General features: G+C 49.6%; 8 protein-coding genes and 1 long non-coding RNA gene across 25 annotated transcripts; 6 read left to right on the top strand and 3 right to left on the bottom strand.

Annotated features, from left to right (window-relative positions):
- The first annotated feature begins 49,562 nt into the window (after window positions 1-49,562).
- Window positions 49,563-58,512, top strand: ACTR1B (actin related protein 1B). 4 transcript variants are annotated; one of them, XM_057742521.1, is made up of 12 exons: window positions 49,564-49,846; window positions 50,495-50,608; window positions 51,912-51,975; window positions 53,189-53,264; window positions 54,334-54,459; window positions 54,771-54,913; window positions 55,132-55,348; window positions 55,465-55,557; window positions 55,656-55,830; window positions 56,880-56,941; window positions 57,189-57,229; window positions 57,424-58,512. In XM_057742521.1, the coding sequence occupies exons 4-12, from the start codon at window positions 53,208-53,210 to the stop codon at window positions 57,524-57,526; spliced, it is 1,017 nt and encodes a 338-aa protein (XP_057598504.1). In that variant the 5' UTR covers window positions 49,564-49,846; window positions 50,495-50,608; window positions 51,912-51,975; window positions 53,189-53,207; the 3' UTR covers window positions 57,527-58,512. The 4 variants fall into 4 exon arrangements, with proteins under 4 accessions (XP_057598503.1, XP_057598504.1, XP_057598501.1 ...); XM_057742518.1 differs by lacking the exon at window positions 50,495-50,608 and having other exon boundaries at window positions 51,911-51,975; XM_057742519.1 differs by lacking the exon at window positions 50,495-50,608 and having other exon boundaries at window positions 49,565-49,846; window positions 51,911-51,975; window positions 54,789-54,913.
- An 8,388-nt stretch (window positions 58,513-66,900) lies between these two features.
- On the bottom strand, window positions 66,901-68,965 carry LOC130857556 (cytochrome c oxidase subunit 5B, mitochondrial). Its single transcript, XM_057743312.1, has 4 exons — window positions 68,779-68,965; window positions 68,146-68,219; window positions 67,673-67,772; window positions 66,901-67,100 (listed from the first exon to the last, which is right to left on the bottom strand). The coding sequence occupies exons 1-4, from the start codon at window positions 68,879-68,881 to the stop codon at window positions 66,988-66,990; spliced, it is 390 nt and encodes a 129-aa protein (XP_057599295.1). The 5' UTR covers window positions 68,882-68,965; the 3' UTR covers window positions 66,901-66,987.
- Window positions 68,966-69,039: 74 nt separating this feature from the next.
- LOC130857557 (uncharacterized) lies at window positions 69,040-71,233 on the top strand. The gene is made up of 3 exons (XR_009054847.1): window positions 69,040-69,505; window positions 70,076-70,203; window positions 70,870-71,233. It is a non-coding gene; the product is annotated as an uncharacterized LOC130857557 (long non-coding RNA).
- A 9,013-nt stretch (window positions 71,234-80,246) lies between these two features.
- Window positions 80,247-178,855, top strand: FAM178B (family with sequence similarity 178 member B). Its single transcript, XM_057743370.1, is given in 20 exon segments — window positions 80,247-80,344; window positions 81,489-81,708; window positions 94,476-94,545; window positions 94,745-95,145; window positions 96,231-96,292; window positions 99,193-99,300; window positions 104,065-104,217; window positions 110,684-110,789; window positions 113,317-113,396; window positions 114,411-114,428; window positions 132,860-132,965; window positions 137,655-137,662; window positions 139,128-139,209; window positions 139,468-139,644; window positions 139,879-139,976; window positions 154,253-154,340; window positions 162,514-162,639; window positions 176,531-176,608; window positions 176,964-177,116; window positions 178,474-178,855. Coding segments are annotated over 20 exon segments (2,265 nt in total). The 3' UTR covers window positions 178,507-178,855.
- SEMA4C (semaphorin 4C) lies at window positions 162,517-192,882 on the top strand. Of its 6 annotated transcripts, XM_057741875.1 has the most exons (16): window positions 162,597-162,639; window positions 176,531-176,608; window positions 185,611-185,756; window positions 187,296-187,444; window positions 187,767-187,829; window positions 187,972-188,070; window positions 188,145-188,241; window positions 188,364-188,480; window positions 188,578-188,729; window positions 188,813-188,988; window positions 189,284-189,428; window positions 189,519-189,741; window positions 189,878-189,990; window positions 190,906-191,063; window positions 191,153-191,223; window positions 191,360-192,882. In XM_057741875.1, exons 3-16 carry the CDS (start codon window positions 185,648-185,650, stop codon window positions 192,187-192,189), a joined length of 2,502 nt encoding a protein of 833 aa, XP_057597858.1. In that variant the 5' UTR covers window positions 162,597-162,639; window positions 176,531-176,608; window positions 185,611-185,647; the 3' UTR covers window positions 192,190-192,882. The 6 variants fall into 6 exon arrangements, with proteins under 6 accessions (XP_057597859.1, XP_057597858.1, XP_057597860.1 ...); XM_057741876.1 differs by lacking the exon at window positions 176,531-176,608 and having other exon boundaries at window positions 162,517-162,639; XM_057741877.1 differs by lacking the exons at window positions 162,597-162,639; window positions 176,531-176,608 and adding an exon at window positions 179,273-183,145.
- Window positions 192,883-194,394: 1,512 nt separating this feature from the next.
- ANKRD39 (ankyrin repeat domain 39) lies at window positions 194,395-198,898 on the top strand. 2 transcript variants are annotated; one of them, XM_057743089.1, is made up of 4 exons: window positions 194,395-194,592; window positions 195,887-196,032; window positions 196,318-196,521; window positions 198,491-198,742. In XM_057743089.1, exons 1-4 carry the CDS (start codon window positions 194,493-194,495, stop codon window positions 198,515-198,517), a joined length of 477 nt encoding a protein of 158 aa, XP_057599072.1. In that variant the 5' UTR covers window positions 194,395-194,492; the 3' UTR covers window positions 198,518-198,742. The 2 variants fall into 2 exon arrangements, with proteins under 2 accessions (XP_057599072.1, XP_057599071.1); XM_057743088.1 differs by lacking the exon at window positions 198,491-198,742 and adding an exon at window positions 198,750-198,898 and having other exon boundaries at window positions 194,429-194,592; window positions 195,887-195,990.
- A 3,096-nt stretch (window positions 198,899-201,994) lies between these two features.
- Window positions 201,995-206,353, top strand: ANKRD23 (ankyrin repeat domain 23). 4 transcript variants are annotated; one of them, XR_009054823.1, is made up of 9 exons: window positions 201,995-202,120; window positions 203,448-203,594; window positions 203,805-203,933; window positions 204,701-204,826; window positions 205,072-205,170; window positions 205,259-205,357; window positions 205,455-205,553; window positions 205,662-205,790; window positions 206,002-206,045. XR_009054823.1 is itself a non-coding variant. In XM_057743084.1 (9 exons), the coding sequence occupies exons 1-9, from the start codon at window positions 202,094-202,096 to the stop codon at window positions 206,095-206,097; spliced, it is 921 nt and encodes a 306-aa protein (XP_057599067.1). In that variant the 5' UTR covers window positions 201,995-202,093; the 3' UTR covers window positions 206,098-206,353. The 4 variants fall into 4 exon arrangements, 3 of the variants coding, with proteins under 3 accessions (XP_057599067.1, XP_057599069.1, XP_057599068.1); XM_057743084.1 differs by having other exon boundaries at window positions 205,692-205,790; window positions 206,002-206,353; XM_057743086.1 differs by lacking the exon at window positions 204,701-204,826 and having other exon boundaries at window positions 205,692-205,790; window positions 206,002-206,353.
- Window positions 202,103-228,652, bottom strand: CNNM3 (cyclin and CBS domain divalent metal cation transport mediator 3). 5 transcript variants are annotated; one of them, XR_009054822.1, is made up of 9 exons: window positions 227,043-228,646; window positions 217,555-217,698; window positions 216,507-216,656; window positions 216,062-216,231; window positions 215,761-215,857; window positions 215,267-215,400; window positions 214,536-214,674; window positions 203,163-203,441; window positions 202,103-202,538 (listed from the first exon to the last, which is right to left on the bottom strand). XR_009054822.1 is itself a non-coding variant. In XM_057743080.1 (8 exons), exons 1-8 carry the CDS (start codon window positions 228,394-228,396, stop codon window positions 203,362-203,364), a joined length of 2,268 nt encoding a protein of 755 aa, XP_057599063.1. In that variant the 5' UTR covers window positions 228,397-228,646; the 3' UTR covers window positions 202,592-203,361. The 5 variants fall into 5 exon arrangements, 4 of the variants coding, with proteins under 4 accessions (XP_057599063.1, XP_057599065.1, XP_057599064.1 ...); XM_057743080.1 differs by lacking the exon at window positions 202,103-202,538 and having other exon boundaries at window positions 202,592-203,441; XM_057743082.1 differs by lacking the exons at window positions 202,103-202,538; window positions 203,163-203,441 and adding an exon at window positions 206,355-207,781 and having other exon boundaries at window positions 227,043-228,592.
- A 3,836-nt stretch (window positions 228,653-232,488) lies between these two features.
- CNNM4 (cyclin and CBS domain divalent metal cation transport mediator 4) lies at window positions 232,489-267,900 on the bottom strand. The gene is made up of 7 exons (XM_057743079.1): window positions 266,435-267,900; window positions 242,592-242,735; window positions 242,177-242,311; window positions 241,024-241,193; window positions 240,662-240,758; window positions 235,671-235,855; window positions 232,489-235,074 (listed from the first exon to the last, which is right to left on the bottom strand). Exons 1-7 carry the CDS (start codon window positions 267,825-267,827, stop codon window positions 234,877-234,879), a joined length of 2,322 nt encoding a protein of 773 aa, XP_057599062.1. The 5' UTR covers window positions 267,828-267,900; the 3' UTR covers window positions 232,489-234,876.
- Between the last annotated feature and the right edge of the window lie 13,956 nt (window positions 267,901-281,856).

Genomic DNA, 281,856 nt, shown 5'->3' with positions numbered 1-281,856 from the left:
ACTCCAATAAAAATTTAAAGAAAAAGAAAAAAAAATAGAGAGAGAATCCTAAAAGCAGCAAGGGAAAAGCAACTTGTTATGTACAAGGAAATTCCCATAAAACTATCAACTGACATTTCAGCAGAAACTTTACAGACCAGAAGGGAGTGGCATGATACGTTCAAAGTGGTGAAAGGAAAAAACCTACAACCATGAATACTTTACCCTGCAAAGCCATCATTCAGATTTGAGGGAGAGATAAAGAGTTTTACACACATGCAAAAGCTAAAAGAGTTCAGCACCACTGAACCAGCTTTACAAGAAAATTTAAAGTGACATCTCTAAGCAGGAAAAAAAAGACCACAACTGGAAATATGAAAATTACAAAAGGAAAAAATCTCATTGGTAAAAGCACACATACAGGGACTTCTCTGATGGCACAGTGGTTAAGAATCCGCCTGCCAATGCAAGGGACATGGGTTCGATCCCTGGGCCAGGAAGATCCCACATGCCACGGAGCAACTAAGCACATGTGCCACAACTACTGAGCCTGCGCTCTAGAGCCTGTGGGCCACAACTACTGAGCCCGAGTGCTGCAACTACTAAAGCCCATGTGCCTAGAGCCCATGCTTCACAACAAGAGAAGGCACCGCAGTGAGAACCCCCTCTAGTGAGAAGCCCGTGCACCACAACAAAGAGTAGCCCCCGCTCGCCACAACTAGAGAAAGCCTGTGCACAGCAACAAAGACCCAACGCAGCCGAAAATAAATAAGTAAATAAATAATAAAATAAATCTTCAAAAAAAAAAAAGCAAACATACAGTAAGGTAGTGGACACCAAAAGACAAAAGTAGTAAAATCATCTATATCCACAGTAAGTAGTTGAGGGACAACCAAAACAAAAGATATAAAATATGATGTCAAAAATATTAAAAATGATGGGGGTACAGGAATGGAAATGCAGGATTATTAGAATGCATTCGAACTTAAGAGATCATCAACTTAAAATAATCATACATAGGGAATTCCCTGGCAATGCAGTGGTTAGGACTCAGCACTTCCACTGCAGGGGGCACAGGTTCAATCCCTGGTCAGGGAACTAAGATCCCACAAGCCACATGACACAGCCAAAAAAAAAATCATATATATATTACATATTATATGTTACAATAAACTTAAGAAAATTGAAATCATAGCAAAAAAAAAAAAAGAAATCATATCAAACATCTTTTCTGACCACAATGATATGAAAAACCAACTACAAAAAAAAACTGCCAAAAACATAAACATAAAAATTGCCACGGAGCAACTAAACCCATGCATCACAACTACTGAGCCTGTACTCTAGAGCCCATGAGCTACAACTACTGAGCCTGCGTGCCTACAACTACTGAAGGCCATGCACCTAGAGCCCATGCTCTACTACAAGAGAAGCCATCGCAATGAGGAGCCTGTGCACCACCATGAAGAGTAGCCCCTGCTCGCCACAACTAGAGAAAGCTCGTGCACATCAACGAAGACCCAACAAGGCCAAAAAAATAATAATACTTAATAAATAAATAAATATTTTTTAATTGCCAAAAATATACCCAACATGCAAGTAAACAACCAATGGGTCACTGAAGAAATTAAAGAGGAAATCAAAAAATACCTGGAGACAAATGAAAATAGAAACACAATCCCAAAATCAGTGGGATGCAGCAAAAGCAGTTCTAAGAGGGAAGTTTATAGCAACCCAAGCCTACCTTAGGAAACAAGAAAAATCTCAAATAAACAATCTAATATTACACCTAAAGAAATTATAAAAAGAACAAAAAATACCCAAAGTTAGTAGAATGAAAGAAATAATAAAGATCAGAACAGAAATAAATGAAATAGAGACTTGGCAATAAAAAAGATTAATGAAACTGAGCTTGTTCTTTGAAAACATAAATAAAATCAATAAACCTTTAGCCAGACTCAAGAGAAAAAGAGAGGGCCCAAATACATAAAATCAGAAACGAATTAGAAGTTACACTTGACAGCACAGAAACACAAAGAATTATAAGAGATTACTACAAACAATTATATGCCAATAAAATGGACAATCTAGAAGAAATTGATAAATTCCTAGAAACATATAATCTCCCAAGACTGAATCAGGAAGAAAAAGAAAAGCTGAACAGACCAGTTACCTGTAGTAAAACTGAATCAGTAATTTTAAAAAAAAACAAAAACAAAAAAAACAGCCTCCCAACAAGCAAAAGTACAGGAACAGATGGCTTCACAGGTGAATTTGACCAAACATTTCAAGAAGAGCTAATCCTATCCCTCTCAAATTTTTCCAAAAAATTGGAGAGGAAGGAATACTTCTGAATCCACCTATGATGCAAGCATCACCCTGATACCAAAACCAGACAGAGATACCACAAAAAAGGAAATTTGTAGGCCAATATCAGTGATGAATATAGATGCAAAAATCCTCAACAAAATTAACAAACTGAATATAACAATATATCAAATGGGTCATAAACCATGATCAAGTGGGATTTATTCCAGAGATGCAACAATGGTTTAATATATGCATAAATCAATCAGTGTGATTATATATAGAAAATCCTAAAGACAAAACTCCCCAAAACTATTAAAACTAATAAATGAATTCAATACAGTCGCAGAATACAAAATTAATATACAGAAATCTGTTGCATTTTGTACAGTAACAAAGAGCTACCAGAAAGTGAATTAAGAAAACAATCCCATTTACAAATGCTTCAAAAAGAATAAAATACTGGACTTCCCTGGTGGCACAGTGGTTAAGAATCTGCCTACCAATGCAGGGAATATGGGTTCAATCTCTGGTCCTGGGTTCAATCTCTGGCCCCGGGTTCAATCCTTGGTCCGGGAAGATTCCACATGCCACAGAGCAACTAATTCCAAGAGTCACAACTACTGAGCCCATGTGCTGCAACTACTGAAGCCTGCACACCTAGAGCCCATGCTCTGCAACAAGAGAAGCCACTGCAATGAGAAGCCCAAGCACCGCAACAAAGAGTAGCCCCTGCTTACTGCAACTAGAGAAAGCCTGTGAGCAGCAATGAAGATCCAACGCAGCCAATAATTAACTAAATAAATAAATTAATTTTTTTTAAAAAGAATAAAATACCTAGAAACAAATTTAACCAAGGAGGTAAAAGACCTGTACTTGAACAACTATAAGACTTTGATTAAAGAGATTGAAGACAACATAAACAAATGGAAAGATATGCCATGAAGTCTACAGATTCAATGCAATCCCTATCAAAATACCAATGGCATTTTTCACAGAACTAGAACAAATAATTCTAAAATTTGTATGAAAAAAAGAATGGAATATTGCCATTTGCATCAAATGGATGGACCTAGAGACTATCGTACAGAGTGAAGTAAGCCAGACAGAGAAAGACAAATATTATATGATATCACTTACATGTGGAATTGAAAAAACAATACAAATGAGCTTATTTACAAAACAGAAACAGACTCACAGATATAGAAAACAAACTTATGGTTACCAAAGGCGGAAAAGGTAAGAGAGGGATAAATTAGGAGTATGGGATTAACAGATACACACCACTATATATAAAATAGATAAACAACAAGGACCTACTGTATAGCACAAGGAACTATATTCAATACCTTGTAATAACCTATAATGGAAAAGAACCAGGAAAATTATATATATATATATATATATATATATATATATATATATATATATATATAAGCTGAATCACTTTGCTGTATACCTGAAACAAATACAATATTGTAAATCAACTATACTTCAGTCAATCAGTCAATCAATAAAATGAGGAAAAAAATAAAATAAAATTTGTATGGAAACACAAAAGACCTTGAATAACCAAAACACTCTTGAGAAAGAAGAACAAAGCTGGAGGTATCATGCTCTCTCATTCCAAACTATACTACAAAGCTGCAGTACCAGCATAAAAACAGACACAGAGATTAATGGAACAGAACAGAGAATCTGTAAAGAAACCCACATACTTATGGTCAATTAATCTATGACAAAGGAGGCAAAAATATACAATGGAGAAAAGACAGGCTCTTTAATAAATGGTGTTGGGAAAACTGCACAGCAACACATGCAGAAGTATCAAACTGGACTACTTTCTCACACCATGAACAAAAATAAGCTCCATACAGATTAAAGACTTAAATATAAGACCTAAAACCATAAAACTCCTAGAAGAAAAAATAGGCAGTTAACTCTTTGACATCAGTTTTAGCTATATGCCTGCTCAGGCAAGGGGAAAAAAGGCAAAAATAAACAAATGAGACCTAATCAAACTAAAAAGCTTTTGCACAGCAAAGGAAACTATCCATAAAATGAAAAAGCCACCTATTGAATGGGAGAAGATACTTGCAAATAACAAATCTGATAAGGGGTTAATATCCAAAATATACAAAGAACATATATAACTCAGTGTCAAACAACCTGATTTTAAAATGAGCGGAAGACCTGGATAAACATTTTTTCCAAAGAGGACATGCAAATGGCCAACAGACACAAGAAAAGATCCTCAACATCACTAAACCTCAGGGAAATGCAAATCAAAACCACAATGAGATATCACCTCACATCTGTCAGATTATTAGCAAAAAGACAAGAAATAACAACTGTTGGCAAGGATATGGAGAAAGGGGAACCCTTGTGCACTGTTGGTAGAAATGTAAATTGGTATAGCCACTATGGAAACAATATGCACGTTCCTCAAAAAAATTTAAAATGGAACTATCATATGATACAGAATTTCACTTCTGGATACTTTTCCAAAGAAAACAGCAATGCTAATTTATAAAGATATAGGCACCCCGCTGTGTTCATTGTAGCATTATTTATTTCGCCAAGATATGGAAGCAACAGAAGTGTCCATCAATAGAGAAATGGGGACTTCCATTCCACTAAGTGGCACAGTGGTTAAGAATCCACCTGCCAATGCAGGGGACACAGGTTCGAGCCCTGGTCTGGAAAGATCCCACATGCTGTGGAGCAACTAAGCCCGTGCACCACAACTATTGAGCCTGTGTGCCACAACTACTGAAGCCCGTGCGCCTACAGCCCATGCTCTGCAACAAGAGAAGCCACCATAATGAGGAACCCGCACACTACAATGAAGAGTAGCCCCCATTCGCTACATTTAGAGAAAGCCTGTGTGCAGCAATGAAGACACATTGCAGCCAATTAATTAATTAAAAAATAGAGGAATGGGACTTCCCTGGCAGTTCAGGGATTAAGACTCCACTCTTCCACTACAGGGGGGTGTGGGTTTGATCCCTGGTCAGGGAACTAAGATCCCACATGCTGTAGGGTGTGGCCAAAAACAAAAACAAAATAGAGGATTAGATAAAGAAGATGTGTCTCTCTCTCTCTCTCTCACACACACACACACACACACACACACACACACACACACATATACACAATGGAGTATTACTCAGCCATGAAAAAGAATGAAATCTTGCCATTTGTGACAACACAGATGGACCTAGAGAGTATTATGCTAAGTGAAATAAGTCAGACAGAGAAAGACAAATACTGTATAATTTTACTTACATGTGGAATCTTAAAAGCGAAGCAAATGAAGAAACAACAAAACAGAAACAGACTTCTAAATACAGAGACCAAATTGGTGGTTGCCTGAGGGGAAGAGGTGTGGGAGGATGAGTGAAATAGATGGGGGAGATGAGGAGGAACAAAGTTCCAGTTATAAAATAAATATATCACCGGGATGTAATGTACTACATAGGGAATATAGTCAATAATATTGTAATAACTTTGTATGGTGACAGATAATAACTAAACTTATTACAGTGATCATTTTGTAATGTGTAAAAACACTGAACCACTATGTTGTACACCTGAAATTAATATAATATCTTAAGTCAATTATACTTCAATTTTAAAAAGAATGTTTCTTGAATTGCAAGGGCAATACAGAAGATTAAATACACTGAAATATTCATTTATTGGTAGAGGGACCACAGAACGGTTTAGTAGAAACATACAGGATTGAAAATCTGCAGCTAATTCTGCAGCTTTGGGGTGAGTTTGGTGCCTCTGTCTAGGAAGTATGTGATAACGGCCTCATGAGGTTTAATTATTTCTGGAGAAAGAAATAAATTTGTTTTTTATTCAATTTGGTTAGAAAAAGAGAGAAAACATGCAGCTTAATATGACGCATAATTACTTGATTTTGGAAATGCCAGCTTGTCAAATCAGAGCCGATAAATTAACAACCACAGACAGAAAACTCTGGATAACATAGTGGTAATCTACTAAGGGGCTGTGTTTGCCTTGCTCTTTCATAGAGTTGTTTAAAAAAAAAGACAGACTTGCCACTTGAACACAAATTTTTACATTCCTTGTCTCTGTAACACAAAAACAACAACCAGAATCAGGAGCCACTATCTATACTTATCATCAATACGGTCATAAGCTTTCATTTACCTAATGATCTTTGGAGACTTTGGAAGATGTTTTTCACATGTGGTGGGCTGTGGTTTTGATCATTTGTTGGATTATTTTCTGTGGGAAAAAAAAATAAGTACAGTTACCAAGTTTTGCCAAATACAGTCAATTTCCAAACTATTTCAACTTTGGAAAGCCACTAACATGAGAAAGCAGCAGTCCATTACAAGAGCAAGCACAAGGGGCACATCCCCCACACAGTTCCATGATGCGGACTCAATCCAAGCTGAGAATCAGTAACACCCCGGGCCCAGTAAGATTATCTTAAATGAGCCCAGAACCAAGAAATTTTGGCTTCGTGCTCAAGGAAAAGTTGAAGTTTTACATCTTTATAATTTCTTTGGGTTTTGTTTGTTTTGCTCTCAGGAGACTCTAGCATTGAAATGCACTTTGGTTATATGTTAACAGCACTTTATTGCTACACTGTTAACTGAGGACTAGACTCTCTTCAGTGGAGATACCATCATTCAGATCTTGAACTCTCCACAGATCTGGGCACACTTTTTCCAAGATACTTCACTTCTGAAAAGAATAATTTTCTCACCTCTCTTCCTAGCTGGCCTTCTTCCTTCTTACCATTAATTCTGGTTTTTCGAAAGGTCACTGCTGCTAAGGAAGAGGTACAGACAGTGTGGTCTGGGATTTCCCGGTCCCCACAGAGCAGCCTCAGAGCAGCTCCTGGCCTCTGAAGAGGGGCCTGGTCAGTCTCCTTCACTTGTGCGGTGCCACCTTCACCACTGTCTACAGGGGCTCCTCCGGCCTCTTCTTTCTTCAAAACACGTTATGAAGCAGAACTGCCCCTCTTTTGATCTCCCAAAGCTCCACGCAAATATAACCTAAAGCACTTTTAACATGCCTTCAATTTTAGCATATTTATGTCCAATGATTATTAATGAGACTGACTGTCTTACTAGCTGTGAGCTCTTGGAAGACAAGAATGTCCCATGGAGCTCTCCAGTTCCTGGCACAGTGCCTACCACTGGGAAGGAGAGCAACAGCTAGGTCTTGAGTAAGAGAAGGAATCTTAAAGAATCTTGACTGCAATGTCATGAAAGACTCTGAGCCAGAACCACCAGCTACGCCTGTCTTGTTGGCCAAGATGGCAGTCATTTGAAGGCTGAAAGGCACTGGAGGGTCTGCTTCCAAGATGGCGCACACAGCTGTTGGCAGAAGGCTATAGGCAGGAGGGCTCAGTTCCCCAGCACAGGGGCCTCCCTTGAAGATGGGTGGAGTGTCCTCACAACATGGCAACTGACTTTCCACAGCGCGAACAGTCAATCGAAGAGACAGCCAGGTGTAAACCACAATGTCTTTTTTGACCTAATTTATGAAGTGGTACACTATCACTTCTGCCATGTTCTATGCATTAGAAGCAAATCACAAAGTCCAGCCCACAATCAAGAGGAGAGAGATGAAGTGCCATCTTTTGAAGGGAGGGGTATCAAAGAATTTGTGGAGGTATTTTAAAAACTCAATAGGAATGAAATTCCAAGGAAGACAGTTGAACAAAAAAGGAAATATTCACTTGTGTCCATATGCACGTGAGGATTTTAATTAGCTACCTCTGGTTTGGTGCAAGAATTGTGGATGAAAGACGTGACACCCTTACAGAGACATCTACACTCTGCAGGAAACCTGGACCTGTTAAGTAGAGACCCCTGAAGGAGTTCTAAGATATTAGGTTGAACTGAATGAAATTGGAGATCCTTGACCATTTTTGACCTACTAAAACAGTAAGCTCAGATGACTCAACCTAACATTATAGTCCCAAGGGAGATCTTCTAGTCTCTGTATTTCTTCTAATTTTGAGACTCCTAGAAACGCAACATCATGGATTATCAAAGATGAGTGTGATGATCAATTTGTAATGTGATCCTTTGTTTACAAAGAAAATATGGAATTGGCTTCAAGCCAAGTTTAGATCGATCACTGCACACCTTGGGGATCTGGGAAGATAGAGGAAAACAAGTCCATTTTGTACTTAGGAAGTGGTCAAGCATCAAGTCAAGCTCCTAGAAGGGAGAAAAAGCAATATAGCTGATGACCGAATGACAGTTTTAGAGAAGGTGATGTCATTTTCGGTAACATGCAAAAGTTCTAGAGAAATCTATCAACGTGGCCAGTTGGGACATGCCACAAAGGTCTGAGAGGGGATGGCAGACTTTCTCTAGGGGACCAAGCTCAGTAGGGCACCAGGGACTCCAGGCCCCTTCCAGTGTCAAAATGGGACGGGGGGTGGGGACAGGAAGTGCTCACTGCCAGCGTTTGTACTTGACACTTCTTTCATACGGCAACTGCTTGCCAGAAAAATGCTACCCTCGCTGTTCTCCAGCGGCAATGTTTCAAGCAGCACAGCTAGAACCCACTCGGCAGAAGACAGAAGGAGGTCTTGCCCTGGGTACAGTGGGCATCTGGTTTAGTGAGAAAATCTAAGGACTAGTCATAAGCAGCTGCAAATTATTCCTCAATGTGGTGTTTGTGAAACTCTCTCTGCCTATAAGTTCTTCCAGGTGTCCTTAAAAAGGACATAAACTAAGCAAACGTAGCTGCTATGTCTTACAGGCATCCTGCGTTCAAACAGCAGCACTGTCTCCTACTAGCTGCTTGACCTGCAGCTTAACTTCACTTAACCTCAGCATCTACATACGTAAAACGGGACATAGTAATAGTGATGCTACATACATAGGACTGCTGTGGGCATTACATAGATAATGTAGTTGAAAGACTCCTGTCTGGTACATAGCAAGTGCTCAGTGTACGTTAATTTTATCATTATAACAGTGATTGTTATATTTTTCAGAGAAATGTACCATTCAGTCATTCACTCATGCGTTTATTCATTTAGCAAATATTATTAAGCACCTACCTTATATCGGACACTAACTTCTCGGCCCTGGGGAAAGACAGTCTCATGAACGCAATACAGGGACATGCAGGCCACTGCTTCCTTGGTGGCTAAAGGAACCCCAGTTCCCAGAATACACTGAAGAAGGACAGAAGTTGGAACCAGGCTGAAGATTCCTAAGCAGTGACTGGACACACCAAACCCTCTTATGATCAAGTGAGATTTATTCCAGGAATGCAAGGTTTGTTCAATATTAGGAAATTCATTAATATCACTTACAGTATTAGTAGACTTAAGGGAAAAATTAAATCATATGAATAGTTCCATAGATTCTGACAAAATTCAACACCCATACCTGTTTTTAAAAACACGGAAGCAAATAGAAATGGACAGATACATTATCAATGAGTATGTATGTACACATATGTATATATGTATATATGTATGCATTTATTTGTGTATATGTGTATATGTACGTATCTCAGTCATCTTAGTGCTATAACCAGTATCTAAATCAGGAAACACTAAAGGCATTTCCTCTAAGAGCAGGAACAAGGCAGGGTGCCCACTGTATCTCCACTACTACTCAAGATTGTCCTAGAGGTATTAGCATACACAATTAGACATGATAAAGAAATCAGTTAGCATAGGGACTTCCCTAGTGGCACAGTGGTTGGGAGTCCGCCTGCCAGTGCAGGGGATGCAGTTTGATCCTTGGCCCGGGAAGATCCCACATGCGGGGGAACAAGTAAGCCTGTGTGCCACAACTACTGAGCCTGCACTCCAGAGTCCACGAGCCACAACTGCTGAGCCCACACACCGCAACTACTGAAGCCTTCACACCTAGAGCCCGTGCTCTGCAACAAGAGAAGCCACCACACTGAGATGCCCATGTGCCACAATGAAGAGCAGCCCCCGCTCACCACAACCAGAGAAAGCCCGTGCAGCAATGAAGACTCAATGCAACCAAAATTAATTAATTAATTAAAAAAGAAACTAGTACAATAATTGGTAAAGTAAGACTATTTCTATTTTCAGATGATATAATGGCATACCTAGAATTGATAAGGTGATTGGAGATAAAATTAAGATACAGAAATCAATTGCCTTCCTATAACAAAACACTAATTAGGTAGAGAATATAATGGTAGAGAAACCCCCATTTACAACAACACAGAGGATTAAGTTACTTAGGAATAAACTTAAGATATGTGCAAAATCTATATGAGGAAAACTTTAACACACACTGAAAGAGCTCAAAGTAAAGAAATGGAAAGACATCCCCTTTTCTAGCATAGGTTTGACTTACTATCCACTTCCCCAAAGTGAAATTGCATTATAAATTGAATGCAGTGCCAATAAAAACACCAACAGGCTTCTAATCAAGTTAGACAAGTTAATACTAAAGTTCATGTGGGAAACAAACATGCAAAAATAACAAGGAAAACACTGAAAAAACAGAAATGACCAAGAGGGCACTAGTCCCACAAGATATTAAAGCATACTATCTCATCCTCTGTAATTAAAATGGTGTGGTACTGTCCTGTACAGAGACCAAGAGGCTAGACTAGAAAGCCCATGAATAGTCCCAGTACATATGGGAATTTAGTATATGATAAAAGGGGCATCTCGGGTCCTTGAAGCAAAGATGAACTTTTTAATAAATGGTGTTGGGACAACTGGGTAGCCATTTCACAGAAAAATGGGATGATGTAGACCATGTTAATAAAGCCATTCTAGCACATGTGTGGTCCTCAACACAAAAGCATCCTTCTCCCAGTGAAGACTCAGGTACCAAAGAGATGCTCAACTATATTTAATTTATGGTTATCATGCAATTTACAGAAGGAAATGTGTAGGGCAAATTCATGGATATTAGAAGTACTCATTTTAAAGAGACTTCTGTGGTAAATCGATCTCCGAAAACCATCTAAGCCAATGGTTCCAAACACCAATGGTTGAGGGGCTGGTATCCCGCCGACTGTGTCCAAGTCACTCAGAATATGCAAAGATGTGCAGAACCTGGACTCCGCTTCTAGAGATACTTGGAGGGTTCCGGGAATAAGGATTTTTAATACGCTCTTTGCATTCCACATCCTTTTCCCCGTAGTTGATGCACAGTTGGGCTTGGGAACCACTGACCTAGTTCCTACTCCTGCGCCCAGGAAAGACCACACATTTGCCAGCTCAGACAGTGACATATTTAACCTTTTTTAGTTTTGTTCATTTGTTTTTTGGCCTCACCACGCGGCTTTCGGAATCTTAGTTCCCCAGCCAGGGATGGAACCGTGCCCCCTGCAGTGAAAGCGCTGAGTCCTAATCACTGGACTGCCAGGGAGTTCCCTGTTTTTCCTTTTAAATCTTTAAATCTGTCTAGGGAAGAAATGTTGCATGGGACTCTAGCTCTTCATCCTGTCTTCAGAGCCCAGTTGCCTCCACCTTAATCGGATCTGAGAGGAGCCTTTGCTCAACGGCTGAAGGGATGGAGAGCGCGTTTCTGGGGTACCACTTCCGGAAAGTGCTCAGCCGCTCACTAGCTCCGCCCCCCCGGGATGGGGGAGGGACGTCACTGGAAAGTTTGGGAGGATTCAGATGCTTGTGACAGGCTCCTTTCTCCTTCCCTCTGTCTCTCTCTGATCTGCTCCTCTATGCTGTGAATCTTAGAAAAGTAAACTCTCTCAAGGAGGCGGTTTGGGGAAGGCATGGGTATCCTAAACCTTACCAGTGATTACAGCACTCTTCCTAGATCCAGGCAAAGCGCCCACATTATCCAGCCAAGTATTCCTGGAGAAGATGGTCTGAGCTCCATCTGCTAGACCCATAGCTTAGTCTCACATTTGGTTCTGAACACAGGCAAGAGGAAGAAGAGGTATTACGTATTGACCCCTAACTCCAACTTTATCCATTTGCATTTACCATTATTGAAAATTCCATCCACGCTGCCAAGGAAAAATTCTGATTCAGGAGAATTCCCATCAACATTGGCTCCTGTGATGATGAAAGACATGAAAAAATAAAATTGAAAAAATCTTATCAGTGCACCCTTACATGAACCCTGGGCCCATATTTTCAGTGATATTAAAAATTATTTTTCATATCCTTTTCCATTATGGTTTATCACAGGGTATTGAATATAGTTCCCTGTGCTATACAGTAGGACCTTGTTATTTATCTATTCTGTATATAATAGTTTGCATCTGCTAATCCCAAACTCCCAATCCAGTGTTGAAATGCTAATACAGAATTCACCGTGTTCTTGGAAATGTGTGTTTGAAAGTTTATATGTCACTGTTGAGAGAGGCACCAGCTGATTTTTGATTGCAGAGGCCAGAGCCCAGGCAGATGCTGTGGGAAAGGAACCTCAGGAACTGGAATTCACATCTGTATGTAGTATTCCAGCACAGTGCTCACTCCTCTGCTGCCCAGGCACTAAATGCACTGCTGGCAATTTCTGATACACAATTCTATTCTCATGACTTGTGATCAAATACCTGCCTTAATTCTCAAAGTGTTACTTAAAAAATAATAAAGATATGAAGCTGCTTTAAAGGGAAGGGTGTGTTCATCACTTTTGTTATTTCTATGCGGTGCCTAGGACAAGTGATTTTTGTGCTTGGTCTTATCTGTGGAATGAGGTACTAAAGAGTGCACAGCTCTCACCCAGGGCTGAGATTAGCCTCAAGCCAGGTCATGCACGTAGAAGTATAAAGCGTGTTCAGCAGAAAGTTATTATGCTACTCAGGGCCCTGGATGTCAGGAACAGTAAACACCATTTGCAATTCCAGTCCCTGTCCTCTGAACAGCCTCCAGAGAGTAAGAACCTGGCTGACACATGAACTTGAGGGATTTCCCCCAAATAGAGGGATAGTCACACTTTCATCTTGGAGGTTATAAAGAGGATTTCAGACAATTCTTTCCTTCATATCTCAATTTGTCTTTGCTACACAAGTAGCTGTTTTAAAGAATGGTAAAATGATAGCTTAGCACCTATAATACAGTACCTAGGTCTATAGAAAAATGTGCACTTAGAGTTTTAAAGAATATACTTGCTTTCTTTTGTGTCTCTCTTTGTAATTGATTTGCCTGCTGTTCTTCCTGTTTCTTCTAGAATTTCATCTCAAGTGAAGTAAATAAAGGCATATTAATACCAGCAGTGGAGATCTGATATTTTTCTCTGTAAAGCAGTCTATAAACGCAGTGAATAAATAATACAAACTCAGCGAATATGTGAAATCACACTCTAAAATTCCTTCTCTTGGGAAGGGAAATTCTAATTACATAAATCATTTCTGAAAAATTTTGATTCCACTAGATGTCCTGGGCAGTAAACATTGCCCTTTAAAGATATGTAACTAGAATCTTTGTCCCAAATTTCATGATATGTAGTGTCACAGTTTTCCAACTTATTCTTGTTATTTTAACCCATCTCTGAGACTTTCCCCAGGATGGCCCATTAAAATGGTTGAAGGCCAGAGGGTAAAAATAAAGCAGAACAAATTTTTAGTCAGAAAGCTTTGTTTATAAATTGTTCCTAAATTTTTCATGGTCACATTTTTTGAACTATATTAATTTCTCCTTCCCTTTTAAAGTTTTCAGTCTTCTACTTTTCCCTGGGGACAGCAGATTTGTTTGTCCTTCTAGGTTTACTTTGCAAAGCCACAGAAAATAATCATCACAAATTCCATTCATTTTGTATATATTCTGAGTCTTTTTTCAAGGGTTGTTTGTACATTGGCGGGCGGTCTACTCACCTGATGGAATAAATGCAGACCATAAAGACACAAAAAGTTTAACCATCACATTCACTCATTCAAGATGATGAGTTCTCATAGCCCATTCGTTGATGAATACAGTGACCTACAAGTTCCTGAACTGTTGCTCTAAGACAACCTGGCAAGTTTATCTGTGGCCTACCAACACCAAGGCCAACACTGGCCTGGCACTGGGCGAGACAGTAGGTCTATGGGGGTGATGGGATCCTTCTAAACCCTGCACCAGCCATCTATCTTCAGAAGAACCCACTCCCCTTCCACACATGTGGGGCTGGATTCAGAGACACAGGGCACCTGCTAAGAGGAGAAAAGTCTTCTCATTCCTAGATGGGAATTCCTGAAAGTGCAGCTAGTGGGACTGCAAGAGCTGTCTGCATCCATTCATTCATTCAGTCATGATCACCCACCATCAATCACCAATCAAACAGTTCATGCAGACTTACTGAAGCCTCTCTAATAGCACACATGGAAGAAGGCAACCCCAGAATTCCTGAAATGCTTTTTCTGCATCAATTGAGATGATCATGTGGTTTTGTATCTCATTCTGTTAATGTAGTATATTACACTGATTGATTTACCTATGTTGAACCATGCTTGCATTCCAGGAATAAATCACACTTGGTCTGGTGTATAATCCTTTTAATATGATGTTGGATTTGGTTTTCTAGCATTTTGTTGAGGAATTTTGCTTTTATATATACAAATGCTATTGCTCTGTAGTTTCATTATAGTGTCTTTGTCTGGCTTTGGTATCAGGCTAATACTGGCCTCTTAGAATGAGTTAGGAAGTGTTTCCTACTCTTCAATTTTTTGAAAGAGTTAGAGAAGCATTAGCATTAGCTCTTATTTATATGTTTGGTAGAATTCACCAGTGAAGCAACCTGAATCTGGGCTCCTCCTTGTTAGGAGGCTTTGATTACTGATTCAGTCTCCTTATTCATTACAAGTCTGTTCCAATTTTCTATTTCTTCTGAATCAGTTTTGGTAGTTTGCATGTTTCTAGGAATGTGTTCATTTCTTCTAAGTTATCCAATTTTTTTACATACAATTGTTCATAGTATTTTCTCATAATCCTTTTCATTTCTGTAGTTGTAGTAATGTCCCCACATTCCTTAACTAATAATTGTCTTCTTTTTTCTCTTTCAATCTAGCTAAAGATTTGTTAATTTTGTTATCTTTTTAAGGAACCAATCTTTGGTTTCATTGACTTTTTCCATTGTTTTTCTATTCTCTGTTTCATTTATTTCCATTCTATTCTTTATTACCCTCTTCATTCTGTTAGCTTTTAATTAATTAATTAATTAATTTATTTATTTATATATATATATTTTTTGGGGTACACCAGGTTCAATCATCTGTTTTTATACACATATCCCCATATTCCCTCCCTTCCTTGACTCCCCCCCCCTCGAGTCCCCCCCACCCTCCCTGCCCCAGTCCTCTAAGGCATCTTCCATCCTCGAGTTGGACTCCCTTTGTTATACAACAACTTCCCACTGACCATTTTACAGTTGGTAGTATATATATGTCTGTGCTACTCTCTCGCTTCGTCTCAGTTTCCCCTTCACCCCCCGCCCCCTCCCATACCTCGAGTTCTCCAGTCCATTCTCTGTATCTGCATCATTGTTCTTGTCACTGAGTTCATCAGTACCATTTTTAGATTCCGTATATGTGAGTTAGCATACAATATTTGTCCTTCTCTTTCTGACTTACTTCACTCTGGATGACAGATTGTAGCTCTATCCATTACATATAGCTCCATCTCATCCCTTTTTATAGCTGAGTAGTATTCCATTGTATATATATGCCACATCTTCTGTATCCATTCATTTGTTGATGGGCATTTCGGTTGCTTCCATGTCCTGGCTATTGTAAATAGTGCTGCAATAAACATTACGGTACAAGTTTCTTTGGGGATTATGGTTTTCTTTGGGTATATGCCCAGGAGTGGGATTACTGGATCATATGGTAGTTCTATTTGTAGTTTTTGAAGGAACCTCCAAATTGTTTTCCATAGTGGCTGTACCAAATGACATTCCCACCAACAGTGCAGGAGAGTTCCCTTTTCTCCACACCCTCTCCAACATTTGTGGTTTCCAGACTTTGTGATGATGGCCATTCTGATTGGTGTGAGGTGATACCTCATTGTGGCTTTGACTTGCATTTCTCTGATGATTAGTGATGTTGAGCATCTTTTCATGTGTTTGTTGGTCATCTGTATGTCTTCTTTGGAGAAATGTCTATTTAGGTCTTCTGCCCATTTGTGGATTGGGTTATTTGCTTTTTTGGTATTAAGCTGCATGAGCTGCTTGTATATTTTGGAGGTTAATCCTTTGTCCGTTGTTTCATAGGCAATTATTTTTTCCCATTCTGAGGGTTGCCTTTTAGTCTTGTTTATGGTTTCTTTTGCTGTGCAAAAGCTTTTAAGTTTCATGAGGTCCCATTTGTTTATTCTTGATTTTATTTCCCTGATTCTAGGAGGTGGGTCAAAAAGGATCTTGCTTTGATGGATGTCATAGAGTGTTCTGCCTATGTTTTCCTCTAGGAGTTTTATAGTGTCTGGCCTTACATGTAGGTCTTTAATCCATTTGGAGTTTATTTTTGTGTATGGTGTTAGGAAGTGTTCTAATTGCATTCTTTTCCATGTTGCTGTCCAGTTTTCCCAGCACCACTTATTGAAGAGGCTGTCTTTTTTCCATTGTATACTCGTGCCTCCTTTGTCAAAGATAAGGTGCCCATATGTGTTTGGGCTTACTTCTGAGTTCTCTATTCTATTCCATTGATCATCCTTTCTGTTTTTATGCCAGTACCATACTGTCTTGATCACTATGGCCTTGTAGTATAGTTTGAAGTCAGGAAGCCTGATTCCACCAACTCCATTTTTCCTTCTCAAGACTGCTTTGGCTATTCGGGGTCTTTTGCGTTTCCATACAAATCGTAAGATTTCTTGCTCTAGTTCTGTGAAAAATGCCATTGGTAATTTGATCGGGATTGCATTGAATCTGTAAATTGCTTTGGGTAGTACAGACATTTTCACGATGTTGATTCTTCCAATCCAGGAACATTGTATGTCCCTCCATCTGTTTGTGTCATCTTTGATTTCTTTCATCAATGTCTTAAAGTTTTCTGCATACAGATCTTTGGCTTCCTTAGGCAGGTTTATTCCTAGGTATTTTATTCTTTTGGTTGCAATGGTGAATGGGAGAGTTTCCTTAATTTCTCTTTCTGCTCTTCCGTTGTTAGTATAGGAATGCAAGAGATTTCTGTGCATTAATTTTGTATCCTGCTACTTTACTAAACTCATCAATTAGTGCTAGCAGTTTTCTGGTAGAGTCTTTAGGGTTTTCTATATATAAAATCATGTCATCTGCAAAGAGTGACAATTTCACTTCTTCTTTTCCAATTTGGATTCCTTTGATTTCTTTTTCTTCTCTGATTGCTGTGGCTAAAACTTCCAAAACTATGTTGAATAATAGTGGTAAGAGTGGACACCCTTGTCTTGTTCCTGTTCTTAGAGGGAATTCTTCCAGTTTTTCCCCATTGAGAACGATGTTGGCTTTTGGTTTGTCATATATGGCTTTTATTATGTTGAGGTAATTTCCTTCTATGCCCATTTTCTGGAGAGCTTTGATCATAAATGGATGTTGAACTTTGTCAAAAGCTTTTTCCGCATCTATTGAAATGATCACATGGTTTTTATCCTTCAATTTGTTGATATGATGTATCACGTTGACTGATTTGCGTATATTGAAGAATCCTTGCATCCCAGGGATAAACCCCACTTGATCATGGTGTATGATTTTTTTAATGTGCTGTTGCAGTCTGTTAGCTAGTATTTTGTTGAGGATTTTTGCCTCTATATTCATCAGTGATATTGGTCTGTAGTTTTCTTTTTTTGTGACATCTTTGCCTGGTTTTGGTATCAGGGTGATGGTAGCCTCGTAGAATGAGTTTGGGAGTGCTCCGCCTTCTGCAATATTTTGGAAGAGTTTGAGAAGGATAGGTGTTAGCTCTTCTCGAAATGTTTGATAGAATTCGCCCGTGAACCCATCTGGTCCTGGGCTTTTGTGTGTTGGGAGATTTTTAATCACTGCCTCAATTTCTGTACTTGTGATTGGCCTGTTCATGGTTTCTATTTCTTCCTGGTTCAGTCTTGGAATATTGTATTTTTCTAAGAATTTATCCATTTCTTCCAGGTTATCCAATTGATTGGCATATAGTTGCTTGTAGTAGTCTCTCATGATGTTTTGTATTTCTGAGGTGTCCGTTGTGACTTCTCCTTTTTCATTTCTAATTCTGTTGATTTGCATCTTCTCCCTTTTTTTCTTGATGAGTCTGGCTAATGGTTTATCAATTTTGTTAATCTTCTCAAAGAACCAGCTTTTAGTTTTATTTATTTTTCTTATGGTTTCTTTCCTTTCTTTTTCATTTATTTCTGCTCTGATCTTTATGATTTCTTTCCTTCTGCTCACTTTGGGGTTTCTTTGTTCTTCTTTCTCTAGTTGTTTGAGGTGTAAGGTTAGGTTGTTTATTCGATCATTTTCTTGTTTCTTAAGGTAGGACTGTATTGCTATAAACTTCCCTCTTAGAACTGCTTTTGCTGCATCCCATAGGTTTTGGGTTGTTGTGTTTTCGTTGTCATTTGTTTCTAAATATTTTTTGATTTCCTCTTTGATTTCTTTAGTGATTCCTTGGTTGTTTAAGAGTGAATTGTTTAGCCTCCATGTGTTTGTATTTTTTGCAGTTTTTTTCCTGTAATTGATATCTAGTCTCATGGCGTTGTGGTCTGAGAAGATGCTTGATATGATTTCAATTTTCTTGAATTTGCCGAGGTTTGATTTGTGACCCAAGATGTGATCTATCCTGGAAAATGTTCCGTGTGCACTTGAGAAGAAAGTGTAGTCTGTCGTTTTTGGATGGAATGTTCTATAAATATCAATGAAGTCAAGATGGTCTAATGTGTCATTTAAAGCTTGTGTGTCTTTATTTATTTTCTGTTTGGATGATCTGTCCATTGATGTCAGTGGGGTGTTCAAGTCTCCCACTATTATTGTGTTACTGTCGATGTCCCCTTTTATAGCTGTGAGCATTTGCCTTATGTATTGAGGTGCTCCTATATTGGGGGCATAGATATTTACCATTGTGATATGTTCTTCTTGGATGGATCCCTTGATCATTATGTAGTGTCCTTCCTTGTCTCTTTTAATAGTCTTTACTTTCAAGTCTAATTTGTCTGATATGAGTATTGCTACTCCAGCTTTCTTTTGACTTCCATTTGCATGGAATATTTTTTCCATCCCTTTACTTTCAGTCTATATGTATCCCTTGGTCTGAAGTGGGTTTCTTGTAGGCAGCATATAGAAGGGTCTTGTTTTTGTATCCGTTCAGCCAGTCTGTGTCTTTTGGTTGGAGCATTTAATCCATTTACATTTAAAGTGATTATTGACATGTGTGTTCCAGTGACCATTTTCTTAATTGTTTTGGGTTTGTATTTGTAGGTGTTTTCCTTTTCTTGTGTTTCCTACTTAGAGAAGTTCCTTTAGCACTTGTTGTAAGGCTGGTTTGGTGGTGCTGAATTCTCTTAACTTTTGCTTGTCTGGAAAGCTTTTGATTTCTCCCTCAAATCTGAATGAGATTCTTGCTGGGTAGAGTATTCTTGGCTGTAGGTGTCTCTCTTTCAGGACTTTCAGTATATCCTGCCATTCCCTTCTGGCCTGCAGAGTTTCTGTAGAAAGGTCAGCTGTTATCCTGATGGGTTTTCCCTTATATGTTATTTGTTGCTTTTCTCTTGCTGCTTTTAATATTTTTTCTTTGTGCTGAATTGTCGTTAGTTTGATTAATATGTGTCTTGGTGTATTTCTCCTTGGGTTTATTCTGTATGGGACTCTCTGTGCTTCTTGGACTTGGTTCATTATTTCCTTTCCCATGTTGGGGAATTTTTCCACTAGAACCTCTTCAAATATTTTCTCAGACCCTTTCTTGTTTTCTTCTTCTGGGATGCCTATAATTCGAATGTTGGTACGTTTAAGGTTATCACTGAGGTCTCTGAGACTGTCTTCTAATCTTTTTATTTTTTTTTCTTTTTTCTGCTCTGTGGCAGTTATTTCCCCCATTCTATCTTCCAACTCACTTATTCGTTCTTCTGCCTCAGTCATTCTGCTGGTTATAGCATCTAGAGTATTTTTAATTTCGGTTATTTTGTTATCCATTGCTGTTTGTTTTTCTGAGTTCTTATGAACTGTTTCTTGTACTTTCTCTATTTTGTTATCAAGATTTTGTAACATTTTTACTATCATTACTCTAAATTCTTTTTCAGGCATTTTTCCTATTTCCTCCTCATTTATTTGGTCTTGTGGGTTTTTTTCCTGCTCCTTTGCCTGCATGGTGTTTCTTTGTTTCCTCATGGTTGTCCAACCTTTTGGGGTTGCTTGTCCGGCTATGTCGGGCTCCCCACAGTCCTTTCTGGTGTCCGAGGCCGTCTGCTGGTGTTCAGCTGGTTCTCTGTGGGAATTACTGCGTCCTTCCGTGCATTCCCAATGCATCTGTGGAGAGGGATGCACTCCACGTCCTGTTAGCTTTTAATTTAGTTTGCTATTGTTTTTCTAATTTCTCAGAGTACACAGATAGGTTATTTATTTGAGATCTTTCTTATTTTTTACTGTATAAATTTCCCTCAGCATTGTTTTTGCTGCATAAGTTTTGGTGTGTTGTATTTGATTTTCATTCATCTCAAGGTAATTTCTAATTTTTTATTGGTTATTTAAGAGTCTGTTGCTTTATTTCCACATATTTGTGTATTTTTCAGTTCTCCCTCTGTTGTCAGTTTCTAGTTTCATTCCACTGTGATCAGGAAAGATACTTTAAATGATTATAATCTTTTTCAATTTATTCAGAGTTGTTTTGTGGACAACATATAGAGAACATTCTATGTGCACTTGATAAGAATGTATTTTCTGCTGTTGTTGGATGGCATGTTCTGTATGTTTGTTAGGTCTAATTGGTTTATAGTGTTGGTCAAGTCTTCTATTTCCTTATTGTCTTGCTAGTCCTATCTATTATTGAGAGTGAGTTACTGAAGTCTCCAGCTATTATTGTAGAACTATTTCTCCATTCAATTCTGTCCATTATTGATTCATATATTTGGAGGCTCTGTTGCTATGTGCATATGTGTTTATAATTGTTATGTCTTTTTTCTGTATTGAACCTCTTATTAATATATAATATCCTTCTTTGTCTCTTGTAAACTTTTTAAATTTGAAATCTATTTTGCTGGAAAACAATAGAGCTACTCTTTATTTTTTTCTTATGGCTTTGTGTTACTGTCTAGTATTCTTTCATTTCAGTCTGAAGTATTCCCTTTAGTATTTCTAACAGGGCAGATCTCTTAGCTTACGTTTATCTGGAAATGTCTTAATTTCTCCTCCATGATTAAAGAATAGTTTTGTCAGATATAGAAATCTTGGTTGACAGTACTTTTCTTTCAGGACTGCAAATATGTCATATCGCTGCTTCTGGCTTCCATGATTTTTGTGTTAAAATCAGCCATTAATTTCATTGAGGATCACTTGTACATAATGAGTCACTTCTTTCTTTGATGCTAACAAGATTCTCTTTGTCTTTTGGTTTCAACAATTTGACTATAATGTGCTTTAGCGTGGATCTCTTCCATTTATCCTGCCTGGAGTTTGTAGAGCTTCCTGAATGTGTGTAAGTGTCAGATTTGGGAAGTTTTGGAGCATTATTTCCTCAGATATGTTCTCTGTCCCTTGCTCGCTTCTCCTTCTGGGACTTCTAAAATGTATGTGTTGATACTCTTGATGGGGTCTCACAGTTCTTCGTGCTCTGTTTATTCATTTCATTTTTTTCTTCCTGCTTTTCGGACTGAATAATTTCAAGTGTCTCAGGTCAAAGTTAGGGATCCTTAATTCTGCCTGCTCAAATCTGCTGTCAAATTCCTCTAGTGAGTTTTTCACTTCACTTACTGTACTTTTCAACTTCAGAATTTCTCTTTGGCTCCTTTTTATAATTTCTATTTCTTTATTGATATTACTACTTTTTTCAAACACTGTTTTCCTTATTTCCTAAGTTCTTTATCCATCATTTCCTTTACTGATTAAACAATTCCAATTTCTAGGCTTCCTCAGGAATGCGTTCTATTTCTTTCCTTTTTTCTGTCCTATTTCTTTGTATATTTTGCAATTTTTTTGTTGTTGAGAGCTAAACATTCTATTTTGATAACTTTGGAAATCTAATTCTCCCACTCCTAAGGGATGACCAATTTCTGCTTGTGGAGGGTTGGAGCCACGCATTTGTGCACTTCTCCAAACTATTTTGGCAAAGTGTGTATTCCTTATTGTGTATGGGTGCTGAATTTCCAGTTTGTTATTTCTGTGGTCACTCGGTGGCCCGACAAAGGTTTCTTTAATTGTCTATATTTGAAGAGGAGAAAAACAAAAAATACTGTCTCTTTAATCTCCTTGACAGAGTTTCTTGGAGGACTCTTTAGGCCATGAGGGTGAAACAATGGCCAGCCTCAGTGCCAGCCCTCAGTGTTCAAAGGCAGTGATAAGCACACACCCAAATTTTTGAAGGACAAGGTCCCTATTGCCCATTCTGGCACCAGCAAGCCTCAGTGAGAATGTGGGCTGCCAACCACTTGGCTACCTGCCATGGGGCTGGGGGATGGAGAATGATAGGCTTGACATTGGACACTGAAATTCACTAAAATTTACCAGTCTCTCCATCAGGCTCTTTCCTGGACAATGTAAGTGTCTAACTGAAATCCAGTGTTCCAAAACAGTTACTTAAGATAGTTCTTGCCAGCTCAGTTATAGCTTTGGTGAAGAGATGTATTCCTGGAGCTTCCTACCCTACCATCTTTCATATAGGCCTTGGTTTTTCTCAAATGTTACACGGGAGGCTTGGAACAGATCAATGATAACCAGCCTAAAATCACCTGGAGAGCTTTAAAAACTACTGATGCAAAGGTCTCATCCCACACCAGGAAATCTGATCACATGTCTCTTTTTAACAATCTCCCAGGGGCTTCTCATGCTCAGTTAGGGCTAAGGACCTGGAAGAAGGTCCCAGGGTCAGCCTCAGGGCCTCATCATCTCTACCACATGCAAAAATCGCCTGGGGACTTCCTCCAGGCAGATGTAATACAGCTGGGATCTGACACTGCGCTTCCAATAGCTCCCAGATGGTGGCCCTACTGCTGCTACATGGAGAATCCTTTCCATCTTCTATGTTTTGCTTCATTTCTTGAGACTCTGATATCTAGAGAACCTGTTCTAGACTCAAGGCAAAGCACTTTCCTTCTCATCAGAACAGCAGGAACAGGTTATCTGGGAGACCACCATGGACAAGCACAAGACTTCAAATTCAGCCTGACCATTTCACATGAGATTACTTACCAAACAGTTTAGCCAAATATTCTTCTCGCTTATTTGAACTCAATGCAAAGTCGGTATCTCTCAAGCTTTTTTGTTGAGGATAACCTATAGGAAAATAAACCCTAGCAGTGAGTCAATCTTTCATTGGATCTGCGTGTACTTCTTTTTAAATCGACACTCTCTTGGATCGTATTTTGAGAAGAGCATCCTGCAGTTGGCCTGCTCTAAGGGAAGCAGCACTGGACTTGGGTTCCGGTACAACATTTGAACACTGTGTGACCTTGGGCAGTGAAGTTCTGTGGGATTTGGTTTTCTCATATGAGACTGGAGGGAAAGATGCCAACCACAGGAGGGCTGTGAGGAGGGGGGGATGAAATTCGCTGATGTGACCTGGAGACTGAAAGTGCTCTCCCCTCATCCCGTCTCAGTGCTATTATCTGTGATGAACGGCAGTAAACGTCACTGGTTCCAAGCAAGGTCATGCTCAGTGCTTAGCAGTGGGAGGAACAGAGACAGAGGGACACACATCTCAGGGGCTTTTCAACCAAAACTGTCCCTTCCACAGGCAATGAGGCCAACAAACAGTGACTGACCATTTTGGAAAAGTGATGCTTTCTTGCTTAGGAGGGGAGGGAACAATACTCCTGTATTCTCTGCACTAATCCCCACTGTGGGTCTATGTTTGGGAGGGGCTCGGGCACCTGAGGTCATCCCAACTTAACCCATTTGATAAGCACAAGGAATTCCTGATGTTGTCATTGAGGAATGAAAAAAACGAAGGTGCAAACAGAGATGGACTGGCTTAGCAATCTCCCCTAGGATGGCATGGATGGATGTTAAGACTTCTGTTGACCCACGTGTGGCTACATCAAGGATATGAAGTAACTGTGCTAAAAGATTGTAGCACAACTAATTCATAATTGTGCAAAATCTGTGGAGATTTTGAGCTATATTATCAGGCTTTTCTTTTTAGAGGTTGTGATGTCTCCGGGTCTGAACACATTTTCTTGATTCAAAGTCAAGGTCGGCCCTTTTCTCTGGCCCCTGAGGAGTGGGCAAACCTATCAGAGAGGAGAAACTTGTCCCCTAATGAAGGCATTTCGGGCAACAGCAGTCACCTAATCTGAGTGCCACAGAGCATTCATGAAGTGTCTGCAAGAATCTGAACTTCTAACTCAGAACCAGTGGCAACACCAATTTTCCTTACAGATAATTTGCATAGCCATTGAGTTATTTGTGCAAATGGCAGCTTTCAATTCTAAAAATAATAATAATAATAACTGGTAGGAAGGCCTACCTGCTGCATGCCAAATGATTTCAAGTATGACTACTCTGATCCGATAAATGACAAATTCACGTTTCTCTGTTAATGGGACATTGGTGAATCATTAGGAATAGACACACAATCATGCAAGCACTTTGCTACAACTGTGTTCATCCCATTGTGTCAGCCAATGGAGCGTAATAAAACATTGTGCGGGACACACCACCATGATTACACAGTACAATATTCACTATTAATCATGTGGTTTATAAAATGCACTGGGAGGGCTGTTAGTTATAAAACTGGTTTGCTAATAGTTTTGTAATTTCAACATGGCACGCATGTCTGGCTTATCCCAATACATTACCCAATTTTAATATTTTCCTAATATTTTCCTAATTCCATATAGTGTCCCCCTTAAAGGATTTCTCTGTCACTTGTGTGATTTGAGCTAATGTACATGTTTTGGGCATATGTGAGGAACTTCTTCCCTTTAGCTTTTGCATCTGAGCATCACTGCAAAGGGAGAAATCAGCTCTGCAAATGTTTTCCAGATGCTGTGGTGGGGGGAGGTGGTGGGGAGGGGTGTGGGAGGGCTTGCCTCTCCCAAGCCAGTGACTAGGGCACGTGCACACTGAACAATGAAGGGCTGCTGAATAAAGAGTTATTACACTAGCCACAGCAACTGTTACCAGGAACAACAAACACCACTTGCAAATCTGGTTCCTCCCCTGAACAGCCTCCAGAGTAAGAGAACCTGCCTAACCCTTGAACTTCAGAGATCACCCCCCACTATAGGGAAATTCATACTTTAGATCATAGACTTTCATAATTGGTAGAAGGTTATAGAGAGTATTGGGGGCAATTCTTTCTTCCACATTGCAATTTGTTTTTGCCGCATACCTACCTGGTTTAAAGAATGCTAAAATGATAGGGCAGAACAAATAATACAGGCACACCTCAAGACATTGCAGATTGAATTCCAGACCACCACAATAAAGCTAATATCACAATAAAGTAAGACAGATTTTTTGGTTTCCCAGTGTATATAAAAGTTCTGTCTCCAGTATACTGTAATCTATTAAGTGTGAAATAGCATTATGTCTTAAAAACCACATACATACCTTAATTAAAAAATACTTTATTGCTAAAAAATGCTCACCATCATCTAAGCCTTCAGAGTCGTAGCAATAACATCAAAGATCACTGATCACAGATCACCATAACAGATATAATCACAATGAAAAGGTTTGAAATATTGTGGCAATTACCAAAAGGTGACACAGAGACATGAAGTGAGCCAATCCTGATGGAAAAATGGCACCAAGAGATGTGCTCAATACAGGGTTGCCACAAACCTTTCAGTTTGTAAAAAACAAAAAATCCACCAAAAGCAATAAAGTGAAGCACAATAATATGAGGTCTACCTGTACACAGGCCTTTAGAAATATGTGCACTTAGAGTTTTAAAGACATATACTTGCTTTCTTGCATGTCTCTCTTTGTAATTGATTTGTCTGCTGTTCTTCTTGTTTCTTCTAATGGAACTTTGGAAAACACTTGCAGTAGAATTTCATCTCAAGTGAAGCAAAGAAAGTCATGTCAATACTAGCAATCCAGGATTAATACATTCTGCTCTGTAAGTATCTAAAGCAGTCTACAAATACAGCAAATAAATGATACAAATGCAATAGAGAGATAACATTATGCTCTAAAAATACCTTTTCTTAAAAAGGGGAACTTGGATGACCTAAAGCATTTCCGAACAATTGTGACTTCACTAGATGGCCCAGATAGGAAACATTACCCTCTGCTGATATGCAGCTAGAAATTTTGCCCCAAATCTCAGGATAGTTAATGTCATAATTTTTCTTCTTGCCCCTGCTGCCATTCTCCCCACCTCTGAGACTGTCCCAAGCTGTCCCTCTATAAGAAGAAACCTCTTTCCTGTTTCTATAAGATGCACGTCATTTTCTGCCATTGAGACCTATTGCCCCTCCTAGGAAGCTTCTCGTAGTGAGATCCTGCTTTTGTAGCAGCCAGACCTAAATGCAAATCCTAATTTTATTGTTTACCAAGATGTGATCTTGGGCAAATAACTCCACCTCTTGGAGCTTCAGTTCCCTCACTGGTAAGATAGGAATACGATCATTCATTTAATGCATGGAACTTTTATGAAAATTGAATAAAACAATGTATGTAAAAGCACTTAACACAGTGCCAATGTGAGGATCGTGCAAAGGCTGAGTATTTGGAAACTGCTAATCACCACCTTACTTATAATAACCCCCAGATCAGCTAGTAAATATTGCTTGTTTTCTGCTAGTTGGAACCCTGTGCAAGTGGAATGATATGCGGATAATGAAGAAAAACACACACACACACACAAAGGAAACAAAGATGTCATTAATATGTGACAGAAAAAAGAGATATCTGCCACAGATTCTATGGCATTCCATCACCAGCCATTTTTACCTCCTTTTTTGCCTAACTGTGATTGCAGCCAAAGAGACCAGCCTTCAGAGAGACACTTCCTTTCCACCCTGCCTAGCAGGAGGGAGGGTGGTGGGACTTTCAAATCTTCTCCAAAGACTCCTAGGACCCCAGAAGATTCTTACTCCTCCAGATGGAAGAGAAAGTAGTGCTGGGGCTGCACTTCCACACCACTTTTACCTCCCACAGATGAGAGCAAATGTGATGTCTGGAGCTGCAGAAGCTATCTTATGACCAAGAGACAGAAGCACCAGCGAATCTGATGATCTCAGAGGAACAGGCCCTGACCTGAAGTCACAGAGCATGGTACCAAAGCTATAGTTGTCTCTCTCAGACTGTTTGAAAGAGAAGGAAAATAAACTATTCTGTGCTTATGCCACTAACTCACGTCTTCTGGTAACTGCAGGCAAATGCTCTATTAACTGGCATAATGACTAAGACAACAACTGGACGTCCATCACTGGGATGATGTTGGCCTTTATTAAATGAAGGATGAACCATTATTAGACGGAGGAACCAAGAATAAGTTCCTAAAAATCATAATGCCCATTATGGGCATTATGGAGGAGAGTAGAAAACTGTGCATCATTTGAACAACAAGCTTCTACAAAGCCCTAGCTTTTTTTTTTTTCCCTGCTCAGAAAGTGCACAAGGTGTGTTAGAGGTTCAAAGAGGGCAGAGAGAGTGATATCATCAAAATGGTGACATAGGAGATCACTGCCTCCTTCCCCCAACAAAGATCAACAATTAGACAGTTATCCACCAACAAAAAGAGCCCTGGAAGAGCACTTGAGTCCACTTAAGAAACTTCAGCAACACAGTGGAACCAAAAAATCCTGAAAATAACCACACAAAAAGAGAAGGAAGACTGCTTCATCCCATCCTCCAATCTGGCTTTGCTCAGCACCAAGAGGAAACTTCCCAGCTAGAAAGAGTTTCCTTTGTGGAAAAGGAAAAGCAGCTTTCTGCAATCAATTTCAACAATGGATAGATCAACTAGACAGAAAAAACAACAAGAAAACATTGGACTTGAACCATACTTTATACCAGGTGGCCCTAATAGACATATATAGAACATTCCATTCACCAGCAGCAGAATGCACATTCTTCTCAAGTGCACATGGAACATTCTTCAGGATACAGCATATGACAGGTCACAAAACAAGTCTTAACAAATTTAAGAAGACTGAAAATATACCAAGAATCTTTTCTGACCACAATGGTAAGAAACTAGAATCAGTAACAGGAAGAAAATTGGAAAATTCACAAGTATGTGTAAATTAAACAATACCAATAATAACCAATGGGTCAAAGAAGAAATCAAAGGAAAAATTTTAAATATCTTGACACAAATGAAAATGGAAACACAACACACCAAAACTTATAGGATGCTGCAAAAGCAATTCTAAGAGGGACGTTTACAGCAATAAATGCCACGTTAAGAAAAAAGAAAGATCTGAAATTTAAAAAAGCCTACAAACAGATGGAAAGATAAACTGTCTTCATGGGTTCGAAGAATTAATATTGTTAAAATGAACATATTACCCTAGGTAATCTACAGATTCAATGTAATGCTTATCAGAATAGCAGTGGCATTTTCACAGAACTAGAACAAATAATTCTAAAATTTGCATGGAAATACAAAATACCCTGAATAGCCAAAACAATCTTGAGAAAGAACAAAGCTGGAGGTATCAGACACCCTGATTTCAAACTATACTACAAAGCTACAGTAATCAAAACAGTATGGTATTGGCACAAAAACAGACACACAGATCAAGGGAAGAGAATAGAGTACAGAAATGAACCCTCACTTATACAGGCAATTAATCTATGACAAAGGAGGTAAGAATATACAATGGGGAAAAGACATTCAATAAATGGTGCTGGGAAACTGGATAGCTACACATGCAACAGAATCAAACTAGACTACTCTCCCACAACATAAACAAAAATATACTCAAAATGAATTAAAGACTTGAATGAAAGACCTGAAACCATAAAACTCCTGGGAGAAAACTCAGGCAGTATGTTCTTTGACATCACTCTTAGTGATATGTCTCCTCAGGGAAAGGAAACAAAAGCAAAAATAAGCAAATAGGATCTAATAAAACTAAAAAGCTTTTGCACAGTGAAGGAAACTATCAACAAAATGAAAATGTCACCTACTCAATGAGAGAAGATATTTGCAAATGACATATATGACAGGGGGTTAAAATATACAAAGAACTCATAACACTCAACATCAAAAAAACAAACACTGGATTAAACAATGGGCAGAGAATCTGAATAGACATTTTTCCAAGGAAGACACTCAGATGGCCAACAGACATGTGAAAAGATGCTCAGCATCACTAAGCATCAGTGAAATGCAAATCAAAACCACAGTGAGATATCACTTCAATCTCTGAGAATGGCTATTATCAAAAAGACAACAAATAACAAGTGTTGATGAGGATGTGGAGAAAAGGACCATCATGCACTATTGCTGGGAATATACAGAAGAAAAGTATGGAAAAAATTAAAAACAAAACTACCATATGATTCAGCAACTCCACTCTTGGGTATTTATTCAAGGAAAATAAAAGCACTAGTTAGAAAAGATATATGCATGCCTGCGTTCATTGCAGCATTATTTACAATAGCTAAGACATAGAAACAACCTAAGTGCCATCAATAGATGAATAGATAAAGAAGACGTGGTGTATATACACAATGGACTATGACTCAGCCATAAAAAGTAATGAAATCTTGCCATTTGCAACAACATGGATGGACCTAGAGGGTATTATGCTAAGGAAAATAAGTCAGACAGAGAAAGACAAGTACTGTATGTTTTCACTTATATGTGGAATGAATCTTAAAAAAAAAAAAAAAGAACAAATGTAACAAAACAGAAACAGAGTTACAGATACAGAGAACAAATAGAGAAATAAAAATAGGTGAGGGAAATTAAGAGATACAAACTTACAGCTGCAAAATAAGTCAGGGGTATGAAATGTACAGTGCAGGGAATATAGTCAATAACTATGTAATATCTTTGTATGGTGACATATTGTAACTAGATTTATCATGGTGATCAGTTTGCAATGTATAGAAATTTTGAATCACTATGTTGTGTAATAGAAACTAACATAGTGTTGTGGGTCAATTATACTTCCAAATAAACAAACCCATAGAAAAGGAGATGAGATTCTTGGTTACCAGGGGTGGGGATCAGAGGAGGGGAATTGGGTGAAGGCAGTCAAAAGGCACAAACTTCCAGTTATAAGATAAATAAGGATGACATGAACAACATGATAAATATAATTAACACTGCTGTATGTTATATATGAAAGTTAAGAGAATAAATCCTAAGAGTTCTCATCATGAGAAAAAAGTTTCTATTTCTTTAATTTTGTATCTATATGAGATGATGAATGTTCACTAAACTTGTGATAATCACTTCATGATGTATGTAAATCAAATAATTATGCTCTATACCTTAAACCTATACAGTGCCATATGTCTTCATAAAATTGGAAATAGAATAGAATAGAATAATAAAAAATAAAATAAAATAAAACAGCCTAACTTTACACATCAAGGAACTAGAAAAAAGAAAAACAAGCTAAGCCCAAAGTTAGTAGAAGGAAGGAAATAACAAAGATTAGAGCAGAAGTAAGTGAAATAGACACTAGAAAAATAATAGAAAAGATCAACAAAAGTAAGAATTGGTTGGTGAAAAGATAAACAAAATTGACAAACCTTTGGCTAATCCAACTAAGAAAAACATAGAGAAGACTCAAGATCATAAATAAAAGAGGAGAGGGTATTTCCTGGTGGTCCAGTAGTTAGAATTCCATGCTTCCACTGCAAGCGGCACAGGTTTGATCCCTCTTTGGGGAACTAAGATCCCTCAAGCCATGAGGCACAGCCAAAAATAAACAAACAAATAAAAGAGGAGGCATTACCACTAACACTACAGAAATACAAAGAACCATAAGAAACAGCCATGAACAATATACACCAACAAATTGGAACACAGAAGAAATGGATAAATTCCTAGGAACAAACAACTTACCAAGGTTGAGTCATGAAAAAAATAGAAAATTTGAACAGACCAAATAATGAATAAGGAGACTGAAGCAGTAATCAAAAACTTTCCAACAAAGAAAAGTCCAGGACCAGGTGGCTTCACTGTTGAATTTTACCAAAGAAGAATTAATGCCAATCCTCCTCAAAATATTCCAAAATATTTAAGAGGCAGAAATCTGCCCAAACTCATTTTATGAGGCTAGCATTATACTGATACCAAAGCCAAATAAGAATACTACAAGAAAACAAAACCACAGATCAATATCCCTGATGAATACAAATGTAAAATTCTCAACAAAATATTAGCAAACTGAATTCAACAGCACATTAAAAGGATCAAACAACAGGATTAAGTGGGATTTATCTATGAGATGCAAGAATAGTTCAACATATGCAAATCAAAAAGTGTGATATACCACATTAATAGAATGAAAGATAAAAATCACATGATCATCTCAATAGATGCAGAAAAAGCATTAAACAGGGGCGTCCTAGGTGGCACAGTGGTTGAGAATCCACCTGCCCATGCAGGGGACATGGGTTTGATCCCTGCTCCAGGAAGATCCCACATGCCACGGAGCAACTAAGCCCGTGCGCCACAACAATTGAGCCTGCGCTTTAAAGCCCATGAGCCACAACTATTGAGCCCATGTGCTGCAACTACTGAAGCTCACACGCCTAGAGCCTGTGCTCCGCAACAAGAAGCCACGGCAATGAGGAGCCTGAGCACCACAGCGAAGAGTAGCCCCCACTCACCGCAACTAAAAAGAAAGCCCACGCCCAGCAAAAAAGACCCAACACAGCCAATAAATAAATAAATTTATTTAAAAAAAAGGCATTAAACAAAATATAATGTCCTTTCACCACAAAAACACTCAACAAATTGGGTACAGAAGGAATGTACCTCAACATTATAAAAGCCATATATGGCAAACCCATAGCTAATATCATACTTAATCATGAAAGGTTGAAAGCTTTTCCTCTAAGATCAAGAACAACACAAGGGTGCCCACTCTCATCACTCCTATTCAAAATAGTACTGGAAGTCTAACCAGAGCAATAAGGCAAGAAAAAGATTAACAGGCATCCAAATCAGAAAGGAAAGTAAAATCATATTTTTATGCAGTTCATATGATCATATATAGAGAAAATTCTAAAGATTCCACACACAGACACACAAAAACTGTTAGAACAAATCAACTAATTCAGTAAAGTTGCATGATACAAAATCAACATTTTGTTGCAATTCTATATACTAATAATGAAACATCTGAAAAAGAAATAAAGAAAACAATCTCATTCACAATAGCATCAAAAACAATAAAGCATTTAGTGATAAGTTAACCAAGAAGGTAAAAGATCTACACAGTGAAAACTACAAGACTTCGGTGAAATAAATTGAAATATATCCCATGTTCATGATTAAGAAGAATTAACATTGTTAAAATGTACATACAATCCTAAACCATTTATAGATTTCAATCCCTGCCAAAATTCCAATGGTATTTTTTCACAATTCTAAAATTTGTTTGGAACCACAGGAGATCTCAAATAGCCAAAACAACCCTGAGAAGTAGGAACAAAGCTAAAGGCAACACACGTCCTGATTTCAAACTATACTACAAAGTTATAGCAATCAAAACAGTATGGTACTAGGGACTTCCCTGGTGGTCCAGTGGTAAAGAATCTGTCCTGCAGTGCAGGGGATGCAGGTTCAATCCCTGGTCAGGGAACTAAGATCCCACATGCCGTAGGGCAACTAAGCCCACACACCACAACTACAGAGCCCACACATCCTGGAGTCTGCACATCACAACTAGAGAAGAGAAAACCTGCACACCACTGCTAGAGAGAAGCCCATGTGCCATGTCGAAGAGCCTGTGCATCGCAACAAAAGATTCTGCATGCCACAACAAAGAGCTTGCGTGCCACAACCAAGATCTGATGCAGCCAACAACAACAGCAACAACAACAACAACAACAACAGTATGGTACCAGCATAAAACTGACACATAGACCAGTAGAACAGAATTGAGAGCCAAAAATAAACCCTAGCATGTACAGTCAATTCACATTTGACAAGGGAGCCAAGAATACTCAATGAGAAAAAGATAGTCATTTCATAAATGGTGTTGAGAAAACTGGATAACAACAAGAAGAAGAATAAAACCTGATCACTATCTTACACCACTCACAAAATTTGACTTGAAATGAAGTAAAGACTTAACCATAGGACTTCCTAGGTGGTGCAGTGGTAAAGAATCCACCTGCCAATGCAGGGGATACGGGTTCGAGCCCTGCCCTGGGAAGATTCCACATGCCACGGAGTAACTAAGCCCGTGCGCCACAACTATTGAGCCTGTGCTCTAGAGCCCGTGAGCCACAACTACTGAGCCCATGTGCCACAACTACTGAAGCTCATGCACCTAGGGCCCGCGCTCCACAACAAGAGAAGCCACTACAATGAGAAGCCCATGCACCACAATGAAGAGTAACCCCCACTCGCAGCAACTAGAGAAAGCCCGTGTGCAGCAACGAAGACCCAATGCAGCCAATAAACAAATTAAATAAATAAATAAATAAATTTATAAAAAAAAAAAAAAGACTTAACCATAAAAACTGAAACTGTAAAACTCCTAGAAGAAATCACAGGGGGAAAGCTCTTCAACATCGGTCTTGGCAATGTTTTTTTTAGATATATCAAAAGCACAGGCAACAAAAGCAAAAATTAGCAAGCGGGACTTCATCAAAATAAAGAGCTTCTGCACAGCAAAAGAAACAATTAACAAGATGAAAAGGCAACCTACAGAATGGGAGAAAATATCTACAAATCATACATCTGATAAGGGGCTAATATCCAAAATATATAAAGAATTTATGCAATGCAACAGCAAAAACAAAACAAAACCATCAATTAGATTTTAAAATGGGCAGAGGAATTGCATAGACATTTTTTCCAAAGAAGGTATACAGATGACCAACAGGCACATGAAACAGTTGCTTGACATCACTAACCATCAGGAAATGTAAACCAAAACCACAGTGAGATATCACCTCACACCTGCTAGAATGGCTATCATCAAAAAGACAAGAAATAACAAGTGCTAGCAAGGATGTGTAGAAAGGGGAACTCTTGTGCACTATTGGTGGGAATGTAAATTGGTACAGCCACTGTGGGAAACAGTATGGAGGTTTCTCAAAAATTAAAAATAGAACTACCATTTAACCAAGCAATCCCACTTCTGCGTACACATCCAAAGAAAATGAAAACAAGACCTCAAGGAGATAGCTGCACTCCTATGTTCACTGCAGCATTATTCACAATAGCCAAGAAACAGAAACAATCTAAGTGTGCATCAATGGGTGAATGGATAAAGAAGAGGAAATATATTTTCATACAAACACACACACATACACACAAACACACACATATACACGCAAACACAATGGAATATTATTCAACTATGAGAAAGAAGGAAATCCTGCTTTTGCAACAGCATGGATGGACTTTGAGGGCATTACACTAAGTGAAATAAATTGGGCAGAAAAACACAAATGCTGTATGATCTCACTTATATGTGGAATCTAAAAGCTGAACTCATAGAAACAGAAAGTAGAGTGGTGGTGGCCAGAGGTCAGAAGTGAAGGAAATGGGGAGATATTGATCAAAGGGTACAAACTTTCAGTTCTAAGATAAATATGTTTTGGGGACCTAATATACAGCACAGTGATTATAGTAATAATACTGTATTATATACTAAGAAGTTGCTAAGATAATAGATCTGAAATGTTCTTACCACAAAAAAGAAATAGTCATTATGTGATATGATGAAGAAGCTAGCTAGCACTATGGTATTAATCACTTTGCAATATATAAGTACATCAGATCATCACATTTATACCTTAAACTTACATAATATTATATATCAATTATATCTCAACAAAGCTGGGAGTACATAAGGTGATTGTCTTTTTGTGAACCCACTTATGAAACTGTTTACCATTCATAGCACTGTTTGGGGGTAAAATGTGGTCCAACTTCAAGAGTTATCTATAAGAAGACCAAAATAAACATTCGGAGTCTAAATTGCACAAATAAACTCCATATAGTGGTTGACTTGTACACAGTAGGCACTGAGTGAATGGTTAAAATATTTTAAAGAAAACAAAGAGGACAGATCTGCCACCTGGTCCGTGTCCCTGAGCCACTCAGACACAAGGGAGAGGCAGAAGTACACACAGACGTGATCAGACACACTGACACAGCCACCCAGAGCAACAGGGCAAGGGACAGGAGCAGGCAGGAGAGGAAAGTCACTTCAGCCAAGGCAGCAGAACACAGGTGCCTGGCTGAGTGGCCGTCAGGAGGAAGCAGGGGGCCCTGCGGCTGACACTGAGTTCTGGATTCAGTTGACCATGATATTTAGTAAGACCCCCTGCCCCGATCCACCCAAGGTCTCTCCTATCCACAGATATAGGATGTCAGTCAGTTCCCTTCACCAACACTCTGGAGCTCATAGTTGTCTCATAGCAGCCCCGGTGGGTCAGGATGTGACTTGCAGGAGACCTGAGGATAGACTCTTGGGGACACTAACCTAATGAGCTGCAAGCATCATGAAAAGTCCTTGAAGCAGCCATGGAGGGGCTGCTGAAGACTGACTTATTACTGTCAGTAACTTTCCATTGTTACATTTTTGAAATATATTAATTTAGCCTTCCTTTTTAAAAAAATTTTCAATTGAAGTACAGTTGATTTACATATTGTGTTAGTTTCAGGTGCATAGCAAAGTGATTCAGTTATATACAAGCATGAGAGAAAAATTATCCACACTCTGGCTGCAGAATTTATAAAAGTTTTAATATAACCAGAGTGCAGATATTTTTTGACTCAGCCTCATATATTTTTTCAGACTCTTCCATTATACGTTATTACAAGATATTGAATAGAGTTCTCTGAGCTATAAATTCTTGTTGTTTATTTTATATATAGTAGTGTATATCTATTAATCCCCTACTCCTAACTTATGGTGTATGTATATACAACGGAATATTACTCAGCCATAAAAAAAAATGCAATATGGCCATTTGCAGCAACATGGATGAACCTAGAGAATATTATACTAAGTGAAATAAGTCAGAGAAAGACAAATATTATATGATATCACTTACATGTGGAGTCTAAAAAATAAAACAAATGAATTTATGTACAAAACAGAAACAGACTCACAGACATAGAAAACAGGCTTAAGAGGAAGGAGGGGTGAAGGATAAATTAGGAGTATGGGATCTCCTTTCCTTTTAAAGCATTCTGTTTTCTATCTATCCATGTGGAAGAACAGTTTTATTTTCCTCTCACAGGTTTAGTCTGCTAAACCACAGAAAATAATCATCACAAATTCTATTGATCTGGTATTTACTCTGGTTTCTTTTTCAAAGGCTGTGGTACTTTGTTGGGTGGTCTACTCACAATGGAATAGGCGCTCATGAGTGACACCAAAGAAGTAACTGCCAGAATTGCTAGTAAAATGATGAGTTACCAGCCCCTTCCTGGATGAATGCATTAACCTACAAGTTCCTGAACTGTTGCTCAAAGAGAACTTGGCAAGTTTACTGGTGGCCCACCAATGCCAAGGCCAACACTGGCCTAGCACTGGGTGGGACAGTAGACCTAAAGGGGTGATGGGATCCTTCCAAACCCTGCACTGTACTCCCATCTCCAGATGCACCCACTCCCCTTCCACACATGTGGGGCTGGATTCAGAGACACAGGGCACCTGCTAAGAGGAGAAAAGTCTTCTCATTCCTAGATGGGAATTCCTGAAAGAGTGGCTAGTGGGACTGCAAGAGCTGTCTGCATCCATTCACTCATTCGGTCATGGTCACCCACCATCAATCAGCCAGGAAGTAGTGCAGATTTACTTCTGTGCAGAAGCTTCTTTAATAGCACACATGGAAGAAGGGCAAACTCAGAATTCATGACATGAGACAGCCCCCCGGCAAAGCAATCCACATCCCATGTAGACAGATGTCCCCCTTCCAAGCAGGACTGGCAGGCATTGCTCTGTGATCAGAACATCTACCACCTCCTAACCCAGAAGGAAGCAGCGACATGTACACACCTGGAAGCTCTTTCTCAGACCAAAGATGACCCCCAGTGTCCACTCCTAACCACACAGGCACCAGAGAGGAAAGATTTCTCCAGAATCTAGATGGTTTCCTTCAGCAGAGAGCTGTGGTTTTAAATGTTTTTCATCAGTCTCAGCTCTCTGCTGAAGAGGACTTCCCTGGGCCTTAGTGTTTTTCAAATATTGATATTAAGTGAGAGGCTTGGAGTAGATTTGTGAGTCCCAGCATAGAATTCCCTGGAGGGCTTAGAAAACTACTCATGCAAGGGTCTCACCCCACACCAAGGAATCTGACCACTGGGAGTGGGCCTGGATGTCTCTTTTTAACAATCTCCCCAAGGGATTCTCATGCTCAGTTAGGACTGAGGACTCGGGATACGGTTTATCTTAGCCTCGCCCATCCCTGCCACTTCCCTGGGCAGATGTGATGCAGCTGGTCCGAGCTGGGGTCTGACACTGCACCTCCAATAGCTCCCAGATGGTGGCCCTGTTGCTGCTACATGGATCCCTCTCTGAGAAGCAGAATCCTTTCCAACCGTTTTGCTTCATTTTTTGAGACTCTGACATCTAGAGAACCTGTTCTAGCCTCAAGGCAAAATGCTTTCCTTCCCACCAGAGCAGCGGGAACAGGTTACCTGGGAGACAACCACGGACAAGCACGAGACTCTTCAAATACAGCCTGACCGTTTCACATGAGAGGGGTACTTACCAAATAGTTTAGCCAAACCTTTGTCCAAGTTTTTTGAACTTGATGAAAATTCAGTGTTTGAACCTGTGGGGAAAATAAACCTTAGCTATGGGTCAGTCTTTCACTGGATCTGCATGTACTTCTTTTTAAATCGACACTCTCTTGGATGGTATTTTGAGAAGAGCATCCTGCAGTTGGGCTGCTCTAGGGGAAGCAGCACTGGACTTGGGTTCTGGTACAACATTTGAACACTGTGTGACCTTGGGCAGTGAAGTTCTGTGGGATTTGGTTTTCTCAAATGAGACTGGAGGGAAAGATGCCGACCACAAGAGGGCTGTGAGGAGGGGGGGATGAAATTCGCTGATGTGACCTGGAGACTGAAAGTGCTCTCCCCTCATCCCGTCTCAGTGCTATTATCTGTGATGAACGGCAGTAAACAGTGCCGGTTCCAAGCAAGGTCATGCTCAGTGCTCAGCTGGGGAAGGAACAGAGACAGAGGGACACACATCTCAGGGGCTTTTCAACCAAAACTGTCCCTTCCACAGGCAATGAGGCCAACAAACAGTGACTGACCATTTTGGAAAAGTGATGCTTTCTTGTTTGGGAGGGGAGGGAACAATACTCCTGCATTCTCTGCACTAATCCCCACTGTGGGTCTATATTTGGGAGGAGCTCAGGCACCTGAGGTCATCCCAACTTGACCCATTTGACAAGCACAAGGAATTCCTGATGTTGTCATTGAGGAATGAAAAAAACGAAGGTGCAAACAGAGATGGACAGCCACCTCCTCTAGGACACCATGGACTGAATTCTAGACTTCTGCCAACCCACGTGTGCCTACATCAAGGATAAGAATTAATTGTGCTAAAAGACTCTAGTGACCTGTGGAGATTTTGAGCTATATTATCAGGCTTTTCTTTTTGGAAGTCATGATGTCTGTGACACATTTTCCTAATTCAAGGTCAAGGCCAGGCCTTGTCTCTTGCCCCTGGCAAGTGGGCAAACCCAACAGGGAGGAGAAACTTGTCCCTTAATGAAGGCATTTCAGGCCACAGCAGCCACCTATTCTGAGTTCCACAGAGTATTCATGAAGTGTCTCCAAGAATCTGACCTTTTAACTCAAAACCGGGACAACACTGGTTTCCTCACAGTCTGCATAGACATTGAGGAATCTGTGTACGTGGCAGGTTTCAATTCTACAGGAAAATTGCTACTTAGGTGGTTAATGGTGCATGGATATGATGGCTTTTTGGTAAATGAAAGAAAAAGTTCTCTCTTGCTGACACGTTAGTGAATCATTAAGAATCAATACAGTGGAAGTGGAAGTAAGCCCATGCAGTAAAATATTTGTTCACAAAAACCCTCTGGTTTTTAAAAGTGGCCTGACAAGAGGAGTTACTGTCTGCGCTTTCCTTGATGTCACCCCTGACTGCATAATGTACCTACTGTCCTTCACAGCAGATGACACTGTTTTGTGATATTTGTCTGCTTAATTTTTGGAAAACAACACTGTAGCTTCCTCCATCACAAGGATTGTGTGTGTCTACTGCTTTTGCTTTTCTCCAGACCCAATTTCTTTACATTAAGAGATTGTCCCAGAATGTGGTCAGCCAATTAGTTTAGTAAATAGCAAAAGTGCTTCCAAATGCAGTAAGATCATACAAGTAGAGCATGGAAATCTAATGTTCACTTTGAAAAAGCTATGTTCATAAGATGTTCATAACAGCATTATTCAAATAGCCAAAAGGTGGAGACATCTCAAACGTCCAACAACTGATAAATGGATAACAGAATGTGGTAAATCCCAACAATGGAATCCCATTCAGCCACAGAAAGAAATGAATTCCTGAGACACGTAACGCAACAACGTGGATGAACGCTGAAAACGTGTTAAATGAAAGAAACCCATTACAAAAGACCATATAGTGTGTGATTCCATATATGAAATAGAATAGACAAATCCATAGAACAGACAGAAGGTTAGTGGTTGCCAGAGGCTGTGGGCAAGTGGGGATGGGAAATGACAGCAAGTGAGTATGACATTACTTTTGGGAGTGATGAAAATGTTTTAAAATTAGATCCTGGTGGTTCACAATGCTGTGAATATACATTTTCATGGGTGAATTTTATGTTGTGTGAATAATATACCAAGCTGTTATTTAAAATATAGTGTGTGTGTATATGAGGGAGTAGATTAAGCAAGATTGGCGTGATTAGCACATAGAGGTTCATTGTACTAATCGCTCTCCTTTTGTATATGTTTGAAATTTTTTATAATGAAAAGTTAAAATGTGCATGTATGCTACCCTCTCGTGGAGCTCTGGATTTTCAGAAAGGTGCAGGGTTGGGGAAAATGTCAAAGTTCCTCCCTTCTCCTGAGCAAGGAACCCCTAGAGTAGATCCGGGGACGTAACGCCGGTCGGACGGGGAGAAACCCTGCGTCCACTCCAGCACCCCTAGGAGCAAAGCATCGTCTCCTGCCTGATTTAGGCTCGTGGTGAGTCTTCACACATCTCCATCTGCCACAATATACCTGTGACGGTCCCTCTAATCAGGTGGAAAGGGTGAGGCTCTGCACCTCGGCAATAATCCAGGAAGAGAACAAAGAAGAGGGTCTCCGCTCCTCTCTTCTTTGCCATAGTCTGTGCACCATTAGAGAGAAGTAAATCTCCTGAACTCCTTCAGACAGAACTGCCTTGCCAGGCTACTTCAGAACCTGATGGTCTGTGACATCACACCCGGAAGCGGAAGCGAGGTGGGGGCAGGTCTACAGCAGGAAGGGGGAGCGCCCGGTGTCTGTGGACCTGGATACAAGCGGGAGGCTGGCCACCTCGAGATAATAGCCTCTGCGCTCACTTCCTTGGACTTTTCAGTGCCTTCCACCGTCCTCCATGCATTGCAGCCTGGAGGCAACCAGATCATCAGACTTTCTCTACCCTGATTCTCTTATTTCCTGGCAAATTTATTGAGGTATGACAGGAAAACTTTGTAAGAAATTAATAAACAGAAATCTCAATTAAATAGAGTTGAGAGACCAGAAGGGGGAGCTCTTACTCCCAGAGACCAATAGGAAGAAGAAAAACTTCATTCCTGGCAAGGGCTCAACCAATGAAAAGCCATGGATTCTTTGTTTACTATAGCCTCCCCCAACTTCCTTTTCCCCTCTATAAAAGAGTTCTCCCTGTCTTGCTATGGACATAACACACAATGGTTGCAGATTCCAAACAAACCTTTTTTTTTTTTCCTGGGGAAATCACTGGCAGTCTTCTTGTTTTAGGTCAACAATATCTATATTTACATAGTTATCCAAGTATGGAGGAGGAATCCAACTTTTTCTGTAAAGAGCCAGATAGAAAATATTTTAGGCTTTGCAGGCTATGTATATCTCTGTCACATATTTTTCTTTGTTCATTGTTGTTTTTACAACCTTTAAAAAATGTAAAAACCACTGAAAAAAAATCAGTGAAACCAAAAGTTAGTTCTTTGAGAAAGTCAATAAAATATATAAACCTCTAGCCAGACTAGTAAGGAAAAAAAGACAGAGGACACATATTAACAATCTCATAAGGAATGAGAACACAGACATTACTAAAGATACTATAGATTAAAAGGAAAATAAGTGTATATTATTAACAACTTTTCCCCAATAGGTTAAACAAATTAGATAAAATGGACAGATTCCTTGACAGAAGCTAACAGAGTTTACTCAAGAAGAAATAAATAACATGAATAACTCTATAAAAAAATAAATTGCTTTTCTTTTAAAAAGAAAAAAGCTCCATATTAAAGGAATTGAATTTTTGGATAAAAACCTTCCCACAAAGAAAGTTCAATACATTAATATGTATAAAATAGATGACTAATAAGAAAAAAAAAGAAAGAAAACTCAAAGCCCAGATGGCTTCACTTGTTAATTCTATCAATATTTAAGGAAGAAACAGCACCAGTTCTATACAAACTCTTCTTAAAAATTAAAATTGAGAGAGCACTTCCCAGTTCATTTTATGAGACCAGCATTATCCTAATAACAAGCCAGACAAAGATATTACAGGAAGAGAAAATTATAGGCCAGTATCTTTCATAAACATAGATATAAGAATTCTTTACAAATTTTTAGTGAGTTGACTCCAACAATATTTTTTAAAGGGTAAAATATATCATAACTAAATGAAGTTTATTTCAGAAATGTAAAACTGATTGAACATTTAAAAATAAATCAGTCTAGGGGGCTTCCCTGCTGGCGCAGTGGTTAAGAATCCGCCTGCCAAAGCAGGGTACATGAGTTTGAGCCCTGGTTCAGGAATATCCCACATGCTGCAGAGCAACTAAGCCCATGTGCCACAACTACTGAGCCTGTGCGCCTAGAGCCTATGCTTCACAACGAGAGAAGCCATGCAATGAGAAGCCCATGCACCACAACGAAGAGTACCCCCTGCTCTCCACAACTAGAGAAAGCCTGTGCGCATCAACGAAGACCCAACACAGCCAATAAATTAATTAATTAATTAAGAAATTAACGAAAGAACAAAGTCTAAATATGATTAGAAGTGAAAATATCATTTTTTAAAAATCAGTTAATCATGTTAATATAAAAATCATATGTTCATCACAACAGATGATCAGAAAAAGCACTTGACAAAATCTAACATGCATTCAGAATAAAACTCCCATTAACTAGAAAACAAAGGGATTTTTCTCAATTTGAAAAAGAGTATTTACAAAAGACCTAAAGAAACATCATAAAAATGGTAAAAGATTGAATGCTTTCTCCCTAATCTCAGGATCAAAGTAAGGATGTCCACTCTCACCACTTTTATTCAACATTGTCCTAAAGGGTCTACACATGCAATTAGGCAATAAAAAGAAATAACAGGCATGCAGATTAGAAAGGAAGAAGTAAAACTGTCTTTATTTTTAGTTGACTTGATTACCTATGTAAAAAATTCTAAGAAATCCTAAGAACAAATAAACAAGTTTAGCAAGGCTGCAGGACATGAGGTCAATATTTTAAAAAGCAATTGTACTAACATAATGAAAAGACAAGCTTCAAACTAGGAGAAAATATTTACAAAACACATATGTAATAAAGGACTTGCGTCTAAAATATACAAAGAATTCTTAAAACACAACAAGAAAACAAACAACCCAATTAAAAAATGGACAAAACCTGAACAGACACCTCACCAAAGAAAATATATAGGTAGCAAATATGCATATGAAAAGATGTTCAACATCATATGTCATTAGGGAATTACAAATTAAAACAATAATGAGAAGCTACTACACATCTATTAGAATGGCTACAGTCCAAAACACTGACAACACCAAATGCTGGTGAGGATGTGGAGCAACGGAAACTCTCTTTCATTATTGGTGGAACTGTAACATAGTACAACCACTTTGGAGCAAAGTTTAGCAGTTTCTTACAAAGCTAAATATAGGCTTACCATCCAGCAATCATACTCTGAGGTACTTACCCAAATGAGCTAAAATCGTATGCCCACACAAAAAGTTGCACATGGATGTTGACAGCAACTTTATTCATAATTGCCAGAAATTGGAAGCAACTTAGATGTCCTTACAAAGGTGAATGGATAAAACAAACTGCGGTACATCCACACAATGGACTATTATTCAGCAACAGAAAGAAATGAGCCTATCAAGTCACAAAAAGATATGGAGGGGGACTTCCCTGCTGGCACAGTGGTTTAGACTCCACACTCCCAATAAAGGGGGCCCAGGTTTGATCCCTTGTCAGGGAACTAAATCCCACAGGCATGCTGCAACTAAGAGTTCACGTGCCACAACTAAGAGTTCACATGCTGCAACTAAGAGGTCATATGCCACAACTAAGAGTTCACGTGCCACAACTAAGAGTTCACATGCCGCAACTAAGAGTTCATATGCCACAACTAATGAGCCCTCCTGTCACAACTAAGGAGCCAGTGAGCTGCAACTAAGGAGCACACCTTCTGCAACTAAGACCCAGCACGACCAAATAAATATTTTTTTTTAAAGATATGGAGGAACCTTAAATGCATAATACTAAGTAAGAGAAGCCAATCTGAAAAGGCTACATACTGTGTGATTCCAACTGCAGGACATTCTGTAAAAGGCAAAACCATAGAAACAGTAAAAAGATCAGTAGTTGCCAAGGATTCAGGGAGAGGGAGGCAGGAAGGAATGAATAGGTGGAAACAGGGAATTTTTTAAGGCCATAAACTATTATGTATGATAATATAATGGTGGAAATATAACATTATGCATTTGTCAAAACCCATAGAAAGCACAACAGAAAGAGTAAACCCTAATGTAACCTATAGACATTAGTTAATAATAATGTATCAATATTGGTTCATGAATTGTAACAAATGTATACAGTAATGCAAAATGTTAAGAATAGAGGACAAAAAAAAAAGAATGAAGGTGAAGTGAAGGGGAAGCTGAGACAAGCGAGAGAGTAGCACAGACATATATATACTACCAACTGTAAAATAGATAGTCAGTGGGAAGTTGTTGTATAACAAAGGGAGTCCAACTCGAGGATGGAAGATGCCTTAGAGGACTGAGGCGGGGAGGGTGGGGGGGACTCGAGGGGAGGGGAGTCAAGGAAGGGAGGGAATACGGGGATATGTGTATAAAAACAGATGATTGAACTTGGTGTACCCCCAAAAAAATTAAAAAATAAAAAAAAAAGAATAGAGGACATTGCAGCAAGGGAGGGTGGGTGGTATGGAGGTATAGGGAAACAGTACTTTCTGTGCAATTTTTCTGTAAACCTAAAGCTGCTCTGAAAATAAAATCTATTAATTTTTTAAAAATCAATTGTATTTCTACCTACCGACATTGAACAATTAGAAACAGAAATTATAAAAACAATACTATTGATAATAGAATCAAAAATATGAAATACTTTGGTATAAACTTGATGGGAGACTCTAAGACCCATACACCAAAAATTTTCAAAAATAATAAAATTTATCCCACTTCTAGGCATATATCCAGAGAAAACTCTAATTTGAAAAGATGTATGCACCCCAATGTTCACAGCAACACTATTTACAATAGCCAAGACATGGAAGCAACCTAAATGTCCATCAAGATTTTGTATATATTGACATATACAATGGAATACTACTCAGCCATAAAAAAGAATGAAATAATGACTTTGCAGCAACATGGATGGACCTAGAGATTATCATACTAAGTGAAGTAAGTCAGACAGAGAAAGACAAATAGCATAAGATACCGCTTATATGTGAAATCTAAAATACTTATGATACAAATGAACTTATTTACAAAGCAAACAGACTCATGGACATAGAAAACAAACTTATGGTTACCAAAGAGGAAAGGGAGGAAATAAATTAGGAGTCTGGGACTGGCAGATACAAACTACAATTATAAAATAGATAAATAAGTGAAGCAAGTCATAAAGAGAAAAACAAATATTGTATATGAATGCAAATATGCAGAATCTAGAAAAATGGTACTGATCAACCAGCTTGCAACGCAGAAATAGAGACACAGATATAGAGAACAAACACATGGACACCAAGGGGGGGAAGCAGCGGCGGGCTGGGGGGGGGGGGGCGGGGATGGATTGGGATTGCCATATATACATTACTAATAAGAAAAAAATATCAAATTGTACACTTTAAATATATGCAGTTTATTGTATGTCAGTTATATCTCAATAAAAGTCCTTTAGAAAATAAAATAAAATACATAAATAACAAGGTCCTGCTGTATAGCACAGGCAACTATATTCAATATCTTGTAATAAACTGTAATGAAAAAGAATCTGAAAAAGAATACATATTTGTTTTATATATATACATATATATATATAACAGAATCACTTTGCTATACACCAGAAACTAACACAACATTGTAAATCAACTATGCTTCAATAAAAATAATAATAATAAAATTTAAAAGACCTAACATGGCGAGAGACAAGCTTATGGATCAGAAGACACTATGTTGTTAAGATGTTAATTCTCCTCAAATTGACCTATAGATTCAGTGCAAAACCAACCAAAATCCCAGGAGGCTTCCCTGTAGAAATGGAGGAGCTTATCCCCAAATTGTATGGAAGTCAAAGGACCCAGATTTTCCAAAACAATCTGAAAAAGAAGAACAAAAGAGGACTCACATCACCTGATTTCAAGACTTGTAAAACTACAGTGAACAAGACCATGTGGTATCGGCATATAGATCAATGGAACAGAATAGAGGGTCCAGAAAAAAATTCACACACATGAAATCAATTGATAACTAATAAAGGTGTCAAAAGGCCTTTAACAAAATGTACTTTGGGGGCCCTTTCTCAGCCACTCCTCTCCCCAGCACTGTTGTCCTGCTGCCCAGTGTCCCTGGACTTTCTTCACAAGCACAACACTGGCACTTCTTTTATAAATGCTCAGGTGCTTGTTATGCAGACACCTTTTCATTTCAGTTTTATATTTCATTTAAAAAGTAATATATCATAGGGTCTTCCCTGGTGGTCCAGTGGTTAAGACTCTGTGCTTCTACTGCAGGGGGTATGGGTTCAATCCCTGATCAGGGAATTAAGATCCCACATGCCATGTGGTGCAGACAAAAAAAAAGAAAGAAAGAAAGAAAGAAAAAAGGTAATATATCATAAAGACAGACATATAGACCAATGGAATAGAATAGGGAGTCCAGAAGTAAGCCCGCACATATATGATCAAATGATTTTTGACACGGTTGTCAAAACCATTCAACAGGGAAAGGTCAGTCTTTTCAACAAATGGTGCTGGGAAAACTGCACATCCACGTTCAAAAGAATGAAATTGGACTCTTACCTAACTTCAATTAACTCAAATGGGTCAAAGACCTAAATATAAAAGCTAAAACTACAAAACTCTTAGAATAAAACATAGGGCAAAGCTTCAGGACATTGAATTTGGTGATGATACCTCAGATATGACACCAATGGCACAGGTATCAAAAGAAAAACCAGGCAAATGAGACTTCATGAAAATTTTTAAATTTTGTGTGTCAAAGACACTACTAACAGAGTAAATAGGCAACCCATAGAAAATATTTGTAAATCACATATCTGATAAGGGATCAATATCTAGAATATAAAGAATTCCTAAAACTCAACAACAAAAAACCCAATTCAAAAATGGGTAAAGGACTTGAATAGACATTTACCCAAAGAAGATGTACAAATGGCCAATAAGCAAATGAAGATACTCAACATCACAAATCATTATAGAAATGCAAATCAAACCTACGATGAGCTAACACCTCATATCAATTAGGATGGCTACAATCCAAAACAAAAACAAAAACAGAAAATAACCAGTGTGGTTAGGCTGTGGAGAAACTGAAACCCCTGTGCACTGTTGTTGGAAATGAAAAATGAGCTATCCACTACGGAAGATAGTATGGCTGTTCTTCAAACAATCAAAAACAGAATTATAATATGATCCAGCAATCCCATATCTGGTTATACATCCCAGAGAATTGAAAGCAGAGTCCCAAAGAGGTATTTATACAGCCATGTTCACAGCAGTATTATTTACAATAGCTAAAATGTGGAAGCAACCAGGAATTCATCAACAGATGAATGGATAGGCAAAATGTGGTATACACATACAATGGGATATAATTCAGCTGTAGAAAGGAAGGAAATTCTATCAAATGGGGAATCAGGAGTTACTGTTTAATGAGCATAGAGTTTCACTTTTATAAGGTGAAAACAGTTCTGGATGGTGGTAATGGTTGCACAACATTATGAATGTATTTAATACCACTGAACTGTACACTTAAAAAATTGGTTAAGAAAAAGAATCTAAAAAAGAGTGGATATACACAAGTCCCACTACTGGGCGTATACCCAGATAAAACCCTAATTCAAAAAGACACCTGCACCCCAATGTTCACTGCAGCACTATTTACAATAGCCAGGACAAGGAAGCAACCTACATGTCCATCAACAGATGAATGGATAAAGAAGATGTGGTACATATACACAATGGAATATTACTCAGCCATAAAAAGGAACAGATTGGGTCATTTGTAGAGACGTGGATGGGCCTAGAGTCTGTCATACAGAATGAAGTAAGTTAGAAAGAGAAAAACAAATATCATATATTAACACATATATGTGGAATCCAGAAAAATGGTACAGATGATCTTATTTGCAAGGCAGAGACAGAGACAGAACAAGTTAAAAACAACAAAATTTAAAAGCCTGCATTGTAGAAAGAATCTGCCCTTCATTGCCCCACATTTATGGTGGTCCCTTTCCTATATTAAAGAGTCTTGAAGGTGCCTCACACACTCTTCAAAGCCATTCACACATAGAACATTCTGGACACTGTGACTGGCTTTCTTTGCTTCGATTTGGCCAGATGTCCTGATGTATTTCATAACATATCATATAGAACTCCTCCATTATTTTAAAGTTTCACGTTGACCCATTTTATGAATGCATAGACACCAGATACAAATGAACACATACCTATGATTCTATTTGCATAAAATTCCAAAATAGGCAAAACTAACCTGTGGTGACCTGTAGAATGCAGGGTAGTGGTCACCTCAGGAGGAACAGGGCAGTGAGCGAGAGGGGTGGGAGGTTCCTAGGGCGCTGGTCGTGCTCTGTTTCTTAAACTCAGCGATGGTTATACGGGCGTGTCCACGTGTTAACAATTCATTGAAATGTATCCTTATGATTCCTGCACTCTTCTGTATGATGCCGTGCTTCAATTCTTAATCTCACTAGTAGGATTTGCCGCTCTCTGTAACTTTTTCTAGTGGGAAAGTTATACAGAGCGGCAAATAACTATGGCTCAAGTTTGGTCACTGAATTCAGGACTCTCCTTGCCCTGTTGCAGCAGTTGACCCCAGGGCGGCTGGAGACTGACCGCAAGCTAATCCCAGCTGCAGCCAGCTGGATAAACTTGTGCGAGTTACATACGCCTGACGCTCCTCGGTTCCCATATCTATAAAATGGGAGTAATAATACCTGATACAGTAATTGCAAGGGTGTAATATCGTAATCTATGTAAAGTGGGTAGAAGTGCTCCGCAAGCACATAGCAGGTGTTCCATTCACTCCAGCTACCGTTACCACGAAACTGTAATTTTTACAAGGAAAAGGATCCTCCTCAGCGCTCAATAAAGAAATGCCGTGGGTGAAATATCCACCGCCGGCCTCCTCGGGGACTGCGAGTTCATGAAGAAGCGTGGTCGGAGGTGCGGTGGCTCGGGAAAGCAGCCCCCCGGGACAGGCGGATGCGCAGCCCGCGGGACTCCGACCGCGTCCTCTTTAAGCGCGGAGCAATGACGTCATCCCCGCACGGTGCAGCCTACCTTGGAAGCGCCCCGGCGGTTCCTCCGGGCGGTCTCCATTGGCTGGCCAGCACCCGGTGGCCCCGCCCCTTTGCCCGCCGCGGGCCCCCGGCCCCCGCAGTCAATCCGCCCGGGTGGGGACGGTGATTGGCCGCGGGGCCCAGAAGGCCCCGCCGGCCTCGCGTAGGCTGCGCGCTCGGGGTGGGAGGGGCACGGCACCGAGTCAGGAGGCGCCGCCGTCCGGGTCCGCCCGCCCGCACGCCCGCCGTTGGTCCCTCCTGTAGCCCGCCTGCTGGGCAGGGCCGGCCCGGCCCGGCCATGGAGTCCTACGACATCATCGCCAACCAGCCCGTGGTCGTCGACAACGTGAGGCTCGGAGCCGTGGGGAGGGCGGGCGCCCTGCCCCCGGGGGCGCACGCGGCAGCGCCCGCAGGGACCGCCGGCCGTCTCGGCTGGTTCTCCGCTCACTGCCCGCCCGCCAGCCCTGCCGGCCGTCCCCACCTGGCCCTGTAGTCGGGGCCGCGGGGTCAGCCCTCCGCCGGCGCGGCGGAACCCCAGCCCCTGCCCTCCCTGAGTCGGGCGGGGAGATCAAGAGAGGAAGGGGTCCCATCGTTCTGGCGGCCCTTGGTCAGCATCCGGAGAGGTGGGGTGACAGCCGGGCGGCCCTGCCGATGCACCCCGGACCATTCTCAGTTGAGAGTGGGGTCACTGGGCAGGTTTCGACCCCAGCCCCTTTCCCTCTTCTCAGGCTGTGGCTCTGTCTGCTCCTCCTAGTGCAGGAGGGACAGTGTTTGCGCTCTTGCACACTGCTGGCCCCAACTTTTGGAGAGGGTTGACCTGGGGACCTCTACAACAGCTCTTCCCAAGTGCTGCACCCCCAGGCAGCACCTCCAGAGTGGGCAGACCCTACTGCGCCCTTTTCCTGGGACTGGGGAAAATGCAAGTTGAGCTCTGCCAGCCGCACAGCCATCACTACCTGGCTGGCCACCTGGCTACTTTGACTCTCTCCTTTAGTGCTCCCTGAGCCAAGCAGAAGTTCCACAGCTGGCAGGGCAGTGGAGAGAATTCAGGACTACTCAGCCCAGGACCCATAAGCAGTTTGGGATCATCATTTGGAAACCTCAGAGGAAAGTTGCCTCGCTCCATTGTCCTTCAGCACTGGGGCTCAGCATGCTTTCTGGTCCACAGGAAGAAAATGAAGGGCAGGGATCTGTGGATCTGCCCCTAGCTGGGTATCTGCCTCTGGAGTGTGAGCCTTGGAGTTTTTGATAATGACTCACTTCTCTTTCTGGGATCTGTCTCCCTTCCACATGACCCCCATGTAATCCCAGAACGGCTGTCTTTTTCGGAGTACCCATGTGAGTGCCCTGAGTCACAGCAGGGAGTGTTTAATAAGAAGGCTAGAGGGGCTTCCTGGGTGGCGCAGTGGTTAAGAATCTGCCGGCCAGTGCAGAGGACATGGGTTCGATCCCTGCTCCAGGAAGATCCCACATGCTGTGGAGCAACTAAGCCCGTGCGCAAAAAAAGTAAAGAAATAAAAGCTAGAACTGGGTTTGGAGGATGCTCTCCATCATGATACAGGAAGGACCAGGGCACTTTCTTTCTTGGGGAGTTCATAATCAACAAGTTTGTGAGTTTAGAGGGCAACCTGCTTGGTCTCCCTGGGCTTCCAGCCCCTTCTCTGTAACTTTGGGATGTTTATTTCTGCTCTACAGACCCCAAGGGTTGTGATGGAGATCTGCGGGAAGAGGGGTTGAGATGCTCATTCCTGCAGTGGGTGGGGGGTTTCTAGATGCCAGGTTACCTTTAAGATCTAAGTCAAGCCTCCATGCTGGAGCAATGGCAGGGTCAAGCTCTCCTGTAGTCCCTGCGGAAGCCACTTGAGGAGAGGTGCCAGTTGTCCCCGTGCACCCAGTGATCTTCTCCGGCAGGTCCTGTGTGTGGTCCATGGCTGCTGAGGGAAGGGGGCGGGGGAGTGTTGAAGAAAGCCTCGGGGTTGCTTCTAGCTGGATTTGGGGAGTAGCTTGTGTTGCTATGGAGTCCTCTTGGCAGGCGCTGACCTTGGAGTGTGCAGACGAGGATGGTTCCTCCACCTCCACACTAGTGACATTCTGGCCTGGATAATTCTTGGTTACGTGGGGCTGTCCTGTGCATTGTAAGATGTTTAACAGCATCCGTAGCCTCTACCCACTAGATGCCAGTGGCAGCCCCCACTTGCCAGGCTCCAGACATTGTCAAATTTGGGGGAGGGAATGTAGAATTGCCCCCAGTTTTGAACCACTGGTGTACTTGTAAATGACCTTGCCCTCTTGGCAGGATCTCAGGCTTCTTCCCCGGGCTGCCATAGTGGGGCAGCAGCCCTCTCCACGGCAGGGCACTGCCTTCATCTGGAGGTCAATATTGGAAGCTAAACATTGTTTTTCTTTGCAGGGTTCAGGGGTGATCAAGGCTGGCTTTGCAGGAGACCAGATTCCCAAATACTGTTTCCCAAACTAGTAAGTGTTGCTCAGGCAGCATCCTTAACCCTTTGGTTTGCTTCCAGGGAGAACATGGATCCTGTGTCACAGCTCTCTTTGAGGCCAACCCTTGCCCCTGCCTGTAGGGGAAGACACCAGATTTGTGAAGCTGGTGCTGCTAAGGGCTCTAGAAGGAGAAGACAGGTGCTCTGGGCTTCCCCCTTCTCTTTGGAGTCTGATTTTGGTCCCTCCTGTAGCCAGGAAGGATAAATCACCAGCATTCCCCTGGGGACAGGGTGTGGTAGCAGCAGCAAGAATAAAAGAGAGACTTAGACTCAGAGGAGAAAGAGTAGGGAGTTAATGCCACCCCTTCCTCCTGGGAAATGTTTTTTTCAGAGCTCATTTATTTTCAGACTCTAGAAAATATTTTGTTCAGTCAAGGGGGGTCTTTGCCTGATTAGTGCCAGTGGTGGCAGAGCTAAGAGAGAGGTAATACCCAGAGAAAGCCTGGAGTGTTCCCCCGGCCACTCTAGCCCATCAGGAAGTTTTTCCTCAGCCGTGTCTCTTCTCAAATCCTGGAGGCTTTAGAATTTAGTGGCCTAAACCAGGGCGGGGAATTCCTAAGGCCCCCAAAGTGGCTGGCTATATCAAGACAGAGCCAGCATGGAGCACCCAGTGGGGCCTCAGCTTTCCTTTCTGCACTCACATTGAATGTAATTAACGACTCCTCTTGATGTGCAAGGAACTTGGGTCAGAGTTTGGAATGGTAGCTCGCCCATTCTGCCAAGAACTGCATCTCTGTTCCGGAATCCCTGGCAGTGGGAAGGGGCAGGACTGACTGAGAGAGGGGGGTATATGTGAGGGCCATGACCCAGCTTCCTGGGCCCACCCTGCCTTGGTGTGCCCTCCTGAAATCAAGACCGTGGGCTGAATCATCGTGGCTGCAGAAGCTGACCCTCTGCCAGGGATAGGCCTCGTGAAGTGCTGACATTCCAGAGCTCTCAGCTGTCTCTGGGAGGGCTGGTGGGAAATGGAGGGGACACCTTTTCTTCCAACCCTGGCTTCTGTCCTGCCAAGGCCTACTCTGTAGTCCCATGGCCTGTAGGCCTAGGTTCTGATCTTTGCCCAGTGGCTGCCTCCTGATGCTTTGAGTATAGTTACCCTGTTGACCATTGGAGTTGGACTTTGGTCTTCTTGGACTGGGCTCATATGTGCCCCCTGCCCACCTCCCTGGCTTCTCCTGTTCTCGCAGTGTCGGGCGCCCCAAGCACATGCGGGTGATGGCTGGAGCCCTAGAAGGGGACCTCTTCATTGGACCAAAAGCAGAGGTAATATCTGTGGAGCCTGCCTTTGCCTGTGTTTGGGGTCCTCTGTCCCAGGAGCCTTGACTGGTGGTCAGAGCTGTACCTCCAGAGAGGACCCTGGGAGTCTGTTCCCTGGGGCCATCTGCTGGGTGCCCTCCTGGCTCCAGCTCTGCAGTGCTGCACCGTGGTCCCTTTGCTCTGTGAGATGGGGCCACAGTTCCCATATAGGGCAACACAGTTAGACCACTTTGTGCCCTGTCTTTTAGAAGCTACAGAGGAAAGAACTGGTTTAAAAAGTGACTTAAAAGTCTGAATCACTTGGACTTGATGAGCGATCCGAGTGAGAGGGCCAGCTCTTGTGCTCCAGCCAGGGGTATGCCTATAGACTGTAGGGCCAGATAAGGGCCTTGGGAGGAGGAGCAAATGAGGGGTGGGGGGTGGCAGGGAATAACAAGCAAGTGCAGTTTAGGCACCTGGGGAATACAGTACGGGGTGCTGAGGATTCGAGGTGCAGATAATGGGGCTCTCAGGAAATGAGGTCAGTAGGAGCCGCAGCTGTGGGTGAGAGAGGCCGAGTGGTGCTGGGCAGGAAGGGGCACATTGTGGGGGGAGGTTGAAGGGCAGATCCCTGCGGGAGACCCGAGCACAGGCTAAAGAGCTGGGAGGAGAGGTGGCTTACGGCGTCCAGCTGTGCCCTGGAGGAGCGGTGGCAGCACGTAACGAGTAGGATTCACAGAGGCTCCTGGCGCTGAAGTGGTGGGGATGGACGTCAGGCCATGTGTGAAGAGGGAAGGAGGGCATGTGCTGGCAGTGAGTGTAGAGAACGAAAGGCCGTGGAGGGAGGGGGGTGGGTGGCGAGGGGACTGCAGGGTGGGAGGGAACACGCTGCCACCCTCTCTGGTCCTGTCCTTTGAAACTGGCTGGGCTCTGAGAGCCTGAGAAGCAGTTGGACAGATGAACCCACGCTGGGTTCAGGACCTGCCACAGGGCACAGGGACAGCCAGTGAGCAGATGAAGGGACAGCTCCCAGGAGGGCAGAGAGCAGTTGCTGGGTGAGTGTCTGGTGCCACCGCTGGCCTCCCCCCCTCCGCAGGAGCACCGGGGGCTGCTGGCCATCCGCTACCCCATGGAGCACGGTGTGGTGCGGGACTGGAACGACATGGAGCGCGTCTGGCAGTACGTCTACTCCAAGGACCAGCTGCAGACCTTCTCTGAGGAGGTGGGGCAGCAGCCCCTCCCGCGGGCGCCCTCTCCCTGCCCCGCGGCATCCGGGTCGGGCTTCCGCGTTTCCCTTGGCTTATGTCAGGGCCTGCCGCCTCTGCGTGGTGTGGGCGTGGGTCCGCACAGTGGGTGGCTGCTGAGCAGAACTTTCCAGGGAGCCCTGGGTCTTTGGAAGAGTAACTGCTGGCAGCTGATGGGCTCGTGCCCTCAGGAGGGATGGCAGGCCGCAGCTTCATGTGCTCGCGGCGAGGGGAGTGCTCCCTGGAAAGATCCTGCGGGGCCTGCACGTTGTCTTTGCCCCTGCGGCAGCTCTGCCGTGTCTTGCAGCACCCTGTTCTTCTCACGGAAGCTCCGCTCAACCCGAGTAAGAACCGGGAGAAGGCGGCCGAGGTGTTCTTCGAGACCTTCAACGTGCCGGCCCTGTTCATCTCCATGCAGGCCGTGCTCAGCCTGTGAGTGCTCCCTAAGCCCTGCATCCCCTCCATCTCCATCCTCCCTGGGGCCAGCCTCCTGCTCGGGATGACCAGCCCCCGGATGCCTGTCCCTTTAGGGAGCCCCACACGGTCCCTCTTTCAGACCAGATAATGCACATGTCCCGGGGTCCCTTCCAGGGGTGAGGAGGTCCCCGTGCCTCAGTGGCTGAGGTGAAGGGATGCTGACCTGGTGACAGGTACGCAACAGGACGCACGACAGGAGTGGTTCTGGACTCGGGGGATGGGGTCACCCACGCTGTCCCCATTTACGAGGGCTTTGCCATGCCACACTCCATCATGCGGGTAGACATTGCCGGCCGTGACGTCTCCCGCTACCTCCGGCTGCTGCTGCGCAAGGAAGGGGTCGACTTTCATACCTCAGCTGAGTTTGAGGTTGTCCGGACCATCAAAGAGGTGACACAGGGCAGGAGGTGGGGAACGGGGGGTGATCAGACCTGGCGTGAGGTTGAGCCCTGGGTGCGAGTGTCTCGGTGGCCGCCTCCTGAGGGCTGTGTCCCTACCCACTGCAGCGGGCCTGCTACCTGTCCATCAACCCGCAGAAGGATGAGGCTCTGGAAACAGAGAAGGTGCAGTACACCTTGCCAGACGGCAGCACGCTCGATGTGAGTTGCCAGGGCAGTGCCGGGCGGGGGCAGGAGAGGGGCGATGCCAGGACCTGGAGGAGGAGGAGGCCTGTCTGCCTCAATCTTGCGTGTCACAGGTGGGGCCAGCGCGGTTCCGGGCCCCCGAGCTGCTGTTCCAGCCAGACCTGGTAGGGGATGAGAGTGAGGGGCTCCACGAGGTGCTGGCCTTCGCCATCCACAAGTCCGACGTGGACCTTCGCCGGACGCTGTTCGCCAACATCGTGCTCTCCGGTGGCTCCACGCTGTTCAGAGGTACCACCCTTGGGACACGGTAGTATGACTCGGACCCTCAGACTTCACCCCACTTCCTAGAGCCTGTGACGGGGCCCGTTTTCTGTTGTCTTGGGGGTGCTCAGTGAGCGTTTTTATTTCACAGAAAGATTTAAAATTAAATTTTGTTTACTTTGTAAATAGGTGATAAGCTTAACGAGGTCTAAAATATATTAGATGAAGTCTGCCTTCTCCATCACCCTGGTCACCCAGTTCCCTCCCCACGGGAGTTGTTAGTTTCTCAGGTGGCACCTGTGTGTAGATAAGCACTCCCTTTTCACACAGACCTTAGCATACTCTCCGGCTCCACGCCACGTGTGTCTGACTTTGCACCACATCCGGAGGATCTTTCCTGTAGTGTGAGTTCTCTTACTTGGCGCGTGGGAGGGATGTGCCATTTAACCGTTAACCCCTGGGTGGCTGGGAGGTGGTGAAATCCTTTCTGATCACAGAGATGCTCCAGTGGGTGACCTCGTGCACTGTCATTTCACGTGACAAGAGTATACCTAAAAGATAAATCCTAGGAGTAGAATTGCTGAGTCAAGGGGCGTGTGTGTGCATTTGTTAGATATCACCAGAGTTTCCCTCCTGAGAGGCTGTGTCACTTACGCCCCCATCAGTTATGGACAAGAGTCCCCCGGCGCCATCCTGACACTGTGTGTGATGTTTGTCCATCTGCTGCGTAGAAGTGGCAGACGTGTTCTCCTGACTCGTCATTTGCCTTTGACTTTGCTTCTGGTGGTCTTGGCTCTGGAGCGTCGAGGGAGGGAGAACGTAGGGGTCAGGCAGAGCTGAGTGACTTGGGGTTCCATCGCATGCTGCCTTCCTGAGGAAGGAAGCTGGGCCCACCTGCAGGCATGCTGCGGGATCTTTTCCCCCTTTAGGGTGGCTCCTACCCTTACTCCTGGCAAGAATGACCAAAACAAGGGCGGCAGCAGCTGGGGGTGGGGGACAACGGAGGTTGGATGTGGGGGAGCCAGTGGTAAAGGGTCAGATTTGGACCCCAGGTTCAGCCAGCCTTGCGTTCACAGGCTTCGGCGACCGATTACTAAGTGAAGTGAAGAAGCTCGCCCCAAAGGACGTCAAAATCAAGGTGAGGTTATGGGGAGTCTCCATAGGACATGGGGGTGCTGGGCAACCTTGACCTGGGGAGGAAAGGACAAGAACCACCTTCAGATGCCCTCTGCCTTCCACACCCAGCCCTGCCCTGCTGCACCCCCTGTTCCCAGTTGCGGCAGTTGCTGCCTGGCCTCGGGCACTGGGGGAAAGGCCCCCCCGAGGCTGGGCGGGGGGCTGCTGTGGGGGGACGGGGCAGTTACGTTGCCGCTTGCTCCATGTAGATCTCAGCCCCTCAGGAACGGCTGTACTCCACGTGGATCGGGTGAGGCGGGGCTCACGGGGAGGGCTCTGGGAGGAGGCCCTTGTGCCCTGGACACTGCTCCCCGGGTTGGCCCAGGCCAGGTGGAGGTGGGTGGATTTCCCTCCCAGGTAAGGGAAGTGAAGCCCTGGGCGCCCAGGGAGGGCGGTTTTCTCAGCCCTCAGATCAGCAAAGATGCTCTCCCTCCCTCCTCACAGTGGCTCCATCCTGGCCTCACTGGACACGTTTAAGAAGATGTGGGTATCCAAAAAGGAATATGAAGAGGATGGCTCCCGGGCTATTCATCGTAAAACCTTCTAGCGCCCAAGGAGGAGAGTGAAGCATTGGGAAGATGGAAGGAAAGGGGAGCCAGAGTCCGTAACCCTTTCTGGTCCAGGTTCACATACTAGGCCTCAGGCTTCCTGCATGCCCTGAACCCTGGGCAAGTGGTGCAACAGTGCTTCCCTGCAGCCCTCCCCTACACACGCGCACACGCACACGTGTGCACACGGTAATGTTTAGCTGCATGGATGGGAGGCTTGAGCTGGAAGATAGGAATTGAGGGGCCCAGCTTTGGGTGGTTCTGGGTGTCCCCCGTGGCAGAGCCAGTTAGGCCCATGGCTCTCTGCTTCCCCGGCTCCAAGGCCAGACACCCAAACACCCCCGTAGCCTCTGACAGGATCCCTCCCAGGGCCAGAGTGCCTGGATGCCTGTGTAACTAGCCTTGGGGAGTGGGGTGGAGGAGGGGGCAGGCAGCAGCTCCCCACTGGCATGTCACGACTTCTCATGCCCCGTCCTCTTTCTGACCTGACAGGGTAGCCCAGAGGGCCACACCCAGGCATCCCTGACCCTTTCACACTCTGTCTTCCCATCTTTCTGGATGGGTGCCTTGGTGTAGACTGAGTTCTTGTCAGTCTTCTGTCCCTGGTGAGGGGGTCCAGGCCAGGGTCCGACCCTTTGGAGCCAGGACAGAGGATGCATGGGGTTTGGGCGGCCACAATGGTTGTGTTCTCCCCTTCAAAGCACTTCATTGACTTGCTGCTCCCTCTCCTTTACCCCAGTACCCGGGACAGGGAGGGTTAATGGTCTTCTTTTGTTGGGGGGAAGCCACTTAATCAGGAGTCAGACCTCGTGGGGGTGAGGGGGGCACATTTCCTCCTCCCACCTCTTCCACAACAGAGGTCTTCATTTACCTTGTGGCCAGGACCCCCATCTCCCTCTCCCACATATGTACAATAATTGAACACAGTTGCCTGAAAAAAATGTTTTTGTAAATCATTATAGTAATAATTACGGACAAGGCCCAGTGTGTGACTCTGTTTTCTTGTGGTTCTTTGTGCTGTTGTTTGCTCAACCATCCCTGGGGACCAAAGCAACATGGCACTGGCTCTAACTCAGAAGCCTGAGATTTCAGTGGTTGGCTGGGCAACGTGGCACAGGAGGCCCCAGGGGGCTGGGCTCTCAACCTGGTAGCAGAATTCCCCAGCCTCTTCACATGCTAACTGCAGTCCACCAGGAGAAACAGAGAATAGGCTGTCTTCCTCCCCCTTATTGGATGGGGCCTTGTGGCAGGCCTGGCTGGAGCTTGGTGTACCCATGTCCTCACCTGTTCTGTTTGAGCACCTCTGCTGACCGGCTCAGATGTAGCTGAGGCCAACAGACCAACACTGACGCAGGTTCCAAGTTCAGACAAATCAGGAAGGGGGGTGATGGGAGAGATGTAGAAGGCCCTATCGATGAGCTGGGTTCTGAGGGAAGAAGCTGAGCAGCAAGGAGAGGAAGGGCAGTGGAGGCAAAGGGAGCAGTGAGAAATGAGTTTGGAGTGTCTGCCCTCTCCTATCAAGTACTCAGACACCTACAATATATCCAGGAGGTGCCATGTGTTTGGGGCCAAGAGTAAACGACATATCCTTGCCGCAAAAACATACAGGTGAGGGGAGAAAGATAAATAGGCTGTTTCAGTACAGAATTGCTGCATCTAAGCCATAAGATGGGGCAGGTTGACTTGCATGGGTCCAGGAGTGGTTAGCCAGGTAAAGAGTGGTGTTCCTAGGAGAAGTAAGAGTTCAAGGAGATGCCTGGGACCGATGGGGCTAGAAAAAAGGACATGGACTCAAGTGATGCCAAGGCACAGGGCAGGGTGAGTGGTCTCTGGCTATAATGTGAAGTAAACCAAAGGAATAAGTCGGGGCCAGCATGTAGGGGGCCTTGAAAGGTTTTTAGCTATGTCCTGGGTGATGGGCAGTCACCCAGGGGCATATGGTTATCATAGCTGTGTGTTGAAGGCAATGGAGTTAATGGGGCTGAGGGAGGGCCCAGAACTCAGATCAGACAGGAGGGGAGAGGTCACTGAGTCAGGCCTGTCTTTGTGGTCACAGCGTACCTGCCCCCAAGGGGGAAACAATTTATAGAGAACCCTTTGTTTGGGATTTTGTTCATGGTACCACCTTCTCCCAACCACACAGGATTGGAGCCCTGTTACTTTTTCTCCGTCCTCTTACCTCCTCCACATTCTGCCAGTTGCAAGGTTCTGCTGGTTCTGTTAGCACCTTTCCCACCTGTCATTTCTTTTCCATGGTAGCCGCCACCACCCTAGCTCTTGACCACAGCTCCATTCTCCCCCACCCGCACCCCCAAATCCATTTGCTCTTGGATCTAAAGCCCGGATAGCCTTGGTTCTGCCACTTCCTAATCCAAAATGTCAGGCGGTTCTCCACTGCCTGGTGAAATAAAACCTAATGGATGCAAAATTGCTGGTGAAATCACCCTCATGAGCTACACAATGTTGCATTTAATTCTGGCCCTTTGGAGTCTCTTCCTGCCCTGCTTTGCCTGCCAGCCTCTACTCATGTTCTCTCGGCTGGGAATGACTTTCCCTTATGTCTTCAAGATCCCATCCTTAAAGGCCAAGCATGTTGCAGCACTCTCCCTGTGCCCTCTCCTGGCAGGGATGGTGTGGTTACAGAGCTCTGGCCCTGCTGGGTTTCTCACTGTAGGAGAATAGCTGCAGATAAGAAGGTGATAAGGCTGAAATGAACCTTGTGGTGTTGGATTGGGATTGGAGGTAGTATGAACTCATGGTTTTTATTATATATATATATACAGATAGATACTGAAGTAAATATGCATCTGTGTGTGAGTGCCAGGGTTAGAATATATGTGTGTATATTTCTTAGCCCTATCTGTTCAGAGGGCCTGGAGACAGTGACACCCCAGTAGCAGTAAGCACATATAGTATCCAGATCTTGGTTTCTAAATACCATTCTTTAATAAAAAGAACCAGAGGTCCTTGGAGAAATTGCAGATCTGGGGCAGAGAAAGTATAAAATGAACCTGGAATATCTTGTGGTACTATAAGGGAAGAAAGTGGATCAAAAAATAAGGGGGTTCGTCCAAAGGACTCAGGAACCAACTTGAAAGAGCACCCAATGGTCAAATCTGTAATGGATTATAAGTTGTAGAATAAAATATTCATGACGCCAGTCTGAGATAAGTAAATAATTGAATAAATATATACATGGGGGAGAAAGGACAGTTCTTATAGAATACCAATTAATGAATGTAGAAGGGATAATGGAAAAAGAAAATCACCGTTAGGCAAACATCACAGTAATTGTTGCAGGCAAAAATGGTTGCAAAAACTAGTAAGCAAAAATAAGGACATTTGCATTGTCTCAAAGTATATCTTCATGAGGTACTTACTAATTTAAAAAGGAAAAATAGTAACCTTACAGTGGAGGAACCTAGTAGTTACCACCTTAACCAAAGGATCAAAATTTACATCCCCAGTAATAAGTCACTATTTTGATGTGATGCATGAAGAGGCCCCAGTGTCACCTGTGTATTCGTGGATACCTTCAATCTAACCAGGAACAAATAGCAGGCAAACCCAAAATGAGGGCATTCCACAAATCAATCGACCAGCTGTCTTGTTCAAAAGTGACAGGTTCTAAAGACAAAGACTGAGGAACTGTCACAGGTTGGAGGAGACCAAGGAGGTATGACAATGAAATGCAGCATGAGATCCTTGATCAGAAAAGGACCTTACTGAGAAAGCCAGCAAAGTCAGTTAATAGTGCTGTATCAATGTGAGTTTCCTGGTTTCAGCCACTGTATTATGTGTTAACGTCTTAGGTTAATATTAGCAGAAACTGGGTGAAAGGTAAACAAGAACTCTGTACTATTTTTGCAACTTTTCTGAAAGTCTAAAATTATTTCAAAATAAAAAGTTAGGGGGGAAAAGCTCAGGCCCAAGCTAAATGGTCTGGATTCACAACCCTGCCACCACAACTAACTAGCTGTGTAATCCTGAGCTGTTCCTAGGTTTCTGCATCTCTAATATGGAGGTGATAATAATAGCACCTACCTCATGGTTTATTAATGGCCTGGAACATTTTGTGCCAGAGAATAAAAGAAGTGCTACAAGAATGATACAGACATGTCAAAAGTCCACAAGAGCCAGCTTTGGAGAAGCTTCCACTGGTCAAATTTGGAACAAATTAAACATCAAAAAATGATGACAGTTATGAATTATAATCCACTGAATACAATATGAAAGCATGAGTCTATACTGATATAAATTAATAAATTGAAAGTTTGATGAGAACATCTCAAAGTATTGCCCCATTAGATATTTATTAATAATTAAAGGATGGAGAAAAGCATCATTTGAAATGATATATGCACCCCAATGTTCATTGCAGCACTATTTAAATAGGACATGGAAGCAATCTAAATATCCATCAACAGGGGAATGGATAAAGAAGATGTGGTACATATGTACAATGGAATATTACTCAACCATAAAAAAGAACAAAGTAATGCCATTTGCAGCAACATGGATGGACCTAGAGACTGTCATCCTGAATGAAGTCAGACAGAAAGACAAATATCGTGATATTGCTATGTGGAATCTAAAAGAAAGGTACAAATGAACTTATTTACAAAACTGAAATAGAGTCACAGATGTAGAAAACAAAGTTATGGTTACCAGGGAATTAGCAGGGGGAGGGATAAATTGGGAATTGGGATTGACATATACACACTACTTTAGATAAAACAGATAACCAATACGAACCTACTGTATAGCACAGGGAACTCTACTCAATACTCTGTAATGGCCTATACGGGAAAACAATCTAAAAAAAAAAAAGTGGATATACATATATGTAAATAAATATATAAAATTCAAAAAAGAAAAAGTTCTGACCAAAAAAATCATAATAATAATTAAAGGGCAACTTCAGTGGAGAAACCTGGCAGACATTACTTTAATCAAATGACTAAAGTGAACGCCTCATCGGCAGTTGGACAAATTGACATCATGTGCCCACCGAGACACCTCCAGCATCACCTCTGTGTCACTCCTGCCCAAGATGCATAACCTGAATCCAATCATGAGGAGACATCAGACAAACCCAAGTTGATAGTGTAATTGTCAAAAGTGTCAAGGTCACAAGAATCAAGGAAAGACTGAAGAACTGTTCCAGAACGGAGAAGGCTAAAGGGACATGACAACTAAAGGCAACAGGAACTGGATTCTTTGTTATAAAAGACATTATTGGAACATTTAGCAGAACTTGGAATAGGGTCTGAGGATTAAATGTTAGTAATGTACAAGTTGTAATTTTCTGATTTGGGTGGTCATATTGCAGGTATACGAGAGAATGTCTGTAGGAAATACACACTCACCTGTGATGGGGCATCGGATCAGCAATTTACCCAAATGTTTCCAGGAAAAAAAGATCTTTGTTCTCTACTTGCAGATTGTTTAATAGATACCATTAGAGAGATACCCGTATTCCTGCTTAGTGAGGAGAGACAGGATCCCATTTCTAAGCTGCTAAATGTCCAGATGGAGCCCACTTCTCCCCTGAAGCAAAGGTTTGGTGCTCCTATTGAGGGGTGTTACACTTCCTCTCTGCCCCTAGGGTTCCCAGTTACCAAGAGGCAAGAAAAAGAGCTTGTGCTTTTTTTTTTTTTTTTTTTGGCTACATTGGGTCTTCATTGCTGCATGCGGGTTTTCTCTAGTTGTGGTGACCGGGGGCTACTCTTCATTGCGGTGTGAGGGCTTCTCCAGTGTGGTGACTTGTCTTGTTGGCAGAGCATGGGCTCTAGGTGCACGGGCTTAAGTAGTTGCAGTGCATGGGCTCAGTCATTGCAGCACATGAGCTTAGTTGCTCCAAGGGCATGTGGGATCTTCCTGGACAAGGGCTCAAACCTGTGTCCCCTGTATTGGCAGATGGATTCTTAACCACTGCACCACCCAGGGAAGTCTACTCTTCATGCTTCTGTGATTAGCCTGAGGTAGAGGTTCTCTGCCTTGGCTGCATGTTGAAAGCACCTGGGGAACTTTTAAGTAATAATGCCTGGGTCTCACCCCCAGATACTCTGCTTCAGTGCTCTGGGTATAATCCGGACATGGGGAACAAAAAGATCCCCAGGTGATTCTAACGTGCAGCTAAATTTTAGACCCACTAACCCAGGAGACAGGAGTTGAGTTTACTGATCTACTGACACCATTAAAGCATTACAGTTCTATAGAAGTCTGACATGGGTCTCACTGCACTGAAATCAATGTGGCAGCAGGGCTGTGTTTCTTTCTGGAGACTGGGGGAGAATCATCTCCTTGTCTTTTTCTGCTTCTGGAGGTTAATTGCATCCCTTGATCCCCTTTTTTCATCTTTAAACCAGCTGCATTGCATCTCTCTGACTATTCCACAGTCACACCTCCCTGACTCTCTTCTTCTGCCTCCCTTGTGATTCCTGGGCCCACCTGGATGATCCAGTATAGTCTCCCTAGTTTAAGGTCAGCTGATTAGCAACCTTAATTCCATCTGCAATCTGAATAAACCTTTTATTGTTCAGCCTAACATATTCACATGTTCTAGGATTAGGACATGGACATCTTTGGGGGACCATTATTCTGCTACCACAGTCTGGAAATATATGGAGATTTTTCTTTCTTAGGGGAATACTGGTTTAAATTTTTAAACGACAGAGAAAAGAAGCAAGGGTGTACCTAAGGCAATCTACAGATTTAATGCAATCTGTATCAAAATACCAGTGGCATTTTCCACAGAACTAGAATAATTCCAGAATTTGTATGGAAACACAAAAGACTCTGATAGCCAAAGCAATCTTGAGAGAGAACAAAGATGGAGGTATCATGCTCCAACTTTAATCTATGATTCAAAGCTACAGTAATAAATACAGTGTGGTACTGGCACAAAAACAGACACGTAGATCAATGGAACAGATTTGTGTTAACAAAAGGCAGCCTACTGAATGGGAGAAGATATTTTCAAATGATATATCCAATAAGGGGTTAACATCCAAAATATATGAGGAACTCATACAACTCAACATCAAAAAACTAACAACCCAATTGAAAAATGGGCAAAGGACCTGAGTAGACATTCTTCCAAAGACATACAGATGGCCAACAGGCACATGAAAGGATGCTCAACATCACCAGGGAAATGCAAGTCAAAACCACAATGAGATATCACGTCACACCTATCACAATGGCTATCATCAAAAAGGCAACAAATAACTAGTTTGGCAAGGATGTGGAGAAAAGGAAGCCCCGTGCACTATTGGTGGGAATGTATATTGGTTCAGCCACTATGGAAAACAGTATGCCACTATGGAATTTTCTCATAAAACTAAAAATAGACCTGCCATATGATCCAGCAATTTCACTTCTGGATATTTACCCAAAGAAAAACCCCAGTAATTTGAAAAGATATGTGCATACCATTTCAGCATTATTTACAATAGCTAAGATACAGAAGTAACCTGTGTCCAGCAATAGATAAATATATATATGCAATGGAATATTACTCCACCATAAAAAAGAATGAAATATTGCCATCTGTAACAACATGAATGCATCTAGAGGGTATTATGCTTAGTGAAATAAGTCAAACATAGAAAGACAAAAACTGTACGATCTCACTTATATGTGCAACCTAAAAAACAAAAATAGACTCATAAAGAGAACAGGGGAGAGGGGTAGGAGCAAAATAGGTGAAGCAGATTAAGAGGTACAAACCTCCAGTTATAAAATAAGTAAGCCACGGGGATGTAATACACAGCATAAAGAGTACAGTCAATAATATAACTTTGTATGGGGACAGATGGTTACTAGACTTACAGTGATCATTTCATAATGTATGCAAATGTCAAATCACTGTTTAGTACAACTAAAACATAATACTGTAATATATTTCAGTTTAAATAATTTTTTTAAAAATAATAAAGATGCAAGTTTGGCTTGGAGATGAGGGAAGAAGCAGAAACACCAAATAATGATGTGGGGAGTCAAAAGCCCACTCTAAGCAGTTTTGATTAGAAAAGTAGACAGTGAAAAAGGAAAGGGGATGCAGGAGCTAGGCCAGACAGGAGGGCTTGAGGGCAGCATCTTCCTGACAGACTGACTAGGAAACTCTTGTTTATAAATTTAATGCGGGAGTGGTAGGGACAGATTTAATAGGTGGCTCTTTAGGTGTCCCCTTCCCAGAGAATGGCCTTGAATGGCAGATAAATGACTGGGCATTTCCCAGTATGAGATGAGTGACAGCCAGGAAAGGAAGCAGTAGTTTTGTATCTTAAAGAGGAGGTAAGGCAAGATGAAGGAGAGGGCTTTTCTCTCCCATCATCAATTCAAGTTAAAGATCTGGTTTGGATCAATTTTGTGGCAATAATAACCAAAGCTACCTCAATGGCAAATTCCAAAACAAAATAGGTACTATTTCCATTCTACAGATAAAATAGCTTTTGAGAAATTGTCTGAGGTGTCACAGGTATAAAGTGACTGAACTGGGCCTTTGTCTCTCTCAACTTTTTTTTTTTTTTTGGTTTATTATCATGATAAAGTTCAAACATACACAAAAGGAGAAAAACGACAACTCCTCTTCTACCCAGCTACAATGGATCAGTCATATCCCAAACTACTCTCTTCCTTCTTCTGTTTTAAAGCTAATGTCAGACATATTTTACCCCTAAGTATCAGTGCATATTGCTACAACATAATGTGTCTAAAATTTAATAAGTCTCTCAATACTGAGTATCCATATTTGATTTTTTTCTTTACAGTTGATTTTTTTCAAACCAAGATCCAAACAAGGTCCATGCACTGCTCTTGGTTAGTATCTTCCTCATGTTTCACTTGATAAGTACTCCTACCTGTTGTTTTCTCCTTGCAGTTTATTTGAAGAAACTGGTTGCTGGTTTCTGGAATTGTCCCATATTCTAGATTTTGCTGATGGCTTCCCAATGTATTATGCTTTGAACCTAGGTCCCTTAAGACTTCAAAGCCAAAACTCTCCCCACAAGGCCACTCTGTTACTTTACAATAATGTGAGGACCTACCACCTTCCAGGCTCTTTTTATATATATTACTCCTAACACCTCACAAGGTATTTAACTTTTTTTTTTAAAGATGCAACCCACCCTCAGAGAACAGGCCCCCACTGAGAAAGCTGGATGATGGAGCCAATATTATAAGTCCAGTCAGCCTGACTCCACAGCCCATTTTTCCCATGCCAGCTGGTCACTATCACTGCATTAGGGGACTGGCAATCTCAGTGTACAAAAGCAAGTGGATGGCAAGCTAATATTAACAGACAGCCATTCTGGACATAATTATCCATACCTTCCCCAAAACACAGGAAAGAAATAAGATCAGCCAATTATAGGAGGAGGAGCCAATGTAATGGCTACTCTTTATTGGAAAGAAGAAACTTTACACCACATTCTGAGTGAGTTAGTGCAGGGCCTCAGTGGGCCAGCTGGTGGGGCACCAGCTTGTAATGGGTTCCACAGCTAGGGCATCGCTGGGCCTCGCCTTTGTGCAGCCAGAACCAGATGACAGTACTATTGTCTTCTTCACCTAAAAGAAAAAAGGTGGTTGAAGGCCATCCAGCCTAAAAGGGGTACTTTCAACATTAACCTCTTTTCAACACCTCTGAGACACAAATAAAGCTATCGTTGACACCTTAAGAGATCAGTTCAAGCTCTCTCCCATTTTTCAGATGAAGAAACTGAGGCCAAGTTTACCTATGAGTAAACTGACCTCATATCAGAGTCACCATAGGTTCTCACAATTCCCTGCCTATGTTGAATCCCAAAGCTGGGTCCATTCTGGTATGTATACCTAATGTTTAACATGGTGCCTGGCAAAGAGAAAGTACAATAAATATTTTCTAGACAAATACTCCTTCGTGCCACCTCTCCAATGAGCCAGTATTATTGATGTTCCAGGCCTTTTTACGCTAAGGATGACCTACTTGGGCAGAGAGGCCTGAGGGCTAAGACCCTTAGAACAACTTATTTACACACACATCTTCTTTACACACACACACTCACAACAGATGTGAAGCAGCTGACAGACATCCTGCATATTAAACAAAAATTAAACAAATATTAAACAAACGGGTAAGAAAACAGCAGTGAGATACTTACAGATGCAGCCCACTATCCGCTTGTTGGTGATGGAGGGGACTAAATTAGGGTCTTCCTTGGTACCTGAGGCTGCCTTTGGGGCAAGTATATTGTACGGGTCCTAAAAAAACAAAATAAAGGGTCCATTATGCCAAATGATCCCTACCCTCTAGGGCAGGGATCCCCAACCCCCGGAATCTAATGCCTGATGACCTGAGGTGGAGCCGATGTAATAATAATAGAAATAAAGCACACGATAAATGTAATGCGCTTGAATCATCCTGAAACCATCCCCGCCTTCACCTGTTCTGTGGAAAACTGTCTTCCACAAAACCGGTCCCTGGTGCCAAAAAGATTGGGGTCTGCTGCTCTAAGGCTAGCGGTACTGTTCCCACAAGCTACGTTTCCCGGATGGAAGGCTCCCAGGGAGGAGGCTGCTCTAATCCCACCCAAGACCACGAGCTCCCGAGAAGACACAGAAAGCTTCTCCTCACCAGTCCCTTGCGTGCAGCCAGCATGACCTCCCTCTCCAGCCCAGTCGCCTGCTCATCATCAGTAGGAACACCACCTAAAGAAATACACATAAATTATGACGTCCTCTGAAACGATCAAGAAGGAAAATACACATACGGAAATTTTTACATACGGTTTTAGTGGGCCCCCAGGCTCTTAGGGGCTACCCATACCCACTGTCCCCTAAGGACCAGAGTCACGATACCCAAAGGTGGAACGCGGGGTGATCTTTTCTTCCTTCAACCATGGAAGCCTACTGGGCCTATTTTTCGACACCTTTTTTCTAAAACCTGGTCAACCAGAGTCCTAGGGGAATGCATCGAACTTGAGGCGGGCGGAGGCCTGAAGGACGGCTTGGCCCCTCCACGTCCCGGTTGCAACCCCTGCCCACCAAGGTCACCCGGCGTCTCCGTTTAGGATTTTTGCGCAGAGAGGTCAGTTTGGTGGTCAGTAGCAGCGGCGGCGAACGGGGAGGCGCCCGCAGATTCTGAGGTCCTCGGGTCCGTGGGGCGGTCACCGGGGCTCTGAGGAGCTGAACGGCCTGCACCTACCCCCACCTGTGCTGCCTTAACACCACCCCGGGAGGGCAACGGCGCGCCCGGCAGGCCAAGTACCTCCAGACGCCATAGAGCGCACCACGGAGACTCCATTGGGACCGCGGGCCCTCAGGGCCTGCGCGGCTAAAGCTCCAGCTCCGCGGAGTAACCTTGAAGCCATCACGCCCGCAACAAACACCAGCACTTCCGGGAGCAGGCTCCTGAGGCAGAAAGGACTTCCGGGGGAGGGCTTCTTTCCCCTCCGTGTCCTCCTTCCGCTTCCTTCCGTTCCCACAGCCGGCCTATTCACGTGACTCTCCGGAGGCGGGGCCGCGGGAAGGCTGCGCATGCGCAGCTCTTCTTCACTGCCTTGGCTGTGTACCCGATAAGGTTTGGAGGTGGTCGCAGTGTCAATCGTAGGCTTCTGGCGGGCCTGCCGTTTACTGACGCTGTGATTGGATACAGCTCGGTTTGCGTCTGTGGGACTCGGTGTCCTCGTCCGTGGAATGGGTCAACCACACTGGATTTCCTGTGCTTCTTGCATGAATAGCTGTGCTAAGGCAACGTGAAGGCTGCTGATGGAAAACATGAAGCCAGTGCCTGTCAGGATACCTGCTGCACACCAAACGGTCCAGATTTACGAGTGGGCTGGTTCTCCTGGCAGTGCGTGAGCCACTGCGAACCTGTGACCCAGCCTTGAGAACTTAGGCAGAACCTGCCCGCATTCCCAGCATCAGTTTCCTGTTACAGTGGTTTTGAGGTGATGACGTCCAGGCCTGAGGCCAGGCTGGGGAGAAGGAGAAAGGTAGGGCCAGATTGTGGGCCCCTCCCAGGACCAGGGACCTTGGTGATGTGGGATAAAGCGGTGACGATACTGGGAGGCCGTTAACTAATAAGAGATGAAGGGAGGGGAAGCGGAAAGCTGAGTTGATAATGGAAAATGGAGTCCCAGAATGTACTGGAACCGGAGTTCTCTGTTTAAAACTGAAAACATCTTCCACAGCTCTCCCATTGCCCACGAGCTAAGGTGTGCAAGTTTCTTAGGCTGGGCTTTGTGAACACTGCCCTCCATGGGCTCCTAGGCCCTAGTTCCCATTGTCAGTATGGCCCTTTCACAGTCTGGCTGCAGGCAGTATCTGTTTCCCTACCCGATAGAAAACCCCTTCAGAGCAGGAATTATGCTCTCTTCACCTTTGAATTCTCAGTGCCTTGCAGAGGCCCGGCGTATAATAGGATCATGTAAATTTCCGTACATTTATTTCTTGCAGAGAATATACAGAATCAGTTTTGTAGGGCTTCTCCTGGCCCAGTGAGGTCAATTTGAGGTAAATCGGGGAGGGTTGAAGTCCCAGGTGTTCCCACCTGTCCTGTGCAGGTTGTATTTTCAAAAGGACATGGTGGAGCACTCTTTCACATGAGCACAGCTGGTCTTCGTGGGTGTCCCCCCCATCAAGAAAGAAAAAATCATCTCTAAGGCCAAAGATGTCTTGATCCTCTTTAAAGGTGGGTTTTGCTTTGAATGGCTTCCACTGTTACTCCCTTCTCCCTTACCTCCAACTGCACCTCTTCCAAATTAAATTGGAAAACAATTCCCGTAAATCCTAGGAATGTTCCCCAAGAATCTATAGTTGATTTGTACCTCTGGTTAGATCGTTAATGCTGAGGATGGGGGGAGAAGCATTGACCTGGAAAACACATGTTCTGGAATGGAACCCCACCAGCCAACTCAGCCAGTCACTTTTTGTTTGGGTCATCATTTCCTCATCAGTAGAACTATGATTAGACTTGATTAGTATTTCCCAAAGTGTATTCCATGGACTCCTGGTCCCAGGAGATGCTCTCAGTAAAGAGGACTTGGTCAAGATAGGGAAGTTCTGCATTTGATAACCACCCTTTTGGAGATGAACACACTAGCATTTTAAAGACTCTGATTAGGTCTGCAGCAGAGAATGCTGTTTAATTTTCCCGTCTTAATTGACCACTCTTTGCCAAGAACCACCTGCTAACCCAGCTCTCAGCAGACCAGGGAGAAATTCCGTTCTGATGTGGTATGGTTCCCTCCTGCCTGGCCATAAGATGGTTTATTCCAGGCTATAAAATGGAAATAGGGTTGAGGCTTGTTTCTCACTCTCACAGTAGGCTTGCCTAATCATAGGATGTTTTTTGCAGGTCCTTGTTCAGCTCACAAAAACCCTGGGATTTTTCAGTCTAAGCCGGTGAGCTCCAGGGTCAGGGTCAGGCCCCAGGGCATCCCCATTCATCCTCTGCTGCCTCCAGCTCTCACCACCCTCTACTTACCCCCTACCTCCAAGTGTCTCCTTGAGAAACAGTATGGCTTGGAAAACGGACTCCCACTCCTTCCTACTCCACCATCTTTGTCAAAACAATAAACTTTTATTGAGTATTACTTTTTACTTTTATAGCATAATTCTTAGTGGTCAGAATAAACGGTCATTGTAATGAGTCAAACAACGTACATGTTTAAGGAAAAAGTTGATTAACAGTTTCATGTTTATCCTTTTTTCCTTTCTCTATGCCAGGCTTTCTCAGCTTTAATGCTGTTGACATTTTGGACTGGAAAATTCTTTGCAGGGTGTTGGTGGGGGAGGTGCTTTCCTGTGTGCATCACAGGATGTTCAGCATCTATGCCATTAGCACTCCCCAGTGGCGACAGCCAAAAATATCTTCAGCCATTACCATATGTCCTCTGGAGGGCAAAGTTGCCTCTGATTGAGAATCACTACTCCATGCTTCTGTAGCCATATTCAACAAATGCACATATTGTGATATTTCTTTAAAATATACAGAAATGTAAATGAATGTAAAATAGAAAAATATATCACTACTGTACAAATTATGAGTAAGTTGCTTTTTTAACTTAAAGAATATTTTGTGGACAACACAAATCAATACATAGAGATGTAACTCATTTTATGTGATTGCTGCATAATATTCCCGCTGTGAAAGTACTGCCTGTGAATTTACCTAATCATTTTCCCCTCAATGAATATTCAGTTGGTTTCTAGTTTTTTGCCTCTCAAACAATGCTGCCCTGCACATCTGTAGTACATATAACCTTATATTCTGGAGCCTTCATTTCTGAGGAATAGGGTCAAAGGATGTGTACATCAAACAAAACAATACTGCCAAAAAACAAAAAAAAAATTTATTGCAAAATGTATTATAAAAAATAGTGCAAAAATTTCTGTACAGGGTAACAAATCTATGTACCTTCCAACAGAGTCAAGAGAGCTTTTTTTTTTTTTTTTTTTTTTGTAGCTACACCGCACGGTATGCAGTGTGCCCCCTGCAATGGAAGTGTGGAGTGTTAACCACTGGACTGCCAGGGAAGTCCCCAAGGGCCAAGAGAGCTTTGATAGTGTCTGTAAAGCTTTTTTCTTTTTTAAAGAAAGCTCTGAAGAAAATATGGCAAAATATTAATAACTTAAAAATCTCCATGGTAATTTAAAAAAAAAATTCTGCCAGACTTTTCCCAAAAGTTTGGAGCAGTTCATGCTCCCACCGACAGGACATGTGAGTGCCAGTTCCCACCTCCACATGTGAGGGTTACCAGCCTTTTGCCAAGTCTGCCCACTGATGGATGGAAAATGAGATGCTGTTGGAGTATGCATTTCAGTTCCCTGAACTCTAAGGCAGCTGGGCTTCTTTTCATAAGTTTATTGACTCTTTGCATTTCCTTGGCTATAAACTGCTGGGTTGGGTTTTATTTTCTTTAAAATGGACATAGCACCTACCTCTGGAGCTGTTTGGTTATTTTTTAAATTATTATTTATTTATTTGGTTGTATGGGGTCTTAGTTGTAGCATGCATGTGGGATCTAGTTCCCTGACCAGGGATTGTACCTGGACCCCCTGCACTGGGAGTGCAGTCTTACGCGCTGTGCCACCAGGGAAGTCCCTCTGGAGCCGTTTTGAGGATTAAATGAGTTAACACAAAGTGCTCAGAACCATGCCTAACACATTGTAAGCGCTCAGTTCATGCTGGCTTAAAAACTGTCTATTTCAGAACTACCATATGCCCCAGCAATTCCACTCCTAGAATTTTATATTAGAAAAAAACAAAAACACTAATTCAAAAAGAGATAACGCACCCCAATGTTCATAGCAGCATTATTTACAATTGCCAAAATATGTAAGCAGCCTAAGTGTCCATCAACAAATGAATGCTGAAGATGTGGTCCAGTGTGTGTGTGTGTGTACACAATAGAATATGACTCAGCCATAAAAAAGAATGAAATTTTGCCACTTGCAGCAACAGGGGTGGATGGACTTGGAGGGCATAATGCTAAGTGAAATAAGTCAGACAGAGAAAGACAAATACTGTATGATATCACTTATATGTGGAATCCAAAAAATACAACAAACTAATGGATATAACAAAAAAGAAGCAGACTCACAGATATACAGAACACACTAGTGATTACCAGTGAGGAGGGGGAAGGAGGGAGGGGCAAGATGGGGGGAAGGGATTAAGAGGTACAAGCTATTATATTTATACATAATAACATGTAAGGATATATTATACAACACGGGGAATATAGCCAATATTTTATAATAACTCTAAATTATTTAAAAATTGTGAATTACTGTATTGTACACCAGTAACTTACATTGTACAGCAACTATACTTCAATAAAAAAATTTTAATCATTAATCAGTATTTGTTAGAAAACTATCTATTCAGTATAGTCATAGTTGCTTGTATGTACCTAAAGGAATTCTGGAAGGATACCCAGGAACTGGATACAAGTCCCTGTTGGGGGAAGGGGGATTGGTGGGGGAGGGAACTGGGCCCCTGAAGACAGGGGTGGGGTGAAACTGTTCACTGCAGACCTCTTACACCATTTGGGGGTCTTGTTTTTTTAACTGTGAATGTATTACCTATTCAGAAGTGAAATAAACATTTTTACAATTGGCTATTCATATTATTTTGGGAGATTGTATAATTGATTTGCAGAGACTCAATGTTAGGGAGGTTATATTGAGTCCTTTCCATGGGCCAAGGCTGGTCACTATTCAAGAATGAATAAAATGTGATTTCTGCCTTGAATCTGTCACAAGAAAGTGGAAGGGGGGAGATTGTTCTTCACTTGGGCCGAGTTCACACAAGCTTGAAAGAATGGGGTTGAAAAAAGGACTTAATCTGCATTTCTGTCACCAGGAAGAGCAGCTCTGACTGGACCACAGAGGCCCTGACCGCTTATAAAAGCAGATGTAGGGCCAATTTTTTTAATTATAACGGGTGGGCGAGACAGTTGCCATGTGAGGGCTCACCCCATCCTGCAGCAGCCAGGGCCAGTGCAGAGCCCTGGAGCCCCTAGGGAGGCCTGAGGACGATGTGACAAAGCGGCTGGACCGCTGGCAGGCTGCTGGGCATCAGAACACTTCTGGCGGAAAAGCCAGGTCAGAACAAACCGAATGTTTTTGTGCAGATGCTGCAGATCCAAAATGGGTCACCTGGAACCGCTGTCAGCATGGCTCCTGGCCAGGGCTGGCGCCCAGAGGGGTCCAAGGAAGCTTCTTATTAAAGTGTGGGGGAGGGGGCGGAAATTCCCTGTTTGTTCAGTGGTTAGGACTCTGCTTTCACTACCAAGGGCCCAGTTTCCATCCCAGGTCAGGGAACTAAAATCCCATAAGCCACATGGTTCATCCCCCCCACCCCCACCAAAAATAAAAGTGTGTGTGTGTGTAAGAAGTGAAAGCAGTCTGGTGAACTAGGGGGGCAGCACAGGACAGCTCACACAGGAGAAAGGTGAATTGCCACCCTTCCTCCTCCCAGGACCCTTCTCTCACCCATGGATCCCCCTGCCCAGCCCCATAGAGCTCTGCTTACTCTTTCAGGGAGGAAACAGAGCCCCACCTGGGAAGTCCTAGTATTCCTCTCTTCCTCCACATCCACCTGTTCCTTCCCCCTCCATCCCCTTCCTTCCCCCTCCACCCTCCTCCCGCTGGGCCTGCCCATGGGATCTGTTCTTCCCAAGTCACTTGGGGCCCAGCTGCACCACATGGAAGAGATTAGAAGAAGACTGTTAGCAGAGGGTACACAGGGTTTAGGGAGATCCAGGGGATGGTGAGGACCAGGGGTGGCTGCAGTGGGATGAGCTGATCACCTAGGCCAGGCAGTGTTGGCCTGGTGTCAGCTGTAGCAGCAGGAGGTGCCGTGCCCTGGCCAGAGACTGGTGGTGGGCGTGGGGGGGGCAGTGCTTGCCCTACCTCTCTCTCCTCCCACCCTCCCCCCTGCCTAGCTGGAAACCAGAGGGCAAGGGAGTCCCTTGATGAGGCCATGGAGGTCAGCCCCACCGCAAGCATAGAGAGCAGGAAGAGGGGTGGAGAGTGGACCTGGGGGGCCAGGCAGGGAGTAACCAGCATGATTGTCCGGCTGGGACAATCCCTGCTCAGATGGCTCAACCACACTGTCACCGACATCCTCAGTTCCTTGCTCCCTTGCCCACTGATCCCAACACTAAATTTGCCCAACCATTTGCTTTCTGCTTCCAAGGTGGCTAGCACTGCTGGAGAACGTCACACACTATGACAGGCTTGTGACTGTTGCCCTTGGCTGAGCCATTGGTGTTGGGAGCTTGGCAGTTCTTTCACTCACTGTTCTTAAGCCCCAGCCCTGCCCGCTGTACTAATATTTCACTCAGCCTCCCTTCCTTCCTCTTCCTCTTTGACCCACCTCTTCCCCTCCCTTCCTCCCTTCCCTCTGGTCTTGGAAGAACTGGGTCTCTCCTCCCCAGGACTGCTCCTTCACCTGCCAGGCTCTTTCTCCTCTCCCTGCATCAGGTACCTGCCCTTGGCCTTCAAGGATGCTGAGGCATGAGTCTTTCCTCCGCACAGTGCCTCTCTGCCCTCAATCTGTCTTCTCGTTTCAGACTTCTTGCAAGAGCTGCTCCCTCCCTGTGTCAACGTCTTCAGCAACTATTTACACGTGGTCTCACCAACCGGCCTTCTGACCACATTGTGCCCTGAAATTCTGTCCTCCTATTGGCCTCCTATTTGCCAACCCCCAGACTCTTTTTACAGCCTCATTTTCTTAGATACCTTCCCATCGTTAACCACCCCCTTCTTGCCTCCCTCAAACTGACCTTGCCTTTCAGCCTCTCTTCTTGGCTCTTCTCCCTCTGCTGGAGGTTGGATCTCAGCTCCATTTCCTTTACTCACGCCCCACCAGAGCCCTCTTTCCGCCCCCAGCCTGCCCTCCCAGCTAAGCTGCCCACCCCTGCCTGCACCTCGTGGTTCTTTAGGGACTGCGAAGTCAAGCTATCCAAACTCTTCTTTCCTCTCCAAGTGTCCTCCACCTCTTCCTCTCCTGCCCACATCTTCCCTGTTTACAAACCTTCAGTGACTCCCCCTCTCCCAAAGAATGAAGGCCAAATACCCTGACAAGTCTTTAAATCCTGCCTCTGCTGCCCCTGCACTTAGCATTCCAACCACAGCTTATTTTTTGCTGTTTTTCCAAAGGCCTCTCTGCTTTTTCCCTTTGGGGAATTTAGGGCCAGTCCTGACATCTGCCTCCCGGGGTGGAGAGTTAATTGTTCCCCCATCGTGTTTTCTTCTAGCACTTTAGACAGATCTAAGGAGCTAGGTTTGGATCCAGTGTCTTCTTTATTAGCTCTGTGAGCTTGGCCAAGTAGCTTAACGTCTCTGAACCTCTGTAAAATGGTAACCTATAACCTCAGTCCAGAAATACATACACATTAATGGTCAATTGATTTTCAAGAAGGGCACAAAGACAGTGGGGAAAAGAACAGTTTTTTTCAACAAATAGGAAATGTCCAGAATAGGCAAATTCATAGAGACAGAAAGGAGATTAGCGGTTGCCAGGAACTGGGAGAATAAGGGAAATGATTGCTAATGGGTACTGGTTTTTCTTTGGAGAATGTTCTGGAATTAGTGGCAATGATTGCAAAACCTTGCGCGTATACTAGAAGCCACTGAATTGTACACTTTAAAAGAATGAGTTTTATGGTATATGAATTACATCTCAATTTTTAGAAATCAAGCACAAAAAAGAAAGGTCCACTTCGCGGGGTAGTTGTGAGGGTCAAATGAGGCAGCGTATGGGGAATGGCTGTGCTGCCTTTGATGCTGAGAGAGTGGCTGGGTATCCGCCTTTCTCTCCCATTAGAGTGTGAGCTTCTCCGGGGCAGGACCTCCTGGACCACATTCATCTCGTTCCTCTCCTTACCCAAGTGCCTAGCATGGAGTCCAGCATGTAGTAAGTATTCAACAAATCCCAGTTGTCTCCATAAAAGACAATTATGCTGCTTTTGTAAGCCAGTGGGAACACATTATACATAAGCACACATGCATGTAAATACATTCAAAAAATAAGTTCATGAATCCATAGGGTTATTGGGACAATTCCTCTGAACTGGACACTTGTTCAGCTCAGAGTAAGCAGAAGATTCAATGAAGGAGCTTCCAAAAGTTTCTCCTCCCAGAATGACATCAGAGAGCCTGAGCTCAAATCATCATCTATATACAAGTCTAAAGGGACTTCTCTGGCTGTCCAGGGGTTAGGACTTGCAATACAGGGAGTGCGGGTTCGATCCCTGGTCAGGGAACTAGGAACCCACGTGGCCATAAATAAATAAATAAATACAGGTCTAAAGAATACAATACAATACAATACAATACAATACAATACAATAAAATACAAAACCATGGAAAAGTGACATACCAAGGATAGCCTATAGCATATACCCTTTATCCAGTCCTCATCCTCTCATCTCAGTTCTGTCCCAGGGTGGAGTGTTTTAGCCCCAAAAGGGCTCTGGGCCCATCGGTGGAGTCTTGCATTGCATCACCCTCACTGGTTTTTGTTTTGATAATTATACGCTTCATCTACAGGAATAACTTTGTGTTAGACCTCACCCCCTGAATTCTCCGTGGACTCTTAAAATCGACCTAGTTTCCAACTGAACTCACTTTGTGTCCACTCATCCAGTTAATGGGATCTGTCCTCTGGGCTGACACACTGGGGTTCCCCTCCCATCTTTTGCTCCTGTCAGTCTGGGGTTCTTCCCCAGCAATAGTCCCCAGGGTGGCCCCTCTTGGGGCCTAGCCATCGATTCCCATGTGCATTCTTGTAACTACCTTTTTGGGGACTCCCTGTTCCCGGCTCCTCCCAACTCTGGTGTCTCTTCCTTCAGTACTGAATTGGATCCTGCTGAGGAAACCCCTAAGCCTGGCCCTCCTCAAGCTGGCTGTCACCTATGAGTCCTGTACTCCCCAGCTGATAAGCGACATTCCAGCCCTCAAGTGCACCATTTGCATTCATGTCTTTGCACATTCCTTGAATGCTTTTTCCTCCTTGTGGAAATAATTTGCCATTCCAACTCAAACTTCAAGACTTTGGGCAAATGCTACCTTGCCTGTGAGGTCATCAGACACCCCCACCCAGCAGGGTGTCATCCTGAGGTAGGATATAGATGGGCCCCTGGGCTGGACAGCTGGTGTTTGTCAAGTGGAGTAAAACTGAAGCTTTGTTCTCACCCGGACACTCCAAGGACAAAGCTAGTGGCAGAAGATGAGGTCTGCTAAAGTAAAGAGATAAGATGACCACTCCTGAGGTCAAGGAAACCTTCTCTGTCTACACATGTGTAGGAAGGCTCCTGGCGGGTTAAAAAGGGAGGGGGTGCCACCCCATAATATGTATGGACATGCACCCACAGGCCTCTGCGGTGGGATCCATCTTAGCAAAAAGTTGCGCATGCATCTTGGGGAGGGTTCTAAGACCAGTCAGGTGTGAAAACCGAAACAAGATAATTGGCCAAAGGTAAACAAAGACCTGGAAGGACTCTCCTATATAAGGGATTTAAATCACCTTCTTACTGCTCTCCTCATTCAGGATACCCACACTCCTCTCAGGTGTGTATCTCTGTCTAGCTTCTGACTTATTGCTCTCCTCCTCATTAGAGAGGATGCCCTTACCCTTTCTCTCTGGGAGTGTATCTCTGCCTTGCTTCTATCTTAAATATACAAATTGCTTCACTGTGTGCCTTCCCATACATTGTGCTGTGTCTCTAATAACAAACTTTGTACCTGTTTTTACAGTTTTTGCCTCCTTGAAACATTCTTGCTTTCAAACAGGGGAATGAGCCAGGGCCACTTTGCTTCTAGCCTCTAGCCCCTCGTGGTCTAGTGGCTAGGATTCCTGGTTTTTTATCCAGGCTACCCAGGTTCAATTCCTGGGCAGGGAACTAAGACCTCTCTTCAGGACCGCTCACTGCTGTCTCTCTAAGATCAATCCCACTCTAGAAGCATCAGGCACACCTCCATTACGGGGCTGACCACACTGCAGGGTAATTATCTTTCTGCATGTGTTTTGCATCTCGGTGGCTAAGGCACGCTAGGTGCTCAGGGTTTGTTGAATAATTACTGAACGGAGGAATGCATCACACAGACCAATTGTTGATCTGTCTTTTGCTGTACCTGGTTGTTGAAAACTTTGTTTTGTTATATAGTATCCTTGTATAAAATCCCACATGAGAAAATACTTCTGGAATAGAAAATAAGGGGAAATTTTTATTTCCTCCTACCTCAGAGACTCTATATTATATAGAGAAACATGTAGACCTTCATGTCCCACCCCCTTTTTTTCTTGCTTCCAAGAAGCTCAGAGACAGATTTAATGTTCATTTACATAATCATATTAGTCCTGTTGGCCAAAATTTGGGCTTTGTGATTTTGATTTTTTATCTTTTCTCTAATAGCTCTTGAAATCAGTTAGTGTAATGTGGAGGAAGTAGTATAGACTATAGAATCAGAGAAATGTGGGTTTAGATGGTCTCAGTAACTAGCAGCTGTGCAACTTGGGCAACTTTCTTAACCTCTCTGAACCTCCAATTTCCCTTTTGTAGGGTCGTTAAAAAGGATTAAATTACAATGCATATTGTGGATGCAGCAACTATTACATGATTGATAAATGAAAATTACATGAAGTAGAAGCCATGGATGAATAAAAATAATTAAAAGTGTCACTCCAGGCTGGCCTTTGGAAGAATAAGCAGCTACTCACATGGCATGACTTGGGAAGGAGCAAAGCCAGCTCCCCTGAATCAGTTCCATCACTAGGGCTGTTCAAAGGACACTTAGGAACACAGTTTTTTAACTGGGCTAAGAGATCAAGTCACTAGGAGTGGGCATGCATAGCAAGTGGTCCCATGGGGCAGGGCCTGAGGCAACAGAGATCCCAGGAAGAGGAGATGGAGGAAAAGGAGGAAGGAGGGGCAGAGGGAGAGGACAATGGGGCAGGTCCTCAGCTGCATATGGCCAGGCCCTGGAGGGGTCCTCTCCTGTAGTCCATGAGCCACCCAAAGCAGCCCTGTTGGCCAAACTTCCTTTTCTCTCTCCAGGGTCCTCTGGGAAGAACGAATGCAGAGGGCCTCAAGAACACAGAGCCTGAACACAAAGTAGGACAACGGGTCCCTAAAGTGAAGGCAAAACCTGTGACATGTGGGGAAAAACAGGCCAGCAGCAAGGAGAGCCCTGGGCTTAAATGCTGGCTCTCATAACCCCATGTATGGCCCCTGGGCCAGGCAGGTGGCCTCCAAGCCTCAGTTTCTTCCCCCGAAGAATGAGGGTAGCAGTAATGCCCTCCAGCTTGCTGTGAAGAGGTAAAATTGGGGGAAACATTTATACTCTGAAAAGGATTATGCTTGTGTAGGTTTTCAATTTTGCCTGTCTCTTTATCTTAGACTTTGAAAGGATATTCATTAAAATGGATCTAACCTATATATGCTTAAAACATTTAAAACAGCAGGAGTTCTCAAAAGAACAGTAAGGAGTTCAGATGGGATCCTTTCAGTCTCTCCACTATCCCTTTTGACAGCTGGAAGTCAGATGAATTAATGGGCCCGGACTCCTAGAGCTGTAGATCAAAGGAAGTCAATGTTGCTGGGAAGGCCTCCCGCCACAGCAGGGCTGCTGCCTTCCCACCCATCACATCCTGGCCCCAGAAGAGCTCACAGTATGGGCTTCACCAGAATTCCAGTGGCAGCTCTACCATCAGCTTGCCTGAAAAACCACGCAAGAGAATGATTTAGTTGTTCCGTGATGCCTAATTAAAAATCAGCTCTCCAGAAGAGCAGGATGTGAGTTTTAACTAATGACAGGACTGGCTGAGGATAAAAAGGAATAAGGTGTAAATGGCCCAGCTCAGTGCCAGCCACAGGGATGGGGCTCCACCAGTATTTGTTGACTGTGAGTCTGAGGGCCAAGACCCTCCAAAGCAGGTGCACACAGACACACGGACATTCACACACACACTCAGGAACAGATCTGTTCTCAAAGCAAAACGTGGCGAGTCATAACCATGGATGGTGGTTATGAGCTGAGAGCTCTCAACACACGAGGCCTGTAGTGTCTCAACTTCAAAAAGAACGTAAGTGGTAGAAAGGCCAGGTCTGTTCTGGAATCAAAACTTGACACCACCCACCTCTGTCCCTGTGCCTTTGGCAAGTGGCCCTTTCCACCTGGGCCTCGGTGTCCTCACCTGTACAATGCACGCCAGGTGAGCACTAAGGTGTTCGATCCGCGGTTGGCGGGGGAGGGGCGGGTGGGGTAGGCAAGCCGTCCCCGGAAGCGCGCCTGCTGGCGCCGGCACCCTAGGGGGCGCACACGTGGTTCGCACGTGGCGGGGCTGCGCATGCGCCCTTGAGGCTGGGCGGACTGGGAGCGGTGGTCGGAAAGTCTGTTACTAGAAGCCTGTGGCCTGCCGAGGTCGGCGGTTTAGGTGCGCCGTGGTGGCCCTGGAGGTAGGACCACGCCTGGCCGCGGCCGGCCCACCGGTCCCCCGTCCTCCACCCCCACACCCACGGTGCTGGAGACCTGTGCCTGCTCCCTTTCCCCACTAGCCGCCGGCTCCCCGGCCCGGCTCCCCGGCCTCCTGAGCCCCGCCTGCCCGCCCATGTTGGTGAGGGCTCCCTGTGCCGGCCTCGTGCTGCAGCTCAGGGGTGGGCCGGCCAGCTCCGTTTTACAGGTGAGGAGACGGAGGCTGAAGATCCTGGAGAGGCGCGTGGTGGCGACACAGTTACGGCTCGCAGGGACTGCCGTCGGTCCTAAGCTCGCCGGTGTGGGTCAGCTCTGCCCCTGTCTTATACTTTCACGGAGTCCTGTGTGCGTTTGCGTTTGACTCTGATCTGGGCGCAGGGATGGCCCCAACCAAGACGGGCCAGGCCCCCCTCTCCCCGGGTGGCACAGTCACCGGGGCATGGTTTGCTTTATTGGTGTGGAGGTTTCTTCAAACTAATTTGGAATTTGTTTATGTTTTGGTTGATTTGGTGGTTTGTTGTTTTTTGTCGTTTGTTTTTCATGTTCCCCAGGGCACGAAGGGTCGCTGCTGCTTTTCTTTCCAGAAGGGCTTTCTGTTCCCAGCGCCTGCCCAGTTTGATGGATGTGTGGTTTATGATGCTGGAGACTGCTTGGCTTTTCTTTGTGGATACAACTCATCTCATTTCGTGAGCGGAGTCCTTGCTGACCAGAGCCTCTGCCCTCACTTACATTCCTGAGCTATTAAATACTTGTTTAAAAGGACAGACATAAAGCATTGTGTTAGGAATAAGGCATCTTGAAGAAGCTGTCTTCATAAAAGCACAGTAGTTGTAATATTCTGAGTTAATCTTGAATCTTTTCGTATCAAGGCCCAAAGCACTTTGGAGTCCATAATTATTTGGCCTGGTGGTCATACTTTAAGGCAGATTACTTTTTCATTTTTATTTTTGACTGCTTTGGGTCTTTTTCTGTGAGGGGCTTTCTGTAGTTGCAGTGTGCAGGCTTCTCAGTGCAGTGGTTTCTCTTGTTGCAGAGCATGGGCTCTAGGTGGGTGGGCTTCAGTAGTTGCAGCACGTGTGCTCAGTAGTTGTGGCTTGTGGGCTCTAGAGCACAGGCTCAATAGTTGTGGTGCACGGGCTTAGTTGCTCCACAGTGTAGGATCTTCCCGGATCAGGGATCCAACCAGTGTCCCCTGCATTGGCAGGCAGATTCTTAACCACTGTGCCACCAGGGAAGTCCTATTTTATTTTTCTTGTAGCCTGGAAAGTAAAAGAACGAAAAAGTGAGGTGAGGTGGGTGTTGAAAGCACATGTGAGACCAGGATGGAGAGTAGGAGAGGCTGGAGATGGAGGCAGAAACTTAAAGGCTTTGGGCTTGGGTTTGCAGGACTTGGGGAGGCACTAACCCTGCAGTGGGATGCATTTGGCAGATGGAGCCCCAGTCCCGGGGCTGGACTGGGGAGGAGGGAGCATGGCCAGACCGGGGAGCCGTGCTCTAAGATGGTTTCCTTACTGTGGAAAGAATATGAGTGAGATTGAGGAGGAGCAGTCCCTGGATGGTTGGGTGGTGGGGGCTTGGGAGGGAGATGGCAGACTGAGAAGTAAAGTTTAGACAATAAGGGTGTATTCCCATTTGATTGGGGCGGGGCCTTGACATCATCGCTTTTGTCCACTTCTGTGTTCCTGTCTGGACACCTAGCACACAGCGCCTGGAGCCTGTCAGACTAACCAGAATTATTGTTTTTAATTGATTCTAGAATACATCTTTGTTCACATTGTAACAGCTCAGTGTTGAGCTGGGTCCCACGGTGGATGGTGTCTTCCTTTGTGCCATTGTTCACCTGGCAGCTTTTTTGTCTTTCTTAGTTGCACAGAAAGTCGCATTGCTCTTAAAATCTTAGCTCTGATGAATTGCAGGTTTCAGAGTTGGAGACTCAGGCAGAAAAGATGACCTGTTATCAGACCATACCCTTCTACTGCGGTTCATTTCTTCTTGGAAAATGCTAATGTTTTCAAGGAATTCGAGGGAGGGGATTGGTAAAAGCCAGGAACCACAGGTACAGGTATGAAAAATGTATTACTTTGTGGGTTGGAGAGAAAAGAAACAGCTGGCGGATATGTCTCCTTTGCAGGGAAAATTGGACTGCCATGTAACCACTGGTAGAGTGACACATGCTTTGCGGCAGCGGGGCTTAGCTGTCCGCTGAGCAGGTAACCCTAGCCCGTGAGCCTGCTCATGACCAGCCAGTCGGAATACACCTGTGGGGCCCAAGCTCCATCATCCACTGGAGTCATGGTGACCCTGTGTCTATCTCTTGGCAGACATCTCCCACTGCCAGTTTCAAGGGCAGAGACCCTATCTTCCCCTTCCTTGCTATCCCAGGGCTCAGCACAAGGCCTGACACATCAGAGATGCTAACTTGGGTTTTGCTGAGTGGAACTGTACTGGACGAGTTGGGGCAAGTTGTCTTCCTGGCGCCTAGGTAAGTCATCATCTCGTAGGAATCATGTTCTGAGACAAGGTTCTGTTCACGGCCCTCAGTCCTCCATGCAGCTTCTTTGAGAGTTACTGGTTTTGTGAGCTAACCTGGAGACCGTCTCTTTCCAGCCCCATCTTTCTTATTTCTAACCCTCGGCTTTCAGAATGAGCTTTTGGGACTTAGTCCACTTATAAATTAGAAGCTGTTTCTATGTCAGCTCATTTGGTGACTTTGCTTGCAGGGAGCCTGACTAGTTAAGCCGCAGGATAGCAGGATCCCAGCTGGTGCAGCAGGTTGTCTGTGCTGGGTTTGGTATTTAAACAGGTGAGCAGGTCCCAGCCTGGGGAGAGCTGTAGAGGTGAGAATATCCTAGAAACACAGGCCGAAGTTCACCTTCTCCTTTGTCTCCAGAGAAGACATGAGCTGGACCCCAACACCTGCTCCCCATCCCCACCCTGGCTGACCTTATGTGCTCCTTCTAGAATGAGATGCTTTGAGCATGCAGAACATCTTTTCTCAGCCTGCACCAAGATTGTCTGTGGGTAGTTTGTACACGAGTGGAGACTTTTAGGAGAGTTGTTCTCTTGCTTCTTTGGCTGCCTCTCAGGCCTCCAGGTGAGGGTTACACTTTGCCTGAGAATGCGGCCACTGCCGGTGCCACCACCAGTTTGCCAGTTTTATTTTTTTAATCTTTGAAAGTGACTCTGGGGATGTTTTTGTGGTAAAAGTCTGATGATCTTCCAGGCTTCCATTTGATTTGCGAGAAGTACTGGTTATTACTGTAAGATTTTTAAAAATTTGAAGTTATTAAAAACAAACAAAAACTAGTTTTCAACCATTCCCGTAAAAATTGTTTCAGAGAAGAATCATCAATGGATGCTAAAACTAGGAAATGACAGTATGATGAGAAACAGGATGTTTACATAGTCTCAAAGCATCTCCCCATAAGATGTTGATTAATTACAAAGGGAAAATAGTAATATTATGATGGAGAAACCTGGCAGATACCACCTTTGCCAAGTGATGAAAGTTAGCAACGTCAGTAATGGAACAGATTGACATCTGTGCCTTCAGATGTGAACCTCTGAGAAGGACGCAGCATCACATCTGTGTTATTCCTGCCCCAAACACATAACCTGAACCCAACTGTGAGGAAACATCACACAAACCCAAATGTATACAATCTACAAAGTAACCAGCCAATACTCTTCAACAGTGTCAAGATCACATATTTACACACACACGCGTTAGAGAGAGGTAATAATAAAGCAAATATAGTGAAATATTAACATTTGAGAAATTTGGACGAAGGGCATGTGAAATTCTTTGTGTTTTGTAATGTTTGGTAAGTCTGAAATTATTTCAAAATCAAAAATAGAAAGTGGTTTTCACAATTTTTTTTCCAGAAAGAATTATACTTGTGGGAACTATAGATATATTGTAGATCAAATATGTTATATGTATTTGACAGGGAGAGCTTGACTAATCTACATGTTTTTTGTAGTATGGTAGCATCAAAATTTTGTGTATCCTGGTAGATGTCCAACATAAAAGTGTTGATGTCCAACATAAAAGTGTTTATGTCCTTCAAAAGACATGTACAAGGATATTCATAGCAACTTTATTTATAATACCTTGAAATAAGAAACAACATAATTGTCTATCAAAAGGAGAATGGGTAGAGAAGTTGTGATGGGGACTTCCCTGGTGGTGCCAGGTGGGTAAAAAACTCTGCACTCCCAATGCAGGGGGCGCAGGTTGCATCCCGGCTTGGGGAACTAGATCCCACATGCATGTGGCAACTAAGAGTTTGGATGTCACGGACTTTCTTGGTGGCGCAGTGGTTAAGAATCCACCTGCCAGTGCAGGGGACACGGGTTCAATTCCTGGTCTGGGAAGATCCCACATGCCGCAGAGCAGCTAAGCCTGGGAGCCACAACTGCTGAGTCTGTAGCCTGTGCTCCACAAGAGAAGCCATCGCACTAAGGAGCCTGCACACTTAATGAAGAGTAGCCCCTGCTTGCCACAAGTAGAGAGAAAAGCCCGTGCCCAGCAATGAAGATCCAACACAGTAAAAAGTAAATAAATAAGTAAATATTTAAAAAAAGAATCTGCATGCCACAACTAAGAAGACTGCATGGGGCTTCCTAGGTGGCGCAGTGGTTAAGAATCCACCTGCCAATGCAGGGGACACAGGTTCGATCGCTGCTCCAGGAAGATTCCACATGCTGTGGAGGAACTAAGCCCGTGAGCCACAACTATTGAGCCCATGTGCTGCAACTACTGAAGCCCACGTGCCTAGAGCCTGTGCTCTGCAACAAGAGAAGCCACAGCAATGAGAAACCTGCACACAACAAAGAGTAGCCCCCACTCACCGCAACTAAAGAAAGCCCGAGCACAGCAAAAAAGACCCAACACAGCCGATAAAATAAACAGTCAACTGTAGTTTAAAAAAAGTCTGCATGCAGCAACTAAAAATCCCTCGTGCCACAGCTAAGACCCAGTGCAGCCAAAATAAATAAATAAACAAGAAGTTGTGATGTATTTATGTGATGGAATACTATACAATAATGAAAATGAATGAACAGCTGCAACATGCAACAACATGGATGAATCTCAATGTTAATCAGCATTATTGTTGAGCAAAATATAATCAGACACAGAAGCACACAAAATGTATGATTTTGGGTATATAAAGTTCCAAAACAGGCAAAATAATTGATGGTGATAGAGGCAGCATATTGTTATCTTTGGAGGTTATTGACTGAAGGAGGTATGAGAGATCCTTCAAGGGTGTGAGAAATGTTCAATAATTTGATCTGGGTGGTGGGTACATATGTGTATATAAATTCATCAAGTTTAAGATTTGTGCACCTTATCTAAGTTATACACCAATAAAAATTTAAGTGTATTATGTGGAGTATAGATCCAAATATGAATTACAGGTAACAGAAATTCTAAACGTTGACACATGAGAACACGTTCATGACTTTGAGATAGGGGAAGATTTCTTAAACAGGATGCAGAAATGTGCAAATTATAGAAGACAATGTTGGTAAAGTAGGCTACATTAAACTTATGAACTTCTCTTAAACACACCATTAATAGAGTGAGAAAACAAGCCATCTAGTGGGAGAAAATATCTGCAGCACGAATAGCTGATGCAGGGCTCACCTTGAGAATATATGAAGAATGCCTCCAGATGAAGGAATTTTGAAAAGGACAACTCGATAGAAAAATGGACAACAGCCACTTTATAAAAGATGATATCCAGGAGACAACGAGATAGGAAAAGTTGCTCAATCTCATTATAATTGGGGAGATACAAACTGAAAAATGCAATGAGGGACAAGTACACACCTCCTAGAATGGTAAACATTGAAAAGACTGACATTCTCAAGGGTTGGCAAGGGTGGAACAAGTGGAACTGATAGATGGCTGATAGGGGGGTAAATTCATTCTACCACTCTGAAATCGTTTGACCTTTTCTGCCACAAATGGACATAAGTATTTCATGACCCACCAACTTGACATCTAGCTGAGTTCCCAGCAGAAGTGCATGTGACTGAGTGTGTGAGTATGTGGCTGTGTGTGTACCAAAGGCAAGTATTACAATGTTCATGGAAGCATCATTCATAGCAGTCAAAAACTGGAAGCAACGCAGACGTCCATCAATAGTAGAAGAGTTGAGCCTGTGTTCATACAACAGAACACTACAGAGCAATGAAAACGACGCACAAACATAACACTGAACAAGAGAAGCCAGACACAAAAGAATCCACGCTGTGTGATTCATTTACACATTATTCAAAAAACAGACAAAACGAATCTATGGTGTTAAATCCTACCTTTTTAGCAGAGGGTGGGGTCCTGACTGGGAGGGAATGTGAGGAGGACTCTGGTGTGCTGGGATATGCTATTTTTTGGACTTAGGTCATGGTTACCTGGGTGTGTTCATTTGGTGAAAATTCATCAAGCTGTATTCTTACCTTGGTTCCCTTTTCTGCATGTACAGTGTCCTTTAAAGTTAATTAATTCTCTTTGTACCTAGTGTAGTGGTTTGGTATATTGCATGTCACAATGGGCTGAGCTGTGTCTCCTCCAACACAAATTCTTGTGTTGAAGCCCTCACCCCCAATGTGTTTGTTGGTATTTGGAGGTAATTAGGATTAGATTGGATCATGAGGGTGGGGCCCATGCATGGATTATTTATTTATTTATTTATTTAATTTATTGGCTGTGTTGGGTCTTCGTTGCTGCACACGGGCTTTCTCTAGTTGCTGCGAGCTGGGGCTACTCTTCATTGTGGTGCGCAGACTGCTCATTGTAGTGGCTTCTCTTGTTGTGGAGCATGGGCCCTAGGTGCGTGGGCTTCAATAGTTGTGGCACATGGGCTCAGTAGTTGTGGCTCACGGGCTCTAGAGCACAGGCTCAATAGTTGTGGCACAAATGCTTAGCTGCTCCGTGGCATGTGGAATCTTCCTGGAGCAGGGATTGAATCCATGTCCCCTGCATTGGCAGGCGGATTCTTAGCTACTGCGCAACCTAGGAAGTCCCCATGTGTGGATTAGCGTCCTTGGAAGAGGAAGAGACCAGAGCACACACACAGGCTGGTTTTCTCTCCCTCTCCCCAGCTCCCTCTCTCTGTCCTGTGAGTGCACAAGAGAAAGCTCGAGAGAGATGGCAGCCTCCCGTAAGGCACAAGAAGAGGCCTCAAAATATAACCTACCAGCCGGCAGCTGGATCTGGGACTTCCAGCCTCTAGAGCTGTGAGAAATATATCTGTGGTTTAAGCGCCCCCAGCCTATGGTATTTTGTTAAGGCAGCCCAGGCCGACATATAAGCATACAATGGTGTTGACCACCTAGTTTTCCTAACTTCCTTCTGGTCTGGGCCCTGGGCTAGGGGATGGGATAGGGAAATAAGACGTCATCTGTGCATTCAAGTGACACAGGAAGAGCAGGGACTCCCCAGTGTGGTGATGAGGATGCAGAGGAGGGCTGAGAGACCATGCAGCTTCCCCACTCAGCAAGGTGGCCCACCCGTCTAGCCCCCCTCACCATACTCCCGCCCTGCACTCCATCCAAGCCCTGAACTGCTGAGCTGTCAGGGACCACAGCGTGCTGCTTGTCATGATCTTGAAATTGGAACAGCAAAAGCCATCGGCTCTGGACTGGAACAAAGGCTGCGCTGTTTCCTGAACATAGTGGGCTCTGCATTGTTAGGAAGACACAGAAAGCGCTTGTGCTCAGAAAAGAAACCAATTTAAAAACGAGAACATAGCCTCCTCTCCCACCCCCTCACCCCTCACACCCTTGTTGCACGAAGCTTTTTCTGCATGGATTTGGTCTCGTTATATCAGCAGTTTGTGATTATTTTTATATCTTATTTTATCATCTCCATGGACTTCTGCTCACCAAAGCATTTGCTTGGTTTAGGGTAGTTTTCTTGTCTTTGGCAAGTGTTTTAGACTCAACTTTGTACTAAGAACCTCAAGTAAAAGTGTTTTTGAAAAGAGTAGCTGTAATCCCCTATAAATTCCCAGAAGGCGTTATCACTCACATAGAATATTTCTGGAAGATCTTAATAATTTTTTTTAAATTAATTTATTTTTGGCTGCCTTGGGTCTTTGTTGTTGCATGTGGGCTTTCTCTACTTGCAGTGAGCAGGGGCTGCTCTTTGTTGTGGTGCGCAGGCTTCTCAGTGTGGTGGCTTCTCTTGTTGGGGAGCATGGGCTCTAGGCACTCGGGCTACAGTAGTTGTGGTGCGTGGGCTCAGTAGTTGTGGACATAGGCTTAGTTGCTCCTTGGCACGTGGGATCTTCCCGGACCAGGGCTCGAATCCATGTCCCCTGCACTGGCAGGCAGATTCTTAACCACTGCGCCACCAGGGAAGTCCCTTTAGTGATACTTTTTATTCTTTGATTTTCTTTTCCTTCTTGCTTCTTGATCAGCATCTACAATGTGAACAGCTTTGACCATGTTTCCCAGCTTCCTGTTACTGAAGTCCTTTTGTCCTCTTGGAAGCTTCAACTTCATCAACAGCAGTGACCTTTAGTTTTACTCTCCTTGTACTTTCTTTTAAAAAAAAAAAGTTTTCTTGAGATATAATTCACATATCACACAGCTCACCCATTTAAAGAGCACAGTTCATAGAGTTGTGCAACCATCGCCAAAGTCAATTTTAGAAGTTTTCATCAACCCCAAAAGAAACCCAGCATTCCTGAGCTCTCACTCCAGCTTCCCTCCTCTCTCTCAGCCCTAAGCAACTACAAATCTGCTTTCTGTCTCTTTGACTAGCCTGTTCTGGACACTTCATATAAATGGAACCACACAATATGTGGTCTTTTGAGTCTGGCTTCTTTACTTGGTGTAATTAATGTCTTTGAGGTTCATCCATGTCATAGGCGATCTCAGTACTTCATCCCTTTTTATGGCTGAGCAATATCCATGATATTGTGTATTTTGTGTATGTGCTCAATGACTGATGGGCATTTTGGTTGTTTCCACTTTTTGGCTCTTGTGAATAATGCTGCTGTGGACATTTGTGTGCAAGATGTTGTGTGGACAGATGTTTTCATTTCTCTCATGTATATACCTGGGGATGCTTTTTCTGGGTCATATGGTACCTCTGTTTAACCATTTTGGAACTTCTAGGCTGCTTTTCAAAGCCCCTTTCCATGTGTTATCAGTAAGCAAAGGAAATATTTTATTGCTCTTTAACTTTTGGAGAACTTTGAAATTTTACTCCTGACCAGTTTTACAGTTTGTCTGTTAAAATGCTTCCATGAGAAAGCTGGAGGTGTCATCAGCATGCTTAGACCTCTGTCTCTCCACATGTCTCATCCTCTGCAAGGACTGCTCGGGGCATCCGGGGCTTAGTCCCCAGTGCTCTCAATAATGGAGACATTTCCCACCAGATGTGTTGTTATTTATGGACCAAACAGCTTTTCAGATATTCTGGTTATAAGAGCAATTTTTTTTTTTTTTTGCTGACTTTTACCTGTCATCTCACTTACATATTAAACCATTGAGAGTTCAGGTAGAAGGTTGCTCACAATTTTTGTTTGCTTGAGCTGACATCTGGGTTGTCCTCTGTGATCGTGCTGCTGTCATGGCCATATCGGCAGTGAAGTGATGCCCAAATCAGGAACATGGGAAAGACCTGGGACTTTCAGTATAATCCTTTCTGATACCCACCAAGAATTTTCAGCATTCTCAGAGGCCTCTATTACCAGCCTCCACCTTCCAAAGAACCAGCACAGGATGATTTTTAGTGCTATGCTTATCTCACTGGTCCCCTAGAAGCTTCTGATGCTGCCCTCCGGTGCTTAGATAGGCACAAATTTAGAATATTTTATTATTTAAACACTTTTGCAAAAATTATAACCATAATTCCTTCACTTAATATGGTTATTTCATATTTCTGTAATTTTTTTCTTTTTAATTCATGATTTCTACCAAGCTGTGTTGACCTCTACTTACTTGACATTATTTTGCATGAACTTTTCCCCCATGTATAATTTATATATTTATTTATCTTTTATTGTGGTAAAATATACATAACATAAAACTTTCCATTTTAACCATTTTGAAGTGTATAATACAGTGGCATTTGGTACATTCACAGTGCTGTGCAAGCATTCGCACTGTCTAGTTCTAGAATATTTTCATTATCCAAAGAGGAAGGCTTACCCAGTAAGAAGTCACTCCTCATTCCTTCTCCCCTCCCCCACCTCCCACAGCACCTGGCAACCACGAGTCTACTTTCTGTCTCTGTGGGTTTGCCTACTCTGGGCATTTCATATATATATATAGAATCGTATATATGATTCTTTTGTGTCTGGCTTCTTTCACTTAGCATAAGGTTTTTGAGGTTTATCCATTGTTATAGCATGTTATCAGTGCTTCCTTCCTTGTTGTGGCTCAGTAATATTCCATTGTGTGGATATACCACATTTTGTTTATCCATTCGGTAGATGATAGGCATTTGCATTATTTCCACCTTTTGGCTATGTGAAGAGTTCTACAGGGAAAATTCACGTGCAAGGATTTGTCTGAGAATCTATTTTCACTTCCTTTGGATGTATATTTAGGAGTGGAATTCCTGCCTCATATGGTAATTCTATCTTTAATTAACTGAGGAACTGCCAACCTGTTTTCCATAGTGGCTGTACCATTTTACATTCACACCAGCAGTGTATGAGGGTTCCAGTTTCTCCATCCTCACCAACACTAGTTATTTTTTGTTTTTGTTCTTAATGATAGACATTCTGGTGGGTGTGAAGTAGCATTTTATTGTGGTTTTGATTCACACTTTCCGAATAAAGTTACTGTTAACATTAAGCATCTTCTCACGTTCTGGTTCACCCTTTGTGTATCTTCTTTCAAAAATACCTACTCAAGCCTTTGCTTATTTTTTAATTGGATTTTTTACCTTTTTGTTACTAAGTTGTAAGAGTTCTTCATATATTCTGGATCCTAGACCCTAATCAAGTAAATGATTTGCAAATATTTTGTCACAGTCTGTAGGTTGTCCTTTTATTTTCTTGACAGTATCCTTTGAAGTGCAAAATTTTCAATTTTGATGAAATCCTGTTTATTTCTTTTTTCTTTTGTTGCCTGTGCTATTGGTGTCATATCTTAAGAAACCATTGCCAAATCTGAAGCTATGAAGATTTACCCCTTTGTTTTCCTCTGAGTCATATGGTTTTAGTGCTTCTATTCAGGTTCTCATTAATTCTATTTTGAATTAATTACTGTGTATAGTGTCTGATGAGACAAGGGTCCAATGTCATTCTTTTGCATGTGGATGTCCAGTTGTCCTATTTGTTGAAAAGACTCTTCTTTCCCCATTGAATGTTCTTGGTATCTGTATTGAAAATCAGTTGACCATAGTTCTATATGTTTATTTCTGGAACTCAGTTCTATTCCTTTGGTGTGTGCGTGTGTGTGTGTGTGTATATACACACGTGTATATATACACACGTATATACATATATGTGTGTGTGTATCTATATATATTATTTAAGAGTTTGTTTTACTTCTGCATGTTTGTGAAATTCCTTCTGTCATTTATTTCTAGTTCCTATTGTGATAGGGAAAGATACTTTATATGAATTCAGTATTTTAAAATTTATTGAGACTTGTTATTTGGCCTGACATATAATCTATCCTGAAGAAATTCTACGTGTATTTGTGAAGAATGTGTATTCTGCTGTTGCAGAGTGAAGGGTTCTGTGTATGTCTGATTATGTTTAAGTGGTTTATAGTGTTGTTCAAGTCCTCTATTTTCTTTTGATCTTCCATATAATTCCATTGTTGAAAGTAGGATATTGACGCCTTCAGCTGTTATTTTATAATTATTTCTCCCTTCAGCTCTGTCCCTTTTGCATCACATAGTTTGGAGCTCTGTTTTTAGATGCATATATGTTTATAATTGTTATATCTTCTTGATGATTGATTATGTCAATTATAATGGCTTTCTTTGTCTCATAGTAATTGTTGATTTAACACCTATTTTTTCTGATACTAATATAGCTACTCCAGCTCTCTGAGTTTCTGTTTGCATGGAGTATCTTTTCCGTCCTTTCGCTTTCAATCTATTTGAATCTTTAGATATAAAGTGAGTCTCTTGTAGACAGCATATAATTGGATCATGTTTTTTTAGTCCATTTTGCTAGTATCTGCCTTTTCATTTGAGAATTTACTCCATTTATGTTTAAACTACTTGCTGATAAGGAAGAATTTCTGCCACTTTACTGTGTGTTTCTTATATAATCTTACATCTTTTTTTGTTTCTCAGTCCTCCATTACTGCTTTCTTTTGTGTTTAACTGATTTTTTGTAGTGTACGATTTTGATTGCCTCCTCATTTCCTTTTTTGTATATTTTAAAGTTATTTTGTTAGTAGTTACACTGGAGATTATAATTTATATCTCAAATTTATTACAAACTAGTTTGAATTAATACCAACCTAGCTTCAATAGTATACAAAAACTCTGCTCCTATACAACTCCATCCCTCCTCTTTATGTTTTTATTGGCACAAATTACATCTTTAAACATTGTATGTTCATTAACATCTATATACATATTTCTTTTTTCTTTTTTAAATGTTTTTCTTTTTTTACAATTGTATTGAGATATAATTGACATATAGCTTTATATAAGTTTAAGGCGTACAGCATAATGATTTGACTTACATACATCATGAAATGATTACCACAATAGGTTTGTATAATATTGTTTTATGCAGTATTTCATACAGATTTAAAAAATGTTGATGTCCTTACACTTGCCCATCATGTCCTTGAAATGAGAGGTCAGATCAAGCCTCCTTCACCTCAGCAACTTGATCTTTGTGGTGCATGTGCTAAGTCCTTGAGGTGGAGCTGGAGGGGGTGTTCCTTCCTGGGTACCTGGGGGCCCAGGCCCTCCTCTAGAGCACTTAGCTCTCTTCTGGAGGCTCACCTCACCTGACAGGTGGTTCCTTCCAGGATAAAACGTCCAGCAGTTTGCAGATAGCCAGGCCCCAGAAGGCTGTGCTCGCCCTTCCCTGGAGAGAAGGTAGGTGTCGCTCCCCTGTACAGGTAGAGCCCGTCTGAGGTTTGGGGGCACAAGGGAGTGGAAAACCCACAGTTGAGGGAACCCCCTTGTGTGCTGCCCACAGCAATGCCTAGCCACCCCTCTCCTCAGCCAGAGTGGCGCCACGGCTGGGTGGGTGGCGGGCAGGTGGGGACACCGCAGTACTCCGTCCCGTCCGCAGGGGTCCAAGCAGCTGCCGCTGGGCCCATCCTCTCGCCCAAGCTGAAGGGCAACTGCCTTGACCACCCCCTGCACCAGGGGCTCCTGTACCCCACATGGTGCCTCTGCGGGTCCTCCTCTGCTCCAGCTCCCAAGTCATCAAAGAAGCCCAAGATGCAGACTGCTGGGGACATGTTCCCCAGCGACTGGAGCCCACCGCCCGTGGAGTTCCTGAGCCCGAGGACCCCGCAGGCCAGCAGGGGAGTCCCAGCCCAGAGGCCGGCAGGCGCAGCGGGGCCTCAGGGCCTGAGAAGACTAGCCCATCAGCCGCCCCAGGGCCCCGACCCTGTTGGGGGCCTGGCCTCCCTGGAGGAGCCCTTATGGAACGTGGCAGGCACCAGCCCGAAGGTTGCAGCTCCAGGGGTGGACGCCCGCACCTCGGTAAGCCAGAAGCTGCCCCTTGGCCTCCTCTCCTTGCCTTCTCCCTTCAGCCACCCCTCCTTAGTCATCCCACAGCCACCCCTTTCTGGCCATTCCTCCTCAGCCACGCCCCAACTGCCCTCCTTGGGCCACCTCACCTTGACTGTCCCTCCCCAACCACACACACCTCCAACCTCTCCCCAGCCCCCAGGCCCTCGTGGCTGGGAGCTTGGGCCCCCAGGGCTGGGCTGCATCTCTCCCTTTATTTCTGCTCCTAACTCCTGCTAATAAGAATGCTTGGGGTGGTACCATATGTGATGCTGCCCCTGTGTGGGGCCCTTCAAGGGTTTTGCAGCTAAAGTTGGGGTCATGGGTCCGGGCTAGGTCAGACACAAAGCCTCGGCTAACTCTGGTCCAGCGACTTGGGATTCCTAAGCGGAAACTTCAGTGATGCACTTCAAGCTGGGAATAAACTGCAGTTGCTGGGAAGACTGTGGGGACATTTGAGTGCCTGTAGATCTAGATCCAGGAAATTTATTCTAAGAATAGGATTTATTTATTCATAATAGCTCAAGCTTGCCAATAACCAAAATGCCTACCACTAGGGAACTAATAAGTTATGTTCTAATCATACATCAGGATACCATGTAAGTGTTTTTTTTTTAAAAAAAAACAAAAACAAACAAGCAAAAAAATTCTCTCTTTAGTAATGATATGGAATGACCCTGAAGACATACTGTTAATTGAAAATCAGCAAAGTGCAGAATAGGGGGTATAGCATGCTACCATTTATGTTAAAGGAGAGAGTCTGTGGTTTGCTTGTCTGTGCATATGGTATCTCTGAAAGCACAGCCAGCAGTGAACATCTGTGGTCACCTGTGGGGCGGGACCTGGGTGGCTGGGGTGGAGGTGAGGGGGAAACATTGTACTGTATGCTTAATACTGTTCGTTTTTTTAATCGGGTGAATGTATTGCCTGTTCAGAAAAGTAAACAAAATAAATAAAGGGCTTAACGTGATTCAGTTTTATTCATTTTTCTTCTGTCTTTGTCTTTCTTTTTCTTGTCCATTCCCGTGTGGTTTCTCCAGCTCACTTCTGGGAGCTCCAAGTGCTATGTCAATAGCTTGGATTACTTACTGCAGGAGAAGAGGTGAGTGGAGAGGGTCCATCATGGGGGTCTTCATTTCTGTGGGGTTGGCAGTAATTTCACAGGGTTCGTCCTCAAAGACTCAGAGCAAATTCCTCTTAGGATAAAGCAGCGTACCCCGACCCCCATCTGTGTGCCTCCGAGTGAGTGTCTTGTGTGTCCTGGTGAATAAGGCGCATGCGGAATGGCAGTGGGTTAAAGGGCAGCATCTCCGAGGCAGAGAGCCCAGGACCCCCACCACGTTACAGAGCCCTCGTTCCTGGTTCTCTCTCCACCTGGCCGCTGTTCTGCCCAATTCATGCCAATTTGGGGCTCGCTCAACTCCCATTCAAGTGTCAGAAGGAAGAGGAAAAAGCAGACGGCTTTGACCCTGAGGTGTGAGGCCTGACAATCACCTCAACAGTGACCAGTGATGGGCGGGGGCGGGAGGGGTGGGGGGGTAAGGTGCCAGCCTTTCCTGCCACCCTGTCCCCACTCTAGCACCTGAGCACGCTTTGCTCGTTTTCCCATAGCACTTGGTCTAGTTCACCTGCCCTCCCCCTGGGATTACAGTGAGCATGTCTCACGTAGAAGTTGGTTTCTAAAGGCGAAAGTCACACCTGAGCAGAACTAGAAATCCCTTAGGGAGGCAGAGGTGGGGATGAAAACCAAGACCCGTGCTCTTTCTTTACTGGAAAGCAGGTGCCCTGGTTGGCTTGCACTGAGGGCCTATTTGCGGTGAAGATACTAGAATCCTGCTCCTCCATTGCCCAAGAGGAGACCAGGGTGGCTGGGGTGCAGGTGGACTTCTTCACCCAGGGGCTGTGCTTTGACACACGGGAGCACATTGCCTGCAGGCTTATTCTTCTGTGTCCTCTTCCCTTCTCTGGTGTTGTTTGTTTGTTTAATTTTATTAATTTAATTAATTAATTTTTTTGGCTGCGTTGGGTCTTTGATGCTGCATGAGGACTTTCTCTAGTTGTGGCGAGCGGGGGGCTTTTCTTGTTGCAGAGCTCAGGCTCTAGGTGCGCGGGCTTCAGTAGTTGTGGCACAGGGGCTCGGTAGTTGTGGCTCGCAGGCTCTGGAGTGCAGGGTCAGTAGTTGTGGCACACGGGCTTAGTTGCTCTGTGGCATGTGGGATCTTCCCGGCCCAGGGATCGAACCTGTGTCCCCTGCATTGGCCGGTGGATTCGTAACCACTGAGCCACCAGGGAAGTCCCTCTGGTGTTGTTTTTGCTCAGTGAATGCACACTCCCTTTGCAGAAGTTAAGAGGCAGTGCTGTTGTCTGGTGCTTGGGTTCTTATCGGAATGACATCTCACTGGTCTCTGTTTTTCCCAGTTCCTAGCCCCGTGTTTTTGCCCACAGGAGGGGGCTAAAGACAAGTGTGGGGTGAATGATTGTTTTCTCTCCTATGTCTATTCCTGACTTCATCCCAGAGTCATCTACCTCCTCCACACGCTCCTTGGGGCTCTTACTAGCCCATGACTTTGCTGTTTAACTCCTTCACCTGAGTATATTTTCTCCTAACCAGTGGGTATGTTTGGCAAAGGGCCGTGTTTGTATGTTTGCACAGTGTCCAGCTGTAAATATACTAGATGCTAGAAAGTGTCAGCAGGAATGTGAACACGCATGGGGAGCTACCTGCTCCTCAATACCTGGCATGGGGATGCGCCTGCTCTGCGCTGGGCCCTGAACCAGGCAACAGATATACAGATGTGATGCTGCAGCCCCACCCACTGGAACTGAACACGGTGATTCTCGTGTTTCCCATGCGGTAAAGCTACTATGGAGGGGCCTGGCATAGCGGCATCTAAGTTAGCCTGGGGTCAGGACAGGATCCCCAGGGGGGGTCCTCGTCCTTGGACCTGGGAGGATAAGAGTTGGGAGAGCAGCAGGGGTGACAGCACATGTAAAGGCAGGAAGGCCAGACCGAGCCTCTCCTGGCTGCAAGGACTGGAATTCTCGGTGCCAGGGTGTGGGTGTGGACAGAGCAGGAGATGTAGCCAAGATGTGAGCCTCACGAACACAAGGTCACATCATGGGCAGATTTCAATGATGTGTTTTGCCATGTGCTTAAGAGAGGTTGCTCAGGCTTCCTTGTGGAGAATGGCTGGAAAGTGTGAGGGGGGAATAGGATGAATGGTGATAAGATGGGGCCCCGGGGAGGCTAGGGCCTGTGTAGGGAAGAGGAGTTGAGAATTGGGCACATGATGTCAGAGGGCTGGCCACATTCGGCTGGAAATCATCCAGCTAGTGGCTGGCTCAGAAGATCTGAACCTAAGACAGGCTGGGCTGGAGGCGAAACCTTTGAGAACTGAGGACCTGTGGGCAAAGCCAGGGCAAGGGTGAGGGCTGGGGGGCTCCCTCAACAGCCAGAGGGAAAAGGACTCAGAAGGCCAAGGGGGGGACTAGTGCCCCCTAAGTGGGGCCTGGTTGAAAAGGAAGGTGAGGCGCTCAGGCCTGGTGGGAGGAAATGGACTGAGGGGCAGGGCAGGTCAGTAGGGAAGGAGCAGATCCTGGGGGGCTGCCACTTGGGGCCAGAGAGGCTGTCCTGGGTGAGCCGTGGCACAGGGCCTGCTCCTGGTCAGCGCGGCTGGACCCAGGAGGAGCAGAAGGGTTGGGCCCTGTCCCTGGTGTGTCAAAAAGTGAGCAAATGCCAGGACAAGGTGCACAAATAAAGGCGCATTTGAAATTGTGTGGCGTAAAATGTCTTCTTTCAGGCGACATAATTGATGCAGTGCAGTCCCTCCCCCGCCCCAAGAATCTAAGTTTGAGAGCTTTGTGCATGGAGACAGGGCCCTGGGCTCCCTGGTCCCAGTGCCTAGGCCTTGCTGTGCCCAGCGAGGCCCCTGCAGCCCCGCAATGGGGCCGGATGAGCAGGCACTGCAGTGACCCTGGTTGTCACCTCTCATCTCCCGGCAGGGAACAGGCCCTGGAGCAGGAGCGAGAGAAGCTGCTTCTGCAGGACTGTCGTGACCGCAACTCCTTGGATCTTGATGAAGATGAAGTGCCACTCACACCTGAGCACAGGTGAGGGGATTGGGCACAGTGGGAGTGGGCACAGGTGAGGGGTGTGGGCACACGTGGGGCCTACTCAGGGCCGAATCCCCGCACCCGCCTCTCCAGGCAGAGGGTTTAAGTGCTGACCTGCCCTTGGTTTTGGACAGTTTCAACCAGTGATTTGTGTGCCATTGATGAGTTCTCAACCTGCGTCCTTCTCTTAATCCCACATCCGTTCATTGATTCAAGAAGCATTTATTCACCTACCGTGTGTCAGGGTCAGTGTGGGCCTTTGAGGACACAGAGGTATAAAATATGGCCTGTTCTTCCCCAATTGTCTGCCCAAACTTGTGGAACCAGATCTCAAACCACAGTCTGAATGAACAGTGCCTTTGAACGGGTGAATACAGCCATGTGACATTTTCTGTCTTCCCCTGTGTGGGGAAGGAAGGTGGCTTCTGTCAGAGCTGTGGTCTGGGTCAGAGTCTGCTGGCCCATTGGCTGGAGGGAGGGCTGGATTCATCTGTACCCTGGAGTCTTGGAGATACCCAAGGACCACCACTGAATCCATCTTCAGGCTACCCTGTTAACCATCCATCCATTTGTCTATCCATCTGTCCATTCATCTGTCTGTCCATCCAACAAACATCTATTTATTACACGCCAACTTCATGCCAGGCTCTGTGCAGACTCTGGGGGTACAGCAGGAAAAGAACCAGACAGAGGTCGCTGCCCCTGTGTTGCTTGCTGTCAGGGCGGGGAGACCAGCAGTGCACGTAGTGAGTGAGGGAAGCTGTGTGACTGGTGCTCATGAGAAAGGAGAAAGTGGGGAGGGGGCATCAGGAGTGCCGGGAGGGCTGTGAGATTCCAGCAAGGCATCAGGGAAGGCCTCTGTGAGCAGATGACTTTTCAGCAGTGCCCTGAAGGTGGCTCGAGGTGGCCCTGGGAGGGCCTGGCAGTGGGAGCAGTGAGGAGGGGGCAGATGGGGGAGAGGAGGTCGGGGAGGCTGCAGGAAGCTGGCTGCTGCTCCTCTGAGCAGGGTCAAGGGTAGACTGGGCTGGGTGGGGCAGAAGGGAGACGGGGACAAAGGGGGCCATGGTAGTAATCTGGGAGAAGTGAGAGGCGGGGTGGCAGGAGGAGGCAAATTCTAGGTACGTTTTCAGAGTAGACCTGACAGGGTTTGCTGACGAGCTGGATGGCAGCTCTGAGAGAAAGAGAGGAATCAGAGGGGACCCCAGGGATTTTGGTTTGAGCAGCTGGAAGGTCAGAGTTGTCTTTATTTAATTGGGGAGGGCTGAGTGGTGCAAGCTTGGGGGGTGACAGGCATGGGAACAAGAGTTCACTCAGGGGACCCCTGGGATGAGACCAAGACAAGGACCCCCTTGTCTAGAGAGGCCAGCTTGGGAATCACCGTGTATAGGTGACATTTAGAGCCGCAAAACCAGATGAGATCACCCGGGGAGCCGGTATAGAGAGGAGAGTAGGGACCCAAGGGTGCATCGTGGAGGTCACGGTGACCTTGGCAAGAGCAGCTCTCGGGGGCAACTGGGGGTGAGCCTGCCTGGAATAGGCTCAGAGGAGACAGAGAGGAGAAGGCAAAAGAGAAGACTGGGGGGCAGCTGAGGGGGAGAGCAGAGCCAGGACAGATCTATCTTATCTATCTGTATGTCTGCCTTTCTTTCCTTTCTCCCCTCCCTCCTCCCCCCCCCCATCCCTCAGGCACCACATGCCCCCATGTGACTGGGGGCTGGCTGGCCCCCACTCCATGGATTGCCTGCCTGTCCGGTCTTTGCTTTTTCTGTGTGTCCGGGTGACGTTATCCAGGTCCCAGCCATGCGGTCTGGTTTGGATGCTCACGCTGAGTCAGCACTCTGCATCCACTCGCCGAGGGGTGTGAGCAATGACGCACGGACTCCCGGGGGCCCCCACTCTCAGGACCCCCAAATGGCTGCCACAGTCACTGTTGCCCAAAGAGGATCTTGAGTAGCACCTTGGCTGCCTGTGTGCTTTTTTTCTCAAGTCTTTCTGATAATCGTCTCTGGACTTGGTCGGGGATCAGCAGGCTTTCTGTAAAGCTTGTGAATAGTAAATATTTCAGGCTTTACGGGCCATACAGCCTGTCTGCGACTACTTGGCTGTGCTGCTGTGGCAGGAAAGTGCCCGTCAACCATGTCATCTATCCGTAACCTGCGAGCCTGCTTGTGTTGCAGTGAAACCCCCTTTACAGAAACAGGCGGGAGGAGGCCGCAGCCTGTGTGCAGTTGCTGGCCCCTGGCCTGGATTAGGGGACACCTGCCTCCTAACTGATCCCAGTTTCCACACGCTGCCCAGAGGCAGGGAGAGGGTGCCACATGGTCACACGGCAACTCCCCGTGGAGCACGAGGACTGAATGGAATCAGCGAGTTTGGCCCAAAGGCCTTGGTGACATTGTGAGTGGTGAAGCAGTTTTCTCTCTGTGTTGGGGGCTGTGGACTCGCTTTCCAGGTTCCCTGCTCACTGGATGGATAGCCTTGGAAGTAAACGGTTTAAGACATCTCTGTAGCCAGAATAACCTTTCTAGCTCTTTGCCTTTCTCCTGAGTGTATCCAGGATTCTAGAAGTCGTGGCCTAGATGTTTTAAAAATTCCCCACAGAAAAGGAGTTATCTGGGCAAACAGTGTTCCAGGCTTTGAAATTGCTGATAATTTTCTGGGCACGTGACATTTTCAAGTAGTACTTTGAGAAAGCCTTTTTTGACAACAGCCACTTTGAGGCGGTTGTTTTGATGTGGGATCATTTTGATGGGACAATTCAGTTCTCTGCTTCAAAGAACATTACTCACTGATGTACAAAGCTAGCAGCCTCTTCCATCCCTGAACAGGGCTGGGGTGGGGTGGAGGGTGCTAAGCAAGGGTGTGGATCTGGAAGGGGCGAGGCCAAGGCTGGGGGCTGGCCACCATCTGGTGGACAGGAGTCATGTGACCACCACAGTTGCCCCTCATAGAAAGGCCCCCATCATCCCGAGCAGATCATCTCCAAGGACTGCTTGCATCTTGAACAGACCACGTCCTACATTCTCTATTCCTTAAAGTTAAAAGACCTTATGTGTGTGCTGGGGCAGGGGAGGGGAGGATATTTATACCACAACATCATCCTTTATCCTCAGTTCTGGGCTGCACAGGAAATCCTCAATTAGATGCGAGAGAGTCATCTCAGAGCTCTTAGTAATGCACATACATTATATTTAATATCACAAAAGTCCCTTTGAATGGTGATTTGTTACTGGAGCTGAGAACTTTTTACAGATGAATCTAGTTCTTACAGACTTTAAATAATTTGTAACTTTTTTAAAATTACGCAAGCAACATAGGAAGCCATAGATACTCAAAAACTCAACCGGCAAAGAAATTAACAAAACAAAATTGTTTTACCATTTGTGTGGTGGTTTGCCAAGGCTACTTCCAAAGGCTGCGGGATCAGAATCTCCCTTTTTCTGATGTCATTCCCATTCATTGTGCCATTTCATCCTTAGGATGACCCTCTGTACCTTGATCACTTGGCTAGAGAGTGACAGGTTTCCTCTGGCCAGCTGGTGGGCCACCAGCTCTGCACCTCCACCTCCAGTGCCGGTTGCTCAGTCCCAGATCTTCATGGGAGCCCCAGGCAGTGTCCCCTCCGAGTTCACTGTCTCAGGGCCTGGCTGGGAACCTGGGGCCTTCCTCTGGTGAGAGGAGGGGGTACAGTGGCTGTGGCTTGTTTTATTTTGTTGTTATTACCGTTAAGTGTATGTTATGTTACTGCAAAATCAAGCTGAAAACAGTTGTGTTAAATAAACAGGAAATGTCTCCTCTTCCTTCCCCTACCCCATCCTCTTCCCTAGGGATGACCCTAGACCATGGTTGGGTGCGTCAGATGTGTGTGGGGTGTTGCGTGTGTCTAAGAACGTGTGTGTGCATGTGCAGGTGTTTATCTGCACGTGCGCACATGCGTGTGCTCACACCCCCCGCACACACACTCTTCCTATTCTGCAACTTGCCATTTTCACCCACCATGTTCTGTGCTCAGAGGATTGCTCCATCCTGCATGGTGCAGAGATTTGCCTCATTCTTAGGAATCCTCTTCACCACCTCTCTTAGACACATCCCCACAGAGTTGGAGTATACCCCCTCACCTTCTCCCTGTTCCTTCCCTGTCCGTGGGTCCCAGCTCTGATCCACTAAATGAGATTCTCAGGGCAGGGGGCCTGGGCGTCTGCATTTAGCAGTCTCCCTGGGGAGTCTTCCTGCTCACCGGAGCTTGAGGATGCTCAGAGGAAGAGTCTGGGCTCCCTCGACCTGCTGCACCCGCCCGGGGCTTCTCTGCTCTGCCCCTCTCGGAACCCTGTGGCAGCTCTGAGGCTGGTCCACTTGCTGGAGGGCATTGCCGTGATTCCTTTACACTTTCCCTGGCCATGCAAGGGCAGCCCAGGCCTGACTCATCCTTCAGAGCCTGGAACCCTCAGTCATGGGCACTCAGTGAAAGTCTGAGCAGAGCCCACGGGTGGGGCAGGATTTGGGACCAGGACTTCTGGCTCCTGGACTAAGGCCCTGAGGGAGGGATTGGGTTCTGATAGAGAGTGGGAGGGGGAAGGGCCCCTCAGTCTGCATCCCTCAGGCTCTCCCTCCATCAGCAGGTGGCGCTGTGCTCCTGGTCTGGTCCCCACCAGGTGGGGGCTGCAGGGCGGTGACAGCCATCTGGTCCTCCCTGGCCTCCCTCCAGGCTGCAGACCAGGTGCGCCTGCTGACACCCTGCTCTCCTGCCCCTTGGTTTGCCAGGAAGCTGGTAGAGAGGTTCTCCATGTCACTGCACGTCATCCCAGCAGTACATCCAGGCGAGACTGTATTTCTACCCAGGCATCACCCCCTGCCCTGCATCCTGGACTGTTCACACCTGAAGCCACGGAGCCACCTGGAAGAGCTGTTCCTCAGGTAACTGTCAATGCAGCTTGACCAGGCCCCTCCCTCAGGGAACCCAGTGGTAAGGACCACCCCAAATGAGGCAATCTGAAGCTGTATTTTGCCAGTTTGGATATGTCAACTTTTAGGGGAATAGATGAAATAGCACAGGTCTACTTATAATATTTCATTTACTGATTTAGATATACATAACTTTAAAAGAAATCTTACATTACAGCAGGTATTAGGCATCTGTTATGTAATTGTGTTGCCTCTTCCTCCCCCACACTCCAGTGTCCTAGAACGGCTCTGGTCAGGCTCATCATACACGCCTTCGGGCTTGTGTCTCCATCAACACTGGAGCCACTTTCCCAGCCATCCAGCTGTTTTCCAGAGCCCGTCACCGCCCCTTCCTCCTCCTCGGGTCTGTGTGATGCTGACCCTGAGAAGTTTGTCCCCAGCCCCAAGTACACTCTGCATAACGTTAGGACAGCGCCCTGATCCTCCTCTCGTTGGAGGTTGTTCACGGTCCTTATCACATAACCCCTGACTATGTTGATGTTTTAGGGGATTTTTTGAAAACTTTACTGCAGTAACATGCAACGCTTGCAATTGTGGGTTCACATGTCTAAGAATAAGAGAGAGAGAAAGCCCACAGGATTCAGTGCAGCGGCCCTCCACAGGGGGCTGGCAGCCTGCTAGGCCTTGGCGGTGGAGGGCATGGAGGAGAGGCCACTCCCTCCCCCCACCAGCCTGTAAGGCACGTGGAAGTTGGGGCCACATTAGGACTTGAATACAGGAATCTTCTCTTTTCTGGCTAGTCCATCTTATTTTATAATAGATAACAGTGTTTTGATGTGTTTCCTTTAAAACTCTTTATCATGGGAAGTTTCAAACATACATAAAAGTAGAGTGTACCTCCATGTACCCCTCACTCAACATCAGTTACCAACTCAAAGCCAGTCTCAATTCATCTCTACCCCTGCCCACTAACGTTGTCCTTTCAGGATTTTTTTTAAATTAATTAATTTATTTATTTATTGGATGCGTTGGGTCTTCCTTGCTGCACGTGGGCTTTCTCTAGTTGTGGCAAGCGGTGGCTTCTCTTGTTGCAGAGCACAGGCACATGGGCTTCAGTTGTTGCGGCATGCAGGCTCAGTAGTTGTGGCTGATGGGCTTCATTGCTCTGTAGCATATGGGATCTTCCCGGACCAGAGATCAAACTCATGTCCCCTGCAATGGCAAGCGGATTCTTAACCACTGTGCCACCAGAGAAGCCCTGGAATTATTTTTAAGCCTATCCCAGACACATGCAATTTAATTCTGTGAGTACTTTAGTCTGTGTCTCTAAACGACTCTATCTTTAGACATAACTTCAGTACATTATCACACCTAAAAAATATAGGAATATCTTAATAGCATTAATATCAGTCAGCATTCAGATCGCCTTGATTGTCTTATAAGTGTTTTTTAGTATGTTGCTGAAATCAGAATCTAAACAAGGCCCAAATGTTGCAATTAGATGAAGAAATGTTAATGGTGAAATTATGTCTCATGGCATTGATTCCCTGACATATTTGACCATTTTTCTCGTTTTTCTCGATGTACAGATTGTTTCCAACTTTTCCCCCATTGTAAACCATGTGGTAGAGAGTATCCTTACACAGAAATATTTGACTGCAGTTCTGGAATAGATCCCTGGATGTGACGTGAGATGATTGGGTCTGAGGGTATGAATGTTGGTAAAAGTTCCCATTGCCAAACTGAAAATATTTCTAATAAAGAGATGATCAAGGAGGGGGGGAAGGAGTGAAGGGAAAGAAGAAAGATAGTGGAGCTGGAGGAAGGAGAGGGACAGAGAACCAGATAAGAGAGGAAAGGCAGGCGGCTTCCTGAGCTGCTTCTCCTCGGGGTTTGTGCCGACAGCAGGTTTTCTGTCCCTGGCTGGACGGCCGGCAGGAAGTGTTTGACAGATGAGATGGCCCTTGGAGCGGTGGCCTGGGATCAGAGCATCCGTGCCAAATGGGGCCAGGTGGCCAGCCAGCTTCCCTAGAGCGGAGAATCCAGACCGTCCGCCCTCAGGTTTGCTCACGGAGCAGAGCAGAGATGGGGCTGCGGCCCCGGCTCCACGGGGCTTCCTGGAGGAATGCCCGCACCCTGCCCGCGGCCAGGTCAGGGGATGCCTGCCATGTGCTGGGGAAGGGCCACTTCCTGAAGGTCACCCTTTAGCCTGGGGGTCATCCTTTATTTCCTGTTTGCGCCAAGGACTTCAAGTCGAAACACGAGAGGGGGAATAATAGTTGTTCAATAATTATCTCGTTGTGCACAGCCGGAAACTTGAAGCTGGAGGAAGAAGAAAAGATTACTTCTTCTCTCAAAGAGCAGTATGGTTCCATTTCTCACCATACAAAAAGTGAGCACTTTGTGAGAGTTTAGGTGCTTTTATTCTCATTATACGCCTCTGTATTTTCCACACTTTCTGTGATAAACATGTATCATTTTTATCATTAAAGGTTTGGGGTGGAAAGTGAATGTGATTTTAGAATATCCTTTCTTGAAGTAGATTCACCTCTTCTTACTGCTTGGTGGAAAGGGGTAGTATCTTTCTTTCCACTGTACCAAGTGGGAAAACTTGGCGCAGATGAAGCCACCAGTTTGTCTCAGATCTCAGAGCAAGGGAGGGTGCCAGGCCTGGTCCTCCCAGCTTGGACCTACACAGGTTTACATGCAAGAAATCTGCTCCCGGAACCCACAGCTGTGGGACCGGAGGTGGCCTGGACCACCCGCTGTCGTTCATCACCCGGCTAGACGTGTGACCTCAGGTCAGTTCCCTGGGACCAAAGTCACATGCTGTGACAGAAGCTGGTACCAGAGGCTGAACTCTTTCCTCCTCCCCTGACAGCAGTTCAGAGGGAAATGCACCCCCTGAGTGGAAAAGCTGCAGGACCTATGCCCACAGGCAGCTCCAAGGCAGGAGCCAGTGCCGTGGCGGGTGGGGGTAGGGGGTGGAGCCTGCCCGCTGAAGTGTGCCCTGGGTCCTCCCCGGACTCAGTGTGTGCGGGAGCCGCAGGACGCATGTTTGTCCTCTGGGTGCACCTGCCGCTCTCCCCGTGAGGTGTTTGCAGTGTGTTCTCAGGGCACCTCGTGTGCCGGCGGGGACCTTCCTCGGCGGGCGGGGAAAGGGTTGGGTCCGAGCTTCGAGGTGTGAATGTTGTGTGTGCACCGGACCTCCCTGAGGCCTGGGCCCCAGCTCCTGTTTTGCCACGACCTCCTCATCTTCCTGGCAGGCAGGGGGAAGCCCAGGTGAGAGAAATACAGCAGTTACAGAGCGTGGACAGGGCTGAGCCACCCAACTGGCTGTGCCTGCCCCCCAAATCCTGAACCAGCGGAAGCGGCCAGCCAGGCTGTTGCTGGCCCCCTGGGCTGCTGACCAGAGTGGCGCTCACTGATCTTTAAACACAGGGAGGAAAAAGAAGAGGAGTGGGGATGAGCCCTCGGACCGTTTTTCGTTGCTCTTCTCCCTCGGCGTTTCACTTAAGCTTACATTTGAGTGGCCTGGCGAAGGCACAGAAACTGATACCGTATAAATAACGACACTCGCTGTTTATCCCTCTGCCATCACTTGGGATTCCCAAGGCATTTAGAGACTTTGCCCTCTGGGACTGCTGCCATAAAGTAGACGAGAGGTGGGGGCTGGAGGGGCCCTGACTTGGGCCTTATCAGGAACACACAGTCCAAGCAGAAGGCTGGAGCTCCGCCAGCAGCCCAACATGCTGACCCAAGCTGGGCCTTTGTTTTGTGTGATTCCCCTTTTTGGCTGATTCCCTCCCCTGCCCCCACCTTCCTTCCTTCTGTTCCCGTGGCCCCGTGTGCTTGCCACGGTGGCTGGGGATTAGCGCATCTGACTGTGGCCATTCCTTGTCCGGGTGGGGACCTCCCCTCCCTGGGATCCTCAGGGTTGGCAGCTGGGGCTTCGCGCTCAGCTGGGCCTGCCTGGCATCTGCTGCCGATGGGAGACTCTGCTCCTCCCCTTCTCGCTCTGAGACATTCTGACATTCTCAACATAACTTCTGACCTTGTCACTGGCTTTGCCACAGGCACAGGCACCCACTTGGACCCGATGTCAGCATTCTTGGTTTGTGGACATGCCTGGATTTTTGTAAATCTGGCAGCAGCTGATTCTGTAACCCGCAGTGTTTGAGTTTTCAGTTCACACACCTGCCATCCGCTTCCCTCTCCTCCAGGCCTCCCCACCTGCTGCTTTGCAGACTCTCCTCCTGCCTCAGATCAGGGCAGTGTCTGCATGCCAGGCCGGTCCCCACCCTTCCACCAAGCGGGAGGTTACTTCTGCTGTCAGCCTGTTCTTCCACTGAACGGTGGCAGGGCTCGTGGTGCAGCTGAGGCGAGGCAGCACTGCCCTCACACCGGAGCACACGTGGAGGAGGTTCCTCGCATCTCATCTAGCTGTTGGCACAGAATTCCTTGAAAGCCGTTCGCTTCGAGGCACAGCTGGACCATGCCCTTTCTGCCTATCTCCGGCTCCTGGTCATACAGACTAAGCCTGCCTCAGCAGCAGTGAACTCCACGGCAGACTGATCATTTCTCTGGCAGAAACTGCACTGCAGAGTGGTGTAGCAGAAGGGAGACGTTGTCACCCAAGGGATGTTTCTCCCTCTGAGCAGCAGTTGGAAATGTGTTGATCTGAGCCGACAGAGGCTTGTAGAATCAGTTCCCCTACTGAGAAGCTGGCAGGTGCCCATAAGCAGAATGCCAGAGCCGGAGTCTCCTTGGAGTCCCTGGAGCGCCGGCCTCCGTGCCACATGGCCCCTGGCCAGGTCCTGCCAATTGGTGAGGTCCTCCAGACACGGTTTGCTTGGCTATTGTCTGTGTTCGGGGTGCTGTGCTCAAACCACGCATGCATCACGGGGGTCAGTCCATGAAAGTATCCGCGTGACCGAGCGCGTGGAGCAGAGTGGCGTGTGCCAGCAGCCCTGGGGTGCACACGTGTTTGTATGTACAAATAAAGGTCTGTTTTAGAGCGGTCAACTTCACAAACACAGGAACAAAGCCGCTTTCTCCTCTGAACTTAAATGATTTGGAAAAAAAAAAAACATATACAATTTGTAAATTGCCTGGATATACTCAAGGAGACAGCAACTTGGCTCGGAGGAGAATCTTTGTTTTGGAGCATTCTGTTCCTGGCAGATTAAAATATGATGTCCTTTTTAAAAAGGAGAGGAGGAGGTTGGGCTGACCGAGGAAATTTCTAACTAGAGTCATGACTTTCAATGCTGTCTGAAATGTTCTTTGCCTGGATTTGGCCATTAAAAAAGAAGAACAGACATGAAGTTACTTTTTCATTTTCTGGAACCCTTATTAATTGCCTTTAGGACATTATCTAGAAAGAGAATAAAGAGGCATTCACCAAACTCGGACAGAGTAGGAGAATCCTAGCCGAGACACAGCCTCCCTGGGATGCCCAGGAGTACAGGAGGGTGATGAAGTCCAGCCAGCCCCTCCTAAATGAAGCGCCTTCCACCAGAGGCCCTAAAACCACTCGAAATATATCACCTCCTCATTGTACAGGGTCCAGATGATCTACCAGGGCAGCAACGTACTCAAAGCAGGGCTCATCTCCACGCCAGCACCTCCGGGGAAAGGGAAAGGCCCCGCAGGATCCTATCAGGAATGGCCCCAGGAATGTGGCGAGTCTGAGTGCCCTTCCCCCTTGACCCTGGGACTATTGCTGCTCACGTGGTTTCCAAAGGATCCTCTGTGGCACCCTTGGTTGTTACTTCCTTCCCAAAACTGCCCCGTCTTGGGCCCCTTTCTCTTACTTTCCCATCTTCTCAGGTGTCCCCTTTGTTTCGGAAAAACACAAGATGAGGCAGACATGTCTGTGTAACCAGACCCTGGACGCTGGCCCCACGTGGGCCCCAAGGGTAATTCTGTCTGTCCGCTGCGGCCTGGAGCCCTCAGCTAAGAGGTGTGACTCTCAGGCTCTCTCCTCATTGCAACACAGATACTTTTTGAAACTGGTTAATATCTCAGTTTCCCCCTCCATTATATGGGAGGGACAAACTGTACTCCCCAGTCATGTGTTTAAAACATGGTGGAGGGAATTTCCTGGTGGTCCAGTGGTTAGGTCTCGGCGCTTTCACTGCCATGGCCCAGGTTTGATCCCTGGTCAGGGAACTAAGATCCTGCAAGCTGCCCAGAGTGGCCAAAAAACAAACAAAAAACACTATGAGATGTGTTCGTGGACAGCAGAAGATTCTGATGGTGCCACGGGTTGTTTTTCCTTCCAGCAGCTGCTTGCACCAAGGGCTCCACCAGCTTTTTTGTCCAGAGTGGTGACTGATGCGATTCTAGTGTCCTGATGAAGCTGAAATCTGCAAGCCCTCCCCCCGCTACGGCCCCTGACCCAGCCTCGCTGAGGCAGGCGTGTTGGGGAAGGCTGCCTCCCTGACCGCTCCCCTCTGTCCCTCCACCCCCGCAGCTCCCCGCCGGCCCAGCAGCTGTCCTTCCTGCGCATCGGCCTTCTGAGGAGCCTCTACCTGCCTGCGGGCCACCGCCCCAAGCCCCTGCTCCGGTGGTTGTTCCAGGTGAGGACCTCAGCCTGCCACTAGGTGGCGGGAGTGTGCCGGCCCAACAGCCCGGGCAGGGCCACTGGCACGAGGGGCTGGGCACCCACCCTCTTCTGGCCTTGGGTGCTACTGGGTTTTTCCCAGCTGAGGCTGGAGGAGAGAGGGAGGCTTGTGATGATGAAGTCAGGGAGGTGCAGGGACTGGCCTGTGGTCTCACTCTGGTCCCCCCCGAGTGTGTGCTTCGCAGGGTGTTGCTTTGCCACCCGAGGCCCTCTGTGTGATTTGCGCCCGGCCACTCAACAGGTGCTCGCGTTGTGTCCAGGCTCATCTCCAAGTCCCAAGTGCTGGCCCTGGTTCCACGGGCAGCAGGAGCACAGCCCTGCAGCAGCCTTGCAAGTGTGAGGGCCCTTGTGAATTTTGATCTGGTGTGCTCAGGTGTTTGACTCCTGCTCTGGAGTTGTAGGTCATCGGCTGGAAAAGCCTAGAAAAGCTGCTCTGTCTTCCCCCTCTTCCCTTCGGGTTGCTGCCTGGAGAACATGCATTCTGCCCCAGGCTCGGAATCTGTGCACTGAGTACAGTGAGAAGCCAGCAGGGAGAGTCCAGAAACCAGCTGCTGGGATCTGAATGCAGGGCACGGGGATGCGGCCTTGGCCCGCACCCAGGACCATCCCTGCCTGGCGACTGGCAGGTCCCAAGTTCCAGCTGGTCTCATTCCTGCCAGTTGGAGCCTGGACCCCAGCCGTAAATTAGAGCCACCATGCGGGGTGGATTGTTCTCGGAACTCCTGGGCCACAGCAGATTGGCTGCCTTCCAGAAAGAGCCCTCCAGCTCTCTCTTCTTCCCTGTGGTTTCCTTCCCGTTGACCCTCCCTGCCCCTCCCCCAGTCCTGGGTGATACAGGGAACAGAGCGGCCATTATTCTCTGTCTGCAGTCAGTGCGGCTTCTTTCTCCCTGCACAGTACATGACAGGCACACCGTCGGGCGTCAGAGGCACAAAGAGCAGATCTGAGATGTTGCCCATGGAAGGTCCTTGTGTGACCCTGACACAGCATGGGGGTGTGAGCAAGCCCCGCCCTGTGTCTTCCCCCACCTCCTGTCACCTGGTGGGAGAGTTGGGGGGCGTGGGGGGGGAATTAGACCAGAGGACCCAGCCCTGCTCCTCCACTTACTGCTGTGTGACTTGGGGAGTTATTTAACATCAGCTCTGTGCCTCAGTTTCTACTCTGTAAACTGGGGCTGGTAGTCCCATATGAAGGTTGAATGAGGAGATCCTGTGACCTGCCTTGTCCTTATGGTCCCCCTGCGGCTTTGCACAGGGCCTGGGCTTCATCTGGAAGGGATGGTGTTAGCACAGAGATCAGGTGCTCCATCTTCAGAAAGGAAAAACAAAGCTCCCCCTCTACCTGCCCCAGCTGAAGTCAGATCAGTGAAAGGGGTGCACTTGGCCTTGGGAACCTCTTCTGGGGGAGACCCTGTCCAACTACAGGCCTTAGGATGGGCTCTGATGTTTCACTTCCGGGGTCTTGGTTTTCTTGCCCTTTGGAATTTATTTTCCCACAGCAACAGCAGCATTAGTTTCTTTGAAGACCTTGGTTAAGGACCAGGTACATGCTGAGCTCTAGGGAGAGAAAGATGGCAGTGATGTCCCAGGTAGATGCGCAGAACATGTCTGTGGGGCTCTGTGTACTTCGGAACCTCATGCTGTTGATGAGGACTCCAGTTGCGAGAGGCACAAATCCATGGGGGCTCCCTGAAGCTGCTGTTGCGGGGGGGGCGGACTCCTCTGAAGGTGCAGGGGTGGTTCTTGGGATCCAAGGGCAGGGATACAGCTGGGCCTCAGAGGAGCTGGAACCATGGTGGAGAAGGATCAGGATCCTAGGACAGGCTTCAGCTTCTCTCTATACCCCAGGCTCCATGGTCAAGTAAATTCCCAAGAAGGAGAGTCCGATTGGCCTAAGAAGGGTTCAACGACCATCCCAACCACCCCTGGCCTGGACCAATCAAAGGCAACTAGGGGAGCAGGTTTACGGGGCTGCTGGGGGCCCACATACATACCTGGGGTTGATTCTGAGAGCTAGGGGGTGGGGAGGTTGGGCAGACCTCTTCAACCCTGCTCCTTCAACTGTTTCTTTGGAAAGTTCATCCGGAGTCCCCACAGGGACTAGTTTCTGCTGCCTGCCACCCTCCCTGCTCCTGGGGGCTTCAGCGGGGTGAACAGTCGATGCTGGGTGAGTAGGCTTCAGCCTTAGTGCTCACGAATTACAGGAGCTCATCACTGGAGCCCTAGTATATACTTCCCAGGTAAGCCTTGCTGGGGAAGGTGGACAAAAGCGGGACAGTTATGCTCTCAGTGAATTTATATTCTTTTGGGGAAACAGTCACTTGTTCAACTATGAAGAAGTTAGGAAAGTAGCAATAATGACAATATCCCTCTACCATGTGGATTTGTGAGGATTAAATGGGACTTATTTAATATGGTGTAATAAAGGTTTACTGCTATTACTGCATAGGAACGACCTAGCTAACCTGTTTTTTCTGCTCCTAGCTGCTGACATGGCCTCCAGAAACTTCTTTGGGAGCCTTTGGTCTCCTGTGGGACCTCAGCATGGATGGGCTCTTCTGTCAGTCTGGTCAGTACCTCAGGTGCAGCTTGTAGGCTGGGTACCCAAGCTCGAGAGCCTACATAGTACTCAGCTCTCAGCACCCTCCCCCTACCCCAGCCCAGTGCGCAGGTGAGGTGCTGGTGGGGACATTGCATCACCGGGACACTGAGACATCAGGCCATCTTTGGCTCTGGCTCCAGCATTAGTAAAAAGCTGAGCCAACAGGCTCCTTGGCACCTTATCTGACCTCAGATCCACATTACCAGGGCCAAGTCCAGGCTGACTTCACAGACTTAGGATCCCAGAACAGACTGGAAGGGGGCTTCTCTGCATTTATGGGGACAGCTTGCCTCCAGCTTCTTCCTGAGAGCCCCAGTTTGCTTTGGTGGGTTCCTAGAACATCTGCATCAAATCAGGGAAGCTCTTTGGGTTGGAGTCACCAGCGGGGAGGGCCCTGAGGCTGTGCCCCCACCAGCAGCCCTCCTCAGCTCCTAGGGCACCTGCAGAGCCCCTAAGTTTGGTCTGGGCTGGCATGAGAGCCTTGAGCCTATACATTTGTCCTGACTTGTAAGGGATACTCTTAAGTCATTTTTATACTTTAAGATATTCAGAGTTCCACAGAAGCAATTAGTTTCCCCGTTAGTGGCTGCACCCTTCCCGGGCTGCTGTCATTTGGTGCCTGAACCTAGACTCTTTGGCACCAAAAAAATATCATGTAACCGATTGACAGTTGCTTATGGCAGACACTGAGGGATCCACAGGTGTCCAGACCTCACCCTTGCCCACCAGCTGTAGTCTGCCCACCCTCCCAGTAAAACACCGAAGCACATAGTTTTGAAGGCCAAGGTTATAGACCCATGATGCACCGTTTACCACCCCCCACCCCCACCAGCAATCAGCCCTTTGAATTTCTGCTTTTGTGGCTCCCTTCCTTGAAGAGTTGGCTGAGCTAGGGGCCATCTGTCAAATCAGAGCATTCCAGACTCCTCCAGCTCCCCACGCCGCCACCCCCACGCCTGGGACCCCTCTAACCGAGGCCCTCTGAATAGCGCCAGTCTCGGCCCCCTCTCCCTTTACGTAACCTCTGCCCCTGCAGCCTGGGCTGCCCTTTTGAGCCCCTGGGGCCGCCTCTGTGGCAGGCCTGCCCTTTGGGGAACAGAGGTCTCCCTTGTCCCACTCCTCCTCTGCTCAGTGGTATGTGTCTTCTCCTGCAGAGGCAGAGGGGACGTCCCACTCTTCTTTGCTTCTTGCCACACTGTCCCCAGTTTGCCCTCCGACGGGAAGGGGTGGGGCTGGGCTCCTGTGTTCCCAGCCAGCTCAGCTGCAAAGGCTCCTTTCACTGCAGAGCAGTTCTCCCGGCATCACGTGGGGGGTGGGGGAATGTCTCTTTCCCTCCTGTTGGAATAGAGACTGGCCCACAGAATGCCATGCCCAAGGTCAGTATCTTGATTGATTTGGGCAAAGGCAAAGGACTGGTTCACAAAAGAACTGAAAGCAGGGACTTGAGCAGGTGTTTGTACCCTCATGTTCACAGCAGCATTACTCACAACAGCCAAATGGTGGGAATGACCCAAATCCCAGATTCCACTGATGCATGGAATGGATAAGCAAAATGTGGTCTATAAACACAATGGAATATTATTCAGCCTTAAAAAGGAAGGAAATTCTGCCACATGCTATGACGTGGGCGAAACTTGAGGACATGGCGCTAAGTGAAATAAGCCAGCCACAAAAGGACAAATATTGTAGGATTTCTCTTATATGAAGTACTTAGAGTAGTCAAATTCATAGAGACAGAAAGTACGATGGTGGTTGCCAGGGGCTGGGGGGAGGGAGAATGGGAGGTTAGTGTTTCATGGGTACAGAGTTTCAGTTTGGGATGATGAAAAAGCTCTGGAAATGAGTAGTGGTGAGGGTTGCAGAACAATGTGAATGTACTTAACACTGCTGAACTGTACACTTAAAAATGTCTAAGATGAAAAAAAAAGGTTAAGATGGCAACTCTTATGCTACATGTTTTTTACATAATTAAAAAAAAGAAAAGGCCAATTCCAGACACAAGAGCCAGGTGCCAGGAGAAAATCTACCAAAAGCTGAAACTGAAAATCAACTGCCAGTTCAGGAAGCATTTGTACGGTTAAATTAGATCCAGGATTGATGCAAAAGGAAGCTATATTTCTCATTTGTCAACAACTTGAGGTGCTCTGAATGTCCTTGTCCTCTGTGGGGGCACTGCCCTCTGAGGCAGACTGTGGGACTTTGGATCTGTGGTTGGTCTGTGAGTTTCCAAGTTGCCTGACCTTTCTCTTCTGTAAAACAGAGGAGATTTGTATGTGTGTAAATTTCCATCTTTTTCTGGAATTTGTGGTTGACCAGAAGTTCTTCCCAGATTATCCCAGGAAAAGTCTTACATGATCGCCTTCATCCCAGCACGCTTCCTGAGTAAGGGGCAAGCCAGGGTGGGTCCGGGTCTCTGGCAGGGCCTGGGATCCAGGCTTCAGAGTTGACCATCACGGGTGTGCTCCGGGCGACTGGGGCTGCACACGGAGAGCCCAGGGTTTACTGAAGGGTTGGAGTAAGGTGAGAATTATTTTCCTGGATTGAGAAGCAACACAAGTCACCTGTTAAAAGCTCCTTGATGAGCTTGGAGAATGGGATGTTCTGGAACACTGACATTCTTTATTGTAGGAACGTTTATTCATTTATTCAGCAAACAGACTTGGAGTGTGTCCTGTATTCAAGTACCTCACTAGATGGCAGAGGGAGATACAGGGATGAATAAGGCATGGTTCCTGCCCTCAGAGGGCTGATAGTCAAGTGGGAGGGGTGTTAAGTGTCCAATTACAATAGGAGATAGAAAGGAGGTGAAGACAACTGTGGGAAATTACTTCTAGCTAGATGGGGTTGGGGTGAGGGAGGCAGGAATTTGGAAGTGCTTTGTAGAAGAGGGAGCAGTTGATTCATCTCTCAAAAGATGTGTAGGGCAGGGATTGCAAATCGACTGCAGTGAGAACCAAGTGAGATCAGTGACTTGAGACCTCCTGGCCTTTCTAAAGAGGCTGGCCAGTTCTGTGTTGCCACATCTCTCCGTTTTCAAGAGAAGCTGTGTTTTAGTTTGCATGTACTTGGACTCTAAGTAATAGATGTCCAGTTAAGAGCAATTTATCATCTCATGTGACACGAAATCCAGAAGCAGGTTGTTCCATGGTGTATTCAACAGATTTGTATCACCAGGGGTCTGGCTTAGCTTGTGTCTCCCTTCTCACTACTCCCCATCAAGGTTGCAAAATGGCTGCCATAGCTCCAAGCATCATCATGTTCTCACAAGACAATAGTGTTCAAGGCAGAAAGGACAAGGGTGGAGGATAAGAGATCATTGCTTCTTGTACTTTTTCTCTCTTTTTATCAGGACATTCTTTCCATTTTGTTTCATTAGACAGATCTGGATCACAGGCTCTAGAAGACCCTTGCCGTGTTTTCTAACTGCCAGTATCCTTTGAACACTGTGGCTGTGGCTGAAGAATTTGCAGCCGTGAACCCTATACCTCCAGGGTAGAATCCAAGAGACTCACTTTTTTCCAGCCTCTTTTCAAATATTTGAATTTTTAGTTTTGAAATTTCCATTTAGTTGTTTATTGTTTTTTTTTTTATAGTTTGTTTCTCTGTTGGGATTTCTTGTTTGTTCATTCAATATGAGCATACTTTCACTTACCACCTTGAGCCTAGTCATAATAGCTGCTTTAAAATCTTTGTCTGTAATTCTAACATCTGGAGCATCTGATTCACTACATGGAAAATTAAGTATGAAAGTAAACATTTACTGAGAATGAGTCAAGAAATCATACCAAATAAATACGAGGCCTTGGGAGTTTCGGGGCCCTTTGTCCTTGATCTCTTTAGGATATTTTTCCAGAACTGTTCATGAAGAATTGCCTGCTGATTGCAGCCTGGCTTCCCTGTCTAACCCAGACACTCAGAGGGCGATGCAGGTGAGGTGGCCTGGAGCTTAAGCTTCGTGAGTTTTAAGGTCAATTGGTTTCTGACATATAATAAAACTGTTTTCTGCTCAAACAGCCAGAGCCTGTTTCTGTTGCTGTGGCTCAGAGCTCTGCAAAGATAAATGTGACGCGGTAGTTCCTCCACTGGGGTGGACCCACTTTCCCTGAGCAGACACCAGGATGAAACCAGGGTTCCCTTCCTAGGGAAGAAGGGGAGCATGGCTCTAGGATAGGCAGCCTGCAGAATCTGCTGTAGCCAGAATTCGGGTGTCTATGTGAAATCTCCTGTTGGTAGCTAATTCTGTTAAAAAACAAAACCCAAAAAACCCCCACTGTGAACCCATCTGCAGGCTATTTGACTACAGATTGAATATAGTTCTGCTGGTTTGCAGCCCTGGGCATAGCCCTGGCTGTGGAGAGATGCAGGAGAAGCCGGGAGCAGCAGGAACAAAGACAAGGAGGTGGGAGTGGGGCTTCCTTTAAGGGGCCGAGTAGGAGCTAAGACTGGACATTTGGGGCCAGATCTTGGAGGACCATGGGGGCCATTACAGACGTAGTGAAGCTTTATTAATATTTGGCACGACCAGGATAGATTGTTGTTGTTGTTATTTACATGTAATTCATGTGCCATATAATTCACCCTTTTAAAGTGTGTGACTCAATAGGATTCACAGAGTTGTTCAGCCATCACCACTATCTAATTCTGTAACATTTTTATCACTCCTCAAAAAGAAACCTCAGACATCAGCAGCCACTGCCCACTCCCCACTCCTCACAGCCCCTCTCAACCCCTAATCGACCTTCTGTCTCAGTAGACTTGCTTATTCTGGACATTTCATATGAATGAAGTGATACGATATATGACCTTTTGTGTCAGCTTCTTTTATTTATCATATTTTCAAGGTTCATGCCTGTTGTAGCATGTGTTTGTACTTCATTTCTTTTTATGGCTGAATAACATTCTATTTTATGGATATACCACATTTTATCCATTCATCAGTTGATGAACACTTGGGTTGTTTCCACTTTTTGGCCATTGTGAATAGCGCTACTATGAACATGCACACACAGGTGTTTATGGGGACATATGTTTTTAGTTCTCTCCGGTATATGCTCAAGAGTGGAATTGTTGGGTAATTTGGTGACTCTATGTTTAACTTTTTGAAGGACTGCTAAACTGTTTTCTGAAGTGGCTGCATCATTTTATATTCCCACCAGCAACGTATGAGGATTCCAATTTCTTCACATTCTTGCCAACATCTGTTATTGTCCATCTCTTGATAGTAGTCATACTAGTGGGTGTGAAGTGATATCTCATTGTGGTTTGGGTTTGCATTTCTCTAATGACTAAGCATGTTGAGCACCTGTTCATTTACTTGTTGGCCATCGGTATGTCTTCTTTGAGAAAGTATCTGTTCAAATGCTTTGCTTATTTTTTGATTGGATTCTTTATAGTTTTTGTTGAGTTGCAGGCGTTCTTTATATACTCTGGATATTAGACCCTTACCAGATACGTGATTTGCAAATATTTTCTCCCATTTTGTGAGTTATCTTTTCACTCTCTTGATGGTGGCCTTTGATGCACAGAAGTTTTAAATTTTGATAAAGTCTAATTTGGCTATTTTTTTCTATTGTTGCCTATGCTTTTGATGTCAGACAAGACACCATTGCCTAGTCCAAGGTCATGAACATGTTCCCTTATGTTTTATTCTGAGAATTCTATAGTTTCAGCTTTTCCATTTAGGTCTTTGATCCATTTTGATTTGATTTTCATTATGGTGTGAGATAGGGGTCCAGCTTCAGTCTTTTGCATGTGGATATCCACTTGTCCCAGGACTATTTGTTGAGAGACTATTCTTTCCCACAGTAAGTTACCTTGGCACCGTTGTTGAAAATCAGTTGACCATGGATGAATGAGTTTACTTCTGGACTCTCAGTTCTATTCCATTGAGATTATATATATAATCTCCTTATGCCAGTACCTCAAATTCTTGATTAGCTTGTAGTAAGTTTTGATATTAGGAAGTGTGATTTCTCCAACTTTGCTGTTTTCAGAATTGTTTTGGCTATCCTGGGTCTCTTGTATTTCCATATTAATTTTAGGATTGGCTTATTAATCTCTGCAAAAATGACAGCTTGGGTTTTGATAGTTATTGTGTTGAATTTGTAAATGACTTTGAGTGTTACTGCCATCATAATAATATTGAGTCTTCTAATCCATGAACATGGGATATCTTTCCATTTATTTAGATCTTCTTTAATTTCTTTCAAGAATATTTTATAGTTTTCAGTGTACAAGTCTTACGCTTTTTTTGTTAAATTTATTCCTGCTTATTTTATTCTTTTTGATACTGTTGTAAGTGAAATTTTTTTCCTCATTTCTTTTCTTGCTAGTGTGTAGAAATACAACAGATTTTTGTATATTGACCTCGTATCCTGCAACCTTGCTGAACTCGTTTATTAGCTCTAATCATTTTTTTTTTATGGCAGAGTTTGGTTTTGAAAGCAAACATACTCTTGTGCAACTAAGTGCTTGCGAGAAATGACTTCATGTTTCTTTTACAAACATGTTTTGGCTGTGCTAGTGTAGGACTGGCCAGTAACCCAGTGCCAATCACACAGAGTAGGCAGCAGTGCCTGGAGAAGAGGAGCTCCCTCAATGAGATCAAAATACTTTGGAAAAGAAGTATCAATACAACACCCCAAGCTTCTTTCCCGCTAGTTTCCAAGACAGTGTTGTTCATTCTGACCTACTCGTGCCATTCCCTGCCAGCTTCTGTGATAGTTATGTAGGAGGGGGAGAATATAACAAAATAAAATGACCCCAGCCAGTACATTCTTTGGATATTTTTTTAAGTGGGCGAGAAATTAAGCTCTCAGAACAAATTTGTTTTGTTTTCATGAGCAGTGTCTTTGGACACTGTCTTCCTCGCTTGGTCACTGTGCTTTTTCCTTTGTCCTCAGAGCTCCAGGACTGTAGCTTCTCTTGGACGAGCCCCATTTTGCAGGTGGCTTTCTCTCCTGTCATTGCTTGCTTGCATCCTCCCTCTTTCCTCCTTCTCAACCTTCCTCCCTCCCTCCCTCCCAGATGATATCTATAAGACTGCTTCTTGTAAAAAGAATAACACCAAAAGATGACCAATGATCTTATTAGCCATGGATCTCGTTTTTTCAAGAGGACTCTATGCCCCAATTACAGAAAATTCTAATGCAAGAGAAAAGTGCAAAGTGAAACACCAGAGCCTCCCTCCCCATGCCCTCCGCATGGCCACTTCCTCTCCTCAAGTGCTCGTTATCAACAGTTTCTTGTGATGATTTACAGGAACAGAATTAATGCACAATCCACATAATATATGCTTTTATATTTACAGGTTGTATTTACACCATCTTTCTTCCATCACTTTGGTATTCATCCAGACTTGCCTCCAGTGGAGAGTTACTCTTCTAGGAGTTTCCAGGCTCGCTCCCTGGATGTCAGGAGAGGCCACAGCCCACACAGCACAAGTCGGGCAGGGTTTTCTCCAGAGCTGGGGGGTCCTGGAGGTAGATGATCCCCCAGAGTGCAGAAAGAAAACATTAACACTTATGTTTACATTTTAACTCATCTTTTTAAAAAACAGTTTTGTTGAGGCATAACTGACACACATTAACCTGTATACATTTGATGTGTACAACTTATACACGAAATACAGGTATATACCCATAAAACTGTCACCACATTCAAAATAATAATGTCCCCTGCCCTCAAAGCTTTCTTGTGCCTCTTTATAATTAATTCATCTCTCTCCCCTTTTGTCTCTAGGAAACCACCGATCTACTTTCTGTCACTCCGGATTAATTTGCATTTTCTATAATTTTATATAAATGGAACCATGCAGTAGGTACTCCTTTTTGTCTGGCTTCTTTCAGTCACTTTGAAATTCACCGGTGCTGTTGTGTGTATCAGTAGTTTGTTCCTGTCAATAGCCGGGTGGTATTCCTTTGTGGGGCAGTACCACAATTTGTTCATCCAGTCACCTCTTGGTGGTCATTTGGTTGTTTTCAGTTTGGGAGCTATTAAAATAAAGCTACTATAAACATTCTTATGCAAGTCTTTGTAGGGGGGTCCCTTAGAGTAAACATCTACAAGTGGATAGGCTGGGTCATACGATAAATGTGTGTTTAAATAGTTAAGACATTGCCAAACTATTTTTCTCTAAGTGGTCGTACCATTTCCTGCCAGCAGTGTAGGAGAGCTCCAGTTGCTCCACATCTTCCCTACCACTTGGTATAGTCAGTCTTTTTAAGAAGTATGTAGTGGTAGCTCATTGTGGTTTAATATGTATTTCTCTAAAGCCTGATGATCTTTGCATCAGGCTTATTTGCCAACTGTATATATTCTTTAGTTAAGTGTCTGTTTGGGTTTTTTGTCCATTTTCTAATTGGGTTTGTCTTCTTATTGAATTGTAAAAGTTCTTTACATGTTCTAGTTACAGTTCTTTGTCAGATACATGTTTTGCAAATATTCTCTCCCAATCTGTGGCTTTCCTTTTCATTTGCTTGATAGTGTCTTTGAAAAACAAAAGTTTTTGTATTTTAATGAAGTATAATTTATTGATATTGTGTAGTTTGTGATTTTAACATCATATTTAAGAAATATTTGTGAAATGTGAGTTATTGAGATCTTTTCCTCTTTTCTTCTAAAAGTTTTATAATTTGGTTTTATAACTTATAATTAGCCTTTGATTTAGGTCAGTGATCCATTTTAAGTTAGCTATGTTTATGGTGTAAGTTAAGGTTAATTTTTTTACATATGGCTATCCAGTTGTTCCAACAGCATTTACTGAAAAGATTATCCTTTCTGAATTGAATCACCTTGGCACCTTTATCAGAAGTCAGTTGATCATGTGTGTATGGATTAATTTCTGAACTCTGTTCTGTTCCATTGATTTTCATGTCTGTTTACCTCAGCTGTCTTGATTACTGTAGCTTCATAAGTGTTGAAATCAGTTTCAATCCTTCAACTTTGTTCTTTTTAAAGTTGTTTCAGTTCTTCTAGGTCCTTTGCATTTTCATATAAAGTTTAGAATGAGCTTGTCATTTTCTACAAAACAAAACAAAAATACTGCTTAAATCTTTATTGGGATTGTACTGAGCCTATAGACCAATTTAGGGCAGATAGACAATATTAAGTCCTCCAATCCATGAACATGGGATATCTTTCCATTTATTTGAATCTTCTTTAGTTTCTTTCAACATTTCAGTATATGTCTTGCAATTCTTCTGCTAAATTTATTCCTAAATATTTTATTTTTTTGATGCTATTGTAAATGGAATTGTTCTCTTAGTTTCATTTTCAAATTGTTCATTGTTAGTGTACTGACATACAATTGATTTTTGCATATTGGCTTTGTATCCTACAACCTTAATAAACTTGTACTTTGCTGAGAATTTTTAGCAGGAATGGATATTGGCCTTTGAGATGATTATATGGTTTTTCTTCTTTAGTCTCTTAATATTGGGAATTACATTGACTGATTTTTGAATGTTTATTCCTTCATCCTTGCATTCTGGAATAAATCCTATTTGGTCGTGATATATAATTTTATGTATTGTTGGATTCAACTGAGTATATTTTTGTTGAGAATTCTTACATTTATGTGCATGAAGGATATTCATCTGTACTTTTCTCTTTATGGTTCTGGTATCAGAGTAATGCTAGTTTCATAGAATATGTTAAGAAATATTCCCTCCTCCTCAATTTTCTGGAAGAGTTTGTGTAGAACTGGTATTATTTCTTCCTTAGATGTTTGGTGAAATTAGCCAGTGAAGCCATCTGAGCTTTGTTTTCTTTGTGGGGAGATTTTAAACTACAAATCTGATTTTTAAAAATATATATATGGTTATTTATATTATCTTTTTCTTCTTGAGTAAGCTTTGTCAGTTTGTGTCCATTCATCTAAATTGTCAAATTTATTGACATAGACTTGTTCATAATATTCTTTTATTATCCTTTTAATGTCTGTCAGATCAATGAGATGATCTCTTTCTCATTCTGATATTGGTAATTTGTATTTCTCTCTTCTTCCTAATCAGTCAAGTCACAGGTTTATCAACTTTATTGATCTTCTCAAAGAACTAGCTTTTAGTTTCATTTATTTTCCTTACAGTTTTTCTTTTGTTTTCTATTTCACTGATTTCTGCTCTTACCTTTATTTCCTTTCTTCTGCTTGTTTTGGGTTTGACTTGCTTCCCTTTGCCCAGTTTCTTAAGGTGGAAACTTAGATCATAGTAGCTCATCTTAAGTTCTCTTTTTAATGTAAGTTGTATCATATACAAAATATATCGGTATCACAGTGCAATTACATAGCTTATAAATGTGTATTTGTTAAAGGTATAACTTTAAAAAATTTAATGACAGATCTGTACCATCAAAAAAGTTTGGAGACCAGCAAAAGCATTCTTTGATTAGAGCTCTAGGCAGACTCATTATTGGAAATTTTGAGCAGCAGCATATCATGGGAACACAGGGATGCATGATTGGTGGTGGCATGTAGGATGGGGTGGATGGAGTGGAGATAGGGTGTCCGACAGTCACTCCCTTGGGAAAACCCTGCAGCAGCATTGGAGTGGCATCAGGACATAGGCGGAGCTGGGCAGTCAGATGCCAAGTTCTCACCTGAGGGGCCAGCACTGATCACTGAGGATTGTTTTCAGAGTTAGCAGCAATTACGTATGTGAAGCACCTCATGTACAGTGGACACTCAAAATGATAGCTATTATCAAAACAAAACTGTATTTCTTTATGAATCAGAGATCATTAGATAAGCCAAAGGAACCAAGCAGCACAAATGTTCTAAGAACTGTCTGTACCTGTTCTTAATTTCTGTAGTTCTGTTTTGGCCATTTATCTCTCAGCCTATTCCCAGATGGTTGGGTTTTGTTTTTCTTTTTGTTTTTTCACATGGTTTTTAAATAGTCAAAACCCCCTCAGTTTATAGATCCGGTTGACACTTTCTGCTCTTCAGTCTTATGAAGAGTTGTCCTCCCTTCACCTGTCCACAGTGGACAGGGCAGTCTCCAGCTGGGGTGGCAGGAAGCAATCCATTCAGAGCCTCCTGGAGCCTCTCAGAGTGGAGGCCCAGCCTGTGGACAGCTGTCCCTCGGGGCTGCGCACATCCTTGTTCTTCGTGGATCACACACATGCTAGGAGCACTTACGTGCCGGGCCCAGGGCCCACTCTGTGTTCACGTGTGGTTGCCCTTCACTCCTGAACGTCCACAGGTCGGATGCCTCTGTCCCCAGACCCAGAGAGGCAGGCCGGGATCCAGTTCTACCGCCCAACTGCACTCTTAGTCCCCACCCTGGTGCTGCTCTAATGTTATATACACCCAAATGGTCAGGAAGACACTTTGAGGACCACCTAGGAGATCTCACACCCCAACCAGCTCCCTCGGAACTGTCATTGGCTCAGCACGGCCCCTCCAGAGCCTCCAGTTGGAACGTGACAGTAACAGTAATTCAGCTTCATAATTGAACCTCATTTTTGAAACACATAATTGTTCATTGTGATGATAAAAGTAGTTTCGTTGAGGATAATAGCTAATATTTCTAGAGACCTCGTGTCAAGCACTAAGCCCAGGGCTTTGCCAATCTCATTCAGTCACCACAACCATCCAACAAATAGATGCTGTTATCTTCCCATTTTACAGATAATCAGAGGGCTAGAAAGCCTGAGCTTCACACTCTTTGTATGAAGTGCACAGTCTCCTATGTGGTCAGCCTGACCTCCAGTCCAGCCCAATCCAGCTCATTTTATCTTTTTCTCTGTCTGGCTCTCTGTGCTCCAGCCTCACTGGCCTTCTCCCCACCTCCCCCCACCCCGCCATCTGTCCTCCTGCTACAGGGCCTTTGCATGTCCTGGTTCCTCTGCCCAGGACTCTCTTCCCTCCTTGTAGCAGCTCCCTGGCTTTTGCCTTCTTCACTCCACCTCTTCCTTGGGCTCATGCCGCCTCTCTGGCATTGCCTCCTCCGGGAGGTCTGTGCTACACCACCCCCCACCACCGTCCAGCCCCCCTTTCCTCTACTCTCACGCTCCCTTTTTCCACTCTTTGTGGCTCTGGGTATAGCTGACATATGGATTCTTTGATTCATATTGTCTCTCCAGGTGGACTGTGAGCTCCAGAGCTCAGGGATCATGTCTTCACTCGTTGTTTTAGCCTTCACTTGCATTCCTGGCAGCTCCATGAGCCAAGTACACAGTAGGACATGGGCTATATCCGTTGAATGAGTGATGGAGTCTCAGGGACCATATGTGTTTTCCACAGTAGACATTAGCATCTCCTCCCACCAGCTCCTCTGATCCCGGGCAGCCAGTTGGCTGGGGAGCTGCCTATCTGCTTTTCCGAGGTCAGGATGTGGGGTCCACCAGCCCCATGGGGACTGGCATGTGTGCTTTACCCCAGCTCACCCGGCATCTCCCTGGTCACCAGACCTTCGACTCCAACCCACACATGTACAGCTGGGTCATGGGGTGCCACTGCATGAGCTGCTGAGCTCAGGTGGCTTTGCTCCTGGAACACACGTAGAACAGTACCTGGCACAGGATTTTTTCAACTCCCAGGTGCTTGTGACACACAGCCAAGCTGAGAAAGTGCTGGTTAGGAGGACTTTGGCCAAGAGCACAGACCTCTTGATGGAGCAGAGAGACCACATGGTCTCAGGGGCTCATCCCACCATTTTAGCCAAGACTCTCAACCCAACTTTTTATTTTATTTTTTTTATTTTTATTTTTGGCTCTCTTAAGTCTTTGTTGCTGCACCTGGGCTTTCTCTAGTTGCAAGCGGGGACTACTCTTCCTTTTGGTGCGCAGGCTTCTCAGTGCGGTGGCTTCTCTTGTTGTGGAGCATGGGCTCTAGGCACGTGGGCTTTAGTAGCTGCAGCACGCGGGCTCAGTAGTTGAGGCATGAGGGCTCTAGAATGCAGGCTCAGTTGTGGCGCACAGGCTTAGTTGCTCCGTGGCATGTGGGATCTTCCAGGACCAGGGATCGGACCCGTGTCCCCTGCATTGGCAGGCAGATTCTTAACCACTATGCCACCAGGGAAGTCCCTCAACCGCCTTTTTAAATGAGGGGAGTAGATATAAATGACATGAACGTGGTGAGCACTTCTGAACGTCTATCTTCAGACCCTGATTAGAGGATGTCGGTGGCTCCCCCAGGACTCAGCTTCTGGCCACCGGAGTTTTCATCTGTGCCTGGGCTTTAAAAAGTATGGGGGCCAGGGTCCAGCCCTCCGAGATTGGTCCAGATGCAGCCTGGGCATGGGCACTTTAAAACCTCTCCAGATGATGCCACAGGAAGTCGGCCTCTGGTGCAAGGCTGGGAGCCCTGGGTGTGATGGGGAGCTGGGGCTGCCTTCCGTTCATTCCTCACCCACCCCTACCCCCATCCCACCTGCATTATCAGCCAGAGCAGGTGAAGATGGGCCCCAGGGTGCCGCTCTGGAGTGAGGGCCACGGCTTTCCTTAGCTCAGTGGTTCCCTAACTTGACTGGTATTAGAATCACTTGGGAATTCTTAAAAATTCCGCAGCCCAAGTCACACCCACGCTAATTAAACTACAGTCGCTGGGGGTGGGACACAGGTGGCAGCAATGTTTGCAGCTTCTCCCTAAGTGATTTCAAACTGCACAGACAAGTCTGAGAACCACTGCATTAGGTGCTCAGCTGGGCCCCTGACCCAGACATACAGCAGCCACCACCTTCCCTCAGACTGTCTGCTGCCCAAGGTGTTGTGTATGGAGATCTTTTTCTCTGTGTTTTTGTTTTTTGTTTTCCTTTTTTGAAAGCATTCTTTGCTGCTTTGTGGTTTGTTTGTTTCTTTTGGAATAGTTTTTTTTTAGAATAGTTTTAGGCTTACAGAAAAATTGATCAGAAAGTACAAAGAGTTCCCCTATATTCCCCCCACCCCAGTTTCTCCTATTAGTAACATCTTGCATTAGTGCAGTATATTTGATCCACGACTGATCCACTGTTATTAACAGAAGTCTGTTGTTTAAATTAAGGTTCACTCTTTGTGTTGTATGGTTTATGACGTGTCCGTCATCACTGTACCATACAGAATAGTTTCACTGCTCTAAAAACCCTCTGCGCTCCCCCATTCCTCCCTTCCTCCCTCTCTCCCTCCCTACCCACCCCCAACCCCTGATCTTTCTACCATCTCTATAGTTTGCCTTCTCCAGAATATCATATAGTTGGATCATACACTATATAGCCTTTTCAGGCTGGCTTCTTTCTCGTAGCAACATCCATTGGCGGTTTCTCCATGTCTTTTTGTTTGTAGCTTCATCGTTTATTTCTTTTTATTGCTCAGTGGGATTCCATTGTCTGGATATAGTTTATCTATTCGCCTATTGAAATTTTGGTGGCGTCCAACCTTTGCCAGTTATGAATAAAGCTGCTGGGAACAATCACATGTAGCTTCTAAGTTCATCTGGATGAATACGAAGAAGCACAGTTGCTGGGTGGTATTGGAAGAGTATGTTTCGTTTTGTAAGAAACTGCCAGACTGCCTCCCAAAGCAGCTGTACCCTTCTGCATTCCCGCCAGCAGTGCCTGAGAGTTCTTGCTGCTCCCCGTCCTCACCAGCATTTGGTGTCTTCTACTTCATTTTGTTCCAGAGATCAGGAATGTTCCCAAAATCACGGGTTCAGAAATCCAAAGTGAGAGAGAACCGGTGGGCCACGAGTTCAGGGAGGTCCGTTACTGGGATGTCTTTGGTTGAGTCTGAATCAGTCTCAAATTCTTGCTTTTAAAACTTGAGGGGGTAGTTTGCTGCCGTCTTCCCGAGCCACCCTGAGGGGGCCTTATATCCTTAAAAACAATCCAAGAGCACGTACTGAAGTGGCAGAGTAAGGAAGTGGTTGCCTAGAGGTGAGACATAATAGCTAGGCCTCTAGCAGCCATCCCAGGCCCGCCAGGTGGTCTTGAGAAGGGGAGGCACCTGCTGAGAACAGCGGAGCAGTGAAGGCACCCCGGGCCCCACAGATCAGTCAGGTCCCCATACTGTGTGGCCCGCCCACCTCCAGACTTCTTTTCCATCAGAGAGAAATAAAACCCTCTTATTAAGCCCAGGTGGGTTTTTTGTTTTGTTTGGGGGCTTTTTGTTATTTGCAGCTGAACCTAATTCTAGCAGATACCAGGGGTTCAGCAGTTTGGCTCAATGCAGGTCTATCCTTCACACGGGGCCTGGAATGCTCAGTGGCGTTAGGTGACACGGGGCAGTGGTGTGAGTTACAGAGGGCGGGGGGAGGAGAGGTGGCCTGGGGACAGCATCACCTGCCCTGCACACACCCTTGGCTCGTGGATAAACGGACCGGGGGGCTGACAAAGCCTGTGTGTGAGTGTGTTGTGGGATGTGTATGTGAATGTGTGGTGTGTGTCTGTGTGCTGTGTGGTGTGTATGTGAGTGTGTGGTGTGTGTGTGGATGTGGCGTGTGCGTGTGGATGGGTGTGTATGTGTATGTGGTGTGTGAATGGATGGGTGTATATGTGTATGGTGGGCTGGAGTGTGGAGGGGGTGTGCAGGCTGCGTTACGTACAGTGAGGCAGGCAGGGAGGCTGGGGGCACCACAGGGAGGGCCTGAGCTCAGGGGGAGTGTGGAGAAAAGGGAAAACAAAGGGGCCAGTAGGGTGGGTTGCACAGCAGAGAAGGAACAAAACAAGATTAGGAAGAATATGGGCAGAGCGGGTCTGGAGGGGGAGCCAGGGGCGCGTGAGAGGCCGCAGCAGCGGCAGCGAGCAGCTCTGGGTCTGGGTGGGGGCTCATCAGGGTCCCGCTGGGCACAGGGCTCTGCAGGGAGGGTGAGCCGTGAGGGGCTCTGTCCTGTGCTCACACTGCAGTTGGGGCAGGAAACGCGCATGTGTTTGAAATGTGGACTTGATAGGATCTTGTGTTTTTACCATATACTCGGTGGGTCCCTCCCATGATGTCCCCTTTGCCCTTCGTCCTGGCCCCCAGGACGGGATGGGCAGGTGGATCTGTGGGGCGGGCAGGTCCCCTCCCCTCTAGGCCTCCCTGCCCCTGTCCTCATCCCCTACCCCTGGGCCCGGCACCAGCTCCAGCACCCCGGGCTCCTGGCTGGACCCAGGTCTCCACAGCACTCTTCCTTCTCCTGTAATATTGCCCTGCGTCTCCCTGACCCCCTTCTTCCACGCCACCTACCCCTCCTGGCGTGGTGTGTTTATTTTTCATGTGTGTTATCTGTTTCCCTACCAGACCCTCAGCTCCATGAGACCAGAACTTCAGTCTGGTGTTCATGTGCTGTTTGTTGACTGAATAACAATTTTAAATGACTAAAGCTAGAGCTAATTGACTAAATAAAGCCCGTGCTCTAGAACAAGTTTAAATTTAAATACAAAAGTGCTGAGGGAAGTTAAGTAATCAGAGTTGGGAGGAGAAGAAACGATACGGTTTTAAGCCTCCCCTAAATGTTACGAGCCCCCACACTCGGGTGTGTGATGGGTCACTAGCTCGCGTCCCTTTGGGAACCAGAGCCCCCATTACGGCTGATGGGGACCCCCTCCTGTGGCGCTGTGGGGTCTCAGACGGTGTCAGAGAATCAGGACCCAGTGAGATGGCCCCACTTGGCCCTCCCCCTGCAGCGCCCAGAATGCTCGTTAGCAACTTGATTTGAGGGTGGGGAGGGGGCGAGCAAGAACAGACGCCTGCAGACCCTGCACCCCTGAGGCCCAGGGTGGGACCTGGTGGGTGTGAAGAAGGGGTGAGGAGGCCTGGGGAGGGGCTGGCACGGCTGGCGCGGAGGAGGTTCTCGGGATGCGTGTGGTTTTCCCATTCTGCACAAGCGGTGCCAGGAGAGGCGCTGGTGAAGCAAAGCTGCTTCCGAGGCACAGATGGAAGAGTCACTTCATTTCAGACCTGATGCCTTTCTTTCCCTGCCTTCCCCTGAAGCCTCAGTTCCATCCCAGGAGAGCTCTCAGACTCACAGCCTCTGAACTGAGCCAGATGCGCGGGGCCATTGGTGCTGGCACTGGAAACGGACCAGGGCCCTCGTGCTCCCCCGGGGGATCACCTCAGATGACTGTGCTGTGGACGTAGAGGAACTGAGTTTGAGAGACTTTTCTTCTGTGTCAACTCTCCAGAAAACCCTCATTCGGGACAGACAGTGCTCGGGAAAAGCTGAGCGCGTGGCCCACTTTCAGGCAGCATTAATTACGGGCTCTCGGGTGCCTGTCCTCACTTAACCGACTTCCCAGGCTGTCGGATGGGGACTGATTTATCCCGAGGCAGCCCAGGCCCCTTTCTCTGACCGCTCCTGACACCTCAGCCTGGGTGGAGTAGGGGTGTGGAGTACTTGCCAGGCAGGCGCAGGGGGAGGGGCCGAGGCCAGGCTGGGCCTGCGGCTGGCGGGGTCCTCGCTGCAGCCCTTGAGGGGCTGCAGAGCAGCAGAGGCACCTGCGAGGACTGCTGCGGGCAGGATGTCGCCGCCCAGCTGTGCCTCCCGAGGCCTTGCCCTCGGGTGATTCTCTTGCTACACCATCTTCCCCTCCCTGGCAGGGTCACTGGCCGCCCACACAGTCCCCCACGGCTCAGGTCCAAGGAAACAGTCCTCTCTCATTGTGTTTTGCAGCCTTCATTCTTCCCAGCTTGTTTGTGAAGCAGGCAAGGGGTATCATTACCGTTCTCTGACTTGTTAAGTTGCCCAAGAGGAAAAAAAACAAACAAGAAAGTTTTTCCTCCTCCCAGAGTCTCATTACTTGTTGGGTGAGCCTTGACCCATATACGTTTCCAGAAAGAGAGACACTCGATGCCGTCCAGCTGAAGGCACGTCCCTGGACAGGACTCAGACCCTCCGCCGGCCGTTCCAACGTCTGCTGGCCCTGCAGCCATGCAGGACTGTTGCCGAGACACCTCGGTGCGTTTAGGACGCCCTGTTTCTTGCCTTGTTTCTTGCTGGATGTGCCGTGCTCTTTCATGCTCTTTGTCATTGCCGTCCCTTTGCCGGGCATGTGCTTCCCACCTGCACCCCCTGCCCAGCCCCCAGTTAATTTCCTCTCCCCTGAGCAGGCGCCACACCTTTCATCAGCTTTGATTTTTGCAGGAACACACTCTGTTGTTATTTGTTTATCTGTCTGGCTCCTCTCTCTCCTGGACTGTGAGCTCCCTGAAGTCAAGGGCTCTACTGGGTCACCTTTTTGCCTTTGGCAGCTGGCATGGTTCCCGCACACGGTGGGGTCCATCAAGGGGGGCTCTTAGGTAGGAAGACTCACCCTCAAAGAATGGTGAAGGTTCAAGCCTGCACTGCTCACACGCTCCTGGCCCAGATTCCACGTTCTTGATTCCCACACCTCACCCACTATCAGATCCCCCATTTGCGTTCTCAGCACTGCAGCTTGTCTTGTGACTTGTTTCCGATTTCCCTCTTAGTCGTGTACTGCTTGGTCAGGTTTGTGTAGGATGCTCTCCGTTCATGCATTCATTCATTCATTCATCACTCACCTATCCATCCATCCATCCATTCAGCTCCCTCCATACACCGGCCACTCCTTTAGGCTCTGGGTGTGCAGGGATGAACGGCACAGACCTGGTCCCTGTCCTCATGGAATTTACATCCTAATGGGGAGAGACAAACAAGAAGCAAGCAAATCAATATATGACATAATGTGGAGGAGTGAGAGGGTGGAAACGTGGACCCTGACTCTTGGTGGGGCTGGGGACGCCCCAGTGCAGAAGAGTGTAGCGGGTGGGACCCAGAGGTGCAACCGTCTCTGGAAAATACACTCCACCAGGTTGCCTTTTATTTCTCTATTCTCCTGGTTCAAAAAATATCCTTAAATAGCCTGACAGGGAAAAAGGCCCTCGGTCCATAAGGTTTCTCCCCTTTGTTGGTGTGGTCAGGTTATCATTCATGTCTTGTTAAGAGAGAACGGTCCTCGCAGCTCGAGCTTTCTGAGAAGATGCCTCTCAGGCTGCAAGGAGGGTCCCTGGCAGGGACAGTGGCCCTGGGAGCACCCAGACATTGCTGCAAGGGCGCTGTTGATCCCACAGTAGGTGCAGAGCTGGTCTTAGTCCTTGGTGCCAGAGAGCCTGGGGCTGCAGAGGGGCTCCTGGTGTCTCCTGAGTCTTGGGGTTTTGAGGCCTCTGGTTCAGGGCTCAGCATCTGGCTCAGCTCGGGGCAGCTCAGAGTCCCGACAGCTGCCTGATGGAGATGGTCAGGGCACCCTCCTCCCTGGGTCCTTGCACGTCCAGGGAGCTGTAGCTTGAAGTTGGGGAAATGAACGTCCAGGTTCCCAAAGAGCCAGCAAGTGTCTGAAAACCACTGGTGGCTTCACAGCTCCAGATAACACCTGTGCTGCCCGAGGATGGGACTGGTCCCCGTTGGCTGGGAGCTGTTGAGCCCAGCCTCGCCTGTGAGCACAGCGCGGCCTGTCCTGCTTTGCCCGCTCTAACCCCCCCACCCTTCTTTGGCCTAACAGATGGGAACACAAGCTTGTGGTCCCCCTCCCTGCAAGAGATCACGGCTGCATTCAAGAGCCTGGGGGCCCACAGCCCTGCTCTGCAGCCCCTGGGGCCCCTCCAGCACAGCGAGCGGTAAGTACCTCCCCTCCTTGGTGTCCTTTCTCACGTGGTCCACAGCCACTGAACGCAGTTCAAACCCGTGCAATCGTGTACATTAAATATGTGCAGTACCAATTGCACCTCAGGAAAAATGTAAAAAAAAAACACAAAATACTACCCAAAAAAGAGACTCTTCTAAATATACATCCATGCTAGGAAACACTAAAGTATTTCCTTTTCTGTAAATGTAATACACTCAGCTGTTCATTGTACAAAGCTCCATTTTCATTATTGTTGGTGGTATCCAGTCTCGGCTCAATAAGCATTTTACATGTTAGAGAAAGGAAAGATTTCCTCTGGGACTTCCCTGGAGGTCCAGGGATTAAGACTCTGCGCTTCCACTACATCCACTGCAGGGGGCATGGATTCAGTCCCTGGTCAGGGAACTAAGATCCTGCATGCCATGCAGTACCACTCCCCCACCCCCCCCCCCCCCCGCAAAAAAAAAGAAAGATTTCCTCTAGTGATCATTTAAAATTATGTGCATTTTAAAAAATTATTATTTTTGGCTACGTTTTGGGTCTTTGTTGCTGCGCTTGGGCTTTTCTCTAATTGTGGCGAGCGGGGGCTACTCTTTACTGCAGTGCTCGGGCTTCTCAGTGCGGTGGCTTCTCTTGTTGTGGAGCATGGGCTCTATGTGCACAGGCCTCAGTAGTTGCAGCACGCAGGCTCAGTAGTTGTGGCTCACAGGCCCTAGAGCACAGGTTCAGTGGTTGTGGTGCACGGGTTTAGTTGCTCCACTGCGTGTGGGATCCTCCCAGACCAAGGATTGAACCCGTGTCACTGCATTGGTAGGTGGATTCTTAACCACTGTGCCACCAGGGAAGTCCCTATGTACATTTTTTTGAAATTAAAAAAAAATGTTACCAAACTCAGGCTAGAGCCCAAACAGTGAAGCACAGAGTCTGAGGGAGTCACAGCACACAGGTACCCATGAGTCTAGTTTCACACCACGAATGAACGGTGTGTAAATGGCCATGCTTGCAGACTCGAAGCAACGGGAAGAGCCAGGCACGGCTGAGTCTTGCTGCTCCAGCTGGCATTTGTTCCTGCCCCTTCCTGACTCAGAGCCCTCACTGCCCCTCCTCTTCCAGGACATGGCCCAATCTCTTTGGTCTGTCTCTGAGCCCCTCCTGACACATTACCTAATATCAACTCATGGGCAGCAAGGCATAATTTTACATGTAATTTCCACAGTGCTCCATTTTGTGTCATGGGTGCCCCCTTTGTGCACTGGGCTGCAGGGGGGAGGGGGCAGTGATGCTAATTTGTCCCCACCCTCTAGGGCAGAGCTGTACGATACATAGACTATTCCTGTTGGGCGGATGGTGACTAGATCTGGGTCGTAAAGGCGTCAGTTACGGCACATCCAAACTTTTTGTTGAGAGTTCTTCGAGCAGTTGGTTGGAGAAGCCCCGGACAGGCTGCTCTGTGGGAGCCCCTCCCTCCTGCCGACAAGGCCTCAGGCCCGGCGTGCGTGGTGGGCGGATGTTCTTCTAGGGGAAGGCCCAAGCTTTCTTAAGAACCTGTTCCACAACTGTGTTTGGTAATTGTCTGCCAAACCAAACCAGACCAAACCACACTCACTGTGCTATAAATACCCACGCATGTGCCAGCCTGCTGTGTGCCTGCCCCTCCCCCTCCCCTTGGCGTTCGTACCTGGTGTAATAAGCCACTTGCCACTTCTGCAACACGTAGCTCTAATCATACCACCTTCCAGGAGGAGCTGGGGAAAGAATTACACTCAGGAAAACAAATATACATGACGGGGAGGGCCCAGGGGTGCCGTGGGATTCAGAAGAGCCACTTGAGACTGTTGGGACGCACACCTGGTGTCCACTTGGAAAGTGGGAGGTGCCACTGGAGGGTCGTAACCTCCCGTTTCCTCTGCACTCTGCAAAGAGCCACACGCACGCCCCCCACTTCTCCTTTCCCCCAGGATTTGAAAGCTTTCTGCCCCTGATGCCTCAGGAAAAATCCACCAGCTCCGGGGGCCGCAGGGGCAGGTGAGCGGAAGTTTGGCCGATTAAAGGCATCATCTCAAGTACTTGAGAACACAAACCCCAGCACGCAGACGTCCAGCTTTACCAGGTGCACTTAGCCACCTGTGGGGGCAAGGCCCAGAGCACTGCGACCCCAGACTGCTGTTTTGACACCCCTGCCTCTTTCCTTCCTCCCCCTCTACCTTGGGCTGACTGCTGGCACTGTGTCCCCGCGGAGGATTCAAAACTGGCCCAGAGCATCCAGCCGATGGCTGCAGGGGTGATTTCCCCATTGCAGCCCTGTAAGAGGGGCTGGGACCACCTGCTAAGCCACTCAGCCTGGGAAGGTTCTTCTGCCTGAACACAGCCTCCTCTTGAGAAGCAAACAAACAGGTCCAGGAGACCCCTCCCATGACCTCCCTGGGGTGGGGGGTGGTGAAGATGCTCAAGTGAGTTTCCCGGGTTGCTGGCTGGCTGCTGTGTTTGGGGAAGCACTGTCTGTCTCCGGGCTGGAAGATAACTCCTCTAGAGTATTCAAGGAACACCAAAAAAGTTCTGGCATCTCCTCCACCAAGGGTGTGGCATCCTTCACGGATACATGGGCCACAAGAGAATCTTCAGGGAAGGCAGCCTTCTCTCCATCATCCTCCTCCTCAGAGGCTCATCCCCTGTCAGTTGGTTCCACATCAGGTGCTTCTCTGTTGACCTCCAGGGATGTCACCATCTAGGGCTCCCCGGCCAAACAGATGCCCTGGGGCTCCTTTGGAGCATCTACAAGCCTCACAGTGGCCAAGACTGGAAATGAGGGCACGCATGGGTGCACAGCTTGTCTGTCTTTCTCGTTGTTATGAGAAAGACAGGTCTTTCATCAGTTGTTCCTAATCCCAGATTTCCTTGAAATTCATCACCATCTCATTGAATGCTTCAAGATTTCCTTTCAGAAGGAAATAGCCCTGCTGCTGCTGCTGCTGCTGCTGCTGCTGCTGCTGCTGCTGCTGGACCATGTGCATCTTCTCATGTCTGCCTCATTGCAAATGGAGTAGCCCTCTGCCCAGTGATGAGGCTGGGGAGGGAGAAGTCAGGAGGATGTTTGGGGAAGAAAGGCCAGCAGAGGAGGAACAGGGGCATAAACACTGGATAGGAAGCAGGCGAGAACCTCAGCATCCTCAGAGGGGCCAGTGCCACACGGCTCTGCAGACACGCTCCATCAGGTACCCCCGGTCTCACCTGGGAAGAGAGGGGGCAATGGCTGGTCTTCCAAGGCTGCTCCCTGATTACAAGCCCAGATGAAGAACCCTGGTCAGAGCACAAGGCCGGCCGCTAAAGACCAGCAGCCCACTGCTGTTGCCTGGTGCCAAGAGCCTTCATCCACTAGGTTCTCTGAGAGGGCAGCCTGGTGCAAAGGCCAAAGGGGTAAATAAGTGACAATTAATCCACTGAAAGAGCATCCTGTCAAGTGTGGGGGTGGTTGGTAACTGGCCGCCTTGGGGGAGGGTAATTCGATCCAGGTAAAGTTTGCTTCTCCCTCCCTTTCCATTAGCTCAGCATGATTCCTCTTCATTGCGATGACCTCAGTCACCTAGAGCCCAGATGACAGGTCTGATTTGGTTTGGCAGCGCAGGCCTGAGGAGAGCACCCTGCCCGCAGCCCGCGTGGTGGGGCCCCTCACTCCCTGGCGGGCTCTCAGTTACGGTGGTGGCAGTGCTCATAGCTTCCCTTACAGGCTTCCCACAGAGAAGGTACCGAGGGCCAGTTATTATTTTTTTCAAACAATAATAGGGGAAAACAAATATAGAGGCTGAGAGGCTTTTCTTAACACTGTAGAACAATGTCATCGCGACGCAAACTCCAGCTCCTGGATGCTGGCCACGGGCCGAGAGCCCTAACTCCAGCAGCGGGGAGGCAGGAGTGGGATGAGGCTGCTTTGCTGGCGGAGTCCAGTGGTAGGATCCTCAGCTTGCTCTTCACCTGCTGAGTCCAGGAGAGGAGTGGGCTTATCAGGCCGTGAATTTCTCTTCTCCGTGGAATAGCAGTCACGACGCCGACGTTCCCGGCGGGCGGTTCCTCAGAAAGGCAGGCAGGGGACGAGGACCCCATTATGCTGCCTGCTGTCCCCAGCAGAGGCGTCACAGGGGAGGCTATTCCCCTGTCCACTTGGGAAGGCTGGCCTTCCTTCCCAGGGAGCAGAGGCCTCTCGTCACAGCACACTTGCCTCCCCAGCTCGGAGAAGACACGTCACGAGCTCACGTCTTCTACACTCCTCCTCCCACTGGCAGCACCGGACTGTCTGAAAGCCCACTCTTCTTAGGCAGAGTCACAGAGGCGGCTCTGAGGCTGCCCCTGCCCTCTGGGAGACCTGAAAACGTTCCCACCCACACGTGCGTGGCCCCATGCACGTTCACAGGCTGGTACAAACCAGAACTCCCCTGCACATACGGACGTGGGCCCGGTGTGTGCCCAGGTGCGTGAGCGCCAGCCTCATCCGTGTGTTCTCTGGCCCTAATAAATGCTAAAATCTGGAAAAATGGCCAAGCCCGATTCTATCCCGCACGCCTCCCCAAGTTTGGTTTGTTGACACCAACTTCCTGGGTGCCTAGAGGCGGATTTTGTTTTTTTCCCCTCTGAGTAGCAGCACCAAGAAGTAAAGAAGGGTGGAGCCTTTTCACTGGAGCATTGGGAAACAGTTGCCAGGGTGGCTGCGTCGGGGGCTGCTGTTGTTGACAGTGTTGTTGTCATCATCCGTGTCTCCATTTATAGAGAGTCCGCCGTTATCAGCAACGCCAAACTCGTTAGTAAGAGTGGAGGAGTAGGGGCTTCCTAGATGGCGCAGTGGTTAAGAATCCGCCTGCCAATGCAGGGGACACAGGTTCCATCCCTGCTCCAGGAAGATCCCACATGCCTCCGAGCAACTAAGCCCGTGTGCCAAAAAAAAAAAAAAAGAGTGGAGGAGTGGAAGAGACGGCAAAGGGAGCCTTGTCATAAAGTCACCTCACTTATTTGAAGCCCACAACATATACTTGCCCAGAGAAAGAGCCTCGTTTAGTGAGGGCGCCCCTGCTCAGTGTTTCATCCAGGGAGCATGTGCCGGGGAAGCTTGTGCAGAGGGTGGTGTGGCTCTCCCTGGAGGGCTCTCGCTGCCCTGAGTGTGACTCTAGTCTTTAAAGAGGGTGTTTTCAACATGACCCTGGCCTCTCACTTCATCCAGGCTGTTTCCTTTCTAGGGGAAAACTGGCCGTGCCAGGCTTGTCTGTGGACAGCATGGTAGGGGGACACCTCTGGAGGGGTTCTCGCGGACTGGTTTTACTCTATTTTCACTTTACTTGCGGACTTTGGAAGCTAACCTGATATAAGCTACAACATTGGGTGCTTCTCAGTGCCTGTGCAGACTCACCACATCTGTGTAGACAAAGAATGCCTTTGAGAAAGACTTTGGGTCGGGGGGCAATAGAGTATGATATTCTGGTTTCCCAGTCCCAGAAAACTAAAGCTGGAGGGCTTCCTGCAGTGGCAGTGTTGGGGAGCCAGCCCCCAAGAGGCCCCCGTAACCCCTACCTCCTAGCGTTCATCTCTTTGTGCAGCTCTCTCCCACCCTGAGTCAGGCCAGCCCATGTGGCCAGGAGAAATCAGAGAAGTGATGTCACCTCCAAGGTTAGGTTATAAAAGGCTGCAGTCTCCATCTCGGGCAGGCATCTCCTCTCTCTCAGATCACTTGCTTTAGGGGAAGCCAGGGCAAGTTGTGGAACCCTGTCGCGAGGTCCACATGGCAAGGACTGAGGCCTGTGACCACTGAGTGAGCTGGGAAGCAGCGCCTCTGGCCCAGTCAAGCCTAAGCTCACAGCAGCCTCCCCACCATCTTGGGGGCAGCCTCCCTAGAGACCCAGAGCCAGAGCCCCCCGGCTAAGCTGCTCCTGGATTCTTGACCCTCACAAACTGTGCAGAATAATACATAGTTGTTGTCTTTAAGCCTCTACATTTAGGGGTCATTTGTTATGCAGCAGTGGGTGACCAGCACACACAGGGCACCCAGGTCCCAGGCCGAATGCATCACCCACAGGCTCTCTGTTCTCCAGCAAGTGTGGCCTCCCCCTCTGCCTCAGTGCTCCCCTTGTGCCTGTCTCCTCCTGTTTCCTTTCCTTTGTTTTTTCTTACCTTAAAAGCGAGGCTAGCCTGAGCTGGAGTGAGGAGCAGAACACCCCCGAGGAGATGGCCTTGGACAGCAGCCTGAGCTACATCTGTAAGGTGGGTCCCACCCATCCCTCTACTTGCAGTGCAGACCTATTCAGCATCTAATCCAGTGAGTACCACTAAACACCATCGCAGGCACTGAACTGGCTGCCAGGATGGAAGCCCTCGCCCTCCACGTCTGCGCCTGCCCCTGACGACCGCAGGGAGCTCAACTGCAGGCCTCACTATTTTTCTCAACTCCTTCCCCAGTGTGGCTAAGGGTTCACAGTGCCAGGCAGATACCCCTACCCTAACGTTCTCTCTGCTCACCAGTTCCTGACGCTGTGTGCACTGGCCCAGCCAGGGGCCTACACCGACGGGAGCCTCCTGCGCCTGATTGAGCTGCTGTGCCGAGCCGGCCTGGACGTGCGGCTCCGCCTGCTGCCCAAGACCGACCTCCAGCAGCTCCTGCTCCTGCTCCTGGATAACATCCAGGAGTGGCCAGGGAAGGTACCGTGGACCCCTGAGCCAAAGCCCAAGCCCCCAGCCTCACCTATAATGTCCGGAGCGCTCTCTCGTGGCCCCTAGGGCACCCCAGGCCGGGACAGCACTGCAAGGCCCTCCCTTACCTGGCCTCCGTGGCCAACCCTCTCACTCTCCTGAGTGGGCTGGTAAAGGGAGGTCAGCGTAGAAGGCAGGCCACCCTCCCCGCGGAGCCCATAGTGGTGCGCGCTGTCCCCACAGCTCCGGCAACTGTGCTGCACCCTGAGCCTGGCCTCCGAGCACCACCACAACCTGCTGGCGCTCGTGCAGCTCTTCCTGGACGTGCCCTCCCGTAGCAGGTGGGTGCGTCTCCACCTCTGTCTCCCCCTTCCAAGGCTCATCCCCGCCCCTGTGACAGGCTGGGGTGAGGGCATCCACAGTCCCCCCCCCCCACGCCCCATCCCAACAAACCTCCCCCTCCTGCCCAATGTCAAAAACCCAGGAGAAAGAACTAAAAATACAATTCGCTAATGAGTTCATTACAAACAGAAAAAAGCCTCATTTTCTTAACACAGTCTCGGTCTCGTTAGCAAAACAGTTGCCTTGTATGATTAGCCTCAGACTCACAGCATCCCCGCCCCGCTTCCTTGCTGCCCCCTCCCCAGCCCTCAGTGGAGGGAGGATTCCTTCTTGTCACTCAGACCTCAGCTGCCTGGTGTCTCCGCATCACTCCCCACTCCCAGCCCCCCTCAGACTCTCCATTCATCATTCTGTTTTATTTTCTGCACAGTATTGATCTCTGCCAGAAATTGTCTTACTATTTGTTCCTTGTTCATGGTTACCTCTCCTTGTCACCTCCAGGAGAGCAGATCCCTTATTGGGGTCACGGCCATATCACCTGGCATCCAGAACAGTGCCTGGCACACTGTTGGCACTTTGTAAATTCTTTTTGAATGAATGAATGAGGCCAACAAACAAACTCAGCCCATGAGGAAACAAGACCCATTCACTGGACCCGCTCCAGTCTCTCCCCCCTCCCCTCCTTCCCTTCCCCACGTGAGGCCATAGCCCAGGGAGTTCCTTGCCCTTCCCTGAGCAGACCACTCCCCATGTCCCCTCCTCTCCTCTCTTCTCCAGCCATCTCTCTGCAGCTCCTCTCACCTAGAATGACACCCCTTGCCACCCTTCCAAGCAGGCCTGTCCTGGGCACCCTCCAGGAAGACCCTTCACAGGCACCCCCACAGTCACTCTCCACTGGGGCCATCCCCCTGCAACTCCCTCCCCAGGGGTGGCTTCTTGGAGCAGGCTTGGAGTTCCGTTCAAACTCCTGTCCTCAGCAGTCATCCTGAACTCAACTTTAGGCCTAAGATGGGGAGGTCCATTTCTTTCCTGTGAAGCTGGTTGAAAGAGAGGAGGCCTTTCCACAGTCTTGAAAGAAAAGTTTTTGCTCTATGTTTGAAAGAACTGGGCTTCTCAGAGCTCTGTCTGAGACCCTTAGGTCAAGCACGCGCCAGAAATCACAGTCCTAGAGGGCTCTCCCACCCCCACCTCATCATCCCTGTTCATCCCTGCATCCTGTCCATTCTACCTTCCACATCCTGCATCCTTGTTTCTAGTTGCCTCTCCGTGTCAGCTCCACAAAAGCAGGGAGCTTGTCTGGGTCACTTTAAATCAGCCTCCTCTTTCCTGCCTGTTCTCATTCTGACTCTGCCTCCTCCTTCTAAGACTGTTTGCTCTGTAGGTACATGTGAATATCATGTCTCTGCCTTGCCTTGCTCCCCATGGCCTGCATGGCCAAGTGCCAATGCCTTAGCAGGGCCTCTGAGGCCCCATGTGGTCCAGCCCTAATTTCCCACTTGCTCCAACCAGGCCACGTGATTTGCATTTGTTGTTCTCACTTTTACATGTATATGTGCTCACATGCATGTAAATGTTTATAAGCACAGACAGACCTCAGTTTATTGCACTTCTTCGCTTTATTGCACTTTGCAAATACTGTGTTTTTTTTACAAATGAAGCTTTGTGGCAACCCTGCGTTGAGCAAGTCTGTTGGTACCACTTTTCCAGCAGCATTTGCTCACTTCGTATCTCTGTGTCACATTTTGGTAATTCTCAGAATGTTGCAAACTTTTTCATTGTTATTGTATTTGTGATGGTGGTCTGTGATCAGTGATCTTTGATGTTACTGTTGACAAAAGATTGACTCACTGAAGGCTCAGATGATGGTTAGCATTTTTTAACAATGAAGTGTGGTTTTTTTTTTGGCTGCGCACGGTTGTGGCGAGCGGGGGGCTACTCTTCGTTGAGGTGCAGGGGCTTCTCACTGCATTGGGTTCTCTTATTGCAGAGCATGGGCTCTAGGCACACGGGCTTCAGTAGTTGCAGCACTCGGGCCCTAGAGCCCAGGCTCAGTAGTTGTGGCACTCGGGCTTCGTTGCTCTGAGGCATGTGGGATCTTCCCAAAGCAGGGATCAAACTCGTGTCCGTGCATTGGCAGGCGGGTTCTTATCCAAGGTGCCACCGGGGAAGTCCCCTCACTGTAGTTTTGACTTGCATTTCTCTAATAATTAGCAATGCTGAGCATCTTTTCTTGTGCCTGTTGGCCGTCTGTATGTCTTTTTGGAGAAGGGTGTATTTAGGTCTTCTGCCCACTTTTCAATTGGGCTGTTTGTTTTTCTGTTACTGAATTGTAGAAGCTGTTGGAAACTAACCCCTTGTTGGTTGCGTTGTTCGCAAACATTTTCTCCCAGTCTGTAGGCTTAAACACAACTTGTGTATGCACTGGGGAGTCAAAAAATTCATGTGATTTGCTTTCTTGTCACATTCGCTTTCTTGTAGTGGTCTGAAACCAAACCTGCAATATCTCTGAGACGTGCCTGCACGTGGGGGGCGGGGGGGCGAGCGGGGTGACCCTTATTCTTCTCCATAGCTGCATAGTATTCTCTAGAGTACATGCAGCCAGTCCCCTGTTACAGATATTTGTCCAATAGTCAAGCTTTGTGCATCTATGCAAATATTTCTATAGGGTAAGTGCTTTGAAACTGCAGTCCTAAAGTATGTGTATTTAAAATTTGGCGTACATGAAAGAAGCTGTACTAATTAATAATAGACATGAAAATGCCCATTTCTCCACACTCCCATTAACTCTATGTATTCTCAGTTTTGTTTTTAAGTTTTAATTAATCTGGTAAGTGAAAAATCTCATACTGTGGTTCTAATTTTCATTTCCCCGATTGCCAGTGAAATTGAGAATCTTTTCCTATGTTCATTGGCCTTTTGTGTTTCCCTTGGTGTAAATTACCTCTTGATAGTCCTTGCCCATTTTTTATCAGGTAATTTATCTTCTTAGTTATGTTGATTTACAAGTTGCTTATTACATTTGTTTCAGACACTGGGTTTTCTCCTAAGACTGTAAACCTTTGTGTATATCCTTCTGTGGACTGATTTTTTAAAAATATTTATTTATTTAATTTATTTATTTCGTGGCGCCAGGTCTTAGCTGCGACAGGCAGGCGGGCTCCTTAGTTGCGGCACGCATGTGGGATCCAGCTCCCTGACCAGGGGTTGAACCCAGGCCCCCTGCATTAGGAGCGTGGAGTCTTAACCACTGGACCACCAGGGCAGTCCCTCCTTTTTTTCAATAAACTTTTAATTTCAGAATAGATTTAGATTTACAGAAAAGTTACGTGGCTAGTACAGAGTTGATTGTAATTGAATCCTTCTATCTTGAAAAGGAAGGCCTTCTCCACCCCAAGAGCATAAAATATTGTGTTCTATTTTCTTTCAGTACTTATATAACTTTGTTTCTCTTGGCTCTTAATCTCATCTGGAGTCTATTTCTTGTAGGTATGAGACAGGGATCTAACTTGACTTTTTCCACCCCCAAAGAGCCAGTGACCCAACACCAGTTTTTTTCTGTCTTAATAATCCATCATTTCCCAACAGATTTGAAAACTACCTTTGTCATAGCCTAAATTTATGACATCGTTCATCGGTTAGCCAAACTGTGATTTCACGAATTGGTGTCTTTCAGAGGGTGTTTTTTTTTTTGTAGCTCCAGGGCCCTTGGTTAGATGCTCCTTGAGAGCTCGGGATGAATGTAATGGAACAGCCTCACCTGCTTTCAAACAGACACAGCAACTAGGGTAAAACCTCCTGCTGAGACCCTTTGCTGGGAAAGAGGGCTTGTCATCAGAATGGATGTTATTTATTCATTTATTTAGAAATTTTATTTCTTTTCCTAAATAAAGCACTCAAATAGAACAAAATTCAAAAGGCACCAAGGAGTACCTCTTGAAAATGTGCCCCTGCCCCTCCCCCATGCCTGCGCCACCTAGCTGGTCCCCATTTCTCATCTGTGCTTAGGGCCTGTGTTCCCCGCCCTTCTTTCCACTTCAGCGTAGGTTTTGGCAGCCCTTCCAGACTGGATGGGAAAGCGCTTCTAATTCTTCTTCGCAGCTGCACTGTGTTCACTGTGGTCTTTAGTTAGCTGCCCACCGCCCCCCACCCCATGCGCCCCGTGGTCGTGGCCTTGTTCTCCCCTCGCTGGCGGCGGCCGCACTGGGCTCAGCGCCCAGAGGGACCCCAGGAAGGAGGGCGTGTTGTGTACGATGGGCTGCCACTTTCTTCGTCTGCCGACGGATGAAGCACGAAGCACGAACCCCCACCAGCCTCGGTGTGGTTGTGAAGCCCCCCTCCCCCGCCTTGGTGACCACACCCTCAAGGGATGCACTGTAAGTTTAAGGCCCAGTTGAGCTTAACCTTGAAAAATGAGAAGTACAGACTAGAGCAAACCACCTGAAATGGGGCCAATGGGAAAAGGAGGTTCTTGGAGGCAAGTCTGTGTTGGGACTCTGCCCCTCTGGGGTGGCTCCAGGAGCTGCTGGGGAGAGCAGGGATGGGGGTGCAGCTTCTGTCCAGGGTCTCTGCACGCACGTGTATCCAAGCAGGCCTCTGCGGCTGCTCCCAGGGGCCCTGTTGGGAGGGAGCTGCCACTGAAACCTGATGTTCCCAGGCTCAGGACCCTCTGCCACCACCTACGAAAGTTTATTAAATATCCAGTGGGTGCTGCCTCGCCATGGCCCTGGAATTAGAGGGGAAATGACACCACTTAAGGAGATTCCTGGTCACCAGCAGGGAGCAGGCAGCTCTGGGAGAAAGCAGCCTGCAAAGTCACCAGGTGTTTGCCCAGGGGACGAGAGCAGTGACAGATACGGGCACACCAGAGCTCCCCAGAGCCCTCCTGGCTTCCATCTGGGCTCCATGCTGTGGCCCCGGGTGGGTGGAGGGTCTGTGCAGGCCCCGGAGCAGTTCATCTTCTCCCAGCCCAGCAGCCTGTCCTGGCTTCCTTTCCTGGGTTTCTCGCTCCACCGTTAACTCCCTTCCTGTGTGTTCTTTAGATCTGCCCACCCTGAAAACGTCACAGCCACGCAGTGTGGTGCCACCACATGTCCCTGGTTCCCCCTCGGCCCCTAGCTCCTTCAGGCTGCCCAGGGGCCGCCCAGAGTTGCCGGCCAGCCTCCCAGAGGCCCTAGGCAGATTCCAGACTTCCTGCTGGGGACACCTCTGCCCTCCCAGCAAACAGTGGGGCCCCTTCTTTCTCCACAGGATGACTGCTACCCCCACCACACGCACCAATGGACCCACAGCTCTCACCCTGCCCCCTTTCCTCCTGACCCCTCCTCCACATTCAAGATCCCAACAGTCAGTCCTGCCTTTTCCAGAACCTTCCTTCTGCATCATCCCTGCTCATCCTTATACCTTTAGCTTTTTATTCTCTACTGGTTCTTTCGCTCAGCAAATAAATGCGCTCTGCGTGTCTCCTACCTTCGAACGGCATCTGTCTCCACCCACCCCTCCCTTTAGTTAGCTGCCCCCCTCCCCACGCTCCCCGTGGTAGTGGCCAGCTCCTGCTGCCTCTCTGTGCTCTCCACCCCAGCTCTCTCCTTCTCCTTATCTGAACCCTGCCCATCCTAGAGACACGTTGGATTATTCAGAGCTCGAGGTGTCTCAAAGGGAGTTCTCACCTGAGAAAACAAACATTCAGGCCTCTGGAGGTGGACACGTTCAAAACATTCTAGAAGGAGTCCACCAAGGCCTGAAACCCTCAAGATTTCAGAAGGGTTCAAAATCGGGAGGAACAAGAGGAAAGTCATGTCCAGGGGACTTCCCTGGTGGTGCAGTGGCTAAGACTCTGTACTCCATTCAGGGGACCCAGGTTTGATCCCTGGTCAGGGCACTAGATCCCACATGCATGTCGCAACTAAGAGTTTGCATGTCACAACTAAGGAGCAGCAAGCTGCAATTAAGGAGTCCATGTGCTGCAACTAAAGAGCCCACGTGCTGCAACTAAGACCCTGCACAACCAAATAAATAAATATTTTTAAAAAAATAAAAGAGGAAAGTCACATACAGGGGTCAAGGGGCCGTGGCTGGAGCTGGGAGGACAGCAGAGGGTCTCGATGAAGCCAGGACCGTGCAGGGCGGTGACTGAGCAGGAGCTCATTCCCGTTTATGAGTGGCTGTGTGTGTGCAGGGGCAGTGGGAGTAGAGGAGACCCCAGTCCACCTAAAGCACTCTGTCACCAGTGACCTAATGGCCTGTCCTCATGTACAGGCTTCCCATTTTCTTCTTGGCTGCACAGTGTGGTTCTCCTGGTCCCCTCCCCTCCTCAGGCCACTCCTTCTCAGGTGCCATCTTCAGTTGCCCCTCCACTGCTCCCTGAGCCTTGCTTGGCCTCAGAGTTCTGCCCCAGTCCCTCTTCTCTGGTCCCTTGGCACAATCTCAGGGGGCCTTCTGGGATGGGTACCGTGGGGCTCTGTCCACATTGCCCCCCGCAGGACTCAGGCGCCCCTCCCCAGCTGCTGGGAGCGCTGAGCTGCCTCTGCTAGAGCGTACCTGGGCCTCTTCCTTGGGGGCAGCCTGGGACTGGGGGTACAAAGGGGGCTGCCACTGCCTCAATCCGGGATGTCTCTGAGACACAGAGACCCTGCCAGCTCCAGAGCTCCTTGCGGGGTCAGCTGAGGGCTTTGTGGTAAATGCATCACAGCCTGGCTCTCCCCCGGCCCACACCTGCTTCCTGCACTCTCCAACAGGAGGGATGCCAAGATCACCCTTCTCCCCGACTCCCACCATAAATTCCGTGCACACTCATGTCCATTTCAGAGTCTGGCTCCTCAGGAACTCCACTCGAGACCCCATCTCATCCACATCCGTGGCTTCAACCCCATCTTCATGCCAGGAGCTCCCAAGTCAGTAACTTTGGCCAGACTTTTCTGCTCAGCACCAGATCTGAGTGGGAAGTATTTAAAATTCAGCACGTGCGAAACAGAAGTCACCGTCTGCTAAGGAGGACCACTTTCTCCATGGCCTCATGATGGCATCTGCTCACGGCCTGAAGCCCAGGGGTCTGTGGGCACCTTCTGTCCCTTCAGGCATCCCCATCTCCCACGACAGTCACCTCTCCACATCACCCTCCAGTGTTACCGCGGCTCAGACTCTCAGGACAGTGCCCCTGGATGTCTGCCTGCTAGCAGGAGCTGGCTCCTTCCGGGCTCTCTCCCGTCTGACCCATCCTCACTCTGTCAAGCAGTGGGAACTTCCTTCTAGTGCACATCTGGCCTTGTCACTCCTCTGCTTAAAATCCTTCAGGCTTCTATGCTCAGGTTGAAATTCAAACAGCCCAGCCTGGTGTACAAGGGCTTTGTTGCCTACTGTCCCAAGCCTTCCTTGTCCCTACCACATCCCCCTGCAGGGTTCCACATTCCAGCCATCTCCTGAAACTGTGCGGCTACCCAAACCCATGATGAGCATTTGTCTCTAACTTTTCAACATCTGTTCCCTCTTCCTAGAGAACACTTTTTCCCTGTCTTCTTCTTCCTCTTTGGTCAACATTTCCTCACCCCTAAGACTAGGCTCAGATGAGGCATCTCCTCTTCAGAGAAACCTCCAGATGCAGAGCCCTGGTTGTTGGTACCTCTTGCTGACCCCTTGGACTGTGAGTGTCGTGAGGACAGGAGCTGTGACTTTGCTCGCTGGGTCCTTGGACCCTGACGCAGAGGAGGGGCTTGGGGAGCATGCTTGTGGAGTGCTTGCTTCTGGAGGGCAAATTTCAGAAAGCATAGAGAATTTTTTAGTAGCAGATTCCAAAAAGAAATATGGTGCAGGTAGGCTAGGAGATCCTGCAATAAAACTTTGAACATGGGTTGTGAATAGACCCAGTGAGGAAAAAAGCAGGAAGTATCTAGAGGCAGCAGGGGCTGCACCCAGAGCTCATGCGTGATCTATGATCTTGAAAGATATGGAAGGGACTTCCCTGGTGGTGCAGTGGGTGAGACTCTGCACTTCCAGTGCAGGGGACCTGGGTTTGATCCTTGGTTGGGGAACTGGATCCCACATGCCGCAACTAAGAGTTCGCATGCCACAACTAAGGAGCCCACCTGCCACAACTAAGACCCAGTGCAACCAAAGAAAGAAAGATATGAAAGAGGGAAAGCAGGGGAAGGGGACACAAGCAAGGCGAGTGGAGAAATAGCACGGACCATTGACAGTGTTGTTGTGAGAAGCTAAGGCCCATAGAAGGGACGTCCATATAATTTTTGTTGTTTTTGTTTTTGCTGCACCACGCAGCATGCGGGATCTTAGTTCCTGGACCAGGGATCGAACCTGTGCCCCCTGCAGTGGAAGTGCGGAGTCCTAACCACTGGATGGCCAAAGAAGTCCCCTATGTAGTTATTTTTGAAAGGAGGAGTGCTGTTCTGGGCTGCTGGGAAAATGTCAGCACTGATGAAGAGAGAACAACACCACATAATTCCTGTTTTGCTTTTGTCTCCTTTGTCGAGGAGCGTCATGTTTCACCTGGACTCGAATGCTGATCAAAGGGGATTGCAGCCTGAGGTTGTGGGGGAGACCGTACGACAGCATCTCACTGTGTGGAATGAGTTGAGGTCCTACGTCCGTTCTGGGCAGCGTGCGGGTGGGGTACCCTGACTCCAGGGAGACCTCTGGAGGTGGGGGAGCTCCCGGGGGATGGGGAGGGAGGATGCGGAAGGTGCTTTCTTCACTCAGTGCTATGGGCTTGATGTGTCCCTCAACAGAACTCCCCAGGGGATAGCTTGTGAGCACATACATAGGAAAGGAAGTACTGCTTTCTAGGATTCCTAAGAATAAATCATACCAGACTAGCCTCATTTCATTTTTGACAGGCTAACCAGAAGAGCACTCTGGAGAGAGCTGTCTGGGTTTTGTAAGGCATTTGCTGGAGACGCTCCTCGTATCTTGTGACAACGTAAAGAAACGTGGGCTGAGTGATGTCGAATTAGTTAGGCTTGTCATCCTATCTAAAGGTGCCGCTGGCCATCAGAGTCCGCCTGGAGGGCAGGCCCAGGAGGGCACCCAGAGTTCCGTCTTCGCTGACAGGTTGGCCAGCGCAGACCCAGGGTCTTGGATGAGGCCATTAATAGAACAATGGTCAGGTTCACATGTAACATGAATGCAATTGACAACAAATTGGGATTGAAGATCCCCGAAGATGTCAATAGACCATAATGATGGGCTGAATGGGAAAGAAAGCCCCAGCTGCACAATTAAGAACAGGATCTGGGAAATGGGATTTGACAGCCAGACGTGTGAACTAGACTTTGGGCTCCATCTGTCAACTGTGTAGCATCGTGGGGCTGCCCCAAAAATGAGCGTCGGCCTCAGCTCTGAGAGCCTCAGTTGACTGGAATGTCAACAATCCAGGGAACGTCTGCAGAACCAACCCAGAATGGCAAAAATATTCCAAAAGATAGAAGAGAGTAGCTGTTGCACTGGGGAAGGGGTAGCCATGGGAAGTAGGGCAACTTCCTTCAGGTACGCAGAGACCCTAATTAAAGGGACAGATATGCGGATACCGGGACATGAGACCAGGTGACTTTTAAGGTGTTTTAATTGTAGGGGGTCTGTGGGTTTCATCATAATACAGGAAAGAGAGAGAGGGAGGGAGGGAGGAAGGGAGATAGGAGGATGGAAGTTAGGTTGTGACTGTCCACATGAACTTTATTTACTAAGTGGCAGTAACGTTTTTATTTGGTTATAATATGCGAGCAGGAAAGGACACATTAGAGGTGGACACTGTGCACTTTGCCAGGCGTCTGTGCAACCACCACTGCATCAAGGGCCAGGACAGCACCTGCTCCACTGGGCCCCTCCCAGGCATTCCCTCTGCCAAGAAAACCACTTCCCCAACTTCCGTCCCGTAGGTGTATTGTGCCGGGTTTTGAACACAGGTACTGGTGGGACCGTGCAGCGTTCTCTCTTATATCTGGCTTCCTTGGCGTGGCTGGCGCTTGTGGGATTCAGCCATGCTGAAGCCAGCGGTCATAGACGGCTCCTTCGCGTTGCCTGGCGGGACTTCACCGCATGAATCTGAAGCTGTCTGCATCCCACTGTCTCTTCTTGTTCCCTGTGTGCTCGCACTCGTGAGTGTCCCAGTGGGTTTGGGGGTGACTGGGCAGACGGCTGAGGAGGTTACCCTGACCTCTGAGCCCAGGCCCTGGTTCTGCCCGCCGGGGTAGCACATGCTCATGTGCAGGATATAGGAGGCTCCAGGGAAGGACTGAAGGGGCAGGTGACGTGAGAGGCAGCCGTGATGCCTGAGGGGCAGCGTGAGCAGCCTGGGAGCTGCAAGCCAGGCAGACGCCCTGGGGCAGGGTGTTGGGCAGCATTTCCACAGCGGAACAGGCTGCTGCGGTTGCTTCCTGAGCTGCCCTAGAGACATGGAAAAGGCCGCTCACGCCTTTGGCCAGATGCCTGATGGCCTTTTAGGGTAGTTCAGCCTCAGCGGGGCCTGGTTCCCCTCCTAAGGGGCTGCGTTGACCTGTGTGGTTGTTCTGACACCCTAGTGGCCTGCGTTGGCAGGGGCCTTGGCTGTCCTCAGAGTGCCCACAGGCTGCCCCTTGCAGGAGCTGGAGGGAGGCTGGAGGCTGGGAAGCAGAGCGCCTGCGTCCCTCTTCCTGGCTCTGCTGTTGGTTTGGAAAAGTCATTTCCAAATTTCCCAGCGCCTTAAGCCCTTCTAAGTGCTGATCCAGTGTCCTGGTGTTACAGCAGCCCGTGGGGGTGGAGGGGCCGGGCTGAAGCAAAGGCCAGGCCTGGTGTGAGCGCAGAGGGCTGGAGCCTGTTGCCTTATATGACAGTGGCTGGGATGGCTCCAGTGGCTTCGGCAGCCTCCTTTGTCTGCCTGGTTTGAGTTCCAGGGAGGCCTTGCCGGGTGGGGTTGGGCAGCTTCTAGGGGAGGACGAGCCTGTGACCAACCTCAGCCAGGCCATGGGCCCCCCCGCTTGCCCCCTGCACAGTTTGGGTGTGTTTGGGTTGTCTTTGCTTTTTCTCCTCTGTAGACTAAGTTCTCAGTATGAAGTTAAAAAGTGGCCTGTCTCCTTTCCCTAGCCCCCAGTGGGAACTGAGAGGGCAAGAGATGCATTTAGAAGGCACCGGGGTGGGGGGGGGAAGGGAATGAAAAGCAAGGGACAGGCAGGGAGCGCACCACCCTCAGATGTGGGTTTCTTTTCATCCATTCACCCCCTCGGTGCTCCTTCTGATGTCTTTCTTCTATTTTTTTTTTTGGACAACAGCTCTGTCCTGACCCACCCGGCCCACCTCTTCCCTTCTGGAACCACCCCGGCTCTGCTTTGCCGGTGTGCCAGCACCCCCGCCCCCGGGGCTGGCCCTCCCCGCCCACAGTGGGTAAGAGGGCTCCCGAAGGCCTGGGTTTGGATTAATGAAGCCCAGATGCCGGACTTCTGACTCCGGCTGGTAGTTCGCTTTGGAGCAGCAGCTCAGAGGGGCTGTCTACCTCCCACTGTGCTCCCTGCCCAGCTGCTGCTGGGGCTCCCGGGGAACAGCTGGAGAGCAGATTCTGGCTGACAGTGGCGGGTGTGCACTGTGGCCGGAGCCCAGGGAGAAACACGGGTGGGGCTCTGGTTGAGGGCAGGGCGCTGCCTGTACAACAGGGATCTGATGTAGGGGGCCCTGGATGAGGGTCTCCTGTTTTCTGTTGAGGACGCAGTCCTGATGGGGCTGCCTCTCCCCAGGACTCAGAGGGTTGGTGGGAACGCTGGGTCGCTCTGCAGAAAGGGAGCCAGGGTCAGAGAGGGACCCATGCTCGATAATGGCAGGTCTTCCCGTCCAGAATGGAAGGGGATGGCTGATCCTTCCCAGGGTGGCCAGATAAAATGCAAAGATCACGTGGGAGGAACTTATGCTAAAAAAATTATTCTTTATCTATAGGAAATTCAAATTTAACTGACATCCTATATTTTTATTGGCTAAGTCGGGCAATCCTTACCACCACCCCCTCAGCTGAGCTTCTTTAAGTAATAGTTTTATTGAACTGCAACATAGAATACAGACCAGAAGTGTGTGCTCAGTGGGTTTCTACAAGTCGAACACATGTAAAACCAGCACTGGCTGTCAGCACTTTCACTGCCAGGGCCCCAGTTCAGTCCTTAGTTGGGGACCTAAGATTCCTGCAAGCTGTGCTAGGTGGCCAAATTAAAAAAAAAAAGAAAAGAAATGAGATGTGAACAGAACCTGCCCCCCACCCCAAGCATCACAGTATCCCCATTTTTGTACTTAATATAAGTGAAATCATACACATGTATCCTGTTGTAAATGGCTGCTTTCACACAGCCCTGCGAGGCTTACCTGTGCTGCTGGCTGGGGTCTGAGCTTATCCGTGATTGTTCGCGTGGGGCTGAGTTGAGAGGATGGACCCCAGTCTCTATCCGTTCTAGTGGCGGATCAGTGCTGTACATCTGCCTCTCTTTTTCCGTACATCGTACGTGTGTGCTGGGGAGTAGGACTGCTGGACCATGGGGCGGGCACACGTACATCTTTATCTTGAGTAGGTCTCGCCGGGCAGTTGACTGAGGTGGGTGTACGCGTTCCGGTCCCCTCTCTCTCGTGTCTGCCCTTCTGGTATGTGGTGCCGCTTTTTTTCTCTTTTTTTTTAATCAAGAGCCTCTTGCCTTGCTGATTCCTCTGATTTTCTTGAATAAGAAAATAAACAAGTCCCCTGTTTCGGGTACCACCTGGCTTCCTGGCTTGAAGGAGGCCATTCCCACCTCTGTTCCCTATCTCCCGGGAGCACCCCCCCCCCATCCACCAACCCTGGGGAAATGGCAGGGGCGCCTTCAGCACCGCTCGGGAGGGGCCAGGCTCAGTCTTGCCTCCCCCAAATTTCCTTAGGGAAACATCATTTCCCAGAGCTGCCTGCAGTTTGCCATCTCCGATGTCCTGTCCTTCATTTCCCTGTGGGCTCCTTCCAGGGGTGGGAGTGGGGGCGCCCGAGGAGACCCTCCAGCAGGGTTGTTACCTGAGGGCATTTCTCCTCCTCGGAGCTGGTTCCAGCCCAAGTATTTTCCTTCATGTTCCTTTGGTTTCCTCCAGCTTCAGGACTTCGCCTTAGCTTACCCTGGTGGTGGCTTTCCGTGGGAATTAGGGGCTGTGGCCACCTCAAAGTCCATGCCAGGGGCTGCCTTCTGCTGCCCAAGGGGGCAACAAGTGTGTGGAGGGCCCCCTCCAGCCTCTCCTGGCCACTGCCACCCCCAGCCCCAAACTCTGGTCTCCACTTCCCTCCTCTGTTCTCTTTTTACTCACTCCAGCCCTCAAGGACCCATGCAAATCAGAGCCCTAAACATCAGCATCTGAAATCCCCATCAGAGGTCTTCACTCCTGAAAAGAGGAGACACCAGCTCCATCCTGAGTGGATCAGTTAGGACTGTTTGGTGCTAGACTTAGAAGCCCAGCTCAGACTGACTGAAAAAGCAAAAGAGACTTTATCAGCTGAACTAACTGACCCACTGACCGTGTTGTCCGAGGGCCGGAGGCTTCAGGCAGGGCAGGCTCTGGGTGTTGTCAGGGCTCTGTCTCTGCTTGCTTCATCCTCCAAGCTGCCCCACAGAGACGCAGGATGGCCACCAGCAACTGTGGGGTCACCTCCTGGCAGATCAGTGGCCCTGCTAGAAAGGCACACACTCTATTGGTAGTTCTGGCCAAGAACGTGAGGCCACCTCTCAGTGGCTCACACACAGAGACTGATGGGCCAGGCCTGGCTCACGTGCCCACACTGGGAGCCCAGATCTGGGCTGGGTGTGGGGGTAAGGGGGTTCTCCAAAGGAAAGTCACTGGATGCTGGGTGAAAAGAAACCACAAAATTTGGCCTCACCAGGCTTGGTCACCCGCCTTGCACCACCCTATATGGGCTGAAGGATTGTAATGCTGCAAAGGAAAGAAAAGGCAACAGTCTGTGCAAAACCGGAGCAGTCCCTATCTCTGTGTAGTACAAATAGAGAAAAAAACTAGGAAGGAAAACACGACTATGCTAGCCTCTGAAATTACCAGTTTTTTTAATTAAATTTTTTTTTCTTTTTGCCTATTTTTAAACCTTCACATCTTGCATATTTTATTACTTCTAAAATAAATAATAAATTCTGTAAACCAAAGGAGAAAGCCAAAGTTCCCCAGACAGAGTGGCTCTCCCCCGTTCATGTCTCAGTGTGTGTCCTGCCCCTCCCGGCCCCCGCCCAGGGTTGGGAGGAACTTCAACAACCCCCACAGAGACGTATCCCCTCCGTCTCTCTCGCCCCTTCTTTCACAGGCAGCTTCGACGCCAGCTCAGCCTCGTGGTCATTGCTCGGCTGCTGGACCAGCAAGAGTCGCTCCCTCTCTGGCAAGAGAAGGCCCAGGTGAGTCTCACTTCAGCATCCCCTGGGGCCTGGGGAAACCGGGGGCTCACCCCACTGCTTTTCCCAAACGTCGGGAGCCTCGGGCCAGGGGAGTCAAGGTCAGTTGAATTTTCTGCTTACATGCTTGCATTCAGCAGTTACTTTCTGCATGCCTACTATGTTCTGGGCGCTGAGGACAGAGCAGTCCGCTGGGAGTGTATGTTACTTTTTTGAAAATTGTAGCGGACTTCCCTGGTGGTCCAGTTAAGACTGGTGGTTAAGACTATGCGCTTCCACTGCAGGGAGCATAGGTTCTATCCCTGGTCAGGGAACTAAGATCCCGCATGCTGCTCGGGGTGGCATAAATAAATAAATAAATTGTGGTAAAATATACATAACATGAAAGTTACCATTTTAACTTTTTAAATTTTTACCTCCTTAACAATTCTGAGGGGAGAGTTCTAATCATTTTGAAGTGTGCAGTTGAAAATGGTCTTGTGCAACCATCACCACCGTCCATCTCCAGAACTTTTTCATCCTCCCAAACATATACCTGCTGAACATTGACTCCGCTCCCTCCTCCCCAGCCCCTGCTTATATAACCTTTCATAGGTGGAAAAACAATAGAGATGAAGGTGAACACTACTAACTTAGCACAGCTTGCTCCCAGTGACTCTTCTGCCCAATGTCAGGCATTCTTGGGCAGCAGGGGAGGAAGTGCCCTCTTTCCTCTGCCCTCTTCTCTCCAAAAAGCTCTGACTGCAACCTCCTTGCAGCTCAGAGAGCAGTAGTTCAGGGGCCCTGGGGGCAGCATGGGTCACAGACAGCCCAAGGGTGGGTACCAGGGGAGAATGCTCTCACCTGCCTCGCAGCCCCCAAGAATCTTCCTGGAACCCCAGAAGGGTTGCCGGGTACAGCTGAGCCGTCTACGTCTAGCTCAGCAGCACGAGACAGGCAAGCCCGAGGAACCCCTTGGCCAGAGTGCCAAGAGAATGTTCCGGACCCTCCTGGGGCAGGTGGACAATATGGCTGAGTCCAAGAGGCCACAATCACAGGGCGGGAGCTCAGAAAGGTGGCCGGTTGGGTTGGCTCATCCAAGTAGGCCTGGCCTGGCTTTGCCCCAGCTGTCCCATCTGCCTTACACGCTTTTCCCCCAAGACTTAGAATAGTGAGAGCTTCTTGTCACTCCAGTTCCAATGGAAGTGTCACCTCCTCCAGGAGGCCTTTCCTGACCACCCAGCCCAAAGTGCCCTGGCACCATCACCCTGTTTGAAAGTTCTCATGGTGCTCACCTCCTGATAGTTTTTAATTTATTTGTTCAGGGTATGTGTTGTGTTTACACACAGAGCAACGGCAGCTCCTTGAGTGCAGGGACCAAATGGTTTCTGTTCACTGCTGCCCGTCAGCTCCTAGCACAGTACCTGACACGCACAGGACCTCTGTACACACATGTGGGTTGAAGGCACCTGAGGCTGAGTTCCAGGGTGTGCAAGGGTAGGTTCCCCAGGCAGAGACCTTGGGGGAGGGATGGTGGGGCAGGGCGGGGGGGGTGGCACAGCCTGCACAGGGGTCCCTTCACAAAGGTGAGAGCCTGGTGTCAGAGCATCTCTGCAAGAAAGAGAACAGAGGGACCAAACAGGGGCAGGGGTGGCAGAGATGCAGCAGCAGGGACACGACCGAGTGGTCCCAGGTGGCCTGGAGTGCGGCCACTGAGCTCCGCGGAGAACCAAGGACATGTCAGCAGAGTGGAAGTGAGAGGCCAGAGTGTTGAGATCAGAAAAGGCAGGACTGGCTGCAGGCAGTGGGTGGGACTAGCCACCATCTGGGAGCACTGAGCAGTGACCAGGAACACATAGGCTGGCTTGAGCTTCAGGGTCAGTTCAAGGCTTGGGGTTTTATTTTGATTTGTTTTTTATTGGCCAGAGCCTGTGGAGGGGAGAGTGCGGGGAGCATGATGAAGGCCAGAGAGTGGTGAGGGGAGTGGTGTGGGGGAAGAGCTGGGTGGTCTGGACTGGGGAGGGACTCATAGGAGAGGCAGGTGATCAGGGCTGGTTGGGGGGCAGCGGGGGATGCCTCCCCTAGGGAGAGCTGGCCTGGGAGCTCCCAGCCTGTCCAGGGCGGAGCAGGGTCCCGCCCTGCCCTTGTGGGTCCCAGCTCCAGGGCTCTCGCATCACACTGGTCACCCACCTGCCCGCCGTGTGTTCACGAGACCCCAGCCAAGCGCCTCCTGTGTGCCAGGCTCCGCACCAGGAGACGACCTCAAAGGAGAGGGTGTGAGCGAGGCAGGCTGAGGGCACGGTGACTAATTCTGCCCAAGGGCAGTGAAGTGGCTTCCAGAGACGTCCTGAGCCAGGTCTGGAAGGATGAGTCAGTGCTTGTGCTGCAGGGAGGAGACCGTCAACAGGTGGGCAGTGCAGCCCAGGCAAAGCCACGCCAGACCCCCGGCGGCTCGAGGGGCAGACGGACCGGCTGGGGCCTGCCCTCTGCCCTCCTGATGCGCTTCCCGTCCCCACCGCCCCGGGCTGCTGCGCGGTCTCCTCCCAGGTCTCCGGGCTGCAGGTGCTCCCCTTTCTAATCAGGCCTGTCAGTCGGATCCTCATGAGACCTGCCTTCAAAGGGCCACCTTGGCCCCACAGCCGCCCACATCAAGCCCACGTGCCCCTTCCCTACTTCTCCTCGACGACGACGTGGCTGCCGGGGCTGCCAGGGCCCTCCTTGTGGGCCAGCCCGCCTGCCCTCTGCACACGGCTTTGTGCCCAGGGCCCTTCCTCCTTTCCACCCATCACATCCCAACTGAAGTGGTGGCTCTAACGTGCTGCAGAGGACAGCTGAGCCCCAGTGCGGTGCCCAGGGCTCACCTCTCGCAACAGCCCCAGGCGGCAAGGACTGTTACTATCATCCACTTAAAAAAAAAAAATTTATTTAGGCTGCACCAGGTCTTAGTTGCTGCACACAGGAGCTTGGTTGTGGCATGCATGCAGAATCGAGTTCCTGGACCAGGGATCGAACCCAGGCCCCCTGCCTTAGAAGTGCACAGTCTTAGCCACTGTGCCACCAGGGAAATCCCTCATCCACATTTTACAGATGGGGAAATGGAGGCAGGCACAGTTAGGAAACTTCTCAGGGTCACTCAGTGGGAAAGCCGTGGAGCCAGGATTCAAACCCAGGTGCCCTGACTCCAGAGTCCACACCCAGGATCCCTGCAGCATGCTGTCTCTGCTGCTCCAGCCCCTTTCTCGGCTCCCGATGTGGTGACAGGCTGGACCACACCTGCTGCTTCAGCTGAGGTGCCCAGCTGGTCCCTTGAGTTTTGGTCCTGGATGGTAGATAGGAGGACGAGGGCCGGCCCTTCCTTCATCCATGCATAAGTGTCTAATAAAGCTTAGCAGTTGATTCACTGTGAAGGGGAGTTCAAGGGTTGAGAATTGGCTTGTAGGAGAAGAGGATCTGGGGTTGATTGCCCAGGCAGGGGGTTCTCAGTGTACCACTGGGCAGGAGGAGTCCCTGGTGCCTGGATTGCTTGGGTCTCCATCTCAGGCTGCAGCCTGTAGCCCCAGGATGAGGAACAGGTGCTGGAGAACTGAATTTGAGGGACAGGACTTCTGTAGGTGGTCAGGATGCAACAACCCCAAGGCTTGCATCTTCCAGGAGAGTCTCAGGGTCAAACTGCTTCCTCCCTGTTGTTCCTGTGAATCCTGGGAATATCCCAGAAACAGCAGGGTTTTGGCCTCCAGGCATGGCCCAGGGCACTGAAGATACAGCCTTAACAGAACTCAGTCCCTCCCTCACGAAACTCAGTGGGAGACAGAGACAGGCACCAAGAGCAAAGTAAATCTTTGGCATTCCAGATGGTGATAAGTGCCATGGAGAAAAATAAAGCCAGATAAAGAGGAGAGGGGGTGTTGGGAGGATGCTGTTTTATAAGAGTGAACAGAGAAGGAGACATTTGATCACTGTCTTGAAAGAGTCACGCAGGTTTCTTGGGAAGAAGCATTCCAGGCAGAGAGAACAGGTGCAAAGGCACTGGGGCAACCAAAGTCCTCTTAGGTTAGAAAAAAGGCCAGTGTGGCTGGAGCAGAGGGCTGAGGGTAAAGTTGGAGGAGTTGAGGTCAGAGAGGTAGGTGGGGACTCAGGTGGGTGGGGTCTTAACCTTCATGACAGGGTGGAGAGCCACTGGAAGGTTTTGATAAGAGGAGGGACATAATCTGATTTATAAAATCTTTTACAATTACAGTGACTGCTGTGATGAGACTAGACTGTCGGGGGTGGAAGGAGGCAATTGCAGTAATCCAGGCAAAAGCTGATAGCGGTTTGGCCTGGGGAGATGGCTGTGCAGGTGGCGAGCAGTGGTCAGATTCTAGGTGTATTTCCCAAGTACAGCCAGCGGGATGTGCAATGTGAGCGAAAAGAGGAGAGGAGGGTTCCAAGACCTATGAAGCTGGCAGGATGGAGAAGCCCTTTACTGAGATAGGCAAGACACAGCTGGAACAGGTTTGGAGAGAAATCAGGCCACCTCTTATAACACAGCAAACCTCTTTTATCAAGCTGTGCCTTTCAGTTTGGAGTTTGGGAAACATGGGCTTCAAATGGCCAAAATCAAGGGTGACAAAGTTTTGCACCTACCGTGGAAAGGCCAGATGCAGACCTGACCTACTATGCGTTCATATGTTCATTTAACAAATACTAAGCATATACAGTAGTCCCTGCTATCCGCGGGGGATATAGTCCAAGATGTCTTGTGGGTACCTGAAACGATGGATAGTACCAAAACCTATATATACTATGTTATATAGTATACTTACTGTAGCATAGTGTATACATATATATATATATATAATATATATATATATATATATACTATATAGGGGTAGTATACCTATATACTATACTATAGGTATACTATAGTATAACTATATACTACACTATACTATAGTATAGTATACCTATATATACTGTTATATAGTAACCCTATACATACCAACTATGACAAAATTTAATTTATAGATTAGCCACAGTAAAAGATTAATAACAGTAACTAATAATAAAATAGAACAACTATAACAACATACTGTAATAAAAGTTATGTGAATGTGGCCCCTCTCGCTCTCAAAATATTTTATTGTACAAATTCAATGCCTTTTCCATCCTAACTAAGCACTTACCATGCACTGTGGCCATAACTTTTACAGTTTGAGATGCAATAGCAAAACCAGCATAGATTTCTTTTTCCTCCTTCACAATTTCACGGATGGGAGATTTGTTCTTACCGTAGATCTTAGCATCCTCAGCATGTGATTTTTTTTCCCTTTCCTTTTGAAGTCAAGAACTCTCCCCTTTGCACGTAAAGGAAGCCCTTTACGGCTTCTCTTGGGCATATCCGAATTGCCAGCATCACTACTCTTGTGCGTTGGGACCATCATCAAGTACAGTAGGGTTACTTGGACACAAGAACACAAGCACTGCAATACTAGGACAGTCAGTCTGATAACCAAGACGGCCACCAGGTGACTAACGGGTGGGGTCTCCTGGGCAAAGGGACATTCACATCCGAGGAGGAATGGAGCAGGACTGTGTGAGATCTCATCACGCTACTCAGAATGGCATGCGGTTGAAAACTTAAGAACTGTTTATTTCTGGAATTTTCCATTTCATATTTTTGGATCTCAGTTGACCACAGGTATCTGAAACTGTGGAAAATGAAACTTCAGATAAGGGGGCACAACTGTGCCGTGTGCCAGGTGCCATGCAAGGCTCTGGGGACACTGCAGTGACCCAAGCTGTCCTCATGGAGCTTACAGTCTAGTGGGGGGCAGCTGGTCAGAGAATAGTTAACAAAACAAACAAGTAAATTACATAGCATGTCAGAAGGTGATAAGTGCTTGAGAAACAAAAGTAGGGCAGGGAAGGCGATTAACAAGAGCAGGTGCTGCAGCTAGGTTGGGGGCAGGGGGCGCCTCACTGGGAAGGTGGGCCCAGAGGAAGGCTGGAAGGCAGAGGGGGCAGGGCACAGGCTCAGGGCATAGGCTCCAGGGAACAGCAGGGGCCAGCCAGGCCCTCGCAGACACTTAAGATCCTGGCCTTCTCCACTGGGCAAATAGAAGCAACTGCCGGGTTCTGAGCACAGGAGTGACTGCTATGTGAACAGTTGCCGGGCTGGAACTGCCGCCTTTTGCCGGACAAACGGACGAAGCCAGTGGAGGCCTGCCTTTTTGGGTGATCATTTGCTTCTTGCCTGGGGATGTCTGTCCTAATGGGCTGAGTGTTTGCAGAGACGGCTCCCAGCGGTGGGGGTAAAGTGGGAAGACATGTTGGTCACAGCCTGGCCCTGCTGGGACCCATGCAGCCCAAATAAGTCCTGATCCTGGAGAAGGGTGTGTCTGCCGGAGAGGGGATGACTGGAGCTGCCAGAGCTGGAAACAAAAGAGAATAAGCAATCAGAAGGCAGCAGCTTTCCACGCTGAGCGGAGTGAAGCTGTTTTCACTGAGTGAGAGGGAAAACCTGGGAGCAGCCAGCCACTGCTGTGTGCTTTCCTGCCGGGCCTGCCCAGGGCTCCTAGCAGGGAGGGTCCCAGCTGGGGCTGGGCTGCCTGCCCGAGGGCTGCTTCTGGGGGCGTGGGCTGCAGAGCCCGCCCCTGTGCTTGCACAGCTGTGAGCCTGGAGCAGGCAGGGCTGTTTTGGAAACTATCCCCAGACTTGCAAGGCCTGAGCAAGGCAGCACAGCTCTGGTTTTGGTGAAACTCCAGATGGTGCCTCTCTTCGCCCAGAACCTTCCCTCTCTGTCCCCCTGCCTCCTGCTCTCCCTCTCTGAGGGATCAAACGCTAAGACCAAGAAGCCCTGGCCGCCTTCCAGGAGCCAAGGCCCCGGGCCTGACTCGTAGCCTTCGCTTAAGCCCAGCTGCTCTTGTGGGCTGTCTAAGCCTGTGGCTGGCCGAGGTGCTGAGCAGGTGTCTGCGGGCAAGTCAGGGGGAGGAAGCCAGGTGTGCCAGGCAGGGCTGGGCTTGGGCAGGGAGCTGGCCCAGGGGCTTAGCCCTCGCCCTTTGGGCCAGCCTACACCTGCTACATCTGAAGAGATGGTGCCTCTGTGAACTTCCCTGGCCCTGCTCCTTCCTCCTGCATCCTCCCTCCCCAGGGTTATAGGCGGCCTTAGAGCTCAGAGACTGCCTGCCTTCTGAAGCGCTGGCCACGAGTTAGCTTTCGGGCAGCTGGTGGTCCTCGCTGGGGCTCAGCTGAGACTGCCCAAACCAGGTGCAGGGGCTGGGCGGGAAGGAGCGGCTTGCTGCAGACACCTGGACTTAGCAGGCCACGTGCCCTCATTTGTTCAGAGAGGGTGGGCAGTTTAAATGGGGGGTGGGGCAGCTAGCAGACTGAGTGATATATTGACCAAAAGGGCAACGTGTGCACCTCGTGGGGAATCCCATTCCAACAAAGCATCTACATAAGGACATTTTTGAGGAAATCAGAGAAGGCCAAACACAGGTATTTGATCATGTGAGGAATTCTTGGTAATTTTGTTGAGTAAGAGAATGATGTGATTATGTTGGGGAAAAAAAATCCTTATCTTTTTCTGTTAGAAGCTCTTTGTGGGTAAAATGATCCGATTTGCTTTGAAATTGTCTGGAAGGAAAAAGGCGGGGCCGGGGAGGGGGAGGGGTTGGAGGTGGTGAGTGCAGTCATCATTCGCGTTCACAGAGGTGGGCCTGGGGTCGTGCTCAGCCTCTCTTCTTTCAGGAGCATTGAAAACGCCTGTGGTAACACGTTAAATGAAAAGAGACGGCCCGCTGCATGAGCAGCAGCTCCGCGTGGGAAGGTCTTGCCCAGTGGCAGAGGAGACCTTCTGGTCTTGGTTCTCCTAAGCCCTGAGTGTCTGCTCAGTCCCAGGATGTGGGTGAAGCCTACGGAGGTCCTCCTCGTTCACTTGTCTAAGGGATGCTCGCCCTGCAAGCGTATAAGCCTCCTCTCCTGGGATCCTCCTCTTCTGGGAAGAAGGGGTGTGCTTGTCTCCATTTCACAGATGGGAACAGCCTCCAAGGGGCCACATGGCTCCCAAGGGAGAGGTGCCCCCCGAGTCGTGGAGCCAGTGGTCTGGCTCCAGAGCCTAGGCTCTGCCCCACCCCTGCCAGCCAGGGCATCCCGGCAACCTGTCCCCCACGTGCCCCAAGCACTCCTTAGTGATGGTCTCCCTTCTTCTCCCCAGCTGTCCTCGCTCAGCCAGCTCCTGAGCCTCATGAGGCCATCAACCCTGGGGCAGTACCTGGGCCCTGAGACCATGCTGCCTGGCCAGGAGCAACAGCCAAAGGCCAGAGCCCAGCTAGACCACAAGGTGAGCACCCAGCCCCTGCCCGCCTCCACCAGGGTGCTGCCCCAGGGAGTGGGGAAGGCAGGGCTTTCCACACGCCACAGCCTGGGGGCCTTAAGGCTGTCAGTCCTGAAACCCCAGGGCCCCAGAGCAGAGCCCAGCCAGCCGCTCCCACCCATCCCTGCAGAGTCTGTCATTGGTGCCCTTGCCGTGCCCTTCAGAGGTGCGATGGGCACAGGCATGCAGGCTCGTGAGTTTGCTGTGTCCTTTGCAGCGTGGCATGGCTTTATTAGCTGCATTAGAGAGGACGCAGGAGCTGAAGTGCTGGCAAGGGGAGTGGGGTGGGAAGGGAGCGCCCTAAAGGAGAAGCACAGGGGATGTTCCGATGCCAGAGGCCCCCCTGTTTCCTGCAGGCGGGGCTGGGTCCAGCCTCCCTGTTCCTGTTCCCTGTGGTCCTCACTGAGGCTGAGTCCTTGGCATTTCCCCAGTTCTTCCTGACTTTCCAGACATTGCCCAGCTTTCCTGAAAGCCGTGCTTTGGCTGAGTCAGGGGCAACGAGGTACCTCAGAGCCTGCAGGTTGTGGGGCTTGGAATGGTCAGGCCTGTGGCCCCTGGGGTGAATGTCAAGCCGGGGTGGCGGTGTAGGGGCTTCAGACTGGGACTCCCAAGCCTGGCTCCCTGGGGAGTGGAGGGTGGAGCTCAGTGAGCTCCCCCATCACTGGGCACTCGGGGATGAAGAATGCAGATAGGCATCTTGCTAATTCAGGAAGGTGGTAATTCCAAAAGTTTGCCCAGAGGTTGGATGCTGACGATCCAGAAGGCCAGCCTTTGGGCACCATTTTGCAAATCAGATAAGTGAATTAATTACTTAATGAACACAAATGAATTATTAAGAAGATATGATAACCCCCAAGTGTACACTCCTCTCCTGGAACTTGTAGAGAAGGTTATCTCTCAGTTGTGCCTCATGTCAGCGTGTTTACGAGACTGCTGCCTCCTGGGACAGGGCGAGCTGTCTACAGGCCCCGGTCCCCTTTGCCGGCTATTTCCCAGGAAACTCGAGCTGGTTACGGAGGCTGAGTCTGGGTGTTCCGGGGGCTCTAGAACAGAGGTGGGGTCAGACCCTGGAGGCGGTCTGTCTGAGCAGGACACAGGTGGACAGGCCCCAGGCCTGCGCTGGGGGAAGGGAAAAAGAGAGAGGAAGAAGGGGAGGACTGAGAGAGAAAAGAGGAGACTTGTGTCTGGTCTGGCCAAGGAATAGCTGCCCTCCAGGCATCCTGGGGCCGCCCCTAGACCCTGCCTCGCCTCGCAGTCTGGTAGCAGGTGTCCCTTCAACAGCCTGGAAACAGAGGAGAGTACGCGGGCCGAGGGTATCCTTTCATAAAGGAGGCCGTGAAGTGTCAACCCCGGTCGGCTGCCATGTTGGAAATGACCCGTGTGGCCTGGACACACGAGGGGCCAGCGTGTCTCCACCGGGGGCCGCACAAGCGTAGGGTGTGCTGGACCAGGGCAGTGAAAGGGAGGCCGAGGCAGCTCTCAGATGCCTTTGCTGCAGCTCGAGTCCACTGGGATTGATCCTGGCCTGAGAGTGAGGTAGCCAAGAGCAGAGGAGGGACGGGGAGGAGATGGGGCACACGGTCTGCACAGCAACGTGAAGCATCCTGTCCCCCTGGCCGGGTACTGTCCTGACCGGGAGGGGCCGGGTGGGGGCAGGTGACTGGACTCTCGCAGCCCAGCCCCGCTCCCCCCTCAGCCAAGTGACTCCTCATTAGGCCCCAGCATGTTTCATCTTCAAAGATGATCAGGCTACTCACCAGCCAAAAAAGAGCAGCGGCGTCATCCGCCCTGTTTCACAGGGAGTGGTGGTCTGGGCTAGCCGAGCCTTTTATCCCCAGAGCCCAAAGTCTTTGCCTTCTTTCTCCTTGGGGTGCAGCGGGGAAACTAAGTTCAGAGTGAGTTTGGCCCGAGGCGACCCAGCCTGGAGGAAATGGGGACAGAGCCCTTCCCAGCGCTTGGGCCAGCTGGACCCTATCCCTTGGGGCAGCCCCGCTGGGCCCCATCCCCCAGCCCCCCACCCCAGCTCACTCCTGTCTGGGAGATTTCCTGCCCAAGACTGCTGGGTCACAGCCCTCCTCCAGCTCTGCACATAAACACTTCTGCCAGCCTCTGCTCCCCCCCACAGCCTGCCCTCCTCCGGTCTCTGCCTGGGGCCTTGGCCTAGGCTCCTCCTTCCCCTAGGCTCCTCCTTCCCCTGGGAAGCTCCCAGCCTTCTTCCCCTCCCAGTCTTGCCTTCCCCTGAGGCTGGGTGCTCCTGTGCCCAGGGCATGGCTCTCTCTCCTCACTGATCCCGTGGCTGTGCAGTTGTCCTTGGACTTGACTGTCTCCCCAGGTAGACTGCAGGCACGGCTGGTGTCTCAGCAGTGCGTGCTGTGTCCCGCACTAGATGACTGAATGAGTGAACAAATGAATGAATGCAATTGTAATTCTCCCTCTCTGAACGCTCTTCTCCCACCCCATCTGGCCCTCCCACCCCTCTGCTGGAAAGCGCCCACCCGCTGCACTCCCTCTGCCCTCAGACCAGCCTCTGCTTATAGGCCCCCTTGTCTCTTAATGGCCTTCTTTCATTACGGCTACAAGGGCTGATAGCCTGGGCTTCTCCTGTTGGAGGCCCTTGACTTCAGAAGTGTCACCTGCTGATGAGAGAACCAGTCACAGCCATTGTTTGTAATTATACGCTAGTAAGATTCCTGCCTGAGAAAGCGAACCAAGTTCAACAGAAGAAGCAACGTGCTCCTTCTGCAACATTGGAGGGGGTGGGTGTGAGGTGGGAGGGGGCTGGGGGGTGACTCTGTCCTAGCTCTGAGTCACAAAGTGTCCTAGCAAATCAGGGCAGAGCTTGTGTGGAAAATAGGAATCTTGCTTCTGAACAGGATGATTGGAGTACTCTGAGCATTTTAAAGTGCTTTTGGATAAAGAAGTTGCTCAGCCCCTGGATACTTTTTGGTAGCCCTGTGCTTGCCTGGTTTGCAAGGGGTTCTCCCAGAGGAGAAGGAGCATCGAGGTCAGAATGATGCCTGAGGTCTGGGGCTGCCCTGTGAGGGACCAGGGCCCTGCGGTGGGAGAGGATGTCTAAATGCAGGCGTGTACTCCAGGACCAGGCCTCCAGGTACTTCCCTCTGACCTGTGGGTACCAATTGTGCAAGAGGCCAGTTCCTTCCCAGGCCTCCGTGTGTGTATGAGGCTGTCCTTTCAGCAGACAAACATCATGTAACTGGACTCAGTTTGCCACTGTCTCCTCAAAGCAACCAGCTCAGCTGGACAGCCCAGAACTAGGGGTTTCCGGGGGGCTTTCTGTTTTGTTTTAGCTGACTTGCGTAAACCCTATTTGGCCAGACTTACTCACTTTTATGGAGATGACTGATGCTTTGGTTTTGTTAAACCTCCACTGTGTGTAACATTCCTGTTGACCGCACTTCCCTGCCCTTCCTGGCTTCTGCGTGGGCCTTCTGCCACATGGATGCTACAGTGAAGGAATTTTCAATTCTGTTTTTCCCTTAGGGATTTGGAAGTTCTATAGAACCAGGCTCTTTATGGTAGGGTGGACGTTTTTCTCCAGTTTGGTTAAATTTGGGAAATTTGAGGAAGTTAACTCTCTCTTGTTGTGTGGAAAGAAAACTAAGGTCCACGGAGGAGGATGTCCCAGAGCTGGGGCTGCACACACCAGGAGCCGGTGCCCCCGTGCAGCCTCCTCTGCCTCCTGGGCACATCCTCCTCAAAGCCCGACAGTGTCCTCATGCGACAGGCAGCGCGGGACCCACTGAGGGTTCCGCGTCTGTGATGGTCCCTGTCCCCCCGGGTCCCAGCTGCAAGAGGCCACCCCACCTAGACTGAGCCTGGCAGCTGCAGGTGGCTTCCATCAGCTTCCTCGCCGTGCACATGCCTCTCCACGCACATGAGCTGAGGTCCTTCTCTGTGCTCATGAGGCTTGGGGACGGCTTGTGTATAGCAGTGCATGTGTGAAGAGGTGAAGGGGTGGCGTGTGCTCTGAGTTTGGGTGATGCTCTGGGGTAAACCCCACCCTGCCACACGGATTCCTTTGAACTCTCTCCTGGGATCTCTGCCCCTCTGCACATCTCTGCACATCTCTGCAGAGGGCACGGCCTGCTGCTCAGGTGTGTATGCACGTGTCTCATGCATGCGCGCATGTGCGTGGGTCTGTTGTGTGCACCACCCGTGTATCTTTATGCTGTACCCATGTGTTAACGGGGCTGACAAACAAGTTTTACTGCTTTTACTCCTGCACTGGCCTGTCCCTGTGTTGGGTGACCCTGCCAAGAGCTGCCGTAAGTGACTGGGGTGTGGTTGGGGAGTCTGGGGAGAGGACGGAGGGTGCCGCTGCCCTCTGGCTCTCTGCGCCCGCCCCTGCACCCTGCACTCTACCTCTGGCCATGACACCAGCAAGAGGACGTGGACTCCCTCAGGCTGGGGCACAGGCTCCTGGCCCCATGTCACCTAGAAGGACAGGTGGAGCAGGAACCCCTCCCTCTCCCTCCACTCTCTGCCTTCTCCCCTGCACTTCCTGCCCCTTGCCTAGTACCTTAGGGAGAGCCATGCCTACAGGACTAGGGACCTTGGTCAGGCCAAGATTAGGAGGGTTGGGAGAAAACTGACTGGTTTTGAAGAATGGACTCCTTAGTTCCTCCCTGGCGTGGGTTCTTCCTCATTTCATCCAAAATGAGGAATGGCTGACACCTTTTGAAATAAACTTTGAAGAGGTGACCTCTGGGAAGCTGACTCTAAGAGGAGGTCCATGCCCTAGACAAACATCACAGCCACCTGAGTGGCGCTGAGCCTGTTCACAGTGGGCCCCTCTGAGCATCTGAAGGCACACGGGGCCAGGGGCCAGGCCAGTTCTGAGGGACTCCCAGGAGTTCTGACTTCTTTGCAAGTGTATGAACAGGGCTTAAAGTGATGTTATTGAGCTGGGGAGGAGAGGCTTGGATTCTGCAGGCAGCTGTTGTTGAAGCCCAGCCAGCTCGAGTCCTCCGCAGCTTCCGGCCTGCTCTTTGCCCTGCCCCAGCCCAGGCTCAGTCCCCCTAAGGACCCTTCAGGGGTCCCACCCTAGGCAGGTGACTCATCTGCTTCTGCCCTAACACCCTACCTTTGTCTCTTCATCCTTCAGGTCCCCCTGGGCAACTCTGTGATCGCCTTCATCTCATTCTTTCTTAGGAAAAAGCAAACCTAAGTGCCTGTCACATCATATTCAAACCCCTCATAAGGCCTTTGTCAGCTGGCCCTACTTCACCCATGCGGTTTTTCTCCTGCAAATCAAACCAGTCTCTTTGATTCCAAGCAATGGATGTCTTTCCCAGAAACCTTTCATTCTCAGGCCCATGTCTTTGCTCATGCCAGTCCTTCCTGGCGATACCTAGCCTCTCTCTCCTGTCCTTGGATTCCGGTGGTCATTACAGTCTGTTCACTTAGCCCGTGGCTTGTCCACACGTGGCTTCATACACCTGAACAGAGTCGCCTTTGAGGGGGTCTGTCTCAACCACATGCTCCCATTAAAATGCCTGCCCTGAGCAGGTACAGTCTGGTGAAGGACCCTTCCCCATCTCCCCTGCACCCCGTGCCGCCTGCCAGCCTTGGGAGTGTGGGTGGAGGAGCAGTGCCGACTTGCAGGATCTTAGTTCCCCGACCAGGGATCAAACCGGGGTCCTGGCAGTGAGAGCTCTGAGTCCTAACCACTGGACTGCCAGGGAGTTCAGCAGTGCCTTGTAAGAGCCCCATCTAAGCAGCTTGGGCTCAAATCCCACCACCATGCACCTGAGGGGGGAGCGGGAAGAGTGTGTGAGGCCCCTCACTGGCTGTCCGCAGTCGGGAGGAGCAGTTGCCAGGCAGACCGCAGCCCTCTCAACTGCTCTTCTGCTCACCAAGTTTCCTGTCCCTTCTCACCCTGTCTCTGCCAGGACTCTGTACTGACAGAAACACAAACGCATGTCCCAAAAGGTCCTGGGACAGCTCATCAGGCTTAGCTGGACCGGGGCTGAGCAGTGTCGTGAAACCTCAGTGTTGCTCTTTGCATCTCTCAGCTCTGCCCTTTGGTGCGTTTTCAGGCTGCTTTCCCACTGCTTCTGAGACACCCCAGGCTCATTTCCTTCCCTCTGCAACCCTAGCCAGGAGGAAAGAAAGAGCTTCTGTCCTGGATCCTAACAGAGTCCCAGAGTTGAGTCTCATTGGCCTGGCTTGGGTCATGTGCTCACCTCTAAGCCAGTCACATAGCCAGGCATGCAGTGATTGGCTGGCCCAGGTCACGCCTCTTTCCCAGAGTCAGGGCTGAAGTCCCCACTGTGTGGCACCTTGGCTTGAGTGTAGGGGATGGGAGGCTGAAACTTGACAAAGGAGAGAGAGGATCCTGGCCACCAGGAAGCCTTAGTGTCTGGCATCCCTCTGGTCTTCAGCCCTGGGCAGTGGCCCTGTGTTCTGACACCCGTGGGAAGTATAAGGAGGGCAGTGCTTCCCAGGCACTGGCCACGCCAACACACCAGGAGACAATTCAGTAAGTGAGAAAGATAGAGAAGGGAGGAAGCCATTGCTTTTGAGGAAATGGCTTTCGAGGAAATGGCTTTTGAGGAAGCCGCCGTTCCGTGGGGCCTCTCCAGCCCCTAGAGGAGGCCCCTGCCAATACTCTGGCTGGTTTCAGGGGCTCCCTGCAGCACTGGCACCCACATACCGAGGCACACGTGCATAGCCAGGCATAGATTCTCAAACATAGGCACCGAGAATCTCGTCCCTCTCTGGGCAGCTGGCAGAGCTGGGTTTCCGTTCCAGATCCCCCTGGGGTCAGGGTCTCTAGTCCCAGCTGGAGGAGCAGGAAGAGCCAGCCAATCCCCGCCTGTCATCTTCCCCACCCCCGCGGCCAGCAGGAAGCCAGAAAGGAAGGGTGGGCTGGGTTGGGAGCACTCAGCAAGGGTTTGCCTGCATCCCCTCAGTTCCTCCCACCCGCAGACACAGGACGGGGGCAGATGCTCTGAGATAACCCCCTGCAGCAGATCCACAGGAACAAAAAGCCCTCAGCCTTCCTGTTTTTGTCTCAACTGCATCTCTCCCCTACCTGGCCCCACGGTGCCATGTCCTCCTAGTTCCCTCGCTATCCTCACTACCCAGAGCCAGGGCTCTCTGGCGAGGGCTGCCCAAGGTCCAATTCCAAGTTCAGGATACAGCTTAAAAAAGAATCCCTTTGTCCCTTTCAAGTGAGTTCAGGGTCTCAGGCCTCTGAACCCACTTCCACTGGGCAGCTAGAAGAGCAGGTGAGGGGCTCATCTTCTGAGGATTCTGTGGAGGGGTACCCATGCTGGTCCCTGAGGTCCTCCAGCAGCCTCAGCAGAGACATCCCATCTCTCCACCCCGCTAGGGCCTTGAGAGCAACTTTCTAGCCAGTGGCCATTCCCAGCAGCTGAGTCGGAAGTCCTGGTCCTGTCCAGATGCTGCCAGCCTGTCTCCTGTCACCCTCATTTGGCCTCATCCTGCTCCATGTTTAGGGTTCCACCCACCCCCATGCCTAAACAGGCGCTTTCATTTACAGAATTGAGTGTCTGGCCTTGCAAGACCCTGGGGTGGGTCTGGCAAGCCCTGCCTGTGACGTCTGTTCTCTGGCCTCTGTGCCCTGTGCTTTCAGGGATGCTGAGCTAGGAAGAGGTGCTGTGTCACCATGTCATTTCCTAGTGATGGGTCATGCGTCCTTGTCATTTCCTCCTCTCTAGGACTTACGACCGATGACCTGTCCTGGTCAGAGTCACTTCCAAACTCATCTTTCCTTTGGGCACCGCCCTCCGCTTACTGCTTTGGTATTTGCCCAAGCCAAGGTCAGGGAGTGTAACCTTGGAGCAGGAGCAGCCTGGGCAAGGGGAATAAATCATGCAGTTAACTTGTGGGGCAGAAGACGATAGGAAGAAATAGCATCCTAGAGACAGTGGCAGGTGCTACACTCCAGGACAGGTCCAGACGGGGTTCCCCTAGAAGAATGCATCCCTTCTCATCCTGAGCTCCGGTGGACACACTAGCTAGACGAGCTTTGGTCTGTCACCAAGCTGAGGCTCTTGGCCTGGGGCCCACAAGGAGCCCTACCTCAGGATTACTCCTGACGAATTATCTTTGTTGTTATTTGCCCAGCCTGTGTGTGGTGTGGTGGATTACCTAGACCATGCCCTGGGGCTCAGGCCTGCCACCCCCACTCCCCTTGCCAGTGGGGAGGGGGGCACCTCAGCCTCTCCCTGTCCTGCCTCCAGCAGGCCCTTGGGCCCTGGCTGTGCCGTGCAGAAGGGCCTCGACCTCTCCAGGGTTAAATCCCCTTTACGGAGCATGCGCGCACGTGCTCTCTCTCGCTCGCTCTCTCTCTCTCTCTCTCTCTCTCTCTCACACACACACACACACACACACACACACACACACAGCTTGTCCAGCTTAAGGGAGTACACAGAGACACCTGCCCCAGGCCTACCCCTTAGTGGAGATGGTCACGCAGTCAGGGGGCCTCTCTAGGCTCAGCTTCCACATCTCCTGAGAGTGAAGGTCAGCAGGGCCTCTGTGGGAGCACGCTGGGTCAGGGCACTGCAGTGGTGCTGTAGGGTTCAATCTGATAAAAGGGGGAAGGAAGGAGGGAGAGAGGGAGTGAGGGAGGGAGGGAAGGAAGGGAGGGAGGAAGGAAGGAAAGGAATTCATCGGGGCCCAGCTCTAGCCTTGGCTTTAAAATGGCCCAAGGCAGACCAGCACAGCTTCAGTCTTTCCTAGACTTCGTTGGTTCTAAAACTGACCTTCAGCACGTGTGTGTACACCAGAGTGTCCCCAAGGGAACAAAACTCCTGAGAGGGCCCACATGTGGCAATGACAGAACCTATGGCAGAATTCTCCTCCCGGGGTCCATCGTCAGGCTGGGTTGGACCTCCAGGCCTTCAAAAGGGGGCTGAGAGCAGCCCAGCCAGCCTGCGGCCAAATGCAGGTCCCTCAGGACAGCTACCCCAGAGAGCCTGTGAGCCTGGAGAGGCGAGACCAACGGAGGCTGCTCTGGGGTCCTGGCATCCCGGGCAGGGAACCGGGCAGCAGTTGGCCTTGAGGGCCAGCTTGCCAAGCGGGAGCCAGCAGCACCTGCGGTGTGAGCCCCTGAGCCCCAGCAGCCTGGCTGGAAGGCTGTGCCCTTTGAGTCAGTCTGTCCTCCTCAGCAGGTGTTCCTGGGTCAGCCTTAGTTCTCCCCCGACCCCCCATGCCCCACAGCAGTGCCCCGGAGCCTGGCTGGACCTGCTCCCTCAGGACCCTCCAGCCAAGGGCAAGGTCTGCCACGCACCACACCCCCCAACTCCTAGGCTGGCAGCCTCCAGGGAGAGGGCTGGGTTTGAACAGAGGGTTGCCTTGGGTGAGCCTGGACTCCTGGTCAGACCTGAGGTGGCAGAAACTATGATGTTCTGGCCGGAGTGAGTGGCTTCCTGGGAGATCCTCTCCCTCCCCCGCTCTGCCCTTTCTTGGCATAAATAACCCACAGCCAGCTCCCTTGGCATTAGCTCAAGGGGAATTTTCTAAAGGATGAAGTTCCTGGGAAACGTCCACCCTTTTTCCCTTTAGCTTTATGACGAAGGCTCTGCAAACGGAGACTTGGCTGGCAGTTCCCGGGCCGGAACTAGCTGGACCAGAAAAGGAGACACTGGCCTTCCCCTCCCCCGGCCCCCTCGAGGCTGACAGGCCCAGTGGGCTGTCTCCTATCTCTCTGCCTTGTCATCCTTTCCCAGGGGGAGGACAGGGCCTGCCTCCAGGCTCTAGAGCCGGGAAGGAGGCATCGTGCACAGAACTTCTCAGAAAAGTCCGCCTACCAGACTCCAGGGAGACACCCGGAAGGTGGAAGTTGCAGGCCCTGCTGGCAGCAGTGGGAGGGGACCGTCCTTTCTTGTCAGCATTGGGTTCGGGCACGTCCCATGCCTCCGACTCTGCCTCTCCCCAAGTGATTGACTGAGGTTTCCGGGGCCCGTTTCCCAGGGAGGCTTCCCAGGCTCCACTCACACCTAGTCAGGAGGCGCTGGGTGGCCTGAGCTTGGGAGGGCCCATTCTAGAGAAAAGATGCCCAGGCCTGGGTGGATATAGCCCCCCACTCGAGGTGTGCCCCTGCACTGCTCATTAACCCTGAAGCCACCCCAACACCCCCCCACACACACACACAGATGCACACACACCTGCCCTTAGGGACTGGGAAGTGGCCTCAGGCTGGAGGAAGGGCCACCTTGCACTTTTAGCCCTGGAGGACTTGGGAGCTGGCAGGGGGCCCAGCCTCCACTGCACGGGCCCCCGCCGATGCCTGGCCTCTGCCCAGCCTCTCTTTCCTACATCTTGAAAGAGAAGACAGAGCCCCATGTTTCTGTGGTGCCAGCAGGACAGGAACGGGCTTGCTGAGTTCAGGATTTGGTCACAGCACAACTGCAGCAGGAAACGCAGCTCTCACACCTGGCTGTGTACTGAGCGCCCTACCCTGTCTGCTGCCCAGCCCTGCCCTCCCACCAGAGGAAGTTTCCAGAGGAAGGAGACCCAGGTTCAGCCTCCTCCAGCCTACTAGAGCCTCAGTTTCTGCTCATGTTTTGCTTCTCTGACCTTCACAGAAACAGGGCTGGGGAGAGGAGGGTCGGGGTTCAGAAGAAGCCTGGCGTGCCCCCCCCCCCCCCCCACGGTCTGTCCCTTTGTCTGGACGAGAGCAGAAGGACCCTTTCTTACCTCTCCTCATCCTCTCCTCATCGCTGAGTCCACGGATCTCAGAAAGGTGAGGGGAGGAATGATCTGGGCAACTGCTGACGACAGAGCCCCACTAGGAAGGCTGCTGTCTCGGTCATGATTTCTGATCACAGGTGGAAACGTATCCCCTTAAGTTGGAGTAAAGTCTTTCCTAAAGGGCCTCCCTTCACTTAGGCCCAGTTCCGGGGCTCACCTTGGGATGCAAGGGAAGCATGCTCCCAGCCCTCCTTCCAGGTAGTGAGCTCTAATCCCCCCTGCCGCCCACCCCCGACAGTCGGTGTATAAAATGTGGTTAACAGGGCTTTTTTTCAGAGCTACCTTTCCCGTACCCTCACAAAAAACCCAAGAAACCAAAAAAAACATATTCAGAATAGTTTTCCTGGGATTTTCCCTCCAGATTCAATTATGGGAATCGGCTTTAAGAATGAAGTTGTGAAACCCGTACACATGTAACCGCTTTTTTCGCTCAGTAAATCCCCACCACACTCCAGGGCACTCCTTAGATCCCTGGCCCACGCTCATTCACCACGCCTCCCTCCTGGAAGATACATTCTGCAGGGGAGGGGGGATAGGGGGGCCGGGCCTGGCCTGGGCCTCCACCTGAGCCTGTAGCCCAGTACCTCCGCACCCCACCCTCGGGTCGGGGGGAATGTTTACGAGTGAAAAGTCCTTCCCTCCCCTCTGCCACACCCCCTCCCGGACTTTCACACCCACCTGTGCAGACAGGCCCCCTCCCAGCCACCAACCCATGGCTGCATCGCCCTTGGATATTTTCTTTGGCTTCTGCCGCCTCTCCCCATCAGCTTGCTCAATGCCTCTCTCTCGAAGAGGGTGCTTTCCAAGGTCACGGCCCTCTCCCCTGCCCCTCACCCATCCCAGACCCAACTGGGCTCAGTCAGGTATCATTGGCATTGTCTCGTTTGAAATTAATTTAAAATTTTTCATCATATTTTGATTATATGAGTAGAGCACACACATTGTAAAGAAATAATCTTAAAAAGGAAAAGAAAAAGATGAAGGAGGAAGCATAATCCTTCTGAGAGCCGTGTTTTCACTTCCATAGATTCCATCCCAACTGATTCTATGGCCTGCTTCCCCCAAGTGCCCCGAGTCTGTCCCCCACAATCCAGTCTCCCTGCTCCGGAGCAGCATTGAGTGGCCTCCACTGCCCACTGTCTGGTCCTGCTGCTGCCAGCCCAGTCCCCAGGGCGCCCCTCCCTTCTGCCTGCTCCAGCCCCCTGGTCCCCCAGCGGGGCGGTCCGTGCCCCAGCAGTGAGCCCTTCCTCTGTGTCTGGCATCAGCTGGGGATCTGTCTGGTGGTGTCATCTCAGCTGTGCCCCCGCCCCCACAGGCTCACCTTCACTTCAAATCCTACTGTTCCTTTGAGACCTGGTTCAGTTTCGTCACTTCCTTCCTGAAGCCTTCTGAGCTGCACACCCCAATCGCTCCCCACCCCCCAAAGCTAGAAGCACCCGTTCTCCTTTTGGTCCATGGGAAAGCTGAGATTCAGTTTGTTAACCAAATGATTATCTTCCTGAAGTACCTTTTTCCCTCAAACGTCTGTTTGTGGCAGCGTCTTAGTCAAGGTACAACGTCTGGCACACAGGCCTGAGCCTGCTTCTAGGGGTTGGGGTGGCGGGAAAGAGCCGCTTAGCGGGACTGCAGAGTTCAGGAGTTCTGAATGCCATGGGCCTCCGGAGGGCAGGGCCGCGCGGGGACGGAGAGCCCGTGGGAAGCCATGGCTCAGCTGGGGGACCCAGCATGTGGAGCCGGCTCGGGTAGGCTGGATCTTCCCCGTCCCGGGGTAGCATCGCCTGGAGGCACACCCAGTGGGCCCCTGCTTTTCCCCACTGCCAGGTGCCGTGCTGCCCAGCCCGGCCAGCCTGTGGGATCAGCCACCTGTGGGCCGCAGCTGTCGTGCTGAAGAACAGGCCTGGTCCCGGGCAGGGCAGGTGCTGCTGGGGGAGGGGGCAGGTGGCCTGCATCCTCAGGGTTCTGCACGTGGTGTTTGAGTTGGAGAAGACAGCACTCCAGAGTGTCTGGTGCCCTCAAAACTGGCTCTGGCTTCTTCCCTAAGGAGGCTGCTGGGTCTGTGCACAGGGGCTGTCGCCATTTGTGGGGCACCAGCAGGTGCTCTGAAGGGGGCGGATGATAAGGGCAGGGGAAGTGGGGGGACAGGAGAGCCTTGGCTGGCTCTGAGCTCTGGCCCCGTTATCACCAAGCTGGAGCCCTGCTGGCCATCTCTGGAGCCTGCCTCTCCCCTCCCAGCTCAGCCTCAGGGCTGCTTATCTGCCAAAGGCACGATGGTGGGGTGCTTCCTGCCATCCTTCCTATCTTAGAAGGAGTCCAAAGGGGACAGGGCAGCAGGCACCTCCGAGTGTGGAGGGGCGTGCCCACTGAGTGCCAGGAGCAGGCTGTCTTCACAGCAGGAGCCTCACCTGTCTGTGGGGTGGGTGCTCCCCGTACTTCATCTTCTCTGCACAGCAGCTGAATGTCCCATAAATGAATGGGCACCAACAGAGTCTAAGGGCACCCCGGGATCAACACATCCTCTAATTAGATAGAATTGGCCTTTGTCTTGTTTTCACCCCTTGGTGTCCAGAAGGCAAGAGCGAGGGTATGAGTAGGTGGGTAAGGTGGCCAAATGCTCAACCAGACCTCCTCCCATCTGCCCCCCACCCCACTGGCCTCCTCCGGTCAGCACAGTGGGAGCGTCTGGACTGAGCTGCACATCTGTCTGTGCAGGGCTGTCCCCCTGGGCTGAGCTGGGCACCCATGGGGGACCCATGTACCCCTATAGTGGATGGTGGCACTCAGTCACAGTGCCCACAGGCGTGGGTGCCGCAGGGAGCAGAGCAGAGACCTCAGGGACCACAGACACCAGGCAGAGCTGGGGGTGAACAGGCCCCTCTACCCTGCAGGCTTTCTCTCCTGCAGCCCCAGGACAGGGCTGGGTGACAGTGTGGATTTCTGGGTGGCAGAGGTTTCTTCTTTCTCTGAAGGGAGGGAGAACTGTCATTCATGGGGGGAGAGCTCTGAGTGAGCGCGGCCTGGAGCCCTCCTTGAAGACCCCTCTCCCCAGACACTGTCGCAGGAAGCCCAGGGCTGGGCCGGAGCTGGAGTCAGGGAAGCCTGTCTCTCTCTGCAGGTCTGCTACCTGTGCCACAGCCTCCTGACACTGGCCGGGGTGGTGGTCAGCTGCCAAGACATTACTCCAGACCAGTGGGTGAGTCTCCCAAGAGGCTGGGCTGGGGCCGAGAGGGGAGGAGTCCAGCCCACTGCCAAGAACTGGAAAGAGTGGGAGGCTGAGAAAGAAGCAGGCCTAGGAGAGCCGGCCTCGTCCTCCTCCCAGCGTCCCACCAGGCCTTCCCAAGGGACACTGACCTGTGCCCCCAGTTGCCCCGTGCCTCCTCTCCCTTTCCTGCCTGACTTCTGAACAGTCGCTCAAACTCATCCTCCTCCTCCTCTGACTTCATGCTCCCCTCCCCCACTGTGGCCGCTTGGCCTGTGCCCCGCCCTCCCCCCTCGCCCCCTGCCTGTCTCCCCACCCCGCCCCCCCACCCCGCCCATGGCCTCTGCAGGGAGAGCTGCACCTGCTGTGCGTGCAGTTGGACCGCCACATCAGCACCCACATCCGGGAGAGCCCCCAGGCCACGCACTGGACCAAACTCAAGGACCTGGCTGCCCAGACCTACGTCCGCTGGCAGGAGCTGCTGGCCCACTGCCAGCCCCAGGTGGTGCCCCCTCCAGCCCCCAGGCCTGGGAGGGGAGGGAAGTGGTCAGGCAGCTGACCTGAGCCCGCAGCGTGTCCACCCCCTCTGCAGCTGCCGGGCTCCTGGCTGGGAGATGGGGGAAGAGGGCAGTGGGGGCTGAGGGGAGATGTGTCCTCGGTGGACTGTCATCATTCTTATCAAGAATCAAAGGCCCAGTGCAGGGGTGCGGTGTGGGGAGCACAGGGAAGCTGACTCCTGGGTAAAGGCAAAGAAAAACTTCACCCAAGAGAGTGAAGAGCCTGGGCCAGAGGGCCAGTTTGTCATGAGCAGCGCCAGGAAGGGGCAGCAGAGGCACCAGCTGTCCACCCTCTGCCCAGTTGTCCTGCAGGCCTGGGGCCGGCCTCCCACTCTGCTGGGAGGAACACACCCAGGCTGCCCTGGTCCCTCTGATTTTTGTAGCAACAACCCCCACGCTCCTGATTTTCTCAGACTCTCTGGGTAATAATATTCGTAGCTAATATTTATTGAATAAAGACCCTCTTCTACATGAATCCACGTAACCCCTGTGAGGCAGGTATTGTTATGATCCCATTTTACAGATGAGCAAGCTAGCCAGAGTCACTGAGAAGGTTGAATAGCTTGCCCCATCACGCAGGCCACGGCATACAAATATCACAACCAGGGCACAGAGTCAGCCTGACTCGCAAGCCTGCAGACTTACGCACAGTCCAGCCCCTGCTCTGGCAGCCTCCCTTCTGGCCTCTGTCCGTTCCTCCAACAAGCAGCCCTCCCATCCCCTAGCCCCCAGCCCTAGATGGAGGCGAGCTGGGTCTCATAAGACCTCTTTCTGCAACCCCCTCCCGATGTTCCTGGACTCCCAGCTTGCCTCTCCTGTGACTTCCCTCTGCTCGTCCTTTCCTCGTAACCTCTGACTTGGGGCTGACACATCAGCCACAGGCTGTGGCTTGGGTCTCAGATTTCACAAGTCTCTGAGAAAGCTGGAGAGCAAACCTCACCCTCAACCCCTAAGGAACCAGATCACACTGGAATCTGCTGGGAAGCAGTGTGTTTGTCATGAAAAGAAGGAAAAGTGATTCGTGGCCCGGCTGAGCCAGGGGGCAGGTCACACCTTCCTCTCACACCACCCTGGGCTTGTGAGCAGGGAGTAGAGGGAACCCAGGCAGAGCTGCGGTCTAGTGGCCTTTTGACCTGCCAAGTCCTAGCCTGGACTGGGAGCCCCAGGAGCCTTGTGGCTCAGCATCTGACATGGAGGAGGCCTTAGTAGAAGTTCAAGGGATGCTGGAGGGTCAGGGCGCATCACATCGGTGGGCCCTACCTGGGCCCAGGCCATCACACCCGGTTTTTCTCTTTGCCACAGGCCCAGTACTTCAGCCCCTGTAAAGATGTTTAATGGAGCAGGGTAGGGGTGGCCCAGCGCTCCTGGCTCTGGCCAAAGTGCACATGGCCCAGGTAACTGGAGGCATGAAGAATGGAGGCCAGAGGAGGACCTGTCAGCTGCAGCAAGCACCTGCCTTCCCCGCTGCCCTGAGCCTCTCCAGGCAAGGCTCCTGCCCTCTCGCTGCCCAGCCCACCTCTGAGCTCTCCTTCTCTTCCCTGCAAGGCCTTTGTTTCCAAAGCTCTGGTTTCCCTAGGCCTCCAGGGCCCTCCAGCCACCATCCTCCCCAGCTTCCTTCCCCTCTCTGTGTATCCCTAATGTGAGAGTTCTTTGTGCACAGTAAAGTTTCATTTCAGCATCAGCAGTTTAGGAGAGTTCCTTCAGTCCCTTACTGGGGGCCCGTGCTCAGCCAGTTTCCTGACTTCTAGCTTATGCTTTGCAGAATTCTCACCCTGAACAGTCATGCGACTGGGTCCTCAGGCCCCGACCCACCCTCTGCACTTGAGGGCTGTTTGTAAACCTTCAGGGAGAGCAGTTCTGGCTGTGGCCTGAGAGCTGTCAGAAACCCAGGGAGCAGGGATGGGGAACATTGGTTTGGACCAGTCTGGGACCACTCCCCACACCCCGCCACCACTGGGGAAGCTCCATGGAGTGAGATGGTAGACCAGGGCTGTAATTACACTTAATTAAGTTTATTGTAGAGCTCTGAAATCAACTCTCAGACTTAGGAGTTGAGGGGGCGGGTGCAGTGTCAAAAGTTCCTAATACTTTTTGTTTTCCCTCTGCCTTGCCCAAGATAAGTTTTGTGGGCCCTGATCTCTAAAGGGGTGCTAGATGTCTCTGACGTGCTCTCCGTGAGAACTGAGTAGGCCTTCGGTACCCCCAGGAGATCCTTGGGTATCACTTTCTCTCTCTGCCCACGCCTCCAACTCTGAGAATCCATTGCTAGTCTCTGATCCCTCCTGACTCTTTCTGGGTGGGGATAAGGTTTTGCAGGGGCCACAGAGGTAAGTAGGAAGCAGCAGAGGAGGAGCCCTGCCCACTGGGCCTGTGCCCACTCCTCAGCTCAACCGTGGCATCTGCCAGTGGAGCTTCACTGTGGCTGGCGCTTGTGACTTTCTCTGTTTATTTGTCCCTCTCCTTTGTTCTTTCATGCCACAGGGGTCGGGGTGAGGCAGGCTAACTAGGAGAGAGATTCCCCCAAAATAAAGGACCTTCAGGCCAAGGGCCTCAATTTGCAGCCCCGAAGTGTAGCCCATCACTTCCTGGGCCTGTTTTGGAGGCCCTCGCTGGGTCCCCAGAATGCTGGGAGCCAGGGCGTATCTGTAAGGCAGAGGGCCAGGTACCACGGCTCCCTGCCTCTCTGCCTTCGCCAGGTGAGAGGTGGAAGAAACTCTCTGCCAGGGAGGCTTGGAGGCCCAGGCGGCTTGCCTGAGAGTTCCGGTTTCTGTTCCTGGCCACATCACAGGCTCCTTTGGCCCGGGCACCACTGAAGCCCCAGCGGCATTAGATAGGCCCGAGATCCTCCCATCACGGAGTGGAGGCTGCAGTGAGCCACCTCCTTCATCCTCCCTCAGGGCTGCCCCTGCTCCTGAGACTGCACATCCTGACAGTTAATCCTCGGCTATTCAGTTTGCTCTGGAAACCTGGAAATCACCTTTGAAATTTCCCTTCTTTGTTCTCACTGCCAAGGGCAGAGAGGGCGTAGGGAGGCCTAAAAGGCTGAAGCAGTGAGTTTCCAATTCTCGAAGCTGCCCCTACTGGGCTCCTAGGAAGGGTTTGGGTGTCCAGCGGTGCAGGCGTCTGGAGCCCTCCTGCCCAGGCCCGGTCCTTGTGCACCACCCCCTCCTCCCCAAACACACTCACCCCCAAGAGAGAAATAGATACCAAGGAGAGAGGAGGTGTTGGTGACGGCTCAGGCCCTCCAGAGGCCTCGCTGTAACCTGAGCAGAGGTATGCACTTCGAGGCCACCCAAGGGCGTACAGTATCCCCTGGGACATGTAATGGGCCCTCTCTGGAACTGGCTGGGAGCTGACCAGATCTTCTAAAACCAGTCCTGGGTCAATTAGAGAGTCTGCCTCCTCTAGGCCAAGAATTCCGCAGTGATGCTGGCGACTTCGCCACTTGCCCTTTCCAGATCCCTACTAAGCCCCTGGGAAAAGGCTGAGGGATATCCTGATGGAAGCCACTGGAAGAGCGGCATCCGGGGCTGTGATGACGGATGTTTTCCTGCTTCCTTTGGTGGCAGGGAGGGGCTGGAAGGGAAAGGCTTCCCAGGTGGACGGCTTTGATAACTCCTTCAGAAGGAAGTGGAGAGAGGAAGTCCTTTTTCTACGTCCACACTCACCTCGGTCCCCAGGCCCTCAGAAAGATCCCTGAAGGGTGGCTGACCCAGGCTTTTTCATTTCCCTCCTGTGGGTTGACTGCAGCTCCTGACTCCCTTGGAAGTCAGCCAGGCAGTGTTGACTAGAGAACCCCACTCAGGAGCGTTGGAGTTCAAAGGAGGGGCACATGGCACGTGACCAAGGCGTGGGGGTGGGGGGGCCTTGCTTTCCAGATAAGACTCCTGGATCCATCTCTAGGGGTGGGCCTGAGCTGCCAGTGGGTCCTTAGAGAAAATCAGGCGGCATTTAGCACATATGCCTTTTCTTGGCTACAAGCAGTTGAACAAATGGGGAAAATAAGAGGGTTTGTCAAGGCCTAAGGCCTGAAAGTTGGGTACCTTTCATCGAATACACCAGACAGGTCCTAAGGAGACTTGACAGGTACACAAGTCTTTTTCTCCCCCCAGTATCGGTAACTTTTTTTCTTCTTAATTTAAGACCCAGGAATCCTCATTTTTGACCAGGTGTGCTTTTCTTTTAAAGTATGAATCATGAGCAAGTAGTCATACAGGAAACTTTATCCCCTGCCCACCCACCCTTGAAACAGGCCAGTGCTAGAAAGGAACAGAATACAGCAGGAAAAGGGCAAAGGCAGAAAAGGAGAGCAGGCGAGCTGCAGTCTTGTCTTTGAGGAGCGTTTGAGAGGGAAGGGCTCTGGAGTCTGTTAGCAGGAATGGAGAAGCCTGCTTTGAGGTACAGAAGACGGTCCCTGCCAGTGAAACCAAACCACCTGCTGAGACTTTCCACTGGGGCCGTCTTGCAGGTGGGGCCAGGAGCTCAGGTCTCAGCCTGGTAACCCTCACACCTAGAGCCGGGTGAGGGGGTGAAGGTGAGGAACAACAGCAGGAAATGGAGTGTTTGTGGCCTAAAAGTTATCAGGATGCCCTGTGACTTAGTGGAAAGACAGGATCAGGAGCCCCAAGGCCTGATTTAACATTCTGACCTTGCTAATTATTTATGTGACTTTGGGCAGGATGCTTAAACTTTCTAAGACTCATTTTATCTAAAAAATGGCAGAAACAATACCTACTTTGTAAAGAGTGGTCATGAGGGTGGAGTGAAGGCAGGTTGCAAAGTCTAAGCACGGAACAAATGTGAGGGGTACCTGCCTGTGGGTTTACCTCCACTTAAATAGACGCGGAATCTAACGAGAAGAGTGGGTCACACATTTCTCCCTCCCTGTCAGCTGAAGCAGGGCCTTCCCCGCCCACTCCATGCTGATTAACTGGCTTGCCCTCTATCTCTGGCATCTCCAAGACCACAGCTTTTTTTTTTTTTTTTTCCTGGTGGAGAGGAGCTGGGAAATGTAGCTTTGGCCAGCACGGGAGAAGGGGCCTTTATGTATACCAGCAAAGACCCGATTGTTACTGAATCCGAACTGGGCTGCTTTTCCCAATTATCTCCACTACTCTTCTGGTCTCCACTTTTCCGATGCCAAGTTTTAACCCACAACAAAAGCTCCTGTCGGGACTGATTTATAATCCAGATCTGATGACCGGGCCCTAAAGTGTCCTTCCCCTCCAGGACTGCAGCTGGCTTAAAGTCACCACGGAAGCCTAGGGCCTCCAGTCTTTTCACCTCTGCCCTTTGCCCCTAGCCAGGAGGTGGCACCTGTCTCCGGGTCCTGGTGGACTGGCCTCCCTGGGGTTCCTGTGTCCACCTGCCCAGTTCTGAGGACCAGCTGGCAAGGAGGACACCCCGGCACCACCCAGCAGGCCAGAGCTACAAGTTACTTCTAGGAGCTGTTGTGGGCGGAGGCTGGAGGTTCTGAAGGTGCGAGTTCGTCTCCAGCGTTCGTCTCCCCTCAGCCGCTTTCATCTGAACTTTAGGGCTCTTGTCACTTGTTATTCAGCCTTCCAGCGACACCAGAAGGAGTCATTTCCTGAGGGTAGGCTCTGTGCAACCAGAGTCGAGGGTTGTCTTAGCCGGGATTTGGCCGAGGGGCGCTGAGCAGGTCCTTCTGCCTGGAGAGTGAGAAACAAGGGGTAGAAGGTCTCCGGAGACTTGGGAGGTCTTCCTGCCTGGTGAGGCCCGTTCCAGGCTGATCGCAGAGGTCAGAGGAAGTTGGGGCCACGAAACGAAGCAGAATCGGGGACCAAGAAACAGAGCACTCTGGTCCACTCCGAAGAGAAGCCCTGGATACTCGCCCTGAGGTGGCCCGCCCGCCTTCGTTCCAGTAACCGCAGCGTGGGGAGCCCCTTAGCCCCATTCCCGAGCCCGGCCGCCCAACCCGCGCGGTTGGCCTTGGGGGGCACTTCGGAAAGACCGGGTGAGTCCGACTCCCCCGTGCCAGGGCGCGGAGTCCCTCCCTCGCCCCACCTCCCGGCGCGGTGGCGCAGATCGCGACTGCGAGGCGCGGGGTGGCAGGGCACGAGAAGGGGTGGGGGTCCGAGCCCCGGGGCGGGAAGCCCGGAGGCGTGCGGGTCGCAGAGGGTCGCAGCCCCCTCCGGGGCGGGCCTTCACGTCCCGCCCCCGGCCTCCGTCGACCCCCCCCCCCCACCCGCGCCTGACGTCAGGGGGGAGGGGGCGGAGAGCCGCGGCCGCGGCGGAGAAAGAGCCGGCGCCCGCCGCTGTGGCGCGGGGAGCCGGAGCCCAGGGGCGCCGAGCTGAGCCGGGCAGTGGGGCGGTGGCAGAGGGGCAGCGGAGCAGGGCGGGCGTGCGCGGGCGGCGGCGCGCGGGCAGGGGCGGACCGTGGTCAGAGCCGAACGCGAGGGCGGCGCCCAGGGATTCAGTCCGCGAAGAAGAGGTGAGTGAGGCCGGGGTTGCGCGGGGCCGAAGCCAAGGGGCTCAGGGGCTACCGCTTTGTCCCCCGGTTCGGGCGAGGGACGCCGCACGCGCGAGGGACAGGGTCTGGGGGCGCAGGGAGGGGCGGCGGCGGGGATAGCTGTCCGCCCGAGCGCCTTCCTGCGTCCCCCCGCGGGCTGCTTCGCGGGGCCTCGGGAGCGGGGCGATCGGCGCCCGCAGCCACAGGGTCCGGAGGCGCAGACTGGTCAGGGGCAGCGGGGCTCGGGGAGCGGGGGTTCCTCGTGCAGTCCGGTCCGCGGCCGGGATCTCGCCAGGCCCCGGAACTGCCCCCGGCTCCCCCACCCCCGACGGAAAGTTTGGGGCGGGCTTGGACGGAGGCCGATGTTGGGGGATCGGATTTCCCTGCCGCGGCCCCCCGGCCGCGCGCCCGCTCGGCTGGGGAGGCGGGCTGTCCTGGAAAGCCAGGCTCCTGAGCCGCGCCACCCGGTCCCGGGCTGGAGCGCTCGCCCTGCAGCCGCGGGGGCGCCGTCCGCGGCCCGCCGCTCGGGGTGGGCAAGGGTGGGGGGCGCGCCGCCGGGACCCCGCACCCCTCCACACGCCCCCACCCCCGGGGCTGCTCTGGGGAGAAGCTGTGCCGGCGGAGTCTTGGAGCGCGCCGCGGGGTCCGGCCCGGGCCTGGGGTAAGCGGCCGAGGGAGGGCTGGGGGTGTGTTGGGGGACGGGTGCGGGGAGAACGCATCCCCGGCCCCCCGCCCTTCCCGCGCTGAGGTACTGGGCCGACAGGGGGCGTCCGCAGGCCAGACTCCGCCACGCTCCCAGCGCCGCCGCTTTGTTTGCATTCAAATCCCCGGAGCTGGGGGAGGGGAGAATCGGGGGCGGGGGGGGGGGAAACCCGGGACGGGGTCTTGAGGGGGACTCTTTGTTTTGGGGGGAGCATATCCCCAGCTCCTGTGTCTCTGTGCCTGGCACTGGAGGGCTGGAGCAGTGGAAACGAACCCAGGTGGCCTGCCCTGGCCGGGGTCCCTGGGGCGCGATCCCTGAGTTGGGAAGGTTCGTCAGACCTCGGGAGAGCGCAGCAGGCGCGGGCCCTGCTCGGGGCACCCCCCGCGCTCCAGGAGGACCCCCCTGGCACTCCCCACCGGGTCCTCACGTCCCCCCGCCCCCGCCTGAAAGCGTCGCCGGGAGATCCCTGACGCGACCAGAGCCGGCTCTGTTGTCCCGCCGCCCCTCAGCCCTCGGACTGGTGCCTTCTAGGAGGCTGTGCGAGGAACAGGATGAGGCCCCCGTCATTTCCACGCCCATCCCACCCACTTCCTGCCTTCCTTCTTGGGCAACAAAGGGGCCTCGGGAAGCGGGGCCCCTCCGGCTCCCGGCCGCGCTTCAGCCCTGTGATGTGGAACGGGGTTTTGGGCTCTGCCCGGCTATTGTCTGCGCTGGGGAAGGGGAGAAGCCGGGGCCGGGACCCCCGCAGGCCTGCTGCCCCAGCCCTCCCTGGGGGGCTTTTCCAACCGCCTGCCCCAGCACATGCTCCTCACCCTGCTGAGGGGTTTGTGTCTGAGAATTAGGTCTTCGAGCTGGCCGGAGCCCCAGCAGGGCCAGGTCCTGCTTCCAGAGATTATCTTAAGAAAGCCTTAGGATCTGTCAGGTCCGAGTGGGGGGGGGGGGGGGTCCCCTTTTTATTTTCTTAACTTCCTGTTGAGAAGGCGTGGGGGAGGGCCTGGAGGTTCTCCGGAGTGTCCACTCTTCCAGCTGACTCGGCTCTCCCCCTCCCCTCAGGGAGACCCCAGGGCCCTTTGGAGGCTGTGGGGGCTGAGGCCAGGTGTGGGAGGGGCCTAGGTCTCTGCTCCAAGGACTGGGGCAAGGGGGGCCGTCCTGGGGGGGCCCGATCGGATCTTCTATCCTGTCAGTGCCTCCTGGCAGAGCTTGTGTGGGCCGCCTTCCTTTCTGTTTTCTCTGGCTGTGATTCTGACGCTTTCTTTTCCCCCGGCAGGGCAGCTGGCCTGGACCTTAGAGCCAGGGCGTGCGCCATGGCCCCACACTGGGCTGTCTGGCTGCTGGCAGTGGGGCTGTGGGGCCTGGGCATTGGGGCTGAGGTGTGGTGGAACCTGGTGCCCCGGAAGACCGTATCTTCTGGGGGTGAGTGCCTGAAGGGCGGGGAGCGGGAGGCCAGGAGGGACTGCTGGGGGAAGAGGGGTGCTAAGGAATGGCCCTCTAGAACGTGCCAGCTTTATTCTGCGGTCAGACTCAAGGTCCCCTGATGTATGTGACACAGCTTTCTAAGAAATGTGAATGAGTGGCCCTAGGGACCCAGAACTGGTAGTCCAGGCCAGGACCTGGGGGGCCCCTCCTGACACTTAGGACCTGGCTGCCCGTGTTATCCAAGCGACCGTGACCATCCTGCATCCCTGTCCCCACGCCTCACTTCTGGAATTATCACTAGCACTGAGAGCCTAAATAAAGAAACCTGAACCAGGATGGGCCTGAAGCGAAGGGTGTCACATCCCCCACCCCTCCCCCCCGGTCCCCGGTCTTTCTAGCTCTTTGCCCCCAGGAGCCCCCCAGCAGCCTCTGCTACCCTGACACTTCTGTCTGGTGGCCTTGGATGGGGGGGAGTGTGTGTGTGTGTGTGTACGCATGTGCCCATTCTCACGTGGAGGGTCAGCAGACCTGATAGCCCTCCTGTACACACACACCTATATGCAGACGTGATGTCAGGTGTTTGTATCATCCGTGAGCTCTGGGGACCCGGGATGAGCTCACCTCCCACAGGCTCCTCTCGGTGCTGACGAAGCCCTCCCTTGCCGGCCTGTGCCTGGGCCCATCGTTGGCTCCAGAGACTAAGGCTGGTTTAGGGGGACCCTGAGGACAGGTCAGCAGCTATTTGGGGGGCTGACATAGGAATCCGGTGACTGCGTGAATGTCTTAACTGTCGTAGTCCCCAGCTTGGCAGATGGCAACAGGGCTTCCCCGCCCCAAGGCTTCAGTGCCATCTCTGGTCCTCAGCCTCTGGTTTCCCCTGATTTCCCTGGCCTGGCCTCCCAGCCCAGTTCTGTCTCTGGCCATCCCTCCTCATCCCATCGCTGGCTGTGCTTGTATCCCTAGCAGCCTGGATTTGGGTCCTGCTGGAGGGAAGGGTTTTCTAAGACAAAGAACGCTCACAACTTCTGTCCGTCCTGCCCTGCTGGATCTGGGGCTGGGGCCTGACTGGACCCTGGTGAGGGCAGTAGGCAGCAGAGCAAAGAAGGAAGTAGTAGCTGAGGAAGCTGGGAGGGGGGAGTGCTCCTGACCCTGAGAGTGAGAGCCATCAGTCTGATGGCTTCCTCTGGCCGGAAGCTGTGGCTGAGATATCCTTCCTTCCTCCTCCCCAGCCCAGATTTGCCTCCTTCCCGGCTGGGAAAGGCCAGGGAAGCCTGGGTGGAGTTGTTAGAGTCAAAAGCCTATTCAGAAAATGCCCTTTCTTGCCAGTCAGGAGGCTTGGCTGGCATCTGCTTGTGAAGTACTGGCTCTAATGTGGGGACCAGGGGTGACTGTTGCACAGAAGAGGGCTGATTCTGGGGGCGGGTGCCTGCAGGGGTGACCGTTGCACAGAAGAGGGCTGATTCTGGGGGCGGGTGCCTGGAGTCCCAAGAAGGTCCACTCCCCCCAGCTCTGCTCGCTCTGGCCTTATCCCTACAGAGCTGGCCACGGTGGTGCGGCGCTTCTCCCAGACAGGCATCCAGGACTTCCTGACGCTGACCCTGACCGAGCAGACCGGGCTTCTGTATGTGGGGGCCCGGGAGGCCCTGTTTGCCTTCAGCGTGGAGGCTCTGGAGCTGCAGGGAGTGGTGAGAGGTGGGGGAGCGGGAGGCACGTGGGGGTGAGATAGGCAGGACCTGGAGGGGCTTCGCTGGGTCAGGCTGTCCCCTCTGCTTGGCCGCGCCGCCCTGTTCCCCTCAGTGAACACGCTGCTTCCCCCGAGTCTGCGGCACTTAGCGGGTCCGCTGCACTGGGGCAGTTGGGGTTTCTGGCCTCTGCTGGAATAAGCTCCCAGAGAGTGGGGACCGTGTCTTCTCACTTGGTGTCCCCATGTCGCTGCCACAGGCTGTGCTAACGGCACATGCCCAGGATGTACCTGTGACATTGCTGACATTTCTCGTCCGTCCCCAGATTTCATGGGAGGCGCCAGCTGAGAAGAAGGCCGAGTGTATCCAGAAAGGGAAGAGTAACCAGGTGGGTGCTTGGGACTACTGCTGGGGGCGGTGCATGGTGCACACGCTCTCCCCAGAGCCCCCTTTGTCCCAGTGCTGGTCTGGGTCCTTGTGTCCCCACGTCCCAAGCCTTTATACTTTAACCGATTCCTCTCTCCCCGCAGACGGAGTGTTTCAACTTCATCCGCTTCCTGCAGCCGTATAACACATCCCACCTGTATGTCTGCGGTACCTACGCCTTCCAGCCCAAGTGCACCTACATCGTGAGTGCTGCTCCTCTCCCCTAGCCCCCTTGGCCGGTCCCCATCACCTTCTCATGGCCTCTTCCCTCCCGTAGGACATGCTCACCTTCACTCTGGAGCATGGCGAGTTTGAGGATGGCAAGGGGAAGTGTCCCTATGACCCAGCTAAGGGCCACACCGGCCTCCTTGTGGGTGAGTGGCTGTCCCCCTGCAGGTTGGGGGGCCCCCGCAGGACTTGTTCCCACTCTGGGACCACATGGCCTGAGTAAGTCTGCCCCTCTCTGCTGGCCCAGCTGACCCCTTTTCTCCCCTAGATGGTGAGCTGTATTCGGCCACGCTCAACAACTTCCTGGGCACGGAGCCCGTCATCCTGCGAAACATGGGGCCCCACCATGCTATGAAGACAGAGTACCTGGCCTTCTGGCTCAACGGTGAGCCCCGAGGAGCTGGCCGGCCGAATGGGCAACCGTGGGTGGGAGGTGCTGTGTGGGCCCAGTGCCGGGGCTGACCCTCCTCCCCTTCCTGTAGAACCTCATTTCGTGGGCTCCGCCTACATCCCGGAGAGCATGGGCAGCTTCACGGGGGATGACGACAAGGTGTACTTCTTCTTCAGCGAGCGGGCCGTGGAGTACGACTGCTATGCCGAGCAGGTGGTGGCCCGCGTGGCCCGCGTCTGCAAGGTACAGACCCCCCACGCCAGGCAGCTCTGGGAGCCCGGTGGCCCGGCAGGGCTCACCAGCAGTGTCCCCTTGCCGTCTGCCAGGGCGACATGGGGGGCGCGCGGACGCTGCAGAGGAAGTGGACCACGTTCCTGAAGGCGCGGCTGGTGTGCTCTGCGCCCGACTGGCAGCTCTACTTCAACCAGCTGCAGGCGCTACACACCCTGCAGGATGCCTCCTGGCACAACACCACTTTCTTTGGGGTTTTTCGGGCGCGGTGGTGAGTTGGCCGGGAGCCCTTGTGGGTGGAGAGGAGCGGGTCTGCGGGTTGGGGATGGTTGGTGGGGGCAGGCCTCGGGAGCGTCCAGGGAGTCGAGGAGGATGTTGGGCACCTGCCTCTTTTCAGAACCCTCTGTGGGAGGTGGGCTGTCCCCTGCCCCCAGTGGCACTTTGAGCCACCGTCACATCACACGTGCCCATGACCTTCTTATGTTTGGACCCTGCCTTCCCGCTATATGCCCTGAGCTGTGGTCACCCCAGGCCTGACCCTTTGGGTCCCTCCCTTGCTGTGACAGGGGCGACATGGACCTGTCAGCAGTCTGTGAGTACCAGTTGGAAGAGATCCAGAGGGTGTTCGAGGGGCCCTACAAGGAGTACCACGAACAAGCCCAAAAGTGGGGCCGCTACACCGACACGGTACCCAGCCCGAGGCCCGGCTCGGTGAGTCTTCCGGGGCAGGGGTGCCCTCGTGTCCTCAGCTCCAGTGCCCTTCTTGCCCGGCTGACAGTGCACTCCCCGCCCCCACCCCAGTGCATCAACAACTGGCACCGACGCCATGGCTACAGCAGTTCCCTGGAGCTGCCCGACAACACCCTCAACTTCATCAAGAAGCACCCGCTGATGGAGGAGCAGGTGGGGCCTCGGTGGGGCCGGCCCCTGCTGGTGAAGAAGGACACCAACTTCACCCGCCTGGTGGCTGACCGGGTCGCTGGGCTTGACGGAGCCACCTGTACAGTGCTGTTCATCGGCACAGGTAGGCACCGGGGGCATGGGCGTGGCCGCCGAGGGCCGGGCGAAGGCCTGTGTGCCCGAGGCGGGGAGATCGAGAGATGCCCCAGGACCCCCCCCATGCCCTTTCCTTCATACCTGTCCTCCCCCACCCCCCACAGGAGATGGCTGGCTGCTCAAGGCCGTGAGCCTGGGGCCCTGGGTCCACCTGATCGAGGAGCTGCAGGTGTTTGATCAGGAGCCTGTGGAAAGCCTGGTCCTGTCCCGAAGCCAGGTAGTCATGAGGCCCCACCCACCGCTGTTTCTAGGCCTCCCCTGTGTGCTTGGCCGGTGCAGGGGTGGGGAGATGCCCGAGCCACCTCGGGTAGCTTGGGGTGGGTCCCAGGAATGGGAGCGCTGATGGAATCTGTGTTCTGCGGGTGTTACATTTTATATATAGCCTGGTCCTGGTGGGGCTGCATTCCCAGAATGGGGCCTTGGCTGCTATTCTGCACGCTTTCTCCAGGCCCCTAGGGGTTGCGCTGCGCGTCTTCTTTGCCAGTGCCACTGTTGGCCGGGCCTCACGCTGTATTGGTTCATGGCGCCGTGATGTCACCTTGCCTGCCAGCCGCGGTGGCCCTCCAGCCCCGACCTCCAGTGGCTTCAAGCCGTTCCCTGAAGTGCTGTTGGCGGCTTCCTCTCGTGTTCTGCTCTCTTCTGGCATGTCTGTGGCACCTTCACATGCTTGCCTTTTACCAGCCGTGGTGGCTCAGGTTGTTCCCCAGAACATGGAATGATGGCAGAAGGAACGTCTGGTGGAAGGGACACACAGATTGGCAATCGCCATTCAAACACAGGAAAACGCCTTATGCTCTGCTGGTGCTATTGTGAGGCTGACGGGCCCTGCGGAAGCGGAACTTCCTGCGCTATTTATATGGTCCCAGAGTCGTGCCTGTGTGAGCGCAATTATACTTCTTGGCCTCACAGGTCTGCTGTTCCTTTCTAATAAGGTCACGCCTATAAGGTGCTTAGGATTGCCTCTGGCTTGTAGTAAGTCCTCCATGCATTCTCGGTCCTCGGGTTTCCCTCCTCAGGACTTGAGCACAGCCCTCTTCCTCCCTTGGGCCCCTTGTGCCCCTGGCAGTGGTCTCAGCCACCCCCGGGACCATGTCCCGGCCTAGCTCACCCCCCTCCTGTGCTTCTCTGGCAGAAGATGCTCTTCGCCGGCTCCCGCTCCCAGCTGGTCCAGCTGCCCCTGGCCGACTGCGGGAAGTACCGCTCCTGTGCCGACTGCGTGCTCGCTCGGGACCCCTACTGTGCCTGGAGCGTCAACACCAGCCGCTGCGTGGCCGTGGGCAGCCACCGCGGGTGAGCGGGGCTCTCCGCCTGCTGGGACCAGGCAGGGAGGGGCAGGGGGTTAGAGGCGGGACGCTGACGGATTCCGCTTGCCCCCCCAGATCCCTGCTGATCCAGCACGTGACAGTCTCAGACACCTCGGGCATTTGTAACTTCCGGGGCAGTAAGAAAGGTGAGCTGTCTTTTTAGCCCCCCTCCTAGGGGTGGGGGTGGGAAGTGGGCCTTGGGCCAGAGCTGGAGTGTCTGCACGCCCCCTCGGCCTGGGTTTCCTGCACTAACTCTCTGCTCTGCTTTCTGTGCCGCTGCAGTCAGGCTCACGCCCAAAAACATCACAGTGGTGGCAGGCACAGACCTGGTGCTGCCCTGCCGCCTCTCCTCCAACCTCGCCCACGCCCGCTGGACCTTCGGGGGCCGGGACCTGCCCGCGGAGCAGCCCGGCTCCTTCCTCTATGACACGCGGCTGCAGGCCCTGGTGGTGATGGCCGCCCAGCCCCGCCATGCCGGGGCCTACCACTGCTTCTCAGAGGAGCAGGGGGCCCGGCTGGCTGCCGAAGGTTACCTGGTGGCGGTGGTGGCAGGCCCATCGGTGACCCTGGAGGCCCGGGCCCCCCTGGAGAACCTGGGGCTGGTGTGGCTGGCTGTGGTGGCCCTGGGGGCCGTGTGCCTGGTGTTGCTGCTGCTCGTTCTGTCCCTGCGCCGGCGGCTGCGGGAGGAGCTGGAGAAAGGTGCCAAGGCGGCGGAGAGGACCCTCGTGTACCCTTTGGAGCTGCCCAAGGAACCCACCAGTCCCCCCTTCCGGCCCAGCCCCGAGACCGATGAAAAACTCTGGGACCCCGTGGGCTACTACTATTCAGATGGCTCCCTCAAGATCGTGCCTGGACATGCCCGGTGCCAGCCCGGCGGCGGGCCCCCCTCGCCGCCTCCTGGCATCCCCGGCCAGCCCCTGCCTTCTCCAACTCGGCTCCACCTGGGGGGCGGGCGGAACTCCAATGCCAACGGATACGTGCGCTTACAGCTGGGCGGGGAGGACCGGGGCGGCCTCGGGCACCCGCTCCCTGAGCTCGCCGACGAGCTGAGGCGCAAACTGCAGCAGCGCCAGCCGCTGCCGGACTCCAACCCCGAGGAGTCCTCGGTGTGAGGGGACCCCTCCGGCGGCGGGGCGGCGTGGGAGGCGCGGCTCCTACTTTTTGCACAGGCACCAGCTACCTCAGGGACATGGCGCGGGCCCCTGCTCTGCCCGGGACGGACCCTGCCCGGCCATGAGGACCTGCTCTGTCAGCACGGGCACTGCCACTTGGTGTGGCTCACCAGGGCACCAGCCTCACGGAGAGCACCTTTCTCTGTGAGGGACTGTGAATCACAGACGAACGGGACCCCAGCAGCCAAAACCTTTCAAGGCAGAAGTTGGAGATGTGGGTGTGTTTGTGTATATCCGTGTGTGTGGATGTGGATGTGTGCACGTATGTGGATGTGGGGGTGTGTGACATAGTCTTCCTGTTTCTGTCAAGTCTTCCTTTGGCTCGGGGTCCTCCTGGTGGGTCATTGGCGCTATGAAGGGGAAGGGGTTGTATCACTTTGCCTCTCCTACCCCCACCTGTCCCCAGTGGGGGGCAACCATGTACATATGGGGGTGGGCTGGGCAGGGTGCTGTGCCCCTTTTAGGGGAGTCCAGGGCTCTGGGGTGGGCCCAGTCCTACCCCCAGGGCTGTGAATGTTTTCAGGGTGGGGGGAGGGAGATGCAGCCTCCTGTGTGTTTGGGGGGAAGGGTGGGAGGGGCCTCCCACTTGGTCCTGGGATTCGTGGTATTTTATACTTGTCCTCCCTGGCAGGGCTGGGAAAGGTTGTGTGGGGGGGGGGGGGGGGAGGGAAGGAGAGAGGGTGGGCATGCTGTGGATGTGGCATATCCTCTCCCAGCCCTAGGAGGAGGGCTTCTAACAGTGTAACTTATTGTGTCCCCGCGTATTTATTTGTTGTAAATATTTGAGTATTTTTATATTGACAAATAAAATGGAGAAAACAAAACTGTTCCTGTCGTGGAGATAAGACATTTGGGTCAGACCCTTCTGGATGCCAAGAGGGAGGCTCCCTGTGGGTTGCGTGGGGCTGGACCGCCCCCACTCTCAGGCCTGGGGCAGCTGCCCCTTCAGTGGTCCCCCTCCTGCCTGTGCCCCTCTCTGGAGGGGGGGACAGCCCAGGCTCCAGTGTTTTCCCACAGTGGTGCCTGGGGCTGGGAACCAAACCAGGGCCACAGCCTCTTGGGAGCCAGCCTTGGCTTCTGGCCAAAGGGAGAAGTCAGGGCATGGGGAGTGGAAGCAGGAGAAGGGGAGGGACCTGGCTTCCCAGAATTCTGGGAAGGGGAGATGGGAGTGAGGGGGCCAAGGAGGGGAACTTCCTAGAAGCAGCTTAAGGTTGTGTGGGCTGGCTCTTAGGGGAGGAAAGATTACTTCCAGCCTGCTACCCTCCCGGAGTGTTAGCCTTGAATGTTTCAGCTGCATGTGACAGGGAACTTTCCCCACTGCCACCTGGTGGGCACCAAGCCCCTGTCCTATGGAAGGAGCCATGCAGGGCCCAGGTATTTGTAAGAAAAACAGGACCGGGCCTGGGTTCTGTAACTCATGCTCACACACAGTGGCAGTCGAAGTGAAGAGTCCTCTGCACCCTTGACCCGTCTGGGGCTCTGCTGTGGCTGGATCAGGCTGCGGCCAGCGTCCTGCTGTAGGAGAGGGATTGGCATCTGCTGACTTGAACACCTTATGCTTCCCGCATGGTCAGTAACCCAAAACCCGGGAGAATGTTTTGATACATGGTTGATTCAGAAAACTAGGTGCCCACTGTGGACCTGAAGTTTCCAGACCCTTTTCCCCGCCTCTCCCCCGCCATCCAGGGCCTACATTCAGGAGCTCCCAGCGGCAAGATAAGTTGTGGCCACCTGTCTCCCACAGGGTTTCAAGAAGTGGGCAAGAGGGGCGAGAGGCGGGGGTCGCGTGGCCTTTCAAGTGGTCACCGCGCCGCCTCGGTGACCCATCTTCCGGGGCCCGGCGTGGTGGGGGAAAGAGGGGGGAAGGCGCGCCCGGCGACCCCCCTGCCCTGCGGAACCCGGTGGGACGAGGAGAACCTGGAGGGCGCCACATAAATGCTCCAGGCCCGCCCAGCCGCCCTCCTCGGGAGTCGGGTCCCGGGTCCCAGCTGGAGCTCCCCGGCCTCCGCTTAGCCTGGGACGCCCTCGCGTGGCCGCCTCGGGCGGGCGCGACCCAGAGCCCCAGGTCCCGCCCCGCCGCTGCGATTGGCTCCTGGGCTCAGACCCAGACGCTTGATTGGTCGGCCTCGTGGGTCGTGCGGACGTCGAGTGGTCAGACCCGGCGGGTGGGCCCCGCTGCGTCCGCCCCGCCCGCCGAGGCCGCGCCCGTGCCCGCCAGCCGGTGGGCGGGCGCCGAGGGCAGCATGGCGGCGCTGCGGCCCTGCGCCGACGGCCCCTGCTGCTCCCGCCCCAGCGCGGCGCCCGGCGTGCAGCAGACGCTGGACGAGATGGACTTCGAGAGGGGTGAGGCGGGCGCTCGGCCCTGCAAGCCCAGCCCGGAGCCTTCCGGCGTCTCCAGGCCCCCGGGACAAAGGAGGTGGCCGAGAACCGGGGCCCCGAGGGGAGGCGGCCGGGGGGCCTTGTCGGAGCTCACCGCTCCCGCGTAGTGAGAGCCCGCCAGGGACCCGGCGCTGAGCTCTCGGCATTAGAAACACCGGCGTGCGTGCAGGTCGGGAAACAGGCAGTGGCTTCGGGAACTTTCCCCAGTGGTGCGGCTGGGCCCGGCTCTTCACCTGGCGCCACCCCGGGACACCCAGGCTTGCTCGCGGGTCTGGGAGCGGCAGAGTCAGCAGCCGGGATATTGCACCCACCCCGAGGGGTGGAGCTTCAGGCCGGTGGGGCTGCGCTGTGCGGGGCTGTGTGTCAGGCCCTGCAGGCATGAGATGTGGCAGAGATGGCCTCGAGGCAGGCGATGTCATCCCTACCTGTGGGCCCAGCGGGGTGACCTTTTTTTCCCCAGACTATCCATGCTGAGGCACTCCCCACTCCCGGCTTTGTGCACAGAACCTGGCTTTGTCTGGTTTCCCCGCCAGGCACACGGCCTGGGGCCTTTGCTCCAGACCCAGCTCAGGCGTTCCCCGCAAAGCCCCTGAGATGTGTGGACGGTTCTAAGGACGCTGGGGATTCCACAGAATAAGTACCTTCTCACCACTTAGCTGTGGTTTTCACTTTGCGCTGACACCTGGCAATGTCCTCTTCTTGCTCTTGACTGTAACTATATATTCAGACATCTTAAACAGTACTTTATCCAACACTGCTGTGTTTGCAGTGGGAAGCAGGGTGGCTGTGTCTGCCCAATCTCCTGTCCTGGTTAGACGAGCCCCTTGTCTTTTTGTTTGTTTTATTTTTTAAAAATATTTATTTTTATTTAGTTGAGGCAGGTAAGCTCCTTAATTGTGGCTCGCGGGCTTCTTAGTTGCAGCTTGCCGCTCTTTACTTGTGGCATGTGAACTCTTATTTGCAGCATGCATGTGGGATCTAGTTCCCTGACCAGGGATCGAACCCGGACCCCCTGCATTGGGAGCAGGGAGACTTAACCACTGCCCCACCAGGGAAGTCCCCACCTTGTCTGTCTTGCTCACAGCAATGTCGCCAGCACCTGGCACAATCCTTAACACAGAGGAGGTGCTCGGTTATTATTTGTTGAACCGGCGAATTCCCATTTAGTAGATGAGAAAACAGAGGCCAGGAGGTAAAGGGAGCGCTGGAAGCCCCTAGTCATTCAGCATTACTCAGTAGTCGGGTTGTCCTTCTGCAGGAATCTGGTCGGCAGCCCTGAATGGAGACCTGGGCCGAGTGAAGTATTTAATCCAGAAGGCGGTGGACCCCAGCCAGCCCGACTCGGCCGGCTACACGGCTCTGGTGAGCTGGGGACGAGCCTCAGCTCCGGGTTCCTGCTCTCTGGTGGGGATGATGTTTGCCTTCTCTCCCACTCTTCCTCCTCTCCCAGCAGGGTTTCTGTTTCATGTGAACCTGGGTTTTTTAAATTAGCTAAGTGCTTTGCATCAATTATTTAACTTCATTCTCATAACAATCCTGCAAGATAGGAAGGGTTATTATCCCCACTTTCCAGTGGTGGAAACTGAAGCTAGGAGTGAAGACGCTCGTCCGGTCACCCAGCTGCTGGAGGGGGCACCCACCACCCACCTTCCGGGTTCTGCCCCCTAACCCCGACTCTCTTCCCCACAGCACTACGCCAGCCGCAATGGGCACTACGCCGTGTGCCAGTTCCTGCTGGAGAGCGGGGCCGAGTGTGATGCCCAGACCCACGGGGGAGCCACTGCCCTGCACCGGGCCAGCTACTGTGGGCACACGGACATCGCCCGGCTCCTCCTGTCACACGGCTCCAACCCTAGGCTAGTGGACAATGATGGCATGACCAGTCTGCACAAGGTGGGTCCCCTCTCGGAAGTTTCACAGGTCGCAAGAACTTGTCTTCCGTCATTAAAAAAGTTATAACGTGGGACTTCCCTGGCTGTCCAGTGGTTAGGACTCGGCACTTTCAGTGCCATGACCCGGGTTTGATCCCTGGTCAGGGAACTAAGATCCCACAAGTCACATGGCATGGCCAGTAAAAAAAAGTAAAAGTCATAACACGTTCACTGTAGAAAACAGGGGGGAAATGGAAAAACATAAAGTAGAAAATTGAAATCATTTGTAATGAGTGCTCACCTATCATTGCTTTAGGATTAACATGTAATTTCCCAGCATGTTTCCTGCACACGTAAATTAGAACTAAACGTATGGTGTCATTTTCTTTTTCTTCCCCTTAGTGATGTGTCCTCAATGCTTTTCCACGTAGTTTTCTGAAACTTCCACCTACTCTTGCCTGTCCCTTTAGTCTGCTTTCCACACTGTGACAAAAGCAATCATTTAATTAAACGTTTTCTGACTAGAAACACCTGCCTGCGGTGAATGGTTTGAGGAGTACAGACTGTCTACCATGGACATGAGTTTTCCTCCCTTGCTGACCCCTGGTCCCCCAGTCTTCCAGGTCACCTCCTTTAAGGCATCCTCTTTTACCGATTTCTTGTGCATCTTTGAGAGGCCGTTGATGCATACTTATGGCCTCTGTGTGTAAACCTGTTCCTCTCTTAGCCCCACTGATTTTCTCGCAGAGTGATGCTGTAAAAAGCAGTTCTGACTATGCCCGTGCCTTAGAGTCCTTTGGAGGCTTGCTTTTACCAAGTCCTGAAGCTGGTTTACAGGCCTTCTGGGGTTAGTCCCTGCCCACCTGCTGGCTTGTCCTGAGCTCCTGGCCCCTTGCTGCCTACACGCAGGCCCTGCTGGCCATCTTCAGTTTCTTGAACCTGCTTCTCTATCACTCCCGGGCCAAGGACAACATCTTTTCCCATCTGGACGCCTCTCCTCACCCTCTTCCCTCTGACTTCTGTCTGTCCTGCCTTCTGGATCACAGCTTCTACATCACACCCTCAGAGACCCACCTGGATGCCAGAAGCACCCTGGGGTTGGTCCTGATTCCTGTTGTGGTGCTGAGTGAGCAGCTGGGGGTTGTTTTGTTTCGAGACCCTTGCCGGTTGGAGAGGCAGGTTGCTCATTTCTCAGTGGTCTAAACTGATGTCGCTCGAGTGTTTCACTGCCACAGCTCACATGATGGGTGCTGACAGGCAGGACACTGCTGTGGATAGACCCAGCTGGTGTCTCCCACACTGGCAGCATTCTCATGAAATTGGGGGAACACATATGTGTGAGGAATATGAATCATCCCTTCTTTCCAGCCTGCCTGCCTCTCCCTTCCTTCTGCAAACATTGGCACTTTTTTTTTTGCCAAAAATTATTTGGAATTCATCTCACAATTGCTCACAACACACCACTGCCTGAATTGAAGCAGTAAAATTAAGGATCCCGGGTCTGTACTCATCAAGATAGAGTAGGGAATGTAGTGATATAACAGCTATTGAGAATTCGGACTTTGAGTTCAGGCAGACCTGGCTTAGAATTCCCTAGGTTGCAAAACTAGCTCTGTGACTTTTGGCAAGTTACTCAACTTTTATAAGCCTTAGTTTCCTCATCTATAAAATGGAAATATTGATACTTCCTACCTCTGATGGTTATTGTAAAAGTTAAATAAGATAATCTAGGTAAATTACTTAACAGTGTTCTTTTTTGGAGGGATGTAGGTTAGAAATTGACATCCAGATTGGGATCGTTTATCTCAGAGGGGAAGAGGAGAAAGCGGGGAACCTGGGCCTTTTTCTCTCTGCTCACATGAAAGTTCCCAGAGGGCAGGGGCCACGTCTGATGTATTTTGTGCCCATGGCACCCAGCACCCTATAGACAATCTGAACATTTGTAAAGATGCTTAGAGATCCAGGGTTACGTCCTTGTTCTTAACGTGCAGGCCTGGGCAAAGAAGCATGGCCACTGAGCAAAGGACACAGGGAAGGAAAGCTCACGCCGACTGCCTGAGTGGCACCAGGGTGCCCCACCCCCCCGGACGCACATCATCAGGATTTGGCAGGAGTTCGGGGAAATCTGCTTAGACGGCGCCTCCATTTCCACGAGACCTTTTTTAGGACCAAAAGAGCCCCAGAAGTGGAGCAAGAAAGAACAGGGCCCAGTAGGGGTACAGCTTTTGATCTAGGCCTCTCTCTCCATAGGCCGCCGAGAAGGGTCACGTGGACATTTGCTCCCTCCTATTGCAACACAGCCCAGCCCTGAAGACAGTCCGGGACCGGAAGGCACGACTTGCCTGTGACCTGCTGCCCTGCAATAGCGACCTGTGGGACCTGCTGGCCAGCTGAGTCGCCCCCCTCCTGTCACAGGCTGCATGCAGGGTACACGGACTACTCTCCAAGCCCCCGCCTCGGTCAGCATCTGAGCCACAGGTTGCCTCAGGAACCTGAGACCAGAGGACCCCAGAAGAGCCCCATTCTGGCCACCGTGGAAGCAAGGGAGGCGATTTGGTGGGGCTGCCAGTGCTCCAGCCTGGACAGATGACCGTATTCTACATTAATTCATGTGGAATCATCTATCCGTGCAGAAAAAATAGTTAAATCTGTACCTTATCCCATGCACAAAAATAAATTTCAAGTAGTTTAAAGACCCAAATCTGAAACACGTAAGCATTAGAAGAAACTGGAATGTGTGACAAATGAAAAGCTGCATTCTCGGCGAGTGACCTTGATACAAGTCACTTTACCGGTCTGTCCTGTGTCCTCATATCTTTTTATTGCTGTGCAGCGTGCGGGATCTCAGTTCCCGACCAGGGATCCCCCTGCCGTGGAAGCACAGAGTTGTAACCACTGGACCACCAGGAAAGTCCCCCGTGTCCTCATCTCTAAGATGGGAGTGGCTGCAGTGGGGCTGCCTTGGAGTGCACGTGGGGGCGAGATGAGTGCATACCTGGGGAGCACGGAGAGGGCGCCTGGCACCTTGCAGGCAGCATACGGGAGCTCCCACCTCCCCAAAACCTGACCACCACCTGCATTTATACTGTAATTTCATTTATTTTAACCGTCTGATAGACAAGTTGCTATTGCTTTGTTTTATTTTGCATGGCTAATAGCGAGGCTGAACATCTGTCTTCTGTGAACTTCCTGTCCATACCCTTTGCGCCCGTCTGAAGTTTTTCTCTTTTTTGAGTCATAGGAGTTGTTTATGTATTCTGGACATTAATCCTTTGTTATATATATAACTTTTTTATTTTCTCTTTCATGCTGTTCCGTGTCTTAACTGTGTTTGTTATCTGTTCATGGAAATTGGCACAGCCACTGTGGACAGCAGTTTGGCATTACCAGAATTCTTTTTTTTTATTTTTTTTTATTTTTGGCATTACCAGAATTTAAGTGAGCAGGGCCAGTGCTTTCTCTGTAGCTCCCTACTCATCCATATATACAAAGATGTTTATTTACAGGAGCATTTACAAAGACGTGCATTGGAGCATGGAGTGTAATATAAAAAAGAGAGAGAGAGAGATGCCCTAGTGCTCCCAGCAGGGGGCCGGCGAGGTTCTGGCTCACTGAGTGCAGCGGGTGCAGATGTGGAAAGTGCTGAGTCGTGATTACATAAAGTAAGTAGAAGCCGTAGGTGCACACACACACCACACAGAAGGGTGTGTGTTAAACGACCCCCCGTTTCCCTGGGCTCCGTGGTGAGTTTAATTAGCTGAAGAGGTCCTGAGCTTGATTTGCTTGCTATGTTTGGATATTTTACCAGAAGTAATTTTTCCGTTTGATAAGTAATGCCAATAGTAAGTTAATACCAATTAGTTGCTTGTGAATACCAGTAGTCCTCTGCTGAGAATTTCAGGTGCAGCCTGCTGGTGCCCTCACCCCTGGATGTGGGAGGAGAGGGAGCTCGGGGTCGGTGGCAGGCATCGGAGTCCAGAGCTGAAGTCCTGCTCGTTCTTTTTTTATTTTATTGGCTGTGTTGGGTCTTCGTTGCTGCACATGGGCTCTTTCTAGTTGCAGCGAGCGGGGGCTACTCTTCCTTGTGGTGCACGGGCTTCTCACTGCGGTGGCCTCTCTTGTTACAGAGCACGGGCTCCAGGCGCGTGAGCTTCAGTAGTTGCAGCACATGGGCTTAATAGTTGTGGCTCACAGGCTCTAGAGCACAGGCTCAATAGTTGTGGTGCACGGGCTTAGTTGCTCTGGGGCATGTGGTATCTTCCTGGGGCAGGGATCGAACCCGTGTCCCATGCATTGACAGGTGGATCCTCGCCCACTGCGCCACCTAGTAAGTCCCCCTGCTCGTTCTTGTCTGTTTCCCCTCACTCTCCTCCAGGTAACTCTTTCCCTCCTCAGGACCACAGGCAAGAAGTCACCTTTGACAGAAACACACTGGAGCATAAGGACAGGGTTTCTCTAAAAAAGCTCTGGGCTCCCCAGTGTCAGAACTTGGAAGCATCACGAAGAAGCCTGCTGTGGGCGGGGCCTTGGGCTGCCCTGGACCCACAGTTCTCCCTCCCGCTCGCTCGTCCTGGGCATCTCTGCTCCTGTTGCGCCCATCCTGGAGTCTTATTCACTAGCTATCAGATTTCCTTTCAAAGGTCAAAGCAGAATTCAAGGCACAGCTGGGTGGAAGACGTGCTTGGCACCTTAGGGAGAGTGAGGGTCTTGAGAATTAGGAGGTTTGACTTTGGTAGCTGCAGACGGATGGCTTTGCGCCTGGATTAATGGGTAACGTTCTACTTGGACCTGGAGCAGATCTGAACTTCACTTTCCTAGGGAAGGGTGTGCTGCGTGCCCAGCAGGGCATCTGGCAGGGGCCCTGAGTGTGGGCCATGGGAGGCTCTTCAAGAGGCATGAGGTACTGATGACAGGCTGGGCTTGGCTCCTGATGGTGGCCTAGCTTAATACATTGACCTTGACCGTTGGAGTGGTGAGGGAGCAAGGTGGGGTGCCTGGAGAAAGAAACCACCAGGAGCAGCCAGGGTGGCCTGGAAACTGGCCTGGAGGTGGGAAATCACTTGATTTCCTCCTGTAGGAGCCAGGAAGCTTCCTGAGGCAGAGGTCAGCCCCTTGGGCCTATCCTTTAGCGGTCCTCTAGGATCCTAGCTTCCCTTTGCCAGGGCAATTGGGCTGGGTCTCCCAGGGTCTCAGGCAGCCAGACCTACAGCAATGTTAAGGCTCACACTTCTTTTTCTCGAGGGTGTCTACACTTAGGATGGGAGCCATTTCCCCCTGAGCCTGGGCTAGTGGCCCAGTACCCAGGATGGGTGTTTATTGGTTGAATTGCTTGAGTAGGTGCGGGGGGGATGGCACAGGTGCAGGATGGGGGGGGGGGGGGTCTGAGGATGCAACTGACTCAGCTCAAAAGAGCTCTTTCCCCCGCCCGCAGCGGGCTACGTGCCCACACCGGTATTTTGGTGAGCATTACAGAGCCACAGAGTTATCTGGCCGGCGCCCAAGCCTCTGCCCGGCCCGCTCCCCCCACAGCTCTCCTATAAAAGGGCTGAGCTGCTCGGCTTCTCTCGCTGGGGGCGTGGAGAGCAGGGGGGACCATGGACTTCATCAGCATCCAGCAGTTGGTGAGGACGTGGGGTCGGGGGGCGGAGGCTGGGCAGTGGTTTGGGCGCCCCCAGACCGTCTCAGCAGGACCAGGAGGGTAGGCAGCTTCTTTCTGTGTACTGAGGTGGTTTTAGGAGTAGAAACCTGCAGTTCTGTTCTGGTCTGTCTGCCTAGTTCTCACACAAGGTGTGAGAGGGAGCAAGAGAGACGGTTGAGAAAGGGGTTGGGCGATGGTAGACAAGAAAGTCCTTGCGTTTACCGGGTTTTGCCCTGGACTGTGACGGCAAAGAGGAGCAGGAAGTGGCAAGTTACCCCGGAAGACTTGAGTGTGGCTGGGGTGTGGGCTGAGCTCAATTGTGAAGATGGTCGTTGCTGGAGAAATGGTCTGGAGGGTCTGGATGCCTTGGCTGTGGACGGGGAGAAGGGTGCTCGCGTTCCCTGGGCAATGAGAGAAGCAGGGACACCAGTGACCCTTCGGGATGCCTGTTGGGGGTGGGGTGGGGCATGGGGGATAGCGAGGCCTGGGGTGTCACGTTGCCCCACAAGCCCCACTGCCGACCAGGGCCCTGCCGGCCGCAGCCCGGGACAGCCTCTGCTGGGAGGTGGGTTGCAGGGCCTGAGAAGTGTTAGGTTGCCTGAGTTTGCTTTAGAAGGGAATAGAATGTAGTTCTGCGTGGCTGGAAGCCCTAGGTGCTGCCACCCTGTCATTCCAACCTTTCCTCTCCCCTCAACGTGCTTATTCCTCAGTGTTCCCCAGCTCCTGAATCCCAGGGGTGGGGGCCAGGGGAGGAAGAAGAGAATGGGTCATAGTATGGTGGGTTCTGCCCTAAGCACAGCCCCAGTACCTCATTTCATCTTCACAGCTCCGAGAGGTGAGTGCTAGTTTTACCCCACTTTATTATGAAGAAACAGCTTCATAAAGAGCCAAGATCTGAACAGAGGAATGTGGAATTTTACCCAGGGGACATCTCCTCTATCCCCGGGCTTGGGGTCAGGTGGCAGCGTGGTGTGATCTGGTAGGAATGCAAGGACAACAACCCTCGAGGGAGGCCTCAAGCTCACCTGGACGCAGCCCAGCAGTATAAATAGAGGCGGCGTTAGGCCTCCGCCACTGGGCTCCTGCTGACAGGACAGAGCGCGCAGCCGCCAGCCACCCTCCTGGGCCTCGGCCGATGCTGCAGGTGCTGGGAGCCAGCGACAAGCCCCGGTGTCAGGGAGCCGGCCAGGGCTCGGACCCCCGGCAGCTCTCAGATCCAGATCACTAATCTTTGTACATCAGCTCCTGGCAGCCCCCCCGTCCGGCACAGCTGTGTTTTCTAAGGGCTCCTCCTGTTTCTGTTCCTACAGGTGAGCGGAGAGAGAGTTGAAAGGAACGAATTGCGACGTGGACACGGAGTGCCTGATCCTGGAGGCGGGCCTCGCAACTGGAGGCTGGGGCCCCAGGAGGCCGAGGCCCGGGAGAGGCAGAAACTGGATGAGGAGAAGAGGAGGAGAGTGAGCGGCGGGGGGCGGCCCCAGGGTGGCTGGGCTCGGGCGGGCCGCGCAGGGGGCCACAAGCCAGGGCCCAGGGTGTGACAGCCGGGGCACCGCGCCTCTCCCGTGGGCGGGAGGACGAGGGCTAGGACAATCAAGAGCTGCCCAGGGCTCCCGCGGCTCGGGGCTGATGGCTGGCGTGGGCCTGTGTCGGCCCACTTTCTGCCGCAGCTTGAACGATTTAACAGTTCCAGAACTGACTTGGAGAACCTGGCTGACCTGGAAAAGCTGGTTCAAAGACGGAGAGAAAAGCGACTGAAACGCAGAGCTCCCCCCAGGGCACCCGAGCCTGAGGTCACGGTGAGTGCGAAGGTGGGTGAGTGGGGGTGCCACGCCAGGGCTGGAGTCCATGCGCAGGAGCCCCCCTGTCCCCAGGGGAGGCCTGGGGAGGAGTGACACTGCCACCACGGGTGCACAGCCCGCGCCTGGAGCCCCCTCCACCCCCGGCGCTGTTTGCCACGGCTGATGCCGGAACAAGTACCACAAACTGGGGGCTTAAACAACGGCTATTTATGGTCATCGCAGAGGCTGGAAGTCCAAGATCAAGGTGTCGGCAGGGCTGGTTCCTTCTGAGGCTCTGGGGGCAGATCTGTCCACGCCTCTCCTCCAGCTTCTGGGGTTGGTGGCAATCTTTGGTGTTCCTTGGCTTGTGGACGTGTCGCCCCAATCTTTGCCTCTGAGTTCATGTGGCCTCCCTGTGTGTGCGCCTGTGTCCAAATGTCTCCTTTCAATAAAGACACCAGTCATACTGGACTGGGGCCCACCCTACTCCAGTATGACAGCATCTTAACCAATTACAGCTACAATGACCCTATTTCCAAAGAAGGTCTTGTTCTGAGGTACTGGGGTTGGGACTCCAGCATGTGAACTTGGGAGGGGGACACAAGTCAATCCATACCCCTCCCCGCCATGCCTGTTCAGTCAGAGTCTTCGGGGGGCAGGTTTTGAAATCTATCATTTGTTGAAGCCAACAGTGCGCTTGGAACTGCTTGGCTAGACTGGTGAGGCTGTGTGTCTCAGAGGCCTAGAGTGGGGCGTGAGTCGGTCTTGTCCTTGAACGTATCCAGCCGCAGCCCCAGGCCCAGCTGGAGCCCGTGGCCCTGGAGGCGTTCCTGAAGGCAGCTGCTGAGAACCAGGAGGCCCTGATTGACAAGTACCTGACAGACGGAGGGGACCCCAATGCCCACGACAAGGTAGTGAGGATGAGTGCAGGCATGCAGGATTCAGCGTGGTCTAGTCCAGGCCTAGGAAACCACAGGGCTTTTCTGTTTTATTGGGCACGAGTCCTGTGGTGCCTCCTGAGTCGGGAGGGAGAGGCCCTTCACGTGATGGGAAGTAAGCAGCTCTACTCAGGGCACCAGCACTGGGAACGGGGTTGGGGGCGGGACCCCCGGAGGCGGCCAAGCTTCCTGCGCCTAACTGCCTATCCCCACCCCAGCTCCACCGCACAGCCTTGCACTGGGCCTGTCTGAAGGGTCACAGCCAGCTTGTGAACAAGCTGTTAGAGGCGGGTGCTACCGTGGACGCGCGGGACTTGGTGAGAACCGGGGAAGGGCCATGCCCACGGCAGACCCCTGCCTGGCATCCTTGCACGTCAAGGTTACTTTGGTGCTTTTGTGTTGCAGCTGGACAGGACCCCCGTGTTCTGGGCCTGCCGCAGAGGGCACCTGGACATCCTCAAAGAGCTGCTTAACCGGGGCGCCCAGGTCAATGCCCGGGACAAGGTAAGGGCACAGGCTATGGGGCGGCCTGATGCTCTTTCTGGGGTTGGGATGCGGCCTCGCCAGCCAAGAACGACACTCATCCTCACTGCTGCCTTAGATCTGGAGCACGCCCCTGCACGTGGCCGTGCGCACGCGGCACTGCGACTGCCTGGAGCACCTCATCGCCTGTGGGGCCTGCATTGACGCGCAGGACAAGGTGGGCATCTGGTGGTCCAGGGCTAGGGCAGCTCCACCCCCAGGGGCCACAACTGAGGGCGCCTGAGCTCAGCAACACCTCTGACCTGACCCTCCCCGGGGAGCACAGGTGAGGAGAATGACGCCCCCGTCCTGACAGGAAGGGGACACGGCTCTCCACGAGGCAGTGCGGCACGGCCACTACAGAGCCATGAAGCTGCTGCTGCTCTACGGGGCCCGGCTGGGCGTGCAGAACGCGGTGAGTGTGAGCGCGGGGGACCAGGCCGGGCGTGCAGAAGGCGGTGCGTGTGAGCGCGGGGGACCGGGCCGGGCGTGCAGAAGGCGGTGAGTGCGAGCGCGGGGGACCGGGCCGGGCGTGCAGAAGGCGGTGAGTGTGAGCGCGGGGGGCCGGGCTGGGCGGGCAGCTCCGGAGAGGAGAGTGGGCACTGACCCGGCATCCTTGTCCCCAGGCTTCAGTGACCCCAGTGCAGCTGGCCCGGGACTGGCAGCGGGGCATCCAGGAAGCACTGCAGACCCATGTGGGGCACCCCCGAACCCGGTGTTGACCACGACAGCCGACCTGCGGGGCCACTCACAGCCACCATTCCATCCCGTCACCTCCACCCGTGTGCCACTCACGCATCTCACCCATGTGGTCCTCCCTTGGTCACAACTCCCCACTCAGGGCTAATTCCGCACCTCCAGGCAGCCCTGTCAGGCTGGGGGCAGCTCTGCGCCCGGCAGCTAGGAGAACGGCCGCCCTGGCTCCCAGTCCCAGGGCTGAGCCAGTCCCTGCTGGGGCCTGAGCTGGGGGGGGGGGGGGGGGGGGGGGGAGCAGGAAACAAGGTGGGTCCAGACAAGGGGCGGCGGAGGTGGCCAGGACAGGGCAGGAAGGGAACAAGCCTCGAGCTCCTCGGTATCCACTGGTCCCGTCTAGGAGGCCGCTAGGCCCTGCCCTCCATGAGGGCCCACCAGCCCTCAGGGGCGATTCAGCACATGGCCAGCAGCTGCCATCTGGCCACGGAGATGCCCTTGGGCGCAGCTTTCTCCAGGGGCCTCCATGCCTATCAGCAGCAACCCTGGTAGGTCTGGAGGGGCTCTAGACTGCTTTGGCCTTGGGGCTCTGAGCTGGGTCTGGCTTCCTGGAGGGGGCTACTCAACAGGTGTGAGCCCCGCTGCACAGAAAGCCAGCCCCAGCCAGGTTGCCTCAGGAGCCCCAAGGCTGACGAGCTGGAGCTAATATGTGTTTCAGGGAAACCCTGTGCCCTCTGTCGACGGCTCCGGTCAGGCTTCCACCCTCTGGCCGGCCAGCTGGTGGCTCCCCTTGTAGGGGAGGCGCCTGGGTGCTGGGGGTTGCTTGTGGCCCACCCAGCTTTTGGGGCGGTGGCCCGTAGCCCTACGCTGCCTCAGGCGCTGACGTCCCCCTGGCCCTGGTACTAGAGCGCGTGCCCCTGCCTGGTCCCTGTGGCCGCGGCCGTGCTGCTTCACCCTCCCTCAGAGGCAGGGCGTGGAGGGCTCTGAGCTCACCTGCTCCTTTCCCTCCGCCGACTAGGGGTGGCCTGAGGCCCCACCTCCACACGCTCCCCTAAAGCTTCCTCCTCTCACTGTCCTTTCCGGGTCACACTTCACTGGTGCAGACCTGTACCGCTGGCAGGCTGGGTCCTTAAATGTCAGAAAGGGAATCTGAGAACAACTCCGCCCTAATCTGAGAACCACAGGCAGAGGGATGGGCCCCAAGATGAAGGCTAGCCTCCCTCACGTAAGGAACCTAGACTGATCTCCATTTTGCAGCAGTTATGTTTCGTCTAACTGGTGACCTTCTCAGGCCAATGACAATTTCTACTCTGTGAAAAAGCTGACAAGAGCTCCAAACGGGAGCCACATGCCTTCCCCTTACATGGGCAGCTCCTGCCCTGTTGTGACAGAGCCCTGTTCACCCAGACGCTGGGGCCATAGGAGAAACAGGCGTCCAAGTCCACGGAGAAGGTGACTTCCCATCTAGGAAGTAGGGACACTTAAGTGACAGACAAAAATACCTTTTTATATGCATCCCGTATTTTTTGTTCATTAAAACTGGCTGATTATCATCACGGCCTCGTTGTCTTTTTTTGGGCTGGAAGGGGCCTGTTCCTCAGGCCCTGTCTTCCTCAGCAGCAAAGCTCAAGCCTGATAACCATGTGGGCCTGACAGCAAGACAGGCCCCCAAGGGCAAAGCAGGCAGGCAGGGCAGTGCTGCTCAGCCTAGGCTGCCTATCAGAATCAAGAGGGAAGATTTAAAAAAGCCCGATGTCCAGATGGATTAAGTCAGAATCCCTAGGTTTGGACCCAGATAGCAGCATTATCATGCAGATGACATGCTTGTCTATGTAGGAGAGCCTAAGGAAGCTACAAAAACAAAAACACAGGGACTTTTCTGGCGGCCCAGTGGATAACACTCTGAGCTTCCACTGCAGGGTCGCACAGGTTCGATCCCTGGTCAGGGAACTAAGATCCCGCATGCTGCACGGAACGGCCAAAAAAGAAGCCACTTAGAATAAGGGAGTTCTGGCAAGATCCCAACATTCAAATAAACATACAAAACCCTTTTTCTACATACTAGCAATGATTCTGAATACTTAAATTAAACGCAGTACCATTTATAAGTGCTAAAAAGAAAACCTACTTAGATGTAAATCTAACAAAACATGTAAGGACCTGTATGCTAAAAACTACCAAATGCTGATGAATATAATCAAAGATTTAAATAAATGGAGACATACACATGGATTGAAAGACAACTGAGAAAAGATGTCAGTTCCACCCAAATTGATACACAAGTTTATCGCAGTTCCTACCCAACAAGATTATTCTAAAATTTAAAACGAAAACAACTCTGGGAAAGAACAAAATGGGAGAAATCAACCTACCCAATTTCAGAACCTATTAAATAGCTATAATAATCAAAACAACGTGGTACCAATGGAGAGACAGACACATCAGTCAGTGGAACAGAATAGACAACCCAGAAATAGACACAATAAATATGCCAAAAGATGCAAAAGTTATTCAACAGAGGAAAAGGTATGCTTTACAACAAATGATGCTGAAGGAACTGGACATCTATAGGCCACAACAACAACAACAAAAATCTCAAAATGGGTCATGAACTTAAATTAAATGCAAATTAAAACTATAAAATTTTACAAAAACAAAATCACAGTCAAGGACTAGATAAAGATTCTTAGACATGACACCTAAAGCATAATCCATTAAAAAAATCAGTAAATTGGAATTCATCAAAATTTTAAACTTTCACTCTGTAAAAAATCCTGTTAAGAGGATGAGAAAATAACCTACAGATTAGGAGAAAACATTTGCAAACCAAAAACACAATAAAGCCTCGTATTTAGAATATATAACGGATTCTCAAAACTCAGCAGTAAAAAAACCAAACAATCTAATTAGAAAATGGGCAAAAGACATGAACAGACATTTCACAAAGTGAAATAAGCACATGAAGAAATATACATCAGCCATTAGGGAAATGCAAATAAAACCCACCAGATAGCACTAAACACTTACCAGAATGGCTAAAATAGAAAATAGTGACAACACCAAATTCTGGAGAGGATTTGGAAAAACACGCACTGCTGGTGGGAACGTAAAGTTGTACAGGCACTCTGAAAAAGTTTGACAGTTTCTTTTAAAACCTAAATACGCAATAACCATACAACCTGGCAATTGTACTCCTAGATATTTAGCTCAGAGAAAAGAAAACCAATGTTTACACAAGAACCTGTAATGAATGTTCATAGCAGCTTTATTTGGAATAGCCAAAAACCGGAAACCACCCAGATGCCCTTAGACAGGACAGTGAGTATATGATGGAATACCACGCAGCAACCAAGAAGGAATGAGCCGCTGACACGTGCAACAGCCCAGAGGAGACTCCAGAACATTATGCCGAGTGAAAAAAGCCCATCCCAATGGTTACGTACTGTAGGATCCCATTCATACAACATTCTTGAAATGACAAAAATTACAGAGATGGACAGATTACTGGTAGCCAGGGACTAGGGACAGTGGCCTGGGGGGGGGGGGGGGGGGCTCTAAAAGGGTCTGTTGGAGGGAGATCCTAGTGAGGAACGGTCCTGTATCTAGATTGCAGTGGTGGTTACACAAGTCTACATGTGATAAGATGCTATAGAACTACATGCCCACATTGCACCAGTGTCAGATTCCTGCTTTTGATACTGCATTGTAACTGTGTAAGATGTAACCATTGAGGAAAATTGGGTGAAGAGTACATGGGACCTCTATCTTTGCAACTTCCTATGAATCTGTAATTATTTCAAAGTAAAAAGTTACGGGAGGAAAAAAAAAAAGCAATAGCTCTAAATGCAACTTGGTACCCTGGATTGTATCCTGCAACAGGAAAGGGAAATTATGGAAAATCAGATAAAAACCCAAGTGAAATCTGTAATTCAGTTAATAGTTTTGTACCCGTGTTAATTTTTTAGTTTCTATAAATGCACTGAGGTTATGTGAGATAACGTTCAAGGAAGCGGGTGTGAAGGGTATATGACCTATGAACCTAAAATAATTTTAAAGAATAAAATCCTGATGCCAGGACTGATTAAATCAGAATCCCTCGGGGGTGGGCCCCAGGTATCAGTATTTTTCATTTGCCGTGTGATTCCAATGCACAGCCAAGGTTAAGAACCACTGTTTTGGAGAGAGAGAAATTTACAGTATCTATTTCCCACCTGGGCTTGCTCTTAGAGGAATTCCTTGAGAAGAGTTTCTAAGCGAGCATGGCACTGTTTTTTGGCCTTCATTCCCAATGATCCTGGATAAGGACCCAAATGTCTTTGAGAAAAGTTCCAGAAATCCTCCTTCCTCCTATCCTCGGTCCCCGTGATGCCCCGGTTTCTGCGCAGCTGAAGCACCGTGGAAGGTGAATTTAGGCAAACCAGAAGACGAGAAAAATGCCTTCTTACTCCCACTTCTCTAATACCCCAGAGCAAGAACAGGGAAAAATCAAAGAGCTTGAAATGTTTCAAAGATCTAAGAAAAACTTTGATTTCATGTTCTTTTTTCCAAAGCAAGGTGATGGGGGTCTACCTGGTCCACAACCAGCCCCTTGCCTCCCTCACTGCTCTCCATGCACTTTACAGCCATCCGGCACCCCGGGGGCCTCGGGGTACCCTCCCTGGGATCCAGTGACGAAGGACGAGGTGCTGCAGAGTGATCCCTTCCTCCCACGTGTGACCTCCTCTTAAAACACAGAAAATGACAATACTGTTAGTGGCTACTGAGCCAGGCAGGCAGGGGAGCAGCAGGAAGAACAGGCTCCTCAGCTCTGCCAGGGCCAGTGTGCTTGCTCCAGGCTCGGGACGGGGTGAGAAAAGCCACCTCCACAGGAGGGAGCGGGGCTAGTGGGACAGACTTGCTTCCAGGTTTGGCACATGGGACAGGCTGGGTGCGAGCTCTGAAGCATGGCATCATAAGGGAAGCCAGAAAGGTCACCGTGGCCAAGGCCATGGATGTGAACCCCCAGCCCACACTGAGGCTCTTGGTTTGCTCAGAAAGTGCTGCCAGCAGCAGAAGGTTGGCAAATTAAAAGCAAAGAGACTGCAGGTCACGGCCACATAAAGGCAGTAATCGTGCACTCACATCGTGGCTTGGCCAGAAGAGGTATAAACACACTGCACTGTCACAGGGAGGTGGGCGAGGTGGGCCCAAGGACTGGAGATGATGCTGTTCCTTGCATTCCATTTAGAGGCAGGCCTGAAGGGCTGGCCCCAGCGGACCCCCATCTCCTAAAGCGGGGCAGGACCTGCTGAAGGCTCCCGGCACCAATGTCTGGTTCTGCGGACAGCCAGGACCCGCACCTATGAGGGCCATCTAAAACGTGGCCTGCAGGGGACGGGGACAGGCTGGCAGGAAGCCGCTCCTCGGCTCGCTCCAGTTCCCCACGTGCTTGTCCGTTCCCCAGACCTGGGGCTACCTGGCAAGCGGTTAAACTCCCGGGTTCCGCCCGGGGCTCTCCTCCGCCGGGAGGCCCGGTCTGCTGTGGCTGGACCCTGGAGGGGAGAGGGGAGGAGGATCAGCATCCGAGCCAGTTTAGGGAGCGAGTCCTATGACACCAGGTGTTAGATTCTCTTTAGGAGAGGAAGGGGCGGGTGAGGCAGAGGAGCCTCAGGCCTCCTCCCCGGGGGCATCAAGGCAGAGCTGGGAGCGTTTAGTTGGGAAAATGTTCAGCTCACTGAGCCTCGCAAGAGAAAACCACTGCGAGGACGGATGCCATGACTGAGAGGCAGGGAAAGCAGGGCTTCTGCCCATGGGAGGCCCAAGCCAAAGGCCCCAGACAGCACAGCCGGCACTGCAAGAAGCTTTGTTTCCAAGGCTGACAGGCATTTCACGGTCCCTTCTGCCTTCTAGAAACATGAGATGAGAAGTAGCAACAAGGGACAGGAAGCGCCCACTCACCCCCCATGGAGGAGAGCCTTTCATCTGGGGGGAGAGGGGCTCCAGCAGCTAACAGGCTGGGGAAGGAAAGCAAAGAGAACGTAAAGGAAAAGGCAAGATATTTACCTTGGGTGTTGTCTTAAAACAAAAAATGCTCACTAGTCCACAGTCAATTATCAACTGCAGTTTCCAAATATGCCAAAGAGGGAAAGGTCTACTGGGAAGGCTAGAGAGAGAGCAGAGGAAGAGGGAGGGGGTGGGGAGAGAGAGAGAGAGAGAGAGAGACCAGCTATGGAGCTGCACCAGCAGAGCCGCCCCACTCGGGCAGAGCCGCCCCGCTGGGGAAGCGCCGCGGAGAGAGGCTCGGCCTCAAGCACAGACTCTCCCTGGGAATCCCACTCTGGGGATGCTGGATGCGGAGGCGGCTTTCTGAATTTGAAACAGCGGATCGGGGCTCAGAAAGCTGTTTCTGTAAAGGGCCAGTATTTTTAGGTTTTGTGGGTCTCAGTGGCAACCACTCCACTCCACTGTTGTTGCTCAAAGGCAGCCGCGTACAACCCACCAGCAAATGGGCGCCTCTGGTAAAATGTCACGAGAACAGGCAGATTTGGCCTTCGTGCCGTTTGCCGACCCGGCTCGTAAGGCAGCTGCAAATTATCGTGCTTTCCAAGCATTTCAATAAAGGCACTTCTCTGCCAGGGAATCTAGAGCCAGAGTCACCCAGAGGATGGTTCTGACCTGCACCATTTCAGCAGGGCCTCGGGGACACGTCCACGTGTGTAGCAACACTGAGCTCCCCAGGCAGTGAAGCGCCAGGTTAACAGAGATAAAGTGCAGTTCCCCGAGGGCCGCCCAGGGCCAATGTCAGGCCGCATTTAGGGGAAAATCACCAACATCGTGACTATAGAACAGGGGCTGGTAATTCGTTACAAAGAGGAAATGACCCACAAGCCACCAAAAGTGATTCCCTCAGAGGACTGCCCAAAGAGCCCTGAAGCCACAAAAGGATTTAAAAAACCTCTGGGTATGTGATAAAAAATGAAACAAAGGGGAAAAAACAGGATTCTTAGATTTAAGTTTGTACCTTAAATACGACCTGTGCAGTCTGAGTAGCAGATGCAGCCAGAAAAGGTTCACGTGTGAGAAAACCAAAACCAACAGGCTCACATTTTGAAAAATAAGAACATCCTGCCTTCCAAGTCCCGAGTCTAACGTGATGGTGTGAACCTCTCTACAAGGGGTGCCTCACAAAATAAAAAAAGTTCAGGTGGGTAAACACAGGAGCAGGTTTCGCCCTAAGAGGTAAATGAAGTGTCAGTGCATTCAGAAAAGGGGCTGTGGCCGTGCCTGGATCCACGACCCAGCACAACCCCCCAGGGTCCTTCACCAGCACCAGAGATGGAGCTTGCAGAAGCGGAGCCACCGATGCAGCCCAGGGCGGGCTCTCTGCCCCATGAACCTCAGGAAGGACCTTTCTGTTTCTCTTTTCACACATGGGTCCAGTAACTAGAGCCCAGAAGCCAAAGGCACACCCAGGCTCCAAGAGAGAGTGCCCATCTCTCCTGACCTCCGACTCTTCATCTGTAAAATGGGTGTAACAAGTACCACCTCTCAAAACTTTAGGGAAGTTGTCTTAGATGAGTCAGGACGAGGAGAGCTCTTAGCACAATGCCTGGCACGGGAGGTGTTCAGTAAGAGCTTGACGTCCCCATTGCTGGGTAGGGGTAGGGCAGAGAGCAAAGGGAGTCAGGCCTCTGCAGTTCCTTCCACAGCCTCTCCAAAGCCCTGCCAAGCCCTGGAGGACCTCAGACCCCAACCTAGGAGCTCAGTCAGCGTAAAAATACCTTCTTGAATAACAAGGACAGGAAAGCTCCCTGACATGTTTTGCCACTCCCACCCCACTCTGCAAAGTCTGCTTCTTCCTGCTCCCAGTGGAACCCTGGCTGGGACCAAACACCCAGCCACCCGCCTTCTGAGCCGGGCCCACTGGCGACCCAAATCTTCGTTTTTCAGGTGACCTAACCCTAACCCTAAATGACCAAAACAGTGTCTGAACCTGACCTTGCTCCCATTTAGCAACTACAGCTGACCCTTGAACAACTCGAGTTTGAACTGTGTGGGTCCACAAACATGCAGATTTTTTTCAGCAGTAAACGCTACAGCACAACACAAGCCGTGGCTGGCTGAATCTATGGATGTGGAAGGACTGCCTACGTTACACGTAGATTTCTGACCGCACAGAGGGTTGGCACCCCTGACTCCTGTTGTTCAAAGGTCAACTGCATTCCCTAATTAAACCAACACAACCTACAGCCCTCAGAGAAAATGCTGACATAGCTCTACTCAAAATGTCAGCTGGTCTACAGCTCAGTGTCGTGCAAGCAATTAAAAACAGCAAGAAGGGAGAGAAAAAAGGAAGGGGAGAAGAAAGGAGAGAGAATGAACTTTAGGGCAGGGCGAGGGCAGAGAGAGCAGGCCTGTGTGTGCAGCCGGGATGGCAAAGGGCACGCTAGCGCTGGGGTCGACGCCGCGGCATGCGGCCGCCAGGGCTCACCTGTGGCTGTGGCTGTCTTGTCACCGAGAAGCCTGGTCTGGCTGCCTGGGACGGCCTGGAGGTCCACGTTCTCAGGGGACTGCGGCAGGGCCTGGGCTCGGGTGGCCAGGAGTGCATTGAGGTACTGCAGCCGCGTGACCTGGGGGGCAGGACGCGTTAGTCACAACTCTGCAGCCGGATGGAGAAGGTTGAGGTACGAGGGGCCATACCTCTCCCTCCTGCCCTCAAGCACCTGAACCAGGGGGAGAGTCACACTCAACAGGACGAGGGAAAAGGAAGCGCCTGGAGCTCACTAAGGGCGGAGGGGGGCAATCTAGCACAGCACTGCTAAGATCTCCAAGGAAGGGACTTTCCTGGTGGTGCAGCGGGTAAGACTCTGTGCTCCCAATGCAGGGGGCGGGGTCCCATCCCCGGTCGGGGAACTAGATCCCACATGCGTGCCGCAACTAAGGAGCCCTCTTGCCACAACTAAGACCTGGAGCAACCAAATAAATAAATATTAAAAAAAAGAAAAAAAAAAGATCTCCAAGGAATCTGGGTGCCTAGGCCACCAGCAGACAGAGGAGTCAGGCCATCCATCCTTCAGAGGTGGTGCAAGGTCTTGCTCTAGAGAGTCTCAGACAGACCCAAACAGAATTTACTCTTAATCCATGTAAATGTGCGACCCGTTGATCTAGCCCTTGAGGACACAAAGTTGGTTAAAAGCCAGCACCAACAAGCAGCCCAGTCACCTTGATGAACTGCAGGTCAGAGAGGGCCCTCACGGTGTAGTCGGGACAATACGCAGACAAGCGGGTGCTGTCAGTGGGCTCGGGCGGTGGGTCATGGCGGATGGACTGGAGCGAGGACACCGGGGACTGGTGAACTACGGGAGGACAGTCGGTGATGGAGCGGGCCAGCGCCCGCCCAGCCTCTGAGATCCACCCCACAAATCACCCTGGTGAGGGAATATGGCCAAGCGCTCTGAAAAGGATGGCAAACACGCTCCTCCTGGGAGAGGCTGTGCAGGGGTGGAAAGAGCAACAAAGATGAGCCCCAGAAAAACGCTGTCCCTCCCTCCCCGCAGCCTGGAGACGAGAAGGGCTAGCAGGTCCCCACGCAGACCGCCTTGCAGGAGGCGTGGGCTCTGCAGGCAGGGCAGACCAGACGCAGGGCATCAGAGAGCCCCAGCAATGCCCGCTGAGCCGCCGACCCCTGCCTCCAACTCTGGGAGGCTGCAGCTTACCCGAGGAGGGCGCCATCAGGGCGGACACTCCGTAGTAGGTGAAGGCCCCGTTCTCGAACTTCAAGCCCTCTTTCCCGATCTCCACCTCAACCCTGCCCTGGGAGGTGGGGGCGGGGAGGGAAGGAGAGAGGGACAGGGAGAGAAAGAGGTGGACAAGTTATCTTTCCTGCCAGCAAAGAGCAGGAGGAGAGAGCACCGACCCCACTTATCCAGGGGGTGTGCACCTGGATGTTCCTTCCTCTTCTCAGGCCCTCCCCACTTCCTAAGCAACTGGGGGGCTCCAGGCTGGGCTCGCAGGTACCTGCAGGATGAGGATGAAATAGTCCACCGGCTGGCTGCGCTGGTACAGGTAGTGGTGTGCGGCCAGGCGGTTGCTCTCGTCAAACCTCACTTCCTGGTTCACACTGGGATGCTTCAGCAGGTGCAGTAGGACCTTCTCAGAGATTCGTAGCGGGCTGAATACATCCACCTCTGCCCCACAGGGCAAAAAAGGGACGGGGACAGTGTCCACCGGGCCCGGCACAGCCCGTGCAACCACACCGTCTCCCGCCGCCCACCTCGGCTCCCCTGGCCTCCCCAACACCCACCCGGCCACGGCTCTCAGCCCCCGGGCAGAGGAGCCACCTTCAGGGGACCTGAGATGCTGCCAGGGCTGCACAGAGAAGCACCGAAGTCCTCCTGGACACCCTCCTCCTTTCGGGGAATGGAGGGGGGGCTCTCCTGACGAGGCCCGCCCTCATCCTCACCTCGGGAAAGGAAGCGCTGGGTGGCCAAGAGCAGCTGAGGTGAGATTTTCACTTTATATTCATCGTGAGACACCCTGAACAGGGAGAACTCCTCTTTCTGCCTGAGAGGGGCGCTCAGAGACGCAGGCTTCTTCTTCACCACGGTGTCTCCTGGGGCAGGGAGAAGAGGGCCTGCTTAGGCTCCAGCTGCCCTCCACCAACACGACCGGACCAACTCCTCCCAAGGCCCTGGGGCTGCGGCTGTCTTGTGGGCACCTGGTGGCCACGCCCCCCCGGCAGTGGTCTGGTGCCCGGTCAGAGGGGCGGCCACCTGCATTCCACAGACATCCAGAGAAGCAGCAGAGAGGCCTGCTCCTTCCTCGGAGCTGGGAGAAGATAACGCCAACATGACAGCAAACGGCTTAAGTAAAACAACAGGCCCCTCACCGGAAAAGCACGTGTTTGAGGGTTACTGGGGTCAAACAGCTGCTAACCTGCAGACCCTGTGCCTACGGCAGTCTGAGGAACCAAACCGAAGATGCTGCACTTGGGGGACAGACACGTGGACAGAGATTCACTTGCAAGCTCACAGGGGCCCACGTGAGGCCTGCCATCAAGCATGGGCTCCGTGTCTGCCCTGCAGACTGCAGGCGCCACCCTAAGAGGCAGGCACTTCTAAGACACAATCACAGGCCCCATGATCTTGTTTGGGGTTCTTTAAGGAGATACTTCTGTACAAAAGAACAAGAAAGCAAACGGACCAAGGAAGATAAAGACAGGGAAAGGCCTGTTAAAGGCAGAGCCCCAGGCAAGCACTGGGACTGCAAAGCTACCAATGGGACAGGCCCCCGTGGCTCTGCGTCCAGGTGCAGGTGTGAGCCCTTCCTCCTGCAAGGGGTAATCCTGGCCCACACAGGGGTAAGGAGACAGGGCCTGGGTATGTGACAGCTCTGACCTGAGATCCAGCCCCACTCTGACAACACGGAGACCCGCCAACCTCTGATACACACGCATCTCTGTAAGCTCGAAAGACCAGCTGAGACGGAAAAGCACAAGGACCGGGACTCACGGTAGTCCTCAGACTCGTCCAGAATCTCGGACTTGATGATCTCCTCGATGACGTCCTCCAGGGTGACCAGGCCCAGCACCTCGTAGAAGGGGTCACCTTCGCCCTCATTGTTCACCTTCTGCACGATGGCCAGGTGGGACTTTCCTGTGGGGAAGAGAGACTCATTTTACAGCTTGCTGGGGGCCTCCTGTTTTCCTTAGTCCCGTGTGACAAGCCCACCAAAAGGACTAAAGCCGATGTCTGTGTTCCCATAACCAGGCACCAGAAGAGACTCTTCCTAGGTGCCCTAGGATTAAATCTCAGACCTCATGTCCACCTGCCCAAGGCCCCCCATGCAACATTAGAGCTGCAGTCCCCCCCCCGGTCTGTGTGACTCCGTAAACGTGGTTTAGACAGGGATGCACTCAGACCACAGCAGGCAGCATATCCAGCAACCGGGCCACAGACACAGGGCACTGACGGCACAGACACCCTGTGCCGGTTCCCCAGACTGTCTGAATGCAGGAGCCGAAGGGGCCTCCCTGCCCGAGTCTCCAAGGGGAGCGCTCCCAGTTCTGAACGCTGCCCTGTATTTCTAGAAGCTGAGGTTCATGAAAGTCATCCGGGGGTATGAAGAAGATGATCGGTCAGCCAGAGCCCAAACTGTGCGGGAGGAAGAGCGGGAGGCTGCAGCTCTTCCCCTTCTTCCTCAGGCTGGCTAACTGCGTGCTCAATGAGGAGATGTAAGCTTGAGAAAAGCCCAGCCTCAGCGTGCTGGGGGATGTCAGGGAAACTTCAAGAATTTACTGTTTCAGTTAAGTGCTTTTCCTCTATAACGCTTCATACTGGTTCAAAAGAAACAGAATGGGACTTTCCTGGTGGCACAGTGGTTAAGAATCCGCCTGCCAATGCAGGGGACACAGGTTCGATCCCTGGTCCAGCAAGATCTCACATGCTGCAGAGCAACTAAGCCCGTGCACCACAACTACTGAGCCCGTGTGCCACAACTACTGAAGCCCACGTACTCCAGAGCCCATGCTCCACAACAAGAGAAGCCACTGCAATGAGAAGCCCATGCACCACAGCGAAGAGTAGCCCCTACTCGCCGCAACTAGAGAAAGCCTGCGTGCAGCCACGAAGACCCAACACAACCAAAAATAAATAAATGAATAAATAAATAAAAATAAAAAAGAAACAGGATGCAAGCCACATAGGTCATTTAAAACTTTTGAGTAGCTACATGAAAAAAAATAGAGACATATGAAGTTAATAACATATTACGAGGAACTCAATATAGTCAAAGTATCTTTCCAACATGCAATCAATATAAACATATGAATGGATATTTCTCCTTTTTTAGGTACTAAGTCTTTGATATCTGGTGCATGTTGGTACCCACTGCACATCTCAATTCACACTGGTTGCCTTTTAAGACCTCAGAAGCCACATGTGGGTAGTGGCCACTGGACTGGGCTGTGCAGGCCTAGCATATGTGACAGAGAGCAAACTCATCTCAACATACCGCCCACCCTTTTTTACCAGTATTTTTTTTCACTTAAGTATAGCTGATTTCCAATATTGAGTTAATTTCACAATGTGTACAGCAAAGTGTTTCAGTTACATATTTTTTTCAGATTATTTCCCATTATACTCATTATACAATATTGAATATAGTTCCCTGTGCTATACAGTAAATCCTTGTTGCTTATCTATTTTATGTATAGTAGTTTGTATCTGTTAATCCCATACTCCTAATTTATCCTTCCCTCCCCCTTCTCCTTTGGTAACCATAAGTTTGCTTTCTATGTCTGTTTCTGTTTTGAATACAGATTCATTTGCATTATTTTTTAGATTCCACGTAAAAGTGATATCATATGATATTTGTCTTTCTCTGACTTACTTCTTTAAGTATAATATGCTCTAGGTCCATCCATGTTGCTCCAAACTGCATTATTTCATTCTTTTTTATAGTTGAGTAGTATTCAATTGTGTATATACTTCATCATCTTTATCCATTCATCTGTTGATGGTCATTTAGGTAGCTGCCCTTTTTTGTTACTAGCGAAAAATGCATAGGGTAAAGGCTGGCCTGGACCTGCATGTAAAAGGGTGCTTGCTTCAAGAATCTTTCGGTAGTGACTTCCCTGAAAGTCCAGTGGGTAAGACTCCATGCTCCCAATGCAGGGGGCCTGGGTTCCATCCCTGGTCAGGGAACTAGATCCTGCATGCATGCCTCACTAAGAGTCCACATGCTGCAACTAAGAAGCCTGCATACCACAACTAAAGATCCCGCATGCTGCAACTAAGACCCAGCGCAGCCAAAATAAATAAATAATAATATATATATATTTTTAAAAACAATTTGCATCTGAGAATTGAAGAAACGCAGTACAGGCCTACGTCATTTTCAACGTGCCTTGCAGATACTGCATTTTTTACAAGTTGAAGGTTTGTGGCAACCCTTTGTCAAGCAAGTCTATCGGCACCATTTTTCCAACAGCATCTGCTCACTGTGTCACATCTTGGTAATTCTTGCAGATTTTCAAACTTTTTCGTTATTATTATATCTGCAAGGGCAATCTGTGATGTTACTACTGTAACTGTTTTGGGGGATGCCCTAACTGCACCTATACAAGATTGGGAACTCGGTAGATATTGTGAGTTCTGACTGCTCCACCAACTGGTCATTCCCTCTCTCCTTCTCCTCGGGCCTCCCTAGTCCCTGAGACAAACATTATTGAAATTTAGGCCAATTAATAACCCTACAATGGCCTCTAAGTGTTCAACTGAAAGGAAGAATCACAGATCTCTCACTGTAAATAAAAAGCTAGAAATGATTAAGCTCAGTGAGGAAGGCATGTCGAAAGCTGAGACAGCCCAAAAGTTAGGCCTCGTACACCTAACAGCCAAGTCGTGAATGCAAAGGGACAGTTCTCGAAGGAAATTAAAAGTGCTACTCCAAAAAATAAAAAATAAACAAATAAATAAATGTGCTACTCCAGTGAACACATGAATGATAAGAAAGTCAAACAGCCGTATTTCTGATACAGAGAAAGTTATAGTGGTCTGGACAGAAGGCTGAACCAACCACAATGTTCCCTTAAGCCAAAAATCTAATCCAAAGCAAGGTCGCACCTCTCCTCAATTCTATCAAGGCTGGGAGAGGCGAGGAAGCTGCAGATGAAAAGTTTGAAGCTAGCAGAGATTGGTTCATGAGGGTTAAGGAAAGCTGTCACCACAAAAGAGCAAGCTGAAGCAGCAAGTGCTGATGTAGACGCTGCAGCAAGTTACCCAGAAGACCTAGCTCAGATCATTCATGAAGGCGGTTGCACTAAACAACAGATTTTCAATGTAGGCAAAACAGCCTTATATTGGAAGAAGATGCCATCCAGGACTTTCCCAGGCAGAGAGGAGAAGTCAAGGCCTGGTTTCAAAGCTTCAAAGGATAGGCTGACCCTCTTGTTAGGGGCTAATGCAGTTTGCAGGTGATTTTAAGTTGAAGCCAATGCTCATTTACCATTCCGAAAACCCTAGCACCCTTGAGAATTACGCTAAACCTACTCTGCCTGTGCTCTATAAATGGAACAGTAAAGCCTGGATGACAACATCTCTTTTTTACAACATGGTTTACTGAATATTTTAAGCCTACTGCTAAGAACTACTGCTCAGAAAAAAGACTGCTTTCAAAGTAGTACTGCGTTGACAATGCACCTGGTCACCCAAGAGCTCTGATGGAGACGTACAATGAAATTGTTATTTCATGCCTGTTAACACAACATCATACTGCAGCCCATGGATCAAGGAGTGATTTCAACTTTCAAGTCTTATTATTTAAGAACTACATTTCATAAGGCTACAGCTACCACAGATAGAGATTCCCCTGATGGATCTTGGCAAGGTCAATTGAAAACCTTCCGGAAAGCATTCACCATTCTAGATGCCATTAAGAACATTCATGATTCATGAGAAGAAGTCAAAACATCAGCACTAATAGGAGTCTGGAAGAAGTTGATTCCAACCCTCATGGATGACTTTGAGGGGTTCAAGACTTCACTTGAGGAAGTAACTGCACATGTGGTGGGAACAGCAAGGGAACTAGAATTAGGAGTGGAGCCTGAAGGTGTGACTGAACTGCTACGATCTCATGGTAAAACTTTAATGGACGGGGAGGTGCTTCCCACGGATCAGCAAAGAGAGTAGCTCCTTGAGGGGCACTGCTCCTGGGGAAGACGCAGCAAAGGCTGTGGACATGGCAGCAAAGGACTTAGAACATCATATCACCTTAACTGAGGAGGGGTTGCCAGGGTTTGAGAGGACTGACCTTACTCCAGTTTTGGAAGAAGTTCTACTGTGGGTCAAATACTATCAAACAGTATTGGGTGCTACAGAGAAATCGTTGGTGCAAGGAAGAGTCAATCGATGTGGCAAACTTCACTGTTGTCTTATTTTAAGAAACTGCCGCAGCCACCCCAGCCTTCAGCAACCACCGCCCTGGTCAGCCAGCAGCACCAACATCGAGGCAAGGCCCTCCTCCAGCAAACAGTCTGTAACTCACTGAAGGCTCAGGTGGTGTGGTCAACGTCTTTTAGCCATAAAGTATTTTTATTTATTTATTTTTAATTAATTTATTTTTGGCTGTGTTGGGTCTTTGCTGCTACTCTTCGGGCTACTCTTCGTTGCAGTGCACGTGCTTCTTATTGTGGTGGCTTCTCTTGTCATGGAGCACAGGCTTCAGTAGTTGTGGTGCACGGGCTTACTTGCTCTGCGGCATGTGGGATCTTCCCGGCCCAGGGCTCGAACCCGTGTCCCCTGCATTGGCAGGCAGATTCTTAACCAATGCGCCACCAGGGAAATCCCATAAGGTACAGTATTTTTAAATTAAGATATGTACACTGTTTTTTTAGACATAATGCTAATTGCACACTTAACAGACTACAGTATAGCGTAAACATAACTTTTATACACACTGAGAAACCAAACAATTTGTGTGACTTGCTTTACTGTGGTGGTCTGGAACCGAACCTGCAACATCTCCGAGGACCGCCTGTACTTAGGGCTTGCTTACTGTATGCCAGCCACCAAGTGCTTTATTCATTAACTTACCAAACCCTCCGGCAACTCTATGAGGCACATATTATTATTATTTGCATTTTACAGTTTACAGAAAAAACTGAGGCGAAGAGAGATTCAGTGACCCAGCCGAGCTAGAAACCAGGCAGTTGGCTCTGAGTCTGCTCCACTCAAGTGCCTTTCACTGAAGAGAACAACAGACCAAATCTTAGGAGCCCTCTCCCCTCTGGGCGACGCACATGGTGCCAAGCACAGGGCCCAGCTGAAGAGAAACCAGCAGCCTTCTCTTCTCTGGGGGCTCTACCATTCCGGGACAAAATTACAGGTAGAAATGCGCACATTAAGTGGTCTCCCCGCTTCCCAGAAGGGGCTAGGGGTCCCTTGGAAACTGTCTGCCCATTCCTGCTGAGACAGAGGCACCGAATGAGGAATGTGGCATTTCCAGACGCTTCCCACCCCTTGGTGTTTGGGCTGGGAATGGCTCACACCAGCAGGCAGACAGAACTGCTACAAGGGCCCCAACAGCTCTGCTACGGGATACATCGTCAGGGCACATCAGGAAGGCTGAGGCTCGACACACAATATTGGTCAACAGACTTTTTGGATTTCAGGAACCAAAACCCAGGTTCTAGATGGCCACCTGCGAGAAGAGAGGACCCACTTCAGCCCCCTTCTTCCAGGAAGCCAGTCCCTTTGGCAGGTTACCTACAGGAATGACTAAGTTCTCCTTTGCTTTCAAACTTCTACAAAATAGGCCAAGGTTCTCAGTGATAAGATGACTCAATGATGAACAGAAGAAAGCAGAGCCCCTGGAAGGTCCCCCAAAGCAGTGGCCAGGTGATTTAACCTTCAGACAGAATATCTGAGGGGTCTGGAAGGCAACCAGGAGAAAGGAGTAAGGGACACACAGAGAAAGGGCAGCCGGAGGGATTCAAGTCTCTCATCGGACAGGGTAAAACTCCCTGAAGATATGCAGCCCCTAGCCAGCTGACTGCGAACACTGACACAGGCCCCAAGACAGGTGCGGCGGGCTCTCCCCACAAAAGCTCTACAGAGCCGCAGGCCAGGGGAAGCTGGCACACCTGCCAACATCGACCAGGAAGCTCTGAAAAGCTCTAGAGTTCTAGTCTTAGTTAGCAGGCTGGAGAACGCTCACAAATGACAGGGATGCTAGAGGACCCTTCCACAATGCCTAGTTTCTAGGACATTCCTAAAAATGCAACTGCAGGGGAAATTCCTCTGCCTTCCCTCTTTTTAAATTGTCTGAACACACCCTGTGAGAAAAGCACCACGTGACCCTCCCTCACCGATGTCTGAGCAGGTCTGACTCTTTTCAGAGTTGGCGCAATCCTTTGGCTTCTGACAGGCAGTGAACCACAACTCCAGGTTTAAAGCAGATTGCGAAAAGCTTACCCATCCTAATGCCTCCTTTGGCTGAATGTCCTTGAGGTCACTGGGGGTTGTCACTGGGGTTGACAAAGAAGGCAGGGGTTAACAGCTTTAAAGAAAAACATGTTCCTACACCTCCAGAGTACGTACTCCTCCTGGCAATGCCTGCACAAGACAAGCAGCTGTCACCTCAAGTCTGCACAGTGACTGAGGGGCACCTCACTGGGGAAGGTGCCTCTCCCAGACGAAAGTTCCACAACAAACTGTGCTCTGCAGGAGAAAAAGGAACAGGGCTTGGAATGCCGGTAACTGCCAAGACGCCAGGGCCTCCGGCTTTGGGGAATTCAACAGGACCACCGCCTCACACACTCGGCAGAGAGACAGGAAGGGGACTGATTTTTAAAACCTCATGTGCCACGGAGGCTGCAATATGTCCTTTGTTCATGAGCAGAGGAATGAAGAAAAGGGTTAGGCTCACAAGGACTTCAGTGAGGACAGAAACCTATGTGCCCAACAGCTACACTGCACGCGAGAAGCAGAGAAAGCTCAGGATGTCACAGGAAAGACGTGGCCATCTTGCCCTGAGAATGTCCCTCACTCTCCACAGGAGTTAGGAGGTCGAGGGGACTGAAGAGCCCCCCATTCAACCTCCAGACCACAGCCCCCCACACACCCCGCACCCAGAAGGAGGCTCTCCAGAGTCGCTCCAAGGCCACCACCCCAGCACAGGAGCAGCCTGCACTGCAGCCTTCTCTTCCCACCAGCAACTTCCTACCAACGCTTAGACCTAAACCCACTCAACTCCCCCATCTTAAAACCAAAGAGCAGAAGGCCTCCTCCCTGCCCAGCCTCTCCTAGCCACTGCCCTCTGGTTCCGCTCTGGAGTCGTACCTCCCGGAAGGCCTGTATCCTCAGGCTATCGTGCTTCAAGCCCTAGCACCCCACTCCAGGGCACCACAACTGCCCTTGCAAAGGTCAAGGGCATCCTGGTTGCTGGATCCAAAGGACATGAGGCCGGCCTCTCTCCTGATCACTCTCCCTCCCCTAGCTTCCAGGACATTTCAGGGTCTGGCTCTCCTCAGCAGCCCCTCCTCTCTGCCCTCTGCCCCTTCCCTGCTCATGCCCCTCTATCGGCTCTGCTCCCTGGGACCACTTGACACCAACGTCCAGATCCTTCCCTCCTGCTTGGGACTTTCACTTGCACTTCAATGCACATCGACTGCTCCTAGGAGCCTGCCTCTTGGGCCACCGCACAGACACAAATTCCAACATCCAGAACAAACTCGACTGCCTCCTGCTGGCCCCCACCCCAAGCCCTCTCTTCCCTCCGTGTGCTGTGCCTAAGGGGCAATGCCAATACAACCAAGCCAAAATCCCCATTCATCCTCAGCTCCTCCTCTCACCCCACAGTCCCTCAGCTAACCACAAAATCCTCCCAAGTCCACCTTCAAACGCCCTCTTGGGTTACTCCTCTCCAGGCCCATTGTGCACCCTTGTTCAGGCTACCATCACCTCTCACTGGACCCTCCCAACCACTGGGGTGCCCCTCCTCTGGTCTCCACCAGTCAGTGATCTGTGGAAACCACTCAGATGGTGCCACGCTCTGCTCACAGTCACCGCCCTGGTGGTCGAGCCCACCTCCCCAGGGCCTCGAGCTGGAAGGTGGCAGGGGCAGGATGGCACCCTCTCCTGCTGACTCCGGGGCCTGCACGGCTGGCCACCAGGCCACGAGAACCACCACTGCCTCAGAGACTACAGTACTACTTGGAGATGGAGTACATGCTACTGGGAGGCTCTGCCTGGCCCCCACCCCAGGCTCCTCTCCCCAGAGAAGGGCTACGTGGCTACTTTCTGAGGAAACAGCCAGCACTCAGAGACTCTCTAGCAGAATAGCCAGGGCTACCCATCAAAGTCTCCCACCCAACCCCAAAATGCAGTACGAACAGTAGCTGCCAAACTTCAACACTGAAGCCTCCTGCAAGGATTAAAAGAGGTGGTGCACGAGAGCGCCTACTAGCGGCCGGCATACAGCAGTGCTAACGCAGGAGTAATATACATGGTCACTACTGCAGAGCTTGACCTCGCTGCCCTGACAGTCAAGGGGCTCACAGAGTCCTGGGGCCTGGAGACTTCATAGCTGCCAGAAAGACGAGGGGAAACGGCTCACTTCTCAGCCTCAATTACGCAGTCTTTAGGGTCAAGGTCATCTAGAGTCCTGAGATGTCCTCAAGCCCATCCTGCAGTTCAGGTGTGAGAAGCCTGGGTAATGGCCAAGATACGGCCAACCTCTGCGGAGGACACCCGAGCCCAACAACGAAGAGGACTGACTGCAGGGGAACCCAAACCTTCACACTGGGAGGGTCTCAGTTTTTAACCTGCAACCTTTGAGTGAACCAGGGTGAAATGAGAGGGTGGAAATATGTTGTTAAGAGAGAACTTGAGACCTTACCGGAGGTTCAAAAAAAAAAAGAAAGAAAAAGGGAAGGGGAAACTAATTTAATTGGTGAAATCAAAGTGGAAGTTTCTTCCACACCTGCAGAAAAGTATTTACCAATCATTCCCTTTTCTGTAATCAGGAAGGTTGAGCCCATGAGTGACCTTAACCATGATGCCTTGGGAACATCGCAGGCCCTGCTAATTTGATACTATACGTGTGCAGATAGCAGCATCCAAGTATCTTAAGACTATACTATGTTCTTTCAGTTTCTATCCAAGAGTTTGGACCTGCTACAAAGCCAAAGCCCACAAAAAAGACCTGGTAAAGAGCTGAGGCGTTAGAGCCAAGTCGGCATCCCTCCCCAAGTTGGGGGCCAGCCAGGAAAAGGGGATTTTTGCTGTCTATAGCACTGTCAGTTTCGGAACTACAACCTTTAAATGCTGTATTTCGAAAGATCATTTGGAGCTGCAAAGCCATCATCTTCATTAAATGGCCCTTAGAGGCCTCCCTGCCCTCCACTGGGGTGGGGCCCTTCCCAGAAGCTTCCCTAAACTCCTTCTCTAGGGGGAGGGCGCTGACACTGGAGTCACCTCCGAGATTCCCTGGCCGTTACCTCGCTTGAACTCCTCCAGGACGGCGTCCAGCTTGGTGTCGTTGAAGACGAAGTGGAGTGGGTGGTTGTAGAAGCGGGTGATGGTGCTGAGCGGCGTGCAGTCTTCGGGGTCCACGAAGGCCAAGTCCTTGAGGTAGAGCATGTCCACGATGTTGGAGCGCTCATCCTCGTACACCGGGATGCGCGTGTGGCCGCTCTGCATGATGCTGGCCAGGACGCCGAAGTCCAGCACAGTGCTGGCGTCCAGCATGAAGCAGTCCTCGAGAGGCGTGAGCACGTCCTCCACGGTCCGGCAGGGCAGCACGCCCTTGCTGAGATCGCTGTAGGGGTCGCCGCCGCCGCGCGCCAGCTCCAGCACGCGCTCGCGCAGCCTCCCGGGCCGCGCCGCCAGCTCCAGCAGTTGGCCCACGGGCAGCGCCACGGGCAGGGTGAGCAGCACGGCTAGGCGGCTGAGCATCAGCGCGCGCGGCGCCAGCGCCAACGTCCAGCGCCCGCTCACGGCGGCCGGCACCACCTCGCCCACCAGGAACACGAGCCCCGCGCTGCCCAGCACGGCGGGCACGGCGCGCTGGCCGGCCGCGCGATACAGCAGCACCGCCAGCGCCGCTTGCGCCAGGCTGGCCAGCAGCAGCAGCGCGCCCAGGGCATAGCCGGCCCAGCGCCGCGCGGGCTCCAGGCGCCGCGCCGCCGCACGCTCCGCCTCCGAGCCGCTCTCGCGCAGCACCTGCACTTCGGCCGGCGCCAGCGCCAGCGCGCTCAGCTGCAGGCCCCGCGCCAGCGCCGCCAGCGCCAGCAGCCCCGCCGCCCCCAGGCCCAGAGCCCAGGGCGGCGCCGCCTCCTCGGCCGCAGCACCGCCCGGCTCCACACGCACGGCCAGCAGCGCCGAGTGCGGGCGCACGGGCTCGGCGCGCAGGCGCAGCAGCGCGCGCCCCTCGCCCGTGGGGGCCACCGCCTCCTCCTCGGCCGCCGCGCCGCCCGGCTCCCCGCGCACCGCCAGCCGCGCCGAGTGCGGGAGCGCGGCCTCGGCGCGCAGGCGCAGCAGCGCGCGCCACTCGCCCGTGGGGGCCACCGCCTCGTCGGGCGCCGCGGCCGGCCCGCCCTCGGGGCAACCCGCCCCCTCAGGGGCCACCCAGGACCAGGAGCTGTTGGCGAAGCCCGAGCCGAAGAGGCGCAGGCGGAAGGTGGCCTCCGGCGCCGCCCGCACCTCCCCTCCGCGCGTCCACCCCGCGCCCGCCGCTCCGTCCTCCTCCAGACAGACGCCCAGCACTCGCGGGCCCGGCGCCGCCTCCCCGTTGGCGTTGCCCAGGCAGAGCGCGGCAAGCAACCAGCCTAGACGACCCGCCGCCGCCGCCATCGCCTGCCGCCGCCTCTCGGCCTCCCGCGCAGCCTACCCCTCCGCCTCCTCCGAGCCAATCGTCGACAGCCCTGGAGCCGCCTCCGCCAATAGGCGGCGGACGGGGGCGGGCCCCAGGGTCGGACTAGGCTGCGCAGGGGAGTAAACAAGCGGCGGCGCGATCCCGGGGCGGGCCGGGGGCGTGGGGCTCTCGACCCCGTGGGGCTCCGCCGCGGCTCCCTTGGCCCGGGCTGGCCGGCGTCCGGAGGATGCTGGGCAGCGATCTGGCCCGCCTCCGCGGGCGTCTGGTTCCCACCGGCCGTCCCCACGCACCGGGAGGCCGGGCCCGTGCTTTGGGAAGTCCCTGACTCGGGCCTCGGGCCGCAGAGCCGAGCGGCGCTCCTGAAATTGCAGACAGAGAAGTCAGCGAGGGGAAATGGGCCGTTTTCTTAGAAAGGGTCCCCTGAACTACCGACGTAAAGAGCGAGGAGGGCTGAAAGAACTGGTGACCCGGCGGCGTCGGAAGCTAAGGTTTATTGGAAGTGTTTCTTGATTGCGCCCGACTCTGCTATAGGTCTGGGTCGTGACACACAGCCCCTGCTTTAAAGGAACTTGCATTCCTGCCAGGAAGAAGGGTGTAAAATACGTAAACACACGGAATCGCTACCTCCTTGGATCCTCGCAGCTACTTCATGTTATATTTTACCGGAGAAAAGTGAAGCACGACTCGGGCACGATGTTGAGTTCCAAGAGGACCAGCCTAATACCCTGTTCACCATCCCAGCCACATTAGGAGATGGCAACTCTGTCGGGAATTACTGTATCTGGTCAGTCCACTTCTAGCAGATCATCCTTGGTTAAATAATTCCTAAAGACCAACAAGAACTATTCAAGAGGATCCTTCCTAGATTGTTGTTTTAGAAGACTGTGTGGTCCTTGACAGTATGGAATGTTCTTCAGTCTATTGTATGTGAACTTTACCTGGTTGGAAGAAAACAGACAAACTGCTAACAAGACTTCCCTATAGGTGTTCAGATGAAATGTTTGGGATTTTTTGGTAATATTTTATTTACATCTTTATGTATTTTCAAATTTCCTATCATAAGTAGACTTTGATAAGGCCGTCCATATATATGTCATTTTAAATGGTTTTTATGGGTGCTTCCCTGGAGGTCCAGTGGTTAAGACTCTGCTCTTCCAGTGCAGGGGGTGCGGCTTTCATCCCTGGTCAGGGAACTAAGATCCCACATGCTGTGCAGCCAAAAAAAAAAAAAAAAAAAAAAACTGTCATTACAAGGATTCTATAGAAACACATGTGCTGTGTCATGAAAATACTATAAAAAAGTTTAAGCACTGTGGCCACGATTAAGTAAAATACGTTTGTGTGGAAGGTAATGTGCAAGAATGAATAAACTCATGGTGAGTGACCGGCAGAAATACTGTGTGAAAAGTTCCAGAATAAGCTGCCAACAGAAGCAATAATGACTACTGAGCCTTTCCACTGGACTGGCGTGCCTCTGTTGGAAAAAAAGCTTTTGGGGAAAAAAAAAAGTAATAACAGACTCAACCCCTTTGGTTCACACTTCAGTCTCCAAGTCCAGACAAAATGCTGACACTGAGATAGAATGGACAACAGACTTGAAATGAGTCATGTGGCCTGAAAAGTTAACTAGCAAAGAACAGTTCCAGAGGCAAGATGGGGAAAACGCCCGGTGCATCTGGACAGGCTTCTGACCTTTGACAAATTACTTTTCCCCTGGTCTCAGGCTCCATTGGAAAACAATCTGTAACTTGCTTTGGGGGAAAAACCTTTGGGTAGAAGAACAGTTGGATCACACTTGGAAAACACAAATGGTGATTTAAACTGTGAGACCCAAAGACAAAAGATCCAGTACAGGGCAAACAAAGCTGCTCACGAGTGACTTTCTGTGAACAACAAAGGCCCCAACACTACTTGGCCAGCTTCTTTCTTCCTTGGCTCTGCACCACTCTTTGGCCCATCATCACAGCATCAATGGAGACACTTGTCACCAGACATTCAGATCTCCCATGGGCGATTTTCCTTTGTGGCCATTTGCCTCAAGACATTTCCATATTTTATCTAAATATTTATTCTTAAGCTTTAAATCCATAACTATTGTGTGAGACCCCCAGCTAATTCCTGCTTCTCTCTCAAGTCTGCAGACGTCACTTCCTCCAGCTGGTTTTCCTCGACCATCTTGACTAGATTGGGCTGAGGTCATGAGAGCACTGTGCTCTCCTCCAATAGCATCCAGTACTTACCTTCTTATAAGACCCACTCATTCATTCAACAAGTATTTCCTGCATCCTGTGCCTGCAGTGTACCAGGTACTGTTCTAGTGTTGAGACTGCAGTGGAAATAAGAAAGACCCTGATCTGCTGGAGGTTAGGTTCTAGTGTGAGGACAACAGAAAATACACAAATCCATATTTTAATATCTGACAATAAGTGCTATGGAGAAAAACTAGGCAAGATAAGGAGATGGACAGAGGGACTGGAGCCAAGCTCTTTTGGATGGGGTGGTGTGGGAAGGCTTCTTCAAGGAGGTAACATTTGAACAGAGGCTTAGATGAAGTGAGGGGGTGAGCCTCACAAAGAGCTGGGAGAATGTTCCAGGTGGAGAAGCCAGCCTGAGGGGTTGGTAGCACCTGGCATGTAGCAGGGGCTTAAACGTGTGGAATAGATGGATGAATGAAATTTATTCTTGTCCACCTATATACATAAGACTTTGTTATTCCTTTTATCTGAAATGCCCTCTTTCCTTTCTGCCTACCCAATGCCTCCCTTTCTTTAAACATTCCTCCCAATTCACCCTGTTAAGCCAGGCTTGCTTGAGCCCCTGGCCTGGGCACACCTGATCACACACGTGGGCTACAGTACCTGTGGACACCACATGGGTCTGTCAGGCTGAAGCCTCAGGAGTGGATACATTGAGGTCCCTCTCAGGCGGACTCTCCAGGGGATGAACACTCCAACTCTGAGACCACAACCAGCCCTTGAGTACGGTCGGAGAGGAAACTGCTGTTATAAGACAATGTGGGGACTTCCCTGCTGGTCCAGTGGTTAAGAGTCTGCCGTGCAGTGCAGGGCACATGGGTTTGATCCCTGGTAGGGAAACTAATCCCACATGCCATGGGGCAACTAAGCCTGCGTGCCACAGGTACTGAGCCGTGTGCCTCAACTAGAGAGTCTGTGTGCCGCAAACTGAGCCCACACGCCCTGTGCACCACAACTAGAGAGAAGCCCGAGCACCCCAAGATCCTGCATGCCACAAGGAGGATCCTTGCGTGCCGCAACTAACACCCAATACAGCCAAAAATAAAAAATAAATAAAAATTAAAATTAAAAAAAAAGTAAGACAATGCACTCATACTTTTGCATCAAGTTCCTTTCTCCATTAGCCTCCAGGGGAGAGAGGAGGAGCAATTTGCCCATCCCAGCTGCCCACAACGCTCCAGTGTCCATTTTACTGGATTTTTTTTTTTATAAATTTATTTATTTATTTATTTAACTGGCTGTGTTGGGTCTTCGTTGCTGCACACGGGCTCTCTCTAGTTGCAGCAAGCGGGAGCTAACTCTTCTTTGTGGTGCGCGGGCTTCTCATTGCGGTGGCCTCTCGTTGCAGAGCACGGGCTCCAGGCGCGTGGGCTTTCGTAGTTGCGGCACATGGGCTCAATAGTCGTGGCTCACAGGCTCTAGAGTGCAGGCTCAATAGTTGTGGTGCACGGGCTTAGTTGCTCTGTGGCATGTGGTATCTTTTGGGGGCAGGGATTGAACCCGTGTCCCCTGCATTGCAGGCAGATTCTTACCCACTGCGCCACCTAGGAAGTCCGTTTTACTAGATTTTTAATGGTGGCAGTTGAGCACACTTGCTCTGTCTAGTAGCAGCTGGCACTCTCTAGCTCCTGTGACAACAGCCTTGATTGTATATATTTTTGTAAGTTAATATTTCTACTTCCTTTTTACTGCTAAACCGTCCCAGAATGCTCGTCCCTTGCCCTGTCACAGGCGACAGCCAAGCACAGCCACTTCTAGCTCTATGACAGTTGCTGAGTATCGACAAAACTCAAACAGGCCAACTGTAGACTCACCAAGATTTATACATATTTCATTTTTTTATTACCAATCAAAAATAAATTCCATATATTGTTTAGGAAATATTATCATTGTTTTGTGACAAAAGACACAAGAGTCAACAACAAAACTCCCCGAGAGTCAAACTCATAACAATGCCAAAATAAATCACAAAAATATACAAATTAAAATCTTATGCAAAATAAATACGAGTTATTTGCTACGATGGCTGTGACTCGCCTACCCATCTGGAGGCCATTTGCGAAGGTCTCCCTTCCACGGGAAGACACGCAGGGCTGGGCCAGGGCCAGGGCCAGGGCCAGGGTACGGCTCAGCCCAGGAACCAGAGGTTGGAATAGGAAGTGAAGAATTGCACTGGGAGGAGGAAGTCATCGGACCAGTAATATTTGGAAATAATCATGACCCTCTGCAAAAAAGTGATTATAAATGGGAACAGGAAGGGGAGGGGAGGAGGGACCATCTCTTCAAAGTAACTGTGTATGCAAAGAGGTAGCCACGGAAGTGTGTGCACCTGCTCCTCTGACTTCACACACACTCGGTTCAGGCCGCAGGTCTGCTCCACCAGGCACTCAGGTCGCAGGAACACAGCTCTGCAAGCCCCCATGTGGACTCCGAGAGCAAGCTGCTCCTGGAGAAAACTAAGGGGTTTTCCCCAACAGGGGACAAAGGTCTGGTGTCTTTTTTTCTTTATGGCTGAGAACCCATGGCTGTCACCACCTTCTCTCCAGACTTGTAAGAATCAATTCTGTGTCTGGAGAGGACTTTAAACTGACCAGGGACCAGTATACTTGATGCAAAACATTTCCTGGTCCCCAACAGAGCACTTGGGGTAACAGGACTCACAGGTTGAGGAAAGCAGTGAATAAATAACACTCAGGAAGACCTGTGGAGTCTCCCTCACCTGATCTTGGGCCCCCCAGCAACCGTTCCATCCAACAAAAGGGCCAACGTGGACCTTGGTCCCACAGCCTCCCGGATAACGGGAAGCCTGCAGCACAAGAAAAAGGTGCTGGGGCAGGACTGCACATGGGCCTGGGGCTCTCAGGGTCCATCCAGTACCACGAGCTTCAGCAAAGGCCAGGATGACATGTCACACTAGGATCACACACACACATGTGGGGAACACGGGGCTGCCAGCTGTGTGCCTTTTAGGTGGAAACCTCCTTTCCTGGGTTCTTCAAGTGTGTGAACAAGGCCAGGTGAGCCTCAGCCACAGAGGCAAGGGCATGAAGAACCTGCTCAGGTTGGTTTCCTACACAACCTCTTGTCCTCAATCCCCAAGAGGCATTGGGGTTTGGGATTAGAAGCCAGGAGTCTGGAAAGAAGGGCTTTGGTGGGTCAGTGACTGAGACCTGACTTTCGCTGTGGGGTGGGAAGGGGGGTGGAACGAATTGCTAACAACATAGATGTCCATGACCAGGTTCTCTCCTGGCCCCGAAAGGAGCATCGCAGACGAGCCCCCTCTGACGCAGACACTCTCCCCACCTGGGGAAAACCTTTGCTGAGAGTGAGGGCAGGGCCTGGGGAGCAGGGGTTAGCAATCTCAAAGGTGTGAGACCCTGACTAACACTTTGAAGTCAGCCCCATTACAGGGGGAGAGTTGTCCACAGGGGCGGACGTGAGGCAGCCCACTGGGGCAGGGCGAGAGTCCTCAGCCAAGCCCAACTCACCAGGAGAGCCCGTCAGCAGAGTTGTAGGAGATTCCTGCGTCCAGCGATTGATAGGAGGAGGCGTGCTCCTCTCCACGGTTGCGAGTGTCACGTCCCTGATCACAGTTCCCAGAATCCCTCGGCCTCGGCAACGACAGGCGAGCCTCCGCACACGTCCAGGAGATTGTTCTCAGCCCTATTTGGTTCTTTGCTTCCTGGGAAGAACTGTCTTCCTTCCCAAGAGAAAACCTTCCACCAGCAGGCCCCTGAGATGCCATCTCTGGAGGAGGCGGAGGAGGAGCAGAAAGAGTAGGCTCCCTGAGTCAGGGACATAGCCACAGTGGTCACGGCTGGGAGAAGATTATGGCTATTGCTTCCAGGGTGAGAAACCCTACCCCTTTTAAAGTTTCTGTGAAAAAAAAAATTGTTTTTAAATAAAGTTCCTTAACCCTGTCTTCCCTTCCCCGTATGAGATTTAAAAAGAGGTGCCATGAGCCTAGTTTAGAAGCGCTCCTGGTCGCTGGCCCACTGCCCTGCAGTCCAGGGCTGGGTGACCGCACCTCAGAGCTGTTCAGAGGTCCCTGTAGGAGACCAGATCCCCCTCAGGTGGGGGGCCACCTGGCTGCTCAGTCAGACAGGCTATCTGTACCCCTTCCGGCCTAACAGGCTCCCTGTCTTCGTGTGGGCCCACTGGGGAGGCCCCCGCGGGGCTGGCGGGGGACCCCGGGCCCTCCTGTCAGATGGCGCTCTCGTGGGAGGCTCTGTGCAGCAAGGAGTTACGCTCGTTCAGGAGAGTCGTGGTCTCGTCCACCAGGGGCGGCTCGGACTTGTCGGTCAAGTTCTCGGTGCAGATGGTGCACCCATCCAGGGGCAACTGGGGGCAGTTCTCCATGCGTGAGGCCAGCAGCCCATTCTGGTACTGTTGCCGGGTGATCTGCCAGAGGAAGAGGGGGCAGGTTCACTGATAGCAGGGCTGGGGGGCAGACCCTACATGAGACCCTGGGAAACAGGCGGCTGAGATGGAGGCTGCAAGTCCAGGAGAGAGGGCGTGACCTCGAGGAGCCCAAGCAAAGAGCGAGGAGCTAGAATAGGAAAGACAGGGCCCTCTGTGCTGGGTGTGGTAGAACAAAGTCAGAGATGTACTGGATCTCCCTGGTGGCACAGTGGTTAAGAATCCACCTGCCAACACAGGGTACACGGGTTCAATCCCTGGTCCAGGAAGATCCCACATGCCGCAGAACAGCTGAGTCCATGAGCCACAACTACTGAGCCTGCATGCCGCAACTACTGAAGCCCATGTACCTAGAGCCCGTGCTCCGCAACAAGAGAAGCCACCACAATGAGAAGCCCATGTACCTCAACAAAGAGTACCCCCCACTCGCCACTAGAGAAAGCCCACACGCAGCAACGAAGACCCAACACAGCCAAAAATTTAAAAAAAGGAAGCTGCCGATCAGAGGCAGAGTGATCCAGACAGCCAGGATGAGGAGGATGGTGCTACCCAGGTGGAGGGCCGTGGCAGGGGCTCACCTTAATGTACTGGAGGTCCATGAGCGCCCGGACACTGAAGTCAGAGATGTACTGGCCCAGGATGGAGCTGCTGAACTGGTTGCTGCTGCCGGCCAAGGGGGTAGCGCCTGACACTGTATCCGAGCGGTCAGGGTAGCTGAGGGAGGCCGAGCGGCTGAGGGGCGTGGGGTGGGACGGGGAGCGGTCTGTGGAGGGGAGACAGGCCGTGAGTCCGGAGGCCAGCCCGGTGCCCCTCACGGCCTCCTGTCTAACCTTATCCCACAGCAGCCCGGGCAGCGTTCCGCGCCGCCCCACCCCCCGCCCCGCCCCGCCCCGCCCCGCCCCGCCCCAGGAACGGGAAGTAGTTCTCCGGCACAGACAAACAGAAGCTCTGCCTGCAGAAGGTCTGACCTCATCGAAGCAAATGAGTTAGTTTGTTTAGGACTGTTGTGCAATAAGTATTAAAAAGTTTACCCAAACAGACGAACAAAACAGAAAACAAAAACCAGAGACACAGAAAGTTTACGGCTGCAAAACCCCTCGTTTCCCCAACAACTAATCAGGCAAGGGCGACACAATGATGACCCGAGCATGGCAGACGAGCCGCTGTCCCAGTCTCAATGACAGCCTCTGTCAAGGGACACAAACTGCATACTTTTAAATTACATGAAAGGGAAGAACCTACAGTCTGTACTCTCTCACCACACGTACATACACCCCCAACATGACATCCTGTGCACATCTCAAACGCAACCTGTTGTGTGTGGAACAGTCGTGCCCCGTGTCTGCTGAGCCCAGCCAGTCTGGCAGGCGGATGGGGGCAGCAGGTTCCTCTCACAGGAAGCTAAAGGCCCCAGAGCTCCAGGCTTCCCACTCTGGGGTGTCTGTGGGCTGGTCCCAGCCCTACTCCCATGAGGCAGAGCCTGAGGTAGAGGTGGCAGTGCCTCGTCCCTCCAGTGGGGGCAGCACAGGCCTCCATTCGGCCGGTTGTAACCAGGAAAGAATGACTCAACCTCCAATGAGGAAGGAACCGGCTCCTTATTTTGGAAAAAGAAGGGCACACACAATTATTGTACATCATTAGCTCAAATTTTTGGGAACACTCAGAAGACAATGAAGTGCACCAAGAAGTTAATTGTGAAGGCACGCTGGCTTGTTTTAAACAAACAGGAAGTGGACTAAGCTGAAGTGCTTAGTTAACTACTAAGTTACTAACTACTGAGTTAGTTATTCTAACAAATAGCCCAGTGAAAAGAGCAACCATTGAATCCGGGTGGCTGACTAAACCAAGTGAGACTGAACTGAGTAATACTCTAAGTCTGAGTTTCATTCATAAAACTAGGAGAACAGTCTGGATATTCTAAGATTGGGTGGTATACAACCACCAAAGGACCATGTGCATATATCACTCATTCTAACTTAAGTAACACCTCTGATTAACTTCTAGCAAAGAACAGAAATACTGGGGATACTGCTCAATAATTAACGTTAATTATTTGGATGATAGAATGCTTTTAATTAATGCTTATTAACACTCCAGCAAGAGGAACTGAATTTAAACCAACATAAATTAGTCACATGGCCTATTAAAAATAGAAGTCCTAGAAATACAACAATATATGAAGTGTTTGTTTCTGAATAATGAAATTATGATGCTTCTTAATTTTCTTAAGATTTTTTTTTCTACTTTCCCAATTTTCTAAATAAGCTATGGTACTTTTATAATTAAAACCGAAAAAAAGTAACAAAAAAACCCAGGGGTTTTGACTTGGTGATTCCATTTCTGGAAGAATATTCTAAGGACATAGTCTTAAATACAGAAGTTTTTTCCATAATAAGGTTTCCATTATGCTGTTATTTAGAATATAGACCTCCATGAATATGCATAAGGGGGAAATAAGAAATGAAAGCATGTCTGCTTGGTGAAACCCTGTGTAGCTCTAACTAGAAAGCTTATGGAAAAGTGTCTTGGTTTCCACATTAGGTAAAGCCATCAGGATTCAAACCAGGATTCAAACCAGGCTGGCCCACAAGTGTGAACAGGTGGGATGGCCATCTATGAGACAGGAGCAAGTGCAGAAGAAGAGAGGGAGGCTGAGGGTTGGCCAGTGAGGGCTGACATGGTCCCTTCTGTTCTCATCAGACAGCCCCCATTCAAACGCCATTAATGGCTTTGTACTTCCCATCACAGCCAAAAGTTGGCTGTGTTTGAACAGGGACAGGTGACTTCTAAATCACCTTTTAACATTTTTTTTTAAAGAGGATCAACAGAAAAGTGTGCTTTCGTACATCTAAGAAGGAAAAACACTCAGTTGTACAAACATAAAAGGGGATACAACTGACTGAAGTGATAGGTTTTTAGGACTGCTGGGACCCCGGGACCTTCTTTAAATTATGCCCGAAGGCTGGAACTCAAAGACACTCGTGACGCTCTTCTCCTCCAGGCTCAGCAGAGGCAGGACCTCCGCCTCCTCAGAACACGTGGGGTGGGAATCCCTCAAACTGAGTGAGTCCAGGGCCTATACAGTTCCCACCGCCCCTGGGACAGGGCTCGGGAGTGTGACATATCAAAGGCCAGAAACAGCATGTGGCTTTTAGAATTTCCCTAAACCCTTTCTGATTGGAATGTCACATTTTGGTTGTAATAGAGAAAAAACAAATAATCACTGAGCTCTAAGCAAATGTTTTGTATCAATTCTCTCATGGATGCTCACAATTCTAAGTGGGCACACGTATTATTTCCATTTCGCAGGAGGAAACTAAGACTTAGAAAAGGGGAGTCAGCTCCCAGAATCATTTAGCTGGTGTCTGTGGAGACCCCACTCAACCACGGCAGTCCGACCGCGGCCACACTTCTAACCACCCGGCTGCTGCCTCCCCCTGGCAGGCGGACACCAGCGGCCAAAGAATGAAAAGCAAAGCCTGCAGGGAAAGTCGGAAAGGTTTTTAGAGAAAGCTGATGGGGTGACAGGTCATCCTGCTGAGGTCTGTGAGTGGCCCTGAGCAACCAGGCTCACTTGGCCTGGTCAGGAGAAACCCTCCACTCCCAGCCTATCACCTGCGGGCATGGGTGTGTGTGTGCGTGCGTGCGTGTGTGTGTGTCTTCTCAAAGACGAAAGGACCTTCGGAGAAACCCTTCCAGGATCTGGGCAAAGGCACATAGTAACTGGGCCCCAGGCCAAGCAGAGCTAGCAGTGGCCAGGCTGGCCCGCAAGTGTGAACAGGTGGGATGGCACAGATGCTGGGGGTGGGCGGGGGAAGCAGGGCCCAAGCATCTACTGGGAGCGGTTAATGCAGCGGCAGCGTGCAGTGTGCAGGCTCAGGCGGCCCGTGACAGTGCCAATTCTCCAGCCACGCCACGTTACCTGAGAGCCAGGAGAGCAGAGAGTTCCGCTTGCCAGGCGGACACCCGACCAGGGTGGAAGGCACTGGAGCAAAAGAGGAAGAGGTCAGCGATGCGTGGGGCGGACATGGAGCCACAGGAACAGGATGGAGAAGCAGACCTGCTGGGGGCCAGGCTCCCTCGAGCAGAGAGAGAGCACGACAGAAAAGGGGACCCGGCTCTGACCGGGAGGGTGCTCAGAGCCGACAAATGAGCCCCGATCAGAGAAGAGCAGAAGCGGGCAGAGTGTGCCCAAGGCTCCCGGGAAGTCGTCACCCCTCCATTCCAGCCACTGCAAGTGCGAACCAGGGGCCTCCAGGTCAAAAGACAGAGTTCAGGACCCTAACCAGGCGCTGAGGCATCGCTGGAGAGAAAGAGTGCTCAGAGGAACGTCCCGTGACTGTGTCCCCTGCTGAACAAGACTTCCCCAAGCTGGACCGCAAGAGGTGCTCCTGGGAGGGGCAGAGAAATCCTCCCCAGCCCTGAGGCATCTGGGCAGGGGCCACCTGTTCCAAAATCCAGGTCTGGGGCCTTGTTTCCCACCTCCTCCTCCCCAGGAGCCTGCTCACGCTGGTGGATGAGCTGAGCTGTGTCAATACGCACACGTGCCCCCCCACCACCAGGGGGTCCTCTTTGTGAAAAGACAGCAACAGGCACGGCATGGAGCTGCAGCAGCCCCTCCCGGTGTGCCTGGCCCCCGCGCCAAAGCAGACGTTCGCTCTCCAGCCTGAAGCAACCTGGGGCCGCTCGCAAGGCTTTGAGGGGCCACACAACGAGCAAGCAGCCGAGCTGGGTGAGGCCTGGGCCTTGTCTGCAAGGCACGCACTTGGGCCACGAGGTCCCTCTGGCAAGCGAGGAGCCTGAGCCACGCAGGACTGGAGAAGCAGAGGGTCCCCAGGGTGGCCAGAGTGGCCCTTCCCAGAGGCTATCCAGTCCCTTCTTTGTCCCCAGATCCCTTTACTCCACTAGAACCGACCCTTAACCAAAAGGCAGTAGGTCAGCTGCCTGAAGAGCCGAACCCACCTGCACACTGAACAGCCAAGGGCCCTGGCCTGGCCTCCAAACACAGGCACTCTGAACCCCCTTTCCCCACCCTGACTCCCCTGGCCCGGTCTTCGCGAGCAAGACCCTGCAGCCTCCCTCCACCTGCCTCCCTCTCAACTCCCCTCCCGCAATCATGGCTAAGGAGGGCCACCGTGGCCTGCTTGCCCAGTTGGCCTATTCTGCTGTCATAGGTCCCCCTGCTCAAGGGCCACTAACGGCCTCCTACTGTGTATCGCAAGCAAGCGCCAGCAACTTCCTGGGCTCCCTGACACATACCCACAGTCTTCCTCGTCTTCTCGTGGGCTGGCCTCACCATCTCCAAACACGCTCTCAGCTCCCTCCGGGCACTGCTCAGAATCCCCTTCCCATCTCCCCCCTCCTCTGAACCCTGTCCCAAGGGGGGAGCCACTGCTCTTCCAGGCCACCTCCTCAAGGCCCTGGCAGCTCTGGCCCTCGCTGGCCTCCTCTCCCCCGAGGCACCTGGGTCACGAGCCTTCTAGACGGCCCCCGGTTCTGGGGGACCAGTCCGTGTCACTCTGCCTCCAGGCGTGCTGGAGGGCGGCACAGACGTGGCCCAGCAACTCACCAGAGGGGGACGAGGACAGGGCCATGGTCCCGTAGTAGGAGAAGGCGCCCGTCTCAAACTTCATGTTTTCCTTCCCGGCCTCCACCTCCACCTTCCCCTGAAAGAACACAGGTGCGGGTAACAAACAGAGTGAGAAGGAGAACACAACTGGGGAGAAAAAGCACCAGGCGCAAGACGCAAGGGAGAAGCGAGGCGTGAGTGGGGCTGTGGGTCCCGTGGAGGAGCTGGTTCCAGAGCCCTGGAGACCCGGGGGCTCGAGGGTGGCCTCACAGGAGGAGGATGGGCAACGAGGGGAGCAGAGGCTCGAGGGCAGGAGCGCCGCTGCCTCGGCGGGCGCAGGCGGGCGGGCGGGGCGGGCGCACCTGCAGGATGAGGATGAAGTAGTCGGCCGGCTTGTTGCGCGTGTACAGGTAGTGGCGCGCGCAGTACTTGCTGTGCTCGTCAAACCTGAGCTCCTGGATGACGTCTGGGTACTTGAGCAGCCGCAACAGGATCTTCTCTGATATCAGAGACGGGCTGAACTGGGGAACCTCTGCAGGAGGAGAGAGGAGGGTTTCACACAAGCCCAGGCCAGGCTGGGCAGCGCCTGGAACACGGTCACCGCTGTGCTGGACGGCTCCTCACTGCCTTGCCCTGCCTCCCCGGAGGCTGCAACCTTGGCTCCGGCCTCGACAGACGCAAGGCTGTCACTTGTTGGGCCTGGACAGTGGCTCCTGCACTAATAGAACATGACCTCAGGCAAATTCTGTCACCCGTGTCTCAGTTTCCTCATCTGTAAAATGGGGATTTAAACGTCATACAGTCGTTGATTGGTGAAATGGGATAACAGATGTAAGACACGCAGACACATGCTGGCCACGTGGGACGTGCCTGATAACGTGACTGTCACGACTATCAGTAACCACATCCTCAGTGTCCCGGCAGGAAAAGCACAGGAGAAGGGAGGATCACAGCTTTAGCAAGTGAGGGCTACGCAGGAAGTCAGACTGAGGGGAGAGGATGGAGCAGCCGGGTGTTTTCCTAATCAATCACCTGAATCTCCAAGGGAGCTTTGAATCAGGGGTGAGAAGAGAGAAAAGTCATTAACCTAGAGGTCAGGTCCCGAGGGACCCAGCAGAGCGAAGGGAGTTGGATCCAGGTGCTCACAGAGGATGAGCAGGCAGGGCTGTGGGCTGTACCCCGGAGGAGGGGGCATGTGGAAGGGCCTCCTTCTCCCTCCTCGACAGGGAGCCCAGTGCCCACCTCAGGTCCTCCCAGCACAAAACATCCAAAACAAACCCGGATGCTTCCCGGAAGTTTGTAGCAGCAATCCAGCAACAGGGAAAACACACTGCAGGGATCGACGGTGGGGATGGAGGGAAAACACCTTGCCCCCTTCCAGAGGCAGCCACACGTGCCCCAGGCCCTTCATCTGCCACAGCCCCTGTCCCATGGGAAGGAGTGGCCAGAGGCCCAGTACGTCTCCCTCCGGGGCTGTATCCCACCGACACCCAAAGGCCCCCCTCTTGCTCTTACCTGTGGACAGGAAGCGATGAGCAGCCAGAAGCAGCTGAGGTGAAATTTTCACCTTGAGTTCATTGTCAGCATCCTTGAAGGCTGAGAAGTCACGCTTGTTCTTCTCAGATACCCGTTTCCGGCTTCGGTTGTCAGCTGTATGAGAAAGAATCTGGAACTGAGAACAGCATCCCCCAAGGACTCGGGAACAGACGGGAACCCACCCGCCGGCTCCCAGCTCCACGGGCCCTTCTTCCACCAGAAGAAGGAGCAGCAGCATCTGGGCTGAGACACAAAGGCCGGGAGGAAGGAAGGGGGCTATTGTGGATGCTCAGTGGCCCTGCCTGGCACCCGGCCTCCCCTCCCCCAGGCGGCGTTCCCACCTGGGGACAGGAGGTGTCAGTCTGAGAGGGGCAGGGTCGGGAGGGGAACTCACTGTACATATCAGACTCGTCCAGGATCTCGGACTTGATGATCTCCTCGATGACGTCCTCCAGGGTGACCAGGCCCAGCACCTCATAGAAGGGGTCACCTTCGCCCTCATTGTTCACCTTCTGCACGATGGCCAGGTGAGACTTCCCTGAGAGGACAATATGATGAGTCAAACGAGAGCAGAAGGACCAGGGGACTTCCCTGGTGGTCCAGTGGCTAAGACTCTGTGCTCCCAGTGCAGGGGGCCTGGGTTCGATCCTTGGTCAGGGAACTAGATCCCACGTGCCACAACTAAGAGCTCGCATGCTGCAACTAAAAGATCTTACCTGCCGCAACTAAGACACAGTGCGACCAAATAAATGCATAAACATTAAAAAAAAAAAAAAAAAGAGCAGAGGGACCAGTCATGAGACTCCTCAACCAAAAGTTAACACATTTGGGGTCATGAGTCACTGGGGTGGGGTCATGGACAGCCTTTTCCCTTTTCTGCATTTCCTGAAGTTTCTATTGCAAACAGATATTGCTTTTATAGAAAGGCAAACCAAAAGTATTTTTCAACTTAAAAGGCATTTAATTAAGGACCATTTGTTTAAATGGAGTGAAGATGGCAAGGCCCTGCCTGGTGCTGTGTACCAGGGGACCCTGGGACCCCTGGGAAGGGGAGAGACCCATCCTGACAACCCGTGGACAGAGGCGGCATGGGTCAGAGCCCTGTGTGCACCAGCTGGACACGGCTCTCCAGGTGGTCCACGCCGCCCTCCACGGGCCTCAAAGGGCCACCCACGTTCCTTCGCCCAGTGCTCCCTGGCAAAACTCCCCTGCATGTTCCCAGGGGCCTTGATCCTGCCTAAGGCAAGGGCTCTCAGTTCCCAAAGCCATTAACAAATTAGTTCAGGCTATAATTAGGCCAGGCAGGTCCTATAATTAGAGGAGGGTCACCCTTTAACCCAAAACAAGAGAAAGTTAGAAGGCAGAGGTGGGGAGGAAGAACCCTCCACAGAAGTGCTGTGGGGCGGCAGGGCTTCCCAGGCCCTCCTTTGGGGCCCCACGCTGCTCTCGGGCCCCTCGCCCCAGCACATGACGACAACAGGGTGACAGCCAAGAAGGGCCCGGCCCCACCCTGGGTTGAACGGGGCTGTGTGCCCCACCCACAAGGACACAGGTCTGGAGCAGCCTGAGGGGAAAAGGACCGGAGAGCCATGAAGCTCAAGTCGGGGTCTCCTGCTCAGCTTCCCCTTCACGACCCAGTCTCAGCCCTGACTCTAAAGCACGTCCGCAGAGTATGTTCTCTAGGACTCTAAGCCCTCAGGGAATCCCAGCCCCAGGATGCATCTTCACATGCCAGTTCTCCTGACCAGCATTTTTAAAAACAAAGTGAAAGAATCGCAGAGGACACCACGTGTGTTGGGGGACGTACTGTTTTTTGCTTGTTTTTTGGGTTTTTGTTTGTGTGTGTGAGAGAAACTTTTCCACAATGTTCCGGTCATATGGTACACTTATTTCCAGTTGTGGTCAAAAAACTTTCAGCACCTGGCCAGGCAGCACCGTGGACTCGATTAAAACTTTCCAGTGTCTTCTAGAGACGAGCCAGCAAGAGCAAGAGCTCGGCCACGGCCCTCAGCAGGCAGCAGCCAGTCAGGGCCAGGACCCTGGGGTTCACGCCCCCCCACCCCCACCCCCGGCCTCTTCATCTGCCAGATGCTGCCCATCCAGGAGTGCCCTCTGGAGACAGAAACAATGTTTCCAGGGGCCTGGAGCAGCCAGTTAAACTGTGTCATCAGGCGGGAACCAGAATTAGAGCCAGGTATTTTTACCACTTCCAGAGGGCACACCCTAATAAGCCTGGTGGTGCCTAGCGTTGGGGAAGACACGCAGGCCCCCACAGGCACTCTGGCGGATGGGCGAGTACACTGGTGCTCATTTCAGGGGACCAAATCGGCAGTATATCTCAAAATTCAGGGTCCCCAACCTTGGACTTGGAAATTCCATGGGTAGGAACTTACTCCACAGATGTATTTTTCAAAACATAGAAAGACAGAAGAGCAAAGGGGTTCATCAGAACGTGCTCTTTCACCACGTGAAACCTCAACAGCAGTGGAGCAGGAGTCCTTCACAGGAGCCACTGCCGCTGTGGGGAGAAAGAGGCGGAGCTGGATGGACCCAGTGTGGAAGGAAGCCCTAGAGAGGCTACAAAAGCACAGAATGCATGGTGCCATCCGCCTGCAGGCAGGGGGGGCGCGGAGCTGTAAACGACCCTGTTCGTGTCTGGAGGAGGTAACAGTGGTCACCTTTGGGGGTATTCGGAGTTTGAGGGAGGGGGCCCTGTTATCCCTCACTCTATACCCTTCTATGTTGTTATACCTGCTGGGCTTGTTTTACTTCTAGAGTTGGTGGGTTTTTTGTTTGTTTTTCATTTTTTAATTGAGAAAAGATGAAGGGGAAACACAAAATTAAAGGGAACAAAGAGGGACTTCCCTAGTGGTCCAGTGGTTAAGAATCCACCTTCCAATGCAGCGGATGTGGGTTCCATCTCTGGGAACTAAGATCCCACATGCTGTGGAGCAACTAAGCCCAGGCGCTCGCTCTACAGCCCATGCGCTGCAACTACTGAGCCTGCTCACCACATCTAGAGAGAAGCCCCCGTGCTGCAGTGACGATCCCACATGCCACCACTAAGACCTGATACAGCCAAATAAATAAAAAAATTTTTTAAATAAAAGGAACAAAGGGAAACTGGTGAGAGGGGGTGAACAAGGACCCTCTGTGCCTAACCTGCCGCTGACTGAGCCCTGGGGAACGGGGTGGGTGTCTGGATGTGGCTCAGTTAGCGGGTCCTTGCTGACAGCCCAGAAGTCAGAGCCCCTGCAGAGAAGACACAGCTCCAATAATCTGAGAAAACGTCCTCCCCTGCTCCGAACCCTCTAATTAACCCTCAAGCTCAGAACAAGTCCTAACCCGCAAACTGTCACAGGTCACACTGGGTCTCACAGGGAAAGACGGGCGGCTTCTCTGAAGGACCAAAAGGCCCCTCCCGTGGATGAAACGAGGCCCCTCTCAGCCCTCCCGCCTCCTCTCCAGGGCGCCTTGGCTTGTGGCATCCACTGGTGGGTGTGGGCGCCCTCTAGTGGCAACACCTTCCAGACAGGTACCTGTAGGTGAGCAGACCTGGGGCCTGGCCCACAGCCAGCCCTGCTCTGCAGGCTACAAGCTTGGAGCACTGGCGCTGATTGTGGCTGGCCAGTTGAGGCCCCACAAGAAGGTGCTGGGCTGGGGACCAGTCAGTCACCCCTGCTGACCTGGGCACGGGACCCTGGGCTATTTCTAATTTATCTGTCCAGAGGGCCCATTCTTTGGTCTTAGCTGAACCATCTCCTCCCCTGGCCAGAGAACCTCTCTTGCCAAGGGCACCAATGACCTCCAATGGTGGGGTCTCGTTCTCAGATGACCTGCCCAGGCCACAGTCTCTGACGAAGAGCCAAATCCTTCCCTCCTCCTGGAAGTCCTCCCTGCCCTCGGCTTCCAGGACACTGCTCTCCTGGTGTTCCTCTGATGTCAGGGCTGCTTCTTCTCCCTAAGAGAGGGTCCCAGGGCTCAGCCCTTGCACTTGGTCCCTTGCCTCTGGAGTTTAAATACAAAGTATACATCAAGGTGTCTCAAATAACTATTTGCAGCCCAGCCCTCTGCTGGCTGACAGCTAGCTCCACGTGGAGGTCTAACACCTTGAACCTAACTCGGCCAAAACCTAGCTCCTGTCCTTCCCCCCAAACCTCCCCAATCTCTATCCATCCAGTGGATGGGGCCCTGGAGGAATAAACTTTGCCACCTCTATTTCTTTCTTTTTTTTTTTTTGGCTGCACCGTGTGGCAGGCAGAATACTTAGTTCCCCAACCAGGGATCGAACCCGTGCCCCTGCAGTGGGAGCATGGAGTCTTAACCACTGGACCACCAGGGAAGTCCCCGCCTCTATTTCTCTACCCTTCTACATCCAACCCATTCAGCGGATCCCATCAGCTCTGCCTGCAACCGACACCCAGAATCCAACTTCCTCTGGGAGCCTCCACTGCTACTGTGGCGTGCTGAGCCACGTGCATCTCTTCTCACCTAGAGGGCGAGACCCCAAGTCTTCATCCTGGGCCCAAGTCTGCTCTCAACGCAGCAGCAAGGGGGACCCTGTTACAGTGGAAGTTACGTCACCTCATGCTGCACCCCAAACCCTCCAGTGGCTCTGTCTCGCGCCAGGCAGAGCCACACTCCTACAGTGCCTGGGGCCCAAAGCCCTCCTGCTGCCCTCCTCTCTCACGCATGCGCCCTTGGCCTCCTGGCTCTTCCTCAGACACCTGAGGCTGCTCCTTCTGCCTGGCCTGCTCCTTCCCCACACGCCTGCCCAGCTCAGCCCTGCTTCAGGTCTATGTTCAACGTTCAAATGTCACCATTTAAAAAAAAAAAAAAAAAAAAAAAAAAAATGTCACCATTTGGTGAGGCCTACCCAGAAGGCCTCACTGAGCACTGCCACCCTTCCCCCAGCCCTACAGTGCTGGTCTTTAGTTTATCAGACAAAATAAATCAAGCATGTCTGTTTGTCACACGCTTGTGTTTATCATTTTAGGGCCCATCTCCTCCCACTAGATTGAGAGCTCCATCACAGCAGAGGCTTCCTGTGTTCCCAAAACTCAGAAAGAACAGTGAACAGCACACAGTGGGTGTTCAATGAATATCTGCGGAATGGATGACACAGTTCACGTAGAGGTGCAGGAGGAAAAGAAGCATAACTAATGGGGGGAGAGGGAGAGGGACGGGGACTAGGCAACAAATCACTTCGAATTTTAGTAATCATGAAGCTTCTGTAATTCAGAAATTACTGTTAACTGATTTACCATTTAGAATAAGAGGATCAACTTGGGACTTACATTTATGATTCTAATTGTGTGGAATTTAAATCTAATATAGAATTTTATTTTAATGAGTTATTTCATTTGATTATTAGCATCCATTTAACTGGATAATTGGATTGGGGCGGGGGGAGGTTGGGGTAAGAAATGAAACATGAAAATTGACATAATTCATCTACTCCAAAAGCTGAGAACCCCACATTTTCCAAAGCAGTCTTTATTCAAAGAAAAAAAAGCTAAGAAAATGCATCAAAATGACTATATTTGTCTGCTTCATATGAAACTGCTGCTATTCGACTATTTTCGACGCCCCCCACCCCGGCAAAAAAAAAGACAATTTTAATTCATATGGTTTAACTTAACAGTATGGGGGGTTCAGTATGGTTTCTGTCCTCTTTTTTATACTTTCCCAAATAGAAATTCTAGAATTTCCATAATCAACAGTATAATCAGAAAGAAACTCTTAAAAATACTCTCACACTGCTTCGGCTGGGGGCTGGGGGCTTTCTGAGCCTTCTAAATTCAAGCACTGCTAGGAAGGGGCAACCTGGCTGTGGGGAAGGAGGCACCTTGAAGCTGCTGTCCCGAGGTCGCCTCTGGGCCATATCTGGCTGCAAGTCTGCCTGCTCTGCCTTTGTCAGCCTTTGTGCAGGTCAGGAACCTGCACATGAGGACTCTAGAAACCCCAGCGGGCTTGGCAGATGCAGACAGCAAGGCTGGGCCTCTTTCACCGCCCTCTCCCACCTGGAAGAGGGGGCAAGCAGCGGGAGGACCTGCCTGAGCCCCTCAACAACCCTCCCCGCCTTTCTACCCTTCCACCAGCCCCGTGAGCACTCACTGCCCCCAGCCTACCCCAGTTCTTCCTTTCCCAGCACTTGCAAGTCTGCGGGCTTGTGCCATCGGCTGCCTGGCCTCCAGCTCCCCATGGACCAGGACCGGGATGCAGCTCAGCCTGGCCTGCACGGTGATTCCCTTCTCTCCACGAGCCCCCCCATCCCTCACCGGGTACATAGCAGACGCTCCAAACTCTGCTAGAAGCATAGAGGTCTCCAGGGGCCCTGGAAAGCCCAGTCCTCCGCCATCCACAATGCCTCTTTTAGCAAACTGCTGTGTCCTCCTTCCCACCATAAAAAACCTTCATAGTCTCCAAAGACCATAAGAAAAACACGTTATTAGGTGCTGGGTTTCAAAGTCCACAAGGGCTCAGAGAGGCCCTACTCACCAGCTCCAGCTGCCTTTTCTCATGGGGAAGATCCAGGGGCCCCAGATCAGACGTGAGATTCCCGTCACCCAAGATGGTGTCCTCGGCATCCCTTGCTGGCCTCCTGGCAGGTCCCACCTCCTGCCATCCCAGGTTCCAAGACTGACCCTGAGCTCTCAGGTCTCCCCACGGGGACAGGAGCTGGCCAGGCTGCTCGAAGACACAGCCTTGGGCCATGGGTCTGCACGTGTAGACAACAGGCACCCTGATTTCCTGGGAATCCCCCTCCTCTGCCTCCCTCCACCCAGGCAGGGCAGGATTAAGCTGGCTATTAATAGTGTTGACCTCAGCCAGCAGGAGGAGCCGCGGCCCATCCCAGCAAGAAAGCAGGGGCCAGGGGAGGAGAGGAACCAGAGGGACACAGCACGCCCCTCCCAATCCACCCCACCCATGCCATTCAGCTCCAAGGGGGTGGGAGAGTTATACACAAAAAGAATCCTGCAGAATATCCAGAGCAGAGAGGGCCAGCCAGGCTGGGAAGGCCGGGAGGAAGTTGTTTAATCAATAAGCAATTTAAAAGAACAGTGAAAAAAAATTTTTAATTTTTTTAAAATTAAAAAACAAAAGACTGCAGTGACTAAAAGAGTGCAGTACTGAAGAGAACAATGAAATTTTTCTGTCACGATCTGGCAGTATGCAAGTTAAGATGTAAAATGTATAAGACCTTGGACTCTGCCATTTTTTTCACTTCTAGGAAAGACCTTAACACAAAGGAAGCCACGTGCAAGGTGTGCCCAGGAGGGTCCACCCAGTGTGGTTTATGATACAGTACTGCAGCCACTAAAGAGCCTGGTGTAGATACAGATTTATTTTAAAGACGGTAGTTCACTGTGTAAAGCTGCAAGTTACAAAACAGGACAGTAAGAGCGATACTGGTTTCTTTTACTTTTGTTTAATGCATTTTAAAATCAACAGGTATGGGCTTTCCTGGTGGCGCAGTGGTTAAGAATCCGCCTGCCAGTGCAGGGCACACGGGTTCGAGCCCTGGTCTGGGAAGATCCCACATGCCTCGGAGCAACTAAGCCCGTGAGCCACAACTACTGAGCCCATGTGCCACAGCTATTGAAGCCTACGCACCCAGAGCCCGTGCTCCTCAACAAGAGAACCAATGCAATAAGAAGCCTGCACACTGAAATGAAGAGTAGTCCCCACTCACCACAACTACAGAAAGCCCATGGGCAGCAACGAAGACCCAACGCAGCCAATAAAACTAACTAACTAAATAAATATTTTAAAAATCAACAGGTACTCCTTTAAAACGTTTACAGTTAAAATCAGAAAAGAGAAAAGGGATGTCTCATTTTGAGCAGGAGAAGCAACACAGTTCATTGCTGACTCACTAGAAGAAAAGGCAACAAAACCGACCATCATTTGACTCATGTGAGATTCATTTATAGATGTGGCGTCACTAGGTCAAAGGGCAAATTTGACAGAAACCTCCAAATTGCCCTCCCCAGTAGGGACCCCAGTTTACACTTTCACCCGCAGAAATTACATTTGGTGGTTCTTGACTCATGCCTCCATGTCTAGGTGAGGCCAAATATACAGCAGGTGCCCAATAGGTAAGCTATTCAATGACTATTACCAATGAAAATACTGCATTATAGCGGGTTACGTTTTTAAAGGAAATGAAAATGGAAGACAAGACAAAAGGTAAAACAGAGTGAAGCAGGGGAGAAAAAGATAGCGATAGAAAGATGGCCACAAGGAAAAGAGAAATGGAAATGGAGCTGGGGCCCACTTGCCAAAACAGACAGGGGTCCACAGGTAAAAGGGGTTCTAGAGGCAGTTCTAGAGACTGACCAGGAGGAGCGACCAGCCCAGCCACCCTGAGCAAGGCAACAACGCAGCCACATTCTGTCCGGGACCTTTCAAAACAGGGTCTCCCAAGGGAGTACTCATCCGCGACACTGTTTCCGTTTCTTTTTAATCCAAGACAAATAAGCAACTTTAGCTTTTGTTTCTATACAGACGGACCAAGGGTGGGCCTGGACCAGGTCTGCAGGCCAGCTGGTCACCAGTCCCCACGGCTGACCACGAGGCCCCGGGGGTCGTGGGCACACACTCACTCCAGCAAATTGGGAGCAAGTGCAGACAGGGATTTACACACGACGTGGAGTACACGTAACCAAGGCAAAGCTCGCAAAATGGACAGTTGCTTAACAAGATCAGGGCAAGGAAATCCCAGAGTGAAGAACACAGACACCTACAAAGGCTGGAGCTGCCCCTCTCACCACCCACCGTCCCAACAGGCATCGGGGGGAAAATAAGCAAGGATGGGGTCAGGACTGAGTGGCTGGCCAAAATAATTCAAAACAAAGAAAACTATGTGAAACATAGACGTACGGCCACTGCCAGGGCAAGCACTTCAGGGGGGAGGGGGCAGGGTGCTGTCCCACCCCACCCCTCCCCCAGCAGAGCATCTCCCACGACCAACTCCACTCTTCACAGGAGGAGACCCCAGCTCAGAGAGGTCCTGCCCCGGACTGCACTGTGAGGGGGTGAGCGAGCTGGGATTCAGAAATGGGACTTCTCCAAACAGCCTTCTTTTAATCCAAGCACCCCAGGGGTGAAGCTGTAGACAAACGGATGTCAGGGGACCCTAAGACTCGCCTCTCATCCTCAGGACAGGTCTTTGATTTTTCAGTTAACCAGTAGTCTCTAATTTTTAGCCTTTTATGATGGGAAATAAAAGCATATACAAAAGTGGAGGAAATAATATAATTACACGCTTCACCTATCTTAAACAATTAACAACTGCTCTGGCCAATCCTGTTTCCTCTTTCCTCCCACCCACTCCACTGGTTTATTATGAAGGAAATCCCAGATCTTATCTGTAAACATCTGTAACTTTTACCCAAGCATTTCAATAGGTATCTCTAACAGTTAAGGACCCTTAAAAAAAATAAGACCACAATAGTATCATCACACCCAAACATCAAATTCCTTAAGACCATCAATAGTCATCGCTTTAACTTCCTCAATTTTCTTACAATTTTTTTTACATCTAACTAATTTTCACATTTTTTACTTTTTTTATTTTTTTCTGATTGTGGTAACAATAGTAGAAAGAAGAAAAATTAAGATCACTTTTAATCCTACATTCCAAAGATAAGTACTGGTAACTGCCTGTTTTCTTTGGTCTTTTAAAATTAACATACAAAAAAATAAAATGAAATGAATTAACATACATAGGTAAAACATTACAATATATATTTTCTCCACAAATTGGATCATAATGTAAATAGTTTTGTGTTTTTTAAATACTTCACATTCTTTGTATTTGCCCATGTCATAGAAATATTTATAAAAACTGAATGGCCTCATAATGTTTCATTGTACACGTGTGTACACAATCCCAAGCCCCACTGGGCTCTTAAACTGTGCCCTCCCCCCTTTTTGCCAATATGAAAATCCTTGTAATAAATGTCTTTGGGTCTATCTCCACGTCCTTAAGATAGATTTCTAGAAGGGGAATACCTGAGTCAGAAGACAGGGTTGGTTTGTTTTTTTTAAGTTTCTTATCTAAGGAGTGAGTTCAGACCTAGTGCCGGTGTCTTGGTCCTCAGTGATGTGGAAACCTCTCCTGGAGGACACAGCCAGGGACGGTGCAGAAGGCAGGGAAGGACACACAGAACTAGGGCTACGTTATGCAGCAGAAGAAAGTGAAGCAGAGAGAAGATGCTGGCCCGGCTGACACACTCTGTGAGTGGAGGAAGGTAGCACCAGCCTCCTTTCGACTTTAGACCCTCTGGTCTCAGGAGCCCCTCTGGCCTTTCCTCCCCCACCCCACCCCCCAATACCAGCTCCTGGTCGTCTGGCCTCCAGCCCCCAACCCCTGCCGCAGAGAAGGAGCCCCTTCCTCAGCACTCCCCTCGCAGGACGGCTCACAGACTCACAGTGCCCTTACTGCCTTGAGAGGCACTGCTCTTTGGATCTGTTTGTGCAACCAGCTAATAATCTACAGGCAAATCAATCTGAAAACAGGATCACTGTTAATGAGCCCAAATGCCCCATGTTACTCATGAAGATATAATGGGAATTCTCTTAAATGCTGACATGAAGATACATTAAGTCCAGGACTAGCTTTCTCCTGAACTAACCTACTCATCTTATCCCCTTCACAAAAAAAGAAAGGTTTTTTCTCCCCCTTGGTGAACCCCAGTTGGTTCCTAGTAATCATACATGTTTTCAAATAGTTTGTAAACTATTAAAATCATTCTAGACCTTGATATCAAAACCTGAGGGGAAAAAAAAAAAAACAACCCTAAAGAAGGAAAACTGCAGCAACACTTGCTGTGATAAGAGCGATATAAGAGGCTTATACTGGTTGTCAGAAGGAGAAGCAGGAAAGGGGAATGGAGAGGGCCAGAACATTACTTGCTATGTTCAAATTTGCTGGCCTAAAATGGGATATTAGTTAAAAGACGGAAGACGTAATCATTAAGCAATATTTTTCCTGCCACAGCAAACAAACAAAAACTTAACAGGGACACATTGTAATAATACCTTCCTCAATTGTTTGGTTTTTTTATGGCAGAACAAATAATTTATAGACCTATCTCTCTCATAAGCGTAGAAGCCAAAATTCTAAATAAAGATATTGGCAAATGAAATCCAGTGACATGTAAAAAGAATACATCATGACTAAGTTAGGTTTATTCCAGTTACGCAACAAATGTTTAAGGATTAACATTCAAAAATCAATCAGTATAATTCAGGAAAAAGGAGATTAATCATTCAATCATCTCAGCAGATATTTAAACAAGGATGCCCACTGTCACCAGGTCAACATGATCCTGTATGTCCCAGGCAGTGAAATAAGGCAAGAAAAAGATATAAAATGTATAAAGTTCAGCAGCAAATAAAATTGCCATTACTCATAGGCAACATAATTATGTGTAGAAAAGCCAAAAGAATCTAAAATAAAGAATTAAATAGTCAATTTGGCAAGGTCAATGAATTCAGAGTCACTCTACAAAAATTAACCACATTTCTCTGTACTTGTGTGGTCTAATAATATATCTGGTCTCTGGACCCTAGTTCCTGGCATGGAGCTTCAAAAAACCCTTGGATTTCCGGAGTGACAGGAGTGTCTTTGTGATGTTACTAAGATGACTCTAGGGAATTCCCCGGCAGTCCAGTGGTTAGGACTCCATGCCCTCACTGCTGAGGGCCCGGGTTTGCTCCCTGGTCCGGGAACTAAGATCCCACAAGCTGCAAGGGAGTGCCAAAATAATAATAATAATAATAATAATAATAATAATAATAATAATAATAATAATAATTTTGATGACTCTAGGTGGGACCCTAGAGAGAGACTGGAGGTGGTCACCAGGTAAACTAAAGAGGGCCACAAAAGGCCCTGCCTCCAGGGAAGGCCAATGACTTATTCATGCCTAGGAAGTCCTGATGATAAAAAGTCTGGATCTTAAAGCTCCGTGAAGCTTGCTGGTTGGTGAACACACTGATGGACCAGGGGGTGACACACCCTGGCTCCAGGGGGAGAGTGCATGGAAGATCCCTGTCCCTCAGACAGACTCCGTTCTAGGTACATCCTTTAAAATAAAACTATAGGGACTTCCTAAGTGGCGCAGTGGTTAAAAATCCGCCTGCCAATGCAGGGGACACGGTTCGAGCCCTGCTCTGGGAAGATCCCACATGCCGTGGAGCAACGAAGCCCACGTGCCACAACTATTGAGCCTGTGTTCTAGAGCCCATGAACCACAACTATTGAGCCCGTGTGCCGCAACTATTGAAGCCCATGCACCTAGAGCCTGTGCTCCACAACAAGAGAAGCCACTACAATGAGGAGCCTGCGCCCCACAATGAAGAGTAGCCCCCACTCGCAGCAACTAGAGAGAGTCCGTGTGCAGCAACGAAGACCCAAGACAGCCAATAAATAAATAAAATAAAATAAAATAAAATAAACTATAGCACTTCCCTGACTTCTGTGAGCCATTCTAGCGAATTATCAAACCTGAAGGGGAGTTGTGAAAACCCCTGAATTTACAGCCAGTTGGTCAGATGTACACAAGTGGAGGGGACCCCGCTTGAGGCTGGCATCTGAGGTGAGGGCCGTCTGTGGAGGAGTGAGCCCTTACACCCATGGGGACTGATGCTAATGCCAGGTGGTTGACACCAGAATTCAACTGCAGAACACCCTGGTTGGAACAATCTGCAACAAACATTTGGAAAATAAAATTTTAAAGATACCACTTAAAATCACCAAATACCTAGGAATAAATCTAAGAAAATAAGTGTGAGACTTCTACACAGAAAATGACTATATTATTGAAAGAAATTAAGAGGGCATGAACTAATGAAGGGGCAACCATGTTTATAGATCGGAAGATTCCTTACTGTAAAGATGTCAAGTCCTCAAGTTATCTATAGAGTCAATATAATTCCATAAAAATTCCCAGGCAAAAGGTTAAGAATAGTCAAGAGGATCATGAAGAAGAACAAAGAACAAAGTATTTAACATTATCAGATATCCAAGCTAACTATAAAACTACTGCAGTTGTGTTAATGCAGTATTGGAACAAGTAAAAATAGACCAATGGAAGAGGGTCCAGACCCACACATATATCATAGTTCAGTGGGGAAAGGACAGTCTTTTCACTGAGTTCTGATGGAGCAATTGGACATCCATATGCATTATTAAAAAAAAAAAAAAAAAAAAGAACCTTAACCTGTAACACATCAAAAACAAAAATAAATTCCGGAAGCATTATAGATCTCTAAGGTAAACAATACAGCTTCCAGAAGATAACACAGGATTCTAGCTTCCTGACTTTCATATAGGCAAAGAATCTTAAGCAGGGACTCAAAAGCACTAACCACCATGATGGATGAAAAGCATATAAAAACAAGCACAGCATCATTAGTCACTAGGGAAATCTATATTAAAATCACAATGATATACTATGACACACCTACCTGATGGGTTAAATAAAATAAAATAAATAAGAGCCAACAATACCAGAGTTGTGAGCACAGGAGTGTAAACAGAGACAAGCACTTTGGAAAACTGTTTCCTCTATGCCTATACGATGCCCTAGCATTTCTACTCCCAGGTATATTCCCAACAGAACTGGCTACATATAGTCAACAGAAGACATGCACAAGAGTGTTCTTAGCGGCATAATTTGTAAGAGTCTCAAAGTGGAAACAATCCAAATGCCCACCAATGGTACCCTTGTGGCATGTTTCTATGGTGGAATACTATACAGCAATGAAAAGAGAATGAACTACAGCTACAAGCAACATGCATGAAGTTCACAACCTTAACATTGAGCAGAAGGACCCAGACATATGAGTGTATACTGTAAGCAACCTAAATGTCCATCAACAAATGAATGGATAAAAAAGATGTGGCACATATATACAATGGAATATTACTCAGCTATAAAAAGCAATGAAACTGGGACATTTGAAGAGACATGGATGGACCTAGAGACTGTCACACAGAGTGAAGTGAGTCAGAAAGAGAAAAACAAATATTGTATATTAACACATATATGCGGAATATAGAAAAATGGTACAAATCAACCGGTTTGCAAGGCAGAAATAGAGACACAGATGTAGAGAATAAACGTATTTACACCAAGTGGGGAAAGCGGGGAGGTTTGGGGGGGAATGAATTGGGAGATTGAGATAACAAATTGTACACTCTAAATATATGCAGTGTATTGTATGTTAACTGTATCTCAATAAAAGTTCTTAAAAAAAAAGAATACAATTAACTGTCACAATGATATATATTTAAGTACCATAAAAAAAGAGTATATACTATACGATTCACTTATAAAAGTTCAGAAACAGACAAAATTGACCCATGATGATCTGTGGGGCAGGGGCAGATGTACACAAGCCTGGGAGGGTGCATGGGGGGCTTCTAGGATATTGATCATGTTCTGTTTCTTTCGAGCTCAGAGGTATTTACACAGGGGTGTTCCTTTGTGAAAAACTATCAAGCTGAGTACTTATGATTTAAGCACTTTGCTTCAACAAAAAGTTTACTTTAAAACAAATCTAGGTGGTTGCAAAACAGGTGAAGGTGGTCAAAAGGTAAAAATTTTCAGTTATGAGATAAATAAGTCCTTAAAACTGGGGCAGGAGGTGGGCGGTGGGGGGGGGAGATAAATAAGCCCTGGGGGTATAATGAACAGCATGAGCACTATAGTTAATACTTAATAAATAATATGTATTGTCTATTTGAAAGTTGCTAAGAGAGTAGATCTTAAAAGTTCTCATCACAAGAAAAAAATTTTTGTAACTCTATGTGGTGATGGACTTCCTGCGATAACCACCTCACAACATATACATACAGTAAATCATTTTGTTTTACACCAGAAGCTAACATAATCTATAATTATATCTCAATTTTTTTAAACATAGAACTCATAGCAAGTTTTCTAGCCTGGGGTTATTGGAATATCTCAATCTTCTGGCCTCTTTCTCAGCATCTACAATCTCACTGAGAAGTGACACTGAACAGCAGTCGAGGGCTCGGCCCGAGAGGGGGCACAGTCTGGGGTGGCCACTTAGCTGTCACGTGGCCGAGAAAGAAAAGAGTGTCAGCCTTGCTGAGTCTCAGTTCCCTGTCTCCAGCGCTTGGAGGATTAATTCAGTATTCAACAAACGCGAACCATTCACTGCGGCGCTTCTTCCTTCTTTACAATCCCTGCTCTACCCTATTCCAGAGCTGGGTCTGGGGCACTTCTGGGGACACTGGGCCTCCTAGGGAGCCTCAGTCCCTTGGATCCCCTCCTTGCTACAGCTGCTTTTCTATCACAGCCTCTTGCCTCCCTAACCGGGGCACCAGGGACGACAGGAGGCTGGTGAATCCCGAGATGAAAGAACCTATGTAGAGGCGCAGCTGGTAAACGTGGCCACGCTCTTTGCCCGGCCGTCTCCCCAGCACAGCGACCCCCAGACTGTGCTCCTGCAGTGAGACCACGAAGGTGCTGCAATCAGGATGGTGGCCTGAATTTTTCCCAATTTACTGGAAACAAATACGTAAAGGAGGAGCATTTCCTCAGTTTTAAGTTACTCTTCTGGACATTTTTTTCTTAAGCTCTGGTTTCTGTTACCCTTAACGTACACGCTAGGGTCCAGATAAGATGCCATCTGAATTAGCGTGTAATTATATAGCGGGCTCTTTTGACCTGAGTGTTTTCATAATTCCAAGAAAGGCACCACGCCCAGACAGTGGGGCAGCTGCCACCCAAGCCAGTAAGTGAGAACCACCACGGCCCAAGTGGGTGTCAACACCACCGGGGGCACCTTTTGGCTAGTAATAACTCTAATGTTTAACAGCCGACGTGTATTGCACGATGACACGGTGCCAGGCACTGAGCTAAGCCCTGTACGTGTCTTACTTCGTTCCGTCCTCCCCACAACCTCGGGGTTGGACACTGTCATTAACGTGGATGCCCAAATCACCAGCCACCAAAGAGAGATTTTCCTGAGCCCAGAGTCAGTCACTATTTTGAGCCTTTTACAAAATCAACTCCACTGCATAAGCATTTGCTCCCTTTTTAAACTTACTCTTGGTAAAGTCTGATGAGAGACAGACGTACATTTAAAGCAGGATGGTAGGTGACTGTGCATGTGTGCATACATGCCTCTGTGTGTGTGTGTGTATGTGTGGGGGGGGGAGAGAGGGAGGGAGTGTGTGGGGGAGGGAGGGAGGGAGGGAGAAGCAGAGGGAGCGCCTGCCTGGAGGGGATAAATGCGTGTCTGTCTGCCTGTGGGTGTGGGTAAGAGTGCGTTAAAGCATGCCTCTGTGCGTGTGGGGGTGTGAGTGGGGAGGTGGGTGTGTATGTGTGCACGTATGCATGTGAGGGTGTGGGTGGGTGTGCGTGTGGGTGTGGGGTTGTGTGTGAGTGTGGATGTGGACGGGGGTTGTGTGGATGTGTGGGTGTGGATGTGGGGGGGTTACGTGTGGGGTGAGGGTGTGGGTGGGTGTGCGTGTGGGTGTGGGGTTGTGTGTGTGAGTGTGTGGGTGTGGGGTTGTGTGTGGGTGTGGGTGTGGGGGGGTTATGTGCGGGATGAGGGTGTGGGTGCGTGTGGGTGGGAGGTAGTGTGTGTGAGTGTGTGGCTGCGGATGGGGGGTTGTGTGTGAATATGTGGATGTGTGGGGGTGAGCCTGCCTGGGGAGGGGGTGGAGAAGCCTCCTCCAACCCAGGCTCCTGGCTGCCTGCTGGCCAGAGACCAGGCGTTCCAGAGAGCCCGGGGAAACCAGTCTTTCGAGAACCCTGCCCAGGTCACAGTAAATGGGCCCTGCAGCAGGGAAGCGACTCTGGCTGTAACCTCTGGGGAATGCTCCAGCACTCCCAGGTTTAACCCCCAACAAAACAGGTGGGCAGCTGCACACCCCAGCCCTCTGGGCTCACCTTGTCAGCCACAGAGCGAAGCCTAGCCCTCAGCCTGTGGAAATCCTCCTAGACGCTGCTCCTAAGAATCCCAGGGTTAAAAAGGGATTTCATTTCTTATCAGAGGAGAAATCTGAAGAACCGATCTAAACTGTGTTCCAAAAGGCAGAACACAAAATTGTACATAGACAATGACTTCAGTGTGTAAACACGAAAACGCAGCTAATGGGAGAGAGCATGGCTATAAAAATGAAGATAATTTTGAACCTGTTGTTACGAGATTTTTTAAACTTTAAAAAAAAATTAAATTTCTAAACAGGTACCAAAACAAATTAAAATATTAAAAGTGGTTCCTTCTAAGTCACAGGCTTCTGAATTGTTTTTCAATTTTTGTCTGTTTTCAAAGGTTCTGATAACGATATGTAGGTCTTTTTAATTAACATTAATGCAAAGAAATCACATAATAAATGGAACAGGAACAGACTAAGTACTCCAGGATCCAGTCTATCAAATGAGCCAGGAGTCCTTTCCTGTAGCCACAAAGCCTTTTACAGCTGGATGTCCTGCAATGCTCAGGTGTGATAAGAGGGGTAGCCCGCGGTTCAAGACAGGCGAGCACCCTGTCACAGGGCAGCTGTGCCCGATGGCAGACAGAGGGGCTCAGAGAAGGAGGGGAGGGGGCTGGATCAGGCAGCCCCAGGAAGCTGCTCCCCATCCTCTTAGCTGAGGGCCATCTTGCTCTGGGAAATTCCATAACACTCACATCCTCCTGGCAAGTGCTCCTGAGAAGCTCAAAACTCCCTAAGGCCAAAAGAAGGCAGAAAGAGAGAGCCAACCCTAGGACAGGCAAGGCAAGCCATCCCTGCAGGCTGGGCTGAAAGAACCAGGGGGCTCTGCTAAAATCAGTCACCAAGGCAGTGACAGAAAGGCCCGGTCCATCCTTCCCCTCTGGGCGCACTCCCCTATTAGAGGGTGTCTGATAAACAGGCTTGGGGTCCCTGCCCTCGAGGAGACAGACTGGCAGGAAAATGTCATGCAAGGCGCCATTCCTTTCCCTCCAGGATGTCCTAGCTGTTCAGTTACCCGGCTCACCAGCATGACAGCACCACCGCGGGGGACAAGCACACACGGTGGAACCTCCCAGCCCCTCTGGAAAGGCCTGAGAGGCGGGCACAACATGCAGAAGCAGTTTCCCCCAAAGTTGGCACCAGGGATTGAGAAGCTCATTTCTTGCCCTGTGGTCTCATCCAAGTGCTCCCAGAACAAGAGGCGCAGACATGAAAAGTGCTCTGTCTATTCCCCCTTGAAGATCCAGCTGGAATGTCAGATTTCTACTGACAAGCCAAGCCTCTGTTTCCTAAGAGTCCCCTGTCCCTCATTCCCTTCTCCTGCAGGACACAGGAGAAGTGTGGTTTTGTGTTTCTGTGCACTGTTTTCAAGATTAAACATCTGTCTAATACCTGCTGTCCTGACCAGAGGAGTCCGGGAAAACTCTGGAGTTGCTCTTGTGAATTAGAAATACAAGACTTCTGACAAGTAAAGATCTAAGATGCTCTTATTAGGGCCTGGCCATAAGGCAGAACCTTCCAGTATACAAATAAGAGCTTTAGGAAGAGCTCTGTAAATAGAGATGGGTGAGGTGCTCTCAGCTCTGGCTCCTCTCTGGAAGCTGGCCCACGAGCTGCATGGTGCCAGCAAGGGCAAGAGGTGCCCACAAGCACCACACTGAAGAGAAAGTGAGCGGCAGCCTGGCCAGTGTTTTGTCAGCTGCCCCACTGGCATCTCTGCCCCAACAGGCAGCTCCAGTCACTCGCTCAGATACACCTGCCCCCAGGGGAAGCTTCTCGGGATCAAATCACCAGCTCAGTTCAAGACTGTCTCCAGGTGGAGCTGTCCGAGATCAGGTAGGTATAGAGCTGCCTTCACTCTCCACTCTGGAGGCCGCCCTCTCCCATCATCTCGTGACTGTCCCATCCCACAGCTGGGCTCAGCACTTGCCCTATCTGACCTCCCCAGGAGGCTCTCCAAACCAGACCTGGGGGGCTCTTTCTCATCTCGCCAGGGAGCGCTTTGGCCAGGCTTCTCCATGCCTCACACACTCTGCCTGCTCTCAGCCAACTCCCAAACCTCTCAGCCCGGTCCCGGCTTCACTCCTGAGCCCCACGTGGCACTTTACCTGCACACCTGCCTGGAGGGACTGCGCCCTCGTACTGCTCGGGGTGCTCCAGGGCCAGCTGCACGGGCATCATTCTGAGAGCTTGTCAGAAAGGCAGACCCTTGGGCTGCACCCCAGCCCCACGGAGTTCTCATCTGCATTTGAAGAGAATGCCCAGGCGGGCTGGACACGCGCTGAAGCGCCGCACACACTGCCGGGCGCAGAAGTCTGATAAAGGGTCACACCGCACCACCCCTCCCGCCACTTTCGCCAAACCGGCTCTGCTCCCTCCTCTGCCCACTTCTGTTCAAGGACAGCACCGTCAACCTGAATCCCAGGAAAACCTCAGAGGTTCACAACTACTTCCCACCCCCACTCCAACATCTCCGTAATAATCACCGGGCTCTGTCATTCTGAATTCAGAAGCATCTGGAGGCCTAGGCCTTCGTGCCACCCCCCCCCCACCCCCACCACGCCGCGCTACCTGCGCTCTGCAGGCTGAGCTTTGTTTACACATCTGTCTCCCAGGCAGACTGCAACTCCTGTGAACAGGGCAGTGTTAGTCCTCTGACTCCCAACAGCCAGCACGCTGTCTGACACACGGGCTTCCAAAAGTTAGATGCTTGTTGAACAAATGAAAGAACAAGCAGGCGGAGGGAAACAAGATACTCAAGGTGCGCCAGACGGCAGGAGCCCAAAGCAAATGCAAAAATTATGCAGTGTTCTTTCCGGCCTATATAAAGTTGTTTCAGGAATAAAATTGAGCACGTGGGGAAAATGTGATGTGGCACAGCTGGAAATATGGGAGGAGTTTTTGATGAAATTATTTCTAGCTTTTTCCCTGCAATATATAACCCACTGTCGGTGAGGAGCAGTAATAGGTGAGAGGTTACCTCAGGGGTCAGTGATCAAGCTGGGTGGAGTTTAAGGGTTTAAGCTCTTTACTAGGGGCTAGGTGGTTATACAGTGGGTGGGGAAAGATAAAGAAAAGCTGAATGCCTGGGAGGGGCAGGAATGCCCGGGAGGGAGGGAGGGAGGAGGGGAAGCTGCAGGGTGGGTTTCGATGAGGGGCAGAGCTTCCCAACCCTCAAGTAGAGTGTTCCTTCATTGCTGTGCTTCCAGGGTCTGGGGGGCATCTGTGGTGAAGGAAAAACACAGCCGGGCCAAGAGCAGCCCAGGCAGGCTTTGTTTTAAAATTTCGAGCTGTAGCCAAACTCAACCACAACATCCATCACTGCAAACATTCTAGGCGAGGTTTAGGTGGAAGGACCAAGGTTCAAACCGCAGGAGCCTCTCCTTGACCTTACAGCTCTCACCGATTAGCGCGTCTTACTCCTGAGGGCCTGCAGCACCAGGCATCCTGTCTTGAGCACAGTACAGGGTTCAGTAAATATCTAGTGCTAGCTGCCTTGAGTTGGGATGCAGAAGCCGCTGGGAAGCTGTCACCCCCCTGCTCTCGCGCCTAGGTGAGGGTGAAACTCAGCGCCCCCAGGCCTGCCAGGACTCTCTGAGCCCGTCTCTAAGTGTGTAGGACCATATTCACGGTCCCGCTAATGTCAGCCCCAGATGCTCAAAGACTGCTTATTCACCGAGAAACTGAGGCACCGGGAAGGGGAACCAAGACTCCACCCTCTGCTTCCCAGTCCCTGACCTGAACCTCTGATACATGGGTCATTGCAGGAGGTCCTCCTGACTTTCTTAGTGCAGCTGGCAATGTCAAATCCCTGGAAAACAGCACAACCCACCCTTTTTTCTTTATCCCTATCAGCTCCCCAAAACTCTAACACTTCTGGAATGGAGATAATTCTCTCTCAAACCTGACAGGTCATTCGTTCATTTCAGTGACTTTTTATTGAGTCGACTATGTGCCAAGAACCATGTTAGGGGCCACGGGTATGTTGGTGAATAAAACTTAGAGCCCTGCCCTTTGGAACGTACATTCTAGTGGGAGGAAACAGATAATAAAAAACAAAGTAAACTCGTAAATTGCAGTTGTTTTAAAATGATATGAGAAAAAGAAGAATGAGCACAGGGTAGGTGGGGGAGATCAGTAAGGTCAGGGTGGGAGGGAGGTTACAGCTTTAAATAGGGTGACAAGAAGGCCTCACTGAGAAGGTGAAGTTGAAGCAGACCAGAGGGAGGGAAGAGTGAGCCATGCAACGTCTGGGGAAGAACATTCCAGCCTGAGGGAAGAGCCAGGGCAAAAGCTCTAGGGTGGGAGTGTTCTCAAGGCCAGCAAGGCCGCCAGGCCTTGCCAGAGAGAGCCATTCACCTGTTGCTCATTCATTGTTTAACCAACATTTACTGTTAATTTCTTCGCCAGGCAACTGAGTGGAGAAAACACTAGTGAGGCATGATCCCAACCCTCAAGGAGCTCATAATGCTGGTGGGTAAGGTGGAGATAAAATGATCTTAAAAGAGGATTACACCCACAGCAGAAAGACTCTGGCAGAATGCAGGGCCCTCACCCAACCTGGAGGTGCCGAAGGGTCCCCTGAAGCACAGAAAAGCCCCTCAGCTAGACGAAGCAGGCACCCCAGCTCTGATTCTGGTGCTGCTGACAATGCTGGCTGTGTTAACCTGGCTTGTTGGTTTTTCTTAGCTAAAAGAACAAGGCTTCTAAACACCAAATCTGGTGTTTAGAAAATCCTTTAAGTTGTGGAGGTACACTAAGCGTTTGCCAGGTCCTGGAGGGCCTTAGACCGAGAAGGTAGATGCCAGATGGAGAGATCTGGGAGAGGTCACACTGTGGGGAGCCCAGCGTGGCAATGAGTTAAGACTGGAAAACGGGACTTCCCTGGCGGCGCAGTGGTTAAGAATCAACCTGCCAATGCAGGGGACACAGGTTTGATCCCTGGTCCGGGAAGATCTCGTGGAGAAACTAAGCCCATGTGCCACAACTACTGAAGCCCACGTGCTTAGAACCCATGCTCCACAACAAGAGAAGCCGCCGCAATGAGAAGCCCGAGCACCGCAACAAAGAGTAGCCCCCGCTCACCACAACTGGAGAAAGCCTGCGCACAGCAACAAAGACCCAAGGAAGCCAATAAATTAATTAAAAACAAAAAAGACTGGGAACCAGGAAGTGATGGTAATGCCCAGGGTACATTCATTCAGGGTGACTGTCCCTCACACTCACATCTCCAGGGCCGCATGCTGCACTAGGCAGACTGTGCCTGTGTTTCCATGGAATTACCAGCACCCCCTCCAGGTCTCAGTCTCAGGCTTCAAGCCTCTTAAGGAGGAGAGTCCAATGGACTAAAATGTGCATCTGCAGAGCGCCACTCAGCAGAGCTCAGGCCTGAGAGAGCTCAGGCTCTGGCTCTGTTTTCTCAGCTTCAGAAAGTAGTACTTTTTTTTTTAAAGATGCTCCAGGGATGGCCCTGCCGGACCCAGGAAGCTCCCACCCTGCTGATCAGCAGCTGGGAAGTCTGACCAAGCCAATCCATACAGGTTGAATCCAGACGTGGGCTGAACGATGTGAACGTGCTCGTTGGGTGTGTCACCAGCAACAGTCCCAAAGCCCATAGAGGTGGTAAGGAGGAAGCTGTCCTGGTGAGTCCTAACCCGGTTCCCAACCAAGCAACATGGGAGAAGTCCTCTGGGCCTACAGGCTGCAGGGTGGGGGTGGGGCACAAATCCTCACTGCTCTACCTGGGAGAAACAGGTTCCTGGGTCTGCCCTCACCAAAGCTCCCCCCAGGCTGTGCCATCACCACCAGTCCTTCTGCAGTGAGACCACCTTACTGGGCTGTCTCCCACTCAAGTCCTCCTCAACTCTGACGCTGAGATTCAGTTGGCCAAACTGAAAAAGGGAAGGTACCTGGCCCTGACCCTGACCCCAGCATCCTTACCAGGCCAGCTCCTCCCAATCCCACTCCATCACCCACTGATCCAGCCAGTTCAGGCTCTCCTCCACTCTGGCTTCCAGAAATGACTGACAAGGGTCTGGGGTCTTGCTCCAACTAGAAGCTGGAAGGCCTCAGCCAGCAGGAGTTCCACCTATGGGAAATGAAGCAAAGCCCCCCCTCGCCCCCCCCTCCGGGGTTCAGGATGAGGCCCCTCCCCCACATCCCCCATTCTTTTATAAAGAGCTTCCCTTTCTGCCTTCTCACTCCCTTTGGCCTTGGAGGGTTTTGCCCCATAGTTGGCTCATTTACTGCCACTCTGAGGGCTTTGGAGTAGCAGAGGTGGGAGGAAAGTTTTGTTGGAAGTAAGGAAAGGGGTGTGTGCCCTGAGCTCTTAGGCTTGTGTCTAACTACCTGAGAACTGGCCAAGAACCCACATGAGAAAGAAAACACAAGGCAACGCAAAGCCCGCTGAAGATTCCCAGCAGACCACAGGAGGGAAGCTTATGTTTGGCGCCTGGGAGAGACAGAACAATAACCAAAACTTAATCTGCCTGCTTCTGCTGAATAGTCTAAAGCATTACTTGGCATTGTTCTAAGCGGGGAGCCAACCAGAGCCCTCCCAATTCGGTTTCTGTGGGCCAGAAGCTCCAGTGATATGCTTCCCCTGCTCCAAAACCTTCCCTAGCTCCAAGCTCCCAGCAGCCTGACTGCCCTGACTTTCAGGCCCTCCCCGAGACCCGAGATGACTCAATCTCTCCCCCACTAACCAATGATCAGCAGAGCCTGCACTCAGGAACAGGACCACCTGCTGGGCCACAAGCACATCCTTTGCTCCCCAACTCAGCTTCTCTGCTCGAGGGGTTCCCTCTGCCTCGAGTACCAAGTTTCCCCACCTTTCAAGGCTCTCCTCAAATGCTCCCTCCCCTGTGAAGGTTCCCCCAGTTCCCCAGCCCCTTCCCCATCCGACCCCAGTCAGAGGCGCTGGCTCCCACTCCATGCCCTAATCTCCATGCCCTGTTGTTGGCCTCTTTTAAAGCATTAGCCACCCTCCTTGTGGCTCCCATGTGGGTGAGTCTGTCTTGCTCTGCTTTGATTCACCTGAAGCACAAAGCACAGTTCCTGGCAGACAGCAGATGCTGAGAAACTGTTTCTGCTGCCCTGAGTACCGTTCACCTCAGAGGCATAGGAAGTGCTGGGCAAAGGGACACAGAGTCACACGAATGGAACGCTAAGATCAGCAGACACCAACCAGGCAAGGACACACGCGAGGCACCACGAAGAGCGAAGAGGGGGCTGCATCAAGGCCTTACCCTTCTTGAACTCCTCCAGCATGGCGTCCAACTTGGTGTCGTGGAAGACGAAGTGCACTGGGTGGTTGTAGAAGCGGGTGATGGTCTTGAGGGGGGTGCAGTCATCGGGGTCCACGAAGGCTAAGTCTTTGACATAGAGGATATCTACGATGTTGGACTGCTCATCTTCAAACACGGGGATGCGGGTGTAGCCACTTTCCATAATCTCCGACATGGTGTTGAAGTCTAGGATGGCATCGCTCCGGATCATGAAGCAGTCCTGGAGCTGGGTCATAACATCCTCCACGGTTTTGGTCCGGAGTTCCAGGGCACCCTGGATCATGTTCAGCTCCTCTTTCACGAGGTCATTATAGGGCTCCGTCACCTTCAACATCTCCATCAGCTTCTCCCGATTGTAAACGGTGCGGATCTCCTGACCCAGGACAAAGTCCAGGAGCTTGCTGATGGGGAAGCTGAGGGGGAAGGTGAGTAGCATAAAGAATTTGGTGAGGATGATGGTGTTGGCACCCACAGCCAACCCGTGTCGGGAGCACAGGGCCTGAGGCACAATCTCCCCAAAGATGACAATGCCAATGGTGGAGAAGGCCACGGCCACCAGCCCAGATCCGATGAGGTTATCTAGAAGGATGGTGAGGGAGGTGTTGACCAGCACGTTTCCCAAGAGCAGGGAGCAGAGCAAGTAGTTGCCCTTGCGTCGGATGGGCTCGATCTTGCGGGCATAGCGCCTCTCCTTCTGAGTGCCACAGTTCTGCACGATGCGCAGCTCCATGGGGTCCAGCGCCATAAGCCCCAGGTTGAGGCCAGAAAATATCCCCGACAGCGCTAGCAGCACCAGAAGGAGAAGGATGTGCAGCCAGAGGGGCAGGAATCTCCCAGCCTCCTCCTCCATGAGGAGCAGCGAGTCCTTGTCCGTCCACCTCTGCCAGGGCGCGTCCACGCCGGCCCGGGTGCACAGTGCATACAGCTTCATGTTCTCGCTCCTCCGGAGGAACTTAGTGAGCACCACCAGCATCCCGGACGTGTCCCCGCGGCTCACGTTGACCAGCTTCTGGACCACCAGATCCTTGGTAAGCTCGGGGCAGCTGGTAGAGTTGTGGATGGTCTCGGCGTTGTCCACCTCGGTGAAGGAGATCAGGTTGCTGGAGAAGGAGCCCAGCCTCTGGCCGTACAGCCTCAGGTTCACCGTGCTGCCCTCGGACACGACGATGATGCCATCCCGGTTTATCCCGCACGATTTGTTGCAGCTCGCCAGCCTCATGCCCAGGATCGCAGTCCGCTGGGGGTCGCCCTGGCCGCGGGCCCCCCGCGCCCACAGCAGCACCAGCGCCGCCAGGAGGAGGCGCCCTCGGGCCGGCCCGCCACCCGGCCGCCCGCCCCCGCCCACCGGCGCCATGTTGCTCCGGCTCGGCCGCCGCCGCTGCCCGCGCCCCGCCGCGCAGCCCCGCTCGCGCCGCCGCTCCTGCCGCTCCGCCGCCGCCGAGCCAACTGCCCGGGCCGCAGGCCTGACGTCAGGTCAGCGCCCCGCCCGCCCCGCCCCCCGACCCACGCCCCTCATCTGCATGGGAGGCCCCGCCCCCTGGCGGGCGGCTCCAGTGCCCTCCCTTAAGGAAGTCCGGCATTTAAGGTTGCGCGAGCAGGAGCGCGGGAGCCGCAGGCAGGCGCCTGCCCCGCCCCCCTCCTCGCCTTTTTCGCTCTCTCTGCGGTCCCGCTCTCCTCCGCCCGGACCTGATCTCGCGCCGTGCTGTTCCTCTTCCGCAGCCCAGTCTGGTCTCGCTTGCTGGGCTCCTTCCCCTTCCCCAGAAATCTGCAGCTTGGGGAGGTGGCCCTTCTCTGCAAGAACCTCGGAAGGAGCACCACATTGCTTTTCCTGCTATGAAAAAACAAAAGGGGAACCTGAGGGCATACGCCTGAGGGAGGTCTTCAGTCCACAGGCATTGTTCTGGCACTCCTGGGGGTTTTGCCCACCTTGTCCCAAGGCCAGTAGTAGGTTCCCCAGCCCCAGGCCCGAGGTCTCCTTCGGGGGCCAGGGGAGGGAAAATCTGGGGAACTGACGCTGAGATAGAAGGGCCAGGATCTGGCCTGGGCTTATCTCCTGTCCTTTCCATTTAGGACACAAATATTGAGCACCTACTACGGTGCCAGGCACTTGTTCCAGGCTCAGACAGTACAGTGATGAATGACCCAAAGTTCCTGCCCACCGGAGTTTGCAGTCTTGGATAGAAAACAGGCAATAAACAAACACATACATAGTATTTTTTAATCTTCCCAAAACCCTAAGAGGTAGTGTTATTATTTCCATAATACAGGTGAAGAAATTGAGTCTAGGCACAAATCAGGGTCCATCCAGACTGTTATCTTAAGAGCAGGCTGGAATTTCCTTGGTGGCACAGTGGTTAAGAATCCGCCTGCCAGTGCAGGAGACGGGCTCAGATTCCTGGTCTGGGAAGATCCCATATGCCCACATGGAGCAACTAAGCCTGTGCACCTAGAGCCCATGCTGGGCAACAAAAGAAGCCACTGCAATGAGAAGCCCATGCACAGCAAGGGAAAAAAAAGTAGCACCTCTCCCTCCCCTCGCCACAACTAGAGAAAGCCAGTGCAGCAACAAAGACCTAATGCAGCCAATAAATAGATAAGTAAATAAATAAATAAAATTTTTTAAGCTCTTTATTGGAATACAATTGCTTTACACTCTTGTACCAGCTTTTGAGGTACACCAAAGTGAATCAGCTGTATTTATACATATATCCCCATATAAAATTCTTTTTAAAAAAGAGCAGGCTTGTGTGACTTCAGTAAGGCAAGTTGGAATGTCAGCCCCAGTTTCTTCATCTGTAAAATGGGGATAAGGATGATAACACAGCACAGCTTCACTAAACTTGTGGGAACAGCTGCCCTAGGCATTGAACAGGACAGGACAACACTGTGAATGTTCTTTGTGTAGCTGTTGTTGTTCTTGTTGTTGTTATTGCCTGCCATTCTGGGACCAAACCCCTAACCCCAAATTGTGGTGACTGACCCGCTGGGGCAGCTGCCTGTGGAAACGAGCTGAGAGGTGCGGCACCAAGCCTAGCCCTGAAATCACTGCTTCCTGGGTGGCCCAACCTTGGTGTCAGTCAGCAAGTATGAATTGAGCGCCAAGCACTCAGGGTGTGGGGGGAAGACTGACCACAGCTACCTGTCCTGTTAGGGGGATGGAGTGAGACAGAAAAACATCCTTATGATAATTGCAGAGGTGTGCTGACGGGAGGATCAGGTACCAGGTTGACCACTGGGTCTTGGAGCAAGTTTTTTCTCAACCCTGGAGACACAGAATCCATTTCATTCTCTCCCTGCACAAACACTTGTGTTTATTTTTATTATGGTATACTGTTTGCCAATAAAAGCAACAATCAATTCCAGCCGGAAAGAGACTAAACAGAGAGGAACAATCGTATAGTGTTTGGGGAGGAGGCGTGGTGGCAGAGGCCTGATTCAGCTAAGCCCTGTTAGCAGGGGTAGAGGGTGCTGCATCTAGGCCAGCCTGAAGCAACTCCTTGCAGGTAGGTGCCTCACTTCGTATTCCACAGTGAGTGTCCAGCCTGCCGGTTTTTCAGAAAACAGGACCCTCGGAATGGGCACTGGCCAACACGGAACAAAAGCAGAAAGCAGAACCTTTGACCCGCTGTTCCCTCCCATCTGCACCGACCAGCCTACATCACCTCAGAGCAAGCCCATCTCGCAGGGATGCTTCTGCCCTCATCTCTTTCCAGCCGGCTTTAGGACCAGTGCCCTCCCCCATGGTACTTAGAGACTTTCCCATTCTATTATCAACTAATTGGCTATTTTTATTTTGCCCTTTTCAGACTGTCTGTACTCAGAAGCGTTCTATGCATGCACTGAGCCCAAAGACAGAAGTCAGCAAACGGTAGGAAAAAATAAGCTTTCAAGATACTTGAGTTAAAAATGCCAGGGGTGGTGAGGGTTTGGTAGGAAAAATCAGTCTCTGCTAAAGATCATTTAATTACACCCATCCATTATTATATTCACAACCATGATGAAGGGAATAGAGCAGATCCAATGAAGTAAAGAAATGAAATTCCCCTTTCCATGCTACCCAAGCAAGGGTCCATACGGCCTTGTTCTGGCTTCCCATCATAACTTAAAGGGAAACTTTCACAACGTCCAGAACCCTTGATGTCCTGCCAATGAAGGAGGAGGCGTCGTCTGTTATTAAATAGTTTATACATTTTTAAAAAAAGAAGGAAAGAAACTCCTCTTTGCCTTCCTAGGGCCTTCAATCTGCGAGGGAGACAAGACTCCCTTGATAAAAGTTAAATGCAGTATAACCCGGAAAGTGTCAGAGGAGGTATTTGAGGCCTAGACTGGAGTCCAAGTTCATTCTCTGCCTGGCTTTTGTACCTGGTTAGCTCATGTAACCTTTCCTCATCTACAGAGCTGAGAAACTTCCCACAGCACAGTGGGGACAACGCAGAGATGGCGGTGTGTTAATGTGCAGAGCAGGAAGCCTGGACCACATCTGGCTTCTGTGAATGAGGCTATGAGAACGGCAGAAAGTGACTGCATGTGAGAAGCCTCTCTCCTTTAGAGGGCAGACCTGTTCCTCTGCCTGGGGAGGGTGGAAGTCTTTTCTCACCTGAGTTACCTCCATTTGCAAGTAAGGAGTTTGGAGGAGGTCCTTCCCCCAGGGGTCCTGATACCTGACCCCTAAGCATCCTAAAGCAAAGCACTCCATTCGTGACATTTGGGCCTGATGGGTTCTTTCTGGAACCTATGGCAGCATGTCTACACCTCCCATAGTTGAGTCCACACCTTTCCGGTCCTGTGTAAGGAGACAGCCTTAAAGGTTTATAGCCCCTTCTGTACCTGGTGTTGTGCTGACACTGAGGATCCAATGATGAACAAGGTCCTGAATTAGTAACTTGGGATCTCCCACCCTACTCCCTAGGCTGGGATCCTCCCATGCTGGATTCTTAGCCCTCTTCAGCCTCTGGGGATGGGTGAACAATGGGGAGCCATGGGCAGACAAGCCGCCCATCTGCTGGCACAGCTCAGAGCCTGAGGCCTGCCATGGCCCCATGCTGGGCAGAGCCCCGGGGGGGATGCTGTGGAGCTGGGGAGTGAGAGGCTGGCTGGCAGCAGTGGGACACCTTTTTCCGAGTGAGACATGGGTCATCCTCAGTACACGCGGTGGTCTGTTCACGGCTGTCTGTAAGTCTATAGTGACCCTGAGCATTTGCAGGATATATCTGTGCCATTTCATTATCTCAGGAGGGAAGCGCAGTCATCCCTCCACAGAGGGATGCGGGATCTTAGTTCCTCGACCGGGGATCGAACCCATGCCCCTGCATTGGAAGCGTGGAATCCTAACCATTGGACCACCAGGGAATTCCCTGGATACTGCCTTGACTCACATCTCAAATCGGGTCATCCCAGCAAGTAGGGACATGAGGACCCATTTGGTGAGACAGACACTTCATTGAGCCAGAGAAGGGGATGAAAATATCAGGTCAGTGGATCCAGGCCAGTACAAGGATGTGCCTCTGACAGGCAGTCAAATGCCAGAGCGGCAAGGGGGAGGAGGCGTTTGTATTCACTGGGGAGGCTTCAAGGCTCCCACAGCCATGGGACAGATTGTTCTCCTTTGGGTCAGGCCCATGGGAGGCAGGATGCCCCACCATGGGGGTTCAGGCACAGCTCTGGAGGCGCGATGTGGGGGTTGACCTGGCCACAGATTGCCTGTGTGACCTGGGACTCTGGGACATTCTTGAGTGCAGAGTTAGAGGATGTCTGGTCTGCAGTAAGAGCGCAATACATGATCAGTAACCATGACGATGATGAGAACGAAGCAGCCAGAATTTTAGAGGACACGCAAATGTCCTTAGCTCTGCTGTGTCTCTCCATCCAACTTCAGCCAGTCTTCCCTTTCCCAAGAAGGAGAAATCAGTAGAGGGTGATGCGGAAAACCAAAGGCTGAGGGGGAGATCGCCCAGGACTGAACAAGACCACATGCGGCCCCCTTGGGCCTCCATGGAGAGGGGAGAAAGGAGGCTGGGGTTAGAGGAGGGAGAGGTGGGGAGAGCGGGGAGGGGGTTTCACACCAGCACTCAGGCTACTGGGAGGCAGAGAAGCATCTCACTCAGGATCAGAGAGACTTGAAAATCCACGAGCCCAGGCCTAGAGAAGCCACTGCTCTTCCAGGACCCCTGTGGGGAGCCCCAGGAAGCACTGGGTGTGAGAGGGGCCTCCCGGACCCAGGACTCTGTTGGCTCTCCCTCCCTCCTGCTTCCCTCCCCCTCAGGTGCACTGGAGCGCCCTCCATCCCAACTGGTTACCCCAGCAGGCTTTTCCTTCTGCTCCCCAAAACACAAAGACCCTTTTCTATTTTAACAGCTTAACTGCTCATCACGAGAGAAAAACTAGGAAGAGCAAGATAACAAACACTGAGTATTTACAGAGGCCTAAGAACAAAGTTTTCGAAGTCATTTTTCCTAGTTTCTGACCCTTTTTCTTAGTTGGCAGAAATGTCATGGGCTCTGACCCTTACCAGCTGGTGAATTGGGGCAAAGTGCTTGGCTTCTCAGGGCCTTGGTTTCTCCACTTTAAAGGTGAAGGTCAAGAGACCCATCTCTCTGTATCAAAAGAACCAAATGAGCCCCAGTTTGAAAGCACTGCTCTGTAAACATTGGCTTCTTTCCCTTGCCCCAGGCCAGGACTTTCACATTACTGTAACCTTCATTCATTTATCCATTCATGTGTTTTTATATTTTTACTGGGCTTATAAAATACCTGCTACACGTGTTCATTGCAATAAATTCAAATAACACAGGATGTATAAAGTAGAACACGAAAGCTCTCCTACCCCTATTCCACTGCCCAGGGGTTGTTTTTCTGTAAAGTATCCTGCCACTGTCTGCCCTCTTCATTTTCTTCTCTTCCCTACTCTGGACTGGAGGCCATTTCCCGCTGGGCTGAGAACTCTTCAAGAGCAAAACCTGTGTCATAGTCATCTCTGTATCCAGAATACTCAGCATTCCATATGCCTTTGCGGAATGGATTGGATTTCCCTTTAAAAAGAGGGTAGGGGCTTCCCTGGTGGCACAGTGGTTAAGAATCCACCTGCCAGTGCAGGAGATACGGGTTCAAGCCCTGGTTTGGTCCCACCAAAGAAATATATAAATAAATACATAAATAAATACATAAAAAGAGGGTAAAACCCATACTATTGGGGACCAGGGATGAGAAATAAGGAGGAAGCCTGTAGCCAGTAGCTTTATATATAAAACTGTAACTGAGAAAGCTGTTTCAGAAGACTATATTTACCCCTTGATATCATTTTGCTCTATTCTATTTCTTAGGGGAAAAAAAATCTGATCTTGACCCAACTAAATTGATATCTTGATAGAGTCACAATCTGAAAAACACTGGTCTCATGCATTGTTCATGGGCAACCGCTGGAATTCCCTTCGGGGGAGCCTGTGAGGATGGTGGGAGTTGGAATGCCCCCATGCCCGCAGTGCCAGCCATAATCCACGTGTGGCGATAAATCACCCAGGCAGGTCAGTGAGCCAAGTTCCCGATTCCCGAATCTTATTGGCTCCCAGCCCGGCCCAGAAAGGGAGACAGCCTTTCAGATCTTCATTCCCAAGTGCCCAAACAACTGCCAAGTCACCAAACACCTTTAGAGCCTTCAGCAACCAGCTCACAGAACTGGGCTCAGGGCCGTTATCTTTAACCTGAGGGAACTGGATGAGATAATTAGGTTCTATCCTAATTTAAGTTCTTTGCTTTCCTATTCTTCCTGGACAACCAAGGGAGGAAGGTAAAGGCAAGACCAGCAAGATCAGAATAGTGGGCGTCTCATGTTCTACTCTGTTCAGTTTCTTTCCCCTCCTTCTGCAAATGGCACCTCCCTTTCCTCTGGGGACCTGTCCCACCTCCATTTTCATGGGTTCTGTGGGGATGGGCAACTGACCAAGCCTAGACAAAAGTATCCCAGACCCGGGGTGGGCAGGACACCAAGAAGGGCCAATTAGGAGTCTGGCCTGGGTTTTTATATAGGGGGAGCGTCCCTAAATGGAGATAACAGAAGCCTCAAGCTGTCTGCTGCTAGATCCCCTCCTGCTGCTGAGGGCAGTACTTCTGTTCAACTTCACCACAGCCCTAAACGAGGGGTACCATTATTCATCTCCTTTCACAGATGAGGAAAGGGAGATTTGGAAAGCTTAAGAAACCTGCTCAGGGACTTCCATAGCAGTCCAGTGGTTAAGACTCCACACTTCCACTGCAGGGAGCCCGAGTTCGATCCCTGGTCAGGGAACTAGATCCCACATTCATGCTGCACCTAAGAGTATGCATGCTACAAATAAGGAGCTGGTGTGCCACAATTAAGAAGCCAGCAAGCTGGAACTAAGGAGGCCACGCACTGTCACTAAGGAGTTGGTGAGCCACAACTAAGGAGCCCACCTGCTGCAACTAAGACCCTGTGCAACCAAATAAATAAATATTAAAAGAAAAGAAACGAAATGAAACCTGCTCAGGTTCACACAAAAATAGATTTCCATACTCTTCCAACCTCTCTGGACTCCAAACCTCTTAGCCCCCCTGCATGTGCTACCCATCTGAGGACTAGGGTTCCAGGAACAGAACTGTAATTGGTTGACTGAGGAATTTCAATTCAGTGGGGCCTTAACATGACATGATTTTATTTCTTTTCCAATTAAGGCTTCTGAGCAATCTCTGTCAAATTTCCCCCTTCCCATCCTCTTTGAGGTCTCTGGTGGATCCAACAGCTTTAGTGTGACTTTTAGTATCAAAAGTCCAGTCAGGTCCACGAATAACTGCCATCTCATTTCTGATTTACATCACCTGTGCCCTCTCCCCATCATCCTTCTCCAGGCTTGGGGTCCAGGGTCTGCTCCAGGGACTTGGAGGGAGGAAGGACCTTGGTTCGCCTTTCAATCCTCCAATCACTGCAGCTAGGTTCACTCTTCCTTTTCAAGGTCAAACTTCTCCTGGTAGGGCAAGTTTTGCCATTGGGGTACCTTTTGTCTGGCAGGCAGTCCCTCTTGGGACTGTAAAGACCACTCCACTGATGACCCCTCTCTCTGCCCCAGGTCTTCAGTTCTCTCCTCCCTTTGCTCTAGGAGTCACAAGGCAAAACAGCAAGTTTGCTGCTGATGGTGGTATAAGACGCCAGTCCTTCTTCTTGCAGGAACCTCCAAGTTTTCTTAGAGCACCCCCTTCACCTGACTTTGAAAAGTATGTTAGTTACCTATTGTTGCATAGCAAATTATCCCCAGAAGTTAGTGGTCTAAAATAATAAACATTTATTATGTCATAGTTTTTGTGGATCAGAAATTAGGAGGCACTTTAGCTGGGTGGTTCTGGCTCAGAGTCTCATGAGTTGAAATCAAAATGTCAGCTGGGGCTGCAGTCATCCAAAGGCTTGACTGGGGCTGGTAGATCCGCTTCCAAACTTGCTCACACAGCTGTTGGTAGGAGGCTTCATTTCTTTTTCCTGTGCACTTTTCTATAGGGCTGCTCACAACGTGGTAGCTGCCTTTCCCCAGAGTAAGTGATTCAAGAGAGAGCAAGACAGTGTAGAAACCATGATGTCTTTTATGATCTAGCCTTAGAAGTGATATACTACCACTTCTTTCAAATTCTATTGGCTATATGGTCAAAACGGATGCATTATCAGAGAGGGCTATCCAACAACAAGAATAGCAGGTGTCTGGGATCACTGGGGGCCATTTGGAGGCCAGCTGTCACAGGAGGTGAGGGAAAATCCTCTACTGAATACTGGTTAACTGACAAACGTACCCCAGCCCTGACCCTCCACAGCTTCTCTTAAAGATTGGGAATGCCATCTTACTGGGATAAGGGTTAGGGATGGAGGGACAGTTATTCTCTGCTTAGATGTCCAATAGACACATAAACCTAGTATCACCAAAGTTAAAATAGTCATTTCTCCTCCAAAACATATATCTCCCATAATTTCCCTTCTAGCAGTATATGGCAATTCCATCTTTCCAGTTTCTGTGGCCAAAAATCCAGAATCATCCTTCACTCATCTTTTTCTCTTATACCTCTGTCTGATCCATCAGCAAATCCTGTGAATTGTACCTTGAAAATACATCTAAAATCCAGGTACCTCTCCCCACTTCGGCTGCCACTACCTGGGCTCCAGACACCTTTTAGCACCGAGAGAGCCTTCTACTTGGACTCCTTATTTCTACTCTATCCCTCCTACATTCTGTTCTCAAGGCAACAGCCACAGTGATTCTTTTTTTTATCCTGACTGCACCACGTGGCTTACAGGATCTCAGTTCCCTGACCAGGGATTGAAATAAACCCTGGCCGTGACCATGAAAGCCCAGAATCCTAACAACTAGGCAACCAGGGAACTCCCCAGGGTGATCTTTTAAAAAAAATAAATTATGATATAAACCTCTTCTGATCCAAACCTTCCAGAGGCTCAGTTTCTTTTAAAGTAACAGCCAACATCCTGACATTGGCCTATACTCTAAAGAGTTTTGTCTTAATCCTATCAGGAAGAGACAAACGTTCTCATTGGGGAAGTGATATAATGGAAACTAAAATTTGGTCAGTGTGTTGGGTAAATGGGGTGGGAGGAAGTCCAGTGAAGAAGCTGCCATTGTAATTCAGATGTGAAGGTACAGGTATCAATTAATAAAAAATAATTAATAAAAAATTCAGTTCTATGTGCCAGGCAGTGCACTTTCCATGCCTTTCCTCATTTAAATATTTATAGAAATTTTGTGAGGTAGGTGTTATTATTATTTTCCTTTTACAGATAGAAAAACCGAGTCCCAAAGAGGTTACATAACTTGCCCAAGGTCATACAACTGGGCAAGGTCAACAGAGCCATGTACTGAAACCTAAACCTGTCTACTGCCAATGCTTTCCAAGCTGTCATTTTCTTTGACAAATGTTGAAACCAAGGGACATCATGAGAGTTTTCATTATAAAAAATAGAAATCTTTATTATAAAACAGACATACATGAGTCTAGCTGTTTAAAGAAATTCCAAGTGGTATATGATTTAAAGAAATACAGTCATGTTTTTATAATTGGTCTTCTTGCACATTAATCTTCAGTTTTTTTCCTTTAGTGTTTAGTCTAACCTTGACTTCTTGGCTTCCTCTCAGAGCCAACAATCCCCCATCTGACTTTGGAAATAGCCATCATCAGGCTGGCTTAGGACTTTGGGCCAAGTTAATTTCCAAAGCCACAGGATGGCTTCCCTTGACCCCATGGCATCCACTCATCCTGAAGAGCCTGCCATTCCTTGCAGAGATGGGCTCTGAATTCTCTGCACAGAATGAGAATTTCCATCCTCATCCACCCTCTCCCATGGCTTCTGCCATAGCTGTAGCTCAGCTGTACCCATGCCCTTCCCTACATCCCCAACTCCTGGAGAGCTCAGGTCTCCTCCATGTATTCATCTTCCACAGGAAGAAGGAGAATGAGGAAAATTATACCCAACAAAGCCTTTACTTAGCTGTTTGACCTTCAAAGCCACAGCTTATTGTACTTCTAATTAGAAATCCCAGTGATAAGATTTGTACATTATACACTTCCACTCTGCACCCCAGATCCCTGAACAATATCCTCAAATAAGCTAGTGGCTTCTACTTCGTTTATAAACCTACTTCTAATAGCAGTACTATCTTCCAGAGACCAAAACAACTTTCCCAGAACACAGTCCAGAACACAAGTGGGCAAGCCATAACAAAGATTTACAAACAATGTAGCAATTTGTGTATTTGCAGAACTCTTTAGAGTCATCAAGGTGGACATACATCCTTCACACATTCTTTAATTTAATGCTGTCAACAATCCAGTGTAGTAGATTTCATCACACCCAATTTACAGATAGAGAATTTGAGGCTCAGAGAGATTATGTAATTTGCCCAAGGTCATAAATAGAACTGGGTTTCAAAAGGGCAGATGTCTTCATTCCAACTCAAATGTGCCAGAGTTCTCCTCCCTCCCCACCCCCATTCTGAAATTCCTGGTGACACTTATGTCCCAACTCTGTGACAAGCAGACATCTGGATTCCTAATTCGTAGGAGTTCTGCCACTTCATCAAGCCATCATAGATCTAAGATCTGGTCCTTAGGATACTGGTTATTAATTCACTGATGGGTTAACAGATTGGGGAGGGTAAGCCGCACTAACTAAACAAATAATTAAGTGATAAACCCAAACGTGAATTTCTTAACTAATATTGTGACTTGTTGGGAGGTCAGAAATTGTAAGTTGCCACTGGAAAGTAGTTGGCTAGTTAGTGTTGGAGCTACTCCCCTTCTATGCTCCAAGTCAGCTGCAACTTTAGGGCTGAAGATGGGCCCAACCCCAAGGCCCAACCTGGATCTCTGAGGAGGCAGGAACAGTCTACATGGTTTTGGGAGGGCTGATGCTAGGCCCTGCTTTGTGTCCTAGGTTTGGGTGGAGGTAGATTTAAATGGAATGTCAAGGTTTAGAACTGAAGGGTGGTACTAACACAATACTGTAAATCAACTATACTTCAATTAAAAAAACAAAGAAGAAGAAAAATTGCAGGGTGGGAGGGAGAGGAAAGGATGTGGTCAAGCTCCTACCCTGGAGACTCTTTCATGGGGTGGGGAGTATCAGGCTTCAAGGTGTTCCTGAGTGGAGGTACCTGTTTGAAGATAGGAACATAAGAATCAACCAGAACTCTACAATGCATAGCTGACTTTGTAAATGAACATCCCCCACCTTGGAGCTAGGTAGCCCTAGATCATGATTCTGTGGAAAAAAAGAGGAATATTAGGTAGCTGAAAGGGTGGTTGGTCAAGACCTGATCCAGCTTTCAGAAAGTGCCTCTATGTGTGTGTAGAGCAGTGCTGGAGGGGGCATGGCTCCTTTTTCTCTTTTCCTCCACTTCCCCTCAACACCTTGACATGTTGAACTTTATCTGAACCTTGTACATCTGAAAAGCAGCTACAGTCAAGAAATGCCTCCCCTGCTTTTGTGTCCCCTCTCACCCCATTTTGAGTTCTGAAAATGGCTAGCCTTAAAGGGCTATCTGGGTCTAGAATATTCCAAGATAAGACTCACTTCCACCCTTCCTCACTCACTCAGATGAGACCCTCTCCAGCCTTCCTCATGATGTTTACTTGCCTCTATAAAACCCCAGGTCTCAGACTTCCCTAGTGGCACAGTGGTTAAGAATCCTCCTGCCAATGCAGGGGACACGGGTTTGAGCCCTGGTCTGGGAAGATCCCACATGCCTCGGAGCAACTAAACCCGTGAACCACAACTACTGAGCTTTCGCTCTAGAGCCCGCAAGCCACAACTACTGAGTACACGTGCTGCAACTACTGCAGCCCGCATGCCTAGAACCCGTGCTCCGCAACAATAAAAGCTACCACAATGAGAAGGCCGAGCACCGCAACAAAGAGTAGCCCCCGCTCGCCACAACTAGAGAAAGCCCCAAGCACAGCAATGAAGACCCAACGCAGCCAAAAAATTAAAAACAACAAACAAACAAACAAAAACAGGTCTCCCTCCTTTTCTTTGATATATTCCCATTAGTGAGCATGCTCCCTTTTGTAACAGTCTGATTTATTGTCCTGTGCATTTTGTCTCTCACATCCTTCTCTTTTATTCCCTTTTTATTCATTGTAATGAGTTTTATAATGAGAGATCTCCTGATATAATCTACCAAAAATCCAGCTGACAGGATGCACAACAATATGAAAGTACTTAATGTCTCTGAACCATACACTTAAAAATGGTTAAAATGGTAAATTTTATTTTATGTCTATTTTACCACAAAAAATAAATTCCAGCTGATAGAGGAATACAATGGAAATACTTTTATTCAAAACGACAAGAATCCCTACTGCGTGCTGGGTGATGGGTTAGGGAGTGGGGAGGTGGGTGGGGCCTGGGGTAGGAAATGACTAAGATCTGCTCCCTGTGGTCCAGGAGCTCCCAGACTTACTGAGAAAACAAACACATAATCTGCTAATTGAGTGCCATAATGCAGGATGACACACATTGTAACAGACATGTGTACAGCCTAATTTGACTCAGGCTGAGCAGGGCCTTGTATGTTACGCTAAGGAGTTTGGATTTTATCCTATGGTAATTGGGAGGCATGCATGGTTTTAATGCCGGGGTATGACACGGATAGATTTATTCAATTCCTAATGTCTTATCACCAATCATCTGCTTTGTGTGGAATGTGTAAAAGATCAATAGCTGTGACAGATTTAATTTTAAAAAGTCGATCCCCCATAAAACAGGCTCATCTTCATGTATCTCTTATTAAATATAATTATTCTCCAGAAAGAAAGATTTAACTTTGGTTAAGTCTATTGGGAAAGACAAAGACACAGCTCTGGCAAGTACTTTGTAAGAAATGTGCTTTGGAACACTGAGAGCTCAGCGTGGGGTACTGCCCCTGCCGGAGGGAGTCAGGGAAGGCCTGCAGGAGGAAACAAGCTGGGGAGAAGGAGAGGGAACAGGGAAAACTGGAGCAAACAGATGAAGGAAGGGGGCTGTGGGCCAGATGACAGATGGCTTTGTGTGCTAAGTTGAGGGGCCTGAATCTCATCCCCGTAGGTGATGGTGAACCGTACTGGGCTCTGACACTGCTGCTGATATAGTGCTTACAACATGGCAGACACTATGCTAAGAGGTAACAGCTTTACCAACATGGACTCATTTAACCCTGGCACTCAGGAAAGGGCACGGTTAGATAGTTTAGATCACTTGTATGGCCATGTAGATGATGGTGGCCAGAACAACAGTTGTGATTCAGGAGAAAGACAAAGGGAGGGATGGAAAGGACGTGATGGCTTTGAGAAACCATCAGGCATAAAACCATCAAGGCACGATTATTTATTGGTTTGGTGGCAGAACTGGTGAGGAAGAGAATGGAAGCTGGGATGAATCTCCCTCTTTTGGCTTCGGGGCCCCAATGTGTTACTGTACCAACAGGTAAAAAGTATTGATTACTCTGTTCCATTTCTCAGAGGACTCGATGAAGTCTCCCAGTGCCTCCTACTCCACACAGGTAATTTAGAAGTGAGTTTTATTTTCAAATATTTGGGGATTTCTCAGAAATCTTTCTGTTGTCGATTTCTAGTCTAACATGGTCAGGATTGCAGAAGATCCTTTGTGTGCTTTCAATTTGTGGAGATTTGGGGTCTTTTTTGGTTCAGATTATCTTGGTAAGTGTTTCTTTTCACCCGAAGAGAATGTGTCTTTTGCTGTTGTTGGTTGGAATCTCTATAAACGTCATCAGGTCAAGTTGTTTTATAGTGCTCTTCAATTCTTTTATAAACTTGATACTTTTCCTGATGTTTTTCCAACTACTTGGGTTGTGAATTTGTCTATTTCTCCTTTCAGTTCTATAGAT

The sequence above is a fragment of the Hippopotamus amphibius genome, chromosome 7, assembly GCF_030028045.1.
Source record: "Hippopotamus amphibius kiboko isolate mHipAmp2 chromosome 7, mHipAmp2.hap2, whole genome shotgun sequence".
In the NCBI taxonomy this organism is placed as follows: domain Eukaryota; kingdom Metazoa; phylum Chordata; class Mammalia; order Artiodactyla; family Hippopotamidae; genus Hippopotamus; species Hippopotamus amphibius.
This window is presented reverse-complemented; position numbering and strand designations above follow the sequence as displayed.

Excerpts from the sequence above, each read along its gene's own strand:
- ANKRD39 (XM_057743088.1), top strand. The coding sequence starts at position 194,493 with ATGGCGGCGCTGCGGCCCTGCGCCGACGGCCCCTGCTGCTCCCGCCCC. Across the intron at positions 194,593-195,886 it reads CGAGATGGACTTCGAGAGGG|GAATCTGGTCGGCAGCCCTG; the intron begins GTGAGGCGGGCG and ends GTCCTTCTGCAG. Across the intron at positions 195,991-196,317 it reads CGGCCGGCTACACGGCTCTG|CACTACGCCAGCCGCAATGG; the intron begins GTGAGCTGGGGA and ends TCTTCCCCACAG.
- SEMA4C (XM_057741872.1), top strand. The coding sequence starts at position 184,003 with ATGTTGGGGGATCGGATTTCCCTGCCGCGGCCCCCCGGCCGCGCGCCC. Across the intron at positions 188,071-188,144 it reads AGCCCAAGTGCACCTACATC|GACATGCTCACCTTCACTCT; the intron begins GTGAGTGCTGCT and ends TCCCTCCCGTAG. Across the intron at positions 191,224-191,359 it reads CTTCCGGGGCAGTAAGAAAG|TCAGGCTCACGCCCAAAAAC; the intron begins GTGAGCTGTCTT and ends GTGCCGCTGCAG.
- LOC130857556 (XM_057743312.1), bottom strand. The coding sequence starts at position 68,881 with ATGGCTTCAAGGTTACTCCGCGGAGCTGGAGCTTTAGCCGCGCAGGCC. Across the intron at positions 68,220-68,778 it reads GCGCTCTATGGCGTCTGGAG|GTGGTGTTCCTACTGATGAT; the intron begins GTACTTGGCCTG and ends GTATTTCTTTAG. Across the intron at positions 67,773-68,145 it reads TGGCTGCACGCAAGGGACTG|GACCCGTACAATATACTTGC; the intron begins GTGAGGAGAAGC and ends TTGTTTTTTTAG.
- CNNM3 (XM_057743080.1), bottom strand. The coding sequence starts at position 228,396 with ATGGCGGCGGCGGCGGGTCGTCTAGGCTGGTTGCTTGCCGCGCTCTGC. Across the intron at positions 217,699-227,042 it reads CCTGGAGGAGTTCAAGCGAG|GAAAGTCCCACCTGGCCATC; the intron begins GTAACGGCCAGG and ends TCTTCCCCACAG. Across the intron at positions 214,675-215,266 it reads CTGACCTGCAGTTCATCAAG|GTCACGCGGCTGCAGTACCT; the intron begins GTGACTGGGCTG and ends CCTGCCCCCCAG.
- ACTR1B (XM_057742518.1), top strand. The coding sequence starts at position 49,799 with ATGGAGTCCTACGACATCATCGCCAACCAGCCCGTGGTCGTCGACAAC. Across the intron at positions 55,349-55,464 it reads TTGTCCGGACCATCAAAGAG|CGGGCCTGCTACCTGTCCAT; the intron begins GTGACACAGGGC and ends TACCCACTGCAG. Across the intron at positions 57,230-57,423 it reads CTGTACTCCACGTGGATCGG|TGGCTCCATCCTGGCCTCAC; the intron begins GTGAGGCGGGGC and ends CCCTCCTCACAG.
- CNNM4 (XM_057743079.1), bottom strand. The coding sequence starts at position 267,827 with ATGGCGCCGGTGGGCGGGGGCGGGCGGCCGGGTGGCGGGCCGGCCCGA. Across the intron at positions 242,312-242,591 it reads GGACGAGTCTGATATGTACA|CTGACAACCGAAGCCGGAAA; the intron begins GTGAGTTCCCCT and ends TTTCTCATACAG. Across the intron at positions 240,759-241,023 it reads ACTTCATCCTCATCCTGCAG|GGGAAGGTGGAGGTGGAGGC; the intron begins GTGCGCCCGCCC and ends GTGTTCTTTCAG.
- ANKRD23 (XM_057743084.1), top strand. The coding sequence starts at position 202,094 with ATGGACTTCATCAGCATCCAGCAGTTG. Across the intron at positions 205,171-205,258 it reads CCGTGGACGCGCGGGACTTG|CTGGACAGGACCCCCGTGTT; the intron begins GTGAGAACCGGG and ends TTTGTGTTGCAG. Across the intron at positions 205,358-205,454 it reads AGGTCAATGCCCGGGACAAG|ATCTGGAGCACGCCCCTGCA; the intron begins GTAAGGGCACAG and ends CTGCTGCCTTAG.